The sequence below is a fragment of the Tympanuchus pallidicinctus genome, unplaced genomic scaffold (assembly GCF_026119805.1).
Source record: "Tympanuchus pallidicinctus isolate F22 unplaced genomic scaffold, pur_lepc_1.0 scaffold14, whole genome shotgun sequence".
NCBI classification, from domain to species: Eukaryota; Metazoa; Chordata; class Aves; order Galliformes; family Phasianidae; genus Tympanuchus; species Tympanuchus pallidicinctus.
In genome coordinates, this window is record NW_026294659.1 from 16,610,790 (window position 1) to 16,897,293 (window position 286,504).

Genomic DNA, 286,504 nt, shown 5'->3' on the forward strand with positions numbered 1-286,504 from the left:
ACTTTAGGAAAATTCAGAAAGAAAAGATAAACAAAGCCTCAAAACCTGGAAGTTTGTACAGGTGGCCACACGGTCAAAATTGCACTGGAATGCCTCCCTCTTGCCCCAGCCAACTTCTTAACTGCCACTGGAACCACTGAGCCTTAAGCACCTGCTGCTTTGTTCTCCTCAACAAGGCATAAGGCCCTTCCATCGCCCCTCTAGCAGAAATCCCGCCTTTACATTCAGGTCGGCGCAGAATCCTCCTCGAACCAGGATCTCCGGAGGGCAATTCCGGGCTCTGAGGCACAGCCCGGTCACAGTGTCCTCCCCCCGCAACGCAACTCTGCCCGCGGCTCGGAACGGGCCCGCAGCGCCGGGCCGAGAGCGCCCTCTGCTGCCACAACCCGAACCTCCCCTGGGCAACTGGGGGGCGTCACCTCTCCTATGGCTGGTACCCGTGAGAAGAAGCCGATCCCCACCTCGCCACAACCTCCAGTCAGGTGGCTGTAGAGAGCGATGAGGTCTCTCCTGAGCCTCCTCTTCTCCAGCCTGAACAACTCCAGTTCTCTCAGCCGCTCCCCATCAGACTTGTGCTCCAGATCCTTCTCGCCTTCATTGCCTTTCTCTGGAGACATTCCATTCCACTGCAATGTTGAAAGTGCAGGTGATCTCATACCAGTGCATCTTTAGTCACTCTGACTTGTTATCCATCTAAGTCAGGCCAGCTATAAGCTGAAATCCAGAAGGAAACCTGCTGTTTGTCCCTTCCCTTTCCACTGCACTACAGTGCTGCTTGGCCATGTGCAGAGAGGGCAGGACAAGACAGGAGAGGACCGTATATCAGACACAGTCACCAAGTACCTGAATGGTGCCATCAGCCAGAGGTTTTCATTTCAGCAGTCAGTGGACAACCATCTCCATGATAAAAACAACCGCCCTACTCAACAGCACACCCCTCTGCAGACTGTTGAAAGTCACCACTACTTATGGGCACACGGTTCTTGTCTGGTGGGTTCAGATGAACACTGATTGCTGCCAAGCATGGAAGTCTGGGTGCTTCTTTGTTTAGAAATGTTTATCTGCTGGCAACAGGACAAAATACCCCATTCACTTTGAAGGTGATGCTGCACCAACCTCAGGGGTTAACTTAGAAGCAAGCATTGATTTATCATGGTGAATCATGTTCGGTTTGCGTTTTCTTATGGTTTTAATACTGCTGTAATGTATACATGTAATGCACCTGTTTGTTGTTACTCTATGTCATCATATGGAATGCTATGCTATCCCATAGTGAAGGATGCATGCTCTCGTCTATAACCCAGTGTGTTACTGAGCCTTTTACAGAATTGCTATTTATTTTTATCAACCTGAGGCTGTAGACTTTCTTGATACATTATAGGAATTCCCTTCACATTCATTGGAAAATGATGCCCAGGGTTATGGGGAAGAACACCCCAGTGTCAGGCATCCACGTTCTCCCTAGAGGAATGGTGAAACTCAGAGGAGTCCTTTGGCTCAGGAAGGTGTGTGTATGTACAAGCATATGCAGAAGAGCTAACAGGTGTATTTACCTTCCTTCAAAGACAAATGGCAAAAGTTATCAGTTATCTTATGTAAGTGCTCCTGTACCAGTCCACTTTGTACACAGCTGGGAACACATTACCATCACCCGTGATAACGTATTGAGAGATTCTGGAAATGGGTAGGAACATTTCTGGACAAAAGGCATTTGGCTCACTTTTGAGTGTGTAAAAGAGAGCTGAACCCAGGCAAGGCTGATACCTATCTCTCAGCCTGGCTCTGAAACAAATACAGGTTTAGAGTCCAGCCCTGCAGTGCTGTGAGAGCCAAAATGGCATGAATGGGAGTGCCAAGCATGTTGCAGAATCTGTTTTTTGGGGACATGACTTAGCAATAAGAGAAGAAGAATCATAGAACAACAGAATCACAGAATGGTTTGGGTTGGAAGGGTCCTCAAAACCCACATCGCCCCAGTCTCTGCCGTGGGCAGGGCTGCCCCCCACCAGCTCAAGCTGCCCAGGGCCCCATCCAACCTGGCCTTGAGCACCTCCAGGGATGGGGCACCACAGCTTCTCTGGGCAGCTGTGCCAGCACCTCACCACCCTCTGAGAAAAGTATTTCTTCCTCATATCTTACATAAATCTCCCCTCTTCTAGTTTGAAGCCCCTTGTTCTGTTACTATCAGACCACGAAAAAAGTCAGTCCCCTCCTTCTTCTTCAAGTATTTTAAGGTTGTGATGAGATCTCCCTGGAGTCTTGTCAGAGTATGTTGTCTCATACCCTTTTAGGATCCTCTTGATGCGTTTCTTTGTGATCAGTAACACCCATTTACTCCTGCACACTGGGCAAACAGCCTCTGAAGCAGGACCTGGGGCTCTGGAGGACAGTCATTTTTCTGTTCTAAACCTATAAAAGCAGCCTCAGGAAAGCAGGCAGGGGAGGGCACATCCCTCGTGGCCAATCCCCTTGGTGTGGGAGCAGCATAGGAGCGGAGGTGGCAAAGTCAGGTAGGGACCTGCTGTGGTAATAATGAAATGGGCAGACCTTGGAGCTCTCTCCTGCTTGTCAGGGGAATGCTATGGGCTGCCAGCCCCATGCAACATGAGAGCAGTGAGTGGGAGAGCCGCATCCCGCCTGCCCTGCAGATTAACCTCAGTGCCACACATCGCCACCTCCAGAAGGGCTGCGGTGCAGGAACGGATGCTCCACCGGCACCAGGAGAAAGAGTGAGTTGCTGCTTTTGTGCTGTCCTAAGCAGGGGGTGGTAAATAGCTGGAGAATGCTTAATAGCTTGTGTATTCATGTCTAAGGCAGTTTCTCCCACAGCACAATTATTTCCTTGTCACCGATGTTCTCTTCCTGGAAGGTACGTTTCAGATTTGTTGCTTCGTAATCACAGGGAAATAACAGGTTATGCAAAGTTTGTCTTGGATGTGTTGCAATTGTTTATACTCATATGTCTGAGTTAATAATTAATAGCTGTATGAATAATAAACTGAAAGAACTGTGGAAAGGTTTTGCTCCCTCTTGCAAACGCTTCTTTAGGAAAACCGTTCACCAAAGGCAGCAGAGCTTTGCTGTCAATTATTCCCATTGTGTTCTGTTAAAAAACTGTCTTGAGAAAGGCACTGGCAGAGGACGGTCGGGGAAGAGCAGCTGGAACCTGTGCTTTATTCTGTTGTTTAATTTACAAGTCAGGCTGGTGATGCAGGGAGTACAAAGCACAGCAAACACGCCACCACTCTGTGGCTCTGCAGTCTGCTGGCAGTGACACCATGCTCTGTCCCAACCCGTGAGTGGGAGCTGAGACACCCAGCACCAGGTAACCCTGCTTCTGGACTCCAGCCTCCATCCTCTTCATGGCCATCTTCTTTGCGTCTTTCTAACATGTGACTTTGCTTGCTTGCATCTTTTTTTTTTTTTAGTCTGAGATTTGAACAGAAGAAACCCAATTGTTAGAATACACTTTGTATACCATTTGCACTAATGAATTAAGCATAACTCTTTGGGTTTGGTAAATCTCTAACTTAGTGTAATGCTTAACTTGAACTTTCGTGCCAGACAGGTTAGAAGTGGAGCTTAGAAATGATACAACCAAAAATTTGCCATCAAATGTTCTTTCCTCAAGCTCACGCAGTGTGAATGCCTCTGCTCTAAAAAGGCATCAATTTGACACAAAAACCAGAGAATTTTAAAAAATGGTTTTAAAATGACTGTCAGCACTTTGATGTTGAATTATGCATCTTGGTTCAGTGGTGTTCAGACAGAGTGGCCCCTGACTCCCCAATGGTGTTCCCTTCAGCAGAAAGAGGAATAAACAAAGCATTACTAGTTTTATGAAAATTCTATTGGGAAGACTACACAAGTCTGTTCTTTATGTATGTGGGTATATGCTTTTTGAAGGCCATGAGAAGATCATGCTAAGCTCAAAAGCCCTAACATTGCAGTTTGCATGTATTTAACACATTCTCAATCAGCTGCAGTACTTAAAGAAACTGTATTTGTTGAGGTTTCTCTTAAACAAAAACAAATAAAATCAGCCTGATGAATGGAAAAAGGATGGGTCATTCAGTAACAGAACCAGGAAGATATAGGAAAGTAATGATATTGATTAAAATAGAAGTAACATGTTTTCACACTTTAACACATATCCATGCACGCCGTGTTTCTCCTTAGCACGAAGTCAGGAGTTGGTTTGGATGCCCCATCCCTGGAGGCACTCAAGATCAGGCTGGATGGGGCTCTGAGCACCTGATGGAACTGTGGGTGTCCCTGATCATTGCAGGGGACTTGGACCAGATGGCCTTTAAGGTTTCCCATCTGAAACAATTCTGTGACTTGTTGAATTAAACTATTCCAGACTAATACTGAAGCAGGGACACATACAGCTGCTCAAGATGTCTGAGGGTTCATGCATTGTTCAGGTTCAATGCAGTAGAACTGCCTGATTTATCTTGCATTTCTATCACAGCTAGGAAGGAATTTGTTCCCCTACGTGTGACAGCACCTCCATGACATCAATGGCTGTTCAGCCCAGTGACAGCAGCTCAGGCTTTTGCTGTACAGGTAAAAGAAGAAACCATGTTCAAGTAAGGAGCAACAAGCATGGTTCATGCTGCAGTCCAGAAGTGTGCAGGATGTCAGCTCTTACTGCTGCTGCTCTACCCACCTCCTCAGTGACACCTGAGCTGTGAAATGCAGTGTATTCTACATGGCCCTCTCATACCTGCATGCACACAGGAAAACAGAGAGGCAGTCCTCACTGCTCTCCTTCTAAATGCTTTGGGCTTTATCCAGTCTTTCATGTTATTTTGGTCTAAATTGGGTGGTTTTGGTATTCATTCTGTGTACGTTGCCCAAGCTGCACAAGATTATATGGATTTAAGCTCCTCTTTGCTTAATACAGCACTTTCACACAGGCACATGCTAACACAAGTGATCAATGAAGGGTTTTAATTAGTTTTTTTTCTGAATAGAGAATGGAAGAAAGCACCCCATGAAGAAATTAATTGTATAGGCTGGGGACTCCCATTGAATAGGATTAACTTTCCTTGAGACAGTAGCATTCTCACACAACAGTCACAGGCTTTTTATTGCTTTTTTGCAGTTTTTCTTCATACACAGGATCTGCAATTAGCAATAAAATAAGATAAAATAAACTTATAAATTACTGGAATGATCAAAGCAAATTGAGAAACCTGAAATGACATTATTACTAAGCAGGTGTTGGAAATGTCCTGTAGCTATCCGAACCTGTAAAGAAAAAGGTGGGGGTGGAAACTTGTGCCAGGAAATTTTTGGGGATAACGTGCTATGAAATGGGTTTTTGGTGCTGGAAAGATGATATACAAGTAACAGTATTCACAGTTCAAGCAGTCACACCAGAACTGCTTTCTTCCAGTATCTGTGTCTAATCCAATTTTCACTTAAAAGGCCCCCTGCTCAGGGCAAAAATGAACAGATGACCAGCTGAGTTCAGATCATTTGACGACATTTTTCTTCAGAATCAGGTTGCTGCTATCTCCAGCATGTGACACTTTCCTAAAACCATCACGGCTTGTGTTTGCCACTAAGCAAAGACCCCAGCTTGGGAGAAGAACTTCCTTCCCAGGCTGGGGGACATATTGCATGTGCCGAGCCTCATTTTCTTCCAGTCTTTGCATTACTGAACATACAGACTGCTGTGCCTTCCACGAGCATCGGCTGAGGCTGTGCTCAGACGTAGGGGCATTGTATACTTTTCTAGATGAGTTTAAGAGGAAAACAGGATGGTAGCTGGCTGTGGAATTCAGAAAACCACTTACGGGTGGTGAGGTGCTGGCACAGCTGCCCAGAGAAGCTGTGGTGCCCCATCCCTGGAGGCACTTGAGGCCAGGTTGAATGGGGCCATGGGCAGCTGAGCTGGTGGGGGGCAGCCCTGTCCACTGCAGGGGTTGGGGCGGCGTGGGCTTTGAGCTCTCTTCCAGCCAAAATCTACACTTCAAAACATTGTTGAGGTGTTTTAATGCAGGAATAGGCAGGTTACATTGGCAGAATTGGAGGAATAGGCAGAAACATTGTCAGCTGTTTGGAAGAGAACAGGACCAAGCACCAGGAATTCTAATGGGGTGATGACACTCTGCCACTGCTTAATGAAGCTGGGTGAATGTTTAGGAGAAAAAACAGGCATAAAGAAGGACCTCTGGGGCCTTGCGGTCTAAGTGATACTTGAGGCAGTTTTTTATTAACTTCAGTTTTTCTCACATGCTGATTTAATTTTTCACTTCATTCTCAAACACTAAGTGCTTATCTATCTGCCACTCCAGATGGCAAGTTTGGGTAATATGACTTGGTAGCTGTTCACCTGCTGTATCATTTGCCTATTTTTCTTCCACTTCTAATTGTATTTCCCAAATGAGACCATGTAAGGATGGGAAAAGAAGGAAAGCAGGAATTATGTTATCCATTTCACCAAGATAGGTGTGGATTTGTTGGAGGTGGCAGCTGTAACAGATGACCAGCCACTGATAAAAGACATTACAAAAACACTACAATTTACAGCACATAATTTTAGAACGCTGTCTAATTGTCAGCTGACTGTATAGAGCTAGCTTCAAAAAAGCAACAGTGCAGTTGGGTGAAGGGCTTGTTTTGGTGCCCCACCTACCCTTCATGGAAACATGGTTGTTTGAGATGCTGTTAAATCAGTATTGCCAATGCATAAGCTACTTTGTTTGAATAAACCACCGTCAGTTTGGACACTGCCTCTTTGCTGCGTTGGACTAAAAAAAGAAGCCACAGTGGTACCTCTGCTGCTGGAGGTTATCTTGCAGCCTTGCACAGCTCTGCACTTCACTACTATAAAGTTTAAAACAAACTTCCAGCAGCAGCACAGAAGTCCTATAGCACATACTACTCTTAGGCTACAGAGCCACTGTGAGTTTTAATCAAAGTGTGTTTATCACATACCTCTCTGCAATTGCTTAATGAACAAGTTCAGTCATTTCTAGTGTGAAAATGTATTGTCATTTTAATTTCTGAGTCTTCAGTTAAAATTATGTTTGCTTAATTTGCACTCATACTGTTAACTTTGTCTAGGTTTTCTCCTGGCAAATGCTTTCTATGAAATAGATAAATCCTAATAATATTGACATGTGAAAGTGTCTGCGATTTATTTTATCCTAACTGTGAGCCATAGCTGAAGAGTTGAGCAAACACAGTGTGAAGGTTTAGTAAATAGGATTTTCAACACATTCTATGCTTAGAGGCTTAGATGCTGGGTATCAAATTCATCTGGCAATAAGGATATCAGAACAGTCACAGCTTGGATGTGTCTGACCTTTGAAGTTAAACGTTAGCTAACAGTTGGATTGGTATTTCTGGTATGTTCCGCAATAAGTCTGAGGAATGTGCGTTAAATATTTTATTTCAACATTAAAATGTCTGTATCCTTCTTTTAAGAAAACAATGTGCTACATTCAAGGAGCACATATGGAATGAAATCATGTTTGAGTCAGTTTGCTTACGTTTACACTGCACAAGAATATATAAGAATGCACAAGAGGGCCATAATCTGTCAGACCAAAAATCTGCCTAGCCATGTAGCCACCTCCTAGTGTGTCTGGGAGATGTCTCACTCTTAGTGTCTCGAAAAGTCAAAGAACAATTGATCTCTACACACTATCCCCACGTTATTTGTGCTGTTGCAGTTTACCAGCCACCTCTTCTCCTGGCTAGAGTCCTATCTTACCTAGTTCCGCCCTACTTAAAGGGAAACCCTTCTATACCTCATTGTCCTTATTGCTCTTCTCCAACTCCAGGCATGTGGCATCCTTTCTGAAGTAGTGGGATCCAAACTGCATACAACAGGCAAGTGTGAGCAAAAAACTTATGCAGAAGATCAACTATATTGTCTTTTTTCCCTATACTTACCTACTACTACTTAAAAATTTAATCATTTTTAGTTGCTGCTTCTTTTCATGCAGCTGTCTATCACAAACTAAAGATCTCAGTTCCGGAGAGGATCAGCTGGTAATGTCCAGCCCAAAGTCTGTTATTCCTTATTGCCATTTTTTTTCCTACATGTGCACGTTCCTTTTTCTTCTTTTTCCTATAGATGCCAAAGTTCTGGCCATTTCCAAATCATGATTTCCTGTTGATACATCCTCTATAAACGAAAAATGTGGAAAGTTGGACACAAATTATATGGTCAAAATGCACTTATGTATGTATTTTGTGTAACACCAGTAAAAGAATAACCTCAGTTGAATTTTCGTCAGCTTAAAGCGTTGAAATCTAAGTTGCAATTTTTCCCTTTATTTTCTGTTAAATTACCATTAAGTTTTAGCAGAAGACTTCATTGCCTAATGATGGGAGACTGGATATTAGAAACAAAACAATTCATATTTTTATTGCAAATACTATTATTTTCCTATTTATCTGGTATGTTTTCCACAATTATAGTTGCATTGCCATGTTGTCTGAAGTGCTGAACACATTCTGGACATGGAGCAATCTTCACGCATTCTAAGGACCAAAATTCATTCCCTACTGTTCCCATTCCCATTCATGCCCTACTGTTGCCCTCATTAGAACCTGCTGCATTTAGTCAAAATTTAGGTCTACCATTTCTTGGTAGTTCAAAACAGTTACAGATAAATCAAACTTTGTAACATTTTGTAATTTTTTATTGAGAAATACCGTTTTTCACCTCTGCTTGTACCATCATTCAATAATATGCCAAATGTGTTTGCTAAGATCCAACGCTGCTCTGAAAACCCAAGAGCTTGTTGCTGAGAAGTCTCACCAGTCCTGCCCCCAACCATTTGAGGTGGACCTTGGTTGGGATGAAAAATTGCTCAATGCTCCATGGCATTCCTGCAGGTGCTAGTTTGTTTTACCAGGGTAAATGAAGGGAGCCAGAGCAATCAGATTCTGTCCTATACTAGTTGCCATGCAGAGACGGTAAGAGATGGTCCTTGCATCTCAAAACTTACAGGTTAATGTTGAAAATGATGTAGCTTTATATGGACAAAAAGCAAGTTTTATGGAAACAAGCTGGCTCCGTATGGGTCTGAAGGATACATGCTGCATCCAGCAGTACTTCTGATAATAAATGAGAAGAGCAAAGCAGTGTTAACAGTTAAGCATCTTCAGTATACTAAAGAAATTGTTTTCTTTCAGTAGGTAAAGACAAGCGATAAAATCCACTGTGTAAAAGGAGAAGACACGTGGCATTTTGGCACCAGTACCAATGAAGCTAACAGCCTTCTCTACTTTCTGTTTTTGGCTGGCTCTCTTTTTGGCTGGCTTCCTTAGCATATGCATTACTGACAGTTTTATGGGAAGTCAGAAGAACCATACACTAATTTTCACCAAGGAAAGCAATATTCGCAACTGCAGTTGCTTGGCGGATATCCGTGACTGTGACTACAGCCTGGCAAACCTGTTGTGCAATTGCAGAACTGTGCTGCCTTCTACCATGGAAAAAACTGACTACAGTAGCGACCTGACAATTTGGTTCACAGACACCTCTGTGCTGGAGATGCTCCTCAACTTCACAATGGTGTGGGATTTGAAGCTCTCCTTCTGTGGCACTACTCCTCTACCAACAGAATACTTGACCATCTGGGGACTGAGAAAGCTCCGGGTAAAAAATAAGGTCAAGGGACAATTTCCAGAGCAGAGCGTAACCATCCACAGTAGCAGCAAGAATGAAAAAGAAGATCTACTCACAATGCACAACAAAGACAGGCAAATGTTAGTATACATTTCTTTCCTGGATACCTCTCTTTTCAATGGATATTCTTTGCTGAAGTCATACAGTGTGGAAAATGTCTCTAGTATCACAGAGCACTTTCACAACCTGCTGTACTCCAATGTTTTCTCAAACTCAGATAACAAAAGTTATGTTGTAACATTCATTTACTGAGTTTTCTAGCACAGTCAGCCAAAGGCTTGGCAAACTGCTGAAAGAGAGATGGGACTCTGTTTGGTTTGGCCACAAGGAACCATTACGGGATGAAAAGTTTTGACTGTGTACTCTACAAGGAGGCGTTTGAAGTAATACAGATTCATCTGACTAACTCAGTAAACGCTTCCTTAAAGAACAAAGAACACATGAAACAAGGTAAAAGCATCACTACAAATCTTTTATATTGTAAGCTAAGAATTGAACACATTCTCTGTTCCCTGACAATCTTGGTCACTCTCCACTGGGCACACTCTGGTTGATCAATACTTTTCTTCCAATGAGGGAGGCCAAAACTGCCAGTAGTACTCTGCACACAGGGGGAATAATCCCTTGCCAATATTTACTGGCCTCACCCCTGTGCTGTGAGGTCTGAGGCATTTGAAACAGACTGTCCAGATATGTGTTCAATACCCATCCCTGGAGGTGTTCAAGGCCAGACTGGATGGGGCCCTGGGCAGCCTGCTCTAGAATTAAATGCGGATGTGGGTGGCCCTGCCTATGGTAGGGGAGTTGGAGCTTGATGATCCTTGAGATCCCTTCCAACCCAAGCCATTCTGTGATTCTAAGATTCTATGATTCTATGATTTGAGGTGGTTACAAGCTACCAGAGAAAAACTGAGAGTGCTGGTTTTCTTTGTCCTCCACTGAGTTGTCAGAGCTGGGATCCCCATGCTCAGCCTGGGTGACAGAGCCTCTTAGGACAGCAAAGGCAGCTTTGCAGTCTGCTTCCCACCTCAGCATAACCAATGGCGCGTTTGTGAGATGGCCAGCAATCTGTGGATTTTCAGTATGTGATGGAGGGTGCCCAGTTATGTAGCAGGGTACTCTCATTTTCCATTCATCATGGGAAAAGGTGGGCAAGAGATCACCCTGCAAAATGCCGTGATTATAAAGATGTTTTTTTTCCCATTGATGGCTCCTTTCCCCAAATACAGCAAAGTTGATTTCATCTTTTGTGCTGATGGTAAACTCTCCTCTCTAAGAAAAGGAGAAAATAAACCATCCTGTGACTCATCTGATAAGTAAGGCAAAGCTTCAGGCAACAGGTATTAGCTGCACTGTGGGAGAGATTGCCATTCCCTGAAAAACGTCAGGACAATGTCAATAGCCAAAAGTCTACTCCTTGCCCATGTCTGCAGGATTCACATTCTGTGAGATGCAATTAAGGCTGGAATCAATGTGTATAGTATAATAAAGTCCAAACAGAATTGCAATGCCAGCAAAGGATTACATTTTTGGTTTTTTTTTTCTCTTAATCTGGGATAAAATATATGTACTGAGGGGAACAATTATTAAGATTCTGAGGAACCAATGAATTTGTTTCAGTAACTTTAAGCCTTGCCCATAATTATAATCAATGGTGGAGCAGTTTTGCTAGGTAACACAACTTAATTTTTTTTTTTTTTACATACACTTCATTACTACAGGCTTTACCACTGAAATCAACAGTGTAATAGCTATTAGGAAAATCAGGTCGATTTGCAATTGTAAATTAACAGATTTAAAGACACTGGTGTTTATGGGCTGAGCAGTGAACTCCATTTAACTCAGAGAGCTATTCAATCAGCTGTTGTACAGACTTTTGTCATTTATCAGCATCTTGAAAACAAATTGAAAGTTTTTTTCCACAGGTGAAAAATATTACTTGTGAACACTCTATGGTTTTGTCACAAGTTACAACATGGTCAGGAGCTGAAGCTGAGGTGACAGAGGTTAGGAGCAGGGGTGTTGTTCTGAGCATGTACTTGCCTGGTATGGATTATAGAAGAATATAAATCATCCTGGCTGTGCAAAACTACTAACATTGCCCTCACAAACTGACTGATCATTAACTCTGCACAGGATACTCTTGTTAAAAAATACACATAATATATTGATTTCTAAATGTTATTAATCCTCTCTTAAAAATCAAGCCTAAATTTTTTTCAGTTAATTCACTGATGCTCTGCTGCCCTCTAGTAAAAAATGTGCTGAATAACACAGTAACACAATACTATATTGCCAGGGCAGCAATGATTGCTGAGGTTACTGTTTGAAATCCACAGACAGAGCAGAAACTGAGGACGTGTATTCTGGCTTTCTTGGGAAGAAATCACATTAATAGATCTGTGTGCTTTTTAATGCTGTAAATTAAAGTTTTGATTACTCTTGCCACAGCTGTGTTCTGAATAATGGTCAAATAAAAGACATCATATTCCTTTGTACAAGTAAACACTGCGGAAATCTTCAAGGAGTCAGGGAAAACCCTACTTTCAGTTACATGATTGGCAGAAATCCACAGCACCAATATTGCATTCATCTTTGCAGTTCATACATTTTTCTTCAACAGATAGCAAGAATCTGATTCTCCCAATTTACATTTGATTTGGTTTTGCCATACAAAAGCACTATTTTAGAAGCTTGCAGAATTTCTTTATAGCAATTCAAAGAGCTAAATACAAAGCAAAGTACATAACGCATACAATGTGAGCTTTATTAATTCTGTTGGCAGAGGTTTCTTTTCTCTGCATCTGGACAAACTGCAGTGGTACATTAAGTATCACAATGCAGAAATAATTACATAATTTCATAGAATTATAGACTGGCTTAGGTTAGAAGGAACCATAAAGATCATCTGGTTCCAAACACTGATGTCAACAGCGCTGCCCGCCACCAGCTCAGGTAGCCCAGGGCCCCATTCAACCTGGCCTTGAGTGTTTCCAGGGATGGGGCACCCACAGCCTTTCTGGTCAGCCTGTGATGTTTCTCACCACTACCTAACATGTAACTTAAATCTCCCCTCTTTCAGTTTAAAGCCGTTCCCACTTGTCCTATCATCAGACAGTGCAAAATGTTGGCCTTGCTTCTGCTCATAAGCTCCCTTTGGGCACTGTAAGGCTACAGCAAGGTTGCACTGGAGACTTTTCCTCTTCAGGTTGAACAAGCCCAGCTCCCTCAGCCTTCCTTCATAAGAGATGAGCTCCAGCCCTCTGATCAGGACCTGCTCCAAAAGCTCCGCATTTTTCCTGTGTGAGGGCCCTAGATTTAGTGAATTCATTACAATTAGTGTAAGACTGTTCAATCACACCCCAAACTTCGCATGATCATTTTATGGTGTTTCATCACATGTTTATGGTAACTAATATTTACACACAGTGCTCCCATTCTCTATATATGAAGTCCAACCTGGTTTGGCGGTTTTCAGTCTTGGTGTATGATTATAGGCTATGCCAATGAATAGAAACTGAGCCTTTTTTAGAGGCTGTGGGACGCTGGCCAAGCCTTCTGCGTCTCCTCCCATGTAGAAGAGGGGCTGCAAGATGGAGGCTACTTGGTTATAGATCATTTGAGTTCGAAGGGATTTTTCAAGGCCACCTGGTCCAACTCCCCTGCAGTGAACAGGGACACCTACAGCTACATCAAGTTGCTCAGAGCCTGGAAGGATGAAGAGGCCTCCCCACGTTCCAGCACTTACACCTGGAAGGAGTTTTTAAGAAGGCCAGTGACACACGGGCCGCAAGTTCAAAGGGCCCGCGCGCCCTGCCCGCCCCTCCCCCGTCTACCGCGCGCCGCTTTCCCGACACAAGATGGCGGCAGAGGCGGTCCCATTGGGAAGAAGGGGAGGAGGGAGAGGCACGCGGCGTGTCGAGTCGCTCTAGTCCCTGCTCTCTACGCTCCCTGCTGGGTACTCTCTACCCTCGTTTCGCCGCCTCTCTATGGTCGGGAGGTTTCTGTCTGCTGCCAGGGGGGAGGCGGCGGGCGGCAGCCGACAGGGGGCGCTGTGGGCCGCGGAGCGGCGGCCGTCATGCTCGGCGAGCCGGGCCTGGGCCGCGGCGCGGGGCGGCAGAAGTGGGTGGTGCCGGTGCCGGCGCTGCGCGGCGCGGGGGGTCGGCGCCCGGCGGGATGTTCCGCAAGGCGCGGAGAGTGAACGTGCGGAAGCGGAACGACTCGGAAGAGGAGGACGAAGAGCGCGATGAGGAGCCGCCTCAGGAGCCGGCGCCGGCCTCTGGGGCCGGAGGAGAAGGGCCTGCCGAGGCCTCCGCCGTGGCCCTGGCGGCTGCGGGCACCGGGCTGCTGCCTCTGCCGCCCGGCTGCGTGCCCCTCGCCCTGCCCGGCAGCCCCGCCGCCTTCGCATGCGCCGCGGGCTACGGTGCAGCCCTCGGCCTGGGGCTGGGCCTGATGGGAGGCGACCGGGCTGGGCTAGGGGCGCTGCCGGCGCCCTCCCTGCTGCCCCCCCCGCCGCCTCCGCCGCCGCAGGGCAACGGGCTGCCGGCCACAGGGCGGCCTAAAGAGAAGAAGCGGGCTCGGGAGAACAAAGAGGTGCCCCGCGCCAGCCTGCTCAGCTTCCAGGACGAGGAGGAGGGTGAGGCGGCGGTGGCGGGGCTGAATTTGCGCCGTGGTTCTGTTATCTTAAGGCAGTGGAGTGGCCGAGGAACGTGGGCTGTGAGGGGCTGCGGCCAGCCTTCCTGGCGACAGGGATGTGCTGGCAGGGAGCTCCCCGTCGGCGGCACCGGGATGTGCTCCTTGATTTCGCTATGGTTTAGCGGGGTGAGCTACTATCACAGCACCCCGACTTGGAAGGGATACACGGGCGTCACTGACTCCAGCTCCTGGCTGCACTCGTGTCCGGAGTAGCCGGACCTGGATTTGCATGGTTCCAGGCGCTGGACCCAACCTGTTTGGTCCCGCCGGGCCTGTGGTGCTGATGGAGGGTGGTGTTTGCTGTCCTTCTGCATCAAGTTTGCTTTCATCCCGCGTGGATGTCAGGGGGAAGTTCTTTACTATGAGAGTGATGAGGAGCTGGCACAGGCTGTCCAGAGAGGCTGTGGATGCCCCATCCCTGGAGGTGCTCAAGGGCAGATTGGATGGAGCCCTGGGCAGCCTGGTCTAGTATCAAATAGGGAGGTTGGTGGCCCTGCCTGTGGCAGGGGGGTTGGAGATTCATGATCCTTGGGGTCCCTTTCCAACCCTGGCCATTCTGTGATTCTGTGGATGTGTCAGATCACCCGTTCTATGAGTAGACTCTGGGTGAAATGAGTATTTTGTTGTAGTTATTTCCTCACAGATTACTGGATTGTCCTTCATAAGTAGTTGGAAAAGTGACTGAACATTTTCTGTACTTTGATTTATAGCATAGCTGTACTTGTTCAGTGCTCTGGTAGTAATCCTGCCACAGGTACTGTGCCTGTGCACGTCCTAATCTACTGATGGGCAATAGTTGTTACACATTAAAAACAGTGATGAAAAAAGCACTCTTCAAGCCACTGAGTCCATTGCATCCCAGAAGTTCAGGTTTGATCAGACTTGTTTTGTGTTAAGAGGTCTTGTGATCTTCTGCTAGAGGAGAGTTAATGTGCCTTTTGATATTTTGTTTCAAAGAACTCTCTCTGGTCTCTGAACTGCGGGTTTGAAAACCTGTCAAATACTGAAAACGCAGTGTTAATAGTATTTACTTAAGAAAAAGCTGTTGGATTTCCTGCATCCAACTTTGAATTTCTGCATGTTGTTTTTGTTTGTTGTTTTGTTTTTTTTCCAAACGTACTGCATACCTTTCAATAGGTTGTAGCTCTGCAGGCATTCAAGCTGTGGGTGCAGCAAAAACCAGTCATTCCCTTACTCATTAGTCATACTGGCCTAAGTGTGGCTATGACGAGAGCGTTAATGCAAAATGCTGAGGCTTCTCATTTTCTTCTAATCTGTGATCACAATGAAGAATCTGCTGTTTAAAAAATAAAAATAAAAATTGAAACAGCAGTGAATACAGATAAAAAGCAGGTCACGTTTGTATACTTCAGCTTCTGCCTTGCTTTCCTGTGACTGTGCTGTGAATGACCCCTGAGGAAACAAGGAAGACAAGAGTGTTTGTGAAAGGGTATGCGGCTCTTGTTGTTACAGTAGTGCAAATGTGCAATCACGTGAAATTATGTTCCTAGTGTGCTTCTTGAGATCTACGTGCAAAGGAGGTATAATAGCTAACTGTACTTCTTGGCAAATCTGACGTGATGTTTTTCAACTTTCTTTTAAAGAAACCGAAGAAGTTTTCAAAGTGAAGAAATCAAGTTACAGCAAAAAGATTGTAAAACAGCTGAAGAAAGAATACAAGGAAGATCTTGAAAAATCAAAAGTTAGAACAGAGGTCAATTCTCCAACAGATGGTAAATGCAAAATTAACAGTAACTTCTCTAATGGCAAAGATTAAGAATTGTAAATACAGATCACGTGTTTTCAGGATGAGTTGTCTGTCCTTCTATAGGATTTAGTATTATTACTAGAGTATATGTTGAATGCATTCAGTTGAACCTCACAAATGCTATTCTGATGCTGATAGAGATCTTTGAATCTCTGTCAGTAGAAATGAATGCTGAAGGATGAAATTTCTCAGATAGCTGCCTTTACAACTCTCAGTAGACTTCAGTAGTTTATGTTTCAGCACTATTTATGTCAGATCCATTTCTTTTCTTCCTATTATTAGTTCAGCACTACTTCTAGTGCTTATTTGACAGGATGTCCTTGCAAAGCAGCTTGTCAGAAAGGAAAAAAGAGGGAGTGAGATGTGATGGTTTTTGTTATTAAGTAAATTACTCAACAGTTGTGCGTTTCACAGTTTGACCTTAGAGCAGAGTTGGTGATCAAGATGACAAGATGAAAGTATTGGAGCAGATGGACCTTTTAACAGTACATGGTCTTCTAGAACTTGTAGGTAGAGCCTGAGATTTCGGTTTTGTTGTAATTCTGCTGTTGGTTATTGGGAAAATCATTGGTAAAGTATCTTGATATGTTTTCCTCTACCACTTACTTGGATAGAGTGAAACCTACAACCCGTGAGTACAAGTGTTATCTAAAAATCACAGTGATACAGCTGAAGCTTATGGAAGTTGAATGTAATCCCATGGAGAAATTTGCTTTCACTTGATTTTAAGAATCCTAGAATGTTAGTCCTTTAAAAAAAAAATCCCTCCAAGTGACCTTTACCAAAGAGTAAAATGTAGGCTTTATTGTCTTAACAGTTGAGCCACCACTAGAAAAGACAGGACAGATTAAGGACATAGGTCAAGAAGATGGGACTGCAAACAGCGAACATGGTGAAGAAGAAATGGAAGTTGAAAGTGAAAAGGAAGAAGAAAAAGCAAAACCTGGTGGGGCTTTTTCAAGTGCTCTATCATCGCTGAATGTTCTTCGCCCAGGTTGGTTATCATAGTATGTCTGATATGTTAAACGAATGCTGTAGCCAGCGTTTGTCTTTAATTTGAATGTCTCAGTTACGGGTCTGTGAGGTATCTAAAATGTTATCCTCTATTTTTTTGCCTAGTAACTTTTCTGTCGAGCCCCGAGGCCAAAGAAATCCAATTGAGGAAGTAGTTTCTTATTGGTGGCTGTCTTGGTGATGGCCTGCTCCCCAAATAGAGCCTCCGTCTGCATGCTCTGAGTCTGCATTTCAGGGGAAAAAATAATTTCCTGGTTGATTCCCAAGTGAATTTTCCTTTTAGGGAAAATTGCAGAAGGGTACAGTATGTATGTTATTACATCTGTAGAGATAGTGCAAGCTGGAGAAGAATATCTTATTTCAAGTATAAAGAGAATATGAACTTTGACCTTTTGTCCATGACTAGTCAAAGTAGTGGTAAAGATTTATTAACGTTTCAAAAAATAGATTTGCAGGGGCTATTCTTCATGTTATGTAAGTAAGCTGCATTAATCTTGTATTAGTGATTTTACTTTTTTTTCCTTCATAAATCTGGTTTTGTGGGTTGTTTTTTTATGAGTGTTGCCCTTCTTATTTGGTGTCCTTTGTCCCCTGAGCTACCATCGTCTGTTGAAATGGCTGAGGATTTTTGTTTCCCTTAAAGTAACAAGAGTTAGGAGCAATATCAGAACAGGGAGTGACTTCAGAGGAATCTCGGTTTTTTCTTCCTGGTGCAACAGTCAAGTCCTGTAAAAGGCATCCTCTTCTCTAGGAGTATTTCCCAAGGGGACTTCAAGCTTCTGCCATTATAGTGTGTGAGCTAATGAGAGCAGAGCCAGATCTTTTGGGAAAGATTCCATATCTGAGAGCTATTGCTCTGAAAGTTTACATGTGTAGCTTTTAGGTTACTTGCAAATGTTTCTGTGAGCACAGATTTTTTTTTTCCTCTGACTTTTATTGCCACTTACTAATGTGCTTTGGTAGGATGGCAGAGATGAGTAATAAGGAGCTGTAATACCTGTTTTCCTGCAGTGGGTGGTTAACGCTGTGAACATCTGTCTCTAGGAGAAATTCCAGATGCTGCTTTTATTCATGCTGCTAGGAAAAAGCGTCAAATGGCTCGTGAACTTGGAGACTTTACTCCTGTTGACAGTGAACCAGGTAAAAGCCGCCTTGTTCGAGAAGATGAAAATGATGCCAGTGATGATGAAGATGATGACGAGAAGAGGAGAATAGTTTTTACAGTGAAGGAAAAATCCCAAAGGCAAAAGATTGCTGAGGAAATAGGTAAAATCTTCTCAGAGAGACAACTGGTCAATATTTGCACTGGTTTTATTGCAAGTGCACCCTTTCAACGTTTTTAAACAACACATTTTTCAGACTGAAGTCTGTACTTAATTTGTTTTTTAAGAAAAAGTACTGCATAATGGAATCTACTTGTAAACTTTTGTGCACAGATTCTGTTCCTTTGGTTAGAAGCATGCGACTATTTAATCTGGTAGAAACTTACACTGAGGAGCAATTAGTATTATTCCTAAACTGTTTTAGCAACTAGTTGTCAAAAGAAAACATCAGTTTTTGAATATAAGATTCTGCTTCTTGGCAAAGAAGTGAAATGGCCTTCTGGAGAAGGAGAAAATAGCAAGAAAGCAGAGAGAGAGGTAAAGCTCTCTCAATATTAGAGAGCTTTACCAACAGTTAGCTGCAAACTTATCCATTAGGTTTTTGCAGTGGAACCTCTGTGATAATGATTTGTGGGCTAGCATCTTGTGAAGGGAAAGAGAGAATGCACTGAGAAGTTCCCGCCAAAGCTTGGTCTTTTAGGTTTTGGAACTCATGGCCCTTACTATGAATATGTTAATTTGTTTTTGTTACCTGTTTTATCTGTTTTATTCCTCTTCAGGTATTGAGGGGAGTGATGATGAGGCACTGGTGGCAGGGGAACAAGATGAGGAACTCAGTAGATGGGAGCAAGAACAGATACGGAAAGGAATCAACATACCTCAGGCACGTATTCTGTTGTGAGCTGCTCTTGTTTTGTTTCTGCTATATTGGCTAAATCCATTATAAACTAGGGTAGTTTACAGAAGGCTGTTTTGTCTGAGAAGGTCAGTTTGTAACTTCTGATATTCTTCAAAAAGAAATGAGAGATCAGATTTTAAATATTGAGTGTTACCCATTCCTGTAGTCCTCTGTTTGGGATAGATACTGATAGTGTAAGCAGCATATCTTTGCAGCATGAAATAGGGCTAGAACAACACCACTTGGAAGAGACCTCTGTTGCTATTTGTCAGTGGCTTTAGAGTTTGTAAACAGAGCTTGTTTTCTGGTTCTGCATCTTCTCATGTGGTATAAACATGCGATTGGAATTGGTAGCAGGCTGTGCCATGTGTTGTAACAGTGAAGTTGCTATTCAGTTGAAGATAATGGCGTTTTTAAAAAACATTTCAGAAAAATCCTAACAAAACACTGATTCTAATAGATAGTCTTAGTGAAATTTAGTCTAGTTCAAAATAGCTTGTTATTTTAGGAGTTGTAGGCTGGCTAAAATTATTGTTTATGTTTACAGCAAGTTTTTAAACATTTAGAATAATAACAATGTTAAGACTTTGTCCTTTTAAGAGGGCACTTTTGAGACCTTAGATATTGGAAGATGAAGGGTCAAACCCACATGAATTTGCCACACGGATGGTTTCTGGCTACCATTTTCATTTTATAACATTTGAGATGTGAAACAACGTGTGTCCTTTTCTGAAGTCTAACACAGTACAATTGCATGTCCTCCTACTTCAGGTTCAGCCAAGTCAGCCTGCTGAAGTGAATAATCTGTACTACCAGAACACTTACCAGACATTGTCTTATGGTTCGTCATATGGCATTCCATACACTTATGCTGCGTATGGATCATCGGAAGCCAAGTCTCAAAAAACAGATAATACAGTTCCTTTCAAAACACCCAGTAATGAGATGACTCCTATTACTATTGATTTGGTAAAGAAACAGCTTAAAGACAGGTAGGACAGACCATCTTTTTAGACTTAAAGACATGTCCCCTAGCTTTCTGTTCCTCAGGCATCTTTTAGTCTCGAGAAAACACAGTTTCATCGCTGGAAAAGTACTGACTGGCACATCCATTAAAAAAAAAATATTAAAAGGCAAACAAAAAAAGCTCAAAGTGAAGATGACATTGACACTTTGTTCGAAAGTCTCCCTGGATTGCTTCTCTGGAAGTGAAGCTTTAAATGTGTGACCATTGATCTTGTTGAAGACAGGTCTGAGTTGCATCTTCTGGACGCTACACAATCTTATAGTCAAGAATTGAAAGGCCAGTGAGGTGTTTAGCTTTGTCAGCAGGTTTCATTCTTTTAAATTGTAAATGAAAATCTTATGCTTCAGTAGACAATGAATTTACATTTTAGTGTAAGCTTTTTCTTTTGTTTAGAAGTTGTAATCTGTCAGCTACACAAAAGGTCCTACTAAATGAACATCCCAATTGCGGAGAGGAATTATTAGTAATGAACAACTTGCACTTTGTCTGCAATATTGGTTTGTATGCCCATTGTAGTGTTAGAAACTCCACTAGTAATGCAAGTTAGTAGAGTAAGGTAACTGCTTTGTAGGAACCATAATTCATCTGCATTTGTTTTTGTTTTTTTTCCCCCTCTCTCCATAAAATACTTTTTCCTCTCTGTTTTTCTGTAGGGCTAGCCTAGTAGTATTGTAAGTGCTACCAACTCCTGTAAAAATTTGAAGGAGTTAACAGTTTAATGCACTCAGCATAGTCTAGAAAATTAATTTAAATTATTAGCTTCACTGTTTATGTAGGGAGGAGAGAAAGTGACAAGAGAAAGAGAATGTCTCTTTACAGTATTTCCATTTATATACTTAGTACTTGCACTGTCTAATATCTCAACAGTCTGAAGGATAGAGACTTCTGGATGTAAATTTGTTATTTATCCATTGCCTCTCAGGTTGGACTCTATGAAAGAATTGCACAAAGCTAATCGGCAGCAGTTTGAGAAACATCAGCAAAGTCAAGAGGACTCTACCAAGGCAATTGAAAGATTAGAAGGGTCTTCTGGGGGTATTGGTGAACAGTATAAGTTTTTGCAAGAAATGCGAGGGTATGTCCAAGACTTGCTTGAGTGTTTCAGTGAAAAGGTAAGGATGTAAAAACATTCATCTTTTTTTTTTTTTTAAAAAAAAACAAAAGTCTCTTAGTACATGCCAAACACCACATCATGATTTTTTCAAAAGGTCCCCTGAAAACATGTTCTCGCAAAGGTTTGGTTATTCAAGTGTTGAAGAGGTAGCATCATGGAAAGTAATGTTGGTTGTCAAAAACCTTTCTTTCACAGTGTATCACATTAGTGACTTCAGATCACCTAAAAACGTTTTTAGATTCTCTGTCTTGAGGGCATTTCAGCTTTACATAGATGCTGCTTTTGGCCTGTGTTGGATAGCAGGTGAAGAAAAATAATGACTGAATTACACTGCCAGTTCTTTGAATGTTTTATGAATGCAATAAGAAACACTTGTATTTTGTATTGTAAGCTTCCTACCGCCAGGTAGTTTTATGGCTTTCTTAGTGCTCTAATGTCTGTAGAAGAAAAACTGTAAGCTTCTGAAGACAATTAAAAGAGGTACATCTTGTAGCGTGCATCATGTAGTATGGTACTCTTGCATGTTTCTAACTTGAAAACTTAGTCTTTTTTCTTTTATTCATTATGCTAAATGTAGTTAGTTTTCTTTTAAATGTATGTGTGTGTGTGTATGTGTATGCAGGCACATACAGGAGCTGTCAAATTCAGTTAGCAGTGTACAGGCTTCATTGTCTTGACTTGAATACAATAATATGGCATCTTTTTCTTGTATTAGCTGCCAGAATCACTTCAGTGGCTAAAGATGCTGCTTACTTATCTTGTTAGGTGTGAGAGAAGCATTCTGACTGCTGGTCAGTTAGTAACTGTCCATCATTAATGGTTTTGGGAGATTCCCATCTTCAGTCTTGTAAGCTAGAGAAGAACTATGAATTGTGGACAAACCCAGGATGTTTGGACCAGTTAATCTGCCCAGCTAATGAATTAGTTATAAAAAGTACTGTTCACAAAAGAAGCAGTATTCCTGAGTCTCTAGTAAGGAGTAATGAAGGTACCCTTCTTTTCTTTACTGTTCTATCTTTGCTGGTTGCACAGATGCCTAAATTCTTAATTAAAGAGAAATTATATTCCTTGTCTGAGATAATTGACTTCTGAAACACAAACTTATCTGTATCTGTATTCAGCATTTGCTTTTTAAAAGACCTCTTACCAGTCCAAGAGAACGTCCACACAACTGAAACACCATGAATATGTTGTTGTGTGGTTGTTCTCTTTGATTGTCCACACAATCTTGTTCTAATATTTTCTTTAAACAAATTGTTTTGGAATGCCTTGTTTTGAGTGAAAACCACGCCTCTTAGTCTTCCAGACTTCATGTAAAACCAGGAAAGTTTACTGTTAACAAGTAGTGTAACAGTTTGTGTCGGTTCTTCTTCAGAAAGTTTTATGTATCTAGCTGTACTAGGAAGTAAGTCAATTCCACTTGTGACGATTAGCTGTTGATAATTTAACAATTAGGCTTGTCAAAGCTGCTTTCTTGTAATATCCATTTGCTTTCCCAGTGGCCAGTTTTACAAGGATTGTATATTTGAACCCTCTTCCCCCCAACTTTCCCAAAAGTATCCACATGCAGTTCCTCAAACTCTTAAGCTGTGACTTTTATCATCTCATACTTCTTAAGGCTGTTTTAAGAAATGTTTTGGTGTTTTTTTCAGTTGGAGGCTGCTATAGTGCCTGAATCTACAGTTGAGTTGCAAAATTAGGATGTCAAACAGTTTAACAGACACATTACATCAATTACAATGTCTTGTGTGTTCCTCAGTTCTTTGGCCAAATAAACTATTTCAGAATTCAGTATTTTTAGCGTGACAAATCAAATCAAAAGTAGCTAACAGGACATCATAAGTTCTTTTCAAAAAGGGGCTGAGAAGGAAGGAATAAAAGGTAACAAATGATTATCAGGTTTTAACTAAGTATAATAATGAAATGCAGCAGGAAAGTATTTTTATTTTTTTAGTGTAGACGTAAATTACTTTCAGCTTTCTGTAGAGCCTGTGGCCCTTAATGCTGTATATTTGAAACAACTGCATTTATCTGTGTTTACAACATAGAATGTGTATATAATAATAATAGCTATATATTATGATTATATTATGTAACAACAACAAGAAATGTATCCTTATGTGCATATATGTAGTAATACTGTGGGGATATGTGTGTGTATATACATATCCTAAATCTGTAAAACCAGGGCCTCCCCTGTCCTTTCAAATATGATGCATTGATGCTCTCTCTTTATTGTATGAAGTCTGGTCATTGTTATTAGTCAAATTCACATTGATACTGGTCTGAATAAGGAATTTGTTTGCTGAACAAGCACAAATGGACACACAGTGTACTTGTTCTCTTCAAAAAGAGTCCATTGCCCCAGAGTTTCCTTATATGTTCATAGATTTAGTTTTTTAGAACAAAAGATAACATCATAAAGTAGAACTTCTTTCTCTGATTAACCTTATTTCTGCACCTGTGTGCCATGTTCAGTCTTTTGGGACCCCAGCCAAGCAAGACTATTTTGTCTCTATTCTGATTTTGAAGGAATGCTGAGTGTTACAAATGCTTTGTTCATTGATAAGGTGTGATGGAGATTATAACAGGCCAGGTCTTACAAGATCGCTAGAAACAAGCAATAGAAATGCCAAATCTTGTGATGTTTTTCTCCACAAATGGTAAAACCAAGGAAATGGAACATTTTTGCATCATTAGTAGCTTCTTCACAAGTAATTGTTGTCAAAATTATGCTTTCAGAGAAGGCTGGGAAGTTGTCATGTGTCCCTTGCACTTTCTCATTTTCGAAAAGTAAGGGATATAAAAAGATCAGATCATTGCAAGCCTATCTTTGTTAGCATGATTAGATGAACTCTTACTTTACCTGCAAAAGCAATTTGTCTGCATCAGGAAGGGGGATTGAAATTAGGTTAAAATGATTCTCGTCTGCTAAATGTTCAGAGAACTTTTCATTTTTCCTCTCACACTGTTCACAGTGAGTGTGTGTGTGGGAGGGGGGGGGGAATGTAAAATAAATTGCTGAATATAAGTTAATAACTTAAAAAACAAACAAAAGAACAGTGAATGAAAGAGCTCTATAGTAGTCGGTGAAACTGTCAGTCACTCATAAACCACAGTACTGATAAAAGAATGATGGCTTCTAAGTCTCTTATGTTGTAAATGAGAAATATTTTGGGTTTAGATATTTAAATGCATAGTTTTTTCTTGTTTTTTTTTTTTTTAATTATTCTATTTATTTGTTTATCTTGAGGCAAGTATAGAAGAACTTCTAGAGATGCTGTCAAAATTTGTAATTTAACTTCTCAATTTTAGAATTCCCTTGACACACTTAAGGGAAGAAACTATTTTCTGTGGCAAGCTGTGTTATTTCTTTTTAATTATTATTTATTTTTTTCAAAATTGTCTTGAATTCAGAATGTGCCCTTTCAACAGTGGGATTTTTCCTACTCTCTCCATTCTCTCTGCTTTGTTTTCTCCAGAAGAAAATTGCATGTATTTTGAGCTACTTCACAGCCTTTAATCTCTGCAGACCAGTTTATACCACGAAGAGCTAGTATTTCTTTCATTTAATTTGTCCTCTGAAGTGTGTGTCATTCTCAGCTGAAATGGCCTTGCAGCTGTAATGTCATAGTCTTAAATTTTACTGGAGGAGTTTTTTAAATAGCTGCTGAGTCACATTCTAAATTACGTCAGGAAACAGTTTCTGATTTTATCTCTGTTTGGGGAAAAAAAAAAAAAAGTAATCCTGGCTGGTAGGCAGCAATGAAGTATCTGAGCTAAGGTGGAAGACTGGACTAAACATAGTTTTGGAGGTAAGGAGGATATGGCATAAAAATATTCATACCAGCAGTAACTGACTCATGGGACTTGCTTTTCCAAATTAAGAGATCATGAAAAATTCTCTTTTGCATTTGAGTATTTATGGTGGACTAATTTTAACTTGTGCCAGGAAATGAAATTCTGCAGAAGTAGGCAGTGAATCTGCTATTTAATGTCAGGATATTCCTGCTATCACCTATTTTTGTTGCTCCTGAAATTCAGTCTAATTTGTTTTAAGTAGCAGGTCCGGCTGAAGCGTGTATCCTTCAAAGATTATACTTAATGCAGAACTCCCACTATTTGTACAATTTTGATTTTAATGATAGGCTAGAATAACATTTTATTGATTTACCTGTTCCCATAAAGTGTTTATGCACTGTTTTACTGCATTTCAGCAGTGTTTTGTTTTACTATACTTAATATTTCTATGCATACTAATAAAAGTTATGGCAAAACAATACCTGCTGGTATTTGGTAGGTTAGATTGATTATTTGATTTTTTTCTTTTCCTCGTTGGGTAGAGTCAGTTTCACATAAACTGTAGGATATTGCTACATTCTTGTTTAAAGACAGAGTGGATACAATGACTACACAATAAGCTTTGTAACAACATTTAAATGCACTTAGCAGGGAAAACGAGGACTTTAAGTAACATTTCACTTTGAAATTATTGTCTCAGTGTTTTGCCTCCTTCAGTCAATACCGATTTCTTTCAGAACACTAATCGTTATGATTGAAAGCTGCCAACATTGTTAAATGCATGTGTTTTCTTCAAGTCGAAATATTTCCTGGTCCAAATGACACAAATGGTTAAAAGCAAAAGAGCTTGTGCTGCTAGAAGTGCAGTGACAGTGCTATGCTTCGGAGTAGTGTGGTACCCCAGAAAGCTAAGCACCTGGAGGATTTGATATTACGTAGTGTGTTGTATTTTTACAGGTGCCTCTGATTAATGAACTTGAATCTGCAATGCACCAGCTGTACAAACAGCGAGCTTCCCGCCTTGTCCAAAGACGACAAGATGATATTAAAGATGAATCTTCGGAGTTTTCAAGCCATTCAAGTCAGTCCATCTTGAAGGTTTTTATTATTCATTAAACAACCTTGTTTACTTATTATGGCTAATTGTAAATGTAAATGTTTAGAATATTGACTGCCTTGAAGTTTATCCTAACTCTTGAGGTAGAAACAAGTTTAGATTAAAAGTTCTCTAATCTGTTTTGGTTTAAATTCAAAGTCGCTCTAACTCTGACCTCATCTCTCCTTTCTATTGCTCTTAACTGTGTTTCCTCTTTTCTAGCACTGTGAAATGTATGCATGGTGGCAGTGGCCATACTGGTGCCTCGTGACTCATGCTTTTATGTCAGATTATTTTTTTTTTTATTTCCTTGAATCTGGAAATCTCCTGTACCTTCTACATTTAACTTATACAAAGCTGTGAAATTGGGTTAGAGATTACTTTTACCTGATGCTCTACTTTGTAGGTAGCAGAAGCATTTCATTTCAGACACTGAACTGGTAAAGGAAGTGGAAGAGTCTTGATGAAAATCAGACTAATACAACTTAAATTTATATGCATTACAGTTCAAAATTAGTTAAAATACTTGCTTACCGTTAGTGTGGAGATGGGAGAGTCTCAATGAGTTTTCTTGTGGTATCACTTAAGTATGTAGAACACTACAAAGGTGTGTTACCTTAGAAGAAAACATAAAATCCTTGGAGGAAGTTTTGTTCTGCGTGCCATAAGATGGGAAACGTACATTAATAGTAGTTTTCTTTCTGTTTTGGAGAGTGCCTCATTTTTAGAATGGCTTTCTTTTCTGTCCTGTTGCTGACCTAATATCCTATAATAAAAGCCATTTCCTATTCTGTCACAGTGTTGCCAGAATTGAAATGTAGGTACCATTAGATATCATTTACTGTGTGTGACAAAGCACTGAGCCTTCAGAGTTGGTCATCTCTTTACAGAACGGTCAGCAGACGTATTCCTTTATTTGGAGCCCCTAAGCATCACATGTTGGCTTTGCAATTTTACCATAAAAAAGTGCTTGTGAGAACTAGATATCTAGCACGCTTTTAAACAGATCTCCTAAATGAAGCCTAAAATTGACTATTTTGGACTAGGGTTTGGTGGTGGGATAGTGACAGATGTCATTGCTGAGAGAGAGCTTATTTAGCATCTGGAAATATTGCGAATAAACTGCACTGCATCTTGAATAGTTCAGTTCTTTCCTTCAAATTATCACAGAAACTAGTGAACTAGTGTCAACCTTTGATGTGTTGCGTGGTGCAGACATAGGCAATCTGCCTTCCTTCATATAGTGTCAGAACACTAAGGAGATAGAAGTTAATTTAGATTGGTCTGCCAAGTTTTGCTTTATTTTTGTGTAAAGACCAGTAGCTTTGAATAACAGCATTTGATTTAAAAAAAAAAAAAAAAAAAAAAAAAGGCATGAACTTACTCCTGAAATTTGGATAGGCTTGTGTTTAAATTTTGATGTTTGTATCTTAGAGGGTGGACTTGAGCACTGACTGAGACTCAATTCACTTCTAAAAATTTACCTGAAAAGAGTAACCAGGTTTCCCTGTTAGCTGTGCTATTGTCAGGAACATCTTTAATGAATTGCTGCTTAAAAAGAGGAGGGGAGAGGATCCATTTTCCTGTAGATTTTGAAGCAGTTGAAATTGTAGACAATACAAAGGATACAGGTAAAGAGATTATGAATAGAACTCTGGAATATCATGTGTTCTGACTCTGGTCACTCTTCTCCATCTTTCTTTTTGTTCATTTTATTTTCAGAAGATGCATGGTGAACATGTTTATGTTAGGAACTCTTTGTGCCTGGGAATATTCAATTTCAGCAATTTCTGTTTAAAATGCTAAGTTCTATATAGTTGTGCACTGTTGTGAGAGGGACAAGAGTGAAGTATGGTGAAAAGATTCTTCTATTTGACATTCGAGTGCAGATTTTTCTGAACCCCATTACTTCCTCTTTTAACCTCTATATTTGCGGATTCTAGGCTTCTGGATGCATCTTACACTTTCTACTTCAAATTACACTTAGTTTAAAGTAGGCACAGGGCTCTTGTGAAACAGCCTACAGTATATTCATATAATCATAGAAAAGCATTTTAATTTTCACCGATGTAATTTTACAGATAAAGCGCTCATGGCACCAAATCTTGATTCTTTTGGACGAGACAGAGTGCTCTATCAAGAACAAGTTAAGCGTCGGACTGCAGAAAGAGAGGCTAGAAGGTAGAGTGCTGGGATTTCTTGTCCATCAGGAGTATTTGCCTGTTCTCAAAATGCAGTTTTCCACTGCAGCATGCTAGCATAAATAGCACTGTTTGTTCCTCTCCTGTGAAGGGAAGAAAACACTTCAACTGGTATTCTGGGGAGGACTGTTCCTACATATCCCAACTTAGCATCTGGAAGTACAAAACAAATGACAATTAGATGATGCTAATTCAGAATTTCTAAGAAACTATAATAAGCCCATTTGGTATCTATGTGGGTTCTGCCTGGTTCCTCTTCCTTCCATTGCTTGAGGCAGCAACACAGGGGGATGTTTGAGGCAGTGACAAACTGGTAGTTATTTTCGTTATTATTTATTTTCAACCTGAATTTCCTTGCACTTAAAGTTATAACTGTGTTCATGATATAGGGGGGAATAAATGTAATAAGTGCATTATACTGCTGATCCTTTGTAGAGCTCGTCGTAGACAAGCAAGAGAGCAAACTGGGAAGATGGCAGATCACCTTGAAGGCCTTTCCAGTGATGATGAGGAAACTTCAACGGATATTACAAACTTCAATATGGAACGAGGTTAGAAAAGATAAAGAAGCCTTACACTATCAAATGTAGAAAAGACAGAAAAAATACAAGTTGACCCTGTACATGTATTTCACCATGTTTCAGAGAAAGTTTAAGAACCATTTCTTATTAGCTTCTCAATGGCTGTAGTTCACTACAGCTGTTAGCTGGGGGTCCACCTCTTTTCTGGGTACCTAGAAATAGTATGAGAGGGAGTGGCCCCAAGATGCGCCAGGGGAGGTTCAAGTTGGATGTTAGGAAGAATCTCTTCTCAGGAAGAGCAGTGAGGCAGTGGCACAGGATGCAAAGGGAGGTGGTGCAGTCATCTTCTCTAGAGGCATTCAAGAACTGTGGATGTAGCACTGAGGAATGTGGTCAGTGAGTATGGTGGCGATAGGCTGATGACTGGACTAGGTGATAGTAGAAGTCTTTTTCAACACTAATGGTTCTGTGACATGTTTTATGGAGTCCTGTATCAGTATACAGAAATGCTGGGACAAAAATTTTATAAGCTTGTATTACAGCAAACTTTGCAGATGACAGAAAGTGATGTTGACTGCAAACATTGCAGAAAGGTTCTGTGCTGACTTTTTGCATTTCCCCCATGGTGTTATGATTGGTTTACTCAAAGTAGCCTTAACTGTGCATAAACAGAATACTAGAGGTAACTGTGAAGGCAGTAGCAAAGCAATAATCCTATTACTTTCTCACCTTGAAACCGAGTACAGTTATCACTAATGAAAGAAAATTTCATCAAATTAGAAGAAATGTGGAGAAGTAGATTGGTATAGGCCATGTATATAGAATTGGACGTGTATATGTGAGGAGGGATGATGCAGCCACGAGAACATTTATTTTGTAAACTGTGAGAACTGAGGGCATGAAGAAAATTACTTTCTTTTTGCTGAGTGTGTAGAAAGAGCACTGAAGTCATAGCTGTAGGCGGTTGTGGAGAGCCAAAGTATAACTAGATTAAAAGGCAATTAAATGAACTGTCCAGAAGTGCATCAGAAGTGCAAACAATCACACCTTTAGTTGCTGGCCTGTCACCAAAATTGCAGATGCAGGCAGAGAGCTCTGATTGAACATAGGAACTACTTAAGAGTTGTTAGGTGCTGTAATTCACTTTGCATGTTAAATGATCTAGATTAAAAATTCTGTGCGGCTGTGTTGCTTTTTGTCACATTTACAAAATTCTTTACAAGTATTGTCAGTTTCTGAGTAGGCATAGGATTTCTGAAGCATTTCTTATTCATTCATACTTCACCCTCATGACAGTCCAGAATGATCATTGAACGACATGGAACAGAGAGATGCACTTCAGCCCCACTGCCTTTATTCATAGCATTTTTATCTGGATCACAGCATTAACAGTGCGTTTATATAATGTTATCTAACTTTGTACTGACTCCTCTCTACCTGTTATGTGTACTAGTTATTGTGTGCAATTAACTATTGTAACTGGACATTTAAAACTGACTGCAGCAAAGAATGTCCAATTAAAATAGAGTTAACCCTGGGAGATGTCGGGAAGTGTTGTGTTGTGGTGTCTGCCAGCACCCGCTGTCTGAAGCACTGATTCAGTTGTCACATCTCAAGGATGCCATGCACTTGCACTTGAATGAAATAGTGAAACTGTGTGAGTTGGAAGGTACTGAGAGATCACCTGCTCCAAACACTGGTGCAAAACAAGGTAGCTCTGAAGGTCCACACTGTTCTCCTGCATATGGCTATTTAAGGCAAAATTATTAGAGGACTTAAAGCTACTAGTTGTTATTGTGGTGTTTTGTTTTTTTTTTGTAATGTTGGTAGGAGTTGGCTTATGCCAGTCATCATTAAAGTCTGAGAGAGGTTGTATATGCAATAGGTGATTAATCTGTTGCTATTTTTTTCCCTCATGACCAGACCGTATATTGAAAGAATCCAGCAAAGTTTTTGAAGATGTTTTGGAAAGCTTTTACTCAATTGATTGTATTAAGTCCCAGTTTGAAGCTTGGCGTTCAAAGTACTTTGCTTCCTACAAAGATGCTTATATTGGCCTCTGTTTACCAAAGTTGTTCAACCCTTTAATCAGACTTCAGCTGCTTGTCTGGACTCCTTTGGAGGTAAGGTCCTGGGCACGCAGTGTTCACAGAAGCTTCTGTATAGTGTGATTCTTTCATACATCTGCAGAGCAAGGTGAATTGTACCTATGCTTCTCATAAATGCGTATTGTAGGCTTGAAGCTTAAAGTGGTGACCTGTCTTGGGTTGAAGTGCTTTTCTGGGGAGTTCCTGCACTATTGCCTTCTATTCAGCTCTCGCCTGCTAGGAATTCAGCACATGCTGGCACCTTCTCAGGGAGCAATATAGGCCGAAAACCAAGTCATATATTAAATAATACATTTGAGTTTTAAAATATTTCAGGGAAATATGTGATTCTAAAGATGATATTTCTTCAAGAGAAGTGGAATGAAGAAGCCTGTTTTTCATTGGGCTTGTGATCTGTGTCCCTATATTATATACCTTTCTTTCTTCCACTCACCCTTCATACCCCATAGAACTCTGGCTGGCAGTTTTCAACTCTTCCTCATAGTACTCATCACACAGTAATTAGGTAAGGAACATGGGAGGAGCAGGGCAGCACAATTGCAACACAATGTTCCTGGCAAGTATTCGATGTCCAGCTTGTGTGTGTGCTGTCAGGAGTAGCCATGAGAGGACAAACAGTTCACCTAATTTTGGCCTCCCATTGTTCTTCCTAGCTGTGAAAGCTCCTTACGTATTTCTGAAGTCAAGAGCTTATTTGCAAAGTACTGGTAGGAACTTGCTTTTTCCTGCCATGTTGGCTTTTAGTGGGAAGTATATCAAGAGACACAATGAGTGCAATTGTGTAAGTTTGTTTTGCTAAGAAATGAAGTTCAGAAAGCAGACTAAGAAGGCAGAAAGTCGTCTTCCTTTTCAAAACTTAACACATCTGTAGCACCTTCTGCAAATGTGTCACAAATGACTGAATCTGTCCTCTCTTCAGAAGTGCTTTTTCTTAACTACCAAGAGAATATTTGCAGAAGGTGATCTTCTGCCTTCTCTGCTCTGCAGAGGGGAAGCTAGATTCCTCTTCAGAGAACATTCAGAGTGTTTACTTGGAATAAATTAGTGTGAAAGGCATCCTCATAAAAATTAAAACTTTATGTGAATTTTCCCTTCCCCATGCTGATTTTATTTGAATTCTTAAGTTGGCAAAATAAAGCTTAAGCTATTTGGTGGCAAGATAACATAGAAAATGAAGATTTGAGAATTCTCTTGTGCTTCACTGTTCCCATTTATACATCTTGCTAAGTTTGAAAAAGTACAAGGCAGGAGATTTTTAATTCAGAAAACATCATTTTATAAAGCAGTGCCAATGAACTGTTTCTCATATTTCCTTCTTATTTTGCTCAGGGGCAGTTAGTTGTTAAAATATGTTAGGCAGCAGCTGCCCAAAAAAGTAGTCTTGCTTTAACCATTTTCACTTTCTTATGATTTGGTCATTGTGTGGTTCTACAGTGAATTGGCTGTCATTCATTTGGCTGTTGTTTTTTATTGCTATTATCTTAATGTCTTGACTTCAAATGTCTGTTTAGGAAGCTAATATCTTTTCAATTCATTTTATTAGGGCAAATGTCGAGATTTTGAGACTATGTTGTGGTTTGAATCGTTGCTCTTTTATGGCTGTGAAGAACAGGAGCAAGAAAAAGATGATGCTGATATTTCACTATTACCTACTATTGTAGAGAGAGTTGTTCTTCCTAAATTAACAGGTATAATCTTAAAAAAAAAAAAAAAAAAAAAAAACAAAAAAAAAAAAAAAAAACAACAACAACAAAGGGGGAGGAAGTTGGTGTTTATTTATGCCAGTAGATTTTACTGCTTTGTAAATTACTGTCCTAAGTGACTGTCCTTCTACTTTATTTGAGCATTTGCAAAATGGAGTAATTCTTTTCTCTCTTTAATAGTGATTTCTGAAAATATATGGGATCCTTTTTCTACAACGCAGACATCAAGAATGGTAGCAATTGTACAAAAGCTAGTAAATGGATATCCTTCAGTGGTTAATGCTGAAAACAAAAATACACAAGTAAGTTTGTTTTGTTTTTTACGTAAGTATCTTGGGTAAGTTAAGGAATTTGGGTGTATTTGTAATACACCATACTGGAAAAAACATAGCATGTTTAAGGAGAGTCAGAAAGGAGTTGTTTGGAGTTTCTTTTTCTGTTGACTAATTAGAGGTGGCAAATGAAGTAAGACTTGGTTTGCAATTTTTGCTTTAAGGATCAGGTTAAACATAGTTAGACTTTTCTTCTTCTCCCACATGTATTGCGGGGGGGGGGAATCATAATTTGGTGGTTCTTCTTCTGTGAACATAAGAACTAATGTCATGAGTTCAGGTTCTGTGTGTAATGCATTGCCTTTACAGTAATGGGAGATTGGCCAAAGTTTGCATGCACAGGGAAGGTAGCAGAAGATAAAAAAAATGACAAAACAGCTGATGTCATTATAGCTAATCGTGTGGCCAGACTTAATGATAAAGTAATTTCATTGCTTTCACTATTTATTGAAGTTGTCAAGTTTCAGCTCTAAAGTTTAATCGTTACAGATGTCTCGAAGACTCCACGTGTGTGCTCAAGTCTGTGTGCCTTTTACTTTTAGGATCACAAATGTTCTTTATTGTTTTTAAATCAATTTCTGAGTGCTTAACTACTAAGCATTACTTTGGCTGTTATTTAAAAAATAAATAAAAATCTGTTTCAGATGCTTTTAAAGGCACTGTTGCTAAGAATGAGGAGAACATTAGATGATGACGTATTCATGCCCTTATATCCCAAAAAGTAAGTTTGCTTTCAACTGTGGTATTTGACCTCTCTATTAGCATGTCAAGTGTTTTCTGACCATAGCTGGTAAGGTTTGTTCCATACCTCTGTGCGGTTCACTGGTTGGATGTGGGAGCAAATTAATTATCATGAGGAATTATCAAGAACGGGCACAGTGGAAGAAGGGGATATTTACAGAAATGAACTTTATGTGGGAAGGAGGAAGTCAACAAACTCCAGACAGAAGTGATGATGTTTGCTCATTAAAGAAATCTCTTACTTTGCAGTGTCTTAGAGAACAAGAACTCTGGTCCATATTTGTTTTTCCAGCGTCAGTTTTGGTCGTCTGTTAAGGTAAGTCACTAAATGCATCTGGTAAATTTCTGGTGCAGTCAGCACAGTAATAAAATCCCCTTCATAATTGTGGAAAATGGTAGATGGAAAGTTGCCTTTTCTCTAGTTGAAAGAATTCTGAAGTGGGATTCTTAGCCTTCAGTAACATGCTGTGCCTTCTTCAAAAGATCGCCAAGTGAAAGGGCATTGTTTTTATTTCTACACTGTGGGTTTATTTGGCACATTCAACAACCAAGGTTTTTTAATGTCATTGTATTTGTCAGAAAAAAAAAAAGTTTTTAATTTACTTTTGTAGTAATTAGAGGATTTTTTTCTGTATTTCTTTAAGTAGCATGAGAATTTTCATGAAAATAACTTAGAGAAATGGACAGTTTTCTGTATCCCCCTGGAAAGCATGTTGCTATTTGTAAAATATGCAGCAGTTCTGATCTTAGTTTACTTGAAATGATGAAGAGTGAAAAAAATGTCTGTGTGTGGCAGGTGCTTTATAGAATTGTCAGAGGTCTATAAGAAGCTGTAATTGTTGTAATTTTTATCCTTCTCTTGGAAATGTTATATTTCCTTTTTAGCTACTTTGAGACGTTGATTGAACTGCTGAATTCCATAGTCATGCAAACAGAACTTTTATCTGTTTTTTTTCTATTTAGAAGTGAGGGAAACCTTATACTTGAATGCATTTGCAATGAAATAATTTACTTTAAACATTCAGCACTGACTTCTTTCACTTTGAAGTAAGAGTCAACTTCTTAAATGCTGTCTAGAGCAAAAAGGGGCATAAAGCTTATTTATGAGAATGTTGTTGTGAAGAGTGGTGCTGGTAACTCTCTTATGGCTTGTGTCTCTTAAGAATGAAGCTGCCCACTTCTGAAAATACTTCTTGGAGCGTGGGCCATGTAGAACTGCGCATGCAGTTCTCACTGCGAGGCAGGTATAGATAGCATTGCTGCAGATGAGAAATAGAAACTGGGAAGCAAGTCCATTATTACTATTTTCTGATGATCTGCTTCGACAGTAAGCTGCTGGCTGTGTTCCCTTCTACAAGGCTGGCAGCAGTTTTCCACAGGCTGTATACCACTGGAGAATAACAGCTGTACTGTTGGCTTAGCCAGCACTTCCCTTCAGGCAATTTCTGTGCCTTTTGTTTCAGTGTGCCTTGAAAATAGGAGCGTACTGACAGCATGCCTGGGAATCTCACTGATGAGAGGCTGTGAGTTTGCCCCTGAGTGGCATATGCTAGGTCTCACTTGACTTGATATTCACATCAAATTTTGACATCAGAATGGCTTGAAACTTTAGTGGTTTTTTCAACGATTCCTTGGGCAAAATGTAAGGAACATTGAGATAATGGTTGTTGTACAAGAGTTTATAGCACTCTAAGCTGTTACTTTATGAATTCTAAATACTTTTAGAACTATCAAAAGGCATATTTTCCTTGCTTTACTTAAGCTATGCTGCTGCACTTGAAGACTCTCTAGATACTTGATTAACTTTAAGGAGTCGTGACAATTTTAAATAATTATTTTCCCTGTGTTGTATTTTCAGTTGTTAGGAAACTTTCTCCAGTGGTATGGAATCCTTTCAAACAAAACTCTCCAGGAGCTGTCAATAGATGGGCTTCTAAACAGATACATTCTTATGGCTTTTCAAAACTCAGAGTATGGAGATGACAGCATTAAGAAGGCACAAAGTGTGAGTAATAGCAAACAAAATATTCAAAATGTATTTAAAACTTGAGATTACCTCTGAAATCTTGGTTTTGATATCTTAATATTGTAACGTTGATGAACCAAAGAGAGAACCTTCGCTATCTTACACTTGCAGAGATTCAGTGTTTTACTACTTGAATTTTGGAGTTGATTTGGGTGGGGGGGGAGGGTTGCTGTTTTATTCACTTGAGCCTTGTAAACACAGTCTTACCTGCTGACTGAACAGATCGTGTCATTAAACTTCTAACATTTTGATACTTGGTTTTTTAATTTTTTTTCCTGTTTTTTTCTAGGTAATTGCTTGCTTTCCTAAACAGTGGTTTGCTAATCTAAAAGGAGACAAGACTATTTCGCAGCTAGAAAATTTCTGTAGATACCTTGTTCATCTGGCTGATACAATTTACAGAAACAGCATTGGTTGCTCTGATGTAGAGAAAAGAAATGCAAGGTAACTTAGTTTGAATTATTCAGTGGCAATACTTGTGCTTTGTTAATTGTATGCAACCACGGGTAAGTATCTCCGTTCTGCTACAAGTCTTTTGGAAGGCTGTTGAATACAAACTTAAAATTTTTTTGTGGTATGGTAGGTGGGGTGAATTTTTAAAGGTATTTGAAAACAGCAGCTGTTGAAATTCATTAAGCATTCGTAGCATTTTGCAGTACTCCTTAATGTCCTTGATTGTGGCACATTTTGTAGTTACTCGTTCTGGGCTGCTTCACCTTGTAAACCTGTTGCAAACTCCTACGCAATGGCTCCTGAATTACAGATTGTGCTTTTGTATGTGGTGCAAAAATTTTGTTTGCTTATGCAATCAACTCGATGAACCTGTTTTCTCCTTGATCAGTGCAATTTTACTTGTATCTGATAACCAGCATAATTGAAAGCTTGGGTTAGATGTGTGCATGAATGTGACTGCTAGCCAAGTGACCTGAAATGCTTTGTGATGGGTTGTCTAATCAGTGGTGAACTTCATATCCACACTGTTACACTGATACACATGAACATAACCATATTGGAAGAATGTTTATTATTGTGCTGTTGCACAGGGAGAGGTTGCAAGGTCAGTAGTTTTGTTGTTTCAGAAAACCTACTTAAACTGAAACTTGGATCCCATACTACCTGCATTAGTCACTCTTGATACCTGTACTGGCCTGAGCCATTGTTGAGTTACTCTTCAATTATTGAGGCTCTCAGTGGAATTAGATCCTTGTGCACGGCACTGAAATACAAGGACAGGAATTTCCCTTGTCGTATAGCAGGCAAATCTTGTTTAGGAGTCTTTTTGTCTGTATCAGTTGTTATTTTGTTCCCATTAAGCACATAAAATAAGTCTGCAGCAGAAATATTATTTTGCATAATGAAAGAACAGCATTTCTGTTCATATAAATCCTAGTGTAGTTGTTTGAAAGAAAAATGCATTAATTTCTCAAGAGAAGGAAGCCTGTTTTTTATCCCTACCTATTGATATTAGTTTTCCAAGTTGAGTGCCTTTTCACAAACCAGATGGTTTCACTTTTAAGATGAATTTTGGACCTCAAGTATTTTTTATGGAACTTGGTGAAAATTCATGTCTACTTTCCTTGCAAGACACTAAAATTGTTCTTGACCACTGAGGTAGGACGTTCTTTCCCAGGACTGAGCTGGATCTGAAATGCAGTTTGTTGGTGGCCAGCTTCATACCTTTGTAAGGCATGTGTGAAAACATATTTGTTCTTTGTTGTTTGTTAGGGTTTTTTTTTTGGCTCAAACATCATTTATCAAGAGAGCTGTGACTCACTGCACACAGTACCATAAATAATCCAGGACTTCTTTCAGTTTATACCTCATCTAGTATTGAATGACTAATTCCTATTTCCTCTTTTCAATTTCATTGCTGAGCCGATGACCAATTTAATTTACAGACTTAGCAAACAGGAGATGATGCAAAGTTACCTGAAACTGATTTGCTGTACTGTCATATTGTGCTTTTCTGTCGTTCCTTTTACATGATTGTTCTTTTTAAATATTTTTTTTTTTTAGGGAGCAGATAAAGCAGATCATAAAGCTTCTAGCAAGTATACGAGCACTGGATCATGCTGTGACAGTTGCAAATGATCACAATGTAAAAGAGTTGAAAATTTTAATAGAAGGAAAATAGACTTTTCTGACATCTCGTTATGAGCTTTAAAACCATTCCTGATGTGTGTAATTTATGTACATATGTAAAGTTTCTTAAACTGTAAAGTATTGATCTTTGTTTTAATACAAAGTGCATTCTTATATACAGCATCCTTTAAAATAAATGAAAACGTTGACTTTCTTTGGAGGCAAAAATGAAATTCCAAAGTAGTCACCCTCCCAGAAATCAGGCTTTCCTCGAAGTTTCTCAAAATCTTGTTTACAAAAACACTTTGTACCCACAATTAGTTGTCATCTACTCCTTTGTTTAGTTGTTCCATGGCTAACTGGAATGTGTGTAATATATTAAGTGTAATGCAATGCGTGCATATATTTATACCACCGTGTTACTTTCACACTGGATATGGAGATCTTTTCCTTTTTCTAAAAATTACTTGTTTTGAAAATAAAATGATCATATTATTGGTTAACAGGTTAAATCTGTGAAAATCATTTGGCCTAAATAGTAGAGATGCTTCCAAATGCAACCAAACCTTTAAAAAGCAGCTGTGCTGCACTCAGACTGAAACTCTTAAGACTGTTCTTAGAAACAAGAGATGAGAAAACACAAATCAGTGTTCAATTATTTTCTTAATTTGGGCAGACAATGCAAATTTGTGATTATTGTGCAAATTTACAGTATTTCCCAATCCCCCAGCACCTTTCACAGGTGAACTATTTTCTCCTTGAAAATGAATTCTGGGCCCTTGGTGCCTAAGTTCACTGTTTGTATCCCGTTTTATAACTTCACATTGGGAATCTGTTTCTTCTGATTGGTATGGCTGAAGATGCAAAGCAAAGCAAAGGTGGAGAAAACTTTATATCCTAGAATTGGAAGTGTTTATACTGTAGTAAACATTCAAATGTTACATTTCCTGCTAAATAGCAACTAAGAATACAGTCTTGGAAAACAAAGCATTTCATTTTTTTGGAAATCGGAAGGAAAATCCTTTAAAACAGGGTGATCCACGTTGGAACACTAATGATTTGATCCTGGGGTCTGAGGCATGTTAACAGCTGTAATGGCCTTGGATTAAGAGCTGTTTTACTGGTGAACCCTACATTTTGGGGGGAATTATAGCAATAAATTGACATCCTGAATAACATGAAGTAAAACTGTATTTTAAGCTCATGTCGTGGTATAAATGAGTATATTAGAAATGTACAATTTGTAACATGCACACTTCATTTGGACACTGAACAATTGTTTTTCTGAACTGCTGAGATTGATGGAGTACATTCAGAATATCTGCTTTTAAAATTTGTTTCAATAAACTCGTCTGTCAAGGAGCTGTTGCAGTGCAACTCGATAAGTTTTATTCCTTTCAGTCGTAAAGGAAAAAATACGCATGCTAACTATTTTGGTCATCTCAGACTTTAGCTTTTTTTTCTAATATAGCATATACAAAGCTGCATTTAAGTTTTTGAAGGTGTGTAAGTGCAGCTTCAGTAGGTGTGCATCACTACCGGGGCTCCAAACCTTGAGTTGTCTCCGTGAGACAACTTTAAATGCTGTTGTTAAAAATGGAGGCATTTTGCTCTAGTTTGGATAATGATAGAATAAGAAAGAGGTGAAGAAAATATCTTCCTTCTAATTTTGTTATAAATTACAGCTATGGAAAATCTTTTTTTTTTTTTTTTTTTTTTTTTTTCGGGGTAGGTTGTAGTCATTTTCTTAATTGATTCCTTAGAAGAGCAGGTAGTCATACTGCACTTAGCCCATCTTCCTTCTCATACATTGCTGCTGTGTGTCTGTGATGTTTAAGCTGATGCACACTGCAGGAATTTCTCCTTTTCATATTTATATGTCATACTTGGAGAGCAGTGCACAGAAATTTGCAAAGTATTGTTATGAGTGATGAGTAATGTATTTGAATGGCTAGGATTGCCTTGGTACTTAAAGACTTCATGTAAATACTGATATGCAGTTTCATTTATAAACAAAATACCTTCCATTTCTGCCCTTCTTCAGCCATTTCTCTTATGCGTTGACCCAAATTAAATGCTTGTAACAAAGCAGTTGCATGTCATGAAATGGTCTTCAAAAATGGTTATACGTTGCTGCTTGGTTGAGTGGACTGCTCTAAAATTGAGCAGTTCAGCATGCTTGCTTTAAAATTACTTCTTCCATGGTTGACTGTGTTATCTTAGCATTCACCATCAAAATCAATACACATAATTATATTCAGAGACTGTCCTGGAAGATAATAAAATCACTTATGACATGACAATCTTAGTTCTACTCAAAACTCTGCAAGGTCTCTTGAGATCTAGTAACCTCTTCAGTAGTTAGCATTGTCTAGAAACAGGAAAGATGTATAACACTGCATGTAAAATTTGGGGGCATTCTGAATTGTGATGCACAGGATAATGTTACAGGATGGTTACAGTTATTTTATTGCATTACTACTTTATGATGCAATTATTTTTATAGAATTGTAGGTATTACATAATTACCTTTTCCCTAAAAGTCATCACTAGCAAAGATAAAAACCTTGTCCTTTGCTATTATGGCCAACAAATTGAAAAGTCAATATTTAAAATGGAAAAGTGAGAAGAAAATTTGTACTTGTACATGGAGCCGTGTGGTTCCTCTTTTTCTTCCTTTCATCTGCCTCTCACTTTCTGCAAAAGTTTGCTATCTGTTGTTCTGTTTTTAGTTCTGAGTTATTCTACGAAAAACACGTATTACAAGGAACACTAAATATATATATATATATATATATAAGAAATAGGGAAGAGAGGATGTGCACCTGCAGTTTTTATATGGTATAGTGCTTTGGTTTAGTGGCTTCATGAGCTGCATTTCAGCTGGCTGCACTCTCCTTTTATGAGTGATAGAGCTAAAAAGCAATCCCCCAAGTTTGTTAGTTGCCTCAGTGAAAATTAAACATTCCTGCAAAAGTCTGGTGTGTTCAGAAAAGGGAACTGTGAGGTGGCTTCGGAAATGATTGCTGCAAGAAGGACGGGTGAGGTTTTCTGGGAAACTCAACAGAATGGATCAGAGATGAGTGTTCTTCCCTTGCATATCATACTCCAAACTAAATTTTTGATACCTTGCCATGCAATATTGGTTGGATTTATCTGCAGAATTAAGTATTGTTTCTTGTTCAAGAGTACTTAATTTTTGTATGAAATTAAAAATCTTGCCATAAATATTCAGAAATGGATGAACAGAAATAAAACAGAGATAAACATATTTAGTAATCCAAGAGTCTACCATTTAAATCCTGCTCCAAGTGATGACTTACAGTTTTTTTTCATACATGTGGACTGTCCCATTGGCTCCACTATTGTGATTTATGTGCATATTTAAATGTTTTCATACATAGATGTATCTCCAAGACTCACTGTGATATTCCTCACACATATGTAAACCCATATTTTCATAGCCTAAATTTCAACAAAGCTCTTGAGTATCGTCTTATTTTCTGCCTTAAGATTTAAGTGATACCTTGCCAACTACCTCTGGCACTTGCTCCTGTTTAACTCCACGCAGCCACTGACTGCCCAGCCCTCCCATTTGTCAAGCATTCTCTATAAGGCCTCTCTACCCTCAAGAGTCAACAGCTCCTCCCAGCTCAGTGTTGTCCAAAAACGTAACCAGTATACCTTCAATTTCTACACACATCCAAGTTGTTTATTAAAATATTGAAGCGGCCATCAAATGGAACCCTGTGAAATCCTGCCAGTGACTGGCCACTATTCTGACAGAAGCCCATTCATTATAACCCTTTGAGCCTGGCCCATCAGCTAGGTGTTCACCCATCACATGGTATTTTTGCCTAGCCATACGCTGGACATTTTGTCCAGGAGCATACTGGGCTTTGCAGGAAGCTAAAATATTACATCTACTGGCTTCCCATAGTCAACTAGTTGGGTAACCTTGTCCTATAAGGAAATTAAGTGAGTTAAACGGGACTTTGTGAATTCCACTTCTCTTAATTTTATGACAAAGCTCCTGAATCTGTTCTGTAGTCTCCTTTGCAGCTTGCAACAGAACTCGGCACAGCTCAGCAGAGCTCCTGTGAGGCAGCACTCCTCCTCCACTTACACACTGGATGGAAATTTCCAAAGCGATGTTTAAGGTCTGGAGGCGAAACTTTTGAAGCCTGTCATGCAGCAGCAGGCTTGGCTCGAGCCGCGTCTCAGTGCACAGCGACGAGTGCCATGCCCACACTGCACTTTTCGCGCACATCATCCCGTGCGCACCGCCATTCAGGAGCCTGTCCCTGCGGCATTTCTGCCTGCTGTAGTAAATAAGGAGCCGGCAGTGGAGCCGATCGGCTATCAAAGAAGAGAATGCTAAGGGAGAGCGAAGAGAGAACTTCATGGCGTGAGGGGGGGGGGAAGTGTTATTTGTCCATTAGGGCTCGGGTCCCGCCCGATGGCCCCGTACGCGCCCTGACAGGACCCCCCCCACCGCCCCCAGGGCAGCGGGCGCGTAACTGCCGCCCCCGCGCCCCCGCCTCGTGCCTTTCCCCGACTTCCGGTGGCGGGAGGCGCAATGCGGAAGGGACGGCGGGGCCGGAGCGGAAGTGAGGTTGCCGCCGGCTCCCGCGGCAGGGAGCGGAGCGGGCGGCAGCTGGCGCGGCCGGTGAGGAGGCGCGGTGTCGGCGGCGGGGCGGGTCGGCGGCACCGAGGGCGGCTGTCGGTACGCGGAGGAGTCTGCTCGGCTGTCGCTGTCGCGGGTGTCGAGCTGCGGAGGCGCCGCGGGCGCCAGACAAGATGGAGGCTCTGTTAGCGCCGCGGGCGCCGGGCAGGTGGAGGGGCGGGGGCTGCTCGCCCTGTGCCGCTGCTTGGGAAGGGAGCGGGGCGGCCGGGACCGGGCTGTGTCGTAGTAGAAGAACAGAAGGTCGGTGCCGCTGTCAGCTCTGAGGTTACCGGCATGGGGCTGGGGAAAGGGTTGGGAGCCTGCTCGCGGCTTTCCGGCAGCTCCTCTCCGCACTGTGCATTTGTTCGGCTTCAGCCCCTAACGTTTGGGTGAGTTGCTGGTGGACTGCGGTTTGTTATTGCTTTTTCGTCGCTTCGGAAGAAGGTGTTACCTTTACGGCTTGTCAGAGGTCTGTCTCGTGCGGTGCTGCGATTTTCTAATCGTCAGCCGCTGCGAGGAAGAGCTTAAGTCCAGCAGAGCCCCGCTTTCATTTATAAAGCCAAATCAAGCGTAGGTTATCGTTTCTGTATGGTCTTCCAAAGCCTCTTAGCAGCTTTACTGTTTGAAATATACTGTCCTTTTGTACAAGGTCAGAATGAACATAAGGCGTTGTAAAACTGAAGCTCCTGGCCTTCTGTGTTCAGCAGAAGGTCGCTGCTGCTCTCATGCGTTAGTGGTGACTAAAGGAGAATGTCGTCTTCAGCTTCACTGAGAAGAAATCTGGTTTAGGTATTGCAAAAGAAACTCTGGTTGTTCTGGAGGAGATCTTAAATAAATCCTTCATGCTGCTCTGGGCAATTATTTTTTTGCTACATTGGCATGTTGTCTTTAACCTGTCTGTAGATATATTTGCTTTGAAACATAAGGTAAAACAAGTCTCATGAAGTAGAAAGAGTGAGCGTCTCTTTTTTTTTTTCTTTCTTGTTAGATCTGTAAAATTCTTAGGGAAGAATGGAAGTCAGACCTGTTCAGCAGAAGGTACCTGGAAGCACAGGAAGCTCTCACTAACATCATCTTGTGTTGGACAGGACTGCCGCCGATAAAGACAAAATGGCTTTCAGTAAAGGATATCGTGTCTATCACAAGCTGGATCCACTCCCGTTCAGTGTGATAGTGGAAGCCAGAAACAGAGAGGAATGTCTCATGTTTGAATCTGGAGCTGTGGCTGTCCTCTGTAAGTTGTTATGTTTTGATAAGTATAGTAAAAATGCTGGCAACGTTGCGTAAGCTGTTTGTTTTTATTTATGACAGCTAAAGAAGAAACAGCAGTTCTGGTTTTTATTTGCTAATGGAGATTCTTGTGATTTAAATGGAAGAAATTTTTCATATCTTTATCTGTTGGAAAAAGAATTTTACGCATTTAATTAGATTTCATCATGAATATGTATTTTCATGTATACAAAATATTCTTCCAATAACTGTCAGTGTCTGCTTGTCTTTGGTTCTGAACAATTGTCTGCCTTTGAATACACAATGACTCATTAAAAAGCAAAATCTGTGGTGCAGTTTTATTACAAAGTGCTGTATTCTTAAATGGTACATCATCTTAGTTTGTTATCTCACTTTGTATTATGACTTTCATGGCTTTTTTTATTTTAAAATTGATGTTGCACCTTTTTTAGCCGATCACCATACTTTGCATGTTAGCTTGTCTCGTAATAACATCAGTCAATGTTTGGAGCAAGTTGTCGTGCATTGCAAGGTCATGTTTACATGCTTTCAGTGATAAATGCATGTTTTTTCAAGTCATAGTTGAAAGGGGGCTCTGAAACAAGAAGTGCAGAAAAGATCCTCAAAGCCTGTTGATAGGGTCTAAAAATGTACTTTGGTTTGTATTCTTCAGTAAAAAGGCCTAAGCACCAGATTGCAAAGAGTTCCTAGGCTTGTTTTTTATTTCTATGGAAAGCTTGGGTACTGCGGATGTCCTTCTTTTGAAAGGATCAGTTTTTGATGAGTTAACCCTGGTGCCTGGAGGTTGTGATGCATTGCCTGCAGCCTTACAGGGCTCACAGATGGGCGGTTATCTCCCCATAGGCTGCTCTGGCCCAGAGAGGGTAGAGTGGGCTGAGCTGGCAGCGTGTCCCCTCCTACAGCAAGGCTGAAGTTTAGAAGTGGGAGTTCCAAAGCGGGATTGGAGATACGTTCCCTTATCTTTGGTATTTGCAATTGTTTGTGTGCCTAATGTGTTTGTGGGCTGTGGTGTTGTCTGTTAATGAGGCACCTGGCTGTCCCTGTGTCCTGCAAGTTAAGTGCTTCGAAGTCAGGGCATACGTTGTGCTGAACCGGCTGCGTGAGCTAGCGCTCTCCAGCTTGTGTCTGCCATGATCAGTCTAGCAGTGGGACATGCTAGCACTGTTGGCATTACAAATGAAATTAACTCATATGATTATTCAGGTCAAAAACAATGAGTGCTTTCTTCCCATATTTTGAGAATTGTTTTTAACTGATACAGTTTCTTCTTAATGTATATGCAAGTTATCTTGCCAGCAGTATTTGAAAGGTATTGTGTAGTTTGTAGTGGTTTGGGCTGGAAGTAAGTGTCTTAGCATGAAACTAGAGAACATGCTTAGTGAGATCAGTACAGTATGGGAAGAACGTTGTGAAGATTTATGGAAAGATTTTATTTTAGTACATGTTTAGTAATTAGTGCATTTGTTTAAGGTACTTAAGGAGGAATCTATTCAAAGTAATATATTCATGGAAGTTATGCTCAAAAAATCAAATGAGTTAAAGACCTCTTGTGCTGTGATATAATGCAGGTAGATAAGTAGACTGTCTTCTCTAGAAATTCACTATTTATATCTGTGTTGAAATTCTGCCCTCTCTCATGCTTTGGGTTGTAATCAATCAGGAATTAAAACCCGAAAGAATTTCAGAAGCCTAGCTCTTCTTGAGTCCTGTACTTAGTGATAGCTTGTTACTACTTTGTAAGAGTAGTCCTTGGTATTTTGATTGGTAGTTTGCAATACAGTAAATATTTATGCCTAGTTGTAAGTAGTTACTCTAAATACTGTTTACAGTAACTTAAGATCATGAACTGCTTAGTCTGATAGGTGGGCTTATTTTCCCAGTGTGTTAAGCTGTGGCAGTTTGCTTTAATTCATTTAATCCATGCACCTAAATTCTTTACTGAATGGTTCTTTTAATGATTGAAATAACCTTGATTTGATAGCAGACTTAGACTATTTTCCTTTTATTCTGCTAGCGTTTCACTTTTTTTTACATGTGTTTCAAGGAGTACAATGATCAGCACTTGGTTAAGGTTTGTTAAGTACTACTCCATCTCTTTATTGATCTCAGAACTTCTGACCGGTTTTGGACAGAAACCACTTGGAAGTTTCTACTCTGTAGCCTCACAAATTTCTGCATGTTGGTACAAACCTACCTTCTCAGCCGATGTTAATGAGAAATTCTGAGAAGATTTTCAAGATGTTTTTTAAAAATCCATGTAAACAGGTAGAATAATGGTCATTTATGCATAAATACAGAACAACATGAATGCAAATTGTTAAAAACTTTTGGTTTTGCTGATGGAAGTAACATCTTTGTGGACTACAAAGAATGACAGTACAGATCTTAGGCGTTTTTTCAAAAGGTTTTATTAAATACTGGAGATTAGTTGTTTAGCCTTATGCCTGATAATAGCTGCTGCCTGGCTGTAAAATGCATAACATATGTACAACCCAGTGAAATGCACTCAGAATGGAAAGTGGTTCATGTGACTCAGTTCTGAGAACCTCAGTGAACCTCATCTTTTGGAATACGCATGCACAGTATTGTAGTAATTACAACTTGAACTGGGCTGAGAGAAAGGAATGCAAGCTTACCAGTGCCTTAAATGTCATCTTAGTGGAAGTCCACCTGTCATTTTGCTCAGGGAAGGATAAGGATATTAACTTTCACCCCCTCAACGTTCAACAAAGCATTGCAAGATAATTCAGGGAGTTTTGTTTGGCCTATGTATGCAATGCTCTACAATTCATATGCTGCATGACTTTTCAGTGTGTGTTGTATTTGTGCTGAATGTGTTATTCAAGAAGAAAGGAGGAGGGCAGAAGGGGTTGTTCACAGGGGTTATTGTTGCATAATCATTCAGTCTTAAAATGGAAGCAGTCCAAGCCATGCCTGTGCTGGAAGTGCTCTGTGCACTGCTTGTAATGTGCATTACTCAGTGTTAGTGCGACCAAAAGCTCTGAGAAATGCTTTGCTTGCCTTACATAAAAATACTGAGTACCTCTTTGATCAGATCACTCCTAGTAGCAGGTTAACCCAGGATATTGAAGTCTGAAAGGATCCTGCCAGCTTGCTTCTCAAGGCCTTGTAAGAGCATTCGGTTTTAAATGTCAGCAGCTTGACTGTTTCTTTGTTTAGCATTTACCTGGAGGATCTATTTTTTTGATTATTTGGCACGTAAAATAGGTGGTCTATTTATTCTCTGAAACAGGAGTCTTCAATGAGGTACCTTACCCGCAGAAATTTCATTGATTAAACAGGAAAGTGTTCTCTTTCCCTGTGCCTCCTCTCTGGTGAGTCACAGCAAAAGGAGTGGGAAGCTGCTTTTACTCCTGTTGCTTGTGATGGGTAAAGGAGAATGTTCTGTCATTTGGGAAAATACTGAACCCTGAGCACAGAGAACTGCAGCTTTGCGCGCATTTTTGGAGTTTGGTCCCATGCAAAGCTGAGAAGAGAGCAGGTGTGAACAGGAAGAGGCACCATGCCCACCCTGAGCTTTCCATAGAGCCAGATAATGGAAGAACTGTCACAGCCTACGCCTGCTGCGGGTGTCCCAGCGCTATCACCCATTCACATTCCACTTCAAACACTCTGATGCACTGCACTGGGAGGAGAAGTACCAGATAGGTTGTATCTATCCACAGCAGCAGACAGGGGTGTGAGCATTTTGCAAGAGGCTCTGGGTTGGTGATGGTTTAGGAAACTGAGCTACCCAAAAAAGAAACATAGCGACAGATATATTTGAGCACCGCCCATGTGTGTGCATAATCATAAGGGGGGTAACACAACATGCAACTGTGTGATATATTTTTTTTTTCCCTCTTTTTCTTTCTCACAAATAATGCTAGTGCAGCATTTTGAATGGAATCACATCCCCTTAAAATTAGGGAAGGAGGCTATTTCATTAGAAATCTCTACGTGCTATTTTTCATAATGGAATACTTCAAAATAAGGTTTTATATTTGCATATATATATCAGTGCATCTGTGTGTCTTTGTATATGTGTGTATATGTGCGTATACATAACCACCCTCCCTCTCATTACTGTTTTGACTAAATGTAATCTTCTGGGCTACACCTACCTGCTGAACAATGTCTTAAGATGTTTTGGAAGCTGCAGGGAAGTAGCAGTGATGGTAGACATTGAGTGCAGCCATGCTGCTGGAGGAAGATGTCATCTGTCCTCTTGTCGTCAGAACTTTCTCTCCTTTCAAATCTGCAGAGAAGATGCTCAGCTTATTACTTTCCAGGCATTTCCAACAAAACTACATGATTCAACTAAGACCAAACATGTTAGCCTAGCATGCTTGGAAAAGTTTTTACTTAAAGTAAGAATTCTCCTAGGAGATCGGTGGAGGCAGTAATTTTTGTCTGGCATAATGAATTTGAATGGCATAATGGAGCTATAAAAATTTGGTCCCCAATTCTCGGACATTCCCTTTTCAGTGCAGTATGTTTTCATTTCAAAGTTAGCGCTGGAGCAATAGTAAAAGGCTTGGCTTATGCCCTACTAGACTTGCAGTGAATGATGGTTCTTACTAATTAAATGGCTGTTAAAGTTAGTTTACATACTTCTGAAATTACTCTGACATAATTTAGAAAAACTAATTAACGTCTCTACATTTCAGATAGGTTGGAAGACTTACTGCATGCTAGCATGTATTTAAATGGAAAATCTTGTAATTGTACATGGTATTACAAATTAACCTGTGTAGAACTGACTTATACAGGCAAAAAGCTCACCTTTGTGTAAGATACTTCGTATATTTTAATTGAAGCAGTTGGTAGGGGGGAAAAATGATACACTATTGTTGATTATTAAAGCTATAGCTTTTGTTTTCAATGAAAAACATGTACTTGAGTCAGAAAGCTCAAGCGTGATTAAAAACTGTAGGCTGTTAAGTAGGCCAGCTTTATTTTATTTTTTTTTCCCCAATTTTCAGTGACTAAAAGGTAAATTTTCTGAAGTTATTAGTAGGGTAAATTTGCACAATATTGAAATATAGTTTTAAAACAACCATTCATTTTATCTGCTAATCTTTTACAAACTTTTTTGCCTTATTTCAATCAGTGTATTTGTTGTGTATTATTTAAATGTAATTGCTAACATCTGGAAATGTCTGTGGATTGTTTTCTTTTGCTTTTTTTTTTCCTTTTTGGGTAGAGGTGATTTGTTATTTGGTAGTTTCTCCCCTCAGTCTGAAGACATCTCTAGATGACAGCATTGTCTGTATTTTTATTTGAAATGAAATAATATACCTAATAATTTGAATTAGTCAGTAAAAGGGGGAAAAAAGTAATTGTGCTAATTCAAAACAGTTGTATTAGTTATGACAGATTTAAATATCAGCTGTCTTCCAATTTGCTGTGAATCTATTCACATCAGTGAAGTATCAAAAGGGTCAAAATGGGTCCTCAGTTGGTTGAGTTATAAGTGAAGGTGGTGACTTTAATGTCTCCCATATATGGTAATATTGAACTATTAGTTTTCATTTAAATACTGAAATCTTAGTTGTCCTAATTTGTCGAAAAGCTTGAAAATCTCAATCCTAAATGCTCAGCTAAAGAATAATAATAATAATAATAAAAAAATTAAAAATCATACATTTTTAAATTTTGAACACTTTAAAGTGGCAGCTGCATGATTTCTTTTCCCTCTTCTAACTTAAATAAGAATGATCCTGTTTCTGAAGGAGCTGCATGTAATTCCAGGAGGTATCCCATGTTCTAGTTGGAAGTTGTTGCCCTGGTTCACGTGTCAGTGATACCTTGTGAACCATTGAGAAAAGAACTGTAGAGAGCCTAAAGGAGAACTCTTAATGTGACCATAGCTTTACAGTTCTTGTAAAAATTGTGAAACTTTTTTTTTTTTAGGGGAATTAAGCAGAATGGATTGTGCCTCTGAAGTTGTCCCAGAGGCAGGGTTTTTAATGGAGTTTCCTTTGTGTAGCAGTAAGACAGCTGATATAATCCCTGTAAAACAGTTTAGTTAGTCACCTTTCTTAAATGCAAGTCATTGGCTGATAAGATGCGATATTGCAGATGCACACAAGTGAGACATGGCCATTTAAAAAATACTATGGCCTATTAATTTTTAATAAGTATGACTTATTTTATTCCTTTTCTCTTGACACTGCAAAGAGTCTTGATGGCTTTCAGTAAGACTGCATTAAAACTTGACCTGAAAACCGCATTAAAGATGTTGTGGTTTTGTTGTCTCTTTATTCTATTAAATAACAAGTAATAGAAGAATACTGCCTCATAGTATTTTCTTTCCATCTTTATATGCAGACACTTAAGTTATGTCTACTGTTAAGTGCCACATACTTTGTAATTTAGAAATCTGTGAACTTCTGCATTGCAGATGAAGGTTGTCATTCTAACTGCAGATTTCTGTCTTCAGAAGTTGTATGCCTTGACTCATTCTTCGTAGTGTTTGTTTAGCTTGTTTTATTTTGCTCAGATAGCTTCAATATTTGCTTACATCCAACTAAATATAAATAAATAGAAAGATCTGTTTCTGAGAGAGAAGTAAACTTGTTAATTTGCAGGAGTTTCTGCTTTCTTTGAGCAGATGTTTATATCAGCTGCGTGTTTTTCAAGATATGGAGCTCATAAATCAAAGTCAAAGGGGTACTCATGGCTGCAGGCCAGCCCATCATTTGGGAAGAGATGTTCTCATTTGTTAAAAATGTTGCAGAAGAAATGAGGAAACACTCTTGGAAACGTTGTCTTCTTCTGTCAAGATTGCCTTAGCTTTGCCTTGTTTTGACTTCTGTGTAGTTCACACAGCTGGTGATTCCAGCTTTTGGTAGAGAGAAGTGTTTGGCTTTGCATACTCTAGATACAACGTACTATAAAGATGAAGTTTTGTCCACGTAACTTTGGTATTTCATATGCTCTTCTGCATCCAGCATTATCTGAAGGTTTTGTGCATTCTGAATGAAGTGAGAGGGAGCAGATCTTCAAAAGTTGTAGGGAGAAATCAAGTAGTTCCAGAGTGTTTCTGTTGTTGTTCAGCCTGTTATTACTGAGGGAGATAAAGACCCACAAATTTAACTTAAGCATCATCAGAAATGGGAAATGCAATGTGCAGCAGCTGTCAATAGTAAATTCCAGTCTGGATCTACTCTGGTCTGACTGGTTGCTTGTGTTTGTTTGATGTTTTGTGGTTTTTTTGAGTTTTTTTTTTTTTGGGGGGGGGGGGGCGGTTTACCTTTAGCATCTATGAAATGAAACTCATGCTTTTGCTTATTAATGGTGGAGGCACTGGTTTAGGAAATAGTTTCTTGTAAATGCGTGATGGCTGAGTGGACTTTTGGTCTAAACCACATGAACAGCTACTGTTTTAATAATAACAAAGATGGATTTTGTCAGGAGACCAGCAGGCTGGTCTCAGGACACCACAGCAGACTTCAGGACCATCAGGCCCTACCCCAGCAAGGCTGCAGCAGGGCTGGGCTACCAAGGCATGTTGATGTCCCACCCGTGTCTGATCCCTGTGGCCCTGGCCATCCCCCTCATCAGGCCTGATCCCAAATCTTCCACAGGCTGATGTCGTGGCCTGGCCTCAGCTAGTCTTCATGGAACCTGGAGCTCTTCTCAGTTGCCTTACTCCTTGCCTGGGGCAGTGGGATGGGTCCTGGCCAGTGAGATCCCTGCCTGTAACTCTTGACTGCCAGGGAGCTGCAGGTCCTCACAGTGCCCCCATAGCTCAAGTGAGGAAAAGAAACCAAAAGGGAAAAGAAACAGTTTAGCTGTGGAGGCTTATGTGGTAACCATTTGTTGTCCCTTCAGTGGTTGTGTGTACTGGCTAGTATCAGTCGTCCCTACATCAAAATTCTTTTAAGATTAATGAATGCTGACAGTGAGAGGTGTCACAGAATATCTTAAGGTAGAAGGGGCCCACAGGGATCAAATCCAACTCTTTGCCCCACACAGGACTGCCCAAAACTTAAGCACTACGTTTGAGTATCATCCAAATGCTTCTTGATCTCCATCAGGCTTGATGCTGTAACCACTTCACTGGTGAGCCTGTTACAAGGCCTGACTGCCCTCTCAGCATAGAACATTTAGCTGGTACCTGGCTGGTTCACTCAGTGAGGGAGGACCTTGCCTTAGGATTTCAGTTGTGTTATAAAGCTGTGTGCCTTAGGGGAGGGTGGTGCAAATGCATTGAAGTTAAGCTGCAGAGCTCACACAAGAAAGGTCTTCAGAATCCAGGTTGCTTCTTGTAGGGCATCATGGATGTTGATTTCTTGTGTTTGAAATTCCCCTTGTGCTTGAAGTCCAGTTCTGGGAGGCAGAAATGTGGGGACAGGTGAGGAGGGCCGGAACAGGGTGATCTGAACCTTCTGAGGCATTTGCCACTTTCTTACGTGAATTTTGGCTTTAAAAAAAGACAGCATCAGCCAGTGTGTGAGAGAGAAGTACTTAAGCTCTGACTGTGGAAGAGTTCACACTCAGACATACTGTAATTGAAAACCATAGCATAAAACCTCGGTGCTTTGGGATAGTGCCTGGGAACTTGGCTGAGATAATAACAGTTGACTGGCTACAGTAGGTTTTTCTGGTTTCATTTTCTCTTTGTTTTTGCCACCTTTTACTACTTTATTAGTCTCTCTTGGCTTTTTTTATAGATCTGAATTTGCAAAGCCCACGCTACTTAATTCACTTCAGGCATTTATTTATTGAGGCTCAGCAAGGAGAACAGGCGCTCTGTGCAATGAGAAAAACAGAGTTAATCCACAGAAGACAAAAAAGCCATTGTTTTATGATGTTGTTAAATGCTGCCAAGCTCCCCTAAGGAAAAACCTTGCAAAAAGATATTAGTTGGAAAGAAAACCTCATCTATCCTTAATAATTTGAAATGCGGAGGAATACAGCCGTTTTCTGCCTACCAAAAGATGAGTTTAGAAGAGTGCATTAATCTCACTGAATGCATTATGGAAAAATGGATTGGAAGTTTGAGAGTTGTTCTTCCCAGCCTGATAGTGTTCTAGTTAAGCAAAATATGGTGATGCTGATAAAATCACTTTGTAAGCAGTGTGTTTGTATTAGTTGTGATTTGTAACACTGTGGATGAGGATTTTGGGAACAATCCTGCTTCTACAATTCCCTTTTTCTTTGTTTCTACATTCCAGAATACAGTGTAAATAGTTGAAGAAGGATTTTAAGTGCATTTTATATATTGAGCTAGCTTGGATTTCAAACTGAGGTTGAATAATTGTTTCATCTATAGAGTGGACTAGAATCTCCGTTAAAAAAACTGGCAGACATTTAAACAAAAGGCATATAAACTGGTGCACGGGCAGTGCTGTGCTAAGCTTAGGAACACTCAATAGGAAGATCCACAACAGCTGTTTTAAAGAAAAGATAGCTAACATGAAATAGGACACAACATTGTGCCAGAGCAGGTGTTTCAATTTACACTTTTCCTTGTGTTGATAGTGAATCGAAGTGAAAATTTACTATTTTTGAGGAAGGAGAAGGTGCTGATCCTTGATGACCTGCAAATCTCAATTGATCCAGTGGCACAGCTGGAATTGTCAGCCTTTGTGCTTCAGGAGCAGACTCAGTCACGAGCAGCAGCTCAGGACAGGTGGGATCCTGTTTCTGCTGTGCTCTGCAGGCTGTTGCCTGGCTCCACTGCCAACCTTGTTTGCCTGGTTTTCCGAGAGCTGATTAGAGTTCTAAAGTATGTATACTAAAATTAACTCCTAGGTAAGTAATAGCAGATATACTTCAATTTCTTCTAAAATCCTACAAATCCAATATTTTTTTCTGTGGAAAAAGACTTGGATTTTAGATACTATCACCTTTTGGCCTCAGAAGACTTACAGTTTCCTTGGAATATAGTGAAATCTGATTGAAATATGTTTGGGATAATCTAGTTGTCTGGAAATAATATTATTTCATAATTTTATTCTTGGAGAGTATGGATTTATTTATTCAGAAATAAAAAGCATTTAGCACTACCTTAATTTCAAAAGAACATTCTCATGGAAATAATTTGCTTGTGGTTTTGATCCTTTTTATGTTAGGAGGTGATAATCTTAATACCTATCACTTGAGGATTATGCACGTTTCTTTTTGGGGGGCCTAAAAATATAGAGTATCATACATTGTCGTAAAATCAAATACTCATTTTTCACTATAAAATGCCATGTGCTCATAAATTCTGATTTCTTTCCTGCAGTTGTATGTTAGCACTATAGCTGTACTTGGATTTTCAGTTTAGAGCAGATTCATTGTCCACACCATAGCGTGCAGTCTTTAACGTCATAAAACCTTTTGTTTTGTCTTCATAGCATCTGCAGAAAAAGATACAATCAAGAATACCTACTCCAAAGTAATGGATGCATATGGGCTTCTGGGAGTATTAAGATTAAACCTAGGTGAGTAAGCTTATCTAAAACTTTAATTTCTCATTTGGGAAAGAAAACTGTGTTGCTTCTGCAAAACTGAACAGCTTAGCATCTCCAGAACAGGAGCTGTGCTTGCTTTTTTCTTTTGTCTCTGTAGGGTAACTTGCAAGTTTGGAGTGCTCCCAGAAATGAGGGAGTGGACAAAAATAACTTCCTTTTTCGCAATCCCTGTTACTTTCAGCGTAGTTTCTCCTATTTGTGTTTCCTTCTATTCTGTTGAAGTTGAGAATGGCTTCTTCGTGTTAATAACTTTCTCAGCCAAGTCAGGGTCAGACTGTGTGCACTGAAGAATACGAATATGTCAGCATCACAGTCTAAGATCAATTCTCTTACGTGTGCCTTTTTTGCTTTTCCAGGAGACACGTTGCTGCATTATTTGGTTCTAGTAACAGGATGCATGTCTGTGGGAAAGATTCAAGACTCCGAAGTCTTTCGAGTTACCTCCACTGAGTTCGTATCGTTACGAATCGAATCAACAGATGAAGATCGTATTTCAGAAGTGCGCAAAGTTTTGAATTCAGGCAACTTTTATTTTGCATGGTCTGCCACTGGTGTCAGCTTAGATCTTAGTCTCAATGCTCACCGCAGCATGCAAGAGCACACCACTGACAACAGGTTTTTCTGGTGAGTTCACAGTGTGCTTTATCAGAGGTTCTTTAGATTTAGATCAGGCGTTCTGTAGATTAATGTATGTCTGTGCAAACTAAGCTGTGCTAAGTCTTCAACTCTGTTTTCATCAGCTCTTAAATGTAGGCCTCGCAAATATTAATTAGCTACAGAGCATCATTTTAACTCTGAGGACATAAGTATGATGATCTTAGTGATACCATGTTCTGTGGCCACTTAGTATTTCCTAATTGGATGAGACAGATTTTTACTGCTTCTGATACGATACTTTGATCTGAACAGTCTTTGTGATGTGATGTTTCAGCTTTGGTGTCTTTTAGTTCTTCATAAGTATGTTGATTTTTTTTTAAAATGAGTGAGTAATGGAACTTCGACAAAAATTGAATCGTAAGAGCATTCTGGATGCTAAAATGGTGGGGGTTTTTAACATGTACTTTCCAAATGAGTTTTCATGTGTTAAAGCGCTGTAAAAGTTTTATCACGTGGATAATTGTGTTGTTGCTAATTTTGCTGAAACAGAGCAGGTATGTTACACTACAATACACATTGCTTGGCCACTGAACTTACTATCATTTTGCAGAATATCTTTCAATAAGATACAAGGTTTTCACACAAAATTCTTGATTAAGGGAATACTGATGCTTCTACCAATAAACAGAAGGTGATCATCCCCTCGTATTCAGCACTTGTGAGGCCGTGTGTACTGGGTCCAGTTTTGGTTTCTTCACTACAATAAATATATTGAGACCTGGAGTGTGTCCAGAGAAGGACAGTGAAGCTGTGAGGGGTCTGGAGCACAAGTTTGATTGGGAGTGTTTGAGGGAGCTGGAATTGTTCAGCCTGAAGAAGAGGAGGCTCAGGGGAGACCTCGTAGTGCTCTACAATTGACAGAAAGGAGGTTGTGGCAAGATGGGTGTCAGGCTTTTCTTGCAGGTAATAGCAATGGGACGAGGTAATGGCCTCAAGTTGTGCCAGAGAAGGTTCAGGTTGGACAGTAGGAAACATTTCTTTTCAGAAGGGCTGGTTGTGCATTGGAACAGGCTTTCCAGGGAGAGCATGGAGGCATTCAGTAAACGTGTAGATATGGCAGTTAGGGGCATGTTTTAGTGGGGATGGGTCAATGATTGGACTATTATCTTACTATTTTTTTCCATTCTTAATGATTTTGTGATTCTATGAAATAATGCTGGTGATGCATTCTGAACTTTAGAAACGGTGAACAAATTCTGCTCACCTATTTTTCAGTCTTGTTTAAAAAGCATGCTACCAAGTCTTCAGGACCCTTCCAATGGTCATGGACACATGTATAATTTTCAACAAGTGAAAAACTCTCTTTGCTCTCTTTTCTATTCAATATGCAAGGCCTGGAATACTGTTGCCACTGTTTTGTTCAGATAGAGGAGCATGATCAGATTGTTATGTTAAAGCAAATATGTGTATCAGTACTGAAAATGAGTTGTAGTCTTCAGCGACTTACATGTTAAAGTAGATTTAAAGGAATTAAGGGATCCTAGCTGTGTATCTTTGTGTCTGGAAAAGGGCTGTTTGTAGGTCAGTATTTCAAGGAGTGGTGGTGTGTGCTGATCCTGTCCAAATCAGATTGGCCTTGCATTTTGTCCCTTGATGTAAAACTTATCAGCTTTTGTTGTTGGTTTTTTTTTCCCCAGTAAGAATCATTCTTAATAGAAGGAAGATGAATTATCACAGATTCCAAGACCAAATATTCTGATTATGCATTTCAGTGAGCTCTTGTGGGCTTTTTCTATTCAAAAATCCCAGTCTCAAGTTACCCAGGGAGGAATGTTGTTCATTTTCTTACCCTTCTATTGTAACGCATCCACGTACTTATTTGTAAAATGAAAGTATTCACGTGATTTGAATGTTTATTAATGAATATTTTTTAAAGCAGCTCATGTGTTTGATAAGTTGCAGGTTTATTTTATTTTTTCTTACTTAGAAGTTTAGAATGAAAAGGCTGAAATTAAAATAAATACTTTCAGCCATTACACCAAACTTTATTTGCAATTGTGGTAGAATTTTCTGGGCACTGTCAGCAGTTCTCTTACTAGAGTTTGCTTTTTTTTTTTTTTTTTTTTCTTTTTTTGCTGTACAGAAAACTTTACTTCCCTTTTATACAACAAATGTTTCCAAAGAAAAACAAAACCTCAGTAGAGTGAAACACCAATTCTCCCAAATCCCAACAAATCCCAGCTCTATTTACTCACTACAGCATTAATGGGTACTACTTAATGTATAGGTATATCCAGATTGTGGATCTTCCTTTTGTTTCATCAGTCACTGGTATTAGAAATAGGTATATGCAATATAAAATGCAGCCACATGTGGCCCTGAAACTGATATTTACAGAGTTTTGAAAATCAATTGGTTATGAATGTGTTCCTGCTTTGGAGTGTTTTTTCTCTTTTCTTTTTTTCTCTCCAGTTGAAGAGCAGATGCTATTGGTTGTTTTTTTTAGTTGTTTGGGTTTTTTTAGGATCATTAAAATTCATGACTTACTGTGCCATCATCAAAGCTATTCCCTTGTAAACTCTGCTATTTTAAGTATGTTTAAGTAAGAATTACATCATGTAACTATGACATATTTTTTTCCTTTTCTCATTTGTATTAGTGGGCATAGGGTATAAAAAGGTAGCATCTGGTGTTAACAAATTGAGCTGTGCTTTATTTTCTTCCCATATACATATATATATATATATATATATATTTATTTATTTATTAATTTATTTTTTCCTGATAGGAATCAGTCACTGCATTTACATTTGAAGCACTATGGAGTGAACTGTGATGACTGGTTGTTACGTCTCATGTGTGGAGGAGTGGAGATCAGGACGATTTATGCAGCTCACAAGCAGGCAAAGGCTTGTCTCATTTCACGACTAAGCTGTGAGCGAGCAGGGACCAGGTTTAACGTCCGGGGAACCAACGATGATGGTCACGTTGCTAACTTTGTTGAAACAGAGCAGGTATGTCAGACACAGTGCACATTCACTTGGTGAGCTCAGTGTAAGTTTTTGTGGTAATGTTTTTTTTTCTTCCCCAAATCCAACAGGTTATGAATTGAGTCTGTAACCAGCAGATATGAAAATAGTTCCTTTGCTGCTAAATGAGGGATCTAAGTAGGTTACATAATTCGCTCATCTTGGTTTTTAGTGTAGCTTAAGGTCAGGGCATGCGTGGGTCTGAGTTTCACTAGCTTAAGTAGGTGTTACCCATCAGCTGAACTGCTGCTGTAGGTGGCCATACTTGCTTTTAGCTTCAGCTGTAGGTGTGCTTCTTTTAGCCTGAGCTTAATTGTAAACATCAGCAAAAGAGACTTTGGCAGATACATGTCGTCTGGTGCCTGGGGAAAGATAAAAGCATTCCTGTGGTTACTTAATATGGCTCAGAAAGGTAGTCTTTAAAGCCACTGTAATTCTGCTGCATTTGGTTGCATTTCCTTGCCCTTATTATTATACTGAAATGCAGGAAGCCATTAAATCATTCTTTCAGCTTTTTTTTGCCCACTTCTTATGATAACCTGGTTACCAAGATGTTGTTCCTGCAAAAGTATTCATGTGAGTAGGTATTTTTGATTGACTCACTGCAAATCCTAGGTGACTTCAGTAGGATTTTATCTAGCTGGAGCTCTGCCCATGCACATCTAGTTTTGGGAGTGTAGTTAGAATGCTGTTCCTGTGGTTTCTCAGCGCAAGCCTCCTTCAGATAATGTCACTAGATGTCTGTGGCATATCATCATCACACTGAGTTTCCTTTCCCTTATACTCAACAGACAATTGCATTTCATATTCTGGTGCACAAAATCTGTGCAGGTGTTCTGAGTAGGCTGCATTGTTATTTTCTGTGCACTGGTTTACATTTCAACTATTATGGGTCTTGTGATGTAGGAAACAAAAACTTTACAGGAAGCTATCAAGATTTCAAAATAATTAGTTACTCTTAGTACAAAAGTCATTCAGGCCCAAGTAATAAAATCTTGCAATATTTTCTCAACCTTTCTGAACCATTTTTCCACAGGAAGCATAGAAGTGCCAGAACTACTTATGAATTGTTCAAATCTGAAAGAGGAATAAATGTGAGGAAAACAAATGGTGTTTTGCATGGTGGAATAGGCAGTGTGTAAATATATTTTGTTTGCTGCATGTCTAGCTAAGGCTAACAAATTTAAAACCTCCATACATTCCCTAATGCCTAGTAATATTGTGTGTTGGATTTTTTTCCTCAACAGGTAATATATTTAGATGATTCTGTGTCATCTTTCATCCAGATTCGAGGGTCTGTTCCATTGTTTTGGGAGCAGCCAGGCCTGCAGGTAAGCGGGAGATGGATCTAATTATAATTCCTCCCCATGTGTTCTTAAGCATCATGGAGTAACTTCTAGGCTCTTCTGCAGTTAGCTACCCACATGAGGTTGCCATTGGAAGCAAGTTGATGCTGTTATTCAACATAACAAATCTGCTACTTTTGAGTCTCTGAATGCTGTCTTGCATAAGTTTGAATGTCCATTAATTTGAGATGTTTTGTTTTTGAAGTTCTGAGATTTTCTGTTTTAATTTAAATAGCTTTTTCAAAATACATTATCTAAGAGTATGCTCAGAGACTGGTTCAGAGACTCTGAATTATTCTTATGTAAGGTTTTTCAGGAATTCACGAGTGCCAGCAATATAGTTTAATCCCAGTTTTCTTGGAATAGGGATATCAGCAACTACTATTGGGTTATAACTTTTATAGAGAGTTTTTTTTTAAAGTTCATGCTTCACAATTTAGGTTCTTTAAGCTGGGCATATAAGCATTTTGCAATAGACCCTCTAAAACGTTTGTTGTTTTTTTTTTTTCTTTTCTTTTTACAAAAGTGAAATGAAACTTCAGGAAAGCCAATAAAAGAATGCTCATCATAGCCAACAATAAATTTGGGGGAGTTGGTTTAGATAGCGTAACGAATTTTTAGGCCATCTTTAGACATTCAGGATTAAGTGGTCTTGGAAGAACAAGTCAAATGTGTTATGACAAATGGTTTACTGTTCATGTTACAGGTGGGATCCCATCGTGTCAGAATGTCAAGGGGTTTCGAGGCGAACGCACCAGCTTTTGACAGGTGATGTCTTGAGATTTTGTGAAGGTGTTACGAGCCTCTGATAAGTGATATATCAATGTGCTGGGATGTATTATTTCAAGCAGGAGGCTTTGCCCATGCAAAAGTGTGATTCGCCAAAGCAGCAGAGTGTCTGGGAAATCTTTTCAAAAACTTTTGCAGGTTTTCTTGTGCCTTTGAGTGCTTTGTTGAGAAGTTTGAAAAAAAAAAATGTAAGACTGTGAAATGCTTCATTAAATTTAGAACAAAAATTATAGGCGCACAGTGAACAATCCGTATTTGTCAGCTGCTGTTGTAGAAGTAAAATCTATACTTTGATTTTATTCTTAACACGACCATTTCACAACATTGTGATTTTAAGTACATGCATTTTGTCAAACAGCGTTTTTGATGCTATTATCTGAGTTAAAGAGCCATCAATTGTTATATGCTGTTATTGGATTACACTGGCTTATATGGCCATAACATAATGTAAGACTTGCTGGAGATGTTAGAATCTCCACTATGTTTGTGTCAGTGTTCCACACAGTCATGTTAATTTTCAGCATGAGCATTTTCAGAAAATGAGTGTGGAATTGTTCTTCTGTTAACAGGCATTTCCGAACTCTTAAAAATTTGTATGGCAAACAAATTATTGTGAATTTACTTGGGGCAAAAGAAGGGGAGCACATGCTCAGCAAAGCTTTTCAGGTAAGAATTATCTTTCTCTCATGGTGCTTTTCCTTGGAATTGGAATGTGTGCTGTGAAGCTTTTACGTAGCCTTTGAAAAATGAAATAAATACTGGTATACCCAGCAACAGCTACTGCATGGAGTTAAAGAAGTATCTATCCTAAAAGTACTGCTTAAGATAAATAGTGTGAATTTTTGAAAGCTATTTACAATTATGGCTTGATTGTGTGCAGACTGATGACTTCGCTGAAAAATTATCACATAGACAATATTGAGAGATCTGCAGTTATTCTTATGTTTTGTGCTTGTTAGGCTTAATTGTAAAGGAAATCTTTTTTGCCCTGTAATGCTGGTAAATGATCCTTCGTGACTTTTCATAATATTGTATTCCTTTTTAAAATCTTCCCTTTTGAATTCTGGGGTACATTACTTAATATTTTTTAAAAATTACAAATTTTGCATATAGATTTAAAATCTACTTTGTGATTAAATTGGAGCTTTTGTTCAGAAGGCATTCACTGTAGCTGGCCTGTGTTACAAATTCATGCTAGGTAGTTAAAAACAACTGTCACGTAGCTGTCCTCAGATTCTGCCAACATGAGCAGCCTTCTTTGAAGCCAGAGAACATTGCAGCAGCCATGTGTTGCTTTTCCTTTCCTTCTTCCCTTTCCCTTTGTATTACAGTAGTTGAATGTTTTAGGCCATTTGCTAGCATCTTTTCTGAATCCAGGCATCCTGGCAGGAGATGTTATTGTTTGCAGATGTGTATTGCTGTGTATTAATACAGCTCATGACTCTACCATTCCTCTATCACCAAAGGTTTTGTGAACAGTTTTATGATTTTTCAGGGAAATGAAGGGGAAATTTTACTCGAACTGTCCTCCACAGCAATCTAAATTATTTGTCTGTTTTGTCTGTTATTTCTAAAATGGTGGGTATAGCGGAAGGGCTTAGTAAAGGGAAATGTTTTAACAGGAGAAGCTGTCGTGTGTGTGATTGGTGATCCTTAGTATAGTAAGCAAAACAAAAACAAAACAAAACAACAAAATGCTATCTTGTTTGTGACAAGAGAAAAATAGAAACAAAGGTGAAATATTTGTCAGTTTGGAGTGGTTTGTTGCACAGTAGCGATAAAACAACGTAGAGGGCACAGAATATCTAATAAAACTGCTTTTAAAATGTTTAAATTCTTGTTTAGCCTCTTGTTCAATCTCGTTTTACTTATGTTACTCCGTGATCATGTATTAGCATATTTATGTTCTTTTCTTCTCTATTTACAAAACCAGAGCCACTTAAAAGCATCTGAACATTCAGCTGATATAAAGATGGTGAACTTTGACTATCATCAAATGGTTAAAGGTGGAAAGGCAGAAAAACTGCACAGTGTGCTTAAGCCTCAAGTCCAGAAATTCTTAGAATGTGGATTTTTTTATTTTGATGGAAAGGAAGTAAAAAGGTTTGCATTATCTTTCTTTCTTTCTTTTTTATTTTCCTGTGTATTTACTCAAATTAAATTATGGTTCTGAGGTGCTTTCAACCTCGTAGCCAGAAGAGAAAAATATTTCTGGTTATGTTATTGTATTTCTATTGTATACAAGATGATAATGTTCAGCAACTAAGTATGAATCACTTATTTTATTAAAACTTTGTCTTGCTGTGAATATGCTCTGAAAGTCTTGATGGAAACAGCCTCTGAAGCATTGGTGGGATATGACTTAATTTCAGGTTCTTTGTTCTCTTGAACTCATCATTTTGTGAATGTGGTCAGTTGTCCTTTTTCTTGAGTGTGCTCCTATAGGATTGAAGGATGAATGCCTTTTCCCATTCCTTGTATAACTTATTCATATTTTCCTCAGCAATGGAGCATGCTGTTCTCAGTTTGTTGTGAACGTCAATTTTTCAGTGCTATCTTCCTTGAAATTTCTTTGTTTGGATTCCCGCCAGTTGACATATTTGGTTCTCCACAAAATGAGTCACTCACAATAGCCATATGAGTTTTAAATATAATACATTATAATACCTTCTTATTGTATGATCTTTACCCAAGATAAATGAGTTTCAGAGGATTTCAAATAAGGCTTTGCAGCTGGGGAGAATTATTATTTGGGAAGCATCATATTGAGATGTGAGAAATGCATCTTACTGAGGTGCAAAAAACATATGTTGAAATGTCCTTATGGGGAAAAAAAAAAAGTGAACAGTCAGCTATTCATTATCCTTGTAGGCAAGATTCATTACTGAGTTTTGATCAGCAATCTGTGCTTTTTGCAGATCATGTAAGAACGTATTGCTGATGTAGCAAATACAGCTAGTGGTGGAAGAGGAGGCAAAGGTAGTCTAGAGAAACATTTTCAGCAGCTGATATTTGCTTTAAGTCACGCGTTTCTAATTTTATCATATTTTTAGCTCTAACTTCTGTTAAAGAAATAAATTCTTTCTAGCACTTGTGGAAGTATTGAGATACTTCCATGATACCCCGTGATAGCAGGGGTGCATGTTGTATTTCATATATTCTTGTCCTTATTTCCCCTTTCTTCTTCCTAGAGCAAAGATCTCAGCAGGAAAAGGCAGGGCTAGGAATGGGCAATGTTCCTGCTCTTCTCCCCTTCACACCCTTCCTCCATTTAATTAACACCAGGGTGGAGCATTTCTGTGGGATTTTCCATGACAAGCATTGAGTGAAGGGATGTTGCCATGGCCTGGGTTCTGTCTGCTGATACAGTGGGGGAGGAGAGAGTTCCAGTGCTGCTCTGCATCCTGACTTCACTGCGGGACTGTGTCCTGCAGGGGCAGGTTTCAGTAGACCTGAAGAAGTTTAGATTTAGTAGAATGGTAGTTTAGAGCACATCCCCACCTCAAAACACTATTTGTATTCTCACAAAAGTTTTTAAAGCTTTTTTTTACTTTTGTTTTACATCCTAAAAATAGTGTAGCCCTATCACTTTGTGGGGCTATTCGATCTTGTCAGAGATCCAGATAGTATCATCACCTCTCAAAATGACTGACAGCAAAATAGGTTGTGACTTGTGATAGCTTTAAAATTACTTGAAGATTATGGACCATCTCCATTGTAGAATGTGAGTTTTCCCTCTAATACTGATAGCAAGTTTCTATTTCAATAAAATATAGACATAGTAACAGAATAATCTCGACAAAGATTTTTCAGTATTTTCAACAATTTTCTGATTAGTTGTTCAAGCTGAGTAAATGTTATCAACCTTTACTGACTTAATTGGACAAAGGGGGTAGTGGGAATGACAAAAGATAGGAAAAGCATAGATCACTGGGAGAACATCAGATGTTTATCCTCGTAGCCAGCCAAGAAGAATGTGAACATTGCCTAATATGACCCTTCTGAGAACTTTTTAGCAAAGATGAACAGGCTTCTTTCAAAGAAGGGGACTGCTTTAGGGATCCTGAGGGCATCAGTCATCTGTCTATCTAAAGGGAAGAGTTTTAATTTTCATTCGTGTTTGGGGAGGAAAAGTAAAGAGAGATTGAAATTGAATTTAAATTTATCACAATTTGTTACTTTTATTAGGACAGTTCTTTTTATTTTTTCTTTGTTTATCATTTTTGTAATTATTTCTCTCTGAAGTTCTTACAAAATGTGTTAGCTAGATTCTTTAAAAATGAAACTTACTGTTGCATAACAGCTTAACCAAGAAAGCAAGGAGAACTGCAGAAAAACTTAAAGGCTCGTCTTATTAGCAGAAAACGAATTACTTTTGTGTAGTCAGTGCTGTTGCAAAATTACTGCTGTTATCATAGCTAACCCTCTATTGCTGATGCATTTATAAATGCACTCAAGATGAGAGTAACAACGCAGTGACAATGCTGTGATGTACTATTCTGGTTCAGATCTTAATGTCCCTGTCTCTGCTGATGATGTGCATTAAATGAGTTATTTCAGTTGTTTTCTGTTTCTGTCTCTCGTTGTCCTTGGCACAGATCTCAAAGTGGTACTGTCAGAACAAACTGCTTGGACTGTCTGGATAGAACAAACAGCGTGCAGGCTTTCTTTGGCTTAGAGGTAGGAAAAACAATGTGCATTTCCAGATACAGAACTGTTCCTGATACTTCTGTAGGAAGTAGACTGTAAAAGTAGCTGTACCTTCCACACGATAGCTGAATAAAAATAAATGGTAGGTGGCCTTTTGATTTATAGCATCATACTCTCTTGTTTTGTGGGCAGCCAGCTCTTAGTTTGATGAAGCAATAGTTGTGCAGTAATTGCAATTACACAACTGTCACTTAGCGTTATGAAAAACGCTTCGCTCTTTGTTAAGTGTCAGTTTGTCTTTTAAGATTGAGGATTGCAACTACAGAATAGGTAGTGGTGGTGCAGTCCTTCACAAAACACTCACCGTTACTCTGTTAGAGTCACAGAATCCTTAGAGTTGGAAGGAACCTTTGAAGACCATCTAATCTAATGCAGTGAACAGGGACATGCACAGCAGAATCAGGTGCCCAGAGCCTGATCCAGCCTCACCTTGAAAGTCTCCAGTGATGGAACATCAACCACATCTCTGGGCAACCTGTTCCAGTGCCTCGCCACTGTCACTGTGAAAGACTATCCAATCTAAATGTACACTCTTAGAGTTTGAAACCATTTTCTCTTCTAAGAGATGAAGCTCTTCATAAGAGATTACAGTTCCCAGCATCTGCTAGTCCTCTCATCTTGTTTCCACATCTCTGCACTGTGAATTCTTTGTAGAAGAATGTTGTGGTTGTAGCTTTGGCTACGGTCACATTGTGTAGTTCACCTGTACTGTGGGATTCAATTCTGTTACCAGGCTCTGCTTCAGTAAGTTGGCTTGCTATTGAAACACTGTGAAACATTGGATTTTAATGATATTACAGTAGGATTTGTAGTGTAATAGAAAGTATAGTGTAGTACTCACACAGAAGACATAGATTTACAGCTCTACATTTGCCTTTGTAATACCTTTTAAGGAGCTGAATTAATAGTATTTTTTTTTCAGGCTAAGTATGTCAAACTTTTCCTTGGTGAGAGCTAAACTGTGATTTCTGCTAAAATTCTAAAATTCATTCATAAGCAGGAAAAATCTAAGTCCTACCAACTGCTTTCTTAATTTTAAAAGACTACCACCCTAAATCTTTTTTCTTTTTTTTGTTAATGATATATATTCTCTTGATTTGTGAACCGTGGACAAACAGCTGACATAACAAAATGAAATACACAATTCCTGGAATTTTTTTCCTCATTTATTTCTACTTTAATTCTCTCTACAAGTTCCTTTTCTGTCTGTTATTTGTTCCCGTCTAACCTTCAGAATATGTCTGTGCATAATTCTGTCTTCATCATTTTAGGCCCCTTCTCCTTGCCAGCGGGCACTTCAAGGTGTTAAAAATGTTCTAAAACACTTGAAAGCAGCTTCTTCATTAGCTTTAATCATTAGTATTTAGTTTCACTATTTTGATAGCAACAAACTTAGTTGATTTTTTTTTTTTTCTAAGTAAACTTGATTCTGGGATTTTGGGAAAGGTACAGTAGTTCAACAGTAGTTCATTTCTACTTCCCTGGGCATAATGCTGTGTTTGAAATGTCATATTATTTTACATTTAAATGCATATATATTTCATATATACCTATAATATAATTGCATTCAATGTAGAAGGCACAGTAAAAAAAATAATAAATAATTGAAGTATACTGACTGTAAGTGTGAAGATTGCGGTTTGTCAGATAAAAATTGCACATGAAAACAGAATGAATGATAGCAGTCATTGCAGTTTCACTCATTGCAGAGCTCTGTTCATGTTGCATTCTGGTAATAGAGGTTGATGTGTTTGCTTGTACACTTTATGTTGGGAAGCATAAGTAGTCCTATTTCTAAAAGATTTAAATAGAAAGACTTAAGAATCAAAGCCAGCCTACCTTGTGACATGGCAATTTTTAGGTAAAAATGTTTAAGATTGTTGACATTTTCCTGTATTTCTACCTGCTTTTAAAACAAAGTGAAATGCTGAAGCTAAAGCTCCAGATAGAATACAATCAAACATGGCATGGTATTTGTTCAGTATTATGTATCTGGGTATAAAGCAAAGATTTTTTGGGGGGCGGTTGTATATATGCTCAAAAAATGTGATGTACTTTTTAATAAATATATTAGAAAAACATTAAAGATCTTTCTCTTGCAAATGTTGCCTTCAACTGTTGCAGATGCTAACAAAACAACTGGAGGTGTTAGGATTAGCTGAGAAGCCTCAGCTGGTTACTCGCTTTCAGGAAGTTTTCCGATCCATGTGGTCTGTGAATGGAGATTCTGTCAGTAAAATTTATGCTGGGACTGGAGCCCTTGAAGGAAAAGCCAAGGTAAAGTGCATTGTATTTGAATCTTCATCAATTTCCAATGTTTGTTTATTTTTTTTTTTAGATTCTTTCATGGATTTAAGAAATATTTTTTTAAAAAGTGTGCTTTGGTTGTAATCTTAATAAGCCAGTGAATGGGGAAAAAGAAAAGCGTTTAATGAGAAAAGTTTGGTTACCTTGACAGCCAGATCTTGTGTCAGTACATCCTTTCTTAGCCATGCCCCTGCTTCCCAGATGATGCTACCCTCTAGGAAAGGATGAGGCTCAAAACTTTGATTTCTTTTGATCATAGCTCTAAAAAACGTATATTCAAATCAGCTCTAATCTCTTTGTTTCAATTTTCTGTCCGTACCTCTGCCTTCTACTGTTTCAGTTTCATTCAGTGCATCCCCTTGTTTTAAAATGTATTTCACTGCTCATTGTTGTCCATGCTTGTAGCATTTATTAACAGTGCTAAAATTCAGCAGGTTATGTTAAGGTGTTTTTCCTTTGCATGCTCATCTAGCTATTGCTTTTTAGTTCTGCAATTACTGGAAAAACAATAACAATCTCCAAAACCATCAATTTCTGTTTCTGCTTTCCTTTTTATGGAATATTGTCCTACTTGGCACTGTCATGCTCTGTTTCTCATCAGTTTGTTTTGTTTTGGTTGATGCGTGAGTGGTTCAAATTTCCTAATGCTTTCTCTTATTTCTCTTCTTAACAATGTTGCTTTTTTGTTTCTGTAATTCTCCACACGTAATACTTGTCAAGACAAAGAAAAAATGAACCGTGATTATTATTACCCTTAGTTCCTTCAAGAATCTCTTCTCATACAATTCCTTTTATTCAAGAATACACTGCTTCTCATTACGTGATCTCTGTTCAACTCATTTCCATATGTACTACGTATTCATAGTTGACTATTTTGTTTTTCACTGTTTCTTCATTTAAACCATATCAGGGTCTTTCTCTGCACAAATAGAAGGCATCACAAGTAAGCTACATTAAAAGAAAACAACTAAATGGGCTTGTTGCTGAATCTGCCCTTAATTGGTGCATCAAGGCCTTCTCATTTGGTAGTTGCTCATGTTTTAGTATAGAATGGAATTTTGTTACAAAACATTTAGTTTTACTTTATGTCAACTAGACCCTCGGGAAAGCTACAGTAAGTACTTTATGGAGTGTTTCCCCTTCTCCTGACTTTTTCATTCAACCTTATTTGTTTCTTCTCCTAAATTAATACTTTCCCTGGTGATCATTAGACTACTTAAAATTTTTACTTTGTGACAAGCATTTATTGTATTTGCACTTCAATTTTTAACATGTAAAACTCAGAGTATGTTCACTCTGTTGTTTTTATAATAATACAGAATAGTCCATCATTGTCACTGGGGTCCCAGTCCTGGTACAGCTGTCAGTGAGTACCAACTATACAGCTGTTAGGATAGTACTAACTACAGTATATTCAAAGGCAGCATCCCAGATAGAAATCCCTCAATTTGAAGAGGACCTCTAATACTTGCAAAGCCATCTGTTAGTTGCCATTCTTTCAGTGAAACTTGACCAGGTCACTGCTCAGTATTTCCATAGGCACTCTGCTAATATATTTTAAATTTTTGTTTTCAGCTTATTTTTCTCATTTCTCAAACGAAAGGTTTGTCAGTTAGATTCTTCAAAATCCAAGAGTACTTAGTAAAAACATGGAAATTTGGGATAGGAGAGAATGTATTTTGACCTTAAGCATGTTAATGTACTGAAAAACAGTCCTTTTTTAAAGAATGATAATACTTATTACATCTAACTCCTTACCTACTCTTTCTTTTGCTCTCTCTGGGTTCCTTTCAATTAATTGCCTGATATGTGAATGGTGAGTGTGTTTTTTGGATCATGTCTTAAGTCGTTCATTTTCTGACAGAAAACAAGCAGCATCCTATTAAAATCCTGTTGCAGTGGTATGCTCCCCACTTCATCCACATCGTCTTACAGAATCATGCTGCTAATCTGCTACTACTTATCCTTGATAAAGGAGTAATTCCTTTTCTTGTTACGTAGCACAGTTCAATGAACTAACCAGTGGATTGATTTTGTAGTTTTCTTAAGTTTTTGTCTTTTTTTATACGTGCATTTAAGAGACCTCCATGAACAATGCAAATTGTAAACTTGAAGCATTTTTAATAATACTATAATACCATGCAGCATCCCTGATGGATTCTGATCTATATTTCACATACATGCAATAGCACGTGTTTACACATGCTTTGCAGGTAAAATACATTTGTGTACACAAGATATGATAAGCCATGTAATCCAGAGAACATTTTTGTGCCTGTGAAGTCATTGTCAGTGATGTGCACGCAGTTTAACGCTGCTGGCTTTTGAGTCGAGTAGGATTCTGCATGACATGCTGTTTGCATTAGCCTCTGTAAGTCTGACCACGGCTACCTTTTGTAGTACCAGCACATCTTTTGGAGACTCTTCTTTCAGGTTGCTAGACAGTGTTGTACTGGAGCACTATTCCATTGCACTGCTGGTGTGCAGTGTGTGCAATGACAGTGTCTTGGTACGTATGTAGCTATAGATTAGTGTGTATGTTCCTTCTGGGATACTGCATGAGACTTGCATGTTACTTTAAAACATTGAGAAGTCTTAATAAATTGAACCTATCCCTTCTGTAACGTGGATATTTCAGAATATGGATTCTGAATTAATATGCTCATATATACATACATACATATTCATGTATCGTGACACCTGGACTGAAGTGCTCATTCATTTTTCACAATTTGGGGAAAAGCCCAAAATCCTGTATCGTGATCTAAACATGGCATTATATTGATTTAATTTTTGAAGACTAAGGGTTTAGGGGGAAAAATATATATATATATATATTTTAAATATATATTTTAAAATAATATTTTAAATATATATATATATAAATACATATATATTTATATATTCCCCTTCCAGTAGAATTTTACTTAATTAACTGTAATCATCTGGTTCTTAGATGTACCTTGAAGATGTTAGTATGTGGTTTAGCATTTTGGGGAAAAAAAAATGGTTGTAGTACAGTAGTCTCAGAAGGCTCTTATTTAACAGCAAGGGATGGAAACTGTCTTAGATTTTAAAATTATTAATGAGGTTAACAAAAATGTTACTGAATATTGCCAATGTTTCTATGAGCAATGTCCAACATAAAATATTTTATACGTATTCCTCCCTAACAGGCTGGAAAGCTGAAGGATGGTGCTCGTTCTGTGACCAGAACGATTCAAAATAACTTTTTTGATAGCTCCAAGCAGGAGGCCATTGATGTTTTGTTATTGGGAAATACCCTAAATAGTGATTTAGCAGATAAAGCACGGGCTCTCTTAACCACCAGCAGTTTACGCGGTATGTGTCTTTCAGGATTTTAATCTGTCTGATAACTAACTAGTTGGTGTAAGAAAGCTGTATGGAGTCTGTTGTTTCAAAGCAGTATTGCAAAGTGTAATAGCTTTTTTTATGTTCTGTTGGCTTATTAAAAGGTAAAAGTTACTTCTCCTTGACTAATATTACCAAACTAACATGCTGCAGTAATTTGTTTACTGTTCATATTTTGTTCATATCTGGTGGTTTAATAGGAAAATATCTGGGGAGTGTATTTCTCAAAACTCTACTGTAGTGCATGTGAGATAGTTGATTGTGAGATATGTTCACACCTTCAGATCCGTTTATAGTAAGCATTAGCTATGATAATTACATGCTGAATTTTGGGGAAAAGTAAATCAATAAATCCTGGTTTGTTTTAAAAATGTTTAAAATATAATGGTTTTTAAAAATGTTTTAAAATGGTTGTTTGCTGAATGTCTTTCTTTAGTTGATCTGTTATATCAGTGAAGAACTTCTCACTGTGGTGCTATACTAGATGCAAAACTTTTTTTTTTTTTTTTTTTTTTTTGCTAACTTAAGAGTGCTTAGTGATTGTATGTATCATTTTGGTTTCCTCTACTGAGGAGCAAACAGGATTTTCCTAAGAGAAGAAAATTTAAAATAATAGGAGCTATTAGAAAATTCTTGATGAATGAGAATGAGTTTCCATCACAAAAAAAAAAAATCTTTTCGAGTGTAAAGAGACCTTTCCCATGAGCATGTGCACCACCAAAATATTTCAGGCAATGGGTGACATTCTGCACTAGAATCAGAGAGAGATTTCAATGAGAAGTTCTGCTTAGGCACAGTCATGTGGGGTTTGGAGGGTATGGTTACCTGAATCTAGCTCACCTGATGAGAACGGGGCAATAGATCACAGAACCCTGCATTTCCAAACAGAGCCATAGGCTGTGCAATCCCCAGGAGTGCAGTCGTGTCCCATCCTTTTGAAACATGCAGGGAAGTAGCAAGTGATACAAGAAAACCCTCGCCCTGTTGCACTATACATCTTGTGTTCATCTAAGTTACTATGTATAACCCGAAAGTCTTTTCCTCTCATTTTTTTTTTTTACGGTGAGATTGCATTTTGTAACTTTTCCTGCATCAGAAACTTGCCTCAAAGCGAATGGAAAGTCCTTCTTGTTCCTTCTCACTTTCTCTGTGAATGCAAGCTGGCCTTTTGGTATTTGCAGCTCCTGCCAGTGGTAGAAGATGAGTCAGTCTTCACAGAGCATAAGTTCATTGCATTTTCTAGTAGGTGAGGTATAAGTAGGGCAAGAATGGAGACTTTGTCAATACTGTTGTGTAACTTTTTAGATTTTGCCGCATAAAAGATGTGCTTTAATTGATGTGAACAGTTATGTATAATAAATTGTATATTATAGCATGTTCTCTCTCAACTTTTTTTTTAAGCAATTGCCCGTTTGACTAATTCTTTTCTTGTTTCCTTCTTACTGCATCCGTAGTTTCAGAGCAATCATTACAATCAGGTATAGTATAGAAACTAAGCTGTAAATATCCAAGTAGCTGTTCTTCTCTGGCTTTTTTCTATGCCTATTTGCATAATAGTTGGTCTTGGGCTCACATTTTCTCTGTATTATTTGGACCTGACATTCCTATGCCACAAAATTCTGTAATATAAGGAAGTCTCTTTAATACAAGAGAAGTGAAAATACAAGAAGTGGAAAAGGTTACAGTTGTGCTCGGGTTTGGATTATAAAAGCATACAGCCAGTTCTTGGTTGTTTTATTTTGTTTTATTTTTGCAAATGCTTTATTCTAGCTGTAGAGGAACTTGCATTTTTATCTGATTTGAGAGCTTCAGTATTCTTGTTTTGTCAAACTGTTTGGTTTTGCTGGTCATATGAAGTAAAATTCTTTAATACAATTCGTAATTTTGTTGCTTTGCCTTTAGAAGGCTCTACCTGCTTGAGTCCTTGCAGGAGACTGACTGTGTTAATCTCCCAGTGATGGCTTATGTTGTACAAGAATGATCTGAAATAATGTGCTGACACGTGCTTTTGTGGAGCAAAAGTATAAGCAAAACTACTGAGATACAGTTACCTATGCATGCAACAGGAAAGTATTAGAGCATGTGTTTAGGTAGAACTCTCTGTGAAGAGAAAACTCAAAGAGGAACCATCATAGTTAGCATCATGTCTCAATATTAGGAGTTAATATCTTGACCACTGTTTTTTGGGCTTAAAATGAGATATCAGCTAGTGGAAATTATCCTTTCTGTTGTAATTCTGTCTGGTTACTCTATTTGGAGCTGCTCCATCTGAAGAGATGATTTGTATGCGCTATGTATTTTTAAAGGAGGACTGTCAGTACTTCTCAGCTTCATCACCTCCTTGCTCCTAGAAACTATTAGTTAAAAAGCAAAATTCCTATTGTATATTCAGATTTTACTATATGCTGAGAAAACTTAACACAATGACCCAGAAACTGCTGTTTTAATTGAGTTCATTGTGTTACTTTTTGGAAGTAATTTTGGTGAAGCCAGATTTAGGTGCTTAGTTTCTAGGTGAGGGGAAAAAGTAGATACTCGATACCTGGGAAGATAAAGGGAAAAGAAGAGGGAGTGAAAACAGAAGGCTACTAAACTGGGAAAATTATTTGAACAATTATTTAGGAATTATGGGTTTCTGCACAGTCTCCGTGGAACTCAGATACTCAGGTAGTAGCCATGTGCCCCATGTACTGCAGAACGAATGGGGAGCATCCTTGCAAGAAGCACTTAAGAAGTTGTTGTTGACTTGTTTTTTTGTTGAGATACATCAGAAGCTCCTTATAAATGACAATGACTCAGTAGGACTTGTAAATGTTTTTTTTTGTTTGTTTGTTTGTTTTTTTTTTAACTTACTGATATAATATTTTACTTCGGACTTCATCTGGATGCAGATTGCATATGGTGAAAAATGCCTGCAGTAATTTGGACATCGCAGCAAAAGAGTTCAGTTGCATTTTGAATTGATGTTTCTTTTGTGAAATTGATTTCCAAATGCGTACCTGCTTAGTATGAACAGCAGTTACAATGTTCTTGTTACAATGTAACATACAATGTAATTTATTGGGTTATTGGTGTTGTAGAGTGGGACAACTGTTTTGTTCAAAGGGTAATCAGCTAGAAATGTGAAGGAAAATAAATGTATGCAGGAGGCTCAGGAGCTCTGAAAAACCATTGGCTTACTCACTGTTTTGGAAAAAGGGGTGAAAATATCTTGGTTTTCCTTCATTATTCTCATTTTGAATGAAGAGTCATTCTCCAGTTTAGAAGTTCTTCTAGTGTAACAGTATCGATTTCATATCTGCAGTAAGCATGTTATCAGGTGCCTGATGAAATTGCATGCTGTTCCACTCTGCTTTTTCACATAAGGGACTCGTTACAGCACCAGGAGTTAAGTAGGCAGTAATCTGATCTTGTACGATAGGAAATGTGAATTATGTGGAGCAACTGTTTAAACTCAAAGTTAGTGCCAAAGGAAAAGGGGCTGAAGTGAAGAAGTCCAAGCTCAGTTTTTAGACTTGCTGGGAACACTACAAAGACTACTTTGTGCCTGTCTTCAGAGCCTCTCTGTGGTACCATTTTGTGTTCCTTGGGTTCAGCTCACCCATAGGGTGATTTGGGTACTTGCCTGAATTCTGGCTGCATCATTTCTTGGATTGGTTTCATTTCAGTGATCAAGTGCTGGGATAATTTCTCTTAATTTCTCTCTTTGACTCTCATTGGTGTTTGCAGCATTTGGTGGACTTCTTAACTTGACTGTTGCTTAGCATGTAGGTACTTCTGGTGGTAACCTTATGAAGGTGTGAGGTATTCTGCTGACTCCTTACAGTTTTGTTGACTTCATTTGCCTGGACTATGATAAGGAAATTAAATCACAAGCACAATCTGCTTGCGATACTCTCAGCGATACCAGTCAGTTTGCTGGCTCTTGTGTGTGGTTACCCCACATACAGACATATGATTCATTTAACAGTGTATTTATTCACAAATGTAACCACAAAAAATTTGACCCTGCTCACTAGAAATCCTGTTTGGGGATCTGAGTGACAATAGCGTGCCTGGTAATTGATCATTTTGCCAGACACCACACAATAGAGGAAAGAATTCTATCCAATGAAGTTTGCATGATTCTCATAAACTGATGACCATGATGGTCTTACAAGCAGATAAATTAATTTTGCTTGAGTGCAGTGCAAGCAATAGTGTTCACATCTAAAGCAATTTCTTTCCTACTTTGACTAGAGAAAAAACAATAGCATAATTAAGAGAGCGGTCTGTATATTTCAGGAAATATGTTTATAAAATACATATAGTTGTTATGCAGATCTGTGAAGGGAATTTTGGAATCCCTGTAACTTCAGTGTCTAAGCATTAAATATATACATTTCTCACAATGCCCTTTACAAGTAGGTCACTACTCTTTTTCCCATGTGTCACATAGTAAAAAGGCACAGAAAGGCTGAAATAGCAGAGAAGTTAGTTTTAAATCCTAGCTTACTTCCCTCATTAAAACAGAATTTCAGGAATTCAACTTACCTAAACAGCAATTTGGATTTGTGGTTTAAAAAGAACGTATTTTGATAAGATAATTTACCTTATCTGTTTTAGTGAATGGATCTACTTCAGTCATTTTTTCACTTCAAGAAATTGTTTGTAAATTGTTGTGTTGTTTAATGAGATTCTAATTTCATAAATGCAATCTGTATAAATGAGATAGATACCTGTGCTGGCATGTATTGGAAATAAATTTCCGTAGGGATTATAGATAGGCTAGAGAATGATGGATGTGATATATGATGATATATTAATATATAGAGAAATGTAGATATATAGTTATGTATAGTAATACATATATACACTATATATGTTATACCTATATAACATATGGCTGAATTTTATGCTAATATACATACTATATAAAATGCATAAAGTAATGTGTATTACTATATATGTAGCATGTATGAGTAGATATATGTTACATAATATATAATTTTGAACAAATTATTACCATCTTTTATTCAGTCGGTATCCTACCTAGGCAAATAAAATGTCTACAAATGTACTTCACCTGGTGAAATGCTGCATCTATTTTGCTTTCTCACTTTTTAACTTTCTGTATGTCTATGCATGGTTTTATTGCTTTTTTTTTTTTTTTTTTTAAGGAAAAGATCTCATTGCCAAGTATTTTGGGGGGAAAAAAAAAAGGGGAAAAAAAAAAAAAGAAATCCTATATAAGAATAACGTATGTTTACGTGTTTTTGCAGCATCTGTAAAAGTGCTGAAGAGTATGTGTGAAAACTTTTATAAGTATGCAAAACCGAAGAAAGTTCGAGTCTGCGTTGGGACGTGGAATGTCAATGGGGGGAAGCAGTTCCGAAGTATTGCCTTTAAAAATCAGACCCTCACTGACTGGCTTCTGGATGCACCAAGCATAGCTGGTATTCATGAATTCCAAGGTAAGATTTGTAGTCCGGCCTCTTTTTTTCTCTTTTTTTTAATTGAAAGCTCTCTTTCTTAATTAGACCGTGAACATGAGAATAAAAATATGAGGTCTTGGTTCCAGAGTTAATCGTAACCAACAAATGGCTTTTTCAATGTTTAAATGCAGATCGAAGAAGCAAACCTGTAGACATATTTGCCATTGGATTTGAAGAAATGGTGGAGTTAAATGCAGGAAACATTGTGAATGCAAGGTAGGTGATAAAATCTATGCAAAATTAATTCCACTGGCAGCTAGACTTAAGTATAATGCAATTTTTTCTCCGTAATTGTAAAGGTTGAGATTATTTTATGTTAATTGTGTATTCCTGTTCTCTCTGGCTGTGTCTGTGCTGAGACTGCAGAATCATCTCAGCTTTTGTTAGTGAAGCTGTGAACACTTGAGATTACTCAAAATAATCTCAAGGATCCCAACAGTCAGTACTTGGTAGAAATTTGCATTGCGCTGAAAAAGTTCAGTACTCTCTGAGTTTTGGGGTTTTTTTTGTTAAACACATTGAAAGAATTTCTCTCTGATGCTGGTGGATGCCATCCTAAGTGCTGGGAGCAGTGGGTTCTGTGAAATCCCTTTCAAAAGCATGAGTTGTTGGTATGCCTTTATATACTGTCTGGCATCAAATTTTGGTCTATATAAAACAAGTGCATTCTCTTATACTGTCTTTGCTGTTATCAAAAGCAGAAGTAACTTCTGAGCATAACTTGATCTATTTGTAGTTTGTTTTTAGCTCTGTCGTTCCATATGTTGCGTGTATATGTTACTGTGGGATTTGGGTTGTGTTGTTTTTTGCTCCTGGTGAAGTGGGATATGAAAATATACCTTTGTCAGTTCTGGATGATATGAGTGATGAAATCTTCATGTGTAATCTTAGGATTATATTCTAGGTCTATTTCTTTGTCCGTTGTTTTGTTTGTCTGTTTTGCGTGTTTTTCTGTTTTTTGTGAAGCTTAAATTCATCAAGGGAAAAAAAAAATCTGAAGCCTATTGCACTGTGTGCCTTTGCAAAAGCTTTTGTCCTGAGGACAAAGTGGCAGTTTGTTTCATCCACTAATTTGCACTATGCTAGCTCTGAGAACCATAGTCATGATGTCTTCAAGGAAGTTTCTTCTTGATCTAAGACCACAGACGGGTGTTTTCCAAATTTAACTTAGCTCTAGGCTAGGAGGTAATTCCCAAGAAAAAATTTCACTCCTGTACTCTAGCCTCAGAGATATGGGAAAGAGTCCTGGTTTCTAAATAGTCCATGTTATTCTGAAAAGTGAGGCAACATTTTATGAGTTTCACTACAGTCTTCTAGGCTGTGACTCTGCTAGAAGGCAAATTCACTGCTTTGCTTTGACCTGATTTCCCAGGGTCTGGTTAAAATTACTGTATGAAGGTGATTGAATGAGATCAACGCTCTCAATACCTGCTTAATTTCTTTTCTTTTAAAACTGGCACTTTTAATCTCACTGCTAGCACAACCAATCAGAAGCTCTGGGCTGCAGAACTGCAGAAGACCATATCAAGAGATTACAAGTATGTGCTGCTGGCTTCCGAGCAGTTAGTGGGCGTCTGCCTCTTTGTGTTCATCAGGCCCCAGCATGCTCCCTTTATCAGGTCAGTGAATGCACAGCTGTGCCCAGGGCTGGGTCACCTGCAGGTTGTTGGGTATTGCACACTGATATACAAGTATACTGAGAAATGTGTTGGGCTCCATGAGAGAGAACTAGCTGCTTAACTTCTTTTATTGTAGCTTTAAATGTCTTATCAGTTGACTAGAAGGCTTGAAAAGTGGAGGTATTATGGTCCTGTTTGTTGACTTTTACTTAAAACAGTTCTGTGGCTTACTGCTGAAATAACAACATGAAAATGTCATTTTTTCCCAAGATAAGGTCCTATTGTTATCCTTTAGTTCCTTTACAAAGTATCTTTCAGGGATACAGTCCTCCTTAAACAGATGTAGAGCTGTTCATCCGGAGGGCAGTGGGCATGGAACAGGCTGCCCAGGGCTGTGGGCACAGCTCCCAGTGCAGGAATTCCAGGAGATCTGGATGGTGCTCTCAGACATAGGATTTCAAATGGTGCTGCGTGGAGTTCAGAGTTGGACTCAGCCATCCTTGTAGGACTCCTCCAGCTTTGGATATTCTATGATTTTATGATCTGAAGGTTTAATGTTTGTTTAACTCTTTCAGAGATGTTGCTGTGGATACTGTAAAGACTGGCATGGGAGGAGCCACTGGTAATAAAGGTGCAGTAGCAATTCGGATGCTGTTTCATACATCCAGTCTTTGCTTTGTCTGCAGCCACTTTGCTGCAGGGCAATCACAAGTTAAAGAAAGAAATGAAGACTTCATAGAAATAGCTCGCAAGCTCAGTTTTCCAATGGTAAGCAATAGTGTTCAAATTCCTTAACAACTGAGAAATTAAACTCCTTGGAGATGCACCAGCAGTATCATCCAAAAGTTTGTTTTTCTCACCTTCCCAAATGCCTTTGAGAAATATCCAACTTTCCTTGGATTATAGAGGTCTCAGAGATAAAAATAAATTCCCACAATTTTTGTTGAAATAGAAGATTAGAGAAAAATAGAGCTTCCCACAGTAATGACAAATGGAAAAGATAGAGGTCTGAAGGTTTAGCATTGGGAAGAGAGCCTAGAGATTCCTGAGATGTAGAATTTTTGTAGGTGCTAAAGTTAATCAATTATGAAGGGGGGGAAAAAAAACAACTATGGGAACAGCTGTTTTCAGTACACAAGAATGATTTATTTTTTTTTGCTAGCTCATCTTAGCTTCTTTTTAACTTCTGTCAAATCAGATCATGCAGTTCTGTAGTTTATTCTCATAAAAAGTTATCAAATACCAAATAAACAGTAATTTCAGAACTTGCTTGAGAAAAAACTGTCTTAAGTTGCAATTGTTAGCTTCTGTGGCACTGTGCAGACAACTGACATCTGATTTTATTGGGCTTCTTTTTTTTTCTAAATTTTTCACCCTTGTTCTATTTTAGTTTTTCTTGAATGTATTGTATTTTTAGAGTTTCCAGAAACAGTTCTGTAAATACTGTTGTTTTAATTTACTGCATTTGCTTTGATTTACTTAAGGGCAATGAAAAAATCAAAACAGAGTAATAATTTTCACTCAAGGCCTAGGCCTTCTTAGTACTGAAGGAGCTCTTCTGTCTGTTCCTAGCCTCAAAAAATTGTATGTAACTGAAAAATTTGCAATTAAATCCGAATAATAAACCCTTCAGCTTGCAGTTTGTGCCAGGATATTCTGCCAGAAGATCTCAGGATAGTATTTGTGACACAGACAGCAGATGAAGAATTCATGGGATCCAGTTCAGATGATTCATGTTTCTTTAGAAATGCCAGCTGCATAGAAAGTGTTTATCTCCTTTCATATCATGCATGTGTGAATAACATACCTGTGGCTGTTGGTTCTAACTGTATGGATGCTAAACACTAACACTTGTCCTAATCGGATAGAAACAATGAATAGTTTGATTAAAAAAAGACTAATGCTTCCTAAACAGCTGTACCTGAAACTAGTAAATTTCTGTCACTTGATTATTTTTTAACTTCAACGTGTGCTTCTCTCTTATAGGGAAGGATGCTTTTTTCCCATGACTACATCTTTTGGTGTGGTGACTTTAATTATCGAATAGATATTCCTAATGAGGAGGTTAAGGAACTAATCCGACAACAAAACTGGGATTCCCTTATAGCAGGAGACCAGCTTATCAATCAGAAAAATTCTGGACAGGTATCTTAAATACATCGTCACATTCAAGAATAGTGGAGAAGCACTCTGTTGTTTGATACAGACTTGGCTATAGGATCCATATTAGGTTTACAGTCAAGTCAAATGGTGGTGCAAGAATAGACTGTAGGTTGGACCTGATTCCATTAACTAAAGGGTCTTAGCTTATGTTTAATCTGAACGCTGCAGGAGCGCACAAATCTTCTGGCCTTCTAGTGTCTTATGTTGGCCAGCTTTATCTGTTAATGCTGGGCAGGTGATTGAAGGAAATGAATGGTGATAGCATTTCTTTAATCTTTCATATCATGTCAGATGTATTGATTTTAAAGTCTGTTGGGGTTTTTTTGTTTGTTTTTTTCTTTAACTCATTAATTTACACATGAGGCACTTGCCTTTCTGAATGTGCTATGTACGTTCAGAAAGGTAAATAAAATACAATCACAGTTCCCAACTTTGCTGACAAATTAGCAACTACTTAACGAATTAAAGTGCTGTGGACAGCATCCTGATGGCCTGAAGTTCTGCAAGATATTGCTGGAACAGTATCTTGCTGAGGAGTCTGGGTTTCAAGACATAATTATTGACATACTTCTATTTAATGATGATCTGTCTGGGTTTTTGTTTAGTCATAGTGGCAGATGTAGAATGTTCTCAGTAAATAAAATTTGGAAAAAGATTTGTATTATCAAGTGCCTCTTTTTTTTTTTTTTTTTTTGGGAGGGGGAGATGTCTATAAAGGTTTTCACTGTTAAAAAAGAGAGCTCTGATTAGTTTCAAGCTGTTTCCCATCTGTTTCTGTCTTCTGGCATGACATAATTGTTTTTTTTTTCTATAGATTTTTAGGGGATTTTTGGAGGGGAAAATAAACTTTGCTCCTACGTACAAGTATGATCTGTTTTCTGATGACTATGACACCAGTGAAAAGTGTCGCACGCCAGCGTGGACAGATCGTATACTTTGGAGAAGAAGAAAATGGCCCTTTGACCGATCAGGTTTGAGTGCTTCCTTAAATTTTTTTAAATATTCTTTTAACCGGTGTACAAAATCTATTTAGTGACATTCATAGTGCCAGCAGTTCTGAGCTTGTCTCCCTGGCTTTGTACCAGGCAGAAAGCTTCTAACAGAGTTTTTTATACACAAGAGTGACACTGAACAGGTGGATCATGAGACAGACAATAGTTACTGACATTTCACTTGTTCAAAAGGAACTTTTTCTTTCTGTAAAATGCTTGGTTTTGGTCTAATTTCTTTTTTTTTTCTTTTTTCTTTTTCTTTTTTACTACTTGGATTTTTTTTATCATGTTCCTGCAATCACTGTATCTTTCCCCTTTTGTTTTCATTAATATTGAATGTAGCTGAAGACCTGGATCTTCTGAATGCCAGCTTTCATGATAACAGTAAAGTCCCTTATACATGGAATCCTGGCACTTTGTTGCACTATGGAAGAGCAGAGTTGAAGACATCTGATCATAGGTTTCAGTTTTTTTTATACATTACTTCCTAATCATTGACAATTTAATTTTAAGGCATCTTAATTCTGTTTACAACCTTTTTTTTCTGGTGTTTTTTTTTCCCCAAGGCCTGTGGTGGCATTGATTGACATTGACATATTTGAAATTGAAGCAGAAGAGAGACAGAAAGTTTATAAAGAGGTGATTGCAACACAGGGCCCACCTGACGGTACAGTAATGGTCTCCATCAAGAGTTCTTCAGCAGAAGAAAGCTACTTTGATGATAACCTGATTGATGACCTTCTTCAAAAATTTGCAAGCTATGGAGAAGTTATACTTATAAGGTTAAAAAGGCCTTTTATTCTTAATCTCTATTCCTTTGCATTTTTCCTTTTTATTTCCCGAGTTAAGTGTCTTAGTAGGCCTTTCAGTTCTGATTTGCTTCATTTTTAATGTTCAGTTTTCAACTCTGATTTTAATAGGAGCTAAAGATTAGTTCAGTTTTCAGACTTTCTCATTTTTATTTTTGAGCTATAGCATCATATTTTGGAAATTAGACTTAAAATTTAATATATATATGATTTTGAACAAATTAGGTCAGTAGTTTTGAAGGAACTGAACAAAAGAGGATCCCTGTGATTGCTGTTTTCACTTAGTTGTTAATGGAACCCGTTGACTTTCTCTAGAACCCTAAGAAGTCCCTAGTGAACAGTTTGATCTAATGTAGAATGCTTGATACAAATTCTTAACTTCTAGCTGCACAGTTAATTTTGAATGTAAATTGTATAGCTGTAGTCGCATAATCTTAAAATGACAGTGGTTTCTGTGTAATGCTTACCAATTTTTTCAGCCTTTTTTCCCCCAAAGTGTCTGTTTGCTAGAGCTTATTAGCCTGTATGCATATATATAAATATATATATATATACACATACATACACACACACACATATATATACATGAACACTGACAAACCTTTAAGCTAAGAGGCTTTGAGTGATCGTAGGTAGGATGAAAGATTGTTGCCTATCGTTTCCCAAATATTTATCAATGGACTTTGCAGATTCGTGGCAGACAAGATGTGGGTAACATTTTTGGAAGGAAGCTCTGCTTTGAATGTTATGAATTTGAATGGTACTGAGGTAATGTAAAAATTTAATAAACTTTCTTATACCAAGAGAAGTATTTTTAAGCACTGCTTTGTTTGTGGTTTGATTTTTACAAGATTTTCATGTTCTGCACTAGGCTGTTGCATCTAGTCTTTTTTCTGCTTTTGATAGCCTCATAGCATTTATACAGTCTTCCAAAAACCAACATAAGAAAGTAATAAGATTTATTTAGTTTTGGGATAAGGGCTATTAGGAAAATAAGATCCTATGTTTAGGGATATCTTCATCAAAAAAGGATTTAGAAAAAAAAAATTCTTTTATGATTTATATAGCACAGCTTTTACCTCAAATTTGTGGCAGGAACTAGTGCATGACTTTTATAGACTACTATCTGTAAGAAGCGAGCGTTCCTGTATTGAAGCATTGACATATCTAAGTGATTGCAGTTCTTTCTTTGACTTCTCTAGGGCCAGTATTTCTTTTTTGTAAAAAATAAATAAGGTTTCACACTCAAATTTTTACTCAACTACACTTCTGTTAAAGCTTAGATTCTGTGTGGTGATGTTTGCAGGTGGGTCTTCATATCTGCTGAGATTTTCACCAACAATCCATGTACTGTAGAGTCTCGTTGTCATGTATCATTTTGAGGAACAATGGCTGTTTATCAGTCTAATAAAGACTTTGTTAATATAGTTTAATAGGAAATCTATTTTCCTTTACAAAAAGTAATCTTTCTGTCAGAACAAAGAAACCAGAAGCTTTCCTGTTAACTGAAAAGAAAAAAATCTTGATAGACAAGTTCTCTGGTTTACTTTAGAAAAACATTAAGTGTAGTTGCAATTAGTGATAGAATCATAGAATAATTAGAGTTGGAAGGGGCTGATGAAGGTCATCTAGCCCAGCTCCCATATAATGAGCAGGGACATGCACAGTTACATCAGGTTGCTGAGGACCTTATGGTTTAAACTATGTAGATGCACTTAATTAGAAAAAAGGTGAAAATTCTAATTATTTTTCTGTGAAATGTCACTGTTGTTGTTTGGTCCCATAAATTCTGATAAATTGTGATTTTTTTTTTTTCATAATTTTTTTTTTTTAATGCAGAATGCTGAATTTTAATATCCCTATTTTTAACAGTTTTTGTTTTATGTGTACCTTTATGACAATTCAGATACTAGGAAAGATTATAAACATAAGTTTAAAAAATCCAGACTGGATCAGAAGTTTGGAGGATGAAATGAATCTAGAGAAGATTAATGTTGGGCTGCCTTCATCAACAAGCTCCACCTTGCTTTGTGAAGACGCTGAGGTTACTGCAGACTATGATATGGAAGGTCTGTTGGAATAAAATACTATTTTTGAAATGCTTATAGTTCTAACTAATCTAGTTAATTTAATATCACTGTAATTTAACAAGCATATGCCTAGCAGAAACAAGTAATTAAAAAGCTTTTATTTCCAATAGTATCGTGCCAGTTTATTGAGCCATTTCTGATGGCGTTTTGCACTGTATGCACTGTACACATAAGTTTTACTGATTTACTCACTTTTTTTTTATTCTTTTCACTTGGTCCTGTGGTGTCACAAGGATCACTTCATTCAGGCAGCTTTTATGTTTTTATGGAGACAATCTATAAGTAGGATATCAAAATTCAGGTTACAGAGCAATTATTTTGGGGCCATATAACAGGACTAATGAGGTCCCATGCTAAGTATTGATACACTTACCCCACTCCTCACAAACCCCTGATGAACCTTTTAAAGGCAGGCAAGTATCACCTGGATGAAGAAGCCTTCATCCTCTGTTGCTCCTTGGAACTGGCTCATCTTCAGCATTCATCTGCTGCTTTCCAGTTCCTTGTTTCTGTCTTTTTTTTTTTCCTGCCATTGTTTTTGAAATGAAATCCTTGAGCTGCTAAATATCACTCTTGCATTCTTCACACCTCTGCAGTTTGCTTTTCTTCACTTGCATGTTTTTAATCTATGTACTTTCTCACAGTTTTTCCACTAAGCAGATGCCAAAGGCACCTTGCCCAGTGACACTTCTTGTGGTGGTGTTTTCCTTGAGCAAATTCCTTGAGAAACTCGAGGGCTTTTTGCAGAAAATCCCACATCCAAAGTCAGTTGATAATTTTCCCTCTTATGAAAATAAGTAACTATAGCTCCCTTATTTTGACGTGCTTTTTTCTTTTCTGGGTCATGGTTATCTAGGTGACATTGATGACTATAGTGCTGAAGTAGAAGAAATCCTTCCTCAGCACCTACAGCCAACCTTAAGCTCTGGCCTTGGAACCTCCCCAAGCTCCTCACCACGTTCCAGTCCCTGTCAGTCTCCTACACTGTCAGATGGACCCACACTTCCAGTGAGACCGAGCCGAGCCCCAGCAAAAACTCCTGGACCACCAGTTTCCCTGCACAGTGTGTATTATGTTGCTCGACTTCCTCAGCTACTGTATGGTGTGGCAGTGGCATGGCCTAGTGGCAGAATACTTGCATGTAGATAATTTTTAATAGCCCTTCTAGAGTAATAAAAAAGGCTATTCTTGTCATTGCGTTTTACATATAGGTAGCTTTGGGTAAACCACCTCATTCTTGAAGAGCATGTACTTATGAAAGCGCATGAGACGTAAATCAGCTTATTTTCACTGTTGGTTTAATTTATTTCCCCTCTCTACAAACCTCAGTGCTACTTTTGTATCGCTGCATTGGCAGTTCTGGGAACTGACCATTCTTTCTGAGGAAATAATTTATTATTACAGAAGCTTAACTGTGAATAGAATACAGGTGATTAATTTTTGCACTGTTTTCTGTCACGTTCTCCAGATGAAACTCAACTTGGTACCCAGCAGAAAGACACTTCTCAGACCTTGGAGCCTAAGCGCCCTCCACCACCTCGCCCCGTCGCTCCTCCTGCACGTCCTACTCCACCACAGAGGCCACCTCCACCATCAGGTAACGTGGTGACGCACACTGGGAGATTGGAAATATTTTGTTTTGGCTCTGTAAGATGAGCTTTGAAGTTCCAGACTCAAAGCACATGTGGTTTAGGGCTCAACACAACCTCACCAGAGGTTTTTAAATAAGATATTTATTAGCCAAATTATGTTGAGGTAAAACAACATTCAGCACCATTTAATTACTATTTTATTTAATGAATGAGTTTTATAATGCTTACAAACTAATTTTTACAGCTCTAAAACATGGGCTTCCCATAGCATTGTTTAATCATTGTTTAATTCATTTTTGTATAGCATCTTAAATTTTTATACAAAAGATAAAGAAACATGTAATCATTGATTTGTATTCCTTTGGTGTTGACACCAGTACTTTATCATGTCTAAGTTCTTATTATAGTATTCATCTGGATCATCTGAAAATGTAAACAATTTTGTTAAGAGAAACTGGATGTCCAGAAGCATACGGGCAGCATAGTTACTAACACACTGACCCTTGCCATTTTTAACTTTCTCATTCTTTTTCTTCCCTCTTATTATACTGATATTTTTCATTATTGCTGCATTCATTTCTTAAATACTGTAAGGCGGTAGGAGTCCTGCACCTGCTAGAAAGGAGTTTGGAGGTAATGATTTTAATTGTTTTCAAGTATGACTATATAGCAAAATTTCAATGATCTCTTTTGACAATACTTAATATTGATGTCCGAAGGCAGAAATTATATTTGTATTTAAAAATTATTAATTTCTATTTCTCAGTATTTGTATCCCTGCTGAATTACAGTTGATTTTTTTAGCAAAACAATATTTCTCCAGAAGTTGGTACACTGTAGTCAGATTAGCACTGTTCTGTGTTTCTGTCTTGTTCTTTGTCCTTGTCACAGCATACCCAACTAACTTTTCAATGAAAGCTGTCTTGTTGGTAGCTGTGAAAAACATAGATTTTTTTTTTTTTACCCTTGCTGTTCATGATAAGGCACATTGTGAATTGAGTTGTGATTGTAGTTGCTTAGAGTGATTATCCATTAATTGCTCAAATTGAAACTGCTGCTGAACTCTGGCCAAGTTTCCCCTGGATGATCACCAGCTAGCAGAGAACTACAAATCACTGAGCTATATATGTTTCTAGGCTGAACACTCACATCTGCATCATTTATTTGCTATTTCCAAGTATCCAAATGTGCTCTTAAGCCTTTCCTAGACACATGACACATCATCCATAGTTCTTGGAACTAGCGTGTAATTCAGCAGTACAAATTTAGCAAAGGAATTTATGCAATTACTTTAAAGGCATTCGAGATACAAGTTTACAAAGAAACAAAATCCTGAAATAATTCTCTCCTAATTCCTTTTCTTTTAATAGTGCTGAGGGCCTTATAAGCTCTTCAGTTTCGTTTTATTTTTTCCAACTTGATCTGCTTTTGCATGTTTTAACAACTCACCTGTTCTCAGAGTGCTTCTTGAAACTAATCTTTGTATATTTTTGACACTTACCCTGCTGTCTTGCAGGGAATTAAATCAGTTTGTTAATACGTGGGATACAGTGAGTCTCTGGAATACTGGAATACTTTCTTAATGACTATTCAGGTGTTGCCACTCGGTAGGAAACAAGGTTTTTTGGTGAAAACAATTCTAAAAGAAGTAATCATTTCACATAATCTAAAAATATGACATTCTATTGTGCCACAGATGTGTACAGCTCTTAGATTAAATTGAGAATAGGGGGTTATTATGCCAAAGTCATAATATTTCAAATTAATTGAAATGCTTAAGCTTTAGAAAATAGTATATACATAATGCACAACATATGTGAGATTCAATTTGTACTACTTCGGTCCTATATAGCCTTGTGTGCACTGATTCAATCATGTTTGTCTAGTTTCAATATCAGTTGTGCAAAGACCAGCCTTCATTTCTTGTTCTTCTCCAATGTCATTTTGCATAAAGAGTTATAGCTTACATACAACTTGCTTTTTAGCAGTCTTTTAAAAGAGTGTAGTATATTCTTTTTTCATATATTATTCTGATTTAAAACTCATCCTACTTTTTCTGTTCTCCACGTTTTCCACTCATGGACTACATTTATAAGGCACTGACGCTTTGCTTTTCAGCAGTACCTGAGCTTAGTTCAGAGGAAGTTAGCACAGGACTGGAAACAGAGTGTAAATGTCACAGTGCTTGTGTAAATGGCATATGTTTCTCTTATCTGGAATGTGTGCTCCTAAAACACTGTCGAAATACCCCTGTGTACTGTAGAAATGTATGACTTCTATAGAATGCAAAACAACATTGTTCAGGTATCTGAAATGCCATTCATTTTAAATGTTAGCTTTTTCTCCCCTTATGTTCTAACCTTTTATTCTGAGGGCTTCAGTCCCTTCAGCGCCCATCATGTTTCTTTTCGTGGCTCAGTATGCATTCAAAAATTTTTTTAGAACTTGGTTATACTTTTTATCAGAATTAATTCAGATTTTAAGTAATAATGCACCCAAAACTACATGTTAATTGTAGAGGTTTGCAAAGCGTAGATTTTTTTGCCTGCTAATGTCATTTTGAGGATTCTGTAAGTTCTCACTTGTTTATAGTTCAAAATTAAGATGCTATACTGCATTATAAATTTTTAGGGAATATTTAAAATGAGATGCTATTGTCAGTTACTTGAAGTTAATAATATCTGTTTTGCTTTTTTTTCCCCTTTATTAGTGACATTCAAACATTTCCTGATTAATGCAAGAAAGGCTGATAGTTGTCTTTTATGATTGGTTTAAACTATTAAAACAGGGTTAAGACTGAGAGAATGCACAATATCGTCAGTATTTACAGTCATTTGGGTAACACGTGTTACCTCTTCACTGTGATCCTAATCCTCTAAATAAAGATTATAAGCCTAGAAAATACAGTAGCAAGATTGATGCGCAAAGAAATGCAAATATGCTAAAATGCAAAAGCAAACATGCTTAAGCAGCAAATACTGATGAGTGTACATTGATATTTGCAGTCACACGTTAAAAACCTTTCAAGTTCAATGTCTCTATTTTTCCTGTCACTTTTGAAAAAAAAAAAAAAAAAACCAAAAAACAGAGCTAATGTTGAGTACATTAGAATATGGGACATAACAGTCATTTTGAAGAAGATATTTTTTTACAGTCTAAAAAAAAATTGAAGTTTTCTTCCTCTTTTGCTGAAGAAGTAATGTTCAGCAACAGCATGATCTACCCTAAATCTCCTCTCCTTTAGTTTAAAGCCATCACCCCTTGTCCTATCACTATGCACCCTGATAAAGAGTCTCTCTAGCTTTTCTGTAGGCCTTTTCTGGGTACTGGAAAGCTGCAGTGAGGTGTCCCTGGTGCCATCTCAAGGCTGAACAAGCCCAGCTCCCTCAGCCTGTTGTCACAAGAGAGATGATCAGAGGACTGGAGCATCTTTGTGCCCTCCTCTAGACTCACTCCAACAACTCCATGTCTGTCTTGTGCTGGGGGGCCTGGGCCTGGATGCAGTGCTCCAGATGGAGTCTCACAAGAGTGGAGTAGAAGTCAATGGTCACTTCCTTTGCCCTGCTGACCTGCTCTTCTTGATGCTGCCTAGGATGCAGCAGGCATTCTGAGCTCCATGCTCATGCATGCAGACTTTTTCAGCCTCCAAGACTTCTCTTCCGGGCTTCTCTCTATGCATTCTCTGCCCATCAGCCTGTATTTGTGCTTGGGATTGCTCTACCCAGGTGCAGGACCTCCATCTATCTATCTATAGCTATTTATATATATGTGCCTGTATATGTATACAGGCCCCATATCTGTGTGTGTATGTATATATGCACATACATACATACCCATGCATTTAATTTAGTGAAAGATTGGAGTTGCTTTATTTTCCATTAGGCTAATCTGTAAATGTAATCCTTGCAAAACATGCAGTTCTGTATAAAAGATGTCAGGGCAAAAGTTACAGATTTATTTTTGATAAGGAAAGCAGTTTAGTATGATTTAAAACTGTTGTTAAATAACTGTGTAGCATACTTACCTGCGAAATACTGTATCAGGCTGCAATTAGAATTCTCAACTGTGTGGTACATCGGCATAGGAACACATGTCTATGTGCTTATGGCCAAAGGTTCCTCCCATTTCTTCATTTGAAAGGAGTTTACTTGATTAATCATCTTGCATAAAACAAGATTTACTTCACAAGACAATCCTGAAGATATCTGATCAAAGTATGGGCTGAGGTGAGCTTCATATAGACCTAACCTTGCTCCTAGAGAGGCTTTATTGTGTCTATTTCCATTAGTACTTTTGAAGGAACAGATAGGGTCAGAGGAGCATCCTGTACTCCTTGGGAATGCTCTCCACTGCCCTGTTTTTTCTCCAGTCAGCAGGTCTAATAGCCTCTAGGTTACTACAGTCTTTTCTTCCCTAATGCACCCTTGGGTAGCGTGTGTGTGTGCGTGTATATAAATGAAAGCAGTGACATTTCCTGCTGTGTCCCCCTGTGTTCTTTGTTCATCCCTCTGCAGTGCTGTTTCTCTCTGAAAAGTTTACTATCAGAAACTTTTGCAATGGATATCTAAGGTTAATTGGCAGAACCTGGAACTCACCCAGAATATATCATGTGCCAGTATTGAACATCTTGGAACCAGATGTTCATGAAAACCAGATATTTGGTTTCTCTGAAGATAGTCACATACCAGCCTCATCTGCAGCCTTTAATCTTCCTACTCGGAGCGACACTTCAACCCATATCTGACAAAACTCATGGCACTCTTTCTAGATCATAAAGAGCTCCTGAGCAGATACCACACATTGGCACACGATTAGAAAAACACATGAGTCTGTATCATTGCTAAGGCAAAAGTTGCTTTTAAGGTAGTCTTGAATACCAGCTCCCTTCTCCTCATCTATGCTAAAGCCATTTGAGAGTTGCCAGATATTACTTTTACTTATTCTTATATGCACGCCTTAAGGATTCCTCCTTTCATACCATTTGATTTTATTATGCCCTGCTCTGTTTATATCATGTAAGCTTATGGACTCCATGTGTGCCTGATCATATTACAGAATCAAAATAATTCAGTGTGATTATTCATGATTAAAAATCTTTCTCTCAGTGTAAACTTCAACATCTAACTGCAGATATTCTGGCTTTCTGATGTACAGAGTGCTGCTTGGAAACGATATAATTTTGTATGATAGAATACACTATAAAAAATGCAAACCTGATTTATTCCATTAATTTGCTCATTCAGATGTAGTCTTGTTGGATATATATAGTATTCTCCCAAATTTTTGGAAGCAATGTTGCTGAGTATAAGTGATGTATATTTGCTTTCGACTGTTGGAGTATAGATATGTGTTTTAATCAAAAGAATTTCAAGAATTACATTTAATATCATTTTGAATTTATAAAAGATCATGGAGAGCATATATTGGAGAAATTAAAATCTTTTTCAACTGTAGCTTAAAGAGTTTCTAAACATGATCTTATTTGATCTCTAATTCCTATCAGTCTGGTTTCCCCATCTGCTCCAAACAGTTCTATACCTACAATCTGGTAGGCCGTTTTTAAATTATATAGAGCTATCTTGGGGAATATCCTTTCTGGTTTTACTTTCTCAATCTACTGCTTTTCTTATGCAATGTACAGCTTCTCTTCTTTCTCTGAAAAGGTCTTGGAGCTCCTCCCAGTCCTGGGGTAGCTAAGAGAGAAGTAGAAGGTAACATAACAATTTTTGTATTCTAGAAATGAATTTCAGTTTTAATACCTGAGCGATATTGTTCTTGTGATACTAAAGACAGTTTAAGGCACATATTATATAGGGTATTTTTTCTTTTATTTAACACACTTTTCAGAAAGGTGAGTTGCTTTATTAGTGATGGTGTGAATTGTTATAGAAGCGGTCTTCCATTACAGACAAATGAAATGAAAACTTAGACCGCATTAATCAAGACTACCTTCAAGTCAGACTCTTGAAGGAGGATGTAACTGACTGATTGCTGGAATAAATACTATATCCGTAACTAAACTAGGAATCTAAATTTTTTCATAAAGAATTACATACTCATGTTTTGATAGAAATTTCCGTTCAAATAATTTAGCCTATAATTTAATATTTTGTTTCTTTTTTAAGAGCATAATGTATGTATTTAATTCTAGGAACTGAGTGTATGTGACGTACATTCATGATAAGCATTTTTCTTGCATGATTCTAGTTGGAGTATGTGCATATGGTTCTGAATAGGTCCTGTTTTAGCTTTGACAGCAGAGGTTTTTACTCTTTGTAGTAAACATAGGTATGGCAGCGCAAGTCCTAATATAGTCTCAATCAGAATGTACTCCTATATGCCATAGTGAATTTTGGCTGGTTCATTCAGCAGTATTGCAAAAATCACAAGATACATATAGGGTAGGTCAGGTTGGAAGGGACCTTTAGTGGTCATCTTAGTCCAACTCCCTTCTCAAAGTAAGGTGAACTAAGCCAGGTTATTCTGGGTACAAGTTGTATCTACTGAGAACTGGATCCAGAAACTCATTCTAACTGGATCTAAGAAAGCAGGATTGTCTGTCATCTGGAAGCTGATTTGATAAAGTGTCTTATGTATCACAGAGTATTCCTTCCAGTTACTGTAAATGATGTGGTGATATACCTTCCTGGGAAATAGACAACTGAAACACAAGCCTGAATCCTAAACCTCTTTACCTGTTAGAAATTGTGCACTTATCTGAAGTAAAGGTAACTTTTTCGTATCTTGCACTTCACAATCTGAATGTTGAATGCAAGGTTGTCATGAGCACCAGCGTGTAAATGTTGAGGTTGGTGCTACAGTATATTTATCCTATAAGTGAAGAGAGTAGGTTCAGAAAATTTGGTGTAGACCCTTTAGATTGCTGAATCACTTAATTACAGATGTAAGCTTCTGATCGTGTGATTTTTTGAATTAGTATGTTATAAGAGTTCTCTTTGTTTTAAAGACTGCTGTTAGAATATCTACAGGATATACTGCAAAGAAAACAACTGCTTCTAGCAAAGTTCAGAACAAAGGGTACCTGTACAAGTCAACATCTTTAGCTTGCAACAAACGGGAAGTGATTTGACTTAACTTGCAATTAGAAGGGTCAAATTACTTAACAGGTACAGTGTGGGGTAAGAGTGCACTAGTATAACAGTTTAGCTGATTGATAGACTCTAATCTATAATAACTCAAATCACTAATGTCTCTTTGCTCCTGTTTCCATTAGTGATAATGCACCATTGCTGCGTAATGCCTGTTTGTATCTTATCTAACAAAGATAATCTGATTTTTTTTCCCATGCTTCAAAGCACAAAAAAGTCCTGGAACACAAAGAAAAGATAACTTAGGTAATACAGACACATGCTTTGTACTAATTATAATACAGAAATAAGTTGATTTTGAAATATGTTCTAAGTCAGTGGTTTCTAATATCTGTTCCAGTACGTAGTCAGCCTCCACTTTCAACTGGATTTCCAAGTGCAGGAACTGTTGGATATGCTACTGCTCGACCGGTATGCATTCTTTTGCGAAATCATTTTCCTTTTGTATTTCTATAGTTTATTACATTGGTGGTGTGTTGGTTTGTTTTCTTTTTTTTTTTTTTTTTTTTTTTTTTTTTTTTTTTTTTTTTTTTTTTTTGTGACAGATGCAAGATTAAAAGATGAAAAAAACATCTAAGAGATGCTTTGTTTTTCAAGCTTAAGCTCGACCCTCTTTCACATTTGAGTTGGTGTGACGTCCTTTCCTCAGGTTGTTTTTTTGGGCAGCATTTCCTGTCACAGCGTTCAGCACCAGGGACAGTAACCGCTGCCTGCTCAGTTTCCCTTCAGGTGGTCCTGAGGATTATTTTACACTTAGTTTCTCTTCAGTTTAGTGCGTAACTTTCAATTTGAGTTTTGGAAATTAATCATTCTGCCTACTTTCTAAATATTAAAATAAAAAAATTAAGCCTGGTGACACGTATCTTGGCAATGACAGTGAAGTCAGGTATTTCAGAGGTTATGTGCCATGAAGCATGAGATCATTGTTAAATGGACTCAGCTAAGCTTGGTGATTCAGAAGTAAGAAAAAGTACATCTGGCATGTACATGTATTAAAAGTAGCCTAAAGTATAATACTTTTTTCAAGCGGTGACGTTTATTTGCGTATTTTTAGATCATGTTTGTGTAAAGAATTGTGGATTAGCTCTGAAAACCATTTCTAGGGCATGTGTTGTTACTTCTTGTGGGACAATATATAACACACAAGATTCTAGAGGAAACAAATTTTAAATTATTTTTTCTCGCGATAATTGTTTTTTTCTGAAATCTATTGTTTTTATTCTAGTGCTTTACATTTGGCTTTCAAGTGTTAGTAACTCATTCAGCTCCTGTTGTAACCTACAGTAGTTTCCTGTTTCTATTTAAATACACATGCAGGTTCTTTTAGTTTGTTTTGAGAGAACAATTTTATTCCTGGCATATAAGCTTCTTCGGTAAGACTCTAGTCTTCAGCTGATGCAGAATGTATGTTTCACTAATCCTTCTTGCTGGGGAACAAGAGTAATTTTTTTCCAATTAGCAAACCTACATTTGTTAAAAGAAATAACCATAGTCTCTTATCCATACCATGGACCTTCTGTAAATAGACCTGACTGTAACTGCTGTTCACGAATTGCAGGCTATAGTTACAACCCAAATGGTAGAGAGTGTCTACAACCTGTGTTCGCAATGTGTTATCAGTGTGTGCTTACTAAATAAGATACTTACAAAATAAGGTTCTTGTTTTGTTTTTTTAAATATTTCACAGACTTAGGTCAAATTCAGTTAATAATTGTGACAAAGCAGTAGGTGATTTAAATGTTGTTATGCTGGTAAATATTATATAAAGCAGAAGACTTGTAAAAATCCATAGCTTTGACTTGAACACTCTATTTTGAGAAAATACTCTCTAGTTGTATATATGCATGAAAAAATAGCTCAGCTACTATTATCAAAGAACACATTTTTCACAACCCTAAATTATCCTGAGTCAATTACTGGTAGATGACTACAGATCTGAAGTTGAATTTACAGTCCTTTCTCTTTACCCATTCTTAGACTATTCCACCTCGAGCTGGAGTTATTAGTGCACCACAAAGCCATGTCCGCCCCTCTGGTGGAAGACCAACACCTGAACCTCAAACCAAACCAGCTGAACCACCAAGGAGTAAGTTTTATTTCTTCCAAAGCATATATATGTATATACGTATACGTGTGTGTATATAAATATATATATATGTATATATATGTATACACATTTAGAAGTTAAATCTAAATGTCACTGTTTGATCAAGAGGTGCTGCTGTTTCTGGTTTTAACGTTTTGCTGTCTTCGTTTTTCACACGTCTTCATTTTTTACTACAAATGAAGGATTTCAAATGCAGTAATATCTGAGTCTGTGTTAGTGCTGATCATCAACCAGTATTGTAAACTTTTACCAGATAGTAGGCAGCACTGGGAAGTCTGGGCTCACAAGGTTGATTCCAACAAGAGAAATTCTCATATCAGATTGCTGCGTTCTGGTCTAGGCTTATCAGCCTCTCTGATCAGAGGTGTTTATCACAGATTGTTCTCTGCAGTGGTTGGTCCATAATCATATTATTTGGCATAGGAATTATGTTTCACTCCCTAAGTTAAAAGATAAAGCTTTTTGGGGTTTTTTGTGTGTGTGCTAGTGTCAAAAATGCACTTTATAATTGTGACATCAAAAATATGCTTAAATGTAACTGAAGTACATTTAAGAATAGCACATTTTTTGGCTCTGTTTTCTGGAGTAATATTTTTAAGGGAGATATGCTGGGCTTTTGACTTCTGATCTAGAATACCTGCTTTTTCTTGCAGCCATTCTTGCTGCAGTTCTGTTTGGTGCTTCCACATCCACACGTTCTCATTCATGCCATTTTTAAAGTTTCCATAACAATTCTTTTCATTGAACAATACTGAAAATATACTTGCAGGCTCCCCATTGCTTCCTGAACCACTAAAGCCTCAGGCTGCTCCTGCCCAACCCGTGACTCAGCCACCATCTGCACTAAAGATGCAAGAGCCTTTGATACCTGTGGCATCACATCCACCTCAGACAAGTGCCCCACCAAGTCTGGAACCCCCCCCACAACCACCTCCCCGTAGCCGATCATCCCACACTTTGCCTTCTGAATCTGCTCCTTCACATCAGCAAGTAAGTTTAAAAAAAAAAGTCTATTTTTTTTTTAATTAAGTAAATTAACATTTTGTACTGCATGCTGTAGATTTATGAGAAACTCAAACAAATAAACAAAGAGAAAGGTCATAAGATTGGATCCATAATTCGGCTTCTGGTTGAGTAGTACTTAGCGGCTTTTGTGTTGTCTTGTAAATAACTGAGATCTTGAATACTAAACTTTTAACTTAAGATTTCTTAAGACAACTTATGAACAACTTGTTCTTACAATTATGTTGTCATGTCTAAACTTATTCGCTAAAGGCCAGTGGTATTAATTTCTGCAGCATCAAGTGTTAGGCCAGATGATCCCCACTTGTATAAATGTGTGCATTCATTGAAGCTGATAGATTTGTGCCATCTACTATCAAGAGTAAATTACTTTTTTTTTTTTTTCCTGGCAATGTGTTGGGTTTTTTTTTAGCCTACACTCAGCTGTGGATGTTTATGACTACATAAGTTTTACATCAGCATTTTAGATCTTACCTCATCTCTACACCTGAAGCCCACTTTCAGAAAAGCTGTTTGGCAATACTTATTTTGTACAACAGCACAGCAGCCTCCCTGAGATGATGATTTTGAATTCTATTAGAACATTTTTAAATGCTCTTCCTTTATTTCTGCTGTACCTCTCTCTTTACCTGTTAACTTTTTTTTTTTTTTTTTTAACTTTGGCTGAAGAAGGAGGATGTTTGTGAATATACACGTAGCATATCAGGACTTGTGAAGTTTGCTAGAAAGCATGAAGTTTTTGACTGCAGAGAATATACATATAGGCATAAGGTACTTGAGAACGTACCACTGTCATGAATAGAAGCACACAGCATTGTGTTGCTAAAGCTGCACACCTTCTATATGTAGCTTTACCTCTGAAAGTTTTGTGAAAGCAAGCTGCTCTTTCAAAATTACTGTGAAATTACATTTATCTGTGCACATTTACAGCATTCACTATTATGCTTAAAAGCACTGTCAACAGGTTTTTGAGCTGCCTAACGCTGCAGCTGTGTTGTTAATAATATCCCAAACATTTTAAAACTAATTCAGGTAGCTATAATTTTCTCTGCAGTCACTCTTCTGTGACTACCACAGGCTATGCAATCACAAGGAAAGCCCACTTTGAGTTTTGTTTATTGTCTCCAGCTTAGAGTTCTTAATTTCTTTTTTCATTTTTTTAAAAAGAGTAAGATAAGTGATGTTTCTTTCATTTTTGATTGCCATTTACAAATATGGATTTTTCTCAGAAAAGGTGTTTAAATAAAAGTAGTCTCTGTTCAGGGGCAATGGATTCCGAGCCTGTGCTTTGATTCAGAGCTTGACTGTGATATTTAAGAAACTAAACTTTTCCTTTATAAAAATAATTGCTTCTATACAGAGTGCATATTTGGGACTTCATAGGTCACCAAGAAATATATTAAAAGAGCAAAGTAGTTACTGTAAATAGAGAGGATTTATTTATTCTAAATTAAGACGGTTTTGGTTTTTGATTGAGAAGTTGTGTAGTTTTTCAGATTCAAATGCTATTACTGTAGCTGGAAGGTTATATCAGCACAGTTCCCAGAAGGAAGCTGTGGTGTTTTTTATATTAATGGGTGATTAGAACTAGACCATCCATATGCAAATTTCTCCATAGACTATTTTCACAAAGCACAAGTCAGCTGCACAATGAATGTTCATATGGAAATAAAATTAGAATTGGCTCGAGCTGTTTTTTTGAACTCTTAATGATGAAGTTTATAAATATTACAGTAAAATAAATTGAAGTATTTATTTCATTTTCATATTACGAAAATATGTTGTTGTTAAAACAAAGTATTTTTAATATGAGATTGCTTTGTTACTTGGATTTTCTCCCTAATGTTCTTTCCTTTGATGTCTGTTTCTCTTTCACAAGCAGGAGCAACCGTCAGGGTAACAGGTATCTGCCTATTTACCAATATTGTATGTGGTCTCCATCTGTTCAAGCAGAAAAGATGTATGAATCTGCTTTTCATACATCTGCAGTCTCATCCACATTAAAATCACCTGTCCACATTAATGGATTGACTGTCAAACCATAGTTTGCTTTTTCTTTTCATAATGCAGTAAAAATTGATAGTGTTAACTGTATTTACTAGTGACATAGCAAAAATTTTGCTTCATCATCTTTAATGAAATAGATCTTACATATGCTGTTTAGTCTGAATCTGCTGCTCATAGTCTATTTGGGAAAAAAAAAACAACCCAAGTAGGTGTTTGGAAGGGTGATTGCAGAGAGAATGGGGTTGGTCTCTTCTCACTCATGGTGGGATGAGGGGAAGTGGCCTCAAGTCGCAAAAGGGGAGGTTTAGTTTGGATATCAGGAAAAACTTCTTTACAGAAAAGGTTTTAAGCACTGGAACAGGCTCCCCAGGGAGGTGATTGAGTCACCATCCCTGGAAGTGTTTAAAAACCATTTGGATGTGGTGCTGAGGGACATGATTTAGTGGAGGGTTGTTAGAGTTAGGGTAGGATGGTTAGGTTGCAGTTGGACTGATGATCTGTAAGCTCTTTTCCAACCTGAGCAATTCTACGATTTGCATTTCTTAAAGAACAGAGATCTTACTGTTACCCATAGTAAAGTGAGCTGAATGTTACAATTAAAATGCTGTTATGTGGAAAATTTAAAAGCAAGTGTTTGCAGAATTATTCAGACCAAATTTTGCCTACAGTAAAGAGCAATCGGGATTCATAGTTTCTTTGGGATTTTGTATTTTTGATTACTTGGTGAATGAACATAGGATTTAACCAACTTGTGCTAAGCTGCATTTAATTTGGATTCATCCTATGGTTCAGTGTTTTACATATTTCCCCTTTGTTACTTGATGTCTTTGTTTTAGTACTGTTTTCTGAAACACTCTATCCTTATAAGATGAATAATTCTGTTTATGGTTTGGTAACCTTAAGCTTCATCTATTTTAGAACATCTCTGGTACTGCTAAGCCAGAGAGTTATGTAACTAATGTTGTTCTGATAAAAACACAAAACTTTAATATTTTTGTAAGTGCTGAGAGTCTTTAAACTCAATCACCCTTTTTTTTAATATTAGAAAGTAGATATATGGAGTCGTGCTTTAAACTGCTGACAAAAGAAATGCAGTAAAAACACTTTTGTAAAGGCTGAGGTTAGGCTACTTAATACTGCATTTCAGTTGATTTAGCTAGCATCCTAGTTCAGTGAAACTGTAGTTAACAATCTTCATGCTAAAGATCTAAACTGTTTTGGTATGTTAAAGTAATGTGTTAAAGTGACAGAGCTGTTCATGATATTGGAACTCTCAGAAGTTATTTTAACAGCCTTAATTGCTTTGCTTTAGCTTAATAAGGTGGAATTCCAAACTTTGTTCCGTCAGTGTTGTGACTCGCACAATCTGTAGGTAATAAATATTCTGCCTTTTTGGACAGTTGGAACAAGGTATAATAATCACGTTGTTGTTTAAAAGTTTGGTTTTAAAAGATAAGGAGAAAACTGTCTTCTCTATCTGGTTTTATTCTAAACAATGATAACTTGCCATTTTAAATCATAATGTGTTTTAAAAGAAAGTCCCTCCCCCTCCTGACAAGGATGATGATTGTAGCTTCACATGTCAAGAAGTATTGGAGATGCCTACAAAATAGACATCTACATAGAGATGCCTAAAGTACATACACTAATAACACTAATTTTCTCTTTCATTGTGATGCTTAAATATTGCTTTTAACATCCATGTTAGAAACTCTCCAATAATGAAAACAAGAGATTTTCTTTTACATCTGTGCTTGGTTATCACTTGTTTAGGATATAGCACAAGTTTCTTGAAGAGTTTCCAATACCATATCCAACAGAGCTTCTGGCCAGGGTTCTGAGCTGCGTGAAGCTGTGGGATGGGGAGTTAACTTGAGCTACTAGGAAGCTTTTCTTTGGAAAAGGAGCTAAGGGGTTTTTTTTGTTCCTGAAAAGAAGCAATCATTCTACAGTAAGCACATTGTACAAGTTGCAGCCAAGTTGTATTGAAGGTTCAGTTTAAGCCCAAGAGCTTCTTTTTTTCCCGTGAGAAATGGGGAGTTGATAATAATCTTAAAAACAGACAGTCATGTGATTACTAAGCACCTTGTTTTCTTTCCAGATTAAAACAAATGGAACCTATGGCACTAAACTTGAAACACAGTTAAATAGCGACCCTTTTGAAGATTTGTCATTTCAGCTGCTTGTGTCAAAGATGCAGACATCTACTCAAACATCAGCTGTTCCAACCTTAAACCAAAAGGAATCGATGCAGTTGCCTTCCGCAACACAAAGAAATTATATTTTGAATACTGTAAGTTGCATGCCAGCAATGCCTCCTGCTCCAACCCTGACCATATCCCAGGAACGCACGCGCAGCTCCCCAAATCCATTTGTCACTGGACTGAACCGCACAAATCCATTCACTGAAAGAACGCTTACTGCTGGAAACCCATTTAGAACAGAAACTCAAGCATCTGAAATAACTTCACATTCACAGGAAGGACACGCCGCTTTCAATCCTTTCCCTTTTCTAAATCCCCCCAGTTCTAATACGAGCAAGCCTGTATTTTCTGTTAATGCACCTGAGAACAGTTTTTGCTTGCGAAGTAGATCTCTCATGGTAAAAAATGTACAGCCAAAAGGATGGGTAACGTTTGACGAGGAGGATGACAATTTCCACGTAAAGCTAAAGCCATCTAAAAGTGTTCCAGATTTTAAGCAAATCGGTTCCAGGAAGTCAGCTGGATCTCCAGATTTGCTGGGCACTGAAAAAGATACTTTTCTTGGTTCAGACTTTACCTTTGGTAATGACTGGAATAAAAGTTCTACTGATTGTTTCTATACAATGCCAGCAAGAAGACCGCCTGCACCTCCTGTCCCATCGAGAGCAACCAGCAACAGATCCCCTGCAGATCCTTTCACTTCTTTGGCACCTAAGGTGTCACCAACACAAGATTTTACAGAAAGATAGATCTTCAAAAAATATAAGAGGTTATATTTGTTGCTACGTTTATCCAGTAGAATAATTGGGCATTTGAGATTATTCTGTGTGCAATAATTACTTGTCAAATGCACTGAAACTTTACTCGTAAACAGCCACTATTATTTGTGTATAGATTTTGAATATGTATATATGGTAGAGCACAAAAAATGATCTGAAGTTTATTAAAATCCCAGTGTAATAGTATTTGAATAGATGGAAAAGAAAGAAGGATGAGCTACTAATCTCAGTAAAATATACCAATCTTGGAAATAGTTTTTGCCTAGGGAGCTCTCTCTGTTCAGTTCCCCTTTGTGGAATTTCAAAAAAGGGAGCTCCCTGCTGGTAGCCTTCCCACTCCCTTTTTACTGTTTTGTTAATTGCTATTTATAAGTATTTACCAAAGAGCTGCCAAAGTTTATTGAGATTTGAATGTTGACAAGTATTGTTTAGAAGTTGTTTAATTTATAACAGAAGCTACAGAGATTTGTAAGGCTTATATTTGAATTTGAGGCACAACAAGAATAGTTTAATTTCAAAATACAAACAATACTTTGTATATTAATATATTCAATATTTGACTTTAATTTTCTGTGTCAGTACATTTCAGCTGTTAAATATTATTGTGACATTTATTCACCATTATTAATGCAGAATTACTGTTCCATATCATCCATTTATTCACTGCTATTTTAATTTTTTTTTTTTCCCACAAATTGGAAACAACTGATACAAGTTTTCCCTCAACCTCTGGAAAAAATCCCCTTGAATTTTGATAAATCAAGCAGTCTTTTACCAGTTGCAGACAACATACTGCCATTAGCTCGTCCCACTCTTCTTTCATGTGTTGGAAGGGCTTTCTTGTCCTACAGAAGGACCTGGGTGAAGGAACTGGCAGTCGTGTTCAGCAGCAGAGGAGAAAGTCACCTTACATATTCGGGCTGTCCTCCCAGCATCCTTCCTGTCTACTGTTATACTTACTGCTGTATTTTCAAAACCTTGCCTTCAAAGAAGAGAACATTCTCTGAGCTGAATGATATCATTCTGTCACTTTTGCAGTTAAGCTGAACAAGTGACCCTTCATCCCCCAGAGGCGGTGACTGTCCCGCGTTTGGTGCTGCTTTGAGGCTAGCAAAGCCTAAGTCATGGTTCTGCATATTATGCTAGAAAAAGGCAACTCTGTGCTCTTATGTTTTCTAAAGCTCGCATAACGTTACATAAAATCTAATATTTTGTTATCTTGAGGCAATTTAAAATAACTGATATCCTTAGCTCTACTTACACATGCTAAGAGCCCCCTGCCTTCTCCCTAGAAGTCACACTATCTGGGCACGTAACTTCTACATGCAGTTGTGTACTTCTGTCAAAAGCTGAACGTGGCACAATGTTGTCATCTCTTGGGGGACTGCAAACGCCTGCCTACTACGCTCATTGGCTTTACTTGCAAACACGCCAACTGGTTCTGCAAAACCAGTGACCGAAACTCAACGTGTCAGCATTGTATTTATAGCAGCAAAATACACAGTGACAGTACTTTTTAAAAATTCTCAAATGCTATTAAAAGATTATTTATTAAAATAGTCCACTTTTTCTTTGACACCGTCTGGTTAGCCATGAGCTGCAGTTGGATAGAGGAGTGACTATAGTGAATTTTATATTGTGCTTTTTTTTCTGTTCAGCTCATTAAACAGTACTTGTACATTTTAAACAGCAGTGCTACTTTAATCTTTGTGCTTCGGTATGTGGATTACCTTGTTTTACACTGTTGCTATAAACATCTGTGTGATCAGTGTTTTGGTATATTCTTACATTAGCAAAACATTTTGGGGGGGGAAACTTTTTCCTAGTGGGAGTTACGTGATAAATATGTTCTTTGTTGAATATTTAATTACAGTGATTGAAAACTACTGTCTAAAATGCACCTGGTATACAGCACCTCTGCACTATACAGGATTACGGAGATGGACAGCAAAGTACTGCAAAGATCACGAGAGCTGCTCCAAAAACTGTAGTGTGTGTGTATATATATATTGCTAACCACTGTAACGTGTATTAACGAAAAGAATTACTAGCAGAAGTTCTGAACATACTATGAATTAAAAATAGAAACGCTCAACACATTCACACGAGTTCCATGTTCCCTGTGGTAAACTGCTCTGTTAAATGTAACAGTTTTATTGCTTGTGGCACACAATATCTATGGCTGTATACTTTACAGAACTGCAGTATTGAAACTCGGTGGCGTACAACATTCCGTATATACCCTGTGGAAGGCGGTGTTGTATTAACCAAATAAACATACTGCCCTTAAGAACTCACCTTTTTATTTTCTCGTGCTGGATACTTTCCTCGGGCGCTGTTTATCAGAGCAGCTCTCAGATGTTGCTCTGGGGTAGAGATCGCACTGGCAGAGACCTGGCCAGCTGTAGTCACTTGGCAGAGCCTTGGAAATGCTCTGACCGCTTTGTGAAATGGACGTGATGTAAACCACAGTCCTTGGTAAAATGGCCAGGATACAAGGCAATGTGGGATGAGTTTGCTGCTTAACACCTGGTGTTTGCTGAGGTCAGGGTTGGTCCTGTCTGCACTGGCACTTTTGTACCTCCTCTTGTTCAAGCTGAACTGGATGGCAAAATGACTTTTTCATCTCAACCCTATGAATGGTTAACAGCCTTTTAACACATGCAGTGCTTATTTTTCGTGATCTCATGGGTGTAAGAAATTTGACAGTAAAGACTAGGCCTTCCCTTTTGCTGCTGAAGGACAGCTGCAGCCCACTCCATGCCCAAGAGGCCAGGCTCCAAATTGCACAGACAGGGAGGCCCCAGGGTCTCCACCACTGCCTTGCTTCTCTGTGCACCGTGCTGCCTTGGCTGTTGGCATGGTGGCTCCTGCTTCATAGGATCACAGAATATCCCAAGTTAAAAGCAACCTGCAAAAACAGAGTCCAACTCTGGGCTCCACACAGCACCACCTAAAATTCAAACCCTGTGTCTGAGTGTTGTCCAAACGCTCCTTGAGCTCCATCACTGGTGGCCGTGCCCACAGCCCCGTGCAGCCCGTTCCCCGCCCACCGCCCTGTGGTGCAGCCCCTTTCCCTGACCCCCAGCTGCCCTCCCCTGACGCAGCTCCATGCCGTTCCCTCGGGCCCTGTCGCTGTCACACAGAGCAGAGCTCAGCGCTGCCCCTCCGCTGCAGCCGCCGTCAGGCCTCCCCTCAGCTCCTCTGCTCTGCGCTGAGCACAGCGAGGGGCATCAGTCACTCCTCTTATTCTTACCCTCCAGACCCTTCACCATCTTCATACCATGTAGGTATGGTTGGCTCTTTGGCTATCAGGGCACACTGCTGTCTCAGATTCAATTTACCATCAATCAGAACCCCCCGATCCTTCTCCATGATGCTCTGCAGCCCATCACCCCCAGTCTGTACACACACCCAGGGATGTCCTGTCATGGGGCAGACTCCAGCACTTGCTCGTGTTCAATTCTATGTAGTCAGTGACTGCCCAGCCCACCCATCTGTCAAGCTCTCTCTGTAAGGTCTACCTACCCTCAAGGTTAGTTTTTTCAATCTAAAAGTTAGCATACATTTGCATTCTGCATCCAGACACCTTCTCTAGATCTAACCTCTCCCTTACAGATAGAGCACTTGATCCTGTAGAGAGAGATGTGATTTAAATGGCTTAGAGAACATCACTGACTTTCTTGGATTGCTTTCTAGATTTCTAAAATGCCAAATAGCAGCATAGGAATGAAATAAAAGAGGGACTGCACATCTCCCATTTCTGCCACCAGGAAAACACACTCAGTGATTTTCCAGTTGGACCCACAGAGCAGCGTCTGGGAGATGGCTGACATGGCAGCACATCGCCTGCACACACAGCTACTCCCTTGCAGAAGCTGTGCTGTTTAAGTCATGTAAAAGAGCATGTAAAAGAAATGGTGACAAACTGGGAAGAGATCACTATTTTTTTCTGTGTTAGCACTGCTTGGGAAACTGATGTCCACTCCCATCTGGAGAACCAGAGGAACATCAAGGAGGCCAGAAGGGAGCAACCTGGGGACCACACAGGGAGGGGGAAACGAGATCTGGGTGAGGAGTCATCTCCTGCAGACAGTTTTGTTTGCTCCTTGAATCAAATGACATCACCTGTGGCTCTGTGCAGGACCAGCAACAAGTTGATTGGAAGTGATTGGTTTGAGTGAGGCCACAGTGGAAACTGCAGTGTAATTGATGAAGAACTGTTTCAGGTGGAAGCACTGGGAAGGAAAGGACCTTTCAGAGTTTGTGGGGGCAGACAGCATGAATGGCTTCATTCCTCAGCGTCATGGGAATGAATTCACCCTGCTGCAACATGACTGCATAAGATCTCCCTCACTTCCTGCATTTCGGGCAGATGAAGGGGCACTGCTGCTCATAGGAAGGTACATCATTTGCTCCACCAAATCTCACAGCATTCTGGTGGGAGCAACGGAGGGTCTAATAAAGTAAGCCTTGGTAATAGAGAGTATGGGGATGGCAGTAAATGTTCTGACCCTAATTTCTTTCTCTGCTTTTGCTGGTGTTTTAGAGGTTGCACTGCTGAGTGCTAGAAGTGTGGATAAAACATATGTGGGTGATATCTAGTGAGTTTGAATTTGCAGAATGGAAAGATAAATAAATGAGGATGTGAGGAATCTATTTCTTTCAATGCATTCGCAACGTATCTTGTTTAAATCAGCCTAAGCTGTAGGTTTGAAGTGACCAACAGACGTTTAATACCTCCCCTAGCACAGCTTGAGGCCATTCTCTTTTTCCTGTCACTGTTACCCGGGAGAAGAGGCCACCCTCACCCCACCACAGCCTCCCTTCAGGTGGTTGTAGAGAGAAATGAGGCCTCCCCTAATCCTCCTGCTCTCCAGACTGAACAGCCCCAACTGCGCCGCCCTGATTGGCCCGATGAGGGCCCCCTCCCCTCCTAGGGCGGAAGCGGAAGTGCCGTCTCCCTGCCCGTATCCAGAGAGGCGCGTGCGTTGTTGCGGACGCGGGGAGACGGGCAGAGGCTCCAACGGCCCCCCGCGCATGCGCGTCGCGACTGCGGAGCCACCGCGGGGTCCCGCTGTCGTCTCCCCGCTCGGCCCGGCCCGGCCCCGCCATGGTGCGGCTGCACGTGAAGCGCGGCGATGAGAGCCAGTTCCTGCTGGAGGCCGCCTGCGACGCCCGCCTCGCCGAGCTGGCGCCTCTCGTCGCCCGCATTTACAACGGCAGGCTGAAGGTGCAGCGGCTGTGCGCAGGTACCGGCCCGCCGCGCCGCTGCTGCGTGCGGGTTCTGGGCCTGCGGGTGTCGGGAAGGGCTTCGCGTCCCCGAATTCAAGGGAGCGGGGATCCCCGCCTCAAATCCTAGGCTCTGTGCGGGCTTTGGCTGCGTACGCGTTTTTCTGAGAGGGTTTTGTAAGCGGTGTGTTCTTAGTAAGGCAGATTTCTAACCTTGTGATCTAAACGCTTGACCAAGAGATGCAGGAGCTGGCGGAGCACGGTGCGTACTTACCTCTCAATATGCAAGGGCTGACGGATGAGCAGATTGAAGAACTGAAGTTGAAGGACGAGTGGGCAGAAAAATGCGTTCCCAGTGGTGGGAGTGTCTTCAAGAAGGATGAGATTGGACGAAGGAACGGGCATGGTAAATATGGTACAGATGGGTGTCACTTGCTGATGCCATCACAAATGTGGAAATTGTGATTCTGAACCTATCTTTTTGCTTTGCTATCCTGAAAAGAATATAAAACCAATCAGCAATTGCATACTTAATATCTATCAGGCCAGCAGATTAGCCAGATAATGTTTGTTTGCCAATTACTGCTGTCATCCTATCAACAAAGGATGCTAAAGGCATAGATTTGTTAAGTGGTATCTATTTAATAGCCTGTTTTCACAATGAATCAGCAAAGCTATCATTTACGTGGGCTTGTTTAGCTTGGAAAAGAGAAGGCTCCAGGAAGACCTCATTGAGGCCTTCCAGTACTTGAAGGGAGCATATAAACAGGAGGGGGAACGGCTGTTTACAAGGGTGGATAGTGATAGGACAAGGGGGAATGGTTTTAAACTGAGACAGGGGAGGTTTAGGTTAGATGTTAGGAGGAAGTTTTTCACACAGAGGGTGGTGGTGCACTGGAACAGGTTGCCCAAGGAGGCTGTGGATGCCCCATCCCTGGAGGCATTCAAGGCCAGGCTGGATGTGGCTCTGGGCAGCCTGGTCTGCTGGTTGGTGACCCTACACACAGCAGGGGGGTTGAAACTGGATGATCACTGTGGTCCTTTTCAACCCACGCCATTCTGTGATTCTGTACATACCTAAATCCTAGATTAGGACCTAACATAATGTTGATTTAAAAGCCTAAGTGGTGTTACATCTCTTCAGCACATATGGTATTTAACTTCATAACTGTGACACTTGGAAGTAAATTCCAAAAATAAGCAGACAAGTGCTAGAATTCTTCCAGGTACTCTGGCCTTAACTCATGGTGCATGTATCAAGCACCACTCCCCCTCCACTTTGGAGACAAGAGGATGAAGGCTGTCTGTGCAGCAGAGGCTCTGTCTTCTTGCGCTCTGTTCAACAACCCTGTAGGCATGGGTTGCAGGGCAGTTCAGTTAAGGAGGAATCTTTGAATAATGCAGCTTTGACTTGACATCCACGAGTAGCTTGTTCTTAATATCTTTTGGGGGTTTGGGGGTAAATAGTTCTTCTAATGCAATACATTCCCCAAGCAAATTGAACCTCTCCTGAATTGTAATATACAGGGATGCTTTCCCTCCTACCTCAGCCAAGTGGTTGAGCCTCTCTCGCGTGCTTTGGAGTGCTCATTTGTGTTCAGAATTACCACAGTTATGAGCATTGTCAGGCCTTATAGTAAAAATTAGCAGTCAGCCTTAACATGAAGATACGACCACTCTGACTTGTAGTCTGGGTAAGGCATTTATTTGTTAGCAGATGGACTTCTTAATATTAGCTTCTTAAATGGCTTCTTAATATTAGCAGTTATAATACTGAATATGCAAATGCAGGCCAAATTAAATGATGCATTTAAATGTGTAGCTGCAAATGAGTATGATTTAATTGCATTTTTGTTTGCAAGGAGACAATTTTTAAAGCAGTCAAAATAGCTATGATGTAAAATGTGCATTGTATTTGCAAATTACTTTGAGATTTTAATTAGGATAAAAAAAAGCCAGCAAGCTCCAAGTTGTTGTTTCTGATTAAAGCTATTTGTGCAAGAGGCAGAGATGATCCCTTTTGCTATGCAGAGTTAACTTTAGTCTGCGCGTGGTAGAATAATGCTAACTGGTGGGAAAGCCTTCAAAGCCAGGGCAGAATCCAGAGCCTAGAGACAGGAACAACTACAAAACATAAAAACCTTATCATCTGTTGTATCTTCATCAGTTAAGGTAAGCATGGTTAGGTTGAGATTGGACTTGATGATCTCGAAGGTCTTTTCCAACCTGAGCAATTCCATAAAGCACATCTGCCAGTACAGTCCACAGTAGTCAGATGAGAGAGAGTCTTGCTTTGGGTTGTGGTGAGTGTGAGGTGATGGCTGTTGCTTTTCACTCAGTATTTTTGTTTTCGGTGAAGTTCCCAGTATCAGTCTGATGTCTCCAGGGAACACGGCGTTTTTCTGTGCCCATGAGAAATGCTATTTTGTTTCTTAAGTTAGTAAGAAACTTGATACTAAAGCATCCGTGTGGTAAATGGACTACAGTTTAGCAGTGGGTATGTTTCTTGCTTTGTGGCTGAACAACGCAGTAGAGAATAACCTGGGCAGGCAGCTTGCTTGATTCATTGGGATTTGTATGTGTGTTTTGGTTGGTGTTCCCTCTTTCAGTTTTGCTTTGTTTAGCTTGTTTTTATAGCAAATATAGACTACTGAGTACATCTCTCTTATTTTCTAGCTCCAAATGAAAAAATGCAGCAGGTTATAAGAAAGACCATAGAGGAAGCCAAGGCATTAATCTCTAGGGTAAGTTTTCCAAAGCAGCATGTGATACATGGGACTTTCCTAATAGGGGCCGCGTAGTTACACAGCTTAATTAAAAGTGGACTTTTTTCAGTGCAAAGGCAAACAGTTTTTGATTAATATCCTGCAGCGATGGGAATAATCTAGCAGAAACTCACGCTTCTGTTAATGATTTTCTTAATGGCTTCTGGCAAGCTGGTTCAACGAGTGAAGGAATCAGGTATTAAACACCAAGCAAATGCTGGCAGCCGAGACCTCGCTGAATGATTAAATTGCATTTAATTTCATCCACACACTCCTAATTTGCTACTGATGCATTCTTTAGGTGAATGCTTGTCATGTTTTCTGGTGAAAATTTAACTGTGTACTGTGATGTTCCTGGAATAAAATACCTCTTGCTCACTAACACAGTCTTTTGACTGTTACCTGTGGCTAACTGAAACACTCTCATCTCCGAGATTAAGCCTTGGTTTTACAAGCAATCAGATGTGCACTCGGTCTCTGTGACTTTGTGTGCTTAAAGGTAAGCATGAGAGTATGCTTTCATGGGACTACAGTCTCAGCTTACCTTACCAAATGTGTGGATGTTCTGCATAGTGTCTCAGCTTTCATACAACTTTGAAATGCTAATTCAGGAACGTTTGTTATCAGATTAATGTTTTGGTAAATACTTTCAAGCTATTTTCTTCTCTTCTTCTCAATCCTCTGCTTCTGGGAATTAATAGGTATGGAAGTCTAAAACAGCTTTAAGCCATGTACAGATAGTTAATCAATTTTTAGTGTTGCCTGTGAGCTTGAATTGGCCTTCTTGACAATTCCGTTGCTGATAAGTGTGTTAATCTTCTGAGGCTGAGATACCAATTTGACTCAGTTAATGAGCTTATTAATGGCCACCAGGAGGCAGCATTCTCTTACTCTTTTGTTGTCTCGCACAAATTGGAACTGTTCAATCACTGAGGAAAAAGCTTCTGCTGTTCTTTTCTAGATGCACCTTGTATGGTTAGTTGGTTGTTTTCCCCTTTTGTCTGTTGCAGTCTGATTTGGAATGATCTCAGGGTCTTTCAGGTCATGAATATGCCAAACTTTACTCTTTCACTCACGTTCACCCCACATCTTACTGAAGACACAAGTTCTAGATCCTTTCTCTCGTCCTCACTTTAATTCGGCTTGAGCCTTGTTGGTGAATTGCAAGTACTTGGAACAAAAGGCTTCCCATCCAGTTTCTGCAGTCATATGTGTACATACCTGAGTGCCTGTATTCCACAGACATTTGTTACTATGTGCACCCTGCACAACTTAGGAAGTGTTTTACATATATATGTATGTTTGTATGCCTAATATCTCTGTGTAGACAGCTGTGTTCGAATATCCCAGTGATAAACTTTTAAAATCACTGTGAAGCTAGGTCTTTCTTCATATATCTCTGTGTGTGTCTACGTGTGTGTATATAAAAAATTATCCATGACCCCTGCCTGTTTTTCAGAAACAAGTTCAGGCCAATGTGTGTGTTAATCTGGAGATGGTGAAAGATGCACTGGACCAGCTCCGCGGGGCTGTGATGATTGTGTATCCAATGGGATTGCCTCCACACGATCCAGTTAGGATGGAGCTGGAAGATAAGGAAGACTTGGCAGGAACTCACGTATGCAGTCGTGTTTTTGTGTTGTATGTTGTGTCTGGGTTCCATCTGTGCTATGCTGTTGTTCCCCACTTTATCAGTTAAGGTGAATTTGTTTCCATGTGCGTGAGAAATTCTGTCAAGTATTATTGTCTGATACTTCATGTGAAAGCACATCAGCAGCTTCGCTGCAGTCGTAAGATGAATGAAGTGTATTTTCAACGTTACATAAAAGCTGACTTCAAGTAAGCCTGGGACCCAATTTAAATAGCTTGTCTGTTCCTCCTCCACCCCAGTAAGTTCTCCCATGCACACTCTTCACCTTGTTTATTTTGCCACAGGCTGGGCTTGAAGTCATAGAAGAATCCGAAGTGCAGTTATGGTGGGCAGGAAAAGAGCTGAAAGAAACAAAGCTGCTTTCCGACTATGTAGGCAGAAATGAGAAAACCACCATCATTGTCAAGATACAGAAAGTGAGTATCACCAGTTGATTTCTTTGTTATTCCTTCTTGGCAGTCCAATTCTCTATGGTAGAGAACTGTTATTAGGTGTATGAAATGATTTAGAATTAGATCCAGCCTAAGTGTCTTAAAATAACATCTTTTTTTTTTTAAGCTTCTAGTTTATTATATCTCAATTATTTTTTTTTAGTAATTCCTTTGCCTATCAGTTAAATATTCTAATTCCTATTACCTGCTCCATAACACTTTATGAAAGTGCACCAAAGAGATACTTAGAACTTGTTTGAACACAACCTGAAAAGCTTTAAAACACACACAAAAACTCAACTGGCTCTCAGTTCCATCTCAGTGCAGAGCATTAGGCAGAATACCTTTGTTAACTCTTATGTCTGTGCATTGAGAGAAAATCTCTGCAACTCCGTGCCTTCCTAAATGTGGTGCCCTGAGTTTCTTGATGGCAGGTCCTCAAGTTGTCTTGGTTGCGTTGTGAACTTGTCTTCTTTGAATACATAGGTTGTATATTTGGGGCCCAAACATCATAATAATCCCAGAGTCATCAGTGAGAATTCACTGAGTGCTAGAAGGAAAAAACCAGCTGCTGCACGTGCACTGCTCAGCTGTGCTGTCAGCTGTGCTTCTTAAAGCTCTGAAGCAGCTGAACTTCGTAAAGGAGATCAGACTTTCCAGACAGATGTGGTGAGACACATGTAGCTTGTGAACATAGCTCTGAGCTGAGTTCTGACATAGTGATCAAAAATTGAAGCAAAGATTTCCCACTTCCCCTCAGTTTATAGACGGGATGCTTTAGCAAAAAGCTGTCATTAAGTGTGTGCTGGCAGCTGACACCATGGTCATGTTCTCACATTATCAGAACTAAGAAGTAAGTAGATGGGGCCGTTTGCAATTTTCTAGACAAAGTAGTGCAGAACCGTGCAGTTCTGCTCATGTCAGGTGAGAAAGCCTTACTCAAGGGAAGAACTTTTGGATTTTCAGTTCACTTTCAGTGTATCCCATCCAAAGGATGCATTTATGAATATCAGATGACTGACGTTTCCTATGGGCGGTACTTGCCCATAGCTCAGAATTATTCTTGAGATTCATCTCACTTTTATGGCAGTAAAAGTTTCTCTGCCTCGGAAAGCAGGAATGGCTACAATCTGCAAGGGTGTGTAATTGGATTCCTTAAAGATTCATCAAGTGACACATGTTTTTGTCATTTGGAAAACCGGAATTGCTTTCTCTTTTCTATCAGACTGGCTGAAAAATGCTGTGGCTATTGAAGAGCCATCGAAATGCAGGCTCCCAGGAAAGTTGTCTTACTGTTTAATCAGTTGAGGGATCTCTTCAGAGAATGCAAAGTAGTATGGTGTTTTTCTTATCTCGCAGTGGATGCCTGCATTCTTGAGTTGCAGAGCTAATTTAAAGCAAGCCAGACCATTTTTGTTCCATAGGGGATTTGGCATCTTTATTTAAACTGTTCTGTTTGCTATTGTTGACAATAGCTATCATCAGCTATTTTCTGCTGCGTGCATCACTTCTTCCATGAAGATAATTGACTGGAAAGCTTTTTCTTTTATTTGTAGGAACAAATAATTTTTATTTGTAGTGTTTTGTAGCTGTTTTTCTTTACCAAGTTGTAAGCCATCTTGAGTCTATGTTAAAAGAGGAGCTAAAGATGAATTGGCCCATTCTGAGACACTGGGAATGGCCTTAAAGCTGAGAGATTTCTAATGTCTCTCAGAGCAGAAGTTTAAGTAAAACAGACTCAGTAATCCTGTTTTCATTTATTTTCCTGTCCTGAAAATCTTGTTAAATTTGAGAGATTTTATTGTCTGAAGAAAGATTTTGCTATCTCTGCTTAGCAGCTTCTCCTGCTCTTTTTATGAGGGCGGATAGTGATAGGACCAGAGGAATGGTTTTAAACTGAGACAGGGGAGGTTTAGGTTAGATATTAGGAGGAAGTTTTTCACACAGAGGCTGGTGAGGCACTGGAACAGGTTGCCCAAGGAGGCTGTGGATGCCCCATCCCTGCAGGCATTCAAGGCCAGACTGGATGTGGCTCTGGGCAGCCTGGTCTGCTGGTTGGTGACCCTGCACACAGCAGGGGGTTGAAACTGGATGATCATTGTGGTCCTTTTCAACCCAGGCCATTCTGTGATTCTATGATTTTATGATTTTTATCATAAATACCATCTGAAAGAAATGTATGCTTTCCTTTTCAGAAAGGACAGGGAGCTCCAGGACGTGAGCCTCTGATTAGCCATGAAGAGCAAAAACAGATGATGCTGTATTACTACAAAAAGCAAGAAGAACTTAAGGTAGCAATGTCTTTTTAACTGTCTTTGAGCTGTGGTAGCACAGAGACTAAGCACAAGTTCCTTTCATTACCACTGCCTTAACCTGTTGGTTCTGTTCATAGAAACTTGAAGAGGATGATGACGATTCATTTCTAAATGCTGAGTGGGCAGACAGCCATGCTTTGAAAAGACAATTTCATGGCGTGAAAGACATCAAATGGGGACCAAGATGAAGCTCCACAAGCACTTTTTGCCTCTTTACACTGTTTGGTTTGCAAAGAGGGTTGTTACTGTGTGTTAGATTCTTCTGACAGAAGCTGAAGTTGTTACTTCCTTAGCAGATGCCTGTTTCAGCCTTAGATTTTTGATACCTGTTTACATTTCTATGCAACTTTAGCAGCACTTCTCTGCAAAGAACGGAATAAATCCTGTTTGAGTTGATTATTTTATTAGAAACTTGTATTTTGAATATGTGATGTTAACGTATTTCATAGGTAATATAGGTAATAAATGTGTACTAAAAGTGAAGTCTATATAATCATTTCTTCAGAGCTGATTTTAAACTCATTTTAAATGACTTGACTACTTAGCAATTATTTAAGGAGAAGTTTTATGTATAACGTTAAGTTTTACACGTTAGATTTCTGTCTGCTCAATAGGGATTCTTTTCTACTGAGGCAGGTGTGCGTTCATGCCAGAAGCTGTGCAGCACAAAGCCTGACTGCCCTGAAAATCTTACATGAGGATCAACTGGGTGTTTTAAAGAGAGGTGAGCTATACCTGGCTGTGGACACTCACAGCCAACAGTGGTATCTTCATTCACACCTAGAGCAGTTGTCATTTTCAGTTCTGCAGTGAAGAAAGGCAAGCCAGCTAAAGCAGCTGGTTTGGTGTTGTAGTTTTTTATCGTACTCCATGTGCCAAGTTGCTCCTACATATGTATATTTGCCTTCTGCTTGAGCAGGCTAGATTATGTTCACAAGTGACCTCAATCTTAATAACAGGCGATTGCTCATAGCACATAGTTTATGTCAGGTTTTAATCTGAAATATTTTTTTGCAGGTGCCTCATCTTGGCACTGTGGTGCTAGGGCTGCCCAGTTCTAACAGAGTGCTTGTGTTTGCTGTCCGAATTTGCACCCACATTTGATATTTTCCATTGCTAGTTTTTTTGGTCTTATTCACACCCTAATCCTCTTGTCACAAGGGCTTAGTTGCAGAGACAAATGTCTGACACATTATCAACTGGAAGCTTCCTACAGTGCCAAACCTGCCAGTGCAACAAGGGGGGGGAGTAAATTCTGTGGTCACTGACTGTCCACTAAAAACACCTGCTTGTTCCTCTCTAGATTTGCAATTCTCAGTACCCCTGGCTTCAATCTCCCTGCTTGTTTGAGTCATTGTAGAATAACAAAGTACTTTGCTAAAAGTTTTTCTGTTACTACGAAGCAATCACAATTTTCTTTACTATTAGTATCGTTGAAGAGACTTTGATCAAGTTCAACTTCAATGTTTTCTTCAACTTGTAGCTGAGAACTACAATATAAAAAACCAGAAATAACGTAATTCAGTAAGGTATTAATGGTGGTTTTGCTACAGCGATTGAAGTTGTTTGGTAGTTTTTTCCAAGCATCAAATTTATAGTACGTTTTCAAGAAAAGAATCAGTATGTCAATATTTTATCCTCATATTTTAAACTACTTGGAATTATTTCTCTGTGGCAAGTAGCTAAAGCAGGTTTTAAAAGAACCCCTGTTTCTGCTGCTTGCTCAGATGAAAATAAGAGTCCTGTACAATTCTGCAGAGGTTTTAATTCATTCCCACAGCTCATGGCTTTTTTTCTTAACTTGTGCCTTTGCTGCCTTCAAAGCGTGGAGAGAAGAAAATCTGAAAACACTTCATTTTTTTAATATCATTGGCATTGTTACGATGCGTGCTCTCAGTCCATGACTAAAATTGGTAACACTCATTGAAATTGGTGTAAAATCATAAAAATGATTTCTTATAAAATTTACTAAGCCAGCTCCTGATAGCTCCTGCTTGTTGTAAGTGCTCCTTACAGACACAAACCCCCTCCCTCATCTCCCGTCTCTCACAGTGCTCTCCCTCGGTGAGTTTCATGTGGATGTTGATGAGTGTTTGAAGACATAAACTTAAAAACAGATTTTGCTCTGAAGGTTTTTTTGGGCAGCTATATATTTATATATGTGTTTTAAAGAGTTATCAAACGACTGTATTTTTGGTTAGCAATTCAGAGTTGTTGCAAAGCTGCTTCCTTCTTTTCCAGCAATGGTCCAGAGAATTTTTGTTCTGGTAGGCTGATATTAGGAGGAAGTTTTTCACACAGAGGTGGTGAGGCACTGGAACAGGTTGCCCAAGGAGGCTGTGGATGCCCCATCCCTGGAGGCATTCAAGGCCAGGCTGGATGTGGCTCTGGGCAGCCTGGTCTGGTGGCTGGCGACCCTGCACACAGCAGGGGGTTGAAACTGGATGATCTTTGAGGTCTTTGGTTAAAACTCAGGCCATTCTGTGATTCTATGATAGCATAGGGATTGCACTTGTGACATGACTGAACCAATGGTAGTAATTTATTGATGCACCCTAGTACGCTTAGGGGAGGCACTTACCTACTCCTCTTCATTTGCAAACAACTTTTTACAGTTACTTTGTCATAACTGCTCTCAGATTAGTGTCCTTGGCAGGAAGCTTCCCAGATGTTCTGGATCCATTGGAATGAATGCTCGGAAATACCCACCTGAATCCCTCCTGCAAGCAGAGCTTTCATCTCAGATCAGTGTTATTGCGAGAAGTTTGTTCGGTACACTCCCACTCTGTAAACAGCTGAAGTCACTGTTGGCTTGTGGCCATTTCATTTAACATCCTTGATACCAGAAGTATCCAATAGCAGTGACAACATGAAAAAAACAAACAGCTCAGTATCTATATTTCCTTGGATTGCCCTCATTAAACAGCACATCCACAACTGTGAGCAGGTAGTTTTCCATGAAGAAGCTACACTGTGTTGGTAGTGTCCTCCCAGCAGAGCCCTCTGGCGTTTGTATCAAAGGAGCCTAAGGACTTTTGTTACATTTCCAAGACTCGTTGAGAGTTATTGTTTCAGTGAAAAAGATCCTTTTCAGCTGTATTAGATGGAGGGCTCTGATCTCTGAGGGGGGCGTTTGATTATGTTGTAGTGTTGTCTTTTCCTTTCTTACAGTGAGGAAAAGCTGGTATAGGAAATAATTAACACAGAAGAAACTACATTGTGTTTCAAATACCTTTGATTGTTGTTCTCCTTTCTTAATGCTCACACAATGCTCTCATAGTACTCATGATAGCATCCGTAGAGCTGCTACGCTCGTTTGTTACAACTGAAATTGAATGAACTTACTGGAAAAAGATGAAAGAGCATTAGAACAAAGCACAGGACTGCAAGCATTTAAAGATCTGCTCCAAAGAATCAGAATTATGTGATATGAACGCTGCTCTTAGGTTTGTGAAAGCATTTTATCTTCCTTCTAAACTGCTAATTTCTGGGAGCTTGATAGCAGACATGCCCTTCTAGAGGGAAAAGCAGTTATCTGTCAAAGGCCACATACAGTGCAGCTTGGCTAAAATGTTTGTTTTGTGGCCATATCGCCGTTCTGATTAGTGGAAATTTATATTGCGTATCGTGGGAGTTGGTAATGTAACTGCAGTTCTTGGCACAGACTGAGGGTTCCCTGTGAAGGAGCATTTTAGAGTGCGACAGAGGAAGGCCTGCTCTGCCTTGAAAGATGAAGCAGGTCCTCACGGTCATTTCTCACCCCTGCATTGAATTGCTGTGACTTCTGCAAGTGTGCTCCTGTGCTTCGTTCTACTGCATGAGAGCCATGGACAAAAGCCACCAGGGAGCTGTGGGTTGGCTGTTGTACTGCAAAGTCATGGAATGGCCAGAACCCAACACAGCCAGTGGATTTTAAAATTGATTTTCTGGTTGTTTTCCCTCCCTGTTTTCTCCTTCTTGCAGCCTACATCATGCACTGCTGTGGGCTCCCCAGGCAGCAGAAAGCATGACAGGATGTGTGGTGGAGGGAGAGGCTGCAGAGGGAACGTAGACATCGATCCCCTGCTGGATGGAGAGGCCCAGGGGATGCAGGGAGCTGGAGCTGATGCTTTTGGCAGCGCTGATGTTGTGCTCTTGTGTAGCTTGTGTTCCTGCTTTGTACAACATTGACAGCTGAGATCTGGCAAAGGTCTGACTGATCAGGCCAGAGGAGGAGACTCTCTATGCTGTCAAGGCATCAGGCAGCACTCCTGTGCTGTGCAGCAGACAGAGCACTGGCAAAGGTTGCCCAGAGGCTGTGGAGTCTCCTCCTTGGAGATCTTCAAAACCTCAGTTGAATGTGGCCCTGGGCACCCTCCTTGAAGTGTTACTGCTGGAGCTGGGATTGGGCCAGATGGATTCAGAAGTTCCTGCTAACCTCAACCAATCTATAAGCCCAACGATTCCATAATGAATTGAATTATCTGACTGCAATTGGGAATGGCACAAGTGATTAGGAGCCATCATTCAGAGCAGGAGCTCTGAGCTATCCTCCACCCAATCCAGGGTACAGCAGGTAATGGGAACAGCCTAGTCCCATCTGCCCTGTGCTGGCCACAGCAGCATCTTACCCAAAAGCCACCTGCCTGCTGTGTCAAGGACAGTGCTTGTCCTCGCATTGTGTTAGTGTGTCTTGTGCAAGAGCCATGGTGGGATTGCCTTCCAACTGAGGAAGTTTATAGCAAAAATAGGAAATTTGGCACTTCCTTAAGGAAAAATTAAAAAAGGCAATTATTGTTGTATTTCAAGGATTAGGTCTGTGAGAGCAGCTCTCAATGAAGGCAGAGTAATCCAGCCAGCTATGATTAAATATCTATAATGGTGTAGTCAAACCCAGTTGTGAAGGATTTTTTTCCCCAGTAATCAGCATACAGCTGCACCATCCCCATGCAGGGGCTGTGGGCACAGCTATGTTGTTCCATACCAGCTCTGCTTCTTATCATAGCAACAGTTTGTGTAGTTTAGGATCTAGCCCAGAATTTTCCACAGTGCCCTGACCAGTCACCATTTTGGAGCTCTGCTTCTTCCTGCCTTTCCCTCATTCAGAAATGTACATTTCACCAAAGGGATATTCTTAACAATTCCATCTTGAACTTTTGCTTAGGGTAGATCAGAGCAGTAGGGACACGCGCAGCATCACAAGGCCCAAACCTGCAATCGTTGCAACTCCACGTGCTGTGATCAGAGCTGTGGTAAGAGCTGTTGGGAGGCTCACAAAATTGCTGAGGTCGGGAGGACCCCTGGAGGTCTGCTGGTCCTACCGCACACTGAGCAGGGCCCTGCTTCAAACACGATCCAGCTCCAAAGCCACCACGCATTGCTGTGTCCAGAGCATTCAGATGTTAAAAAATGAAACCAGAAGAGGCAGCTCTGTTGTCTCTGAACATAACCAAGTTTCTCAGGCTGATTGGCTTGGTTGTCTAACAAAGGTGCAAGCTCTGACTGGAGCTTTCCAGGTGGGATTTTGCTCTCTCTCCATGAGAAGCCATAGCTTCTGCAGTTTTCCATGATGCTGGAAAGCTGCCCTTGGAAGCAGAGCAGGGAGTGCCTCAGTGCCGCAGAACCACAGTGTGATGAGCACCAGTTGGATGGGGCATCACAGGCACTGACTTGCGCAGTACATCAGGACCGCACCTCAACAAAGTCTGTGTGTTACTCTTCTGCTCCCAGGCCGGCATTTGGCTTTCTGAGGAAAACCCTGGTAGTGCTTTGCAGGGCTCCAAACTTCTCTGGCTGGACTTCTGCTTACTTTAGCAAGGGCTGAAGGTCAGCTTTCCTTTGCGAGCCCAAGGAAACGCACCGCAGATGACTTCACAACTGATACAAAATCCCCTGCCTCGGTTTGTGTTTGACTTTTCTGCATGACCGCACACCTTGCACGTAACAGGATGCTTGCAGTTAGGTAGGTATCCCTTAGGCTTCCCACATGCAGGCTGTGCCAATGTAAAGCTTTCCATGCCTGCTTTTGGTGCTTTACTCCCTGCTCGCCCACACAGGGCTTTGCTTTCCCAGGCTCTTCACGCTCTCCCTCCCGCCAAACCCTGCCCACACCACCTCTGCTGCCCTCGGCCTGGCCGCACCCCGGACGCTGCTGGGCTCTGCTGATCACAGGCACTGCTGCTGCACTGCCAGAGCCCAGCTGGGGAGCTTGGGCTGCAGCCACGTAAGTGTTGTATATGTGGCCCATGGTGACTGCTGAGAGAAAGGGAGAGTTTCAGGAAGAGCGAGTTTCAGGAGGGTTGATTTACCGCTTGTCTCAGTGCAGGGGTTGCTGTTGGGAAGTTCTGGGTTGTTTTTAAAACGGTAGCAAAGAACTAAAACAGCCTCACTGCTCTTGCAGTCTCAGGGCTGATGCTGGCTCGTATCGCTTTCAGATGCACATCATTCCCACAGCCATGTGAGTAGCCTGAGCCTAATAGCTGCTTTCATGCAGAGCCAGCCACATGGCCTGCAAAGTCTCCCTTGTAGTAGTCCTGGGCACTGCAAGAATTTTACTGCTGGAACATTATCTTTTGATGCTCTGAAATGCCCCCCTTACTGTGTTGCTGCTGACTTGCAGAACCCTCTTAAATTGTATTCTTGCCCTCAGCCTGGAAGGAAGGCAGATACTGGCTGTGGTATTTCTGCTGCTTGTTTTTCTCAGGTTATATACCCCACTAATAGCTAGCAAAACCCCACTGCTTCTTACCGCAGACCTGATACCGAAACCAGTGTGGGTCGCTGCATCACTGCTTGTCTTTAATGGGCATACACTGTAAAATGTATGGGAAATTGGGTGGCCAGACATGTTGCCCATTATGTTTTGTTCTCCACGCTGGAAGCTGGAAGGTGTTATGTTGGAGAGACCAAAATAATTTAGTCTGAGTTTTCTTGCTTGCTTTCACTTTGACTTCCACACCACTGTGAGCAGTGAACATTTGGGCACAAGACAAAGCACTAATTGATAACTTTCCCCAGTTCGACCTGGAAAGTTCTCGTCCCCGCTTCAACTTAGAAAGTTCATGGACAGGAGGAAATAGCAGCCCATACTCAGTGTTCGCGCCGCTCCTCAGTCCCTCTTCCTTCCTCTCAGTCTCCTCTCCCTTCCTCCAATCGGCACGGAGATTTTTCCAGTTGAGCACACGATTGCACCTTAGTCATGGAGTGTGTCCCTTCCTTTTGATGAAGCTTTCCCATGCTTAGGTTTGTCTCAGCACAGGCAGGAAATGACGAGCTGTGTCACTTCTTTCTTTCCGTGCGTTCCATACGATATGCTGCCCTAAAGCACAGTGTCTAAGTGGGAAAGCACAATGAGCTCATGAATTCTTACCAATAGGAAGTGACATTTTTCCTCCTTTTGTTTGCTGAATTCCCAGTGGGCTGCAGCTAAAATATTGGAGACATTTTATTTAAAGGCAGAAAAGTTGCGTTTTCAGCTCAGATACATTCCTGATTTCATTTTCTGTCTGACAGCACCACACCAAACCCAACTGGTGTGAACAAATGAACTTCCATAGAAGTCCTCAGACTATAATCATAAGTCAAATGTTGGCTCTAAAATATGCTTTAAAATCACCAAAAATTAATACCAAATTTCCCTTAAAAAGGAATATCCTTAATATGCTGTAACAAGTTTGAGTTCATCAAAATCATCAGTTGAAGGAAATGTGATTGTTTAGCTTGGAGAAGACTCTGGGGAGACCTCAGTGTGGCCTTCCAATACTTGAAGGGAACATATAAACAGGAGGGGGAACGGCTGTTTACAAGGGTGGATAGTGATAGGACAAGGGGAATGGTTTTAAACTGAGACAGGGGAGGTTTAGGTTAGATGTTAGGAGGAAGTTTTTCACACAGAGGTGGTGAGGCACTGGAACAGGTTGCCCAAGGAGGCTGTGGATGCCCCATCCCTGCAGGCATTCAAGGCCAGACTGGATGTGGCTCTGGGCAGCCTGGTCTGCTGGTTGGCGACCCTGCACACAGCAGGGGGGTTAAACTAGATGATCATTGTGGTCCTTTTCAACCCAGGCCATTCTGTGATTCTATGATCAAACATTTCCCTCAGAGGAAAATGTGTTGGCTGTTGGGATGCCAGGGCAGCCAAACAGATGTTGAGAGGACACTATTTTTTCACACTCCCTGTATGTTCTAATGAGGCTTCAGCTTCAAGCACCTGTATTTAATTCTGTTCTGCTCTTTCTGTTAGTAACACATTTCTCATCAACAGCACATACTTATGTGATTTATGAGCTGCAACACACCGACTGGTTACAAGTGCCCTAATGCAGAAGGCTGTTCTCTACATTGCACTTCTCAGCTATTTTCCTCCTTTTCCTAATATTTCATAAACCTTATGTGGCAACTGATTCCAAATGACACTGAAAAGCAAGCTATGAAAGCTTATGCATGTGTTTTTCCACAGAATGATTTATGGACAGGGAAGGGCTTGAAACTCTCTTTTTATTGTATGTATTTCTTCTTACTTTACAAATAATTATCTGTACTGTTACAAATGTTCCTTCACAGAAGGTACATTTCTTTTTAAAAAAAAAAAAAAAAAAGGGGGGGGCGAGAGCATCATCCGAAATAAGCCATTATTCCTCATGGATATAAAATGTGTTCATATTTCTGGGCGGTGTCATATCCAAACCACTGTTCATCCAAATTTCTTGCATGATCTGCTCCCTCCGCTCTATCCGCTCAGCCAGGTCCGCTGCTTCCGCTGAGTTATAACCTGAGTAAGAAGGTCTGTAAAGTTCTGCTAGCTCGTCCGGCAGCTCTGACCCAGAGGAGTCTTCATCTTCCTCCTCCTCGCTCTCACTGCTCTCATCCACTCCATCACTTTCTGGCACCAAGTGTTCCTTCTTTCCCTGCAGTTTCTGGAAGTCTTTAAAGCAGGACACGCGGATCACCAAAGCGCACAGCGTGAGGATTAATCCCACACAAACACTGGACACAAACAGCAGAGCAGCTCTTTCCGGGTGATCTGAAATTAGAAATCCAATGCATAAACTTTTCCCCAGCTCTGACAAAGTGTAGCTACAAAGCAGCCAGCTGCCATTCCCAATGCCCTGCACTCTATGGCTATAGTGGCAGTGAGGCTGGGAGAGACTTGCTGCGTCGTGCTCCAGAAACATCTTGCACTTGGAAATTGACCTTTCTACCACCTCTGCTTTTTCAGCTTGCTGTGCAAAACCCACAATCTCTTAAAAACATACTCGAATAACATCTCACCATTCTGTTAGCATTCTTAATCACCTATAAGAAATACACTTTTTTTCCAGCCATCCAGCCTAAATAGGTCTTACCTTCGCAAAGAGGGGACATGAGGGTTGTTCAATCTGGAGAAGAGGAGGCTCAGGGGAGATGTCATCAGTCTCTACAACCACCTGAGAGGAGGTTGCAATGAGGTGGGGGTTGGTCTCTTCTCCCAGGCAACAGCGATAGGATGAGGGGGAGTTGTGCCAGAAGAGATTCAAGTTGGATATTCTTCTCAGAAAGAGTGGTGAACAGGCTGCCCAAGGAGGTGGTGGGGTCACCGTCCCTGGAGGTGTTCAAGAACTGTGTGGACGTGGCACTGAGGGATGTGGGCAGTGGGTGTGGTGGGGATGGGTTGGACCGGGTGATCTTAGAGATCTTTTCCAATCTTAATGGTTCTTTGATTCTATGGGATGAGCAGCTCCATGCTCTGAGGAGCTATGGTAGCATTCCCAGCCCAGGCTAGGTAGGGAACATTCTGATTTCCAACATGTTCTGAGATAGCATCTCAGTAAAGCAACAAAAGAGGCAGGGACTCCACAGCTGCACGGTTCTGCCATTTCCTAGAGGCGCAGAAATCTTAATTCTGGAGTTGCTTCTTAATGCTTACTTCTGAAATCCATTAGACTTCTCTCATGGTGTCAGAGATCTCCTGATCGTGAATTTACTGGCCTCAATGAAATTTGCCTTAGCATTGCCAAGTCACAAGACCTGTCATGGCTCATACTGGAGATGGCTGCTTTCTTTGTTTGGTTGGTTCTTTACTGCTTTTCACTGATCCTTATACTTATGTAAACCAACATTTCCAAAAATGGATGTCTCCAACACTGCTCCCAGATCAGGACCAGATTTTTAAAAATACCAAATAACCAACAGCCCCCACTGAAAATATTAATTGAAAAAATCTTGGCTGCTGTCCCTAAAAGAGTTTGGATCCTTCAGGATGGAAAATATTCTATAAATGTCAGTTAGACTGTGATAGTCCCATCCACAGGACTGTAATTATATTGTAATAATACTATTACTATAAATGTGGGATTACCAGCTGTGAGCTTCTGAAGTCATCTTCCCTTTTCCCCTTCTTTCCAAAATGCCAACACCTAATGAACCAAGCTGCCTCATTTTCCTACCTCTAATGTATGCAAATGTAGCCAAGGAGTTGCTAAAAATGGTGCCATCTTTCTTTGGAGATCTTGATTCCTTTGGATCGATATCAATACCTGCAGTGAGAGGAGATAGAACAATCAGTCACACTGTAGATGATAAAGCCATCACACTGATATTCCCCTTATCCCTTCTGAACTAATGAGTCTGTCCAAAACACAGGCAGACCAGCACTCTGCTATAGGAACCTTGCAGATTGTTAAACCAAATAATGGTTGGTCAATACAATAAATATTAAGATAAATCTTGAAGTAAAATATAATTAATAAGGTATTGAAAATATCAAATACATGTAAAATGGAAATCTTATTTAAAAAAAAGAAATTATTACCACGTGAATCACCTTACCTCTTCCCATTAAGCTGTCAGAAATAATTTACTGCATTAACTTCACAGCTGCAGAACAGACTTCCCAGACCAATCACTGCAGTGCTCTCATCAGCAATGACAGCAAATATGCACCGGCCACATCATTCATTTTATTTGCTTTTAGGAGGAGCAAGCTCCTCAGAAGCAGTATAAGGCACATACAGCTGACTGCAAGGCCTCTTGTGAGCTCTTCCCTTCTGATTGCTGACAACTGTCCGCAAGGCAGAGAGAAGCTGTCCCAGAAGCACTCCCACTGTCCCCTCCCTTACACCTGCCTCTACTGGACCACAATGTCCTACTGCAATCGAAGGTAAACCTTTTATTTTTATTTTATTGTTTTTTTTCATTACCATGTTCACCATCATTCTGCTTCACGGAAGAATTGTTGTGAGTGACCAGGTGGTTGACAGCTGTGAGGATGAATTTAGGAACTGGAAAGAAGAAAGGCAAATGATGCACTGTCAGTTTTGCAAACCAGATCCCCTGTCAATTACCATTCCCCATTACAGGATCACAGAGTGGCTGAGGCTGCCAGGGCCGCTGAGTCCACCTGACCCAACCTCTGTTCCAGCAGGGACACCCAGACCAGGATGCGCAGGGCCACGTCCAAGTGGCTTTTGGACATCTCCAAGGAGGAGACTCCACAGCCTGTGAGCAGCCTGTGCCAGTGCTCTGGCACCCTCACAGCCAAGGAGTGTTTGTATTCTAAATGAATGGGGCTTCTGATGGTGGTGCCTAAAACTATGCCCTGCAAGGATGGCAGCAGCTGGAGAAATCGTGCCTGCTGGAATCCCTGGCCACAGCTGTGTTTCTTATGTGCCATGCCATCAGCTGTTGGCTAACGTTCACATGATTGCATTTTAACCTCATGGCAGGTAAACACCCTGAAACCTGGATCTGTGGGGTCACTCACCTGCCAAGAGTTGCTTGGCTTCTCAGGGTTTACAGGGGGAGGCAGCCCCAGGTGAGGATTGATCTCCCCACACACCCATGGGAGTGGAGCAGCCCTTCTACTACAGAAGGGCTGTAGAGGAAAAAGAGAAAAGTGGAAAAAGCCAGAATCACAGAACATCCTGAGCAGGAGGAACCAACTTCAGGCTCCACACAGCACCATCCAAACCCTATGTCTAAAAAAGTGGTCCAAATGCTCCTTGAACTCCAGCACTTGGGGCCATGCCCACTGCCCTGGGCAGCCTGTTCCCACTCTCTCACCTGTTGGCAGTGCTGGGCCTGGTGCACCTCTGGGTATGGTTGGTCCTTTCGGCTGCCCTGGCACACTGCTGACTTAGATTCAATTCACTGTCAGAATGGCCCAGGAACATTTAAAGACTTGTCTGACATTCTCTGCAGGGCCTCTGAAGTGAGCAGTCTCAGAGAGGGAAGATGCTGAGGATGAGGTGGCAGGGTGCTACTGGGTATTCTCATTTATTTTTTTTCTCTTGGGATGTTTTCCCACTCTTGCTAAAACAAATAAAAGAGCTAAAAGAAAGCATGCTGTGTAGATATGGAGAGCTCTCAGATTGTGCACAAGATGAATGGGCCCTTCATGGATTCAGGTCTTGGCACTTGTTCTCTGTATTGTATGAAGGCAGATTGATTGATTTTCAGACTGATGTGAAGGGGAAAAAAAGACAGAAATTCCAAGTCTGAAGCCCACCTATATCCTGCACACAAACATTTGCCAATAGGCAGTGTTAAAGAAAGTCAAATGGAACAGAGACAGAAGTTTGGGGCTTAGCATAGTTTTTACATTCAAAACAACTAAAAATAGCTCTTCTTTCTGAGCAGAACTCTTCTGTGTGTGTGGGCTCAAAGTCATAACTGTTGCCTTTCCTGATGAAGGATTTTTTTAGAATTCTTTGCTCCTGTTTGCAATAGACAGCCAACAGAGATAGGGACAAACTAACTAATTTCTATTTTGGCTCGTATGCCACTGTAATTCTTAACTGTTCTGCAGAGGCAGAATATTTTTCTTGACGGACAAGGCTGGTTTCCTTTCAGACCACATGCTGAATTCACAAACCTGGCTGTTAGGAGCAGTGTGCTTGAGAGGTGCAAGAGTTTGCTAGGGAAGTAGCAGGAAGGCAGTACACAAGGAATCTGCAGTGCTGCTTTGGGATTGCCACATTCTGATGGGCAGGAAAGTCCTGATGCTGGACACATACCTAGACCAGCTTTGTCAGACTGTGTAGCCTTGTCTCGTCCTGTTGTCCTACCTCCTGCCAAGTCAGCATCCTTTGCTCATGCAAGTATCTATTGCAGGGGAATGCTTGATTTAGAATTTTACAGGCAACAAAAGCTCTCAGCTGCTTGTACTGTTCTTGGCTACTTGCACTATTAATTTTTGTTGGGGTTTAATTTCAGACACACTATAGTCATAAGGACTTTAACCAAGATGAGGTGTGCCGAGGTCACTGGACAGACTAGCTGATACCAGCAGAAGGATTTTTTTATCTACATTAGATCCTGTGCAGCTCTGCTTTGCCAGGCAGGGCAGGAGCCAGCAAGCAACTGTGAACTGCCAGAGACATGCAGGATGTGCAGGTAGAAGCTGTGTTTCCTGGGGCTTGCTCCTTGCCTCAGCAGGAGCTGATAGATTATAGTCTCTGCAGACTTCAGGTGATGCTGAGGAGTTTGTGAGACTGGGACTGTGAAAAAACAGCATCTCCCAGCTCCCAGTAAGTTGTTATTAACCACAAAACACAAATGCAGGCAGACGCTAACTAGTTGCTGACCTCTGAGGTAGGGAGTGTGGTTTTTCACATTCCTGTTCATGCTTACAAGTGTGTCACAGCCCTAAGAAAACAGGGTCTGCTCAGCTTTGCCCCTGTCACTTCAGAAAAATGCCCATGTACCTCAGCTTGGGAAGCGTCAGGCTAGCAGGGATCTTCTAGTGAGGGAAAAGAATGTAAAATGCCATTGTGGACCACGCCCAGCCTCTTCCCATGTTCCCTAGATGATCTGTAAAATAATTAGACCTGCAAACCATTGGCTAATGTTTCAGACCGCACAGCTCAGTAGGATCTGGCAGAAGAAAAAGTCTTCGACGTGTGCCAGCAAAGCACACAGGCACTATTTATTATCCATGCGTTAGTGCAAAAACAATTCACTACAAATCAGAATGCAGAACCTCACTGCAAACAAACATACGCTTGTTTTCCAGTATACGGGTGTGTAAGAAAGAACAATCTGTTGTAATTATCCTTACTCTAATTAAAGAGAATTCCATTAACACATTCATAAAGTTACTACAGCATGAAGGCAAACACACAATAATGTTGTGTGTTTGTTAGTGCAAAGACAGGCTCCAGCTCTCTTCAACAATGTGGAGAGTTGCTGCAGTGCCTCTTGCCTGACAACGTACACATGGAGAGACTGGAAGAGAAAATCTCTCATGCCAGCAAGGGAACAGCTGGGGCTCCCTTTCCTCTGATCCTCAGGTAGGCAGTGATCTGGCAGTCAGTCCTGCATGGCTACTGCCAAAAGTACATAGATAGCCAGTGCTCCTTGAAGCCAGCAGCTTCCCAGCCTATGCACAGCAAGCAGAGCAGTAACTTGGTAAAACTGATTGGACACATCCACCGGCATGTCAGACAGCCACCTCTGAGGGTCACAGTTCATCCCCAGAAGCAGAGGCTGAGGAAATCTGTTCCAGTCCTCAGCCAGAGAAAGACATTCCTAAGAGGATTCAACACCTATATAAGGCGCTGCATTGAAGTCCTGCAATCATTTTTCTCTCATCTGTATTTGTGCTATACTTTGCTGTCTCGTGGCTCTGGCTTTTGAGAAAAAGAACTGCAGGGAACTCTGCCTTCCCACGATGCAAATATATTAATCTATGGTAAAGAAAATGAGAACCTCTTCCTTCTTGTCTGTGTTGCCTCAGTTCTGTGAGTGATGCATAACCTCAAGCCCTTATTTCACTAAGACATTTTTACAGGGAATGAGGGCTTCAAAATTACCATGCATTTGCTCTTACCACATGCATAGCTGACGTTTAGGTGTTTTGCCACTCCAGGTAGGCACGGACTTCCAAAATCTTGGCTACTGACAATAATTTTGCATCTCTGTTTCCCATAACACCTCTTTGATAAAACTTCTAGCGCTGTGTGAGACAAGCAGTCTGAAAGAAAAACACATCCAATAAATATACAACTCTGCTGTTATCAGGCATAATAACTGCTACGTGCACAGCTAAAGATACAAACCTACTATCAATTTCACACACCTGCGCTTGCCCAAGCAGGATTTCAGAATTAGGTATTAACATTTGTGAATACAAGGAAGGCAGCACGTGATGAAATGGAGGATTTGCAGCAAATTGGCTCCCTCATGATGACTTCCAGTCGCATACTAAGGCTGCAGTAAGATTCAAGTCAAATTTCAAATGAGGTGCCTTGCAAACGTCCTCTCTGTTCTTTTCAGGATAACCTGGAAGAACTAAGCATCTTCACGCAGCTCTCCACCTGCTTCACCTGCTCCACCTTAAGATGAGTGTGCCAGTAAAGGGCGATGCAGTGCTGTTTGCAGGCCTCCCCCTCCTCTCCCAGGATTATCGCCAAGGTTTGACTGGATGCCCAGTTTCAGTTCAAGTTAGGTGAGATCAATTTCTGTGCACCGCAACAGCTCGGTCTACGGTGAAATCAAGAGTAGCTTATGATTTACTCTGCCTGGTGCTGCTAGGAGCCATTCTGCTATGGCCAAGAGGTCAAAATAGGCTCAATGTTTAACCAGAAAATCATTTGACTTCTCTCTGCCATACAAAATGCTGCACTGCTCCCATCATGCTGCCAAATTTGAATGCCTAAGGCAATGTCAAAGGCACCTACAGTGCACTGTACTAATGCTCACAGCTGCACCTGCCTGCATTTGCTGGGATGGGGATTTTTTCACTCAAGTTTTCTATGTTCCACCATGATTTATAAATGAATGAGACACGGTCAGCAGATTTTACACCAAAGCTAAATTTGAATGGGAAAATTTGTGTATCAGATAAAATTTGTGTATCAGAAAAAAAATTTAAAATTCTGCTTTAAAAAAGAAACATCTCTAAATGTGATTGAATTCTCAGTATCCGTATCAGCTAAACCCCAATCTAAAGAGCAAAAATACCTTCTGGTTCTTGTTTTGAAGCAGAAAATATGCAGAACTTGAAAATCTTACTCTAAGCAAGGAATGTTTTCCTTACAAGATGTCAGTGTTTCCTCACACTTCTGGTACATTTCTATGGATGACAAACATTTCTCATGCTACTTCTCCCTGGGCAGCAACATTCTATAGATTTGACAACATGTTCTCTGTTCATTAGAACTATCTTTCCTTCTGTAAAAACCCTGAGACAAACATGGCATCTTCACCTTCCAGCAGCTTAAGCTCATTTGTGCCTCTGCAGAGAAAGGAGAAATCATGTTCACAAAGACACCCCATCTCTTTCTCAAATCAGTTTTGTTTGAAAAGAATGAAGAGAACTGAGACTGAGGTTCTCGGCAAAGAAGATTGACCTCCAACATATGTAGCTGGGGTAGATCTGTGATCTTTAGTGATCTTTAGAGTTAATCCCTTGACACCAGCACTGTCATGTATGTAAACAGAACATCAGAAGATACTGGACCGATCTGTCTGGCAAAAGGCCCAGGGATCAGTGCTGAAGATAGATTTTAGAGAAGAGCAACTTTCTCGGGACCTGAGAACCTAATACTTGGAAGGCTGTTCATCGGGCAAGGAAATCTGTCTTGAGACACTGAATAGCTCTGCTTAAATAACTCAATTATTTTAGTCTTTCTGGCCATCAGCTAAGAATGCGTTCAGGTGGACATTTTAGGCAGCTAAGCAGCATCTTTTGGCAAGCATGAAAACAACTGGAGAATATCAGGAGGAACTATCAGATGATTCATAAATCATAGAATCATCCAGGTTGGAAGTGAGCTTCAGGATCATCACATCCAACTGATGAACAGATTGGGAGAACAACAGCAATCTGGCGAAGTTAATTATATGTTCTCCAAACTCTCCTGCCCTTTGAGCTGCATGCAGTATCTTAAGGAAGAGCCAGCTGTTGCGCTGATGGTTTTCTACAAATTCAGTGATACAGTGAGTGCATGTTTCATTTTGCCTCTGGTAGCTGTTTGCTCTTGTTCTCTGAGAGTTAATAACTCGTTATCGCCTACATTCATGTTGGCTTTGGCTCCTCTACCTTCATGTGCCTGTAGGCTCCTGGCAGGCCTGTTTTTGGAGAGCTCTGCAAGGCTTGGCTGGTGTCACAGGTGTGTGAACACAAACTAAGGCTGGCTTGCTTCTGCGGGGCAGCACAAACGTTAACTGAAGAGATCCATAACAAAAATGAAACAAAGCAAAACAAAACAAGCACTACTTAACAGCTCTCTGTGGTATAGCAAGGTTTTGGCATTTAGTACAATCAAAACCTGTTCAGTTTCCTTCTCTCAGTTCTGTGTGTGTCCTTGCTACCTCCCCAAGCTGTCCTGGCAGCTCCAGTGAAGGCTGAACCATGAGTTCAGCTCAGAGGAATTCTGTGTACTCAGTAGCAAAGGCCACTTTTTTATCAGCTTCAGCTTCATCTGCACTATCTCCTACAAGCAGACGTTACAGAAGTGTATCTGCAGTGAAGTCAGAGGAGTCGGTGTGTACTGAAGAGACACCCAAGCTATTTTCAATGAAACCTGCTTGGGGGTTTTATGGGAAACCAGCTGCAGCAACACAGAGCTGATGCTGGGGATAACGTCTCCTTCACAGAATCACAGAATCACAGAATCACAGAATGGCCTGGGTTGAAAAGGACCACAATGATCATCTAGTTTAACCCCCCCTGCTGTGTGCAGGGTCGCCAACCAGCAGACCAGGCTGCCCAGAGCCACATCCAGCCTGGCCTTGAATGCCTCCAGGGATGGGGCATCCACAGCCTCCTTGGGCAACCTGTTCCTTCAGGTCATACATCTCACTGAAGCATCTGAAAGAGGGCGAGGTTCAGTCCATGCTTAAATTTGAGTAAATGAGTGAGTAGTCCCACTCAGCAGTCCTGAAGAAATCACAAATTAGGAGAATATAAACATTTCTTGTGTCTTCTTCCTGAACATCTAAGTACTGTTTGAACTAAGCTTACATTTTATGGGGCTTGCTAAATTGGTACCAGATGTTTAAAATAAACTGCCTCTTGAAAAGCACTTTCTCAGAACGCCAGGAGGTTGGTGACACCCCCAGCAGTGGCAGAAAGGGCAGCTCTGGATGGCTGGGAAAACACTCATTTTTCATTCCCTCCTGTCAGAGCTGCCTGTTACACATCGTGAGTGCTGGTGAGTCCCTTGAAATGCATGCTTCTATGTGTGGCATGGAAATATGGGCATGAAGCAGAGGCTCTTAACACAGTGGTAAATTATCAAACCTGACTGCAGCTATTTAACAGTTAGAGCAGAAAGCCTTGTTTCTGGAGGCAAGGCTCTTTCAGCTCCTTAATTAGCTTTGTTTAGGAAAGTTTTGGCATGCAAATGACATGCCATAAATCACGCAGGCTTTAATGAGTAGCAATTTGTTTTCCGATTCTTCAAAGCTTCTCTCGATTCAGACCGTAGGAGCTTTCCCTTCCTTTCTTTGCCTCTTGCCACACAAGAGCTGCAGGTGATGGAACAGCCAGAGCTGGCCCAAGAGTTTTGTGCCAAGCACTGCCAACAGCCTCTGCTCACACCCTCTGCTGTTTTCTGACTGGCTGCTGTTCTCTCCCACATTGCTATGCATAGGGCACAAGATGTGGTGAGTGAGAAATGTGTCTCAAACGCAGATCCATACTACATGAAAAGTAACACGCCGATGAAGGACCAGGGCTCCCATAAGAGGAACCCCATCTCAACTTTTCATTTTGGCGCTAGAGTCCAGTTGCTCACTGCTTTCATCCCAAACTGCTGGCTGGCTTATAGTGCTTTATGTTTTCTGGGCCGTGTCTACCCACAAAAGAATAAGGAGCACACTTTTAAAATCAATTGAAAGCAAAGATTTCACACTATCAAATCAGCGTGGCTTGTGCTTTGTAGAGCCCAGATATCAGCTGTGAGAACAAGAAGTGACAAGGGGAAACTGTGGAGTTCCGGACCAAGCTAGGGCTTAGGCTTTAGGGCTCCTAAAGAAAGTTTCCATAATAATATGGTAATTTATGCAAAAGTATGGCACACAGGGTCCTGCCTGTGCATCAGAAAAGGGCCGTTTGTGCTGCTGATTCCAGCAAAAACATTTATGAGAAATGGTGCTGGTATCTTTATATTCCAGGTCCAAGTTCTGCCAGTACGCTATGCTAAAAATACTTATTGTCAGAACAGGCCATTCCTTACGAGTGAATACTATACCATGGCATTCTGCAAAGCTGCCCCATCTCTCTCCCATGCCACACAGCAGCAGCTCATGTGCCTGCTGGAGGCTCCTTTAGCCTACAGGAGATTAGCCCATTATTTGGTGTTATTTACAAGTGGCTTGGAGTTCAAAATTCAGCCTCTAAGCACTTGGTGCAGTTTTCCTCTGCTTGCACACACACAGATATGGAGCGAGGGCCAGCACAGATGCCCAGTAGAGGATACAAGTGGAGGCCTATACTACTTGGATGGAAGCAGGAACTGAGCTCCTTCTGCTCAAAAGCCTACAGCTTTGTTTTGCACAATTTGGTTTGTAACTCTATTTTAAACTTGAGTGTCAAGTATACTTCTCCAACTGTTCAAAAATGTAAGCTAGAAGAACCCAGGTACAAGGAAAACCCTGTAACTGCCAGTGAAGAAAACACTAATGGATGAAGTGCTGTCTCCCACACGTGACAAGACAGCAGTGGCAGAAGCTGCAGAGGGAGATGTTAACCTTCCTCATGTCCCTGAGCCCTGACACTGCTACAGAACCATACCTCTGCATCTACTCTGCTCACAGCATCCTGCTGCCTTGTCCCCTGGAGCACAGCTGGGATATATTTGCTCTTTCACCATGAACCTGTATGCTGTGTTACCAAAATAACTGTTCTGCAGTCTCAGATTTCTTCTGTTCTGGAGCCTGCCACTTGTATGACCGTCCACAGGGTTTGTGTCTGAAATCAACTTTAATTAGCTAGTAATATAAGCTAAGCATGTGAAGCATAGCAATAGCAGAGTATGCCCAGGCCTACAGCTGATGGTACTTGCAGTCTAGAAAGGACTCAGTCATGTTGTTTTCAGCAGCTTTCAGCTAGAAATCCTCACTCCTTCCTCCAGCAAAGCACTGGACTCAGAGCTCTTGCTGATCTACTCAGTGCTCCTTCAAGTGTCAGTATTTCAGTGGCCAATGTTTCCCAAATTCCACCCAATTTACATGGTTTGTGATTTACAGCACCTAGAAATATACAGCTAGCATGAACCTAGCTACTTTGGTGCTTAAGTATTTCCAGATCTGCCTGTATCTATCTGTACTTTGACTTCATTTACAGATGCTCTGGAGAGACTTACACAAGGAACTGGCTCATAGCAGGAAGAATATACATCTCCTGATATGAGAAGGAGCCAAAAGCTTTTCAGCCTCTGTTGCTGAATAAGAGATAAATTGTCCACAATATAAATATATATATATACACATACATATATATATACATACATATATAACAAATAAAAGGAATCATGACATCACAGAATACCCTTATATAACTTAATACCTTGCTAGCTAGAAGGCATCTGCAGGATTCTGGAAGACTCTGTTTCCTGTTAATACCCCTTTTTCTTGCCTGAACATTATTTCAATGGGAAGAGGGGATTAGACAAAATCTAGCCCCGGGGTATGCTATGCCATGGTGTAAAGTATGGCATGTGAGTGCCTGAATTTGTCACAGAATGCACTTCTTTAACCTCCACAAAATGGGAAGAGGCTAAAATGAGGTCTGTGCTGGGAAGGACCCTACCTTTCGTTAATACAGATGGGCAGGTCTGGGTTCTGTTTGTCATTAGTGCTTGAGGCAGCACACTTCTGACCAGTCAGTGCACATCCAGGTAACATTTCTGGTAAGTACATTTTACTGTTCTGGCTTGCAAGCTGCAGCAAGAGGCTACCTACTACCAAGCCTTCTTTCAAGTATTAACAAGAGTAACCTATGATTTGAGAGGTGTTTGCTGATCTGAATCTTCCTCATACTCTCTATTGTAACCTGTTTTGGCACAACTCTCACTTCATTTGGCCAATAAATTTTGTCTTTCCTCTTGTACATGTTTGTACAAATGTAAAAGACAGAGTATGTCAGAAAAAAACCAACAGAGGAAACAAATGCTACAGGCTCCTATTTGTTGGAGATCTGTTGAGCACAATAGATTCTGCTACGTAGAACTGCATCCAAGTAAATCTTAGCTTTCTTGTAAAGTTTTTGATTGTGGCAGCCATGCTGGATGCTGACCTGGGGCCCAGGGTCCCACAGATGCTCTGAGGCCATGCAGATGTTGTTGATAAAGAGACAGATTTATATACTGTTTACTATATGGAGAAGAACCCTTATGCTAAAGAACAGCTGTGTAAGTCTGACAGCTGATTTGATACACTGTTCACAGAAAAGTAAACTGATAATTCAGAATACATCTGTCTCAGCTCAGTGCTGCTGCATGCCAGTAATGGCTTATCAGCCACAATGCATATAATGTGAGGTGGCCAAAACCTAGAGAAGTATCTAATTAATTCAACATCCAGTACTTCTAGTAGGAACAAACCCAGTAGGAATAAAAGCAAAACTCTGAGCTCAACAGAGACTTCCTATAGCTGTCATCAGAAACTACAGACAACTTCTTATTTGCATAGTACTAAAAAAAATGTAACGCAGCTTTCCTGTTATGCAGTGAAAGAAATGGTAGGGCTTGACCACTGTCTTTAGGCCAAGATGCACAAACGTGAGTTTGAGCTGGAGCAGATTTAGCTTTTGATGCAAACATACAGGGGCTCTGATTCTGGAATAAAGAACAGCTGCACTACACTTTCTAAATTGCCTCAAATCGTTGAAATGATGTTGACATTCAAACTATCACTGCCTTCTCAAAGAAAAAGTATACTGGCACTTAAATAGCCTAATTATGCATGCACTGTCATCTGTATGGGCTTGAATAGCCACATAAGTAAGATTTAAGCTCCAGATGGATAGAATGGGAGTCAATTGGATTTTGTTCCTAAGTGCTAAGTCCCTTGGGATAACTGAATGTATACTCCTAAGCACATAAGTGCTCTGGAAGACTGTACTCACTGTGGGGTGTTACTGGCACTATGCAGGAAGAGGCCAACTACTTCATTAAATAATGGGAAACCTGTACCAGGGTCTACCTTCTGCAGCTCTACCTTGTGTTTGTCTCAAGTTTTATGTTCTCTCCTATTGCCAGCTTTAGGTTGTTTTCCAGAACACAAAAAGAGCAACAGCCAAAAAGTGCTTTTATGCAGGCAGTCAAAGCACAGATTTTGCTTTCTTGCAAATTCCTCATCTGTTTACACTGAGAGACTTTATCCAGCAAGAAGACTTTGCAGTATTATGATCTATAGAATATAAGTTCTATAGGACACTATAGGAAAGTAAGCAATTTTCAGAGGTAAAAGAAATACAAGAAGTAAGCAAGTGTGATGGTCTTCCTCAATCAACTGAGCTCTTTCTGCTCTGCCTGGAGTCATACACTAAGGCCATCATCACAGAGAATATATGGGTCTTTCAGAAACCTGCTAAAATATTTCCTTTGTAGAACAAATAAACATAGCTACAGTTTGTGTTAGAATAGCCAGTGTGAAATACGGACCTGGCAGTTTTAAGTAGATTCTTGCAAAAGAACAGAATACATTTTTCAGCCAATACATTTTTAATACTTATAAAACTAAATAGAAACACTGGCTTGCAGACAAATTGCTTTTAAGACTAGTTATTGATCTCTCTTGTTCAGAGACGCAATTCAGATTACAGATTTCACTTGTAGCAATTTCTCAGAAGTGAGTAAAGTTCAGGCTTTGCACAGGACTGGTGTCAACCATCTAAGTCCTTAACTGTGTGGTGTGAAGGGAGGTAAGCAGCACGCAGATCCTGCACTGGCTTTCTCCACAGCATGAAAACATACCTCCATGCTTTTGGTGTCTGGCATTGAATGCATTATTCATACAAGCATCCTCACAAACACATAAAATATATAATTAGGTACCTAATGATAAAAACTGAGCTATTAGTCTTGCACCAGTTGAGACTTTGAAGTCAGTGATTGGTAATTGATGTTGACCGTAAAATACTGATGATGTTTTGGGTTCTTCTACCTGTTTGAAGGGGAACAGCGTGAGTTTGATAATGCTCATAGTCTGTCACCAAGGTGCTAACACTATAGCAACATTACTATATTGACTAGATATATTAATACAGCAACACTAATATTCACATCCCTTGAGATGCACCTGTAGTAAACCAGCAGTGACAGGGAAACATTTCTAACACTAACACAGTTCTCTGTGCTGATATCTGTGGTCCCTGCACTTTTCTGGCCAGTACCAGCAGCTCCCATCACAATTAAGGCTGGTGAGCAGTCCCAGGAGTCAGACTGCATGCAGCCATCCTGCCATGGGGGTGAGGGCTAGGTGCTACACACACACATCATTTCCTGCTTTCTGGGCTCCTGCCAGAGAGAAGCCCCAGATGGATCTGATTTATTAGCACACTACCACAGTCTTGGAGTTGGGTCATACCACTGTATCCAAAGGAGTGGGTCCTGACCTGTGGACCTCATCCTGACTGTCTGCACTTAAGGCAAGGAGAGATCAGTGTGAAAGGCATTAGAAAGACAAGGTGGCATGATGCTCATATTGCCTGGTCTTTGTCAGACATTGGAGGAAGATGAGAGCCAGCAGCTGATATTGAAAATAGTCACTTAAGTTCAAGAGAGCCAATAGAAAGAGTATTTGAGAGTAATCATAGTAAAAATTATTAACTACATCAAGGGCTATTACATTGCTTACATTTCTTACTCATTTCTCCCTTGTGCTAGGCACTTTGTTTGAGTTTCAGAAATAATCTCTCATGCTTCAACCACGAACTTCCAAAATGCCACTGCTCTCATGCCTGACCCTTTCTCCCCACCCATGCCCCCCCTTTTCTGTGCAGCCACACGGAGAAGGTCTATTGAGAGCATTCTAACTTACCAAACTGAGGGATGCGTTCTGCCTTGGCCGAGCAGATGTTGTCCTTGTGTGCCCAACTGCCGTAGGTGGCAGAGTAGATAATAAGGAACTTGGACTCTTGACAGTGGAGTTTCAGTTCCTGGTTTTCACAGGCTGATTTGGTTTTGTATTCAGCTGAAATAGAAGCAAAAAGCAATACAGTAGCATGAGGCAAGTTTCTCAGCTAGACTGTTAATAGCAAATAGCAGCATGACAGAAAACAGCTTTTCTGCAAGTTGTTTTTTGAGTGATATGTGGAACAATTACAACCACAGACAAAGCCAATAGCGAAGTGGAGCATTTCCTCCAACTAAATTGTTCCCTCATGACTGCCTGAAGCCTCCAGCTCTTTTTAAAAATGAATTGAAATACTAACTTTTGCCAATCTCCTCTCCCACTGGAACCTCCGCCCCCATTCCTGCGTGCTTTTCTGGCCTGCTTTTCACTACTGTTCGGGAGGACAAGCCTTATCCTTTCCTTTTGTACCTCCCCAGGACAATGTCGCATTCTGTGCCCATTCCAAATGCTGTGGCCTCATCAATCACGGAGGCGGCTGGCATCGCTGGCGGCACAGCACGCGGCACCAAGTGAGTGCCGAAGAATGGAGGACAAGTTGTGAGCCCCGAGCCAGGCAGTGCTCTCAGCTCTGTTTGCATCGCTCCAGCAGTCAGTGGGTTTCCCTGGGTGTGACCACCCGGCAAGGCTCCTTTGAAAGTTTTGCTGACAAAGCAATGTGGATCAGGAGCCTGAGAAAAACACCGCCCTCTCTCTCTCAGGGGGCATGGGCAGGCTGGCAGAGCTCCCCACATTGAGAGGGATGACCTTTGGGACAGTGTGGATGATCCCACCCAGGCACAACCCTAGGCTGGGTTCTGCCATCCCTGGCCTCCCTGGCCTGGCTACAGTGCCACACCATCCCTTCGTGCAGTTGAGGCCAGGGAGAAGAGTTCGTTCTGCTCAATGCTTTTGTCTTTCAATCATGTGAAAACAGGAAAGAAGGTTCCTGAGCCAAGCAGGAGCAAAGGGAAATCTTACTGTTACTGAGGGAGCAGAGTGTGGGTGTAAGTGCTAGTGGGTCCAGAAAGAAAAACTCCTATTTATCCAATAAAGGAAACACTGTTCCATTTAGAATAGATCATTATTTTTTTTAAAGGTTAATTTTCCTCTTTAAAGTCCCTCCCAGTCCCTGCACTGCCACGGGGGTCGTACCCACAAAACGGCGGCTCTGATCCCAGGGCTGGCAGCCTGAAGTTGGGCTCTGCCTCTGTGAGTCTGTGAGGAGGGAATGCAGGACAGACCCATGGGCATCATGAGGGTTGGCATACAACAGACATGTCTGCAGAGATGCAGAGGGAAGGGCAACGTTTCCGAGGAGATGAAAAACTAAGGAATTCAGGTAATCACTTCAGCGCTCGCTTGAAGGAGGCAAGGAGTTTGCAACACATGCTTAAAATGATACCCAAGCAATTTCCTGAATAGGGATGCTCTTCCAGCCAAGTCTAACAATATTGGTATCTCATCTACAAATATAAATTTCCTGCTGAATGAAATAATGTACTTTGCACTGGAACTGGACTCTCTTCTATTCTGAAAGCTAAATACACTTTTGACCAGCTTTTGTAATATTTGTACCACAGACAGTATTTTGTGCTCAAAGTAACTTATCTAAATATAAATCTAAATATAAATACAAAAAAATATCTAAAATATTAAAATAATAATTAAAAACTAAAAAGAGGATCCACTTTTCATTAGTAGAAGGAGATTTCTAATGAAAACAGTCACAATTGCTATATTCGATTTTACTTATTGTATTTATCAGTAATGTAGTAATCGTAGTATATGGAAAAAAAAAAAAATATTAGTAATAGGTAATAAAACAGATCACAAAAATGATAAATTCTAAACAGTGTTAGATAATTGGCCCAATAAATCTCTCTGCCAGTTCTTTTGTCAGTGCTTTGCCAAAGGTGAGATCTATTCCTTTCCATCTTTGCTCTTTAGTTCTCTGTTGCATACTGTGTACGGAGCTTGCTGTGCCACATTTATTCTTATTCCACCAATGAAGCCTATCCTGATGCTATGATGAAAGAAAATCTCTTTCATGTTTTCTCCTTTAGCTGTGGGATGGTATCCTGTGTTGGCTGGTGAACCTCCCCATAAATAACTCCACAAGAATTTTCTTTGGGATCCACTTCAGCCACACTGGAAATTAGCTGACAGAAACAGCTGAGCCCCTGGGCAACCAGGGCTTGTTCTCACACATAATAGCAACAAGAAAAACAATTGAAAGAAAACAAAACAATAAATTAAACCTCATCATGATTAACTTTTTTGACGCTTTTCTCATGTTTGCAAAGATGGTTCTCTTTAGGGCAGGATTTGCCCCTTTTCCATGCCAATGTCAATTACCTGTTTAGGATACAGGTAATTCTATAATAAATTCAGCCATGCAGCCGTGTATCTTCCAGTCGCTAGCCTACAAATGGTAGATAATAACAGAGGATCTTTGAAAACTTTGGTCCTACTTCTTAAGCATTTTTGCATACTTCTTCTTATGAGATCTTCATCATTTGGATCCAGACATCTGCTTTTGCTGTTCAGCTCTGTATTTCTAATAAGACATTATCATTGCCATCGCTTTAAAAATAATTTCCAAAACATTTTTCCTTTAGAGTCTGACATCTGACATCTGGTTCTGACAAACTACACTGGTCACTAAATTGGCAGCAAGCACAGTGAAGTTGTAAGCACAGCAGAGAGCCAAGGCAGGATAGAAAAAAAGCAACTTGTTATTAATCTAAGAGTCTCAAAACTCAACATGGATTTATATAAAGCTTTGTGCAGTGCAGTGGCATTCTAACCAAAACAAAAAAATAAAACAGACAAAAGCACATTTTTCTCTTGTTTTTTACTTACTAGGTTTGCATTTAAAGGAGACAAGGAGGAATTTAGTGGTCCCTGGACATAGATCAGGTCCAAAAACCCGACTATTGACAAGAAGTTGGCAGGATCTCAGGTTTTGGCATTCATCCAGTACTTTCTAGAACAACAGGCAAAAGGGATAGTCTTGAAAACAAAGTATGAAGCTATACAGCAATGACAACATTTAGTTGTACTTTGTTCTATACAGGAGACAAACTTCCTTCACAGCTTTCTGGCCACAGACATGTAATACATCTGTATCCCTGGATTTAGGCCACATCTCCTATGGCCTCTGAGCCTCAGCCAAGTTTATGGTAACACATTCATAGCTGCATTATCAGTGGCAGTTGAGGATGCTATCAATTCACTGTTGCTAGTTACTCTTCTCTCTGACCCCAGACAGTCAGCAAGACACTGCTGCACGCCACCACAGCCTACTGATACTTGGGACCACGCACAGAGCCAAGAACATGTGTGAGTAAGTCTACCCTTAACTTGTTTCTTTCTTTTTTTTTCTTCTTCTTCTTTTTTTTTTTTTTTAAATGTCATTTTAAGGTCAAATCTATGTTAGATCTTTTGGCATAGCAATAAACATTACTGTGGTAATGGTCCTTACTGTGCTGTTTCACTGAGTGGCAAGTGAAGGAGGACAACAGGAAGGTCACCACTGTTACACACAGAGAGTCTTGTGGACCTTCTCTAGGCTCAGTTAAAGGATCATGCACTCCTAATACTTTCAGTAATATTCTCACTTAGTGCTTTCAGACCTGTAGCTATGATGGTGAAAGAAAACATGAAGATGCTGTAGAAGATGACTCTGAGACCAGCTGTAACCCAGTCACACCCCAAAGCATCTAAAAAAATAATTAAAATGCAGCAGCATACTTATGAAATTCCTATTCACCTCCAGAGCCCAGTTCAGAGGCTTTCTATATACTATTTCCCATAGCAGGGGGGTTGGAACTAGATAATATTTAAGGTTCCTTCCAACTCAAGCCATTCTATGATTCTCTGATTGCTGTCCCCCTGATTCTTGATATATAAAAGCACAACACACTAAGGAGTGCATTATCTTTATGTCACTCAGCTCTAAATAGGAGTAACTGTAATATATAATTCTCAGACAGTTTTAGGTACTTTCATAAAATCTAGGGTTTTTTTGGTCCTGTTTCTCATTAAAGGGCTCTGAGTCATACCAAGATGCCAAATCACAAATTCACCACTGAGATTAGCACAAGCTGCACTCTTGTTTCCAGGCTTGTTTCCAGACAATTGGCAGTGGCTGAGCCTCTCCTGCCATCACTGGAAGCCATCCTTCCCAAACAGAAATGATACACATTGGCAGCATATTGCAGTGATCCTGTAACATTCTTGTCTTTTTGTTTCCCTGCGTAGAAGAAGACAATGCGCATCCAATACTTTTCCAGCATTACGTGCATACTGTAGATTTTAAAAGGGAAAGAAAAGCCCAGCAGATTTAATTTTATCACTCAACTATTCTTTTAAAGAGTTGCAAGTTACACAAACAGCTCCTCCTTAATCAGGATCGTTCTGGAGCAGGACAGTGAAATAGAGTTACGACTTCAGCAAATGAAGAATGGCCGTCCCCTACTGAGTCATCTTCTTGCACCCGAGCTGAATCATCTCCTGTGCATCTGTTTGTATTTTCTCTTGCTTAAGGCAAAGAGTAGTCACATTCTCTATCAAGCTGCCGCACAAAAACATGCAACTGTGAAAGCAAACAATGATAATCATAACAAGACAGCTCAGGGTTATTAACATCCCAGGACATATCAAATTTTGCAGTAATCCTTTTAATAGGAGGTCCCCATATGAAATGCCTGTTACACATCCTCAGGGCTGCAGGCTGCATCACGCCTATTTAAGCAGACTGCAGATGTAGTTCCAAAGGGAAGGGGAGGAGGGATGAGATCACTGGTGCTCTTTCTCTAAGAAATCAGTTTACAGGATATTGCTCTTCTCCTTGACAGAACCGGAACTCCCCAAGATGCAGAGCATTTGTATGTCTCACATTTGTGGCCCTGTCAGAGTGATTTCATGTCTTTGATCAGTGACAATGCCCAAACAATGATGACAGTTTATACAACAGTTGTCCCACGCTGTGTTTATTATATGTAAGGGGGGAAAAAAAAACAACTGCAAAAGGAGACCTCACAAAGATGCTCAACATCACAAACCCAAAATAATCATTGGTGTTGCCTCAAGTAATCAGTAAAATGACATCAAGGATGCATCTGGCTTACTGTTTTTAGTGGAGAGCTGTACTTTCACATGGCCCACAGGTCAAGGCTGGAATGTCTTTAGCAGTTGCAGTACAGCATGGGCAAGCCACACATATAAACTATGGGCCTAATAATGTTTCTGGAGAGAAGATGTTACTGCCAAACAACTCCGTAAAACTCTTCAGCTCACTAGTAGTAGAAACAGATGTTCCCTGTTGTCAAAGAGTGACGTGTCAGCTACAAGCACAAACATTGCAAGCTTCATCAAAGCTTCTGTAAAGCACTTACAACAGCTTCACTGACAGAACATGTTTAGATTCCAGTGACTACACATTTTTCCAATGATTTACTGAATTAGGTTTAACACTGCTATTTCCACTATGATGAAACAAACATTTAACAGCAGTGCAAGCCAGCCCTTCTAAGACCTGTTAGAAGTCTCCATGGCAGAAAGCAATAATATATGGAATGAAAGTCATTTTAAATTATATTTAAGTGGACTTGGGAAACAAAATATAGGATATTTTTGATACAAACCATGTATTTTTTGAAACATAGGTAGCCATAGAAGTGCTTAGAATCTGCTCTTTAGCTGCCACAGGCCCTTTCAGTGACGACAGCATGGAGCAAGCCAAATCCTACCAAGATGTCAGCTAACTCAGTGGATTTGTAACCCAGCTGTGTTAAAAATTTGTGTCCTCTGCTGGGGATAAGGAAAGCCCATGTGATAGATAAAGGCTGGTCTACTGAGCCATGACAGATTTTTGATTAGAAGGGAACTGATTACTATAGGGAACATTGAGAATGTGGTTTTAAAAGTAAGGCTTATCAAAATGGAAGGAAATCTACACAGCTTTCACAGTCTACGGTAATATCTTGCTGGCCAGATGAATCCTTTCAGGTGAAATACTTTTTGTGACAAACTGACAAAAACACAGTGACATTTCATTTAACATGGTGAACACTTGCAGTTTTCCTGCAGCATAGCTCACTGCATGGAAGTCTACAGGCATGTTGTGCAAGATGAACCTTTACAAGATGTGATACCTGCAAGGAGGTGGGTGCCACACAGTTTGTGGGTTCTGTCATTCTGGCTTCAGGCTGTTGTGTGCCACACATTTGGTAGTCTTGCCCGTAAAGTGCTGACTGAATACTTATTGTTGAATGCCGAGGACAGTGCAGACTCAAACGTTCCCCATCGCAGGCATAAGCAGTATGATTTTGAAGAAGTTTGGTTAGGTAACCTAGAAAATATTCAGCTGTGTTACAACTAGTACAGGAAATGACAAGCTTGTTAGATAATATGAAAATCACAATCAGTCTCTGGAAAAGGGCACTGCAGTCAAGGTTAAACGTATGGCCCGCTGCCACAACACCCTGCTTGGGTCAGTCTTTATATGCCAGTAACAGCCAGGTCTGGAGAACAGCAGGTTGCTGTGGCACTGTCTCAGGGCTGCATCAGTACCCCAGCAGTGGCACAGCAGTTGGAGATGCCATTTCACAGACAACAAGGAGGACTCAGGCCCTCCTTGGTCATGTCTGCTATACCTTGGCTTAAGCCAGCCCTCTGCATTTTGAGGCTTCCTAGCAATTGTGTTACGCACAAATGACAAGGGAGGTGACTCCCTGTGGGCCACCAAGCCAGGTGCTAGGACAGCAGAGAGGAAAGGTTGTTCATAAGTGCTGGACATGGAAGCTGCTGGACAGAAACCCAAAAGCACTATATGCAGAATTTTGTATTTACCAGAGAATATCAGTGTTACAAGGAGAGGAAGAGGTAGGGTCTGCATGCAGCTGTACCATCTGTTTGCATCTTCTAATAAGTAATCCCATGAGCAACTAATGAAACAGCTAATGAAAGCTGTTCTTCTGATTTGTATTTCATCGAGTGGGCACTGTAAGCCAAGATGTCTCTTATCACCACAAGTATTTATAAAATTCATGTCCTGGTGCCCTTCTCTCTGTTCTTGGGCAGAAAAATTCCATGGAAACATGCAGACTGCTACCTTTGACCATTACAAATTAGCCATTGTGATGTGAAACTACCGGGGTTACTCAATTCAAAGAATTTCCTCACCTACACTTATGAAGTTTTGATAAGTATGTATATATAAATACACATAATGAACTGCTGCACTCGTCTGAAGTCTGTCTTTATGCAGAGAATATTTGTGGGAAGGAAGAGGTGAGGGACAAGAGAGAGAAAGGACACAAAATATCAGTCTCCATGTGAAGCATGATCTTTACCATTCCTCATCAATAAACACATGGAAATTAGACCCAATACCTAGCTCCTCAATATATGGAACATATAACACCAAGTTCATCCCCATTTAGAGCAAAACAACAACAACAAAAACCCAATAGAACAAAACAACAAACAAAATTCCCAAACCCAATCTATTAAGTAATGAGAAAGTAGTAAGAGCTTCTCGCTTATTTGTTATGAAAAGGGTTTGCGGGAATTTTAATACTGTGACCATCATTACATAAACATCTTTTTAATTTTCAAAATTGAATTTTTCCCATCCTTGTCTGTTTTCCAATCATGTGGTTGGTCTAATTAAAGGCAAAACAAGTATTATCTCCTCAGAAATTCTGCTTATCCCACTGTGATGAGAACAATATTATTACTATTAAGTACAATGGAGAAAAACTGTGTATATTTTCTTTTCTTTTTTTTTTTTTTTGTTTTGTTGCTGAATCAGAAAGAGAACCACAATCATTTTGAATGCTAAAAAATACAAAATCAGTTTCCTGGAAGGAAAGGAATAAGAGTTTGCTCATGCTATTTAATTTTCATATTTGCTGCCTTTTTAAGCCCTCAAAAGAGAAAACGAGGAAGAGAGAGAGAGAAAGAGAGAGAGAGAAAGAGAGAAAGATGCTTTGAAACAGAAATCCAAGTATTCCAAGTAAACGACGAAATGATGAGAAAAAGATATTCCAATCCTCTGGTGTTTTTACCACCTGCTGAAGCTGGATGAAATTTCAGCTCTCCTATCAGTTGTTAAGTTCAAAGAACGAAGCCTGCTCCACTAGTGCCTTTGCCATGCCCCCTCCATAGCTCTGGAGAAGATAGGAGTCATTGGATGCGTCTGCCACTGCAGCAGAGACGTAGGTGAGCTCTGCACCTCACTGGCCTCAGAGTGCTGGCATTGCCATCAGGATGGAGAACATTTCATGACCTGTATTTGCAGCCTAGATCTCATGGAGACCAGCCGTGTGGCTTCACACAGGTTAAAAAAAAAAAAAAAAAAAAAAAAAAGCAGAACCCATCCCCTACATTTTCCAGTGTAATTGAGATCACAAATAGTTGAGCTTTCCTGCCAGAACCACTCCTGTGTCAGCCTGCTCCTGAGAGGTGCTGAGTACCGCCAAGAAAATGGGCCCAATGCCCGGCTGCACCCAAGCTACTTTGCTACGGTCTGATACCGCAAAGGGGCCTCCTGTGGCATTTGCTGCCGCCGAGGGCCTTTTGCATTGCCTTTGTAGCATAAAGGGCCACAGTGTAAAAGAGTATTCAGCCCAATGTGAGTAGTGGGCACTCAACACCTTGAAAGATTTCGCCTGATATTTGTAATCATTTCGATTCTTCAGGTTTTAAGTTACGGGGAACCAAGAGTACCGTATACAAAACAGCCCAGTATTCCCTAAAGAATATCAGCTATGTTGTGATTTGGATGAGTTCCCTGGCATCTTAACTGCTACTTTGATCTTTCAAATTCCTAATCCAGTATCTAAGCACCTTTATCCAACGACTGCAACTATTCAATTCTCTAAAAAAATGTCTTTTTAAAAAACGTGCTCTTGTTCTGAATAAGCAACATGGCTCACTTGTAAAATTAGTGTTAGTTGGACTGGTGAAAATAAGACATCATGCTCTCTGGCCTTCCAAGTGGCATTTAAAGTGACACTCACACAATGAAGGATACTATTTGCACACAATAAAGGATAAATATAGCAATGGAAATTGGCTGCTAACCTCTGATAAGAGAAGTGGTGACGTAGTACTATCCGAACCACTTGTCTCACATGGCTGACCATGTAAATCTCTTTCTTTTTTTTTTATAATTACTATACACACAAACTACGTAGGCACAGGTCAAGAGGTTAGCCCTTTTACAAGAGTGGTGTAGACTGGGCAGCCCACGCTAGGCAGGGCTTTGACTCTGGTCACAGTTTCCTCCTGCTTCTTACCTGCAAGTCTCAAGCTGCTTTCCACTCCTGATGCTGGCACTCCTCCCTGTCCCAGGGCTCTGCCTATCCTGTGCCCACCTAGAAGACTGGACTGGACAAGGCACAGTGCCTTATTGGAGGCTGCTGCCTATACAGAATTCTTTTCAGCAAGAGCGGTGCTGCAGTGGCACAGGCTGCCCAGGGAGGTGGTGCAGTCACCGTCCCTGAGGTGTTCAGGAGCCGTGTGGATGTGGCACTGAGGGACGTGGGCAGTGGGCGTGGGGGGGTGGGCTGGTGGTTGGATTGGGGGATCTTAGAGGTCTTTTCCAGCCTTAATGATTCTGTGACTCATCTTCTCCAGACCATGAGTATCCCTATATTGTTTACCAGAAATTGGACAGAAGTGCACTGCCCTCAAGGCAACACATTTAGTTGAATGACAATGTAAGGTTAGGCAAAAAATATGTTCTTATCTCTACAATTAATAGCAGCTCTGATTATCAGGAGAGAGGGCATTGTAACAGTTGAATGGGTCTGTCACTCTTTCTGAAGCACGCTTCCTTTTCTGCATTTCCCTCTGCTGGCGCAATTAAATCAGGTCATCCAAAATAGGCAGCAGGGTTGTGTCACCATACAAACCAGACTACAGGACTGTGTCACTTTCAGGCACTGGCCCAGCACATTGTCTAGGCTGCAGACACTTGGGGGCACAATTTGTTGCTCAGAATCCCCCATTTTGTTTTAATTAATCAAAGTCTGTTACTTGTAGATTCTGAGAAAACCTTTTTGTTTGGTTGGCTGGTTGGTTTTGTTCTCATTTCATTATTTTTTTCCCCCCCCAAAAATAATAAACATGACTTCTTTAAAACAATATGAGACTTCCGAGAAAATGTCAATTGTAGTGAGGTCTGGCTAAATCAGAGAAACTTGGCAATACTACAGTGTCCTAATAGCATCTGTATGCCCCTGTGTGAAAGCCCCACTAGTCGCTTTCCCATTTATCCAAGGCACATTCATGAGCATTGTATGGAGTGCTCTGCATGCAAAATCATCTCGAAGACATTACAGACTGGCTCAGAAGTTAGGCCTGAATCATACATCCCATTGATTTGAAGGCCAGAAGGTACCATCCCACTCAACTGTCTGCATAACCCAGACTGCTCATTCATTGTAACTTCTTACAAAATACCAATGCAAAACCCAAGCGTAATCCTTTCTTCTAGAATTAGCCAAATTAGTCACAGCATCAACTGTGTTGACAAAGAACTCCAACTAAAAAAATGTAGCACCAGAAAAACACACAAAACACTGAGACCAAGCAGCTAAACAAAGATTTAAGCCTTATAGATCACTTCTTGTTGCAAAGGAGGACAGTAACGACAGAGGCAGACTAAAATAACTGGTTTGAGAGAGTTCACATTGTAAATAGACACCTCTTTGTGTAAAACACCTCTTACAATATTGTAGTTTTATACTCAACACTTGCTCCTGGTAATATTGCTTTGGATAACAATAATAATGAACATGAAAGTAAGAAAATCTATAAACAAACTTTTATTTTTTTCCCTGCACTTCAGGCAATTGAAAAATTGGGAACTTACGTCTCATTAAAAAAAAAATAAAAAATAGAACTATCAAAAGTGGGCAGCTAAGAGAGGTTTTCCACCTCCAGTGTGTGGCAAAAGACAATGCAGGATACTCAGATACACTGTATTCATTCCTCATGGTGGGGGTCACTGGCACAATGCCTTAAGGCCCTTTTTCAGCTGTCAGCATTAGGCTATAGAAATGTGAATATTCTGTCTGGCGTGCATCTCACCACATGAAACATCAAGGAGAACAGCAATCTGAGCTGCGAGTCTACTGCCTAGCACACATTAAATGCAATCTCAGCGTTGACTGACGCAATGTCTTTTTGGCAAGACAGCAGCTCTGTAATATTTTTACAGCCTGAAGCTGAGTAGTACACAGCCTACAACGATTGTCAGAGTCAGAATATACAGATTAAGGAATATTGGTTACTGTGCATAGTCCTATCTAGCCTAATTAGCACAGCAATTTGCAAGCATGTTGTAAAGATACACAAATCCATTTTAGATCAAAATAGATCAAAATAGCACTCGCATTGTTGTGGGAGACACAAAAAAAGCTAATCATTTCAGTACATCTAAATAGTCTCCCGCAGCTTTCAGAAGAATTATGCCAACAGGTATTAAAAATACACAAGCAAGACTGACAAGTTTCAAGGAAGAGATTTCATGCAGTGATAACAGAATCATTGATAAACTCTACTACAAACACCATCAGAGGCATCAATCTGACATTTATTGGTATTTATGAACTAGCTGCAGTACTTGTCCAGCACTATATTCTCCATCACTTGTGAAAGAAGTATTGAAGAAAAACAAACCCCCAGGTTTCCTCTCCCTTCTTCTGCCACATTCTCTGTTGGTCTATGGAGTCGTTGTTGCTCAGAGCTACTTGCCCTACACTGTATTCTTTTTCATCCACCAAATGCCTTGTAAGCATACTGCCTGTCTTTCTAGAAAGATGTGGTCTTACAATCTTTCATCTGTAAGAAATATCCTTGGGCAGAAGCACTGATTTTTCTACTTACCATTCCAAAATGAGCACAACAGTTTAGTTCACACATAAAAATCCATATTTGATTAATGTGCCTTGTATAGACACTAATTTGACTCAATTTCTCTCACTTGCTCATTCTTTCAGTGAAGATTTTCCCACTATTTCTCTCAACATCCATACAGTCTGCCAGGGACTACTGTCCTAACAACTTCATCCTTTTGCTTGCACTGAGGGTGATGGCTTGAAGAAGCCATCTTCTAGCCATCACACTAGGAAAACATTTTACCCATAATTTTATATTTGATCTTATTGAAACCTTTTTGATGGAGGGGTAGACGCTCACTTAGAAAAACTGGGGTTAAATCTCATGCCTGTGATGAGCTGGTAACGATTAAAAAAAAAAAATAATCCCATTTCAAAACGTCAAGTCTGTTTTCAGAGATTCCAGAGTTGTTACATTTCTTAGAATCAGATCCTGAGAGTTTTCAGTTTAACCACTGTCAAAAGAGATAAAATGTATGCGACTGTGCTCTGTCTCTCTGCCATTCTGTTCCTCAGCATCTGCTGAGCTCAGTGGCCAGTTTCAAGCATGGGATGGGACACAGGGATCAAAGAAATAAAGCTGTTACAAGTTTCATGAAAACTGAAATTGCCCCGAGTTGACAGGGCAAAATAAGAGCTCTCACTTTCAATTCAATCCCTTACTCATGCTAAAAGTAAACTGGCTGCTGAAGACATAGCACACACATACTGGAGAGCTAATCAGCCTGCTGCTAATGGGGCAACCTGTTTTCATTGGACTTCATGACAGATTGAGGATTAAGCCTTCAGTAAGAAAATACTTCAGTTAAAAATGAGAACGCTTTTGGAAAAGTATGGCAATCAAAGCAGGCATTAGTGATGAAGACTTCAGGTTTTCTGTGAACTGCTTTAGCAGCTCGTGTACTTTTGAAGGAAATTGTTTTGTGTGATTTTTCCCTCATTATCAGAACCTATGGACATAATCATCTTATTGATCATAACTCCCTCCTGTCTGCTAAATCTGAGGACCAAGTTAAGCAATGGCCTAATTCCACCTGAGCTAGAGAAGGGACTCAGGTAATGAGGAGATAATTCATCCTAAGAACTCATTCAAACCCAAATACGTGAGCAAGGTTCGTTCAGTGAATAAAAGCACACACACACAGTACAAATCATGAGCTTTTTTTTTTTTTTTTTTTTGAAAACAAACAAACAAACAACAACAAAGTATCACAAAGGAAGACTCGACCACCTGTAACTTTTTGGTTATGCCAAATGTGCTTGTTTCTACAGATACCACATACATAAACTCATTGTACCCAGGCCGACCAACATAGGCTTGCAGCTATGCATGAAATGTTTGCAGAGTGGGGAAACCCATGAATCTTGCACTAACAGGCCAGAAGACTACTCTCTCTGTCATGCCCTCCCACAGCTATTCTGTTTCATTCAGACTGATGGTTTCATGTTCCCTTGCACTGTCATCTTGGAGTGATGCTTATTTTCATTCTATGCCAATGGCTCTCTAAGGAAATTAGAAATCTCTACACTCTTCTTTTCTCACATTATCTTTCCTTCTTTCTCTCCTTCCCTCTCTCTCTCCCAGTGTACATACATACCCCAATGGCTCTACTGCAAATCGTTAGGAAGAATAGCATACAACACTTGGTAGACTTGGGTAAAAGCATCCAGCAGTTCCTTAGTAAACAGTGTGCTACAAAAGCCTGGTGATTTGGGGCTGTTAAACTCTGTGCTATAGTCAGTCATACCTCTCTCAGCTATTCCATAAAGCCAAAGAGACAAATATTTGTCCTGTGACTTACGATGTTGAGAGGAGATAAAATATTTGTAAGAGAGGCTACAAAGTTCCTTTCTGCCCTTACCAAAACAAACTTCTTCTGACAGGAGACAGAGTAGCTTCCTCTAGTGCTATTAACAAGAAGTAACAAGAGAAAGGCTCAGCAGGTGGCAATTTCATCTTGGAGACGGAATGAATGAATCACTATGCCCCAGAGACAGCAAAGGTACGATCTTCCCAAAGACTGCAAGTAGGAGGACCTCAAAGTCTAGAGGAAATATTTACTTGAAAACTTGGATTTATGAGCTTGAATTTCCATGTAATCTTGAGAAGGGGTGAGTGGGTGGGAGCTCTATTCATTACCAACCCCTCAGAAAGCAAAATACAGGTTTCATTCTGCAAAGAGAACCTTGAGTTAAACATTGAATCTCATGCACACTCCTCTATTTTTGACACTCAAAAAATCAGATCACAAGGAATAAGATAAATTAAAGATAAGGGAATTTCCTTATTGAATCACTAAATCCATCCCCTGACAACTCTTATCTAAGTGTTAGGAAAGCTTATAGTTGAGCAGTTCAAACCAGAAAAGCAAAACCCCACAACCCACTATTCTCATAGCTCGATGACTTTCTTTACATTTCTTCTTCCCCAGCTCAGTTTTATCTGAAGAAATGAAAAGTCCAAAACTGTAAAATGACTCTGAAATAATGAATGCTTGTCTTCCCATTAAAGAATAAATACAATGAGGAAAAATAAACAGATATTTGAGCGTTGAGACCCCAAAGCCTAGTGAAATTGTTGGCAATCCTTCCAGTGACCACACAGACTTAGTCAAGTCTTACATTATGAGTGATGTTTTTAAATTAATTCTAAATTAAGACCCAAACAGTGCTGGTATTTAATTTGTTGCCAGTAACCACACAATAGACCTTTGAAACAAACTCTTAAAATGCATAGAAATTCAGATGAAATGACTCACCAATGCTGAACAAATAGGGCACAACCACACCTTCTTGTGCTCTTCAGCCTCTTTAGGACGCTATTTTCCTCTGTGTTTGGTTACGTACCAAAATATTTTAATTTTAATTGTAGATTACAGTTGGAAGTTGACAGGCTTCTGATAACTGGTGACTGGTCAGACAGTGCCTTCTCTGTCTGGAAACACTTCCCATCAGAATAAGAGTATTTATTTGGAATAGGTTTGTAATCGTTTTCTCTAATAAAACTCAGACTGTCCGGAAGTTCTGTCTAATTGAAAAGGATATCTGTAATACACAGAATGGGAAGACAGGAGGAGCTAAGCTCTGCTATTTATTTTAAATAAAAATAACATGATAGGTACCAACCTAACTGCATGGATATGAATAAAGAATGTTCCTGCCCCAATGCTGTGTAATCTGAAAGACAGACTCAAAGACATCTATCTCCACACAGAGGTGCTTAGGAAGTCATGTTTCTTAGAGGTTTGTATCTCATATCTGAATTTCCCAGTGTTGGTTGGGAGTGATGGTGGGGATGCGGAGACCAACAAACTAAGCTTTAACTCACTCACAGAGAACTGTTGGAGCAACATCCTCCCTTGGGAAAGCTAGTGGAGCCTGGCTGCTTAAGCTACCAAATAAGTAGGAATTTAATTGAGCCAAAGCCTCAACAAAGTTTATTAAAATCAGTGGATTTAACAACAAAAAAAGCACTAGGCAAAATCCACGTATAAAATTGGATTTCTCAAGTTCCATTCCCTCAGGAAAGCAACTGGAACTGCAGAGATCAGCCTGAAGCAAAATCTTGGTTCTCACTTCTAACACACACCCCTGTTTCACAGAATAATTTCCAAATCCAAACCCACCCTACTTTAAGAAACTTTAAACCAGATTTTGAGGTTTAACTCCCATATTACTGAAATGAAACGTTTCTAAAATGAAATGTTCCTCTTTAAACAAAGCAACCAAAACTTGCATTTGACATTTACAAGCCAGTATCAAGAAGATGCATCACTGACATCACTCCTTTTAGCACCTCATTATGTATGTTGGTGGAAGTACAAGCTCCACTTGCCACAATGAATCAACAGAACTGACTCCAGAAAATTTATACAGGATTTTATCTGACGAATGTAAAGCCAAGAAAAAAAACCCCTCTCTGCATCATTGTGGTTGGTCTTGATTGATCCTGCCACATTATTACAAACAAAGCATTTGCTCAAAGTATTTGTTTGCTTTCCTTTTGCCTGGGGGAATCTGGGAATCAGTAAATGCCACAGAACTTAATGGAAACTTTTAATGCAGAAAAGCCACAAGATGAGATTATATTTCTTGGGTGAACTGGTTTGCTTTTTCATTAGATCCATTTGTTCTCTATTATTAGGCTAGAAGATTGAGTCTATGGAGTTAAAGTAATGCCTAGTTCTGTCTGAACTTTCTGGAAGACAAAAGAAAAGTTGACACCAGTGCACAAAGGTTAAAAGGTTCTACCTACAAAGCAGGCCACTTTCTCTGTTCACATCCACAGAGTCTTTCTTCAGCCCAGTTATGCAATCACACAGTTACTTCATTTCTGATCTTCGGTTACAGACACATTTCTTGAAAGCTGCCCAGAAAACCTGGCTGGGACTAAGGTAAAGAGAGGACAACTGAGTGATGAATTGAGCAACGGAAGCCAGTTCAAGCAGAAGGCCTAAGCTCAATGTAGCTCGTGGAGGAGGAAGAGGAGAAAAAAAAGAAGTAAAATACTCATTCTCCTTTTTCGTATCTTCTTGTAGGCTTTCCTAAGTGCTGCTGGTGAGGAGTTTGTCCTTAGAAGAGTTCATTTTTGCCACAGAGCAGGAAAAGGTGGGAGAAGAATCAGAGCTAGGGCAAAGAGCCAAGGGAAGAGCCCAGTGCTTTTTCCATAGCTAACCTAGAGAGCAGGGGGGTTGAGACAAGGAAGCAGTGACTCCTGCTGTTCAGAAGGTATGCTCTTCTCAACAACTGCCACCATCCCCACTGCACCAGCCTAGGGATGTCTACTACCACAGTATCACTGGTAGCAGGCAGTCGGGCTTTCAATAGAACCAGGATGAGATGTATATTAAATGCAGCATGCAAGCTAGCTGGTCTTGCGAGCTCTTTATTTAGCCTGCTTTGAGAACCAGTCCAGGAGCATAGAGGAGTGGTGAGGAAATAGCTGTCATGTAGCCATCATCTCTTGAAAAGATGTCCCTTTTCACTGCTGACGGTCTCCTGGGAGCCCAGACCAGTAGGGCTTTTAGCTTCCTGAGATTTAGCAAAATTCACAGCAGTCTTCAGTCTCCTGGACTGAAGTCCAGCCTGAAATGTGAAAGTTGCAAGTGGGCACTGAGAAAACAACATGAGGACAGAGCTTTGCCAAGTAGGAACAAAACTATGGACACGATTAAAAATTTTGGTGAAAAAATAGTTTGGATGTCTTTGGAAAAGCAGATAATAGGAAGAAAATTCTCTACCTCAAACCAATATGCACAAAGATCTAAGGAAAAAAACTGTGGATTCTCTCACTCTTTCCCCTCCCTCCCCTAACCTTCACTTTCATATTCAAACTTTGGCTTACATGTTCAGATTTCAGTTTAAGAAAGAAATCATTCCAGAAGACTGCAGACTTGAGGGCTAACCTCTAATTTCAATAACCAATACAAACAATAAATATGTTCTTTGTTGCTGCCAAACTGCTAGAGAAGAATAGACTACATGGATCTTTAACTATCCTGCTTATCAACATGACTTTACCTCAGATATCTCCTGTTACTAAGGAGCAGCTAATTTTGCTTACTGAGTCCTTCATACACAGTTGATTTAGAACTCTGCTGCCAGATTCTTGTTTCAGAATATTCTTCTGTCCAGAAAATACCAATTCACATACCGATTCATAAACCATTAGTGCACAGTGAAAAAATGTCTCCAAGCAAACAAAACAAAACACTTCCATAGTTAAAAGCTAGGCTAAGAAACACAAGAACAAGAATCTGCAGCTACATATCCTAGGAGAGCAAGTGCAATAACAAGATCACGATGACAACCGAGTTGCAATAGCCAAATGAAGGGATTCTACTCACAGCCAGCACTGTGACTCTGTGTCTTATGAAAAGGGAGGGACAAACACCGTGAAAGTTTCACTGCTTCTGTTCTGTGAAGTGATCCATAAAAAATGGCCACTGTTTACTAAATGGGGAAATAAATACAAGTCAAACATTACAAAAAAAAAAACAAAACAAAACAAACGAACAACCACAAACTTTCACTATCTCCATATATTCCTGTCTGCTTTTACCCTCCTGCTTTCCAAACCATCAGACAAATCCAAAGAGGGGTCATCTTTACGTTGTTACAAACAGCAGGTAGGTCTTGTGACTAACAACTGGACTGGGGCAAGTTAGAATTGCTAGCACAAAGTTATGCATACAGAAGGAGAGCAAAAAAGGTTACATGTAAAGTTGGTGCAATCTGACAGCAGGCTGGGGATTAGAGAAAGCTGTCAGAGAGAGAGAATGAGGAGAAAAAGAGAGGGAAAGAGAAAACGAAGAAAGAAACAGAGTTTGGGCTGCTGAGGTAGAGATCTGATGCTGGAAACACACGGAGCGGAAAAAGGCAATGACCCAAGAAAGTATGCACCTGATGATCTGAGTAGAAAAGCCTGAAATCTGTGAAGAAGAGGAAAAGTTTAAGCAACTTTCCCTCCCATTCTCAGTGCACTCCTAAATTTCCAATTTGAGATCAAAACATGCAGAATGCATTCATGGTCCTGAACTCAGTTCCTTCTGCTATGACACGATCTTTATGTGGAAGAGTGCAACCTGTCACCTGGAAGCTTTTCCTTCAGAGGGGTAAAGGAGAGAGCTGGGCTTCCAGATTGGTGAAAATGCAGGATGCCTGCAAAGCAAGGATACCCAGCTCCCTTCCTGTCACCTCCGAGATAATCCCCAAGGAGCAGCCAGCATCTTGGCAGCTGCAGGGCGCTGTTCCTTTAAACAGAACAGATTTGTTTCCATGTGTATCTAGCAGAGCTTGTGAAAATCAAGCTGATCCTACTGAGGGAAAGAGCAAATAAGGAAATCTAGCAGTTCTGGAAGCTCAGTTTAAAGCTGGTGTTACAGAGCTTGTTCTAACCGTGTAACAGGTCTGAAGCAGGCTCAGGATGGCATTACAAGGTGTTGTCTTACATCTGACAGCTCCTGGCCTGCAGCACCTGTCATGCATTTCCCTACCTTTGAAGTAGCTAAAATCTTCCCAGTGTGTTCCAGATGCCCTTATTTTAAGTAGATCCAGTAACTTTTTTGTATTTTCTGGATTGTGTCTCTATTAAAAGTAAAAAGAAAATGCGTCTGGAATTTTTTCAGGCCTGGAAACACCCCCAGTCTGGATTGGCAAGAACTTCAGAATCTAATCTTTTCTACATTTTATTTATTTACTGAATTGTCCACATGACATTTTTAATGCTGATTTCTGGGTCGAGTTGGAGAATTATCTTTGGTCTTTCTACTTATTTAGAAAGTGCACAATGAAATACTGAATACAGCTGTACTTCTGAAATGGATCTTGGATAACCTTATCTGAATAACTTCATTTTAAATGTGAATGGACTTTTGTAAGGGGAACTTTCCTAGATAAACTTGAGGGATATTTTATAACTCAGTGGCTATTTGGAAGAGAAAATCTGAACTTCTGTTCCCTTGTGAAGAACTACATGCAACTCCAAAGCCTACATCTAAAGCCCAGCAGCCAAGCAAGCAAACCAAACAACCAGCAAGAACCTACAATATGGAAAAACCTTTTATTTGTGAAGGAATCTAATAGGAGAAATGTAGTTAATCCTAGCATGGAGTTCTGTTTTGTTTCTCTCTCTCTCTTTTTTTTTTTTTTTTAAACATTTGGTGGTTGCTTCCTTAGAAACGTTCAGGTTTAAGGAGTTTGACACAACAACAAAATCACTGTTCCTGCTGCTGAGAGAAAGCATCTGGTTTCTGCAGAACCACCACTGGCCTTTTGAACCGCATTAATATGAGCTATATTAATCTGTGTAATGCCACATTTGTGTTATTAATCATATACTAACTTAGTTCCAGTGCAGTTGACTGGCTTTGGGAAGGGTATTCATTAAGGGTAAGCTTTGCCTTTTGCCTTAGGGGCAGTTCCTTAAGCTCGCAGCTGCCAGGAATAGGCTGTGCTTACTGCGAAACACAGAGAGGAAAGGGACTGTTCCTGTAAAAATAACTTCACAACAGCAGTGAGATGTCCTGGAATACAAGGAGAGCACAAGGGTGCTGCATTCCCAAACAGAACAGAGATTGTTTTCTCTCTCTGCTGGACCGAGGACACCCTCCCAGTTGGCACTGGCACCTCATTTGACACGGTGATCGAGGACCCTACTCCCTTCAGGGCCACTCCAGCCGGCACCCCCAAGGGCTCTCTCCAAAGGGAGCTGCTGTGCCCGTAGGGCGCGACTCCAAGCCTACGGGAGAAAGTGGGAACCTTTCCAGGGACTTCCACGCACTCGGAATCGGGTCCCGGACGATCCGCACGCGGCTTTCCCAGAGCGCGGTGCTGGAAACCGACGGCGGCCAACAGGCGAAGCCCCCCCGCCCGACCCCTCGGGCTCCTCTTAACCCTCTCGTCCTTCATCCGCACCTCCGCGGCACATCTGAATCACGCTCTGCGCTCCCCCGGACGCGCTTCCCTCCCTCCGCACGCTCCGTACCGCCTCTTACCTGAGAAGTCCCGGAGCGCCGCCACCTCGACGCAGCACGCGAGGATGGCGCAGGAGAGGAGGGGCAGCAGCCGCCCGCGCTCTACCTGCCGCCGGCGTGGGTGCTGTCCCGCGTCCCCTCCCCTCATGGTGCGGGAGAGGGCAGCGGGGGGGCGGAGCAGCCCTGCCCGGTGCCGAGGCCGCCGCGCGGCCGCCCCCCCGCCGCGAGAGGGGGTCCCGGCCGCGGGTCGCCGCCGCGGGGGAGGGAAGAAGCTCCTCGGCGGCGCCGCGCCTGGCACTGCCCTCGGCGCGCATCGTGCGGGCCGGGCTGACTCAGTCCCGGTGCACCTCGCCCGCCCTCCCCCGGCTCTCTCCACCCCTCTCCGGGCAGTTCTCGGGCCCGGCGCCTCCCTCTTGGCTAAATGGCAGCGTTCCGCCTTCGCACCCCGCGCTTACCGCTTTGCTTTCAACTTATTTCCCTCCCGTCATTTCTGCTTGGCAGTGGTCGGAGGGCCGCTTCAGGCTTGCGCACACACCCTGACTCATGTGACAGCATTACCCCGCTGCGTTCTCTATGTTCCCTATACTTCCCCCCCCATCCCTTCATTTTTCCCCCACAGGACAGACGCAAGGTGCTCCCCATCGCTCCCTCTTCCCACGGCACAAACTTCCTAAATTCCCTTCCTTCCTACTTCCCCTCCTCACACTGTCTTGGCCTGCATTGACCAGCTTCAGCCCCCCAGGGCTGCTGGCAGGTGTGGGGGAAATCCAGCTAGCAGGACAAAGCTCCCAGGATGAGGGATTTCAGTGAGCAAAGGGCTGCGTTAATAAGCAAAAGAATCATAGAATCATAGAATCGCTCTGGTTGGAAAAGACCTTAAAGATCATTAAGTCTAACCACAACCTAACCATACTACCCTAACTCTAACAACCCTCTGCTAAATCACTATCTCTCAAGACCACCACATCTCCTTCTCCAGTTCTTCCCCTCTGTCTGACAGTCCCTTACCCCAGCCCTTAGCTTAAAGAGCCATGTAGTCCAGCACAGCTGAGTTTGAAGTGTGTAACATTGCTTAAGGCTTTCACTGCAAGGTGAGAAAACATTTTGAAGTTCTTTAGAGAGGGTTCAAGTTGTTCCTTGAGATCTATTTTGTAAGACTGGAAAGTAAACCAATGGGAAGTTAAAACAAATTCCCTTTACAAATTACCAGCTAAGCCAGCTTCGGATGTGATTTGCAGCTCCTTTTAACACATGAGGAGCAAAAGGGGCAAGAGAACCTAGAGGCAGTGCTGGAAATGGGCATGGAAGCATCCCCTACCCCGGGGCTGTGCTTGGGTGTAAAGCAGGTAGGCAAGGATATCTACATACTGAGAGCCTATGTTATGTTAGGTATGTGTGTTTATGCTCTTCATAGAATCACCATGTAATCTTCTGAGTTATAAAGGATCTTTAAAAGCCATCTAGTCCAACTGCCCCACAATGATCAGAGACACCTACAGCTAGATCAGAGCATTGCCCAGCCTGACCTTGATTATCTCCAGGGACAGAGCATCCATCACCTCTCTGGGCAACCTGTTTACTCATCTGCTTCCTCCAGAAATGACACAAGTAAGTGAGTAAGAAATGATTACACCAAACAGATTCTGTTAAAACCATTCCTCTCCTCCTGGTCCAACTGAAGCTGGATCACGTCCAGCTTTCAATTTCCTAACTTTGGCATCTCTTTCTGGAAGTCATGCTGAACTTTGACCATGTTTACATCTGAATTCACTTTCTTTCCTCAGCCTCTCCCTCTTCACACGCAGAATAACAACTGGATAGCTTGAGTAGGATGCTCATTCTTCCTTTGGATGGCCAGATAATAGCAAATTATAAACCTGGCTGAGATCAGGAACATCCCATCAAGTTTTACTAAACTCAGAAAAAAATGGGATAAAAGATGCTGAAAAACAGGAGAAAATGGGATAATTTTAGAGAAGCTGCAACTGCAAACAGATGGGAAGACAGGACTAGCTCTGTAGGAAGTATGAAGTTCTTCCTTTCAGCTGCTTCAGGTGAGGACTGTATTTCCCTCTGACTTGAAACACCTTCCCCATCTCTTGTAACCATTATATTAGGTACAAAGCTATGGGGCACTCCTGTATACTTCCCTCTTTTTTTTTTTTCCTCTTGATCTTGTTACGCCAAGTCATTTAATCAGATGCTTCGTGCACCTGCTGTCAGAAGTCAGTTCCACTGAAGGTAGAATTGAATACCAAGGAAACATTAAAAGTAGTGTGTATTTATATCCCTTAGTAAGAGGAAGTACTTGGGAACTGTGCTTAGATTTTCTACAAAAATGTCTAGGTGACTGAGGTGGACTGGTCTACCCTAACTTTGGCTCTGCCACATCAAACATAACCATATACCTACTGTATCTTCAAGTGTGTGAAGTCAGATGACCTTTGGCTTTAGACCCTCACAGTCAATAGAGAAATACAGACACTTCATATTCTGGCTATAGCCCTACCTGCTATAGCTCTAACAAAAGTTACCTCCTCCTCTCTGAACTGCTCACTAATCTATGAGACATAACTGTCCGTGATAGTAATTCCATTTGCTGTGATGAGTTGGAGAGGGTTTGTGACAAGCAGAACCAGTGCACAAGAATATATAAAACATCAAAAATCATTGAGAAATACCATCCTGTACTCATACTTGCAAGGCTTTGAGTCAGAAGATCCTGTGGAATTGTTTGCTTAATGAGAACTATAGACTTTCTCCTCCTAATGAGACAACACTGCCTTTTCTAGCCCTGTAGTGCTGTAAGTAAGAGACCATCCATGATGCAGGAATGAGCCTGGTATGTTTTTGGCACTGCTCAGATATGACCCAAAGGCAAAGTCAGTTTTCAAGTGGAATGTCTGAACTGGGAGAGTTCAAAACGTTGTAGGTAACCTCCCAGGAGGTGAGGCATTGAGGGCTGAACAACAACAAAAGAGGCAGTCAGGTGCTCCTGTATGTAGCTGCCTCTTTTGGGGAAGTCTTCTTATGGAGGAGAGTGATGGATATTGCAGCCAACCAGAATTGAAGATGTGTCTTTAGTAAAATGGCATTGGCAATTCTTTTCTTCTCTTTCTCTTTCCCTCTCTCTCTGGGAATACTTTGTTATTCAGTGGTCACCTCTAATCTGTAATTTTTATTTTTGTTGTTGCAATCCCTGCCATTCCTTTCTAGGGGTAAGGCTTATATAGTAAATTTAGAGACAACACCGAGAAACACTGAGATACAGAGGCAGAAATTATTATTTATCTTGATGTGCAAAATTGTTTCTATGCCATAGCCATTAAAACAGTTTCTACAAGCTGGCAAAGCTCAGCAGTTGGAATACAATATAAAGACAATATAACTTATCCAGACATGTTCAGCATGCAGAATTACAGAATTTATCAGCCTTGGCCTTTCCTTATGAGCAACTGGAGTGAGATCCATTTTTCACCAAAGACAAAATGAAAGCTTGTAAGTGAGAATCTAGACCAGACAGCATGTCTTCTTCAAAAAGTTTCTCTCTTTTGAACTCGAGGACGAAAGAAATCATTTTATAGTGTCAAAAATGCAGGAAATGTGTTGTTGCATTGAAGTTTTGTATGGGCAAAGCAAAAATTTGAGTTCTTTTTTTCTCTATATTAATCATTTCTATCTGAACTTCAGCCAAACTGCCAATTTGAAAATCATGTTATGGCCTAGTGTACAGAAATTCAAATCACATTCATGCTGTCAAGAAATAAACTTGCAATGTGGAATCATAGACTGAAGCTGAGTTAGATGGCCTAAAATTTCCCATCAGGAAAAAAATATTACAACTAAATATACAGCACAGTAGCAAAACTGTAGCTCTTGCTGGATTGGAACTACTTTCAACTTCTATGAAACACTTTCTCATATACATAACTATTTTCTTACCATAACTCCTTACCTCTTTTTCTTCCTCTCCACTCTTCAGTCGATTTAGGAGCTAAAATATTTCATTTTTATTTTCTTCTCCCAGAATAAAGTGTCCAAGAAATTCACTAATGGTCTTTTCAGCATTTTGGGGGAAAAGATTAAAAAATAAAAAAGCTAAGAACAAAACCCCAGGATTTTCACACATTTTAAAATGCTTTATATGCTTGCATTTTGACACAGATGAAATCTACAAGACAGTTCAAACAAGTGGGCTGTTACCCTCCCTTTGTTTCTATGGAAATGAGTGTCCAACCAGTTAAAACAAAGCACATGCTTTACAATAATCACTATATGGTGATTATTCAGAATAACATATCACATTTTTCCTTATTCAACCTCTATTTCTATGGATACAAGAATGAAAATAGTGATAGGGAAGCTTCTCTTGCATATTTCAACTGCAAGTGTGTTTTGGATGTTGTGAGTTCTCAAAGGGTGCCACAATTTTTAAGTTCAAGTGTGTAGCAATTTGATCTTGAGATCAATACTGTGTGCTATAGTTAGGAAACATTCCCACAGATATCAGTAGAAATTTGAAGGAACACAGAGTACAGTACTTCACCCAGCAGGCTTACAAGTAGAGGAATTATTTGATATGTTTTGCCTTTTTTTTTGAGTTATCTCAGATAGAGATAACAAGTTATGAGTTTTGTGTCATAAGACTTCCTGCAAAGTCAGCACTAGACCTAACTAATCACAGCACCACAGAGATCCTGACCACTTCACAAAAAAAGCAATAAGATGAAGCACATGAAGCTTATAAAACCAATAAACTCGTGTCTCATTTCATCTGAAGTCCATCTCAACCTTCTCACCACATGCAGCAGCAGAAAGATCACGGCCCCTCATCATCCTCCATGCTGCCAGTCTTACCGGCATCTCTCCTGTACACCAATTAATTTTTCTAGCAGTTCACCCAGTGTACTTGTACAGACATGAATCCAGAGGCATGCCCCTTCCCACTGAGTTTACTGCTGAAAACAACAAAAAAAGATCTAAGCAAGAGGAGGAATATATGCACCAAGGAAAAGGTCTGGGCTTTATTGATCCTGCCCCCTAAAAGCACGAGTCATTCTTGGTAGGTTTCCAAAAAGGATCTTAAAGGATGGGCTAAAGGATGTCATATGCTTTCCCTCTCAGTTTGGGAAGGACATCAGGACAGAGTAACTGGGTGGACCCCATTCTTGGAAAACAGCCTGTTTACTTGTGAAAGTGACTTACTGTGGGTTTATGAGACTGCCTTTTGGCTGGTGTTGTCACTGTTTCTTCTTTAGTAAGTATTTAGGCTAAGATTTTCCAAAATGACTAATGATTCTGTGTCCTTGAAATTCAAGACAGCGGCTTTTTACAGCCACAGAATCAATGTCAAAGCAATGAAAAATTGGTGGCTTTTCCAAAAGCTTTTGAAAATCTGTCCTCAAGGTCACTGAAGTTAGGCATGCAAAGGCATGCTAAACTGGGAACATCTCAGAAAATATGAGCCCTTATCAGTGTCTAATCAGTGAGAATTAACAGTTTTGAGATCAAGACCTCACAGTAATTCAACTTGAGCGCAACCTGAGCACCCCAGAATTAGAAACAAATACAAAAACTTGAAAATAACATTGCAGAGTTTAGAATTGTTTGCTTTTCCTCTCAGTACTATAAGGTTCCAATGGTAAATTCTAAAGAGATTCTCCATGCTTATGGTTACAGTGACTCAGGGTAATGATAGCTGAATATTGTTCCAGGAGTGGAAGGTGGTAAAGATGTCAGTATTCATGGAAGCTATCCATTTTGTGCCTCTGGTTGTAGCTAGCCTGCAGTGCCAAAGGACCTGTTCTATATCTTGAACTAAATAAAGGATTTCTTCAGTATGTATGAGTAGACACCCATAGCTGCTTTCAGTTATGGTAGCTCACATCAGCCTGCTCACAGTCCTTCACCCTCTTCTATCCTCCTTCTTGTTCAATCTTTCCATCCATCTTCAGCATCTGGGAAAACAGCTTGATTCCTGACTCATCCTGTGCCCTGGCTCAAAAGCCTGGTGCTAATGCATGTTCATGCTGCTGACGCTGCAGGCAAGTTGGGTCCTTTGATATCGATAGGGCTCCAGTGTAATGGTAGGGAAGATAAGCTGTCATTAGTCAGGTTTTAAAAAGCACTTCTTTAACTACTCAGAAAAGTGCTGCTGTGGTTGAAATAACTAAGAGACTGGAGGAGGAGAGAACATTTTGTTTTTCAGATTCAGGATCAAAAGGCGTTTTACTAAATTGCTGTAACTGCTTATGCCAAAGAGGCATTGGCCCTGTGAGGCAGTTTCATGAGGGTTCTTACCTCAGATCAGCCTATCCATGCAGCTCCTGAATCCAACCTGATTCTGGTGAGCCATCCAGAACACTTGTTTCTAAACTTTTGTAATTCAAGCTCTGTAATCTCTCTGACTCCATATACGTGAATTGGTCCTGAGCTGATCAGTGGAAGGGTGGTAGAGAAGAAGTGGTGGCATTGGGCTGTGTTGGGAATATTCCCTTCATGCAGAACTGTTGAAGAAGGGGGCATGGTGCTTAACCAACCTCTTAGCAGCATTAATTGTCTCTCCCTCTGTGATCTTAAGCCACAGATTTAACAGGCTGGAAAGCAGAAAGATCTGTTAAACAGTTGTGTCTTTCACTTCAGGTTTGCAAGAACTTGAAATTTTAGAGGAAAAAAAAGACTATTTTTAATGAAATAGTTCTCTAAACCATGACAGAGCATTCAGAGCAGCAATTTTATATACATAACATCTGCTGAAACTCAGTTCCTCAGAATGGTTTCTGAAATTATGCATCAAATGAATTCCATTTATTGATATACATATATTTTTTTAATAAGAAACTATTGCATTTCCTGCATGCTCTAGGCCAGTGTTAGTGTGAAGTAGGGCATGACAGCTTGTGTATGGTCGTTAAGTCCTCCACTGAGAGCAGTAGAGGTACTGTACCTGACAGGGGCTGTTCTTGGCTCTGCCAAACCAAACACTGGTGTTCTTAAAGGTAAAGTTTGTAAATATGGCTCTGTTTAGACCTGGGTTCTATCAGCAGTCCTGCTCTATCCATAAGGACAGTCACTCATTTGCAGTGTTGTTGCAGGCCAAGAGATCAGGATAAGCTTAGCAAAGGTTCACCAGGACATGGTTAAGAAATATGTTAAAAATAACAAACTTAACCTCGAGGTCTGGCATAGCACATATTGCTGAGCTATGGCTAAAGGCTAAAGGTGGTTGGGTGGTTGAGCAGGACAGGAGAATTTATGGCTGAAACCTGAAGATAGACCTTCTCGAAGCCAGTAGTGAGAATCTAACAAAATAAATTTTCTCTTCAAGATTGCATGAAAAAGGATCTTAAGCTAGGAATAATGCTCGAATTTGAGAAGAAGAGGCAAGCTGAGCAGGACTGTAGAGCAGGTTCTTGTTACAAAAGGCACTGTTCAAGCCAGCAAACGCTTCTTAAGTTGAATTATGGCTGAGGCAAGAGAGGGTCACTTGGCTTGATTAATTCTGTATCTGGAGTTCATTGATCTTGAGCAAGAGCTAAGGTTCTCATGAGGGATTGGGAATTATTTTTCAGATTAGCAAATGCCAAAGGGGCAATGTGTATCTTGGATATGATTACATGTTCACTTGGCAAGAATCAAAGGAATATATTTCAATTTACTGAAAACTGAGCAGCTCAGAAATTAATACTTGAGTCATTTGCTGCTTCCATCTTCTAAAAATGCAGTCATAACAGGGCAGATGAACGTTGTCTGAGCCTGATGTCTCATTCACTGATCAGGCCTCCACGATTGATGCTTGCCAAAAAGCAGGCTCTGGGGTAGAAAATTGTAATAATTGTGGCAGAGAAAGGAAGGGGTAAGTGATCAAAGTACACTAGGGCAGCATATTGGAGGTAGTCTGGTTTGAAGTGAAATTAACAGTCTTCCTTACCATCTTCATTAAATCCTGCAACAGCTACTCAGGCTGTGAGGGGAGAGAATGATGTAATTTACATTGAGGCCTTCCAGTACTTGAAGGGAGCATATAAACAGCAGGGGGAACGGCTGTTTACAAGGGTGGATAGGACAAGGGGAATGGTTTTAAACTGAGATAGGGGAGGTTTAGGTTAGATGTTAGGAGGAAGTTTTTCACACAGAGGTGGTGAGGCACTGGAACAGGTTGCCCAAGGAGGCTGTGGATGCCCCATCCCTGGAGGCATTCAAGGCCAGGCTGGATGTGGCTCTGGGCAGCCTGGTCTGCTGGTTGGCGACCCTGCACACTGCAGGGGGTTGAAACTGGATGATCATTGTGGTCCCTTTCCAACCCAGGCCATTCTGTGATTCTATGATTCCATGAAAATTGAAAATATTTTTTGCATGTATTTTGCGGTAGTATTTCTTTCCTGGATGTTCCTAGAAATATGGTATTATTATAGAAATCAGGCTTGCCTTCTAAGTCCACCTTCTCTCAGTTATTTATTTCCAGTACCCCTCAGTGCCGCCGTACCTCACGCACTAACACGCACCCTGCTCTCTTCAGTGCAGCGGACGATCTCACCGCTTCCTGCCGGGATGCGGCGCTGCGCGGCCGCCATCGCAGCTTCCGGGGCGGTGACAGCAGCATGGCGGCCAAGCGGCGCGGTGTGCCTACGACCGGCCCGCCGGCGGCCAAGCGAGCCCGCTGCAAGGAGGAGGAGTTCAACGGCGCCCGATTCAAGGCGCTGTTGCGGGACCCTGCCACTGCCAGAAAGGGTGAGGAGGGGCCGGGCGGTGGGCTCCGTGGGATAAGGGCGTGCGCTGCCGGCCCGGCTGCTGTGCAGAGGGGCTGAGGGTGATCGCCGCTCGGGGCACGTGTTGCTGCCCACGCTTTGGACCGCGCGTCCCCCGCCCCGCGTAGCTCCATCCAGGTGGAAATCTCTTCTTGCAGGTCTGGAGACCTTCGTCTCCACGGCGAAAACGCTGCCGTCTGCCGAAATATATGATGTCGTGGAGGGGTACATAAAGATTTCGGTGGAGTGTGCTGAAATTTTCAAGCTGCTGGATGGGGAGAAGAAGCCTGAAAGTGAAGTAAGTCTTCCGTGGGTTTTATATTTTGGTGTGGTTACAGTCTGGGCTGGCTGGGAGCAGAGCTGCCAAAAGAAATGCTTATCAGCATAAATAAGTGATAATAACTATGTTATTGGAAAGTACAGTGGCAGAAGCATTCATCGAGTAGGAGAAGCCCTTTCCAGTGCAAAGATGTTCCTGTATTTAATGATCATGGAATGAATTGCAGAATGGTTTGTGTTGAAAGGAAGTTCAAAGCCCACCTGGTCCCAACCCCTGCCATAGGCAGGGCTGCCCTGCACCAGCTCAGGCTGCTCAGGGCCCCATCCAACCTGCCCTTGAATGCCTTCAGGGATGAGGCACCACAGCTTCTCTGGGCAGCTGTGCCAGTGCCTCACTGCCCTCTGAGGTGGTAAAATGCACAACCAGTAGTCCAGCCAAAATCAGGCTGTTACAGCTCTTTAAATGTTACCATTTAATTAGGGGACCAACAGCAATTACATAAACAAAAAATTCGTCTGATGGAAATAGTGGTTTTTATATAATTAGACATCTCCCTGATACATGAATATTTCCAAGAAGCTGCTGCTAAAGTTGACATCATTTTTCTTATCTGAAACAATTTTTCTTCCACAAAAATGTTGAAGAAACTAACAAATTGGAAAGTTCTTTTCACAGCAGGTGCTGTTTTTGGCTTAAGTCTGCTCTCAACATAAAATCTGATAGTGTTCATTTTAATAGCCATGCACCTGCCTTTGCATTAGGTTGTCTTTACAAAAAATGACAGAAATGACAACCTCTGTTATGGCAGTCATGGTCAGTTAAATTCTATTTTCAAGACTCTTTTACTTACAGAGGCTAATATTGAATAAAAATAATAATGAATGGAGTCCCCGTGCAACAAGTGTTCTGGCTTCATCCAGAAGGAGTTCATTGAAAGACTGGAGCAGCTCAATTGATTTTCTTAAGCAGGTTTCACAGTGCATTTAGTAACAGTTCTCTTTTACAGTATTGGTTCATAAGGACCTCAGCCTTGTCCTCCAGCTTAAAAAGGACTTTTGAGATTCATCAGCCTGTGCTAAGATTTACACAGCAGTCAGTTTCTGAGTTCCCAGAAGTGGCTGTTGTGCATACACTGACAAATCATGTGTGCACATGTAGGTCTCTATTCACATCTGAGGAGGGGCCCTTTGTTTCAGTCAGCACACTGACACAGCTTTCCAGCTGAATTTCATCAGTCTAACAACTGTAAAAAAAAAATAAAAAAAAAATAAAAAAAAATCAACAGTGTGCTGCCTTTCTATGGCATGTTAGTCTTTCATGTAGTACCTCTATAGGGACTTCCTTGAAGATTAATGCCCTCAGAACTAGTCTTTTAAAAAGGAAGCATTGATTTGGGAGAGAATTCAGAAGTTAATTTTGCTTTCATATTTGCAAGATTTTCTCTTGTGATAGGTTTTTGTTTTTTTTTTTCTTTAATTGCATTTTTTACTGTTTGCCCAGTTAATAGTTTCAAGCCCTACCTGACATTGGCAAATACTAACACATTTCTCATTTTTACAGACGATATTAATCTTTCAAGCCCTGGAAACTATTTTACTGAGGACAGCCAGTGACCTCTCCCATTTTTCTGTTGTGGGAACGAACATAGTCAAAAGGTTGATTCACAGCTACATGAGATTGGTCTATGCTGCACTGTATTCTGAAAATCACAGGTAAGTCTTCTCTAATCTGTTGCAGAGAATCTCTGTCAGTTGCTCTGAATTGATCCGAAGGGGCTGTCCAAAATTCAACTGAACTTATTGCTAGCAATCTACCTTTATTGAATGATACTGTTCTACAGTTTGTAAAACAGCTGCATGTAGAAGCCTTTGTGAAGTGGAAGCTCCAGTATGATACACAATCTAATGCCATATGGTACTTGTATGAAGCTGTGGTTTTCTTTGTTTGTGCCTGTCTTGATGAGATGTTAGATGGATGGTATCTTCAGCCTTACCATTTTAATGCTGCCAGGTTTGTGAATCTTTATAACAGATGTATTTTTGGCCTTTCACACTGTTTTTTTTTCCCCTGTAATCTTTTTTGTCCTTTATATCGAAGGCTGATTTGAGCGCTCCTGTTATCTGGTCCAATCTAAACAACCATTCCATCTGTTCTTTGCATGTGGGGCAGATGGGATGTAAGTAGTAGATTTTGCTCCATACCCCTGAACAGTAGGCAGTGAGAGGTTGCCTTGTCCAAGGCCACCCTTTTGGTCTTTGTCTAGGCCAGCATTAGAAAAGTGTTTTCTGTCTTCCAGTTCATGGTCATGACCACGGCTCCCAGACCATTGAGATGATCTTGCTGCAACAAGCATTTTAACTGTCCATAAAATCCCAAATATGCGAGGGTATATATAGTAAAATAATTTTTGAAACTGTGCGAGATCTGTATTTCTTCTTAATAATTTAAAGACTACAGCTTTTGGAGAAATCCTTCTAGAACCTGCATGGGGCAGACTGCAAATTTGTGGTGATATTTTATTCAGTAACAAAACTGTCCATGCTGAAAAGTTTATCTGAGGATATAAATAGACATTCCCTTTTCCCTTGTCTCCTGCTCTACCCTGTTGTCATTATCACTGCCTGAGCAATGCTTTTAGTTGTTTTTTAATTCTCTTCTAGTTTTCTAGGCAATTTTTCCCACTGCTCAGGAAGCAAGAATCACAGCATTCGTTGCAGTCGTTGACTGCAGCAAGAGCTTTGCATGAGTGGGAATACTTTGCTAATGGCTATCTTGACTGCTCGTGTTGAGGCTTACTCTGATGACTACTTCATGCCTGAAAATTCGGAAGGCTTTGATGGCTCTTGGTGGTGGAATGGGACAATTTATTTTATTTAAAAATCATCTTTCATTGTATTTAATCTCTTCATTTGTTATCCTGGAAATAACCTGCATGTTTTCCTCTTTCCTTTTAGGATGAGCCGAGTGTGCCTTACCCTGTTGTCAGCAATGGTGGCTCAGGGGCCAGATACTGCAAGGGACGTGTTTAGTCATTTTGACTTCAATAATAAATTTCTGTCTGGATTAGTGAAAAAAAGAGACAAGAAGGTAAAATGAACAGCTTTCTATGTGTGCACCATGAAATGCTATATATTGACTTTATCAGTTTTCTTCTGCCAAGTATTTAAACAAAGTCTCTTACCGTATTTTCATCTGCAAAAACTTACCCCTTCCTTCTTGTGCTGCGTCAGGACGAAGTGCTGCTTGGTTGTTTCAATTTGCAGCAGAGCAGGTCCATAGGGCATGAGTTTCCAATCTGCTTAGGTGGGAAACCCCCAGGAATTGTGTTGAGTGTCTGCAATTGAGGAGGCAATGGCTTGCACCCTGAGGTATTCTATGACAGATTTAGGTGAAGAGCATTTTTTCAGTGTGTGTGGATTGCTGTTTGATCCCAGTAAAATAAATGGAAGTTTTGCAGTGGTTTTAATGGAGAGGGGATTTTGCCCAGTAACCAGCGTAATAAAGCTTGAAATACAGCCAGGAACTTAAGACAGTCTCTTGCAAATCCCAGTGGAGGACTTGTGAATAAGTAGTTATCAGTCCTCTTTTCCAAAAGGAGCTCTTTTTCTCATTTCTTCTATTTGCTAAAAATAATCAACCAGTGTTTTAGAACAAGAATATTTATATTTCATCCTAAATATAAGTCTATTTCAGTATCATTTTCAACGCCAGTGCAGAATAAATATATTTTTGTTTAGTTTTTGTAATTTGGTGATAAATGAGTCTGCAGAAGGTAGTTTCTGGGAGAAAAGTGGGTTGTTTTTTTCTTTTTTATTCTTTCAGGATTTGTTTGATTGGTTGATTGTCTATTACTTGATTTCTTTTTATATAAACATATTTGAGAATGGCAGATTTCATGGTTTTTGTAGAAGTTGCCTTTGAGTGTGCCATCACCCCTTAAATTGAAATGCCTGTCTCAGCTGTGTGACCCCGCTAGCAGCTGTTAGCAGCTGTTATAGCTGAGGAGTGTGTATAATGCATCCAGAGGTGTCAGTGAATGGCAGAAGCCCCCAGGATTAGCCCAGCTCTGGAAGCAGCAGCTCTGCTGTCATTGGTGTTCATGACTATTTGCCTGTGTACCAAGCAGCGCAGAAGTGGATGTTCAGTGATGTGAATACAAGGTTTGGCTTGGAAATACTGTTTCTTCTTTTTAATTTATAGCTTGTCTCATCTATTCAGAAGTGAAACAGATGCTTTCATATTTGATTTGAACTTGAATAAACCTGCTTAATCCACAAAGTTTTTAAAATTTACATGTACTGTGGATGTATTGCATATAAATGCATGTGTGTGGCTGTATGTAATCTGCCTGTGGAAGCTGCTTAATTTATCCATTTATAGTACTTACAATGATAATCATTTGTTTGCAGTTGTATACAATCTCTGTCAATGTTGCATTTTATCTTTCTCACAGGGGAGACCTGATGTCCGTATGGCCTATATTCAGTTTGCTCTCTCCTTTTTAATAGCTGGTGACACTACAGTTTTGATGCAAGTGCTGGAATTAAAAGGTACTTCATAATTGCTTGTGTGTGTATATATCATAGAATGGCCTGGGTTGACAAGGGCAACAATGATCATCCAGTTTAAACCCCCTGCTGTCTGCAGGGTCACCAACCAGCAGACCAGGCTGCCCAGAGCCACATCCAGCCTGGCCTTGAATGCCTCCAGGGATGGGGCATCCACAGCCTCCTTGGGCAACCTGTTCCAGTGCCTCACCACCTCTGTGTGAAAAACTTCCTCCTAATATCTAACCTAAACCTCCCCTATCTCAGTTTAAAACCATTTCCCCTTGCCCTATCACTATCCACCCTTGTGAATATTTTTTAAGACAGAGTCTTTCAAAGATGGTAATAAGTAAGAGCTAATTCAAAGTATGAACAAGATAAACACTATTAAGATACAAAACATATATTTTTTTTTTTTTCCTGAAAAACTGTGAACTTCTTCAGTGTTGTAGAGAATGCCTCTTCTATTTGAGAGTAGTGTTTTTTATCTGCAAAAGCTTTAGAAAAATAGAAAGTATTTGATGGAACAGATGTAAAAAAAGAATAGAATTGGTAAGCAAAAAAAAAAGCTGTGTGTCCTCTGGGCTTGCTCCTAACACAGTAGTAGGTTTTCTGAAAAAACACTAATGGAAAGGACTGCATGTACTTCAAGTTTCTTTCTGTTGTGCGGGACAACTCATTTGTGCTCCCTTAGACTGCTTCTTGTCAGTGATTCAGGAGAGCACTGTAATGCCCTTTGCATCCTTTATAAAGGCATTATGTGGAAGTTCAGCCCATGTCTCTCAGAGAAGACGGTCAAGCTCACCTGATAAAGAGTAGGATCCTAAAAGACAAATCCTACTGGCACTCAATGAAAACTTGGTCCCTTAAGTGCTGAAGTTGAATGTAAAACTTGTGTTGAATTCAGTGGCTTGTGATAATTCCAGTTATGACCTTTGGTGCAATTATGAAAGAATTCAGAAAGGATCGAGAAATATTCATTAGTTGGCAGCAGTTCCCACAGTGAGGGCATGAAACTAGGCTGTAATTATTGACTTCTATTGTTTACACTACCCTGTGTGCCCCATTTTTCACTCAAATTTAAGCAATGCATATCAAATTGGGATCTGAAATATATTTGAAGTTGACAGACGCTGTTGGACAATTGGAATCGTTAATAACTGAGTTGGCAGTTTAGCTAGTTAGGCTGAGATGGGTTTGGCAGCATTACTTACTTATCACTGGTTACAGACATATCATCCTTTTGAGCTCTTTGCAGTTTTTTGGGTCATTCTTAACAGAAAAATCAATAGTATGACATGGAAGAGAAATGGATACTAATTCCTTGAAGCGTTTTAGTATAAAAATAGCTTTCGTATCTTCACTAAACATTTGCAATATCTTCTTAGATTTCATCCCAGATATTTTTCGTTCTGGAATAAAGGAAGACAAAGTTTCTACTGTCAATCTTCTTCTCTCTACACTGAAAACTAAGGTATGGTGTACCCTTGGAACTGTTTTGTCTCGTTTTCTGTCTTTTTGCATAACTACTACTTAGATGCTAATTTCAGCTCATCTGTAGTGTGTGTTATCCACCAGATTCCTACCGTTTTGGGTTGCAATTGCAGCAGTGCCAAGCCTGACGGTTGAAAACCTTGTAGTCTTAATTTTTCCAGTGACAATGGTTTCGTCTTTCTCTGGGTGCATCTCGTGCTGAAACGAGGAAGTGCTAGATTTGTTGGCTATGAGCTAGGTTACAACGTCCAATCTTATTTGCAGGAGAGGTTTTTTGAAGTGTGTTGCTAAGTTGCCATTGTTTTTGTTAAAATAAATAGATGGTATTTTGTTTTTTCATTTTTTTTCCCTCGCTGTTTTCAGGTGGTTCAAAATAAAAATATTACCAAAACCCAGAAGGTGCGCTTTTTCACTGCAGAAGTGTTGAATCACGTGGCTTCGCTTTACCGATGGAATGGCATTACTGATGTCAGCTCTAAGGATTTCAAGGTCTGGTAACTTGAATGGGTTACCTTTTTATTTTTCTTAATGTTGTAGTTTTTGGTTTTTTTCTTACCTTTTTGTTGTGGGACTGTCTAAGGCATAGCTATGAGCCTGATGGAGAGCAGTAGGAAGACTTTCTATGCTTCCACCGAGTTTTGGTTGCAGTCTTTTCATCTGTATTCATTATCACTTGATCTTTAGAAACCTTTCTTCATCAAATCTTACAACACTGAACGACTGCATTCTTGTTCGTCCTCTACTGGATGTTTATACTTATGCCATTCCAATGTTGATATGTTGTTAACAACTTTTTGGAATAATTATAATATTTTGGAGTAATTATAATTATCAGTTACAATTATCAACAACAATTCTGGTATGGGAACTGCTGAGTCACAGCCTGAACCTCTGATTGACCACCTGAAGTGAGCAGTGAGTCAGCCACGGGAGCACAGGTGAAGGCAATTCAGCTGTGCTGCTGGAAGGGGTGGAGCCTGGCTGCACCTCTCCTAGACCCATTTAAAAGCTGGCTACCAGTGGGGAAGGATCTCTTCTGGAGATCCCTCCTCTGGAGTTTTATGGTAAGCTCAAGGCCAGGGTACGCGCTCTTATTTATTCCCTTTTTGATATAATAACCTGCTTAGCCAGAATTTATTGTTTATTTCATAATTATGACATCTATATATTCATTGATTATACAAATTCCCAACTGCAATTGTCAAAGACTCATTTATGGGAATATTGCATTGTCTTCAATGTAAAAGATGAATGGAATAGGGGTTCACTTTTTTTTTTTTTTTTTTCCCCATCTCTTTGATTGATACAGATATTCAATTAATTCTTCCATTTTTTTGGTATGATGATTGTACATTCATACCCCACTTCCTTTCCCTGTAATATTGACAAGTTCAGTGTAGTGTTAGCTACCCATCTTTCTTGTCCTATGTTAAAGTTGTTCCATCTTGTGCCAAATTTGCCCAAAGAACATATATATGCTTGCTTTTTTCATATGCTTTATGCTGAAGTCTTAGATGTCTTTTGTTTTAGCCTTTTGGAACTTCTTCAGACAGAAGCTGCACCATCAGACTGAAAGTTTTTTCTTTCAGATTAAATTTGAGTTCTTATTCTCCAGAGTCCCAGGATAGCCTCACCCCAGTTCACATAAATCATGTATTGCTACTTTTCTTTAGCTTCGCTTTTTTGTCTATTTTGTCTGGCTTCTGAACAAAAAGTCTTAGGTCAGCAATGCCCTGCACATAGTACATGTACATGTAAGTTTAGGGTGTTTTCTTTCCTTGAAAATAATATAGCTTAATATTTAACATGTTTAATACAGAAACTGAAACTTCTTAACGTAAGCCCAAACCAAACTTTCTTTTGATATTTCTATATGAAAGGAGCTCTGTGAAACTTAGAAAAGAGAGAAATTGTTGTAAGATTTTCTTCTTTACTAAAAATCATGTCATTTTTAACTCCCTTTTGATTCTTATAGGTAACTCAAGGTTCTGAAGAGGTGGGAAAGGCAATGGTACGAGAACTTGTTCATAATTTCTTAATGGACCTCTGCTGCTCTCTGAAACATGGCATTACTTTCTATGATCCAAGTCTTGGAACTTCTGGCAGGTAGGTCGCCAGTGAGTTGAATGCCCTGTGTGTACTTCATGCTATAGCAAGACAGATCTCACTAGTTATCTTGTCTGCCTTTCCAGGCCTTTGCAAGTTAACATTGCTGAATTCTGCTTCTGTCTCAGTAACTTGTGGCAGAAGAGAGAAATTCATTGCTGCTTTTTTTGTTTTGTTCTAAACTTCCCAAAATCAAGCTGTTGGATTCCCTTATACCTCTGCCTACTGGAGAGTGCTCTGCTGTATTCCTAGGGAGTGGAGGTAGTGCTGCTGTTATTCTGAGCCATTTCCATTAATAACTACATACCTAGTCTGTTACTGTAAGATGTCATTTTGGATGTGAGACTGAAACACCAAAGCTGTGGTGTATACCAGACAATGGTAAAAATAATTTACTACTGGTAGAATCAGCTGTTGTTTATCTCAAATTTTGGCAAAATGTCACTGTTGATTTCAGTAATGCCAGAATTTGGTCTGCAACACCAACACATCTGGAACCATTTCTTTACCTGGAAAGAAGGAAAAAAAAAAAAAAAAAAAAAGAAGGGTTGCTGGGGCATGGGCAGACAGGACTGAAAGACTGTGTGATGCTTCCAGGTTTAATATTAAGCTGTAATTCTGTATCCTCAGCTTGGTGAAGTTTGGTTAGAGTATCCTGAAACATTGTGGTTTTAATTAGAAGTAGTAACTATTGATGAGACAAAAAAAAGTAAATTGGAGGTAAATTCAGTTCTTAATTTTCTCAGTAGAAACTCAGAAATTACATTAACAGTTTCAGGTGTCTTGCCTTGGATTTTCCCCAGTGTTGGAGGAAGTGTAACTTTTTGCACTGCAGTATTCATGAGGAGCAGAGTTAAAATTACATGTGAAGTATTGAAATAGAGATTTCTTTTTTCTTGAAGCTTTTTTTTTTTTTTCTTCAATAGGGGAGGAAATATAGTCCTTCTGCGCTTTCTGCTTGGTTTAAAAACTGCAACAGAGGATGAAATGGTTGCTGATCTCGTGGTGAATATTCTTAAAGTATGTCCAGATCTATTGAATAGATACTTCAAGGAAACCCAGTATTCCTTTGTTCCCAGAGTGAAGTCAGCTTGGGCGGACAATATGAAGTTACTCAAAAAGGTAAAAGTATGAATCATGCACACTGCTTCTACATAGAAATGCAAGTCAAATATTCTTTTTTTTTCTTTTCCCTCACCAAAAATTGAAGTAGTTCTGGTATATTCCTAAACTAGAGAAAAGCAAAGGATCTTTGATTGGGAAACTTGCCTTTGTTGCTGTTACAGAAGGAGATTATAAGACCTTACATGTTCTGCCATTGTTGTGTAAACTTTATTACAGTTTGGGTGCTGCTGCAGTACAGGATCCAGTCAGCTTGTAGTGTGGTCATGTTAGATGTAAACTGAATTTTTGAACTTGGACAAAATCTTCCTAGTGAGGAGTAATAAGATTTCATTGAAATGAGTGAGGAAATAAATTGTAGATCAGGGAGTGGAGTTCTTTGTTACACAGGCAGATGTTCTGTATTGGAAGGAACTCGCATATCTGAAGACGAATTTTGTTCGCAGCTGTAAATGACAGCATTTTATTATATTGTTATAGGGTTTATTATTTATATTATTATAGGGTTTATTAAAATCTCTAAAAAGGCAGACAAACACAGAATTTCATAAGTAATGGTTTTAAACCAGCAGTGAGGAAGTTAGATGATGAAGGTTTAAGTGACTGAAGCAGGAAGGACTTAATTGCTCTGAAATAACTATCAATTCCTGTAGGTATGTTAGGGAAGAAGCAACAGGGTGCTGTTAAATTTTGAAGTTAGTGAAAGGAGAGGGGGAGATGGCATTCTATTTTCTGTGAGTGCTGAGGAGAATGAAATGACTCAGTGCCTCAGTTGTTTTAACAAGTGTGGACAGAGTTGGAAGGTCACTTGCTAAAAAGCCATTCTCAGAGCAGGAAGCTGTGTAAACATTTAGCTAAACCAGGAAAGAAGGAATTGATTTAAGATGTTGTAGGAAACATCATGTTGATAATACAGTTTTTAAGATATAGAGTGGCTTTTAGCAGGGCTGCAATTATATACAGATGTTTCATTTAGTTGAATACGAGTCTGGGGGATGTTCCGTAGCATTCCTGTGTAAAATTGGACATTTAGTGCTGTCATTGCTTTTGAAAAGTTAAAACTCCTCTGTAAATTGTTCCTCAGAAGACTCTGCTAACTCCCTGACTGTCAATTTTGATTGAATTGTTATTTTTATTTCAGATCTATGAGGCTCAGCCAGAGATTTCCAATTCTTTTAAGACTTCAGAGTTTATTCCTCTCCCAAGGTTGCTTTCTATGGTGATGGTAACAACAGTCCCTGCAGTGTGCAATAAAATGATGTTCACCCAAGGGCTAAATGTAAGAGCAGTTTATTTTTAGTGCGTTTTTCTGTCCTAGTTAGTGCTGTTTTGTTAAAGTTTGTGATCACCCAAGAAGGTTCTTAAGTCACTTATGTGTTTTATATTGTCCATTCCAGTATAAAGCTGGTGTGGGGAAGCATGGGAGCATCGGTTAAAACCTGTTGGTAGTGCTTCTGGTAGGTATTTGCAAGCACCAGTTTTTCCAGTGCTTATTAACAGTTTGAGCTGGGAATCTGAAAACCTGTGGGTTCTCTTCTGCAATGTAAAATTTAAAAAGTAATTAATTTGTTAGCAACTGTTTACATATATTCAGAGTTCAGAGCATATTCAAAGCAATAAGAGAAAGCACTGAAATGTCCTTAATGCGTTTTTGCGCTTACAGTTACCCAGCAAAGTAGTGAAGCACAGCATACTATCACTTGTGTCAAGCGTCCTGAAAAGAGCCTTGAAGAATATTGAGTACTGCTTGAATGAAGAGACTTGGCAAAAGTCAGAAATCTACTCACTGTCAGTGATGCAGGAATTTGTGCAGCTGTACAGAGAAGCCGTCAGCAAGGTACAAAGTGGGAAGACAATTGAAGTCTAATAAGAGTCATTACGTGGCATGTAACTACTCCTGTGTGCTTTCTTCCTTAGTGGTTATGGCTTGGGAATGAGGAGATAATGTCTTTCAGCAGGGAAGGAAGCTGTGCTTTGAAAGGTCTTAATAACTTAATGCCATAGTGGACTACATTTTCTAATAAAGCTGGCTGATGGAAATGTGAATAACCTTTTATTGTCAGACATATACAACATTGGCAGTTATTGTGCAGCAAACATGTTCCAAGAGCAATTGGACTCAGGAATCAAATTCCCCTGGTTTGAGTAAACTGAAGTCAGTGTAACTAATTCAGAATTAGAAGTTATTAGACAAGGTAGCATTTGGGTTGATAATAGACCATCAGGAAGAAAGAACGAACCTAATTTTTTTTTTTAACAGGAATCTTCTTCAATAAGATTTTCAAATCTACAGAACATAAATATATGAAAGTGGACTATTTGGTTTCAGATCTTTTTTTTTTCTTTTTTTTGGATTGCATGGTACATCAGTCAGTTCGTGACTTATGAAGAGCAGCAAATTGTCACGTTGGTTGGTTTTGAATATTTGCATTGGAGTGGCTTTGACTCATACAGGCGAGCTAATGCAATTTAGTCCTTTTGCTTCTAGCTTTTACCAGACATGAACAACATAGTAGCTGTTTGGCAGTCTCTTCTGAAGCAAGGGAAGGAAAACCAAGATGGACAAGAGGAAAAGAATGAAACTGCTGTGTCCGCTGTAGAGGAAACGACTGAGATGGCAGAAGCTGAACAACATGGTAGGCAAAGCAGGTGAAGTCATCACACCTTACGCATGTGTGGATATTGTGAAATCCTCCTCTAATTTAAGGAAGTTAACTTCATCAGAGTCCCATGCATTCACTACGCAGCTTTACTTTGGCCGGTTCTTCAGGCAGTTTAATTCTGACTGTTATCAGAGATGCCCAGAACACAGTCTGATGTTAAGGCTGGCATTGTTACTATGAAGTTAAGCAGTGTGTCTCCCTGCTGCTGCAGCATCACAGAATGGCTGAGATTTAGAGGGACCTCTGGAGATTGTCTAGTCTAACCCCCTGCTCGAGCAGGAGCACCCAGAGCAGGGTGCCCAGGCCCATGTGCAGGCAGCTTTTGAAGATCTGCAAAGAGACTTGACAACCACTAGGCATCCCGTGCTGGTGCTCTATCACCCTCATGGAAAGATTGTTTCCTGAGGTTCAGACAGCGTGCTCTGTTTCAGTTTGCATCCTTTGTGTCTTGCCCTGCCACTTAGCACCACAGAAAAGAGCCTGGCTTCATCTGTTTTGCATTCTCTCTTCAGGTATTTATGTATGCTGATCGGAGTACCCTGAAAGAATACTTCACTAGCCAAAACAGTCCCAGCTCTTTCAGCCTTTCCTTATGAGAGAGGTGTTGATTTTGTGGCTCTTTCTTGTCCTGTTTTGAGTAGCTCCATGTCTGTTTTGCCTTGGGGAGCTCAGAAGTAGACAAAGCACTTCAGGTGTGGCCTCACCAGTTTTGAACAGACAAGGAGTTCCTCAACCTGCTGGCATCACTTTGTCTAACGTATACCTTCTTTGTGGCAAAGACATAATACTGACCCATTTTGAGCCAGTTCCTACCAGCTGTACCCACAGGTCCTTTTTTGGAAAGCTTCTTTCCAGCTGGGTGACTATCAGTGTTGTCCTGGGACTTGGGGTTGTTCTTCTCCAGATGCAGAACTTTGTAGCTTGCCATACTGAACAGAATCTTCCTTTCCTTAAACCTCCTGTACTTTTCTGTGACACAGTAAAACAGGCAGGGAAACTGTTCTGCTTGGAAAAATAACTTTGAGTGATTTCAGTTTAGCCATGTTATCTAGCCATGAGGATGTCTTTGTGAAGCAGTTGGTTACTATGGCTATACAAGTGCTTGTGTTGGTGTAGCAGAGGAGTGGAAATACCTAAGTGCCAGAAGAGGGACAGAGTGCTGGAGTTGGAGTCTTTGGTTTTATTCTCACAAAGCATTGTCCTGACTAAAGGACTTACTAAATGACTTCATAATCCCGTTCCAGGAAACTGAAATTTCTAGTGCTCTTCTGTAGCTTGGCTAGCAGCCTACAGTGGTTTACTAAGACTGAAAATAAATCTGCAGACTGCTTTGTGCTCATAACAGGGCATATTCCAGACTGAGACTTTCTGTAGCAGAGAATTCTTCAAAGTCTGTCCTTCTGTTTGTGATTTTGGCAGTAAATTATTCCTCAGTGCTGACACTGCAAGGCTTTTTACTGGTAGAGTGCCTGCTAAAACTGTGGAGCAACCATTTTTTTAAAGAAATGTAGGCTTAGTTTCTGTTCCTGCTAGAATGATAGTATCCTCAGCTTACAATTTGCAGCTTTATTTGCACTGTGGCAACTTTTTCTGAATGTTGAGACTTGGGCAAACAGTGACAACATTTATGCGTGGCATCCATCCAGTTCTTCATGACTCCCTGAGGGAGAGCCAGTTAGCAAGAAAAAATAATTGTTTTTCAAAGTGTGGCTGCCCTTCATTTATTTTGCTTCCTTTCATTAGTGACTGGGTAGAAATAGCTTTTATGCATCCTCACATTATGAACTAAAAGAATACTTAGCTACTGAAATAACTTCTCTCAAGATGTAAATGGCTGCCTTAGTAGGGGTTGGACAATTTGAGAAAGCATTGTTTTGGAAGACGGAAAGAAAAGGAAGAAACCTCTAATTGGACTAATAAATTAGTGTATGGCTTGTACCCTACCTCACTTAAACCTACTTGACATTATGTTAAATGTGTCCCCTGAAATCAGCAGGCTGACCATCCCTTCCCTCACTTTTTTTCCCCTGTTTTTTCACTTTCAAATTGAACAGCAATGGCAATGACTGGGTTCTTGTAGAGGTTGTTGAAATGGTGAGGCTGTCAAAGGTGTGAGCACTTCAGAACCTACTTAAAAATAGGCACTGAATAAGCTGAGGTAATTTAAAAAATATTCAAACAGGAATACTGGGAAACAGGATTCCATAATGTGTTGAATTTTGGGTTTTTTTTTTTCTGTTTCTTGTTAGTAAGAAGGTAACTGATCAGTTTGTAGACACATCTATTGGAAATAGTAATTAGTGTAATCAGTAATGGCATTTACAATTAGTAAACCATTATTAATTACCATCATAATGGATAATGTAGGTGCTATGCTGTACTTTCTTGATGTGAAGGAAGGAGAAAATAATTATTGTCCCAACGCTTGGTTTAGGCTCGGATGATGCTGAGACGCTGTTTCTGAAAGCTGCATTGCTTCAGGTCATTTGTCTTTACCAGAAGGTTGTGCCCCACTTGGTAGCACGGAGCAACTTTGATTTTAGCAAGCTGCTGAAAGGTAGGTGATGTGTGTTTCTTTTACCTTGTTGCTTTCTCTGGCTACTTGTGAAGTCTACAGCAGAAGGGAATATTTACTTTGTGGGCAGAAGGAGAAAGTTTTTCATGAGAAACTCATTTCAATTTCTTCATTGCATTGACACTCGTTGTTTCTGCTACTCTCAGTTGTTTTAAGTAGTAGATTGCACTACAGTCATCTTTGTGTGTTTGTGTACTTAAGGGATTTGCACACAAGGGCTGTGTCCTGCTTTATGGTACAATAAATATAGCCATTTAAAACTGAGACTGGAGAAAAGAGCAAATTGTTGTTTGGGCATTGTTGCTGTCTGTGGGCCAGCAAAGCTAATAGGCCACCAAGCTAAAACAATTGTTCAAGTTCTGGAATGTATAAGAATGGGAGTTACCTAAAAGCTGTAACTAAAATCTGTTAGAAGAAAAAGAATTTAAGTGAACAACAAAATAACATCCCCTCAAATCAACTGTCATACCACATTACAAATCCTTTTTGTTCCATTATTTCTTGATCTAGTCTGCTGTTTTTTGAAGTGGGCAGAATGCAGGACACGTTTTTATGAGGCAGATATCTTTGATGGTATGTTTTGTTACATAATAAAATAACGAAGCTGTAAAATAAACCGTCTTTCTCAGAAGGGAGCTTGGATATTCATTTTGATGAAAGAGGATAAGGTAGTCAGTGGTGTAAATTAATCATTAAACTTCCCTCCCTTGAGTTCCAGCCTAAGAGTTCTGTTGTTTCTTCCCCTCACCCTGGTTGAAACATACATTCCAAAGGCAGCCTGGTTTTCTACTTTGTAGTATGGGATTTAAAGAGCTCATACCATTCTATTTGTCTTGCTGTTGGTTAGACTCTGACGTGGTGCTGGCTTTTAAAATCTGTTGTCTCTTTCTAATGTGGGCCATGAACATGCAATACAGATGATGAAATGCACACTGACACCAAAGCTTTTCACAACTGATATCAGAGTGCAGCTTAGGTATGAGCAGGTTAACTTTTGGAGCATGCTGTAAGGGTCTCTGCATGACTTTCTGACCTTTAAGGTGAATAGTTCTGAGGCTGTGCTATTGCAGTCTTTGTGAGCAGTGACTAAAGAAGTGTAGGAAGAGACATGAGTGCAGGGTTCTGTGACTTGTAATAAGCAACGTAATTAAGATTTGTTATTGACTTAAAATCTACATTTTGATCTCTGATTCATCTGTAGTCTTGATGTCCTATAGGTCACACATTTTCAGGGTAGCTGAGACTGGTAGAAGAGATTATGTATTCTCATGCAACAGCAATAGATTGTGCTGGGGATAGCAGAGATTGCACACCTCCTCCTGGGTTTCAGCTTTAGATAGGCTGGACATCTTGTGCTTGCATGTAGGTCTCATCGTCTGGAAACTTATGAATTGCCTCTTTATTGCAGTGATGTTTTGAAGCCCTAGATGATGGCTGTTCTGGTGATCTCAGTGAGATACTCAGAAGTAAAGTTAATTGTGTTGCCTTTAATTCTCAGGTATTGTCACCGAGCAGGGCCTCCGAGAGGAGGTCCCCCATGTTCTGCAGTATCATGTACTGAAAGTTGCTTTGGAGCTTCCTGCAAATAAATTTGCCTGGTTCAGAGTACAGGTAAGAAACTTCAAAGCGGTTTTATGCACCTTTAGCCCGCTGTCATCAATTCTATCACTGCTTGCTTCTAAATTAGTCCCAGTCCAGTTCTTAGATGATGATGCTCTTATAAAACAGATAGGGATTATAATCAGAGCATTAGTAAAGATTTTTTTCTGAGCTGAAAAAGTTTTATGCGGTTACATTAACTTTTGTCTCCATAAAGAGGGCTGGACACGGTTTCTTCAGCTCTTGCTGAGGGCAAGAGAGAATTTTCTTGTTTCTACTTGTTCAGAAAGCCTGAGAATTCAGATCAAGGAAATGAACCACTGTGGGGAGACATTCCTCTTATTCCCAGTGATGATTCTGATGTTGAACAAGGCTATCCCCCTTCTCTGTAATTAATAGAAATTTCAGAGCCCCTGTTCTTTACTTTATACCTGTAAAATTGAAGAGCTTCAGAGAGCCTGCTTTAGATGTCTGGAGAAAGGAGTTGAGCCTAGCTTTGAGAGGAAGCAGAGGAACCTTTGAATATTGTGACTGCAATCCTGCCTTGTTAGAGATTTTCTGTCCTTATCCAATTGGTCATAAAGGAGGAGCAAGGAGAGTAAAGAAGAAGCAGTGAAAAACTCTGGAAACAGTCAAAAAGCTGAAGTATTTTTTTCTGGCTTTGGCATTCTACTATACTTATTTTTCCACAGAACAGATAAAAGCCAAATCTGATAGTGTTACAAAGGGTAACAGTTCTTACGTATCGAATATAAGTCAGTTAGAAAAGTGGGGGAAATAACTGGAAGATTGTGGTTTGATGTTCAGTATCCCTTTGAATCATATAGTTTTCCTTTCTTTGAGAATCAAATTCAGTCTCTTAAATGATTACTTACTCAGACAGTACTTGTAGGAAAGCTGAGCTCCTGGGGACAACAAAGTCAAATAGAATGAATGATTACAGAGGAATGGAAGTATTTTCATCTGGGATCCTTGTATTAGCTGGTGTTTCTGCTACTTCTCTCTTTTTTGGTTTACCAAAAAAGCCCATCACATGTATCTTCTTTGTTCATTGAATGCAGTCATCCCATTAATTTCTGGCCTTGGTATTTTTTGGGTATGTCTGTAAAATAATACACTTCATTTACATATCTGCCTCAGTGCAATGTAATTTGGTACAGTGTTGCTGAGGAGTTTTAATTTTTTTCTCTTTTAGGATGTCTCTGACACAGAGAAGACAGCTGGTGAAAAATCAGTATTTTATTTACTGATGAAAATGTTTGTTACAAGTAACCATTCTTATCTGAAAATTTCAACGAAAAAACTGATCATCAAGGTAAGTGTTTGATCTGAAATATCAAGGTGTTTACTGTATTCCATTGGTCTGAAACTTCAGGATTCCAAAAACTCTTCCTTAAACCTTCACTGCATACTTGTCTGGCTAACAGACTTCTTTCTGCTTTCTTTGACTTTTCTTGGAAATTGCTTTAAGCTAACTACCTGTTAGCTAAATACTTGGTGGGAATAAATTCCCAACAACTGCTAAAATAGTAGGAAAAATGTCTTCAATGTTTGCTCACCACCTAGGCTCTATTAAACATTCTGCTTCGATGAAATGATATAATTTGTGTCTGCAATGGTCATTTGATCAAACAAAGAGCAGTTTTGTTCTTTTTTCCTGATTTATTTAATCTGTACTTTGTCCTTCTTCCTAAATCCTTACATGTAGCTACTTCACCCTGCCTTTGGAAAATCACCTGTGTTGCATTTAGGCAGAAGCTCTGATTCAAGGAATTCTTTTGTCTCAATTTGAATTAAAATCTGCTTTGGTGCATTTAAGAACTTCTTAGAAATGCTCCTCAACTACAAATTTCAACAAGGCAGCAGCAGCTTCTTTTTTTTTTTTTTAATGTATTTTTTTAAACTGAACATGTTTTAATTATCTAAATAGGGATGTAAGCCTACATTAAAAATAAATTTCACGTGACAACCCTCCTTTACCTCCAAGGACAGACATAGAAAAGTGTTCTAGGCTCTCACTAGGGCTCCTTGTGCAGTATCCCATAGCTCTAGTGGCATACAAGTTTGTGTAGACAACTTTGTGTACTTAAATTTGACATTTAGTGTCCATCTGAAGGTGCAGTTGTTATGTTCAGTCCACTAACCTAAAGTTATGCTGGTTGAATTAGGTTTATAGTTGCCCTTGAATGCTGCATGGGATTAAAGGCAGGTTAACTTTGTCTCGCGGTAATGAATATCTCAATCAAAGTCTACCCAGTGCAGTTTTTCTAGTGTATTTGGGTTCTTCTGCCAAGTGGAGACGTGGGTTGCCTGACTCATTCTTGTTTCCTCTTTTATTTTCAGTCCATTTCGTTTTCTCTGAAGAGAAGACAAGCAGTGAAGTTAGGGCAGTTATATCAGCAGAAAGGCTGCTAAAAATAGATGCTAATGAGTGTGTTTTGCTTATTTTTCAACACTGTGCCCTACAATTAGAAGGTGTATTTTTGGATTTCACGTTCTGTTCCTGCCTGTTTTCATGAAAGCTGCAAGTGCATTTCTATTTTGAGACACTGCCAAAAATAGTGAATTACTTAAAAATGGACCTCTTTTTCTTCATTAAATGAATTATCCTGACAGTTTCAAGTAAGCAGTAGTGTTATTTCTATAGCTGCCGGTGGCATACACAGCATAAATATTGAGCAAATGAGCTCTGATAGCTTTCTTTGTGTTTTGAGTAAGGGGAGGAACAAAGGCATGAATTCATCCCACGTAACTTCAGGGATTCAAGTGTAGGTGCCAGAGTTAGGAAACTGGCCAGGGTTTCATCTGTTGCTGAGGGTGGGGGACAGGCAGTGTCACCATTGCACCGTTCACATGGTCTGCTGTCTGGGTTGTTATTTGGACAGCCATTCCTCCTCTTTCCTTTCTCTCACAGATGGAGCATAGGGTCACAGAGTTCCTAATTTTAAGTGTCTCAGATAAGGGCCTCAATTAGATACGATAGAAGTGAGTAAAATCTTTTGAAGTCTGCTGATATTGTGGTAAAATTATGCTTACTTCCCCATCCATCCCTCCTATAGCTATGTTTATTTTTATGTGTAAACACTGGGCCTGGCCTGCAGTTCATTTTCCTTCTATTTTCCCATGTGTGCAACTCTTTGAAGCATAGATAGGCTGATTTTTGGTTTAATTTAGCAATGATTTTCATTTAATTACATCAGTAGTTTTCAAGTCCCCCTCAACAGGCTGTTTTTATGAGTCAGTCCATTTTTTTTTTTTTTTAATTTTTATTTTTAACTTCTTGTAATGCCACTGTATGGCCTTGGGGAAGTACAACCCCCTTAAAGCTGACTCTCCTGAAATAGCAAGAACAAGATTTACTAAAGTGGAGGCAACTAATCCTCTGTGTCCAGAAAACCTTGACCTTGGTTTTGTGTGTGAAGAAAACATGAAGTTGCTCTACAAAAGGATCTGTATTTATTCATTATTTTTTTTACCCCCCTCTGTTTTTTCTGGACAGGTTTTACATGACAGTGGAGTGTTTGAGTACACGTGGAAGGAACTTTCAGTTTGGCTGGAACACTTAGATAATACAGAAGAAGACAAAAAGGAAGCAGTGATTCAATTTTTGGAAAGGGTAACAACTGTTCAAATTAGCTGGATAAACAATGCTGAGAATTGCATTAATGGAAACTCATTATTCTGTTGCTGAGAAATCTCAGAGATTGGTGAATGAATTCTGAGAAAGGCAGTGGTTATGGTTCTTTATACAGAGCTGGTATCTTTGTTGTCTTAGGTAGGAGGAGGCTGAATAGGTTTGGAGGAAAGTTAAATTAAGAAAAATAAGTTGATATTACAGCATTATTGATAGGAGAGTATCAACAATGAATGCGGGGGGGAATAACTCTTATCTGTTCTCTTCTGTGTAATGCTATCTGCAGAAATTATCAGACCTAAGTAAATTGTAATCTTTTACAAGAAAAGTTGATGTTTCCTGTTTACTTTTCAGGATGTTAAATGCCCAGAGCTTCCTTTTCATTGCAGTTTCCCCAGGGGCTCAGACTGTGGTACTTTGATTGCAAAATTGCAGAGGATATTTCTTGTTTCCATCAGGTGCAGTACAGTCCCACGCACAGTGGTAATCACAGGCAGATTCCTGCAGAAGCACGTGGGAGTTGACCTTTCAAGCACTTTTAACCCATAGTTATTCTTAACAAGACTTTTTGTGGACTTAGCCTGTGTGCTTATGTTTTTCTCTCTCTCTTTGTTAACAGATCCTGTTGAAACTGGTGACAAATCCCTATCCATATACAGATAAAGCGGCAGACCTTGTTCAGGAGGCGAGTATGCTCCAAGTTAACATGTTTAAACAGGACTCTGATAATGTCAGCATCCCCATCTCTCACATTGATGGTATGTGGCAATTGTTTCAATTACAGAGTACTCCAAGGCTTTGGTCTAGATCTTCTAGCCTTAATCAGCCTTACTAAAGACTGATAACTGTAGAAGGCCTGCATAAGTAATGATCTTCAGGATTCAGCCCTTGTAGGTGTGGCTAGTATCAAAAGCAGAACTTTGAATTACAAAGTTACCTCTTTGCCCAAAGAAATAATTTCTGATGCAGTTAAGCTGTTTTAGCAGTGTTTAAGATCTCGTATCTTGTACCAGCATTTTCTGAGTGTATTAACATTTCTTCCCATGGGGCTGCTCGTCTCCATTCATCAATGAGTTTAGAGGTTGGGCTGTGCAGGGAGCCTTACTAACAAGGTCACAGCTGGAATTTTACTGCTGCTGCTTTCTGGGACCTGTCACAGTCCCATTGCTGGCACAGTGAAAATTCCGCAGATGGACACTAGAAGACTTGTCGTGTGCTGGCTATTCTGCTGTAACAGTCTGTGTGTAGGAATTTGTAGTACATAAATATAATTGAGGTCATTCAGCCATCAGCATCAGTTGATATGATGCCTTGAGTTGGCTGCGTTACAGAGACTTAATACCAGTCTCAGGGTGCACTGTAATACTATTCTTCAAATTTTAAAGCTGTCTTTTGTGACCAAGATACTGTATCTGTACAAAACTGAGAAGCTCTTCAAGAGCTATCCATGCTGTTCTTCTGATGAGACAGTAGCTGCTTCCTTTCTGCTTTCATGTATGTTTCCTGTCACTGATGGTCATGCCATCATGGTAGCAACAGGTGGTGATCTCTTCTCTCCTTTTTCCTTATTTCTATCAGCTGTGTTGAAAGACAAACTGAAATTGAGTACACTGTGAAAGTGGTTTTTGCTGGACAAATGTGCTTTCATCCTTTTTTCTGCTTAGGGAATTCAGGAACTGCCTGGTATTCTTTGAGTGTTGAATTCTACCTCCTTTGGTTTCTAGTTAGTCTGAATCTTATTTATACTTTTTCTGCTCTCAACAGATGTCCTTGATATGGTAGATGTCCTAGTTGAGGGCAGTGATGGCTTAGATGAAGAAATTGGGTTCACTTTAAATGAAGACACTGTTATTCAAACATTTCCATTCAGTGCTGTTGTCCCTGCTGCATTAGAAGCCAGGAATAAACTGCTGCTTCAGACTGAAAATGAAACAGGTACAAAATTTTTTTGTTTGTTTTTATGTAAAGAAAGTAAGTCTTACTTAATGAGCTCCACAGGACGTTTTGTTATTACTGTTATGAGCAGGAAGAAGGTACATCCATGATGTTCCTCACTCAAGAGAGGGATTAAAGCTTATGTGAGATACTTCTGTCCTTCCAGGGTTAGGAGAGAAGGACAGAAGTATCTCACGTAAGCTTTAATCCGTCATGGTGTGTGCTTATGCAAATGTTATCAACCAAAGTGTATTTTTAATTTTGGTTTTCTAGGAGCACACATCGTGGAGTATCTTGTTGGTGTTTTCACTGATCTTCTACACTCTCAGAGAGATGCCCTTGCCCTCTGCTTGATGTTCCAGCTCTATGATAAAGATCTGCAGTCACTGAAAGTTTCTAAGTATCCTCAACTCTACCAATTTAACCAGTATTATAATCTCTGGATACCTCAGCAAGCTCAGGAACCTGTGGTATGCTATATCTGAATTCACTTGTATGCTTGAATCGTTGTTGCTAAAAAGCTGACAGTGTATGAAAGTTAGGTTTACCTTCAGAAAGTAGATTTATGTTCAGCTTATGTCTTCCTTCTTGATCTCATCAAGGGACACAAATGTTTTTAAGGACATTTCTCTAACAGCAAGATAGGTTTCTGCTGTGGTTGTGTAATGAAGCCAGAGCACATGGGTTCTACCCAGTCACCAAAGACTCAATTCCTCACCAGGCACAATGTAGCATTATGTTAGTGATGCAAGGCCAGTAGAGCCATTATAACAGTGTCTGGAATTCACCCAGGTATGGGTTTGGAATGCATGGACCAGCCATGCTGGGGGATGCTGTGTTTTTGTTATCCCAACAGCGACCATGTGCAGGTACCCCATGAGAAATCCTTTAACAAGGTGTGTGACAGCAGGACTGTAGAGGTTTGTCCCTGGAATATCAGTCCAGGATACCACATGTAAATAGCTAAAGAAACTTTAGGTGGTACTAATTTTTAATTTTCTCTTATGTGGTTTTTGTGTTTTTTTTTGTTTCTTAAACAGTTCAAAAAACGCAAAGAGAAATGCAGAGAACCTGCTGTGGCTCTGGACACTCTGTTTACAACTTTGCTAAAGAATGCCTATACAAGAGGAAGCAGTATCTTACTGGAAGATGATATCCAGACAAAACTGAGAGACCTGGCTTGCCAGCTCCCATCTGAACAACTTTTGTTAGGAGTGAAGCATGTATTGCTGTACCTGAAATCCACAGTAGAGAACTTTGGCAGTGTAAGAGAGCAATGTTGTGTTGGCACTGTGACTTTATTTGTAGCATGAAAATAAAACACGATAGACTTGGCTGTTAAACCTTTAGGATTCAGTTCTGTGCCTTTTTTCAGCTCTTGGTGAGGCTGAGAGGCCAGACAAACTTGCAGATAATTTGTAAACAAATCCTAACTTTCTACTTGTTGAGGAGGCTTTCATATTTTTTTTGCATGGATTGCCTTACTGATCTATGTGCGAGCAGATAAACTCCTGATTTTAAGCTGGCTCATGGGTTTTTGTAAGAAGCCTTTCTAGAGAGTGAAAGTCACTGGCATGTGTTATATTGGAAGTCACACCAGAGATGAAAATCTAAAAATATTTGTTTGGCACCCTGAGACTTTTCTTTGAACCAGATTTCGACAGCGAGGAGTGATTCCCTTCCCCTAGAAAGGTTGTAATCCAGGAAGTTCCTAACTTACTCTGTTACTGTTGGCTAATTATCTTTCTGCCCCCATCCTCCTCTTTTCTCAGCTTTCAAAGTTGTCTGTGTTTTCACAGCTTAGTAAAACTGCAGGTCCTTGCCTTGTTGACCTCTTTGTGGACCTGCTGAACAGCTTGTTGTGCCGGGGAGATCAGATAGAATTGGATAATCGGCAGAAACAAGAAAAGCATCAGACTGAATCGGATCTCTTTATGGATGAAGAGTCTCTGATTACAGAGGAATCTTTAAATGACAAGGTACAGAGTCCCCTGATACACAGGCTAGAAGTTTACCTGATATTGAAAACTTTGTTTTGAGCTATACTAAAGAACAGGGGAATATCTAAGCTTTTTTTGTTGAAGCCCTTAGTAAAGGAATTTGTCTGAGAAGTGAATGATTGTTGAGCACAGATTTTGTTGACGTATTATCAGCAATTCACCAAAGCATGGAATTAGTTAATTATGACAGAGCATAGGGGAAAATAGCCAGCATCAGGCTTTGTGAGCACTGTTATTTTGGAAGTCGTGAGGATTTCTGGGATTGCACTCAACATTAAAGTGTGCTACACAGCAGCAGGTTGATGCAGAAAGATGCTGTTTGCATCTGGGAGAAGGCACTTTGAGTATGTGGTTCAGTAATTCTGAAACTGCTAGCTGGATATGCAAACAAGCTGCAGCATCCACAGTCTTGCCCCTGAGCTGGAATATGGTGAGGAGAGGTCATGACAGGGACCACACAGCTTTTCAGAGGCAATTCTGTTTTCCAAAGCCATGTGTTAGGGCTAGTTATCAAAAGTAGATAGTCAGAGGAGTTTTTCCCTCCTTTGATTTGTTGTGTGGATTATTAGAGATTACAATCAAGTTACATTGAAGAATTCAAGAATATACAGTTTCCCCTTGAAAAGGTGCTTCATTGTGGAAAATGCTTGGTGTCTTCCACATCATAGCTGTTGAAAGAATGGTAATAATATGCTTGTAACCTGTTAAATTTTTTTTATCCTCTGATGGGTTAATAGCCAATTTCATGTTCACTAATTGTAATAAACATGTTCTGGGAGATAGATAAATTATTTTTTTTCCAATCCATAATTATCCATTCAATGATGTTGTTATAACTATTTGTTACAGACCCTGGAAGATATGTTAATGCTGATTTTCAAACATCCGACACTGGAGAGTTGGTTCCTGGCTTTAGAACAACGTTCTCTTCCGCAGCACAGTTTAAATCCTGTCACTGTGAAGCTTCTGTCAGCTCATGTCAATTCCGGTGTGCTCCAGCTGCTGAAAACAAGTGCCCCGATGTTGCAGAGCATAAATCATATACATGTGCTATTGAAATATTTTGATGCTATCATAAAAAGTGTATTGAAAGAGCTACAGGCTGTTGGAAAAGGAGGAAGCCAGGTCCCTCCTAAGAGGTCTCACCAGCTAGAGGCTCTTCAAGAACTGCATGCATATATGTCTGCAGCTCAGCTGAAAGAGATCACTTTAACCATGATGCGACTTCCGGAGAAGAGCTTGACTACTCAAAAATCTGAAAAATCCCCTAAAAAAGGGCAACAGTTGAGCTTGTATGGACAAATTTTGGTGCAGCTCCTCAAAGACGGCTACCAAAGACAGCCCCAACAAGGAGAACTACTGCTGTCCACAGAGCACATTAAAGCTTTGGGGATATTGATGTCAGCATCAGCCAGTGAAGATTTGGAGAAAGTTTTCCTTCAGGCTCTCCAAAGTGAGCCAGTACTTGCACACGCGGTCAGTGTGGAGGTGCAAGTTTACTGCCTTAACCAGGGGTCAGAAACCTCCCTTGCCATTGTAAGCATGCTGATAAAACACTGTAGGACTCACCTGCTGCAGTTTGAGCTGTGGTGCCTAAGCTGTTCCGTTGAGAAGTGCCTCAGAAAAAACATGGAGAGATTTCTTCCACTCATCAATGTGTATTTGCAATGCAGAGACCGGTATGACTTCACCCGACCTTCCACAGGTAGAGCCGTAACTGATCCCTGTTATGATTCAGAAGGCCAAATTCTCTGTCTAAAAATATCGGATTCTCCGCTCAATAAGTAGAGCTCATAGTCTTTTTTTTTTTTAAAGTATCTTTGCAATATAAAAGATGAAGGACTGTAGTGAAGCTTGGATGTTAGACTGAAGCCTTTATGAAGTACTTTTGGGGCGGCTGATGCCTGGTCTTCTCTTCTGAAACCCTTGCTACTTAGTATAGATTTTCAAGTATGCTCGTGCTTATCTACTTGGCTTAGTATAGAAGGTTAAACTTTTTCTTGGATGTCTTTAGAACACTGAATGGAATGCCATTGCCACATGGTTTTCTGGAATGTAATCTTCTGCTTTGACAGATGTAAGAGTTGTAAACGTGCTGAAATAAATTTCTAATTTGCTGCCTTCCTAAATTGGCATACAATCCAGAACTTTCCAAACCAACAGCAATGTTAAATTGGCGAGGTTTTTTTCAACCAGCAAAACTGACTTAGGATTCAGATCAGTAGGATCGTGTTAGATTAATTTCTCTTATTGTATAGAAATGTCAATAACAACAGAATCTGGCTCACTGTAACAGTTGGTGGGGAAAGGTAGTTCAGTGTAGGGGAAGTTCAGGTAGTGAAGGACCTCATTGGTACAGGATGATAAAAGAACTAAGCCTTCTTCTGGCACCTAATTCAACTGATGATATTGTGCTTGAATGCTAGAAGAGGAAACTGCTGGCAAGCTGACCTGATTTATAAGGTACATGCTAGCTGTCTGCTGACGTGGGGGTACAATTCCCTTGAGTTCATGGTCAGAGAACTGGTAAGGATTTCCTTGTCCTTGATTATGAGGAACAAGGTTTTTTTTTAATCACGTAGTTGTCCCTCTTTTGAATATCTGCATTATTTTTCCATGTTTAATTATTTGCATAGCAAATGGTTTTCTGGTATATTTGCTAAATACTTGTAATGATGATAAAGGAGCAGAGCGCACTCTGTAGCAGTTTAGCAGCGACTGTAGCATAATGGTTAGAAACTAAGTGAGCTGGGGCTTAATTAGAGAAGTGGTTTGGAATTCTTCTAATTATGTCAGTTGTTGCTTAACACTTCTGGTGAAACTGATGCCCCCTGCTTTCTCTCTGCAGTTGTCTCAGCTGTTCTACCGGTCCTGAGAAAGGCTCTGTGGAAAGAGATCTCTGTACTTCAAGACACAGAAGCATCGCATGATGAGGTCGCTGTAAAGCTGCAAGTTCTTTCAAAGTTATTGCCGTCTTCACAAAGCAAAGGGCTGCGAAAGCTTATGGACCAGCTCCCTGCTGCTCTTGAGCAAGCAGGAAATAATGAGAGGTAGGCAGTCCTGTATCCCTGTTCTGTGGCAAAGTTTGATTCATAAAGCATTGTGATAGGTACACAGGAATGGAAATATTATGAACAGTAATGCCGTCTTCAGAGAATCTGTTGCTTTAAGCTTGGCAGCCGTACAGCTTTAGGCTACACACAAAGCTTGATGTAACATTTTAAATATATATTTCTGCAGTTGGACAGTAGCAGATGCCATCTCTAGAGTGCTTGAAAACTCTGAAGAGCTGCATTCCTGGAGGAGAAGCCTCTTATCAGCCTGCATGAAAGGATTAGTTGTCATGTACAACAGCTGTAAAGATGAAAGCAAGCAAGATGTGGAGAGGCCACTGCTATTGAGGCTAGAAGAATTACTGGTGAGACTTCTTTTTAATGTCCATTGCTGGCATCCAGGATTGTGACTGTATAGATATGTGTTATTGTGCTTTTGTGTTTGTGTCTTGAGTAAATGCAGGTTGGACTTATAAAACAAAAAAAATAACTTAAGGCTTCTGAAGGCTTTTAACAGCTTTTTACAAAGTTAATTTTGTCCTTCCACTCCCTGATAAAGACCAGTTTTGAGTTGTTGATGATAGCTTTCTACCAACAGTGCTTTTTGAAAACCAGTGTTCAAAGTGTTTAAGATATAAAAATCAAAAGTTTGGATGTTTTTGTTGATGGATGTTTTTACTTAAAAAAAACAAAAGTGACAACATAGAGACACTTCTGGCAAGACCTACCTGCCACATCCTCAGAAGTAGGTGGCAGAAATCTAGTTGAATTTGGTCACAAAACACACCTGCTGGCTCATTCTCTCTCTGTTTTGCTTTTTTTTTTTTTTTCTTCCACTTGTGTAGGGTAAGCAAATCCATGAAGGACAGAAAAAAATTGGAATTTTCTTCAGGCAGTGGTTGCATCTTGCTGGCTTTTCATGAGATTCTCTCTTAGGACCTGATTGTGCAGACTGGAGTCTTGCAGGACCTGAGGGCCGTCTCATAACGTTACTCTTGATTGTACAGGCCTGATGAGGTTAACACTTAGCATTGCCAGGACTGCTGGCATATGCAGTTCTGAGCCTTCTGAAAACTGATTGTTCATGTTGTGCTCTGTAGTACTCCAGGGAGGATGAATTTTATTAAAGAACATACTGTACACCCAGCTCACCCAGCTGTCATACCCGTTTGTCATGTGCAGTTGTTAGTTAAGTACTCTGTAAGTATGTGAAGGTACTCTTCTAGTACCTGAGTAACAGCCTCTTTGACTTGCCAGCATTGTAATCCTTTCGAGTTCTGGGAGCCTTATGAGTTTAAAGATAGTTGTTGGTTGATTTGTTTTTGGTTGTTTTTTTTGGATACCTAGAGACCAGCTGGCTTTTTAATTGCATACAGCTCATGTGCTTCCTCATTCCCAGACCCAATGAAACAATACTTGCAGTTTCATTTGAATCAGGAGGTGGGATTATTGTGTCTAAGAACTTTCTTTCCTGTTGTCCTTTAATTGTCTCATATGTTTGGCTTGCGTGTTTCTAATGAGTCTATGGAACAGAAATTGCTGGTCGTGATCTGTAGAAACGTTATATACTAAACATAAGCATCTCTTTCTGTTTACTGCGTGTACAGAGCTTAGTTGAAGAAGTGGACCCAGATGACTGGTACAGTCTTGTGAAGACGGGACTAAAGTAAGTAACTCTGAGATGCACCAAAGATGCTGTTCAGTTCATGTGGCCTTGTTCCTGCACCCTGGATACATCCTGTCTCTCTTGAACTCACTTAGATTTGATGGTGCTTTGCTTCTCAGGATGAGCTGTTTTCATTGAAGTCTGAGCACTGGGATTTTGTGCTCCAGAGTGAGTAACTAACACTGGATAGTTGGACCACCTTCTTGATTGGCATGAAGAAGTCTCGTGCTTATTTATGCTCCTTTTCATTTGAGATATTTCTTACGTACTATTAGGATGAAAATAAATCAGATCTTTCATCATTAACGTGAACCACTTACAGAAAAGAAATCAAAGGAAGTTGATATTCAGGATAATCATAGTTTCTGTTGAGGTAAAATCATTAATATTAAGGGCGCTGTCTGATGGATTAGTAGGAGAAATTCTCATCCTTTGTCAAGTTCATTGCAGCTACAAGTGTGACTGTGTCCCATCCTCTTACCTTTTGTTGATCAAGATACCAGTTATTGCCTAAAAGGAATTAAAGCAGAATGGCTGAGGGAGAGACGTTCCGTAACTGTTTTGTGATCTTTACTTCCGAAGGTACCGCTACAGAGATGAAGCATTTCTGAAGTTCCTGAACACTGCTGTTCAGTTATTATACAAGGAAGAATCCTCACTTAGTCAGAGATTAGTCAAGCTCTCCAAACTTCACATGATGGTCACGCACCATTCTCTATTTTTGTCAGCCATGCTGAGGTCGAGAGAAGAAGATGGCACAAACATCCCGACAAGAGGTATATTTTCTTCTCCTTCCTTCCATTTAACTATATTTAGTAATCTTATCTTTCTCCCATTATATTCTATCCATCCAGGAACCTATCCACCCACATACACTTGCAGAGCTATTAGATAATTCCAGAATATTAACATTTAGTTTTAAATTCTACCTGTGTTTGGATTCAGGTGTTCACATTCGTTTTGTGGTTGCCAGTTTTAAACTCTCACATTTTCAGAAACTCTGTTAAGGCAGGTTTGTGCCTCTTTTTTTCCTTTTTAAATCTTGTTGAAGTCTTGAATTGATTCTTTTGGTTTCTGTGAAGTTGTAAGTAAGATCATTGAAGTGCATGCAGGCTCTTTGAGAGTTATGTGACAGAGGCCCTTATTTTAGAAATGGTTAGTACAGAAGATTTTAAGTTGTTTGCAAACTCTTCTCGAATGTTAATTTACTCCATGTATATTTGATATTCCTCTTGAAAGCTTGCACTGCCCTTCCATGAATAATACAAATTGGGTACTAACAAGTAATAGATTTTTGTATGTATATTGCCATCTGAATGTATTTCTGCAAAGCAGCAGAATGGATTGTTTGGAGCTAACTTTAGTAACTAAAAAGCTTGGTGTCAAAAGTGCATTCATTTAGACCAGTGTCTTTATGATGTGTATTATTTTGGTACATTCCTGTAGATACTGGGCGAAATAGCCTGTGTGTTTTCAGATACTGGGAGCAGAGAGATCTGCATTCAGATCTTGAATCTGCTACAGATAACCTATTTGACTTTGAGTAACCTAATCACTTACTCATCTGTTCCTCAGCTAGTCATAAAACAAAGGCGAATAACTTCTGTACAACTCAGGACAGAGTTACTGTAGCTTGCTAAATGAGTCTGCAGTGAAGACAGCTCTTTACGTGTATGCTGTAGAAACATTTTGATAAGTTACTGCAGCTAGAGCCTGATCTTCTATGTTCTGGAGTGCCTTGGGAAAGTTGCTGAGATGTGTGTCTTTACTCCTTGCAACTCCTGTTACCTTAATCTTTCCCAAGAGAGGATGGAACAGTGGCAGGGCAGAGTAGAGTGTGGAACTTCATTTTTTTCCCAAGGTAACAAATGTATGTCCATAGAAAAGTTTGGCAGGGAGGTATGCCACATTGTGAAGCTTGCTTCACAGTAACATCTGCTTGTTCACCTTGGAAATGCTTTTTAAACTTACTCAAAACATGTTCCTTTTTTGCCTTCAACTGTCTCCTAATCGTCCTTTGGTGTAGTTATGAAACTATTTAAACCTGCATGCATTTATTTCAGAGGCACTGGTGGATATCCTGCTGACAATTGTGAAACTTGACCCTTCGGTATGTGAGAGCAGTCACCTTGCTGTGCTGCTGGGAGCCTATGGGGCTACGCTGAGTACTGTAGGTATGTCAGCCTGGGAAAGGTACTCCTACAAGATCTGTTTCTCATCTTCATAGATGACTGACTTTAGCTTTCATTTTTTGTTGGTTTTTTCTTTTTTAGATCAGAAGATACTGCTGCTGCTTCAGTTATATGAGAAGAATAATCAAAGTCTTATAAATTCCAGGTAAGTTGACCTCCTTCCTTTATTTGACCTATTATACGTAAGTAAGTGGTCTCACAGCTGGAATTTTTCCAGGGTCTTATTTTTAACCAAGAAAATAAGTGAGCAAGGTCAAACTTGGAGGTGAATGTTGCTTTTCGAAACATTCTTCATATGAAAATGGAAAAATGGATAAAAGGTAAAATTCATACTGCCCAGGCTTTTGGACAAAGAGGTCATATATGGGTATTTGCAGCATCAATGTTTAATGAGTGCCCCAGTCAGTAGAAGGCCAATATGCTAGTTGCTAGTGTAGGATTCCTTCCTGTTCTCTTGGTATACATCATTTGCTACTCAGCATAACCCTTGCTCCTGTGAGCATGATATTCTGTTAGAGCCCTTTGCTGTAGAGAGGAGGAAGACGCCAGTGAAGAAGTGATGTGTAACCTTTTGTATTAAGATGCATGTAGCTAGAGGTCAGATTGGACAGGTCTCTGAGCACATGATCTAGCTGTGGGTGTCTTTGTTCATGGCAGGGGGGGTTGAACCAGATGGCCTCTAAAGATCTCTTCCATATCAAATGATACTTAAAGTACCAGCTCAGGCAGTTGAAGAGGGACTGGACTCTTAATTAGAAGCCTAATTTCCTTCCTGAACTTTGCCTGAGACTGTAGATAATCTTTGCAGACTATAAAGTGGAACAGTAAATGAAAGTCCTTGTTAAAAGGCAATTGAAGTAGCTTCCAGAAGCAAGGGCTTTGGCAGTAGTTGCATGCTGCATAAATCTGCACCAAAAGTGTTTGCCACTGGGAGAGTGTTAAATGGAGGAGACTGTTCTCAGAGGCAATTAGGACCCAAACATTTATAGTCTTTTTAAAGGAGAAACAATTTCATACTGTACCCTGAAGTGAATTGGTGACCAGACACTGGCTACTCACCACTGAAGAGTTTGAGTGAATATAGAGCACATTCAGGAAAAGTGACTACCCAGCAGATCCCAGCTTGTGTTACAGGGCATTCAGGTTCTGGGTGATAAGGAGCCCAACGCCATCCCACCACTTGCTTCACTGACAGAGGGGCATGCTGGTGGCAGTACCCACATAGTAAATGACAGTATCAGTGTCAGTACAGTAAGCGGGGTTTGAGGGGCAAGTTGGGATGAGTGTAAGAATGTTGTGTCACTGAAACACTGTGATGCTGGTTTGAAATATCAGTTGCAGCTGAGACAACGTTCTTTGACTAGATACTGATCGCTCTCTCCATGCAGTTGCCATCATTCTTACCTGTATTTACAGCTTATAAGAAGAAGCCTCTTGTGAGAATGTAAGCTCTGACTTGAATTACCAGGTTAGGAAATAGTTAATGAGACACCCTCAGACTAAATTTGAGAAGCTTTTGGATGGATGAAAAAGGTGTTGCCAGGGAAACGAGTTCTAGTTTCAAGTTGCCACAGAATAATGAGAAGAAGTGAAGGGAAAATTTAAATACTAATTTATAGCCTCCGTAATTACTTTTTGCTTGGTGCTATCAGCCTGTTGACTAATGCCTTTACTTTTAACAATGTTTAAGAATCCTGCTGTGGGGTCCAGCTGCTGTGGAGCATCACAAGACTTGCAAGAGTCTAGGGAAGTCACTATGGCAGCAGCCAAGCATGGAGGAGATTCTGTGTCTGCTCGATCGAGATAAGATGATGAAGACAGTTCTGTCTTTCCCTCAGCATCGCCGTCTTTTGCCATCAGAGGTGCTGTGATTTAGAGTGCTGAATAATCCTTCCTGTGATGCAAAAAAAAAAAAAGCCTTTCACTTCAGTCCTTCTTTTTGTTTTGCATTCATTTAATATATTGCAATTCGTTTACATCAGGATAGGCATCTACATTCGTAAAGGGGAATTAATTAGCTAGGAGCACTTTGCTGAATGCTTATTTTTTTTCTTTTTTTTTTTTGCCTGAAATGAAAGAATTATTTTTCAAATGATTTGCAGTAAGACCACATCTTGTCTGTAGGTGTGATTATATATTGCCATGTGTAACTGTCATCAGAATTTGACTTTTAAAGATGTTAAATTTGGCTGTCCAAGTATTCACTGACAGTGGGCTTCTTTTTGTCTTTGATAGTTTGCTAAAATGCTTATGTTTTTCTGATAATTTTGAAACCATGTTAGTGAAAGCTAAGTATAAACTGAAGCATGCCTTGGCCTAAGTTGTGTTAGATTTAGATTTAGGCAAGATTTAGAATTGCTGCTGTATAGTGGAATGAGATGGTTGGGACACTTAGAAACCAAACTGGAAATCAGTGTTGTTCCTTACATCATCTTGGTTTGGATTTGGTTTCAGGAGGTACAAGAGTCACTGTATAGAGATGAAAGTGTCAAGGATCTTGATGATTTCTATGATCCATGTTTTCTGCTTCAGCTCTTCAGTGAATTGACCAGACCAGGTAAATTGAGTGTTTCCTCTTTGACATTTTGTCTGATTTTACTCTACTGTGGGAGCTGCATGGCTCCATCTGTAGTGCTGTTATTTAAAGTCTGAGGGTTAATACTTCAAAGAAATCACGTGGCTTGCTTTGGAAAGGAGAAATATATACATGGTTTAACCACCTACTGAACTGCAGTGTAATTTCAAAGTGGCTTAAAAGGTAACCAGGCATAATTGCTCTTTAAGTCTTTTTAAAGCACTTTTCCAAATAGTGCAGTATTTCTAGTGGGATTTAGGTACTTAGAACTATGTAGCAGCATAGGCACCAAGCTGTTATTTTCCAGAACACTAAGTATTCCCTCATAACGTTTTCAAATGTAGCTATTGAACCTTGTGTAGAGGGGCTGATCTGCTTAAAATGATGAGAGGTTTTTAAACTGGAACTAAAAACAGCTTAGAGTTAAAAATTAGATACAGATTTATATTATCTTACCTTTTGAACTTGATTCTGTATAGTCCAGAGAACGGGGCAGTGCAGTTATAAAACGAGCACAAAAGAGATCAGTAGAGAATATTCCCAACTGGAAAGCTGTGTATTTTCTGGTGAATATAGAGAGCTGTATCCTGCAGAACAGGCAGGACAGTGCCCCAGCTGCAGTCCATCACACAGATGTGTGGGGCCATCATGGATGTGACCATGCCTGTGTTCAGTATTTTTGGAAAGTTTAGTGAGGTCTATGTGGTGCTTAAAAACTACTTGCTTAGCCTCACTTGGATTTTTTTTGATGTGACTGCTTTGTGTATGGGCATCCCTGCTGTTACTCACCTGCACACTGCCTATGTCAAGGGCTATTAAAAATGAAAGTGGGAAATAGATCGTAAGGCATTTCTAACCAGCTCCCTCCTGATGCTGATTGTGGTTAACCACTGTGTACCTAATGGGTTTTGTTTTCCACAACAACATCACAAGCAATTAGCTGGTTGATAACTGTCTATCATTGAAATCACTCTTGGTCTTTCCTTGTTCACTTAAACTCTTACAGTGCAGTTTCTGTTTTGTATGTCCTCATCCTGTATTTAGTTGCAAACTGCTCTATGTGACTTTGTGAGTGTTCCCAAAGAAGCCTTTTAAAAGGCACAAGTGATTTGTGCGTTTGAGTCCCATGGTGCTCCTAAACCATGTCAGCTGCTTTTGGAATTCCTCATTTTTATTTATTTGCTCTTTGTACTGGCTGCACAGTGCCCTGTGCACAGATGTTATACAACTGCTGGATTTATAAACATAGACTTACTGCACAGTGTTTCATGCTAACTGGGTAAAAAGTGAGTCTGGAGTTGGGCAGATAGCAAGTTCTGTCTGAGTTTAGCTCTGATAAGCATCTTGTGGAAAGCTTCTCCATCATGATTCTCAAGGTACTTTAAACAAACTATGTCAGACAGAGACAGAACTTTTTTTCTTTTCATAATAGCTTGTTATTTGATGTTGTTCAGTGTGCTCTCCAAGGTCAGCTGGATGGAAAATATTATTGCATGTTTTCAGTGAGAGATGGTTTTCCTAATCAATCTCTTTGTGACTGTTAAATACAGATAGCACAGGAGGTAGTCTGAAAGTTTTACATCAAGTCATTGCCAGACACCAGTGAGTAGCAATGGCACAAGCCAAGAACACACAGCCCCTAAAAAAGAAACTCAGCATCTTGATAACAAAATGCTATGGAAGATAAATACTAAGTTCAAGAGTGTTTTCTATTTGGCTGGTTACTGATCATTGCTGGGTTACAGCCTAGCACTTTGTAGGAACATGCCTTACCAGCAAAATCACCCATGCTTGCATGATTGCAGTAGTTTTTCTAAAGTGGCTAATGACTTGTTTAGATATTACTCTCTTATCCATTGTATAATGAAAACTCTTTAGTTGCAGGTAGGTTTTCTGTTGTCTGTGCTGATCTTGCTTTCATGCACGGACTTACCAAGCACCCAGACAGTAATGAGGCAGAGAATTTTCCCTGCTCTTCTTTCTTGCACTTAGCTTTCCTGAGACAGTAGGATATGAGATATCTTAAGAGAATTTACTGCTAACTTTGCGTGGTCTGCCAGACAGACTCATATCTGTCTGAAAGAAATGAGTAACCACCTTAACTTCAGTGCTATTAAAGAGTTCTTGCTGAGTGATTTGCAGGATGCTTTTGTTAGCTGAAGGAGTGTATAGCTCTTGATGAAACAGGAGCTCGGGGAAGTAGATCTAGAAATTGGTGTTTATGAGTGGAAGTTCTAGGAAGGATTGTAGTGCTGTTATATACTTTACAACATGTGAGTATGATGCACTGGATGTTTTTCTCTCTTTTTCTCCTCTGCTCATACAGAATGTTTAGTGGCATGTCACAAGTTTGTTGAAGTCAATGCCTTGGGCCTAACGGTGGCTGCCCTTAGTAGCTATGATTCCAACATGAGAGCAGCAGCATATTTTGTCCTGGCTTCTTTTCGTTCTCATCTGGAAGGAGCTCGCTTCCGAGAGCAGAAACAGGTAAGGCTGAGTTCCACTGAGAGTTTGCCAGGTTAGACATCTTAGGTCATAGACACTTAGGGGAGAGTTGCTGCCTTACTAACCTGCCTGCTTGCACGTGGTAAGAGCCCAAAGCAGCTTCTTCTGTTCCATTACTTGTCTTCTATCACTTTTGTGTTTGTGATTCTGAATTCATTGGGAAGAAAAAGAGGGGAAAACACATTTAGAAATTCATAACGCCTTCATTTGTAGGAGCCGAAATCCCAGTGGGGTTGGTATTTGATTATGGCCTTGGTAATATTGTAAAACCCTACTTCTGTATGTGTGCTCTGCTGTTGTACTTGTTTGGGTGGTAGTTCAAGCTTTATCTCCCCTGGGTTCTCATGCTGCAGTTGCTGTATCTCATGGATGCTGTGCAAAATGGAATCAGGCAGCAGAACCTCAGATTTACCTTCTCCCTAACCCTCTACATTGCTCGTGTGGCACAGCAGATGCTGAAGCCAGGTACTGTAACCTATTGCACATGTTGAATTTCTGGCATGTTAAAGAGGAGGGTGGGTGTGCATGGAGTGATGTCCTTGGTTGACGTTGGAGGCTGAGTTACTGTGAGAGTGGCAGGAGCCACAAAGCATGCTTTCCTGTATTTCTGAGAAAAGCTTTCAGTGTTTGCCTGGACTGCCTTATTGCTGGAAGACTGGGAAGTGACTTTTTGCTGTGTCCATTAAAGAAGGTAACTCTACCTCCTTGGAATTTTGGGGTGGAGATCATTAAAGGACTATACAAGTGAAAGTCTGTGTGTCCTGTTCAGCAGATCAGAGTCAGTTGACCTGAGTAACCCTTTGTCCTTAGGCACTGAATCACTTAAGTCATCTTTGCAAAGGAGAAACAGCATGAAGGTTACAGGGGACCTCACAAAATCTTTAGCTAGATGCTCTGTCCAGGGCAGGGCTGACCTTGAAGACAGTTAATTTTGCTCAGGGCTTTACCTTAGGAAACAACCAGTCTTCCAGACTGAATCATAGACTGCTCCCAAGGATGGGAGGTTGCACAACCCCTGTGGGCAATCTATTCCACTGTCTTGCTGTTCTTAAATGGGAGAAAGTTATTCCTAACATTTAGTCTGAAAGTGTCATGTTTTAACTTACGTCCATTGTTTCATATCCTCTCACCTTGTTTGATATGCCACATACAAGCTCTCTGGGAGGTTTGCATGGGTAACTGCACCTGAAATTGAGGCCTTTAAATACCATTTGTCTATGAAACGTTGATGCGACACGACTCCTACTTTTCATTTGCTCAGTAGCATTTCTCTTACATTATTTCCATGTTTCATGAGCACAGCTGATGCCAGAGTTGTGAGGTGACTGTGAATGTGTATAGGACTATACTGAACATGTCTGGAAGGCAGCCTCTGTTGGGATACCTGCTTTGCCCTGTGGGATGATGCCCGACCAAAAGTCAGCAGCCCTGGAAAAAATAGTTGAGTTTGAATTTCCCCTCCAAGTAGTCTGATCCAGCTCAAACAATACAGTCAGCCTTAGAGCACAAGCTCTCCTTGCTGTAGCTAATGCACTGTTTTGACAGCTAGCTGAAAAACTGGAAAATATTGGTTCTGTTTATTTTTCTGTGTGGTTGTATATTGGGTTCATCGTCCTCCTCCTCAATAACCAGCCATTGTTTCTCTTCACAGAGGAGCACATGTATACAAAGATCAACAGGTTCCTTCTGTCACACCAGTATTTGGACCTGAGGAAAGTACCAGGGTTTTTCCAGCTTTTCTACAGTTTTGACTTTGAGGTAACTTAAGAATCCCTTCATAGATATCCACTTATTCTTCCAAAAAGAATACAAAAACGACATAAAAATGCAATCAAATCTTATTCTTTCAGAGATAGAGAGATCATTGCTCTGTATTATATTTGAATGGGAAGTATTATTTCTTTTTTCCTTTTTTTAAATAAGAGCAGATAATGAAATCATGAGTTATGCTGCGTACTGTACAGCACAACAAGCAGAATGTTCTGCCCCAGCTAATTCAACTCACGTTTCAGTTTAATAATTTAAACTGGAGATTGATTGAGATATTTTAGAAATAGCAACTTTACAAGTCCCATTGTCAGTGCATATTTGGGCCGTAGAGCAGCTGTTCTTGATGGATGTAGTTATTGATTAAATGTAATGGGGATGAAAGTGGAAAAGTCCAGAAGAAGCTGCTGAGCACTGTGCTGGCATTCCCAGGCTACTGGTTTGTTGTGCTTAATGAGCAGTTATCATTCTGAAATGTCTGATGGTGCTGTTTTTTATGACTTGTAGCACAAAACAGAACGTGACTGGATTCTCAGACTTCTTGTGGAAGGGCTGCGTGATAAACACTGCTACCAGCTCTATGACTACCAGAGGATCTTCCATGTCATTCTTTCCTTTTTCAACAGTCCTTTGTGTGATGAAGGCTCACAGGTAAGAATTTAAAGATAAATAAAGATATTTAAACCACACCACTTCATTTATTTATCTTAAGTATGAAGCAGAATGGATCAGTTGACTCTTCCCTTTCCCTCTTGAAAATTTTTTTATTGTTGATTTTGTACATGTTGAAGAGGGAAATTGTTATGTCTAAACCAGTCACATATATGAGCCCTGAAATTAGGAGAGGACCCTGCCCAAGGAAGCTGGGGGTGCCCATTCCTGCAGGTGTTCAAGGCCAGGTTGGATGGGGCCCTTCACTCACTCTCATCAGCTGATGGTCTGGCTGCACAGTCTTATTTCTTCTGCTTTGTGGAAAACATTGCAGACTTCAGTTTTGTTGATACCCTAATTAGCATGATATCTGTGCAGTGCATTAAGAAGAAGAAAGTTCAGAGGCCATCAGCTCTTAAGATTATAATCGTCCATCCTGAGAAATCCACTGTATAAAGTATCTCACTTAACTATGACAATTTTGGACAGAGAGAAAGCTGTCTTGCTTCCTTGAAGATGAGTGTCTGTGTGTATGAAACATGGGAAAGAGAATGTCTTTTGTTCTCTGAATGTGTGGTGTTTGGGGATATATTTTAAGTTGATTGGATTCCGGATACCAGTCAGGTTGCTAATTACATCCTTCCGAAAGATGAATAGTAACTAGATGTTGACTATATTCTAATTTTGTAAAGAACAAATTATGTTTCTGTTTCAGAACCACATTCTAGAAGTGCTACAGAATGCTGCCTGTGTCACTAGAGCTGCTTATGAGCTGATACAAGACCACAGCCTCCTAACCTGGATACTGCATATCTTAGAGAAAAGGTAACTAGGGAAATATTGGTGAAATGAGAACAATTCTACTGTCCCACGTGCAGGAAATAATTATGTAACTGAATATGAAAACAAAGGGTGGTAGATACAGAAATGACTCTGTTAGTGGTCTTGATATTTGGCACTTAAGGCCATACTGGCAGAACTTGCTGAACTATGAAGTGTTCCCTTGTGTATCTAAAAACAAAATCAAGGCACTTTCAAATTGCAGTAGGAGGAGAGTTTCATGTTTCTGAAAACCTTAGAAAAGAAAAAAGTTATTTTTGTATACCCAAATCTCTCTAATACCCACACCTCACAACCTGGTGTAGGACCTCTGAGTACTTGTGTGACACTGATTTTGAGCTCACTGTAACACTCCAGTTGCTTCTCTGAGATGTGTGCACACATGTGCACGTATATGTGCACAATCTCTCTTGCATAGATTCTCCTGGCAGGTTCAAGCAAGTTGTCAGGATCGTCTGTGCTGTGATCAGCCTGAACAGGTCCCAGTGAATACCCCATGATGGTAACAGCAGAGTGCATACAGTTCTCAGGGGCTGGTACTAGGGACAGCCACCTCTCTTTGATATCATATAGTATATTTGGAAGACTGTGTATTTGGCTTCTGGCACTCAGTGGTTACTTGGTGTTTGTCCTTTTGATGAGTATTCTTCTCGCATCCTCTGTGCAAAAATGATTGCTTTTTTTCTTTCTTTTTACTTTTCCTCAATAAATGTGACTTCTGATACTGTGCTGTAAGCACTGCTGTTGTTGCTTAAAGCCTTAGGAATATAAGGACCCAAGATGTCTTGAACAGCAATTGCTTTAAGGAAATGGTGGCAGTGGCTGCAACTGAATGGATTGCCTTGCCTTTGTAATGAAAGGTGCAAGTCAGCAATCGCCAGCCTTGTGCGAGGGCTGTAATGCACTGCTGTTCCCCAACTGCAGTGTGGCAGGAGGAGGTGCTGGGTTTTTCCCTTGTCTGAGGGCAGGCAGCAGCCTGGGTCTCCACTGCTGGGGCTTTGTGGGCCTCGAGTCCTGACAGGTCCTGGCTGTGAAGTAGCTGCTCTGAGCGTGCACCAGAATGCAGCCCTCTCTGAAATACTGACTGGTTTCTGCTTAAAGTCTGTCTTCCCTATGGGTATTTATTCCTTTCTTTGTTGGTTTTTCAGGTTTCTGGAAAACAAGCTGCTAAATAAAATCATTTCCTTAGTCCATACTCTGTGGCTGACAAATATAGGAAGCAAGAGAGAAAGCAAGAAAAAGCCACAGGAGAACAGGAAGCTTCTTCCTATTCAGCTTGTAAACGAATTTCTGTATGTTTTGATCACTTTAGTTAAACTCATTCGGTAAGTTGTTTTTGTTGTTGTCGTTTTTCTTTTTAAAGAAGTTTGCATACTGTGCTCTGTCCAGTTTGAAATTTACGAAGGCTGAGAGAATGTCTCAGTCTCTGATGAGTGTAATGCTCTTCTCCCCTTCAGTCTGAATGTCAGCTCATGAACCTCAGTGAGATTTTCAGGAAGATGTAGCTGCTGGAATATACTGGGAACAAAATGACAACTGTTGCATGGTTACCATCAAGTTCTACATCCTTAGTAATTAGCTATTTTTAAGCTGCTGTGTTTTAAGCTGTTTTTTACTTCTGGATTAGTGCCTGCAGTTGGTGGTGCTGTTTGTTGCAGGGATCTTTCATGCTCTCCAATGTGTTGGGCTCTTTTTGTGTCTGAACCATGCCTGCAAATTATACAAAGTCATGCAGGGTTCTACACAGCAGTATTAATTAGGTTTTAGTCCCTTCTCTGCGCACTCAGTGAGCCCACGTGCAGCAGCTGCAGCAGGGAAAGCAGTAAGCAAACAGGTAGATAAACAGTTCTGTTTGCATTCCTAATAGCACCTGCAGCTCTGCATGCAGAGAAGTATTGCCACAATTTCGAGAAGCTCTACTTATTTTCTCAAAATTCTGATGATGCAAGCAAAATGAAATGAAGTGCCAGACCTCTGGCCTCTTCCTTGTGTGCCATATGCCTTTGGCTGTTGCAGCTGGGAGGGCAAAGGCTGTGTTCCATGAGCTGTATGCCAGACCCCAGTAGCATGAAGTGGGAATGAAATTAATACTGGTACCTCGAGAAATAGAAGTGGAGAATTGTAAGAGGAGAGTAGAAAGAGGAAAACCTGTGTTTATTATTGCGTTTTACTCATTAGCATCCAGAAAAATACATGGTGCTTCTGTTTCTATTTTTATAGGACTAATTTAGATCAAGCCAAGCTGGCACAGTTTTTCACTACGTTCAGTTCTGTGCTGGGATATCGTGCTCTTGTTGTGGAGGCCTTTAAAGAATTGAGTCGATTCACTGTGAATGGCAGTGTTCTCTCAAACAAAGACATCCTGCTGTTGTTGCATAAGTGGAGCATCATTGAAAAAGACCTGCAGCTCCAAGAGGATGTGCAGAATCTTGCTCAGAAATACCAGATCAAAGAACTGCTTAGTAAGTACTAATAACATTTAAGGAGATTAATACTGTTAAGGTTGCTGTATGTTAACCATGCAAGTTAGGCAAGCTTCATAGAAAGAAGTATTAATAACTATAGCCAATCAGATGCAGCTTGGGGGAGGAGGAATGGAAATGGGGGAAGCCAATTTTCAGACCTATATTGTAGTGATTTCTAATTTTAACACAATTCTGGAAGCTTTAGAGCAGTCAATTCTCAAAAAGCGAAAGAGCTTTAAAATAAAACTTGATTGGAAATTTAGTGCACTTGGTATGTGAAAAATTCACATCCCACACTTATCAGCCACACTTAGTCAGGATGCAGCTATGTTGGAGCAGGGCATGCTTTGCTCTTTTAGCCTGCATTGTTAAAAAGTTTATCTATGCTGGTGTCTCCTTTCTTGAGCTGGTGTGTGCTGTGACTCCACTAGCCTGAAGAGTTGTGGTGTGTGAATTTCTCATGATCTGATGTAAATAGTCATAAAATCACAGAATGGTTTGGGCTAGGAGATCAAAGCCACCCACCGCAACACCTGCTGTGGGCAGGGCTGCCCCCCACCAGCTCAGGCTGCCCAGAGTCCCATCCAGGGCCCCTGGCCTCAAGCACCTCCGTGGCTGGGGCACCATAACTTCCCTGGGCAAATAATGTTGCCTTACTGGCAAAACTGCATCTCAGAGACCTCTGAAATGCTGCTGTGATTTCATGTAGCATTGGGCCAGGGTGTCACTGGCCTTATTGTTCACTTCAAATTTAGGTGATCCAGTTCAGAAGAGTTTTTCAGTGTGGGAGTCACTGCAGCCTATTTGCTCTGAATTGTGTAAGCTGTTAAATGAGGCTACTGCTTACCCTTTTAGCAACTGAAAGTCTGATCCAGACTGATCCAATCTTTCTTGAATAATTTGGTACAAGTAAGTCCTTTGGAGGACCTGGTGTTTACTGTGATGTTGTTTTTCTTCTTACAGAAAATATTAAAGAAAAGAGCAAATCCCAAGCCTCATCGCGTCGCAGTCAAAAAAGGAGAAAGACAGGAGAAGACTACATGGCTGCAGATCTGAACATCTCTGAGCTGGAGAAATGCAGAGAGGATCTGAGCACCATATTTGTCCACTGGGAGCCCGTTTTCCCAGCACTGCCTACCAAACATTCAGAAGAACCCCTCAAATCTGCTGACCTTACAGATGAAACAGTCAGTCTGACCTGTGCATCCGCATACATAGTAACAAAATGGCTGGTGAAGTCTATGGTTGAGCACAGCCTCAATATGCAGAACGTTTTGTTGACTCTGCAGTGGCTGCAGAATTGCATCTTGCCGCACCCAGTGGCAGTGCAGGAGGTGCTCAGGGACGAGACCCTGAGGAACAACATCTACAGGTTTTACAGTCGGATCTGTGAGGCCAGCAGCGGGGCAGTGGGACACTTAAAAGAGCTCTGTTTGTTCAGTTCAATCATGCTTCACCTGATGGATGCTCAGGGCCTGACTAACAACAGCTGTCATGAACTTGTAAAAACATTGTGCCAGTCAGCAATGACGGAAGAGGATGTGAACAAGAAGGGTAACTTGGCTCTTCTTTCTCAATCATGTTATAAGGCAGAGTTGTGATAGACAATAGGTTGTTCCATAGGTATTTTTATTCCTCATAACTGGAGTTCTGTGCCTATTGGTGCTCATCACTTGAACAATGTGAGAGCTGTGTCTCAGGTGGTATGGGTGTGTGGGTTGGCAGAACGGAATATGGCTGTGTTGTAGGGGTTTCTGGTTGTACAACAGTCATACTCCCTGAAAGAAACTTTCCCTTTTGGGATGTTAATGGAGCTGAGTGAGGTATGTAGAATGTAACTCCAAGGGTAAAATGGTCTGCAACAAATAAATCCACATGGGTTCTGATCCAAATACTGTTCAGTGTGCCCATTGGATTGCAGAAGGCACAGGTCAGATTCCAGATGTTTTAATTTAAAGATGTTGGCAGGGTGTGCTAACAGGAAACTGTTACCTTTCCTTACTATGGAGAAGGTAGTTGGCATTGTATGAGTGAATAACTCGCACGTATTCCACCTAGAAAATAGTTAGGAAGCTTTTAAAATATAGTTGTCTAGATAAAGTGGGTTATTTTGTTACTGCTATGTGGTACTAAAAAGCGTATCTGTTCTGATTGTTTTCTGTTTATTCTTCCACAGCTGTTTCTGTGTTCCTGACTTCTGTTTACATCGGAGACGTATGGCTTGGAGCACAGGAGCCAGATATGTTAATAACCCATGTCAAATTGATCTGCAGTAGTACAGATGATAAATTAAATGATGATGACATGGAAACTGATAAACAGGGAGAAGAAGCTATTATACCTCTTTGCAGAACCCTGTTCTCAGCTGCACTGGGACACTGATCCAGCAAACTGACACTTATATCTTTAATGTCATATGCTCTGCCATCACTGCTGTTAGCCATGAAACCCTCCTGAACTGTTCTTCATACGAAACTAACTTTTGTCATAAGGATTGATATTTTCTTACTTTGTGAGAATGGGAGGAGGAGGGATTCATCGATGCCTTTTTTTTTTTTTCTTTCTCCAGTTATGGGACATAATGCTATTTATATCATTTTTTTAATTACAACTATTTCTAATGTTATGAAGAACCAAAGACAACTGATCAGTCCATCATCTCTGGTCTGCATTTCAGTCCCCGTGCAATTAAAACCCATCCTCTCTCTGATGTAGGATGTTGAAAAATGACTGAGGTACTCCACCACAGTTTGGTATAAATGCAGAGAACGAGCGCTCAGAGCTTCAGCCACTATGATTTACTATTTCTTGAAAAACCATTTCTTTCAGGATACTTGATACTAAAACAGATGGCACTGAGCCCCTGGGATCATGGTCTAGGATTCTTGTCATTTTTAGATTGCTTTTGAAAGCATTTCTATTTGAGGTGGTCTGGTTTTTTATTCTCTTTTCTGTTGGTGTTTTATGGTTGTTTGTTTGTTTTTTTAATATTTTTTTTAATTAAAAAATGCACTGCCCATCACCACTGCCGGAAAACATTCAGCAAATACTCTCCATTCTGAGAAGATGAGAGAGAGCTAAGACCCAAATGACCTTCTGGTGATTGATAAAACATGTGTTTTATTGGAAATTCTCTGTGAAGTGTGATAAATGTTTCTTGAACATGGCCCCAAGGGCAGTTTAACATATCATTCCAGACATGCAAACAGGCAGAGCCTGAACTTGAACCTTTGAAATGTAAAACAGGATTTATTAAATTCACTCATGAATATGTGCTGTGCCCAGGTACTCCGTACAGGGTCTGTACTGGGGAAAAATTCAAAGTGCACACTCCTTGTGATCTTTATATAATGTGCCTTTTTTAAGAATAAAGGACTATGAGATGCAAATGAGAATTGCTTCTATATGCTGTTATCCTTGTCCTAAAGAAGCTGTACTATCTCTATCAAGACCTGGTTTAAAAATAAAAAATATTCTCTTGAAAAAGCTGTACAAGCCCAATAGAGGCTGAAGCGTGGCATGGATATTAATATAGAATCACTGGTGTGCAACATAAAAAAAAAAATGTTCTTTGCAAAGAAAAAAGTATTTCACTTAATTTAGAAACACAAAACAGACAAAATGAAACCAGAGGAAGTGCACAAGGCAGGATCTGAAAATGAGGGTTGGAGATGGAAAGAAGCCATCTTATCTGACTGGAAAAGAAGATACTTGTGGCACATAGAAGGTTTTCAGCTGTCCTCAGGGGCTGATCACATCAAGAAGTGGTTTATAATGTGATTTGTTTGAGAGAATTAAAGAAATGAGATTAAAACCATTCAACCTGTAAAAGGCTGTAATGTAAAAATTTTTCTCATGGAAGTAGAGCAATTCAACCACTGCCCACATCTATCTTAATTGGCAGTAAATTAATTTTCCCTAAGCCAAGTCTGTTTTGTCCAGATGGCGACTGCTAAGCAATCCCCCTGTCTTAATTTTGACCCGTGGGGCAGTGAGAAAGCAGCTGGGTGGGCAGTTGCCTGTAGCCTAAGGCCAATCCTCTGCAATAGCTGACATACTGCAGGACAGTGGTGCTGTACCATAGACCCTTCCAGGCACTTTCTAAGGGAACAAAACCCAAAGCCTAAATGCCACAACCCCTTTGTTACACTGTCTCCCAACAAGTTTTTGGCTGTGTGCTTCAGCACTTCCTAATACCTTCCATGCTGTGTTTGCTTAAGAGAATGGTGCAACTGTGATGCTTGCAGGAGAACTCATTTATTGGAGCTCATCCATGCGGAATGAGTAATTGATTAATTAAGACCTGTTTCTGGAAGTAAGTGCATCAGATGCAAGCAGGTGTGCTCAATTATTTCTGCTTAAACAGTTACTGGCACACCTAGATATTTCCCTCTGTGAATGGAAGTAGTGATTTCTCTATGCAGTTTTGTCACTGCTAAAATAAGAAAAATGGCTGTCATGGTTATAGCTGGCTTTTGCTGATGAGCTGCAAGGTACTACAGAAAAGGAAAGTAACACAAGGAGACTGCAGCTGCAACTATGCTGATATGCTTTCTTTGCAGTAACACGTATAATGCAGGCTGACTACCTGATGTGAATGCACCTAAGGGTGCATCCTGAAGTAACAGTTTTCTGATAGCCTTAAGCATTCAGAATGGCTCAGTTGTGATTAATGTCTTCCTGGTTTTATTGTTTTGTTGTTTTCTCCAACACTGTTAATACCAAAATATTCAAGGATTGGAGGAGAGGATTGCTCATACACGTTTTCATGTATAAATGTTGTTTTGGAAACAAAAGTAATGCGAACAACCTAACAAGTTAAAGCTACTGACCTGTCATGTAAAAAATAGAGAGGTCATGACTTCTCTGGGGATATTCAAGACCTGCCAGGACACTTTCCTATGCAATCTACTGTAGGGAACTTGCTTTAGCGAGGCATTGGACTCGATGGTCTCCAGAGGCCCCTTCCAACCCCTACCATTCTGTGATTCTCAGTAAACAGATGCAGCTCTGCATGTGGGAACTTCTAAAAATGGCTCTGTCTCTCACTGCTTTCTGTGAGCTTCAATATAGTCTAATAATGGAGCAATTAAGAGATTATTATGAAGTTTTTCTGGAAATAACGGTCAAATATCTTTTTAAAAAAGCCCCACGCAGTTGGCTAGCTGTTGAGTGATTTGTGTGTGTGAATTGCTGCCAACGTATTCAGAATGAATGTCAATAAATTAGATGGTGAGTCATTATCTTCAGAAGTTAATCTTGAATGGAATAAATTATGGAAAGGATTCAGAAGTGGAAAACTTGTCCCCTAGATGAGCCTATATTTTAAAACAAGGAGTTTCTACAAATGACATGAGTCATTTGTTTTGCTGTTGTCCTTGTGATGAGAACCACGAGTGCATGAAACTTCAGGGTGTGTTGCAAGGACACATCTTTTGGGCCCTTCTCCCAAAATGCACAGGAAGTCATCAAGGTCAACAGCCCCCAAAGAATATATTGCTTCCTGAAGTACGGGGTGTACGGTAGGCACCAGCAGGTTTGAGTGCAGGTAGGCTTCTTGAGTTGTGAAGTGGACCTCAGCCCCACGATGGGCTGCTGGTATACAACACATCTGCCATGTTGGAAGGAAAAGACTTCAAGCAGTGTGAGTGAGGTGGAGTGATGTCACGTTTGAGGAATAATGTTTTTAGGGGAGTCGATTATGTCTTTGAACCAACTGCATGAGCTACTTTGGGTTGCGCTTTGTTGGCTGATGGGTACAACGTTTCAACAGGGCATGGATGCTGTGGATGGAGGCTACATAGGTGAAATTCTCACCCCTTTTAAGGCAGCAGGAGCTTTGTTGTCAATGAAAGCCAGTCTGGCCTTTGCCACAAACGTTCATTTATGTCTTCTGAGGGAACTACTTCAGCTCTAGCAAATGGTGAATTTATCTGAGAGGTGGGGAAGGCTGCTGTGATCATCTGGGTTGGCTGAAGGAAGACTTCAGCTCTCTGATACATCTCTGTCCATGTTCTTTCTTTGGTTCCTGCGGCGTTTCTTCATTTTCTCTGTGTATCCATGACTCAGCAGACTTGAAGCTCCGTAGGACTCCAAGCCCAATACCAGCGGTAGTCAATTTGCTCAAAAAGCAAACTTCAGAAGAGTTTATCTCAGAGATTTATGAAAAAGGAGTTTTAAAAAAACAATACAACTACAAATACATACTTTGTGGTTTGGTCTGTCTCTTGGCTTTAAGTCTTTGTTAACATAACCCAACACATCCACATCCCCCGTATGCAGCATAGAGCTGCTCTGCTACTGGTTCACTGTAGGAGTCTCTGTTGCCTGCTTGGTGAGGTGGAACTGCTATTTTTTTCCTCAAGTTTCACATGAATTCTGTGTTGTCCTCAGACAAGCAATTAGTTACACAGTCCTTTTTCTACTCCAACTGTCACTGCCTTACTGACTCTTCAATCCTGGTCACACAATTTACTGTAGTTCTAAGGGTTTTTCACCCTCTCTTGGACCTCTGTCTGGTTCTGCCTGGCTTTCATGGCACTCCAGGGCCAAGGAAAGGTGGAGAGAGCTGAAGGGTTGGGAATGCGAGCGGCCCTTCCTGCTCTGCTCAAGCAGAACTAAACTTGTCCTCTGCACCTCATGGAAAAGCTTTTGTGGCCCTCAGAGAGGACTCTAGATTCTGATGGAATATTTTTCAGCCCCAGCTAAAAACAATTTGTGCAGAAATAATTGTTGCTTTTGTAGTTTTGCCAGCATTTTTCTTTGGTATAAAACACGATAAGCACACTTCTTCTAAAGCCTGAGTAACTCACAGATACCTTTTCAAATCTGTCCAGTCTTCGTGTTTCTTCTCCACTTACCATTTCAAAATGGAAGCTAAAGCTGATTGGCCATTTGTGGCAAAACTATTTCTGGGCAGTGGGTAAAGTTAATGAGTTTATTCAGTAAGGCACACTCAATTGAAATATTTAGTGCTGTCGGTAGATTTCTAAAAGCTGTTCTAGCTAAGCAGTGGTTTTTAAGTAAACCAAATACTTACTTTTCTTTTGCAAAAAAATAGTATTCTATCCCTGAGGGAATTGCTGAGCTTTAAATCAGTGAAGCAAGTTGTAACCCTCCCAAAAGCAAAGTTTTATTGCTGATGTTATGCTTGCCATTGTTGCTTACTTTTGAGAAGACAACCAAACGGAGATGTCACTAAGATGCTGCTGATGAGATTGTGATCTGAGGACAAAGCTAGAAATAGATATTTCACTGAGGCTCTCACAATATTTTCTAAACAATATGTCTAAACAGTATTGTTTATGCTGCCCAATATATGTGATACTGCTTTCTTTCACAGCAAGAAAACTCAGGGAAAATTGCTTCTGCAGAAATATCCTTAAGAATAAGAGGACTCTGTGTGCTTCAGAGAACACAAAGAGTAACTGGTATATTCTTTCTGCTGGAGGAATAGATCTGCTCTCAGCCAAGTGCCTGTTAATGAGAATTATTCAACAGGCAGCAAACATTTTGGATGACATAACTGAGGGAAGAGTTTGAATCTTTACTGAGAGAGAGAGATTTCGCAGGCAGTTCTTCATTTTAGGCATCCAGAATTTGTCAGGTTTGGTCTTGGTTGTTCTTTTCCTGAACTAATTCAGCTGCAGTCTAGCGTACTAATTGTTTCCATAGCCAGGTGGACTGTCCTGCTGATTCTGTTTCACTGGTTTTAACTCAGGCTGACATACTTCCATGAATGCTACTGTCATCTGGAAGGCAGCTGGGTGTTCCGGGAGCAACCAAATCTGGGAATGGACTGCTGAGATTGTCACAGTGAGGCTGCTCGCTGTTGGAACTGCTTTCTTCTACCCGGTTCCTTACGACCACCTGTCTGTAACGTGTGGAAAGGAAAAATGCACTGTTATCAGGGACTACTGTTTGGAAGACAGACAGCAGCAGTTTCATAAACAAGCACATTTAGAAAGTTTTAAAAAATGTAGAAGGTGGTTCTTCCAACACAAATACATTGAGTCCAGCATGACAGATGCTTCTGGATTTCAGTTTTCATCCACTGTGAGAATTATGTCCTTAGCTGGTGACTACCAACAGCAAAACGGTGAGCTGTGGGCCACACCTGGTGAACACTCTTACTCAAAATAAGACCTTCTGTCCAACCCAATCATGGTTGTCCTTCAGTCTAATCCAAGGCATGATTCTCCACCTGCATTTTTATAAAGAAAACTAGAAACACTGCTATGACTCGTTCTGCAGCAAGGGCAAAGGGATCTGCCATCAGCACTCCTGGGAAAGAAAGGGGACAGGGCTGATGTGTGAATGTGAGCAAGTGTACAAGAGAGACAGTCACTGACGATGGGGACAAGAGCAAGAGGGATGCATGGTATCTGGGAGAGATCCCCTGGCACTGGCATTGGGAATGACAGTCTGAGGAAAGGGTGGGGATCTGAGCATGAAACAGCATGTTGGACAAGGGCAGCAGGAAATGTTCAGTGTACATAACAAAGACCTATGATTCTGCTGGGAAAAAAATAGTTGAGAGGTGGATGGGGTGATGATAGGAGGACAGCTGAGTTCACCCTGCCTCTTCTTCTCTATTCCCTCCTCCCAGCAGCTTCCCAAAATTCACCCTTAAAAAAGAAATGACAGATAAGCCCAGGCCTAAAAGCAGCAAATTCCACTGAGTATGGCATAACACAAGATGATAGTCCCAACTATTACTCTATCCTTAGGGCTTTAAAGGTGGGAAAGGAAAATTATATTGGCAAGAAAAATGTGCCCCAAAAGTGTGAAAGAAACTTTTTGAAAAGTCTTATTAATGCACTGGTGTCACAGATTCACATGCAAAAAAAAAGGAGGGGTCTTTGACTAAAAGCCACATTTGTATCAGCGGTCAGACGAATGTAACAAAACTTACAATGCAAGATAAAATTAATGGGATGAAAAGGGAAACAATTATTTGGAATAATTTGGAGGAAGGGAAATACCAACTTGTTAACATCAAATTTATAATTAATTAATGAAAAACATCTGTGCCTGACAAAACTAACACAGCAGTAATTCTGCTTAATGGTAATGGAAAAATAAATAAAATCCCCAAGTCTCAGCAACAGGCCCACCACAGGATGGAGGCAAGCAGACTTGGGGTTTTCCTTGCTATTATGCAGGCATATTCAAGAGATCTTTCTTCTCCATTTGACAGAAACAAGACAAAAATATTCTTACCAAAACAGGATGCTTCCTTTCCAGTCCATTAAGTAGCTCAGTATCATTAGCTAGCTATCCAAATTTTTACACCAGTTGGAGAACTTGCATCCCAGAGACCTGCAGTCTGTCTGAGGAGAACTCTGGATGGCTCTTGTTAATCTTTAACCATCCTTGGAACAGTGGGGAAACATGATGAGACTGGAAAGGCTCTAATGTCCCAGTACTCCAAGTGAGTGAACTGGTAAAGCCAGGTCACTAGAAGCCAGTGTAACTGACCTCAGCTCCAGGCAAAGTCATGGAATTAAAACAAAGATAAGATAAAACTGAACAAGTATTTCAAGGGACACCAACAAAAAATATTCCAGACAGTATGGTTTTGTAGAAAGATGGGCACAGTGAAACATCTGATTTCATTTCTTCAGGAGAATACAATTTAGAGGAGCCTGCCTCCCTGCTTTCAGTTGGCAGCGCTCCCAGATCTCCTCCCACCCATCAGTTGTGGTTTATGTCCCTTGGGAGCAAAGGACTGGACTGGACATTTGGCACTCTCGGAAGAGACAGTGTGGGCTTGGATGATACAGTAGGTCTACTCGAATGCATTGGTCGAAAGTTATTTCACTCTTCTGACTTGACACTTTTAAATGTCTGCCAAATCAGATAGCAAGAGTTTTTGTCATTAAAAACAGTTTAATATTTTGAAAATAAAAATCCCCATGATTTTAGTTTCTAAGAGAAAGGGCAAGTACTAGAAGGGCCTTCAGAAAGCACTGGCGAGCATCTTAATGCCAGTGCAGCCTACTTCCCAGCAACTCAGAAGTGCGCTCTACTGCACAGCCCACCCAAGAAAGTCTGAGCAGCAGCCACTAGAGGGGGACACATTCTAACCTCACATTCAACAAACGGTATTTCAGTTTCCCCTACAGTTTTTCAGTGCATGAGATTTCTGGAAGGGCACTGATTACTGGTAGGCGATTTCTCTTCTTGTCTGTGGGGTCACATGTGCATGCAGGGAGTGGATGGTGCTAAACAAAAAAACCTGACTTAGTTTTCACTCAGAGATAAGTTTTCTCTGAGCATTATGAGTACCACTGTACCAAGTGTCACCACAGACCCAGTCATGGGACTCCAATGACGTGAAGCCTGCCAAAAGGTATGGATTAGGTTCCCAGCCATCAACCTTTAGATGACAGGAGTGAGAACAGCTTTCTGTGAAGACCATGTGATTTGAGCTCTGATGATGGAAGACTTGTTACAAGTTCTGACAGTTCATAGCTAACCATTTTAACAACCAATGAGGAGCTGCCAACATAGGTTCTGTCAATGTAGGAGGTTCTCTTAATGATGAAAGCCTGAAAGACTTGAAACCAGAGGCCTGAGAAAAACAGGGAACAGGAACAGCTACCTGAAAGCATTGCCTGCTTAGTCAGGAAAGTACCTCTCACAATGATCTTCTTACTACAGTAAGTAGTATAGTGCAGTAAGCTCCTCTTCCCAAAGACAAGGCATGGCAAAGTAGACTACGACACTTCTTACGGTCATCGGGAAGAATATGAACTAGTGCTTAGACTATCAAATCTGCTACCCTTGTGTACAGGAATAGGCACTTTTTCTTATTGTAGGATATATATATGGTTGATTTGTTGTTCACTAATGAATATTACAATCTTGAAGATTTAAAAAAAAAGACCTCAGTTGTCTACCCTCATGTGAGATCTAGGATATTGCTATCGATCCTGGACTTGTCAAATATCCAAATTAGTTCCCAAGTTCCAGGAATGAAGCAGCTGTTGCAATTATCTGGATGGAGCAGAAAACTGAAAGAGCACATGGACGTTGTACAGACTGTCCACCAAATCAGCAGTTATCTGCCTGTCCGTACAGGAAACCCTCACCTGCAAACTGAGGTGAAAGCTGGCTGCAGAACAAGGGTTTCTAAGCCAAGTCACACATGGCTGTCTGGCAAGAGGGATTCTGAAACTTTGTTACCATGTGTCCCAAAAATATTGGGCAAAAGTTGGGTGTAGTTGGGAAAAATGTCTGAACACTGAATAGTGTTTCTTATTGCAAAAAAAATTGTCAGACATCAAAAAAGGCTCATGCTGCCAAGGAGTCCAGAGTCACTTGTTTGAGACTGTGTGGACCTCCCTTTTTCTTTTTTTTTCTTTGCTATTTTTCCCCCTCCCTACATTATACTGTCAGATAAGCAAAGTCTGAAGATTTTAGATGTTCACAGCAGTCTGTCAAGCTGTCAGGAATGCACGACCTCCAGTGAAATGCATGGGAAAACGGGATCTCTCCCTGGGAGGCTTGGGAAGGCTGATTCCCTGCCTCCATTCCACTGCATGAAGTGCCAGCCTCCAATGGGAACTGTCTCCAGCCACCAAACCTTGCTTTCTCTATCATTTTGGATGGTAAGAAAGATTGTTGATGCAGATGTTAATACTGGCTCTTGATTACAACACTGTGGTAAATGCCTTGGCATGCTAATGGGTTTGAATTAATTGGTGCCATGCCTCAAACCATTTTTTCTTTCCTTCTGTAGGGCCAGCATAATGGTTACAAAAGAGACTGGGACATGGATTCCTTGCTGAAGCTCTCTTGCATGCATTAACCCTCCCCCCGTCCTGAATTCTCTCATCTGATTTGGCACCAAATACTTAGTATTGCAGAGTGAGTGTGATGCAATTAGACCACAGCTTTGAGTCCAGGGCCTCTGAGCATCTGAAGATTATGCAGTGGAATAAGTAGATCTAGTTATTTCGTGTCTTTCGGAAGACACTTTGACTTCTCTTCTGTATGGATATGCAGCTGAAAATCAGCAGACTATACTATGGCAGATGTCATAGCCTTGCCAACATAACAGACATCAGTGTACACAGTGGTGAAATAGATGCAATCACTGTTGTACAAGAGATATCATCCGTATTATACAAGGCCAAAATGTAATCTTCAGGGACCCCACAGAGATCCAGCTGACCATAAAGGCAGCTGAATTACAGCAGCAGAGGTATGCCTGACAGTCAGGTGAAGGCGGGTGAAAGCAAGGAGATATGCTCTTATGAACAGTCAGCCCTGAAAGCACAGTGTTTCACCAAGCAATTGAGCAAGCGGAAACAGAACATACTGTCCTATATGCCCCTGGGTTTGACAGGGAGAGAGATGAGCACAGAAACAGTGAAGGTAAAAGTTCTCCAGCCTTGACCAGTGACGCACATGTACATTTGTTAGGTGAATGCATCACAATGATCATGGAAAAAGAGAAAGGAGAATTCATATAGATACGAGCTGATCTTCATGCAAAGGAAAATGGAGAGATTATATGAAAAGGAGAAGAAAGGAGAAGATGGTGTAAGCTAATAAGAAGAACAGCAATTCACTGTGTTTTATTGCTGGAGTTAAATGTAATTGGAGCAGGCAGTTAGAAAACAAGTGGAACTCAATCCAAAAGAGCAAGTTTGTGAGGGTGGGGGGGAAGGAGAAGGGGGCTGACTACTCTGTTCAGTCCTAAAAATATTTTCTCAGTATGTTTCAAGCCTAGAAAAATGATGAGACACAGGATGATTTAAAACTTACGAACATCTCATCCAATACTGCTTTCCATTAATGACTCTCGGGTTTCCCACAAAACACTGCCAAATTGCCTTGCTCACAGCAGGTCTTTTAACAGCAAAATTGAACATATTGAGGATGAATATGGATATTTTTAAGGCAAGTGTTTCATTAAATAACATAATATAAAGTGATTAAAAAACAAACAACTAACACTTGTTTTAATTTTCCAAATACACTGAGCTATTCATGCATAAAGACTTCTGCCAGTTTTTTTTTCCAGGAACAGTAAATTAATGTTACCCTATAATGTTCTGTTCATTTCCATATATTTCTTGTATTATTAGCTTGCCTCTTGCTTTGTGGTTTCTTTGGGCAAGTTGCCTTTTTTATTGTCATTGTTACTTTTTGTGGGAATGCCAGGGGCCTCAGGGTGCAAATAAATGAGGCTATTAGAGCTCCTTTTTTATGCCACGATATTCCCTCTGCTTGTTTGTGACCTAATCTTGAACCTCTCCCTAATGTGCTGAGCTGAATTTTCTCTGTCCTGATCAGATTAGGTGGAACAGTGGGCAAACGCATCCTTGTTTACATAAAACATGTTTGCCAGGAAAAAAAAGAAAACAAACAACAAGAACCTAGTAGCAAACAAAGCAAGCCAAGTGTAGAAAGCTGCAAACAGAAACCTGTCCTTAGACAAAGTTCAAAATGACAAGTAGTGTTAGAACTGTGCTCCCATTCAACCAACATGTAAGTGCTGCACATCAGCAGGCACTGCATCTTCTTCAGGCACATCCACTACAGGTACCTGTGCAGCACCTGCTCTGCTCTTCACTGGACAGGGTCAATAATTGCTTAGAGGACTGCAAATGTATCTGTTACAATTAGGTATTTATTCAGCCTCTCTTTTCAGGAACAAGAGTTTCAGGTAGAAATATTCTAAAACAGATTAGTTAACCCACCTGTCTGCCACTGAAAGATACTGTCCTGTTTTGTCAAGCCCAGCTGTAAAAACAACCTGGTTAGTGTCATGCTGCTCTAGAATCTCTTTCTGTAGATCTAGATGTCTTTCTGTAGTGCCATATGTGCAGAACACTTTTTGAACCTGAAAATGCTGTTATGCTTTAGTGACCTACTCTCTAGCTGAGACCCAACTGTCTTCCTAATGGTGAATAGTTCTCTACTGAAATTTATATTTAGAAAGACGTGAGTAACAGAATCACATCTGAAAGCATTAATTACTAGGAAAATGACATGAGGTTAATTCCAGGAGACTCTGGCCCAGCAGAAAACCTAACTTTACTATGTTGTATCGTTCCTAAGCTGAGTGGTGTGGTGAATGCTACAGGGTTGTGGTTGGCAGGTGTTTCAAGTCACTTAGTGGGCATGGTGGTCATGGGTTGATGGCTGGACTAAATGATCTTAATGGTCTTTATCAACCTTAACAATTCTTTGATTTTACAACTACACCTCCAACTGATTAATACTGCCTCTGACTAAGCATATTATAGTTTTACCAAGAGCTTATTATGCTAAAGGACAGCAGTTCAGATATGGGCCACCTTTGAGAAAAAAAGGCACTGTCAGACTATCGGGATTCACCAAACAAGAAAAGAACAGAAAACAGGAGCAGATCTTCAGGCAGTTATACACATCAGTAGCCTCACAGAGTAAGTTTAAATGGTAAGAGCTTAAAAATATTTAGAGAATAAGCCACTCACATATTATAGGTGAGAAAGAAGCTTCTGCATAACAGACCATAGAATGCTAGATCATAGTAGTACAGTAATTTTGGGATGAATACAACTGCATGTTACTAAGATGTTAAGTCACTGAGTAAAAAAAGAATTAATCATGACCCATTTAACAGAAATTAATTCAGTAAATTATGTAGTACATCTTAGTTTGAGTAACATAAGCTTCCAGTCATTACATTTTAGTAAAATACTTTGGCATCTGATTGTTATGATGTGGCTCTCCAACTGGACACTAGAGTTCTACGGATGCAGATAGTTCCAAATAAGCACCTTTGAGCCTCTGTTCCTTGAGAAACGAACTGATTTCAGTTTATTGCTCTTGCTGTATGATGCACTGTACAATTTCTTTCTCTATTTCTTTAAACCTCCTTTTAAAGAGTCCATTCTAACACAAGTACAACATTTTTTGAATGGTCTAAGCAATGCCACACATACTATTACCTTTGTGATCTCACTAGTAAGTTTCTTTTAACTTGATCGAGCCTTGCAGAACTGCTTTGGGGGGCTCATGTTCACCTACTTTATCACCATGATTTCTGATTCCTCCTTAGCTGTGGTTTAATGAGGTACTCACTCACTCTGCATGTACAGACACTCTTACTTTAATAAGATACAGCCTTGATAGCTGACATAAGAAAAATATATGTTTTTTTTTGCAAACACAATGTGCAGAACAGACTGCTCTGCCTACCCTTGTGCTTCATTATTCCCCAATGTTTTTGGCATTGGCAAATCACAATAGTTATTAATTAATATTTTGGCCCAGGTGATTAATAGAAACAGTGAACAGCAGTTGGTTGAGGGACACTCAAACCACGTAAGTAAGCAGCATCATCTCAGTGTGCAATTGCAAATGCTGAATGTAACTTCTGGATCATCTGAAGCAGTGAATAAATGTTTCATGCAGATTATTTTATCACACTTAGCTCTTTTACCTCTCATTCTACTTACTTAACTGGATTTGATCCAGAGCGGGACATGTAGAGCAAAATAAGGAAAAGAAACATCACAAAGGCAGCAAGTCCAACCCAAAAGGCTATGACAATAGAATCTGTGAACACAACACAATAATTCTGTCACTGGCGACATGGCAAATACAAACAAAACAACAACACAGTTTATGATTGGTAAGAAAGGTATGCCATTGAATTAATTGAATTTAACTAAACCCTTGAAAGAGGGGAATCTGCATGCAAATTTGTTAAAAATCTTAATTAATGAAAGGGGGAAAAAAAAAAAAAAAAAGAAAGATGATCTCATTCCTGATCTGAGTGACCACAGAGCTTCAAGAGCGGAAACCGAGCTCAGGAATTGTTTGGAGGAAAAAGGGAGCTTGTTTTCTATGATGTAAGGTTACAGTGCTGCTGAAATGAGTGCCTCATTTCTGAGCTTGCTGTTAGATGGGATGAATCCACTTCTGCCCCAGCAGCACATTTGGTCACTGTGTCCTAAATATTCCTTCCTGGGATCAGTGCAGTAGTGAACTTCCAGCTAAAGCCTTGAAAATGTTGGGTGTTGGGCAGGGCACAAGTCGAGAAATGCTCTGAACTCATCACTGGTTTCTCACTTAGACTAAGGTGAAAAAGAAGGGTCATTGACTCCAGAGACAAATATTGACCAGGATAAAATAAATCTTCTATCTCAAAGGACAAAAAACATTCATGTTCTTTGAAACAGGCCCAATATATTTGATGAGGTGCTTCTTTGTGAAAAAGTTCAGAACGTGTTGTCATCAGAGTCACAAAGAGATTACGGGGAATTACTCCAGGTCCTTTATGCTTTCAGCTAGAGCTGACCCAGCAGGAGTCTTACCAGAGAGCTGAGCTTTGGCTGGGCTACTGAGAAATGAGAATGTACAAAATGACTACTGGGGCATCAGTTTATTTTATTCTTCCTCTGGTTAAATAAATAAATAAATAAATAAATAAATAAATAAACCCCAAACAAACCTTTTACTGAGCTTTAACTCAAGGGATGGTAAATGAAAATGGATGGGCCAGTATTCCGGCCTACCCTCACAGAAGTTATTATACAAGACAATGACTGGGTGCTACTGCCAGTCTCAACTTCTCAGGGGAGAACTGGAGATATGATGAAAAACTTGATGTTTAAGTGCTTAAAGCCACATGGAGAGAAATGAAGAGCACAGATTTACAAAACTCCCTATCAAAGCTATTTTAGTTTCATCTTTAAGAGCCGCTGATACAATTCATGGAATTCACTGAAGCTTATCAAATTTGTTCCAGATCTCACAGGAACTCACGAGGGATAAACAGAAACTTCCTGACTGTTTTTACGGTCTTGCAATTAGGATTCTTCCTGAACTGGGACAACATATTTTAACAACCCATAGAAATCTCTTTTATTGCTAACTTTTATAGTCACCTTCTATACGTATGTGTGTATGTTTTTGAACAGCGTGTTCGTTTGCGGGCCAATTAAGCCCTGTATTATTTTCATACAAAATGGGTAGACGTGCATGATGCTGTTAATAGAAAGCAAGAACATGACGTCATAGCTGGATTTAGATCCATTTTCATGAGACAAGCAAGTTCTCACCATGCTTCGGGAACAGGCCACATGACAGAGGAGAAAGTGCAGAGATTCAAGTCTGTTTTATATTAAATAAAAAAATAAGGCAAGACTGAATTAGGGAGCTATAATCCCATCCCAGGGGTTATGACGAATGTATAGTTCATTAGGGCTGATTCAGCAAGGCACCTGAACAAATGCTCAAGTCCCATTGCAGTCAATCAGCAGAAGTCCCCTGGAACCTCTGAATATAGCCCTTATTTTAATTCTGGAGATATCATGTATTTTGCCAATTTTGGAATATTTACAGCTCTACAAGCCCCTGTCTAAGGGGAAATTATCACATTTCATCTTCTGCACAAAGGGCAAGAACTTGCTGAATCTGATTTGTTTACATAGTTCCAAGCACATGAAGACAATAATCCCAGCAGTTGCTTTTGAAGGTAAAAGAATGTAAATATTGTGTAAAGACAGGAAAACCTATAAAGTATATTCATTGCCTTACCAGTCCTTTTATTCAAAGCAAGGAAAAAACTAAGCAGCTGTGGAATTATTTCCCTTGCTATTTTCTTTATAGCTTGTTTTCCCACTGGCATTTGGAGAAGGAAGAATAAAAGTTCTAGTATGACGCAGCGTCCATTCCTTCTAGGCTGCTGACATGGAAAAACATCTATTTTTATAGGAAACCCAAAAAACCCCCAATGACTGGACAATTTAACTTTCCTGCCCATCAGGAAACCAAACCCAACATTTGTAATTTGGAAATTGATACAGCCAATATGGGCTTTTTAAAGACACAAATCATGGAGCAGAATCCTATTTTGGCACACTGCCTAGAGATCTGTTACATAAACAGCTGCCCCAGGGAACACACACTGCCTTAACACTGCCCTGCAGATAGGGAAAATAGTAAATCTCACACCGTACTCTTGCATCTTTCTTTTTCCTCTTTGCCTGGAAGATGGGCAGCTGACATACAGAAGACTGGTTTCCTGCAGATTTGTTTCCCAAAGCTGAGGCTAAGGGGGTTTTCTTGGTGCCTAACAAGGCAGGATCTCTTCCTAAAGCTTTTTTGTCAGTAAATTTCTTCACTCATCATATTATTCCTCCATTATTTAACAGGAATTTGCTACAGGAATTTGCGGGTATTTTATATCGTTGAAGCCTCCACTCCTTTATTATTTGATCAGTGAGTTGAAGTTACCAAAGGCACAGAAGATCTGATGCACATACAAAAAGTATGATCACTTAAGTCACCTCCTTAGAATATAGAGAGACCTGAAAGGTGTTAGACTTCTCTGCTTCTTTAGGGTAAGAGAAGAAATAGGGAGAAAAAAAAAAATCACTAAGAGATTGGTTGACTCTGTTGTGTGTAGTTTTGTTTGTTTTAAACTGAAATAAGGCTTGAGATCACTTATGAGCACTCAAACAAGGTATGTGGCAATGCTCCCCATGAAACTGTTAGTGAATTTCAGAGTGGAATTTCAACATCTTCTCACAGAAGCATGTAAGGGGTTTTCCCTGGTAGAATTTGCTGGAGATTATTTGCTTTAACTTTCAAATTAAGAGATTTAATAAGTGGTGTAAAGCTGTTCACAACCTGCCTGTTCCCAGCAGCACAAAATATTGCTCTGCAGTATTTTGGAGTGAGATTTTATATACGGAAGGATATATATGATATTTACAACATCTTCTTTTAGGTGTGTTGCTCTTGGTTACCCAAAGTTGGAGGCAGTAAACCTACGCTCATTAGAGTTGGCAGAAAAGCTCTTCTAGAGGCTGTGCAGAAAAAAAACTCTGCTCTCTTGTCTTATTCTTGCTCTTACAAGAACACGAAGCTCCTTGCACAGTGACCTGAATTAGGTGTCTGAGGAGGGTGGTCTGAATGTTCCTTGCTCTCAAAATATTTTGAGAGTATATCATATTTTTCCTACAGACCAGATCACTGTAATTATGTTGGAGAAAGCTATTTTAGTTCCTGAAAACATACCTGCATAGCTGCAGTTGTCTTCAGTAAACCAGAGACTAATAAAGCCATGGCTGCCCATAGCTGAGGCAGTTCAAACATGCCTGTCTCTTCTCCCTTGATCTTCATCCATCCTTCCAGCTGTATCAGGCTAAGTTAATCCCTCATAACATAACTGTGATTTTACTGTAGTAAAACCAAACTAGTGCAGTTGCATTAGGAAAAAAAAAAGTCTTAACTACTTAAGTAACCATAGAAGTACATCTCTGTGTCATTGTGCAAAACCAAGTGTGAAAGGGAATTAACTACCCATGGCTGAATTTGGATAATGCTGTTTCACATTACAGACTTTGCAAATAATTTCTAAACTCAGCAGACTCGGCTTCCATGGCAATAAAGTATTGTGCTGATAATGTATATTACTACTTCATCTTACAATTCAGTAGCAATAAACCACAAGAGGAAAAATCACAGAATGTATTTTCAGCTTATTGTACTTGGCTAGCAGAATCAAACCTCTTCCTTTACCATGGTTTTACATATTTATCAGTTGTAACATAAGCTATGTCCCAAACTGAAAACATGATAGTCTTACAACAGAACTTCACTCATTCACACAACTTTTCTGAGAGCAGCAGGCAAATAGCTAACCCTCCTACAAGACAACAAGCCTACAGATCTGCATGTTATTAGGTTTACACTCAGCAATGGCAAAAAGCCTGTCGCTCTAAGAAAAAGTTAGTATCAGCAGTTCTACAGCTTCAAATATTTTAAGATAAATCAAAGAGTTTCATTATTAGCAATAACTGCTATTAGAACATAGTCAAGGAAAGACAGTTTGGCACACAGACACCCATCCATACAAACCCTGCACGCTTAACCCATTATGGTCTCCGTCACGAAGAAAGAAAGATAAGTCAGTAACACAAGCTACGCAACATTTTGCCCGCTCATTTTTCCTGTATTAGATAAACACCTACTACACTACTATACTTACATTTATTAACTTTCAACTTCCTTCCATCTACTGGAATTGGATCTATGTAATCCCAGTAATATTCATAAGACCAGAAGTACTCAGATGAGTTTGTTCTGTTGGCCATGTCAGTAGTGCATTTTAAATCAGCTTCAACCAAATACTTTTTTTCATTGTACTTGAGCGCCCTCAGAAAGAGACTGTGTAACTGATGCCTGTGTAAATCACTCTGGAGTCCTGTAGCTCAAGGACTGCCTTGGTACTAAAATGGGTTGAGCAAAAATGAATATTAATGTCTGACAGATAAGTAGTAGCAGCCTTTAAACGTAACCCTTGCTTCCTGGTGGGCAGTTACATTATTCCACAGCATATCAGAACTGAGATGGATGCCAAGTAAGCTAAGAAAGGGATGGACAGATGCCAGATGTGTCACAAACCCTTCTCTCTGAGAGTCCAGCTGCAATGAAGTGTTCTCTGGAGCTATTGGAAAAAGCCAGGCTGAAGGAAATCTCTTCCTACTGGCATAAAGAAGGGGGCAAGTACCTGACAAAATGCATCATAGACAGAGGATGCAACAAAGCTGATGAAAAGTCTGGAGAATAAATCATAACAGGGAGTGGCTGAGGGAGCTGAGGTTGTTCAGCCTGAAGGTCAGGGGAGATCTCATTGCTCTCTACAACTGCCTGAAAAGAGGCTGTAGCGAGGTGGGAGACAGCCTCTTCTCCCAGGTAACAGTGATGAGAGGAAATGGCCTCAAATTGTGCCATGGGAGATTTCAGGTTGAGTATTAGAAGGAATTTCTTCTGTGAAAGAGTGGTGAGCAGGCTGCCCAGGGAGGTGGTGCAGTCACCGTCCCTGAGGTGTTCAGGAGCCGTGTGGATGTGGCACTGAGGGACGTGGGCAGTGGGCGTGGGGGGGGTGGGCTGGTGGTTGGACTGAGGGATCTTAGAGGTCTTTTCCAGTCTTCATGATTTCATGGTCTGCATTTTGCTTTGCTGCTTCCTCGTTCCCTGCACCCCAAAGGCAATGGATGGAAGAGCTGCCTCCCAGCCATGATATAGGCAGAGCCAGCTGAAGGTCTGAGGTGTTGGGCCCTAGCAGCATAGCAAGTAGATACCTGTGTGCGTGCTTAAGCAAGGACAGCAGGCCCTCAGCTGGCTTTTGGCTGCATCCCTAAAACCTTCAGAGTGCGTGGTGGTTGGGGAAGCCAGAGCTGCATCACAGCGCAAAGACAGGGCTCAGCAAGGCACCGTCCCAACCACGAGTAAAGGTGCTTGGGCACAGCACAAAAAGCACCAGTTTGGTTAAAAACAGCTTTGAAACCATCCGTCGCCAGCTCCTCTTTGCCCCCTAAGCGCTACGGCAATTCAAACCCCTCCTAACGCGCTCCTGTAGGCGTTACGGAGGGAGGGCATTGAGTCAAACCAGCGCAGAAACAAAACCCGCCACCGCCTACGTCTACCCTAGGAGCGTAACTACGCTGGGTGCGGAGCCACAAACCCAACCCCACCCCCTGCTACGCTAGCAGCGTATCTACGGCGGGGGCGTGGCCACGCACGGAACCCCGCCCCACGGACGTAACGTATGGAAGCGCTTCCGCTTCCGCCGCGGGCAGTTTGAAGGAAATGGCGGGTTTGTTTTATCCGTTGTCAGGTGGTGCGGTCGGGGTGGATTCGTCTTTGTCGTTGCTAGAGGGGACCATCCCGAGAGATGCGTTGCCGGTGGAGCGGCCGCGGGCGAGCGGGAAGGATGAGGAAGAGGAAAACGACGAGAACCTGCCCATGGTTTTCCTATGCGGCGGTTGCAAGCGGCCCGTGGGCGACACGCTGAGCTGGGTGGCCAACGACGAGGAGACGGAGTGCATTCTCCTGCGCAGTGAGTGCCGCTCCCATGGCCTGTCCCGCACGGCGGCTGTTGGGGGCCCTTGGTCAACTTTGCCTCTGCACAGGTGCCTCCAGCAACGTCTCGGTAGACAAGGAGCAGAAGCTGTCCAAGAGGCCTGGAGAGTGTGGATGGTGAGCACTCTTAAGGCCACATGAAATATAGATGAAATATATGTATATATATATATATTTAATAAGGGTGGGGAGGAGTGGTTTTTCTCTCTTTGTTCCTTGTATTGTTGTTTTTTGTTTTTTCTAAAGCATGATTGAAACGTTTTTCTGCTCTGGCTGCTCAACGACACTTGGCAGTATCTATAGATGCACCCCAAAACATCTCGACTACAAGAGGGATTTGTTTTGTTTCAACGTTGATGCGATTGAAAGGTAACGACAGAATCTATGTTGCTGTCAGGTTAATCTCACCCTCCAGCACTGTATCAAGGGATGTTGCTGCTAACAGTCTGAGCAAGTTCCCTATAACAGGTAGCTTTGAGTATCTCTGGAGGAGACTCCACAGCCCCTGTGGGTAGTTCATTCTAGTAGTCGGTCACCCTCACAGTAAGAAGCTTTTTCTCATGTTTGTATGGAACATCCTGTTTTCCGGTTTGTGCCTCTTGCCCTCCTGATAGGGCCAGGCTCTTTTCAATGGTGCCCAACTGCTTGGCTCCACTCTTTAGATATTTTTAAGCGTTGATGAGATGGATCCTCTCTCAGAGTTCTCTTCTCCAGGCTGAATAGTCCTGGGTTTCTTGGCATTTTCTCACAAGAGAGATGCTCCAGGCCCTTCATCATCTTTGTGGCCCATACCTGAAACAACAAAAGTGTTCTTTCTCATTTTCTCAGAAGAGTATACACGTTTCTGCTTTAGACAACAGAAAATGAGCCTATGGTGATGGGTCATACCTGCAGCCTGCTGTCTGTCTACAGTCATAGATAATACCAGAGGTATCTGACTTCAGTCTAGTAGAAGTGCACTTAATAAGCAGAGAACAAAGGAGTTTGCACAGAATTTAGAGGTCTGTATGGGCTGGTATTCCTCTTCCTTATGAAGCAAGTAAAAATAAATCTTAAAACAGTTAAGTAAGAGTACGCATTCAGTTTTATGGACAAAAGCTTTCTAGAAAATGGAGGTCTGCCTTATATTGTTTTTTTTCTGGTTTATTGCACTTGAAACTGGTCTTAAACAGTTCTTCAGTGTTTCAGGCTGTTGTTAAGTCTCCACGTCGGAGTTCTTTCTCATTTTAAGAAATAAAAAGTTTACTTTAAAAAATTGCTTAAGAGTAATCTTAGAGATTCTGTGGATGATTTTAAGTATCCAGATTTAAGTATGTTAGCTACTTTTACTTCCATGTGGGCTAGTTTTAGTGTTTCTGCTGTTTTATGTATCATAGAATTGCTCATGTTGGAAAAGACCTTAAAGATTATCAAGTCCTACCATAACCTAACCACCTAACAACCCTCCACTAAATCATGTCCCTGAGCACCACATCCGAACAGTTTTTAGCCTGTTCTGCTGTACCTACATGGGTGTTTTTCTTTCCTACTCTGAACAGTTTTTTTCCTCTTTACACAGCTAAGTACTTTGTTTTTTGATGGCAGTAAAAGTCTCTGGAAGGCTATAACAGGGCTGCAAAGTGGCATGGTCTTGGAGTAGTGATGATATCTAGTTCTCCCAGCTAGTGCTACACTAATGTCAATGTCTGAATATATTTTCGTTGTATCCCGTAGTACCAGAACATGACTGACTTTTGGAGCTTTAACTATATAAAGCAATGACATCTTGGTTGTTTAGAGCTCAAAGTTGTTTAAGTTCCACCATGCAGCTCATTTGCAAGATTACTAAAAATAGGGTTGTGTTATTGCTGAAATAGTGCTTTGACTGTGCTAATTAATACACATTAATTGCAATCTTGTCGAGAGTGGTGGATGAATCATACAGGTGTTCTTTTGCCTTCAGAGTGAAAAGTACATCATCTAAACTGTAGCATATCAGTTACATTCTAGGATCCTCAGAAAAGCAGGCTGTTACTGATGAGGAACCTTTAACTCTTGAAAGTCGAGCTGCCTTGGAAGAAGCACTAAAAAGGGTAATGCTTAATCTTGCATTGTTTCCATGACATCTATACTTGTTCTTTATATTGTACATCTGTTTCTAATCAAGTATCTTTCCCCATTCCCCACTTACTTCACAGGCGAACACCATACTAAATGCTCTGGAGGCAAGACTGGCTACTGTTGAATCAAGAATTGATTCTCTTCACAGTAAAGCTTGAAAGAAAATTCTTTGTGTAAAATAACTGCTGGAGGTTGATGTGTGTGGAACTCTGGAAAGCTTAAAAGCTGTTTGAAGATCTGGAAGATGTGGGCAGTTTGTGCTGCAGTAGGACAATGCCAGCTACTGAGTCTTTGTCACAGATGAGGAGTTCCCTTTCTGTCTTAAAAAATTAGCCTGGGAACAAAAAGACTTCTAAAAAATAATGTTTCTGTAGATTTCTTGTTTATATGTAAATATTTAATATCTTTTTTACCTTGGAAAGCAAAGTTGTCCTGTGGTTTAATATATGCTGAACTGAGTTTGTATCTCTTTCCTAAACCAATTAGGGGGAAAACACAAAAACAACAACAACAAAAAAAACCAACACCCCACCCCATGACTTCTGCTGTGGGAGTCAGGTGACATATGTCACTTTCTTGTCCCCATGGCTGTTATTTTAGGTATTTGGACAGAAATGTCACAGTAACTTTTTTTTTTTTTTTTTTTTTTTTTTTCAAGCTCAAGGCTAAAATGAAATGACTGTAAAGAAGGCTTCAAAAGCATCAGCTACAATGGCTTTCTGTGCAATATTGAGAGTGGTGTGTGAGAACCTCAAAGAGGAGAATAAAAAAGGCTAGTAGCAGAACACCTTTTAATCAAAGTTAGGTGCATGTGTGAACAAAGAATTCTGTGCTGTTTAGGAAACTTCTGTCAATATGTTGTTAATATGTAGATCTTTCTGTTATGGTTTACTATATGTTTTTTTTTCCAACATTGTGGGTTTTTTTTTTTCCCAATAAATCAAAGCAAGCAATAATTGTGTAAGGGAAAAATCTTTTGATTTCTGTTGGAAATGGAATGGAATCTGTATTCCATGGCCCAATGCTATTTAATTGTATTACTACTAATTTTTTAGCAGTCTCCAGAAACTTGGAATGAATTTTCCCACTATTCTTCCTATTGTAACTACCATTTCCTCCTGGGAGCTTTCTTATTTTCTGCTGCACCCTTCCCACCTCCTCTTCTCCTTTTCTTTATCTACAGTTTTGTTTTAAAGTAGCATGCAGTTTGGCCTGTTGTGGTTGTCTTGGAGTGTTTCATGTTCAAGCAACTAAAACACTGTTATATGCATGGCTGCTGAGGTATTATGTACTTATTCTGGCTGAATTACAAGTGTGTTGGGGGTGACAGACTGAGTAATCTAACAGTAGTCAACCTTCACATGGTGTCCAAGTAGGCCCTTGTGTTTAATTACATTAAACATACATGTAACAATTTTAATTCTACCCTAGATTCAGAGAGACAAGTTTATTGGCCTCAAGTAGCATCTGTGGACATGTTCCTCCATTTAAATATTTGAGAGCAGCTAATTGTAGTTCAGAGCCATTCCCTAAACAGTTTCATCACCTGAGTGTCTTCAGTGATTTTAATTTGTAATACTCTACATAGCTACCATGTGTAGCAGGAGTAAAATGTGTCTGCAAGCAAGCATTAAAAGTAAGAGGTGATTGCTTATCTTATGGTAAGCACATACATTTCATAACCATCCATCTTATTTAGCTACTAAGAGAAAAAACACCTGCTGCTGGAGGAATCAGAAAAGTAGAATGCCAGCAGTAGGTCCCTCAAATTGCAGGCAGAAGTGACCACCTAGCCCAGATTAGTTTCTGCCATGAAACATAGGTAACACATTTTTAAAATGTGTTAAATAACAGTAAACTAAGATGAGATACAGTTTTCCATCTTTTATAAACTACCTGCCTTTGGCTACACTGTATATTTAGTGTCTTTCAGCACATTGTAGGTGGGAGCTCTAGCACTTCAGCACATAGACACTTAAAATAGGTCTATGCTCTCAACAGTTACAAGCTGCCACTTTGCTAAGGTGTGCAATGAACGGGCTAAATTTGGAATAAATTTCTTACAAAGAGCTGTGTACATCTGCATGGGGAAATGTGTGCGTTGGGGGTGTATATGAAATAATCTTTATTTTTGCAGTGGAGTTCAATTGGGAATTGTTATCTGGAGTGCTTAATTGGGTGAAGATTATTAGACAGATTGATTGCTTGTTTGTTGAAATATATAAATATCTACTGTGATATGTTTGAATAGTTTTAAATGTTAATAAAAGCTGTTGTTCCCTAAACAACTGAAGTTAGTAATAAAGTTCTAACGTGCCAATATGATAAACAGGCATGCAGTCATGTAAAAGGTGTTGTTTTTCGCTTAATAAGCAGTCTCCATTACTGGTGGTAGTTCCTTCTCTGCTCAGTTTCAACCTTTGAACGCAGGGTAGTTTAACTCTGGGGGTTCTGCATGCTCTGTGGTCCATTTACTTATCCCAGACACCTTGCACACTGTGCAGTGGGAGGGAATGTACTGCCTTGTTTAGTGATAACTTTTACCCTGTGTGCAGTTAATGTTTAGTGCATGTACAGCAGTACTTCATAGCTCTCTATATGCTCTTAAGTGAGGGAAAGTAATACAAAATGCATGTCTTCTGGAGGTTAAAAACTGAGGTTTTAATTAATACCCCTGATTCGAACTTTGAGACATGTTTTGTAATTTGGAAATAAAAAAAGTAACAAGTAAATCTTTGTTTATGGAGTTCACTAGGAGGGAAGGGATGAGAGTGGGGCAATAGTAAGTGCTTCATGGAATTGTTGATTGAAGAATGCGTATGCTAAAAGATCTTGGTATGTTTAGGAAAGGTGAAAGCTAGGAATTGGCTTAGGTGAGACTGAAGTTACTATAAGCTGTGTTTGATGGGACAAATGGGAAACAGAAAGCTGAACTGTATCGTAGGGAATAGGTCTGTCCAGTAAAGTGAGCAGGTCAGAAACAGTCAGAAACACTTTAATAACTGAAACTGTGGGTGTCCAACCTTTTGGCTTGCCTGGACCATATTGAGGGAGGAGGAATTGTCTTGGGACGCATGTAAGATGTATGATATAGTTGATGGATATAAATAACAAAGCTTCTTCTAAAAATATATCAATTTTATTAGAATAGAAAAAAAAAGGGGTTGGGGGGGAACATTAAATTAGTGGGATACTTGACCTTGTTTTTGTGAAAATGACGTACCAGTGTCCTCTTTGATGGCAGTGGTTGCAACTCTTAATGAGTGTTCTGGGTCTTTGTCAGAGATTTTTGATCTAATTTTATTCTTTCCTTGAAAACTGTTGTTCACAAATGGGCCAAAAAAAGTGATGACATGAATAAGGCACACTTGTGAAGTGAGGGATATTTTTCTTTGGTCTTACAAGAAATTTAGAAAAGAGAGGTGATCAGATTTTTGAGTTGAATGTTTGATTGTGAATCTATACGGTCTATTTGAAAACCTGCAGGTAATGTACTTATGTTAACTGATAGGGAGTTGCAATTATACAAAAAATATACATGTATGTATTAAATCTCAGAATTATTCTTTCATATTTCTTTATTAGAATGGAAAGCACAGCTGCATACTTTTCCCTGTTTACAGGACTGTGTTTAACCAACATATCAAAATGCATGCAGTTATTTGCCATCACTTTTACATGCCATAATTTTAAGTTTCATTTTGAATACTTTCGTGGTTTGAGACATAGCACAGGTAAGGAGATTTTCACCTTGACACATGTTTAACTCATTTAAACAAGCAGAAAAATCCACCAGTTTTTCTGACCTACAGTAACTGTAGTTCTTGATTTTAGGAGAAGTCTGAAAGGTGACAGTCCCAGAATTCTGGCAATTGAATAACTTTTGGTAACAAAAACAGTAGAAATGGTGAGTAGGGAATGAGCAGAAACTAGTGTTCTTGTCTAACATGATTTCTTCTCTAAACAGGGTTTGGGGGAAAGTGTGGGGAACACTTAGGTACATGCTGTATGGCAAGATGCAGTAGAGCAGATGTCCAGAGATTCTCTATCTGCGGGCCGAAAACAGTGATTGGTGCTGTTAAGCTTAAAGGTCCATGGATACAACTTGAGTTTTGTGGAAAAAAAGAGCAATAGAATGAGAAGACACATGGAAAGATAAGTGTGAGTGCAAAAAAGAAATTTACTCAAGGTTGGGAGGAATTTTTCTAGGGAGAGGAAAATTAGTGTGGCTGATTGCAGGCTGGGGAACTGAGATGAAGGTGGAGGAACTCCTATGGCTGTAGAGTGCTCATGAGAAAGGAAAAGTCTCTTGACTAAGGTTTCTAGATCAAGGGGCTAGGGTCCATGTGTTTGCCACAAGCAGGCTTCTTTCCTGACTAAAGGTGGTACCTACATTTAGAGACCTGATGTGAATATGTAATGTGAAATGAGCTATATGGCAGGAACCCCTAGCTCCCTAATGCCCTCTAGTTTATCCCCACTTTGTTTTTGAGAAGCTATTAGTTGGAAAGCCATCTGCATCTAATGACTCTTCTTCCATTGTTAAGATGGAGAAAAAGCCTGAACTGTAGGAAATATGACAAATCAGGAGGAACAGAAGGTAAAGAGAGAACTGGCGCATCATATCCTGACAGGAAAGCTGAATATTGTGGGAGTGAGCAGGATGAAAATAGATGTGTGGATTCTAAAGGGAGCAAAGCACCTGAATTGGTTTTGTTTCAGAAAAATTTGAACATCAGATTCCTTTAGGTTCTGCGTACACAGGCAAACTGACTGATATAGTTACTAGAGACTAAAGTGCCACAGTGGATTATTTACTGAATGAAATACATTTTATTCTTACAAAATGCATTCTTACACTCTTACAAAACAAGCACTGTAGATATGTGTCAAGTTTAAAAAATAAATAAATAAATAAATAAAAGTGGCAGACCTTTGAGAACCCTCCAGGGAAAGAAAGTATAATCCATGGTTGAAAAGAAGCAGCCAGAGAACTACTCAGTGAAAATTCTTAGTGAAAAAAAATAAACAAGCAAAATAAGCTAAGCGCTGGTAAATTTTTACTCAACATCCATATGATCTACAAGAGCTTAGAATGACACTCAGACTGAATAGACTTGATACTTAGAATGAACACTTGCTGTATTTTACATAGAGCCATGAATTGGAATGTATTGTTACTGTAATTAATGCTTTATCAAACTACACCAAATAGTAGCAAACAACTATCACTAGTCAGATTTCAGTAACATCAGCACTTGCTGTTCAAGTTTTGCAATACTGCATATTTCTATAATTAAACAATTGAACCTATGTATAATCAAATAATATTAGGATGTTATAATCACTAAATAAACAAGAGAGTTAGGCAAAGTAGACTATGATAACAAAAGAGAATAAATAGAAGGCCTACCCCTATCTTGGGCTCACCCACAAAACACCAGCAGAGACAACCTCCAGAAGAGATCCTTCCCCACTGCTAGCCAGCTCTTAAATAGGTCTAGGAGAGGTGGAACCAGGCTCCACCCCTTCCGGCAGCACAGCTGAATTGCCTTCACCTGTGCTCCTCTGGCTGACTCATTGCTTGCCTCAGGTGATCCATCAGAGGTTCAGGCCGTGACTCAGCAGTTCCCATACAAACCTGTCACATACTGACTTCATCATAGAGTCATAGAATCATGAAGGTTGGAAAAGACCTCTCAGATCCCCCAGCCCAACCACCAGCCCACCCCCCCCCGCCCACTGCCCACGTCCCTCAGTGCCACATCCACACGGCTCCTGAACACCTCAGGGACGGTGACTGCACCACCTCCCTGGGCAGCCTGTGCCACTGCAGCACTGCTCTTCATCAGAAGAAATTCTTCCTCATATCCAACCTGAACCTCTCCTGGCACAACTTGAGGACATTAACTCTCGTCCCTCTCCACCATCTTCTCCTTCTCCACTGAGACGTTCACCTGTGTGTCCACAGTCCATAGATAATTTTTCCTCAGCTGTGATGTTGCAGCTATTTGCCAGTGCTAGGTTCTTCATCAGGTGATGTGTACTGATGTGTTCATAGTCAGTTTCTTGGGACAACTTGAATCCTGCACACTTCCAAACAGCTGTTTTTTAGCGCATCTTCCTGGCTGGTCCGTGAATTTAATATTACAATGGCAGCAAGTAGTAAATTAGTGATCATATTAGTATAATACTTTGGTGTAATAGCTAGCTATGCAAAATGAATGCAAAGTTAAAGCAAATTAAACACTAATTGGCTGCTTACTACACAGTTTTGTCAGTGTAGCTAAAACAAATCAGACTCCAGCCAACACACCACTGGCAATGTGCTGTTACAGCTACAACCAAGCTAAATAAGCTCAAGGCTGGACAAACGCCAAAAATGTTTCTCAAACTCTTAGCCTTTTTATTGCTATGAGAATACAGGGACTGTGGTCTGCTAATGGAGACGCTGTATTTACTATGCTACAGGATTGCAACAGAAGTAAGCCTCATTTCTACAAAGCTAAATAGCATGACACCGCCCAGGCGATTTTTTTCCTTATGTCTCCCATGGCTTCATCCTGTGTGGCAAGAGGAACAGAGTATCGTCATCGACTTGAAAATGAGCACAGAAACTAAATAGTGTTTTCTTCTAGATTACCAACTCCAGGCTCGGCCAAACCACCCAGGAGACCAAACCTATGTAATTTTATAGTACAAGGCTTTATGTCTGCTGCTAGAGCGGAACTGCTGGGGCCATAAATCAGGCAAGATCCCCTTGTTTTCACTTTCTGAGGGTGTAAAAGCTAAATTTCCCCCATGAGCTCCAAGAGCTAGTTTTTGTACTAGGATGACAGAAGATCTGTTTTTAAAGCTTTTGTAAACAGAGAAAACTCTTCCCAAAACTTCCACCACAGTTACTAGAATGACCAGACAGCAAGGGATTAAAAACCAGAAATATATATATATATTTTCTGACTTGTTTTTATACACCAGACTGTCAAAATTACATTATGATACTGTACAACATCACATGAATCCACTCAGTACAACCACATCGCTTTTAACATTTCAGAACTGCTTTCCATTTAATTTTCTCCTCTGGTAAGGATTTCCTAGCGGAGGATTAGACATGTGTGTTTCTCATTTTAAGAGGGAAGAATTAAATAGTGTGAGATAACTGCAAGATTTGCTAACCATCATTTTTTTCTCAGTGGGGCCACATTTGAGATCCACTGGATTTAAAAGGAGCATCTTGGTGGCTGTGATTTATTTATGTTATATCCACACTTGGACAGAAATACAAAATAAAACAGTCAGGAAAGCAAATGTTCCAAACGATAACTTGTCCTGATCAACTGACAACTGAGATCTAACTGTGCATGAGAAATTCATGAGGTTGTTTTTCTTTTCTCAAGTAACAGTGATAGGACGAGAGAGAATGGCCTCAAGTTGCACCAGAGGAGGTTCAGGTTGGATATTAGGAAGAATTTCTGTTCAGCAAGAGCAGTGCTGCAGTGGCACAGGCTGCCCAGGGAGGTGGTGCAGTCACCGTCCCTGAGGTGTTCAGGAGCCGTGTGGATGTGGCACTGAGGGACGTGGGCAGTGGGCGTGGGGGGGTTGGGCAGGTGGTTGGACTGGGGGATTTTAGAGTCTTTTCCAGCCTTAATGATTTTATATGCAAACAAAAGTGTAAAAATAAACAAATACAAACATACATACACTCTCACAGGCCATACATATGGACCTACTACACAACACAAAGGCTACATAAAGATGTCAGATGCATCACAGTCCCTCACATACTTTACTTAAATAGTGACCATAGTCTAAAGACAGAAATACTGAGAAAGGACTCCTAGGTCACATCCTTCCATGATATCCATGTTTTGAGGGCTATGGTGATTCTGAAGAGGAGAATGTCAAAAGGTTAAGAAAACACAGAATCATAGAATGGCTTGGCCTGGAAGGGACCCCAAGGATTATTGAAATCCAATCTCCCTGCCGCAGGCAGAGCCACCAACCTTCAGCTCAGGCTGCCCAGGGCCCCATCCAACCTGGCCTTGAACACCTCCAGGGCAGCCTCTCTGGGCAACCTGTGCCAGCACCTCACCGCTCCCTCTGTAACATGCTTTATTTCATTAGATATTTTAACCATACAAACTGTTCAGCTTGTCCTGGAACTGGAAGTGTGTTGCCTGTTGGTTCCCCCCTGAGTAATGGAGATCTGCAAACATGAAGCATGCTTGTTCTAGCAGCATAAAGGAATGAACTAGCGACATGGACTGCAAGCTACACAACACCTGTATTTGAAATGAAGCGTGTACTTTTTAACAACCAATAACCCAACTCCTATTCATGAATGTACTCAAATAAGATATGCTCCATAACTGGAAATCTGTAAGATAGGCACTGCTGGCAGCTGTGCCTGTACGTTTCTGTGGGGTCCCTGAACTGCAATGCTGTGCCAAAGTCCCTGTGAGGCACAGGGCATGCAGTCAGGATCCATGCAGCCTGGCAGGGCTTGTTTGGGCAGCCTTCCCAAGCCTCATTTGGGTAAAACTTTCCTCTCAGGGCCCCAGTTCAGAACCACAAACAAACAAGAGCAGCAATAACAACAAAACAGGGACTGGAAGCTGGTTTCATATTACCATTTTCAGGCACCTAAACCCGACGTGTGACTTTCAAGACTCTGGCAACCATCCAAGTGAAATCTAAGGGGATTAAGTCTGCTTTAGGCTCAAGTGTTTCATCTCTTATGAAAAATCAGTGCTTAAACAGCCACCTGGGAAATGACCTTTGGGCAGCCGCCTCATTTATTTAAATCTTGACCCGAATACCCAGTTGCTACGAGATATCCAGGATGATACACATTTCATTTATTTGCTTGCTAACGTTTCAGGATGTCAATGCAGCTCCCCGAACCACACCGAAGTGCCCGTGCCCACACGCAACCACAGTCCCTCCATGCTTCCCCAGCGAGGCCAGGAGAGGGCACATCTCCATAAGAATTCCGCTGCTGCTGAGAGGTGACGATGGGGATTTTCCTCTCTCCAAATCTCCGGATTTTTCAATAGTTTTTAATGGCTGCTCTTTAAGATTTGCATAAGCAAAGATCTACATTATATTGGGCCAGTGGGGCTTTTCTGAAAGCAGGTGATGAGGAAAGAGTTTACAAAGCTTCATATGTGAGCAGGAATTAACAGTGCTTGGAAGCAGTTTGCAACTACATCAGCTCCTCCTGATTGCCACTATCAGAAAAAATCGTTTCTTAAATCACCTCCTCCCCAGCCTCAATAAATATGGAGTGCTGGGTTGGCTTAGCCATGAAAGTCTGCAGACTTCCATTCATTATGCTGCCGTTAAATTTTAGGCAGCTTATTTCACTTATCCCGGTGCCTCATTAGCCTCCTTGAACAATTCAGCCCTGTAGACATGGTGAAAGCTGGGTTCCAGAGCTGGAGAGCCAGGCTCAGGGATATAGCTTTGCAACCCTTTTTCTTCATTTGGATGCATCGTTTGACTGCAGTGTTAGTTAGACCCAAGGGCTTTCTATTCTACAGAAATGAGCCATTCCAAATAATCCTGTGGAAGATGATTGGGCCAGATTCCTTTCGGGACACTTTTCCTCAGCACAGCATTGTCCAGTCAGGTTTAAATTCTTAATTGTCTTTATTAGCTTTCTTGAATCTAAAAACTTCTAGGTTATTTAACAAGAGTCCTCACCACCATGTTGAAGCTTCTGACTTAATGTCAGTTAATTAGCCAGAAGGAGAGCATAGCAATGCATGGGCAGCATGTGATTATCATCAGTACTCACTGCAAGAGCACCTGCTGCTATTCCAACCCCATGCTCGTACCTCATGGACATGCAGTGCTGCCATGTCATTGCTGATTAGAGTTTCAGAGTCTGGGTCTGGTGCTTACTACCCCAAAGCAAGCAAACACCTCCTAGGAGTTTCCATCCTTCAGTGGCATCTTTACCACCAGACATGCAACATGTGAGCTTTATCTAGAGAAGACCCCAACTGAACAAGGTTAATGTGTTCACAAAAGCCCTCTGCAGCATAATTGCAAGCAGGACTTGTAGCTGCTAGAAAAGTCCATGGAAGCCCTTCTCTCTCTCTAAATGCCAGTGGTGACAAAGTCCTGCAGTGGTGAGTGTGTTTACCATGCCTGGTGCTCCCCAGGGTATGGTTGAATTGTTTGGCTGCCAGGCACACTGCTGTCTCAGATTCAATTTACCTCTGACCAGAACTCCCAGATCCCTCTCCATGAAGCTCTGCAGCCCCTCACCCCCAGTCTGTACACACACCCAGGGTTGTCCCATTCCGGGGCAGACTCCAGCACTTGCTCCTGTTCAACTCCATGTGGTCAGTGACTGCCCAGCCCTCCCATCTGTCAAGATCTCTCTGTAAGGCCTCTACTCTTGAGGGAGTCAACAGCTCCTCCCAATTTAGCGTTGTCCTCAAACTCAACAGACATTTGAGTCCTGTATCTAGACACCCTCTCCAGATCAAATCTTTCCCTTATAGATAGAGCACTTGATCCTGTAGAGAGAGGTGTGATTTAAATGAAAATTAGAAAATTAGGAGAGACTAATTAAATAACAGCATTTTAATTATTGAAGATTCAGAAAGACAATGTCACCTTCTTAGTAGGATGGCTGCTCACAAAGTATCTCTCTACATTCTCAGGCAGTAATAACCCAACTTAATTTCTGAGCTAATGCTTCCCAAGTTTGTAAGAAACCATGTGCCTTGGAGAGGTCGTTCCTTAAAAATCAGACAGTGGTGTTCAGAAGTTTTGAAAAGATAACTATTTAGCTTTTCTTGTTACAGAAAGGTTACAATGGATATCACTTTGAGAAGTGTTTTAAATAGCAAAACCTCATTTCTTTAACACCCTGAGCACTATGGGTTGTACCAAGAGGGCAGTTCAAGCAGTCACTGAAGACAGCATACGGCAGCACTGCCACAGAGAGACTGTTGTCCTGTTCCCTTTTTCCCTCCTTGTGCCAGGCCAGAATTTTGCGCTTCCATGTAGTGAGTGGGAAACCTGAAAGCTGCCCAGACTTTTGGGGCTTAGTTTTAGAGAAGGTCTGCTCTCATATCAGGTTCACCACTGTATCACTACTGCGTGGGTGACCCACTGCTTGGCACGAGAAGATCTGAGCAAAGGAGAAGGGTAATGCAGAGGTGAAACAGAGAGACATGGGACTGTCATGCTGTAAGGGCCACTGCCCTCACTTATACTAGACCCAGATCGTGGAGCTCACTGAACACCACTGAACTTCCTTTGTGAATCTGCAATATTATGAGCAGAAACAAATACATAAGTGCTTCAGTCTCTACATGGATTCTGGTGAAGTCCACTGTCCTCTTCTATGATTTCTGTCTTGCAAAAAAATCATACTTACTAGAGAAAAAAAGACAGTTTACATTACTAACTAGTAAGACCTGAGAAACCCTGTCCCTTATAGAAACCATTCTTCCTCCATATTTGAAACTATTGAACTGTGAGTGAAGGGCAAAATCACTAAAGCATTAAACGGGTCATTAAAGCTCTCAGGAGGTTCAGAAGCTCTTCAGAGGCTTGTGATCCCTCCAGTGGAGATGCCATCTGCCTTTATTCGTATTAACAATGTGGCTTTTAATAAGTGTGAATCTCACTCACTGTCTCTGTAGTGCATCTCTATCCTTGGCAGCTGCAGTTGTAGGGGAATCAGCCTGTCCATACAGGAACCATGCTTACTCACAGCATCCATCCAAGAGCCTGGTTCCATTACAGCCAATGAGAATCTTTGCTGCTTGCAGGAAGTTTCAAGAATTGAGTGCAAATCTGATTTTTTCTTGGACTGCTGTTAGGATTATTTTCTCTAGAGGGTTTGTTGGAGCCTCCAGATAAACATGGAAGAGGGAACCCAGTCTTGTTCTTCATCCCCATCACTGGTGCTCTCTTCTGGTGAGAACTGTCTGGCAGAAGATGGTGATGGAGATTAACTTCCTATCAGGAAGGAACAAGAAGGCCATTTCCTTCCAGCATGTTCTCTGTTTGCCAAGTCTCAGTGCCAAGTCTCTTTCTGGAAGTGTAACCAGCAAAGAGTGGTTGCGTTATGGGGAGCCAATTCACCAGGCATGGAAGCAGTACACAGAACAGCCTGTGGCACTGCCCCATCACACAGCTTTGAGCCTCTACAAGCTGCCATTTGAACATGTTTCACATGAAATGTGAAAGAACATGGGTGTGATTTTTTTCCTAATGGAGATTGGCTTGCCTGTCTGCCTGTTGTCTCTGATTGTAGCAACCTTTTTTGGTGGACATTTCAGCCAAGACTGGCAAAGCAGCAAGAGTGTCCAGCTGAGGGCTATAAGCTTTGTGAAATCCAGCACTGTGGTGGGGAAGCAGTATATATTGTCCTGCTGAGGGAAAGGGGGTGGAATTAAATCCCTGTACATTCTGGACTCAGAGCTTCAGAAGAACTACAGCACATGACAGTACTAATCTGGTATGTATGTTACAGGGGACATGGAGGAGCTGGAGCTACTGCAGTGTTGGCAAAGGAAGTGATTATCAGTCATCGCTTCAGAAGAAATTCTGTAGGTGCAGTGCTTGTTTGATTTTGTGATGGATGTCCTAACGTCTAACTGATCACCTCAAGTAGTTGTGCTCCTCTTTCTCTCGGGGATGAAACATAACAAGACAACATGTTCTTTGGCACTTTGGTTTAAATTCCGCCCAGCTCTTTTTTTCAGATGTTCAGGCACAGAGTATTTAGGCAGTTTTATGGCTCCAGAGCTGTTGTTCAGATTCAGCAGCCTGATAATAATGCTATCCTTTTGTCCCTTTGTCCTCCAGAGATTTTCATCAGTCTTGCAAAGATATTTGAAGCTTGGGAAATAAGATCTTGCTCGCACATGCCACAGAGATTCTGTAAGACCAGCATGTTCTAAACAGAGGGGAAAGGCAGATCAAGTGAGCGCTGCTTTCTCCTGATAACATCAAGGAAAACTTGTGCAGTTTACTTTGGTGCAGTCAGTGTACTGTTCTTGATCCACAGTGATATTGTGGGCAGGGTGGGTGCAGCTGTAAGGTGAATGGGCCAGGAAGAAACTGTGCAGTGCTTGTTGCCCCACCGTCTGCCAAAAAATTGCCAGCAAGGGAGTGAATGACATTTTATTATACTAAAAGCTGCACTGATGCAATTTTGTACTGATCATAACTGATCCAGGTGCACAGATGGTTAACAATTTCCTCATAGACAGAAACCATGTCACTTCCTACTAAAAAAAAAAAAAAAGTACACCACGGGCATGGCTAACAGCAGAAATCTGCTTTTAACCTAAAATAACAAGCAAGGAGGTGAGCTGAGACCTGTTTCCAGGTGTATCATCAGGCAGCTGTGTTGACTGGTCCAAATCACTCCTTGTTCCGTGCTTGGAAAGCACAGCTAAGAAATAGTTTTACACCATGAGGAAATGAGACCTTAGCTCTTGCATGCACATGGGATGATCTGGTGATGAACTCCCTAAGAAAATCAGTTTGCAGGTAACCTCAGATACTCACAGAGAACCGTGTTATCAACACAGGTGAAGCTACAGTGACTGAAAAGACATTTTCTATGCTTCTCCATCCAAGATTAAAGAGTTTTGTTTAGTACACCAGGTCACTGATCGACGTGGCAAGGTAGTTGAAAGGTTTTTGCAAATCAGGCTGGTTTAGCGACTGTATTTTCTGAGGTCACTTTGCCTTTCACACTAATGTAAGTTAGTCATTTTTTTGCTAAACAAGTGAAACAGACACACAAACTTCAGAAATTTCCTTTTAGCAAAAACACCTTCAGTTTTCTCACCAGGATTCCAGGTCTTGTGGCTGCTCAGCTTTTTGTAGCACAAACTGTCTCTCTTCACAAAGAGCAGTTATATACTCTCGAAAGTGGGGTAGGGGAAGGGTCACCACATTTCAAGTTTCATATCTGTCTTTCTGCAAAATGTTAGGTTCCTGTTAGCTGCAGCAGCTGGTTTAGTCAATGAACTAAGTAAACAATATTCATCTGCAAAGAGTTAGAAGCCCCATCAAGCAGGCGAGAGTGAAGAGTAGTGCATTTAGTGCTGCTGTGTGAGCTTGAAGTGCTCAGCTGAGAGTATGGGAAAACTTCCCTGACCCCGTTGGTTCCTTTCGATTGAATAGAAGCTCTTGTTGTTTGTTTCCATTCATGTGGATACCAGCTGCTTCAAACATACAGCCTGCAGTTAACCTCAACTGGAAACAGCCATGCAGTGAGTGGGATGGCTCTTTATGTACAAAGATGGCAGAGAGCATCAAATAATGCTAATAAGGAGTGATGGCCATATTCCTTCATCTGGGATGAAATTCGGGGAGGAACCTGCCCATGCAGAGTAACTTGCTATGAGGTCTTTCAGGTGTTAATAACACCAGGCACATTTTCTCTTAAAAAGCCTAATACTACATTACTGATCATGAATTTCACAGAGAAAATGTCTAATTAACACTTTGACCTTTGGTATGATTGGTTGTTCCAACAAGGCCCATACCATCATGCATCCCCCCTGCAATCTTCCCTGTTTTACCTGTCCTTGAGTTACTTATCTGTAAAGTAGGAGAAGAATTACACCTTTAGATATAAAAGTGCTTGGCTGCAAGTAGCACTGCAAAAAGCATTTGCATCCTATCCCTAACACAAAGACCACAGGTGAAGTAAGAATGCCGCGAAGTGGACGCTGTATGTTTGAACATGCTCCCATATCAGGATGGCTTCAGTGGAAAGATACCAACAGGGTGATCTTGTAGACAAAAGCTAACACTCACAAATGGTATCAACAAAGATGATGAACCCTGTCCTTCTGTTTTATCTTTAAACAGACCTTCTAACGTTAACAAGAGTGGTAGGAGGATAAGGCTAGTCTTGGCAAGACCATCTCAAAGTAAAGCAAACTCATATCAGATAGCTTTGAATGAGATTTTGCTTTTGGCTAGTCCATATGACTTGGCTATATTGAAGGAAGCAGCACATCTTTTAGCAATGAAGAAAACCTCTTATTAACTTCAACTGTCTCCATTCTACATTTCTTAAAACCATATTGTTGTTTTCCATGACTGCTAATCCTTGTGACTCACACAAGGCTAATAATTTTAGCACAATTTAAACAGAGCGCTTTTTCATCAAATTAATAAATTAAATCTAATAAACATCATTTATTTCCTGCAGAAGAAAACAAAACCCTTGCTGTTGGAGAAGTAGCACAACTATTTCTCAAATATTAAATTAAATGAAAAGAGATTATCTCATAGCCTTTGCTGAGTATTGTCATCACAGTATTCTACCCCCTGACCTTGACGTCTTGGATTGGGAACAGAATAAAGTCCCCATGATTCAAGTGGAAACATTTAGAGACCTACTACTTGCACTGCAATGAAGGTGCTTAGAGAGCTGGTGGAGATGATAGTCAAGCTGCTTTTCATCATCTATCACCATTCCTAATCAACCGGAGAGGAACCAGAGGACTGGAGATTTGCAATGTGACTCCTATCTACAAGAAACCTCATAAGAAGGATCCAGAGAACTACAGGCCTGTCAGCCTGACCTTGGTGGCAGGGAAGGTTACAGCAGATCGTCTTGAGGAAGATCATACAGTATGAGTGGGACAGCTGAGGGATCAAGTCTAGCCAACATGGCTTCATGAGAGGCAGGTACTATTTGAGCAACCTGATCTCCTTCTATGATCGAGCGAAATGCCTGGTGGATGAGTGCAAGGCTGTTGAAGCAACCTACTTAGACTTCAGCAAAGCCTTCAACACTGTCTCCCACGGTATTCTGGAAAAACAGGCAGCCTGTGGCTTGGACAGATACACTCTTTGCTGGTAGCAGAACAGGCTGAATGACTGAGTCCAAAGAGTGGTGGTGAATGGAGTTAAATCCAGCTGGCAGTTGATCATGAGTGGTGCCCCCAAGGACCACCAACCAAGGGGTTGTTATTGGGGCCTGTCCTGTTCCATATCTTTGTTGATGATCTGGATGAGGGCATTTGTGCACTCTCAGTAAGTTTGCAGCCACCAAGTTGGCAGGAAGTGTCAATCTGCCTGGGTATATGCAGGACCTTCAGAGGGTTCTAGACAGGCTGGATAGTTGGGCTGAGGCCAGTGGTATGAAGTTCAACAAGACTAAATGCTGGGTCCTGCATTTTGGCCACATTAACCCCAGGCAACACTACAGGCTTGGGGCAGAGTGGCTGAAGGCTGTGTACAGGAAACAGATCTGGGGATATTGGTCAACACTCAGCTGAACATGAGCCAGCAGTGTGCCCAGGTGGCCAAGAAAGCTAATGGCATCCTGGCTTATAACAGAAACAGTGCTGCCAGCAGGAGCAGGGAAATGATCATCCGTCTGTACTCAGCCCTGGTGAGGCCACACTTCGAGTACTGTGTTCAGTTTTGGGCCCCTCATTACAACGAAGATGTCGAGGACTTGGTGTGTGTCCAGAGAAGGGCAGTGCAGCTCATGAGGGGTCTGGAGCACAAGTCTTGTGAGAAGCTGCTGAGGCAGCTGGGATTGTTCAGTCTAGAGAAAAGCAGGCTCAAGGGAGACCTTATTGCTCTCTACAACCACCTGAAGAGTGAGGTGGGAGTTGGCCTATTCTCCCACATAACTAGCAATAGGACTAGAGGGAATGGCCTCAAGCTGTACCAAGGGAGATTCAGGTAGGAAGTAAGGAAATACTTCTTCTCCGAGACAGTGGTAAGGAGCTAGAATAGGCTGCCCAAGGAGGTGGTGGAGTTGCCAACACTGGAGGTATTCAAGAAACATTTAGATGTTGTAGTGAGGGACGTGGTTTAGTGGGAAATATTCGTGATAGGTGGACAGTTGGACTGGATGATCTTAGAGGTCTTTTCCTACCTTGGTGATTCTATGATTCTATGAATTATAGACACCAAAATTAGTGAAAAGTAAAAATAGCCATCCCAGAGAAGAAATGAGAAACAAAGTAAGAACAAAAGTCAAACAGTTTTTTGTAGTATTTTTGTAAGAAGCAAGATGATCTCAAGTGTGCAGCATTTCCGTGTATGAAACACTCTTGAGAAGTCAGTAGGACCAGCCTTGTAAGTAAACACTTGCCCATTTGGAGAAAATAACTGTCACTCTAGGTTGCCACAGAGTTACCCCAAAGGATAGCCCTTTCTTTTTTTTTTAATTAAATAAAAATGATTTTATTCCAGAATGATGACATTTCTCTGGAAATGCACTAATTCTTTTACAGGAACACGTGCTCTACCATTACCATTTTTGCTAGTTTCTCCAGGTAGTATTTTCCACTAGTCCCATGTTAGCTCAGGTATTTTATCAGTCAGTTCAGTCAAGGGCAAGTTTTCCACCATTTTTTGGATTGCCTTCATCATGATGGAGGCTTTTTTTCTTTTTTTTCTTTTTTTTTTGGGAGGGGGAAGCGTGCCTGTGAATGTTTAGTATCCTTTTCCTTGCCTTACCTTGTTTTGCCTTGCCTTGCATTTCTTTGACTCGCCTTGCCTCATCTTGCCGCCTTCTCTTATTTTTCTCTTCTTTCTATTATTTCCAAACATTGATTGAAGGTACTGTTTTGTTTCCATTGTAATTTTTAAATATGCAAGCAGATTTGACTCTCTGTTTGCATCTGATTCAGGCCTTGCAACAAGAGCTGAATGCATATGCTACTGCAGTGAGCTCCACCAGGCTAGGACAACTGGAACCTCATGGAGCATTTCCCACTTGCAAAAACTTCTTGCAAGAAAGACTTGGGCATACCAGGCTGCCTCGTACCTCTCTGGGATCCAGCAGATGAATCATGGCTTCGTTGCCACCAGATTCAGTTCTGGTTTGGAGTACCAATCAAACTGAAGCTTGAAACAATCAGTGTGTAAACCACTGTAAAGATCCTCAGCCAGAAATTTTGCAAAATAATATTTAATAATAAAATATAGGCATAATTCCAGTGACAATAAATGTGCCACATGCAAGTAGATGTAAATGTGAGTCAGAAAATTTGTCTAATTAAATATCATCTTTAGCTTCTGCTATTAGTACAGGGTTCTACGAGTGTTCAGGTGTAATGCAGAAGTCCTCATAAAGTAATGACTTGAACAAATCACTAAGATAACAAAAGTCATCCTGGGCACTTGAGTTCCATATCCGGGCATACCTTTTTGAATTTTGCTACGTGTTTATGCCAGCTGAGATCTTTTCTCATGTGTAGCAAATAAATCTATTGAAAAACAGAAAGTGTTTTGTGGACAAGTTCACCAGGAGGTGGTGGGTAAAGACCCTTTGCAACCTTAGCAAAAAATGAATCAAGAAAGTATTGTGAACAGAAGGGTCACTGAGAGTCTACACAACTTGACAAATCTTTCTACAGCATGATTTGTTTTGTTTCAGTTTATGCCTAAGGGCTGAAAATCAAACATGTCAAAGGTTCACCTGGTTCTTCAGCCTGGTGTTTTGTTTTTGTTTTTTTTTTTTTTTTTTTTTTTTTTCCACAGAATCACTGAACATTAAGGGTCGGAAGGGACCTCTGTTTTTCAAAAGCTAAAAAAAAAAAAAAAAAAAAAAAGAAAGGAATAGTTGTTGGAAAATGCAATGTGAGCATGAATAAGCCCTTCCAGTCAAATACTTTTTTTCAAACATCTGAAGCTTTTCTCTCTAGTAGGTTGCCACGAGCATATAATTAAGGTTCCAGGTCTGTGACATTTTCCTGTATGCTGAAAGGGGTGAGTTCTTGAGGTTTCTTGAGAGATTTTTTCCCCAAACTGAGGTCAAACAGTTGACTAGTCATTTCTTTCCTTGTACTATATATAGACCATACAAGAAGTAGGATATAGTAACATCATTTTGTGATTCACTATGAGGAAAATATTCCATTTCTCTTTGTAGACAGCAATCATTCATTTATGGTTTTTTGGGGGAAAATTTTATTTTCTCCCTATGTCTGATATTAAGAAATACAATGCTGCATGAACATGGTCCATTAATTCAAATTAAAGACTTACCCAACCATAGTCGGCTTTCTAAGGGCACCCACAATGACACATGCTTGAGAGCCATGCATCTGCTAGAGATCTAGCAGGGCTGTGTTAATGTCTTGGCCTTTCTGTAAGTGCCCCTATGCCCAGGGTATGTAAATAAAAGAGCTCAGGAAGCCTCCATAAGGGATCCTTGTTCACAGGGTGCAGAAGATGCTGCTGAGCAGTCCAGTTGGAAAAGGAATTATGGTAGCTCACCCAGCTGAGCCCTAATATTTCTTTGGCTACGAATGAAAGAGAGAGAGAAAAGAGACCATGAGAGTCCCCCTTCACATTTATATGGGATGAGGAAGAAATATTCCTCAAGTTTTGCTTCTGCTTTTAGGCTGTCAGCATCCCACCTTTTGAGATCTTTTTGCTGGAGTTGCTAGTCTCCAACTCTGCATGGCATTGCACGGGGGTTTTCTTCTGGGAAGAATTATGGGGAGGAAAAAGTAGAAAAAACACTGATTTTAAAGAGAGACAAATTCTCCCAGGAACAAGTGGGCCTCTTGAAATCACAGGTGGGGCAGTGGCACAGGCTGCCCAGGGAGGTGGTGGAGCCACCATCCCTGGAGGTGTTCAAGAGCCGTGTGGATGTGGCACTGAGGGCCAGTGGGCATGGTGGGGGTGGGCTGATGCTTGGATTAGGTGACTCTAGTGGTCATTTCCAGTTTTTAAGATTCAGTGGTTCTATGGTTCTATGTAAAAGTCTAAGAGCCTGCCATGATCACTGCTGACTGCTTTTCTTCTTCTGCTTAGGCATCCATGCCCATTCCAGAAATTCTGCTTCAGGTTTTCTGTCCCTGCAACTTAAGACACCTGGCTAATGACACCTATACTGCAGGCACATTTTATATAAGCTCAGAAACCCTCATTAGATCATCATGGTTCAGCATTTTCCTGTGGTAGCTGCCTGAAAATTGATATCCAGGCATCAGACTGGTAATTTCTAAAGTTAAAAAAATATTGGAGTAGAACTGCCTTTCAGATCCATCAATTTAAAATAATTATGGGTTCATGCAGTGGAGCACAGTGGATTGACTTGAGCAGTCATACTGGCTTGAACTTGCTGACTTGATCTTTTAATCAGACAACAAGGAACTTGTGTTGAAGTAGCTAGTCATTGTGCTTGTCAGGAAAAAATATTTCTCCCTTACAAATGGGTTTGTATTTGTCTGTGTAGAGCTTGATGGAGGATTTAAACAATTGCCTACTTGCAAGCTTGATCAGCATATTCATAAGACAATTGGTTTCCATAAAATACCCAAACTAGCACCAAACAGCTACTAGTTATTCCAGTTAAAATGTCTATGACAACCTCAATGTCAAAAATAACATTATCAGCAAAATTACCCTCTAAGGCTTAGAGAATTGTAGAGGTGTAAGAAGATTTAGAGCATACATATGAATATGCAAAATACCTGTTCTTAGCCAGTTCTAATTTTTGGCTTACACTGCTCTAAAGAATATCCTGAGATGTGACCCAGAGAAATCCACTGTAACATCTGTCAGTAAGGCCTGATTGAACCTGCAGGCAGCCTCATGATGAATCTTTTTCAGTCTTGCTGAAAAATGCATGCAAGAGTTAACTCTGGAACACAGAAACAAAAACTGTGACCTGACTATTTACCTATTCATCATTTTAGTGGAAGCATAAAATGTACAGAATCATTCTGGATGTATTCATATGCCTTCACAATCAGAAAATCTTTATCTCATTGCCAGGCTAGACATCTAGCTTTCCCCTGTGTGGCTATTTTCCATACAATATTCAGCAGTGCTCAGAATATGAAGCATGATGTGGGAGCACTCAATTAACGCAATTAAGTAAGACACAATCATGTTTCACGCTAATCATTTCCACAATCCAACAAAAGCCTGCCCCATTTTTAATTTATCTGGAGCTGCCACTGAGTTTCCAGTCTGCTGCACCAGAGCCATCACAGATTTAGGTCAGACTTGCCATGTCCTCTTCTGCCTGAAACAAGCTGTTTTCTTCCCTGGTGGGTAGATCTCACTCCCTCTCCCACTGCCAGGCCTTGGCCTGCATCCTGCAACTCTGCCTGCTGACTGGTGGCTTTAGGGCTGAAGAGAACTCCTGCTCCATCACCGTTGGTGCTGAGGTTGGTCTGCTATGTAAGGGACTTCAGCACTGGGGCCAAAGTGATGCTTTGGGTGAAGAAGTGAGGAAGTTACCTCATTTTGCTTTGGTGGCCTAGCTGGTCCCCAGCAACCACACTCTGCTTGGATAAAGCACTCTTCAAATCGCTAAGTTGTCCTATATCTGATCCATTAATTCCCATGTATAATACATCATACCCAGAAGCATCTGTTTCCCATGATAGAGTGCTATTAAGACAGATTTTCCTCACCTGTTGTGTAATATTAAATTAAAACATAGTGTCATGAAGTGCATGGATGGCCCAAAACTGGTGCTGGCTCCAATTTCCAAGCACCACATCTACATAAAAGCTACATCAATGAGATGGAGGCTTTTGAAAATCCGTTAATCCCAGATACAATATTGAGGAGCTCCAAAACCTAGCTGAGACATGTAGCTATACAGATCACTGGACATACCTCTCATATGGCTGGGGAACTTTACAAATCACCTTGAAATTCCTTAAGGCAACTTTTGTGGTGGGAATCCTTCCTCATCTGACCCTTTTCTTGTTTCTGACTTGTTTATGCTCCTGAGCAAGTATCATGACTATTTTTGGTTATAACAAGTGCTTAAACAGGCTATAAAGCAGGACATCTGAGCTGCAGTTTTTTTTCTTCTGTTGGTTTTGACCCCAAACTAAACAAAATTCATAAATATTCTCAATTTTCCACAAGCTGCAGAATTCCAAGAAAGTCTAATTTGAAAACAATCATTACAAAAAAGTCTGTCTAGAATATCACAGTCCTGTGAGATGGAATTTAATCCTAAGGCACCAGGTGTTTTTCAGAAAACACAGGAGAATCCCAGCTCAGATGGATCCCAGAGGTGTGAAGGCTTGCAGCTGTGTTCCAGGCAGCACTGAAGAAGTCATGATCTTCCTGGAAGTCACTGTGGACTTTGTGACCACAAGCCCACAAGGACAGCAGCTCCAGGGCAATGTGCCATGGATCTAACCTGCGTTCTTTCCTATGTTCTGTGCACTGAGCTGGATAATAAGGTCACTGATCTTGCTAGTTTCAGACAAACTGTTCCTTGTTCAGTGAGTCAGTAACATCAGACCATCTCCATTTCAAGTTTGCGTTGGTGAGCTGAACAGCTCTGTGCATCTGCACATGTTGGGAAAGGTGATCATAGAATCATTAAGGTTGGAGAAGACCTCTAAGATCACCTATCATCCCAAGCTCACCATGTCCACTGACCATGTCCCTCGGTGCCACATCCACACAGCTCTTGAACATCTCCAGGGACAGTGACTCCACCACCTCCCTGGGCAGAATTTTCTGGAGTCCAAAAGGAAAAAGAATGAAAACAAAGAGGGATAGGAGACCGGGGAAAGTCCAAAGTTCAATAATGAGCCAATCTGACAGAATCTGTGGAATGGTTGACTTGCTACACTTATCCTATTTATTCTGACATGACATGACATGAGAAGAAACACTGAGATTTTTCTTTGGCCAGTACTGCTACAGACAGTTCCTCACCTTCAGCTTTTGGGCAGCTGTACTGAGGCCTATAGGAACATGTATCTGGGGGAAAAAATCACATCAGCTGAATCATTCAGAGCAGATGAATAAATAAATGATAAGCTTTCGCAGTCTTCTTTGCAACATTTTGAATATTGCAGCATTGGCTGTAATGGATGGATGCACTGGATGCAGCATAAGTCCTAACTGACTAGTGGTTACAAACACATCCTTAGGAGATGCTTTAGTAGCATGCCTTGTAGCAGATATCCATTTATAGAGCACCAAACAGGATGAAAAGTGCTGTGGGTTATTACTGTCCCTGAATACCCTCTCATACAGGACATTTGAATCATTACTGCAGTGGCAAGAGCAAAGGCAAGTCTAGCACAAGCATTAGAAGAAGGCACACATTGTAAATGTGAAAGTTGACTGTTTCTTTGCCAAAAAAGCTTTTTCAGAATTTTTTTTTTTTTACTTCATAAAATTCTACACAGGCATACATATGTATACTAAAGTCTATGTAGGAATTTGTGCATGTATGTGCTCACAAGCCTCTATTACTGCAGTCCTATGCTTAAATCTCTATGGCCCTATAAAATCCCAATTACTAATGTGTCTAAAATAAAACATGAATGTATATTTATAACGATGTGTAATATTTTATATAACACTTGAGAACAGATGTCCAGGGAGCTGCAAAATTTTAATTAAGTTTTTTCATTGCTTTTCCTAAGAAGCCAAATCAAAGTCCCATTGAGAGACAGGAGTTAGACTGATTAAAAATAAAACAAACCCCCACCCCCTGCCACCCCAACACACAGCAACAAACATTTACATGTATTTTATACTTCACTCTGTAAAGGACATCTGTGGCTCATCTAGTGTAAAACAATCCAAGACTATCTGGTCTTTTCTGATGTACGTTTCTCTAACGATCATAGAATCATAGAATCACAGAATGACTTGGGTTGGAAGAGACTTCAAAGTTCATCTAATTCATCATGTTAATCATATTCACGGTAGTGTGAAAAAACCTTGAGCAACCTGAATTTCTTCTAGTCTTTATTACTGGGTTTATAAGTGCTTTATAAAGAGATGTTTTGACAGAGAAAGCTACCTCAGGTAGTTGTGTGCTGCTGAAGGTACCTGTGCTGGGCTGGAAATCCACTGTCTCAGGGTACTGCCAACTGGAAGATAAAGGCCACATTCCAGGCAGAGATACAAAATCAGCCTGTAAAGACTGAGCAAACATGCTCTGAAGTGTCATATGTGGGTGCTGGTAGAGTGTGGCTCTGATACCATAGAACTCGGCATGGCTTGGTTGCCCAGTGCTAAAGGCAGGATCTCAAGCCTCCTGAGATGCTGTTTCTGTACTCTTCTGGAAGCTGGTTTAAAGCAGGACTAGAAAACACAAACATAAGTGCAAAAATATGTTTGACCTCTGGGTTGAGACATTCGTGTCTCTCAGCTATTGTAATTCTGCTGGCTCAGGATATCATTAATTTATTAAAATCAAGCCATCTCTGCACACAAGAAAGTCTCATTTTCTGTTTGCAGAGAGGGAACCAAAGGAAAAAGTTCAGGTAGCTGTTCACCATCCATCTCAGAGAATGAGCCCAAGAGGGCTGGACATGGTCTAGTGCTTTTACCATAGTGCCAGCTTTTTGCTGCCTAAGATAGGACACAGGAGGCTCTTCTTGCATCTGAAGAAGGAGATCTTCCTGAGTTCAAAGGTCTAAGCCTGCTGCAGGCTGAGGTAGAAGTGAAGACAAGAGGCCAGACTGAGACAGGGAGTGACTTGAAGGGACACTTCTCTATTGCAGTATTCAGTTGTGGCAGTCCTTTACCTACTGGAATGTCTGGCTGCCCAGAGAAGCTGTGGTGCCCCATCCCTGGAGGCGCTCAAGGCCAGGTTGGATGGGGCCCTGGGCAGCCTGAGTTGGTGGGGGGCAGCCCTGCCCATGGCAGGAGTTGGAGAGGCATGGGCTTGGAGGTCCCTTCCACCCCAAGCTGTTCTGTGATTTTATGATTACCCTCATGGGACTGACACTGAAGAAAAGATGCAGCTTTCCATGTAAACATAGGTGTTGCCTCACTATCGTAAGTGGCTTAATTAGAGCCTGTTTCTAAATAGGTTTGGAATTACTGGTCATTCTAAGCTACTTCTAAAGCAGCAATGTGTTAAAATATTCTGCTTGATTCATTCAGTATCTCAAAGGCAACTTCACAGAAAAAAATGCTGTGAAATCAGTAGTAAGATGTTCACTCTTGATTCTAATTACTCTCAGTGGTTATATTTAAGCATTATTAGACATGATTAAATGCATGATCAGTAGACAGGCCTGTTTTTGTATAATGCGCTTAATATTCAGGAAAAGCCGCCGTGATGTGTACTTCAAAACATGAGTAATGTGATGGAAATCTATTAACAGGTGAAAAAACACTCTGCATGAAACACTCTCTGAAAAGGGCAGTCAGTTCTTCTTTAGGATCTTACTCATCAAACAACAAAAGAAAACCCACACAGATGAAGGCTGAACTATTCATTTGGAAGTTTTTAATTTCTTTCCCCAAAAGAAGCAGTAGAATGTTTTTTAAATACATACTAAGTTATCAGAGACATTTCTTTGGCCTAAAATATTTGTTTGGGGGTTGGAACCAGATGATCTTTAAGGTTCCTTCCAACCTGAGCCATTCTACAACTCTCATTCTATGTGTCTACAATTCTACAGTGTGTCCCCCTGCTCCCTGTGAGGAGCTGCAACCACCATGAAGCCTTCCCTGAGCTCCTCTGCTCTGCTCTGGACACACCGAAGGGCCTCAGCTGCTCGTCATACGTCTTGTCCTCCAGACTCTTCACTATTTCATAGCCCTCGTTTAGATACTCTCTAACGGTTTTATGTCCTTTTTTGCACTGTGGTGCCCCAAACTGCAGACAGTACTCAACATGAGGCTGCACCAGTGCAATATAGAGTGCGATAGTCACTTCCCTTAACAACTAAGCACGTGGAAGTTCTAAGTGCTAACTACATACGTCTGCACAAACATGTGAGCATGGATTTACTAAGATGTCTGAGGCACTGTAAGATTATGAAGATGTGCCATGGGAGATGCCCCTCAAGGCCCTGGCTGACTCTGTCCTGTCTCAAGGTCTCTGAAAGCCAGCAAAGAGACATCCTTGAGCAAACCACAATGCCTCAAGGAAATGGGCATCTTTCTCCTACAGTACAACCAGTGCTGCAGCTGCACCTCCCGAGTCTGCAGTGCCTTAACAGCTCCCATGTGTCCTGGGAGAGTGTCCATGGTGTGGTCCTTTTCAGAGGATAAAGATACAGAACAGTCCTGCACTACACAGGAGCCAGGAGTTTGAATGCAGAGGTGATGGTCTGCATAATCTCGTGCAAAGCAATCTTTTCCGTGGACTATGATTAGATCCAGTGACATATCAAAAATGAGTGACATCAGATATCATGAGGACTGTGACAGAAATAGCAACATCACATCCACATTGACCAGATGTGCCTGTGATGAATATACATGGCTTTGCCTAGTTATCACCGCAGGCTTTGGAGTAATCATTGCTGCTGGCATGTGTTTGATGTTTATGGAGAGAGAGGCTTGTAATTTCTCTGGCAGAAACAGGCCACATTCACTCAGAGGGAAAAAAGTAGCATTTTCCCATGCCTGGAAATGTGGAAAAGAAAAATGACTTCAACTGGACCTGCATACAAGCCAGCATCCATTGAGTGTTATCCTAAGGGGAATGCTGGGTGACCTATGGTGAAACCCCTGCTTGTCCATTTGATAATCTTTGCGCTCATATCTCTTGGTCTGCCCCTTGTGAGCAGAGGCACCAGGACACATGCTCCGTATTTGCATGGCTATGACATCTCAAGTGCACGACACTTAACAACAACAGCAAAAAATTGGTGGCAGATGGTCTAAAAGGACAAAGCTGAATTTGAGGATTAACCAGACCATAATAAAAGCTGTCATTACAAGTTGTCATCATTGGCGAGTTATACATTAGCTCTAAACAAACAGTGTTCCCTTCAGATACCAAATGTCAAATGTTTTAATATGTAGAAGTCAGGTCTTCCACTTCCAGCTGCTCTCATTTCATCCTGCCAGCTGTACTGTCTCATCTTCTAAGACCTGCCAAAGAGCCAAACATTAACATACCTTATTATGCATGCTATTTTGCCAAAAGGGGCCAGATGAGGCCAAATTGTTCTGATAATAAGCCCTGCTGTCATTAAATACTATTATGCATGCTACTGTTGATCCTGAAACCTTTGCAGAATATTAATGAGGCCATCCTTGGTATTTGCTGAAAGTGTTGTGGAGTAAATGAATTCAGTGCTCACTAGATTTGTCCACAGAGAACCTGTGCTATATGTAACTCAGAAAAAAATTAGGTGGCTGCGTGCAAAAGATTTCCATTTCTTGGAAGAATACTTTCTCCTTTAAAAACAAAACAGCTAAAATGCTAATGGTTCGTGGTTTGAAGTTGACTCATTAGCAGCAAAGAAAGGGAGGATAAAGGAAGGTAGTGCCACTGGATGATCTGAATGTTACATCTCCTTTTTGAAAACCTTTTTTTCTGGTCAATTTTAAATGAAAATGTCATTGTGAATTCAGAAGCTGAAAATGTCAATACGAAAATAGAAGCTGAAACATTTGAACTTCTCTGAATGTTTTTTTCCCCCCTTTTACTGAAGCGCTGTATGGGATTTTGACCTGGAGTTGTGAACATTTTTGGTTAACTCACAACTGGATTTTCCAGTGATTTTATTACTTGGAAAAAAAAAAAAAATCACCTGCTCTATGCAATCCAACTTCTATGGGGTGAATACTGTACATTTTCCTAGAAGTTCTGAAGTTCCTTTCACCCAAAGTTTCAGGTGCAATTGGAATCATTTTATTTGTTTTCTATAGAAATTCAATTGTTTTTTCTTTTTCTTATCCATCTTCTGCAAGTCTTTGGACAGTTTTTATATAGCAAGATTTCAGTACAACAGTAACACATAAAAACAGTGGGGAAAAGTGCCATAAAGTCTCCATTGCAACCTGACCATAAAATCAAGCTTTACATCTGCTATGGGTGGCCTCTTCTCAGCTATTTAAAGGTTAAAGCCTTGTGTGCTGTGATTAATTAGTCAGAATCTCAGCCAGCTGTACACCCTTTGACAGAGATCAGGGAAAGCCTGGACAGAAAGTTATTGTGGTCATTTTTTTTTGGCTATGCCTCAGAAAGGGAGTATAAAAGAACACCCAAAAGGGAAATATTTTCAGCCCTTAACATCTGTCTGGGAAGAGATTGCACGTTTGCCAAAAAGACTGTCTCTGCCTCTGGAGGTGCAAAATCTTGTTATTATAAGAATAAAAGGGGAAAGAAAGATAGAGAGTCTTAAAGAGAGCCTTCCCATCTGGGTGCTCTGCCTTGCAAGCATCATGAGGTTCTGCTGTGGCCCTGCAGGGATGCAGGAGCTGCAGGGAGGCAGGGGCTTTGCAGGGAAGCTGCTGGGCACAGTGTGCTGCTATACAATGTTCCCAATGGCTGCAGAACCCACAGCACAGCCTCATGCTGGTAGTGTCTCATTGCAGTTGGTCCATAGCTTCTTGCACAGGGCAGCCTTCTTTTCTATTTATTCCCATATTCCCACAATGAGAGTGGTCAGGCATTGGAATGGGCTGCCTGGAGAGGTGGTGGAGTCACTGACCCTGGAGGTGTTCAAGGAATGTTTGGATGTTGTGTTGAGGGACATGATTTAGTGAGAGCTATTGGTGACAGGTGGATGGTTGGACTGGGTGATCCTGTGGGTCTTTTCCAACCTTGGTGATTCTGTGTGTGATTTTTTCTCCCTTTCTTTTTATTTACTATTTGGACAGCAGTTGGTTTTGGTGCATGTGGTTACGATTTGTTGCCTTTCAGTACTTGAGCAGCCACCACTCTGGAGTCTTATTTAACGTGTTTTCCCCGACCCTTTTGTCAAGCTGTCACTGTAGGTAATTTATTTCACTTTGTGCAAGGGCCACCTGTCCTGGAAGTTGTGCAGCTTTCATCCTGCCACAATGTGATGTCTGCAGCTGTTCTGGATGGCGCTATTGACCTAATGTACAGAATTGAGTAAATCACATTATCTCTCTGCAATTCACAATTTCCTTTTAATACAAGGGTGCAGTGAGTGGGAGAAAACTCTCTGACATACGGAATGGAGCCAAGAAGGGGCTTCTGTGAGTCTCTGACACTGCATCACTCCCTCCTGCCATGGTGCTGGCATTCCACAAGGCCCTGCAAACATCTGCTTGCCATTGCTCTGCTTTGGCAGTGCTGAGGGTCTTAATCATACTTTGCTGCAAGTCCTTCCACGTGTGTGTTTGTATGTTCAGCGTAAGTGTGGTTAGTCATGGGTATCTACCCATGACATGTGGACTCAGCAGTTGAAGGCAGTGTGAGGGCAGAGGGGTGGAGAGGAAGGTTTATGAGCCAGACATGTGAGAAGAAGCTTTAAAGTACACATCTGTACTCTGTGCAGCGGTACATATATTTGATAGGGTCTCACCAACACGTTCTGCAGCCTATCCAAAAGGAGATTAAGGCATTTGTGAGAGCAACACTTTATTCCTCATCTGCTGGTGAACATGGAAGAGGCTGAACCAACAAAGAGAGAAGGAGGAGGGAGAAGGGAAGCAGGAAGCAGATAACAGGACTGCGGATCTATCCTGGGGGAAGCTGCTGTAGAACAGATCCTTTATTGGTGCAGCAGTGTCTGGGGCTGGGAAATAGACCCAAAAGTTCAGACAAGTTTTGAGTGTCCAGAGTAACTGCAGTAGCCCTGGATGCTGGAGAATTGGTCCTGGAGCATGTGCAGAGAAGGACAATGAATCTGATGAAGGGTTTGGAGCACAAGTCTGGTGGGGAGCAGCTGAGGGAACTGAGACTGTTCCCTGAGACTCAGGGGAGACCTCATCACTCTCTACAAACACCTGAAAGGAGGTTCAGCAAGGTGGGTATTAGCCTCTTCTCCCAGGTAACAGTGATGAGATGGAATGGCCTGAAATTTTGAATGGCCAGGGGAAGTTCAGGTTGGATATTAGGAAGAATTTCTTCTCAGCAAGAGTGGTGCTGCAGTGGCACAGGCTGCCCAGGGAGGTGGTGCAGTCACCGTCCCTGAGGTGTTCAGGAGCCGTGTGGATGTGGCACTGAGGGACGTGGGCAGTGGGCGTGGGGGGGGTGGGCTGGTGGTTGCACTGGGGGATCTTTTTTTTTGGAGGTCTTTTCCAAACTTAGCAATTCTGTGGTTCTGTGATCTGACTGATTTTATTTTCAACTCTTTCATAATGCCTTGGATTGTGGTGTAGGTATTGCAGCCATATCATGAGATGCTTACTTTTATATGCACAAGAAATGAGCTGTTGCTCATGTAATATGCAAAAATTGCTATTTTGGTCTAGATATTTAATTCCAATCAACATTTTCAGCTGAAAAGGTTGAAAATATAATCTTGTTTCCAATCAGCTATGAAGCTTTTAAAAAATTGAAACTGACATCACTTTGGTTGACATTTGAAGTTTTGGTTAAAGACAGCATTTTCATCACCATGTTTGGGAAAAAATACATTTTTCAATCAACCTTTTTTTTTTTTTTTTTGTATGCCAGTGAGACTGGCAGGACTTTTTTTTATTCCTCAATAGTTAATAAAATTGAAAAGAGTATTCAACAGCCTAAAAGCAGTTAGAATGAGATGCTTACTGCGTCTGTGTTTGTAACAATGACAAAACACCTATTTTATTGAAAGCTTTTAAAACTTCATCCTTTGGATTCTATGACCTTCAACATATTTTTATAATCCAGGCGCTAAGACAAGGCCATCCAGAGGAAGCTGGAGAAATTCTCTTGATTTATTTCAAATTTAGCCAGAAAGACCAGATCAGGCTTTCTTTCTGAGATGACAGTGTTGCACATACTCAGATGTCAGCATGTTTTGTGAGCAACTTCAGGAACATTTTGTAGAAAATTTAAGGGTAAGAATTTTGCTTCAGTTGTTTTGCTATTCTGCAATTTAAATCAATCCCGCCGCAACCAGGTACCTGTATGTATGCAACAGACAAATGGTTATAGATGAATACATACCTTACCAACGCAAAGGACATCCCCCAGCTGTTGCAGTATCTATGCCCTGGCTTTCAGAAAAAAAAGAGGTAACTTCTTAGGTAACATTTTCTTAGGAAACAAAATAAACACAGCGCATATGCCTAAATCAGAGGCAGAAAAGAGAGCCAAGGTATTTTTAGACTGTCTGGATTTGCAGCACAAGTAAGGGAATGACTTTAATTAGCTATAGCCAAGCTTCAGCCATTCTTTCTGCGGTTGACTTCAGCTGTATATCTCACATCTTTGAAAGCTCTTCTCAATTGCACACAGGCAGCTTTGTTTATAGCAAAGACAAGGATCAAATGGTTTCCATTCTAGGGGGAAGGGAGAGCTAAGGAAGGCATTTTCTTCTCAGTGATCCTTGCCTACAGAGGAAGTTTTATAACTTCACAAGGGAGAGTACAATATGCTCAGCATATGTCAGTCTTTCCTCCCAGTAAGAGATGAATCACCTGTTTTCTCTCGAAGGAAGATGTTTAAATCATCTCTGTTCGTTAGGAATAGGGAGCAACTTTCTTATTATAATGCATATTAGTAATAATCTAAGCAAGAATAGCAGCATGTGCAGTTGATGCTTCATATTGGCTACGGATGCTCACAGACGGTATCTTGAGGGAAGGCCTTTTCTTCATGAATAACACAGACTGTTGTATTTGAAACTCCAGAAGCTCAAGGTCCACGTAGGAAGCCTATTTCCTTCTACATGGGGCCATGCCTCTCCCAAAGGCCCTAACAATGTGGCAGACTCTGGAAGAGGACCTATGTCACCTCAAAGAATCTCTCTGGCTCGTAAGTGCATGAAATTCGGGACTGGAGAAGAGTAAGGCAGCACATCTTTCTATGGAAAAGGGCTTTGATAACCACCTACAGCAAAGCACATGTGTATGGACATCAGTTCACAAGTGTTCAAGAAGACTTTTCTTTACAGTATAATATAGCAACATTTTGTGGTTTTATGTCCTTGCTAAAAGCCAAGCTTCTGTCAGAAACTCCCCAGAATAAGTGCAGTTTGCAAATTGGGCTGTCAAGTTAAAGGAAGCAGAGCTGTGTAACCTCAGAAGGGCTCAAGAGACTCCACTGTAAATGTGATATTTGCAATCGTTATGGTGATGACAATATCCACCAGCTCAGGGGGGACTTAGTGGTGCTGGGAACTCCACAAATAGGGAGTAAGAAGATGGTCCTTGTTGTAGAATTTGCAAGCTGGGTAAGACAAGACAGCAAAGGACAGAAAGAGTCCAAGAAACTGTAATAACATGTCAACCAGAAGTGATTTGCCTGTTGGATAGTATGAACCATCAGGTAACTTGTAGATTCCAAAAAACTGAAAATATTTTGGAAGACTGCATACATAATTTTGTGATGGAGATAGGAATCCTTTAAGCTCATCTTGCGGTTGTCTTGAAGCAATCTCTTTTAAAATTTTCATACAAAGGGAAAAAGAAGTCTTCTGTTGCGTGGCAGGAGCAGAAAGAAGTGCTACTTTGAAAAGGCCAAATAGTTTATCTGTTTATACAATTCATCTTTCTCAGCATATGAATTAGTCAGTCACGTGGGAGTAGATGTCCCATTTGTGCAGACAGTCATGATTGAGCACAGGTTTGTCATTCATTTTTTAGCACAAGTTTGTCATTCATTTTTGTATGAACAAGAAATAAAAGTACCTTGTATACTCAGTCTCACTTTTGTTCTGATCATGGGGCAGGGCAAGAAGTGGGGAGCTCAGTGCAAAAGAGAAATTGCTGCTCTGAACTTGGATTGAACTGAAATGGTTCAACAAACGAAAATTAGTAGAGTATCCTGGGAGTTCAAATATGTAAAGGATTTATCTGAGTAGCAAGTGGTCAGAGCAAGCTTTAAAGAAGGACCTTTGACTTCTTTAAATTTGTGAGTTTAAGTGCCTCTTATTGTCTCTAATCCTCTGCTTTCTGGAAGCAGAGATGTTTTGCTGGGAAGAAGCACATTTTGCCCATCCTGTTTAATGTATATGTCCCTACAACACTGTGAAGAGCCACGCCTGGAAAAGTCATGCAGTAGAGAGCCTGTATGCGTGTACATGTGGCTGTCCTGCTGCACCGTTCCTTTTGCCAGGATTTTGAACAAGTGAGCCCTCAGCTCCTTCCTTCAGAAATGATTATCTGCCCATCCCAATGGCAGCTTGACCCTTGTTGGGGCTCATGTGGTGGCAAGGCAGAGGGAGGGTGAAGGAATTGTTTCTATTGCCTGTGCTCAAAGCATGGCTAACCTCCCAATGGATACTTCACCCCTTTCAGAAACATGAGTGTAGGCCAGTTCTGATCACAGTAGTTTAGTACAGTAAAAGCATACACATTTGCCTTGACAGCTTTTCTGTTGTTTATCTGATGACTGATTATTCAATGCCATCATTGCCCCCGAATGTCTTTGTAATGGATATCCTTAAAATATTTCACTATTCATAGGGAAAAAAAGAAAAAAAAAAGGGAGAGAAAGACACTGCTGGTCAATGAAATCCTTTGAATCAAGCTTCTACAGACATATTTATAATCATCTGTAGCACATACAGCTCATGTCAGCAACTTCTTATAATATCTACTAATCATTTTAATCCTTTGCAAAATATGCAAGGGAGTATCATGTACATAATGCATGCCCTAGATTGTTGAAGCTTTAGGAATAGTGTTTCAATAGCTTTAAGATGTTAGGAAATCGATTTCCTATGAAGAGAGGAAAATCAATATTTCCCCTGAACTCCATCACGTATCTCTGCTTGTCAATGAAATGCTCCCCATACTGCCTTGGCCTTAATATTGTAGGTGGTAAGGTTATTGCAGCACCTTGAATCCTGTTTGAAGTTCCACACTGGATATAGAAATGTTCCTCATTGATTTATGTAAAGTAAACATTCCAACTTGTGTCAGAATAATTTGGAGGATTATTCTCGTTTTAAAAATATTTCTTTTCCAAGTTGAAAAGTTTAATAGTAGCCCCAAGCACAACAGTTGTGGAAACGCTTGAGGCTAAAACTGTACTGCCTTTGGATCACGGATAACACATTTTATACACATGATATTTTCCTTTCACCAAGTTTGAGAGTTAAGGTTATGCAAGTCTATTTTGGAATTAAATACAACATTTTCCTTTTACAGTCTGACAGTTTATGGACATTTCGGTAAATGCATAAGCAGTCTGTCAGATTAATGCCTTTATTATCAGCCTGAATGCTTTGCGTTTGGAAAGTAACCTGCCTGAAAGAGACAAAAGAGTCTCATTCAGTGAGGTCTGTCTGGTTGCTGGTCTTTTTCAGTGAGAAGACAACCTCATCCATCTGACTTGCATTTGTTCCCTCAATAAGGCAGACCCCAGTGTTATGGTTCTGTGTGCTTCCAGGCACACAATGGCTGTCCTGTTTGCCTAGAGAGGTGCCACTCTGTACACTTCCTATTTCTGCTTTGTGAAGTGCTGCAGCACAGAGATTGGTAAATCCCAGTTCTTGTGAAATTTGGAGCAGCAATAAGTCTCGAGATGCATGCTGTTTTGTTTGGGATCACATCTAGTCTGATGGCACCTCATCTGCCCTTCCAAAGAAGGGCAATGAAGCTGTGAGGAATCTGAAGCACAAGGCTGATGAGATTAATGAGGGAACTGGGATTGTTCAGCCTGGAGAAGAGATTTAGGGGAGACCTCATTGCTTTCTACAAACACATGAAAGGAGATTGTGGTGAGATGGAGGTTGGCATTTTCTCCTGGGTAACAGTGATAGGACGAGAGGGAATGGCCTCAAGTTGCGTCAGGGGAGTTTCAGCCTGAGTATTTAGAACAATTTCTTTTCAGAAAGAATGATGAGGTAAAGGAACAGGCTGTAAAGGGAGGTGGTGGAGTCACTGTCCTGGAGGTGTTCAAAAGCCATGTGGATGTGGCATTGAGAGATGTGGTCAGTGGGCATTGTGGGGATGGGCTGATGGTTGGACTGGGTGATCGTAGAGGTCTTTTCCAACCTTCATGAATCTATGATTCAATGATTCTATGTAGTCAGTGTTTTCCCCTCTGGTGTGCCATTAGTGTCATGGGAGAGCCCTCCTTCCTGTGGTGGCCAGGATGGCAAGGCTGTGAGGAAGTTGGTGTGTGTTGGTGGCCTGCTTTCATCAGACGTGTAGCTCCATAGTGTCCCTGTTCTGTCCCCACACAGTAAGTACAGAATCATTTCTTCCTGACAAGGCACACAGTTCACACAGTCACCTCGAAGGTGTATCCCTGGTGAGCTGGTGGAGTCGTCAGATGCTGTGTAGTGTCCTCAGCCGACCTAACAGCAGCAATTGACAATCATATAGGTCTCCTGAAAGCCCAGCTGAATCCACAATCTAGCTGGCTCTTTGATGAAGTATTTCTGCCTGCCCTGCCAGGGCTCTGGGCCTCATTCAGCCAGCTCCAGCAGGAGCTCCTTCCACTTGCCCAGCCTCCCACTTGGTAGGAGAAGGCAGAAGATGACAATACCTGGAATGACAGCTGCTTCCCAGGAGCTGGATTTACAGGTAAAAGTACCTGACCCACTCCAAGGGCAGATCAAGCACCAGCTATCCTCTAACCTGCCAATCAGCCAGCTCTCCCATTTTACAGGAGATCCTGAGATTAAAATCAGTTTTCGTTACAGATTGATAGTCCACTTCTACTTTCATAACTGCTGGGGATATTGCTGCTTGAAGATCTCTTTCAAGACTAATTTTGAGTCCAACTATACAGCCTATTGATATGATTTCTCTCCCTTATTGCCAGTATGAATATCAGAAATATGCATTTCATCCTAGGCTATCTTAAAAGATCACAGTTTGCCTTTTTAGAGTTCTTAAATCATGTTTCCTCATTTTGAAAAATGCATGGCTTAATAGTTCAAAACTGCATTGTGTCCAGGTCTATGACTTTTTTCCTACAAACAAGAGTTCATCTGCTTCAGTGTATAGGCAGAATTTTTGTATATGGGAAATGGACTGAATTCCTCACAGAAAGTTTCCAGACCTATACTTAATGTCTGCAGAGATAACACCCAGGGAGCAGAGTATTCTGCAATGCATTACCAGGACTTGCTCTTTGGTCTTGACTCGATGAAGCTGCTACTGATTACAGGCTCGAGTGCTAGGCAAGCAAAGCTGGGTATTCTGCAATACCCAGAAGCCGTAGTCTCAAAAATGTGCAAACTGTTCCACAGGCATTATCAGGATTCACTACATGTATTTGTTCAAGCTGATAAAGGACCACATTTTCAAACCTGACTTTTAAGTGCCAAATCTTTGGTGTCTGTTAGTTCACTTTGTATGTACACAACAGCATTTTATAGCATTGTAGTTTCTTCTGTCTGCTATAAGTCTCTCTAGAAAGGATGAAGTTATACACACTGAGAATACATAAAGCACACTGAAATCTTGGCCCCACAAAAATAAATGTGAGTCTTGACTTTGTCTTCAATCTGTCCAAGATTTTGCCTACAAAGTTTAAGAACAAGAAGATTTTTCTAGGCTTAAAAGGATTTTTCTTCTCCTTACTGGTATTTAGATTTGTACTGCACCTTTCAGTATTTATTTCAAAGTGATATTTCATTGATTCAATAGAAAGAAAAGGCAGTGCTCTAAACTGAAAGAGAACTGAGCACCTAGTCTACTAATAACCATAATTACCTCTTTGATCAATAGAAATTGCACTTAGCCTTCAAACTAAAGGACTGCCAATTCTGAGGAAAATGCAAGCTCTGTGCAAATTTTATACATTAGCACATGTAGACGGATATTGATACATACATATAGGCACAAAAAATGGCTTTCTAGCAGCTATCTACTCACTCATCTGGCTATTAAAGTAGCAGAACAACTCTAAACCAAAAGTTATTTCAATTTAGCTTTCCTAAAATCCCTTCACTCTGCTTGCTGTGTGTATTTGTCCGTTTGTCCCTATTCTTTATGCAGATGGTCAGACTGAAAAACTTGTGTCAGTTGTCACCTTGGGTAGGCATAAGTCCTCAGACCCAGGATGAGACACCCTTGCTGTCAGTGTACATCTACAGAACATCCAGCCTGTCTTGCTGGACAATTGCTTAGCATACCCAGTTTCTATGTTACGTTCATCCCAAATTCCTGTTGTACATCTGAACAATTGTATTAACTCTAGGAATACATCTGCAACAGAAATTCAGTTGAATTCATGAGCAATTGCCCTGCCTGGGTACAGAAGTCTCTGACTCTGCTGCCTGTACAGGTATATGTAATGCAGTCACAGCCATATTCTTTTATTGCATTAGGCCAAAAGGGATATTTCTAAGACCCTAAGTGTCCTCAGGAGCCCTTTTTTTTTTTCTTGGAGACAGTGGCACTATCAGCTACTTTCAAAGAGAGCTGAATAGTCCTCTCTCTGAAATGTGAGGATGATTGAGACAGATTTTGGAGGTTTTTATCTGCTTCAGACCCTTTGTAAGAGTGTCAGCAGAAAGGCCTCACTGTGCCAGTGAAGATAACTCCTTTTTCCTCTCAGTAGGAAAACGCTTTCTGTAACAGATAAGACACACATCACATATCATCACAGTGATATGCTTCCTATTTGATTTCCTTTGTCCCTGATTTAACTCCTACAGAGAGGCAGCAAACTACTTTAAAGGCTAACCACTGTAGACAGTGACTTTTCAAGGCTACATGCTCTGAAATTACTTTTTTTTTTTTTAAGGAACTATTCATTTGCTTGTGAGCAGCCAAGACTAAATGAGAACTTGATTACTTATTGAGTTCTTAAAATAACCCACTTTATCTGCATTCCCATTGCCTGCAGAGATCATTTGGGCCCATACGAGGCATTGACTGGTTTAACCTCCTATTTTGTTTTTAAGAACAAAAGGTCCCATATGTCTAAAACTACCTCTTTCCTGTCCCTTCTTTCATTATACCAACTGGCAATTGACATATTTGTCAATATCATTTAAAACATCATGAAGTTCAGAGCAGCTTTACCCATCTGACAGATTCAGCCAGCCAGACTAAAGCCATGCCAAAAAAACTTACTTTAGGAAGGAGATAAGGATTTTGCTGAGACCTCTTCTGCATTAAAAGCAGCTTCACAGTGCTGCTGGCCCTGCCAGCTTGCTGAGCTGGGCTCTGCAAAGTCATAGCTGTACTGGGTTTGGAACGACTTGCACAGTGGCATTTCTGTGTGTGCATAGGGCTGGATACAGCTATTTTGTGGCTGAGGAGCAAGGAGAGATCAGGAGTTACATGGCCACATCACATAGCTGACAGCATAAGTGCAGCAGCGGTTGTAGATAATGGAATGGGACTGTATTACTCTTCTAGTTGGGAAATTTACTCTTACTTGACTTTACGTGCACTCTTGCTCTCTTCTGACTACATGCAGAACTGAGGACATGAGGCTGGATTTAATCCCTGCTCTGAACATTGCCTGACATGCAGCTGCAGTGTACTGTGAGATATTTACATTGCGTTCAGGTTTGCTCCAGAGACTGTTGGAGTCAGTGGGAGTCTTTCCAGCAGTGTCTGCAAGCTTTTAATTCATCACAGGGTCAAAATCACAGAATCACACAGAATCACAGAATCACCCGGGTTGGAAGGGACCTCAAGGATCATGTAGTTCCAACCCCCCTGCCTAGCAGGGCCATCAAACATACACATTCAGATCAGGTTGCCCAGGACCCCGTCCAACCTGGCCTTGAACACGTCCAAGGACGGGGCATCCACAACCTCCCTGGGCAGCCCGTTCCAGGGCCTAACCACTCTCCTTGTGAAGAACTTCCCTCTAACATCCAACCTAAATCTTCCCTCCTTCAACTTGGATCCGTTTCCCCTAGTCCTGCTGTTGTCAGCCCTTCTGAAGAGTTTGCTCCCCTCCTGGGTGTAGGTTCCCTTCAGGTATTGATAGGCTGCAATGAGGTCGCCCTGCAGCCTTCTCTTCTCCAGGCTGAACAAGCCCAACTCCCTCAGCCTGTCCTCATAGGGGAGGTGCTCCAGCCCCCTGATCATCTTAGTCGCCCTTTCCAAAATCTCAATGTCTTTCTTGTACTGAGAAAAGCTCAAAAGCAGAACTCGTGACCTGAGTGTGCTGGAGTGCCATTGTATCTGCTTGTGGTGGCTATGTCAGCACAGGAAAACATACCTTGTTGCCGTACTCCAGCAGGTAACTCACTGCAGAGCTGTGAGAGAGGTCAAAGCCTTGTAAAGGACATCTACACACTGCATTCTTTGTGCTGGCTGGCTCTTAAAGCACATCCGTGTCTGAAGCTTAACACTGGTTTCCAGCTAGCTAGGACAAATCCTTCCTCCAAATGACCTCCTCAGACTGGTATTTAAATCACAGTGGGGGAAAAAAAAAGAAAGAGGAAAATGAAAAGTGTAACATAATGTATGTGCTGACTGGACTAATTTGCCTATCTCAGGCATCAGCAGCTCAGTGCAGCACATAACCTAGTAGGGTCTGGAAAGCCTACCTGCTGCACATTCTATAGGGGCTAGCTTGACAAAAGCAGTAGCACATGGAAATAATTATTTTCTGAGTTGTCTCTTCACTGTAGTTCTAGAAGAACTTTAGCATATTATTGGTTCATGGTGCTCCCTGCCGCTGCCTGTTCCGGACCTGGATGTGTAGCATCTGTGCTTCTCCAGCAGAGAGCATGTGCTTTCCTCCTCTGACTCACTTTCCAAGCTTTACTGCCTGTGAGCAACAAACAAGGTGGAATCTCAAATATCTTGGCTGGCTTAGAATTATAGAATCATTAAGGTTGGAAAGACCACTAACATCATCTAGTCCAACCATCAGCCCACGCGTGAGACCACTCAGTGCCACATCTACCCTTTTCTTGAACACCTCTGGGGACAGTGATTTCACTACCTTCCTGAGTAGCCCCTGTCTTCTCTTTTTGAGTAGAAATTGTTCCTAATATCCAACTTGATATTATAAGAATGATGTCCTGCTAAGTGGCAGAATCCTAACAACGTTGGGATGAAGCACCAAGAAGCGCCGTACACCATGTGCTCTTAGCTGTGGCATGTGGGAACTGTTGGCATCGCCTTCCCCAGAATGGGGTTTAGTCACCCACAGTGGGTAGCAAGAAACAACCTTTGCTGCCAGATGAAAAGAAGACAGAGTCCCGTGGTGACTGGAAACAGCATAGTGCTGAAATCACTGATTTTATGCAGGCCAATCACCACAGGACTTAAAGGACCCAGCTGCTTCAAATTGCATCAGGCTGGAATCTGGCAAACAAATATGACAGAAGGAAACATGCACATTTGCAAAGAATTAAGCGGTATCTTCAGAGTAGGGCTTGGGTTTGCTATTAGTTGCCATCACGGCTTTATTTTGTAGTACTCTGAAGCATGGATGTGAGTTGCTTTTGAGCATCTAGCTTCCTGGGTGCTTGAAGTACTGAAAATCTTCCATGTACAAGCAGCGACCTTCTTCCTCCACTCTGTGATGCATCCCTTCTTCATTGCTGTGTGGCTTTTCAACTCACTTAGCAGAGGGTCATCTTCCACATGAAGACTACCCCAAAGCCTGCCGTTACATGCTTGTGGAGGTGACACCACAGCCTAGCTGCTGTCACAATGTGGGGTCAGTGGAAATGCACAGAGACAGCGCTGTGGGCAGGGGGACTGCTAAAGGGCAGAGGAAATTATTTTCAGGGGCACAGCAGGTTGAGATTTTTGAACTCTTGGAGATTCAGGCAAAAATGAAAGAGCACGGGAAGATTAAGAGACTAAGGCAAAAAAAATCTGGCTGCTATTATTTTTGCTCACAGAAGAGCTAATCTGCCTTGCTGCTACTGAAACATGCCCAGAGCAGAGCATAGGAAGGGACTTTGTAGCCCTCAAACAAGACACAATGTGGGAGGTGTAGCAGAGATTCCAATTGCAGGGCCCAGGGCAGGCGGCTGGAGCCAATACAGTCCTCTTTGCCCTGGGCTTCAGTGGGAGTTTCCAACTGCTGCACTGCAGCAACCAGTAAAGTCTGGTTCAGCCTCAATGGCATTTTGCGGTGATACCATTTCTTCTCCAGATCAGCTTCCAGGATTGCATTGCTGTTGCTGCCAAAAATGTTATTTTCTTCAAAACTAACAGTAGGGGTCAGAATGGCTTTCCCCGCATCTGGAGTAACTCAGAACAGCCATTCTTTATAAATCCAACTGACTATCAACAGATTTCAAACAACCCTGGTTATTACGGGTGTGAACCTGTTCTCTCATATGGTTGGAGACAACACTGAGATAATCCACTGCCTTTAATAGGTAGAAAACTAAGCCCAAGCAAGCCCAAAGCTGGTCTCTCTCCATCCAGGAGAACCTGATCAAGAAATCTCTTTCAAGATCTAAAGGGTGAATCCCCAGCAACTTTTTTTTCCTTTTTTTTCTTTTTTTTTTCCAATAGGAGAACAATTTAAATTCAGATTGGAAATACCTTACCTGTAAAAGAAAGAACTTTGCAGCTTCCATTTGAAACCCACAATCCCTGTTTGTAGCTAAGTTACAGCTGCTGAGAGCTAAAACCCAGGTAATTCAACAAGCAATTAAAAACAACTCAATTCCACATGCTAAATGACTTGCAAAACCAGGTTACTGTAGCTCCACTGAGCAGCACATGTAGATTTTTTATCCACAGGGGAACATCAGTCAGGTAATTGCCTTTCCATTTAGAATAAATATCTTTTATTCTTTGCTGCTTAACATAGTGCTTTTAAAAGAACCATCACTATTAACGTGAGCGAGGAGACGCTGCTCTTCAGGCAAAAAAGCCCAAAGGTACTTGTTAAACAGGAATAGCACATCTGTCACTGGCATGAACCTCTTTGCAGCTGTTTTTTTCCAGCTGAAGTGGAGTTCACCTGTGTAATTTCAAGAGACTGTGTGTGCTCCAGTACTTGCCAGTGCGAAACTAGATATATGCCTTCTCATTCACCCAGCCTTCTAAGGCTCCTCTTCACAAACTTTCCACCCAAATCATCATTCATGATTATGACTAATACTAAGTAATTTTGTTGCCTGCAAATGTTGCCATTTTGCAGTTTGTGGGGAGTCTTTAGTCATTCACAATATTCTCTTAATATGAATTAAATCTGTCTGAATGTGCATGCTTAAATAATCCCCTGGTTATTAGAAGAACAGATTGAAAGAAACGTCTCTGCACAATCAGGTATCCCTCTCAGAATGAAATCTTATGTACAAAGGGATGATAGGATGCAGGGAAATAAAAACAAGGGTGAAGAGTTAAGTGTTTTTAAAAGGGAAATAGATGGAAAGAAGTCCAAGAGAAGGCATTAAAAAAACACCAGATGCATCTTGACTCAGCACTTGCTCAAAACTCCTCTGGGAATGTTTTCAATCTGAGAGTTGGCTAAAAGGAATCTAAAACCTCTAAGCAAAGAAGTTGGTTTCTGCTGTAGAATTTCTACTCAGTTCGGTGCAACATGGTTTTGTCCATCTATTGTAAACAGATTTCTGTAACAAATTCCCAGTTCCACCATCAGTTTCTCCTCCTGGCAGAAACAGATAAAGGAGCCCTGGCTGCAGCAGATGGATCAGATCAGAAGGGCTAATGATATACTGAGCAAATTCTCATCTCACTCTGGGAACTTTCATGGGCTGACTGAGGAGATGGCTGGCGGAGATTTCATGAGGTCAGTCACACAGCCATATGCAGCACCAGTTGTACTTAACCCCTCCTGGCAGATGCTACTTTAGCTTGTTTTCAAAAACTGCCACTCCTGGAGCTTCCCCAGTTTTTTCAGGCAAGATGGCACAGAGCTGTGTCCACAGCTCACTAAAAATCTTTCCTCACAACCAACCTAAATCTTCTCATGAGGCAACTCATTTTATCTTTGTGCCATGAGCACATGAAGGACAGTTTACGTTTTCTTCCTTGCAGCTACTTTTATGAATTTGAAGACTGTTGGCATTTTTCCCTTTCTTCTTTTTAGTCTGAAACACTTTCATTTCTGCCAACGCTTCTTCACAAGTCTTTTCTCTTAGACTTGGTTCTCTTTGTCATTGCTCTTTTCACCCTTCCTAGAGAACTGTCTCAAAAACTAGGCAGAGCAGTCCAACCAACAGCTTCATGACTGGACCCAACAGAGTGAAGGCATTATTTTTGCTTGTCTTACGCAGGGCATTCCTGTTCATTCTTCTTGCCATTGTGTGCTTTCTTCTCAGCAGTTTGTTGTTTACAGATTCAAGTTAATCCTACTATCACTAAACCATCCAAACTATTTTTCTGCAAACTGATTGTTCCTTCTTGTGGTCGTGCAGGTGGTCCCTACTGTCACAGTGTGCTTCTCCCTGCTGGACTGCAACTAATGTTTCTCCAGATTAGATTCCCAGATGGAAAAGATTAATCTATTTCTGTGCCATAGTCCTTGAATTGGCTTACAGTCTTGCACAGCTTTGTACTATTTGCATATTTGTTAAGTATCCTATCTATCTCATCAGTCATTATTGAAAATACTGAGTGGCATGGGCTCCAGGAAAGATCCCTGGGGAACACAGCCAAATACAGTCTCCCAGCTTGATAGTGAATGACTGAGAAACATTATCTCACTGTCTTTCCTTCCTCTTTTTTTAGGGCTATGGGCAGATGTCAAGGCCACTGACTTGGCTGTGGCCTGGTTAAATTAACTGAACAGGATGTGGGGAAACTAGTGGAGAAGACACGAGAAAATGCTGAACGTGAGAGATAACAAAGTGGGAAGCTGACAGAAGTACAGATAGTGGCTAGAAGGGTGGCTGGATTTTGCATGTATTTAAGGAGGTGTTAGTGAGCAATGGCCAAAATTCACAGATAACTGAAGGGAATCTTTAGGGAGTAGGATCTTGCAAGGCCAAGAACAACATATAAGCATGTATTATCTAGATACCAGTATCAGCAATGTTAAAATTGGTACAGCTAAAGCAGAAGTGGGCCAAATGAAGAAAAAAAATTAATTAGGAGTTGATCATTTATTTGGAGGAAGCCTGGGATGGGGGAAGGGAGAAGCAAAGCACAGCAAAAAGGTGGACTAATTCATAGGAAAAAGAAAAACAGAGATATTTGAGTAATGTAATCACACTTACACATCAAGCTTGTTACAGCTTCTGCAGGGCAATGTATCAAAACTGTTGCCCTCATCATACCATGCAAGCGAAACCTTCCTCTGTGGTAAAGAGGGCTGCCCTCTACAACTAATCAGAGAACATGCAGACAGGGATCAAGCATCTTGGTGTCACCAGGTCCATGCCCATTCCAGGTCTGACAGCATCACCATCTTCCCAACACATTCCCGTATAGACTGTCTTTTTTAACTGCTTAGTTATTTGAGCATGTTTAGAGCATGGCTCCACAGTTATATCGATGAAGTATGGGGACATTGTTCTGGTGCTCAGGAGTGGAAAGGAGGCCAAAAAAGGCATTTATTTAAGCTACTTTCTCACTAAAGCCTCTATTCAAACTTTGGCCTGAGAATAAAAGAAAGTGATTTTACACTCTAACCTTTCTCTAGCCAAGATTCAGACTCTTCTGAGTGAAAAGTTATGTGATCCTGCCTCTCATTTCCTCCTTCTCCTTTTATTCAGACATTTATTTATCATCCCAAAACAGAAATCTGGGGATTGACTTACTCCTTATGCTCTGTTTTTTCTTCCAGATCTTCTATATGACTAGGAAAGAGTGCTTGTTAGCTATTAATTCATCCCCATTCTATTTACGTTTGCATTCTCTCTTTCTGTGATAGTAACTTCCCTTCACTCTCTGACATTTTATTAGTTCAAAATGGGAAACTCTGGCCCTGCTGACGTCAAGAGGAATTTAGCTATTGATTTCACTGAAATTGCAAATTCAAACAGTGACCTGACAGACTGCAAAAAGCTATGCCCAGGCTCTGCGTGCAGGGGGCTGTCACACTCATTACACATCACTTTCATTTTCCTCTCATCTGTCCCTGGGTCCAGCTCAGAATCAGTAACAGACTGGAAAGATGTGAGCCTTAATATTAACTATCTGCTTCTATAATTTTTCTGATGCTGGCTTCAGTTACCCATAACTGGGGGTCATGCTTTGCTGCCAAGTCACTGAACAACTTCCTCTGTTTAAACAGACTATGTAAGCCCTACTTTTTCCCAGAGTTCACGACTCTTTCGGAAAGTGTTTTATGATACAGTTGTTATAGAATCCACCATCACAGTAACAGCCACAGACAAGGCTTCACTGTGGGCCTGGCTTCAAGCCCATTTAACTGAATGAAAGTTTTTCCTTTGCTATCAGTGAATACATACATCAAGCTGCACCATACGTCCCACTGTAATAACAGTGCCACAGTGTTTTGCGGGCTGTGTCTAGTCACTGTTTTTCTTCAGAAAAGTCAGAGATCACGAAGCTAACATCGTGCAGAGGATCTAAAAAGGTTTTGCGTACCTTTGAGGCCCTAAAAATACATTTTGAATGCTATTTCAGAGGGTCTTTGCAGTGGTACTTGGCATAAGAGCCTTGTTTAGTCCTTGCGCATGAACTCACAAAAGGCTTAAGCTGCTTTTCTTTCCCTTCTATCCATCACTTGCAGAGAGACTGTTCATGTGAGATGTAATACTGACTGGTGGGAGTTGCAGGGGAAGCAGGTTGGGGCAGTATGTGCAGTGTGATGCATTCTGTTACTGTGGTGCTTGGCCAGCTTGGCCTACTCTATCATGGCCCTACTGCAGTGGGGTGAACCTGGGCCATGGCCTCCAAAGGTCCCACGGCTGCAGGCCTTACTGCACTTTATGCAGGCATGGCAACACATCCCCAGCATGTCTGCACCCTGAGTGCAGCCATATGCAGCCGTCGCTCTTGTTCAGAGATAGGAGTTTCACTATACTTCATGACAAAATACCCTATTCTTACAAGGCACTGATTTGTGTAAATGCACCGCTTCCTTTGAAACTTTTTTGGGTGACATTTAATTCAAAAAAAATGAAGCACCTACTGTGTAAAAGTGCATCTGGGAGATGATGCAATTGGAAGTAATTAAGGAAAAGGCTAAATAGGCAAACTGTATTGTGTTCACACTGGCAATATTAAAACCACATTACCTTTGTGAGGGATGATGGAATTCAGTGCTGCTTTTTGATGCCATACTTCTAAGTCCCAACAAATATATTTATTCCCAGAGGGAAACATAACCTAAGTCTCCCACACTTCTGATGAGTGAACTGCTGTGTGACTGAATGAACCAAAGCACATGTGGTGCTCTTGAGCATACAGTATAAGCTGAACACCTACAGGCCATCAAACGTAACTTTTATTGCACTATAGAGATTGTGTTTTATAGAAACAATGTTAATATCCTCATACAAGCAGAACTCTTTTTTTTCTTTTCTTTAGGTTCACGTTCATCATTTATAGCCTGACTGCAAGAAGGGACTCCTGCCAGATGCTGCAGAACAAGGACTGGACAATTTTAGAACATCCTGGACAAGAAGAAAGATTTCTCCCAGTATTAGGTTGAAACGCAAGTTTGGCCTAACTTCTGAAATACATGGGGGAAAAAGAAGGGAGAGGCTGCACTTCATAAATTCTCCTTAATGTGGATCTGAAACTGAGGTATTTCTTTCCCACATGAATGCACAGCTATTTTCTCTCCTTTTAAAAATGATCATTAAAAAAAATGTCGTGAAACAAAGGTTTTTGGTCACTAAAAGGACAGAAAAAACTCTGTTGTGAATGCTGGCAAAAACTGGGCTGCAGCTAATGTCAGCACGCAGTTATCCTGGTCACCTGCTTTCCTGCATCTCCTCAGAGTGCTCCTCATATGGGAATATCTGTTTTTTCAGTCATAACTGCTATTTGCCTGGCCCCGAGGGAGCTAAGTAAATTAAATGAATTGCTCAATTTTATTTACTTTGTTTCTCTTTTTCAAAGCAAAACAGCCAGTATTTCAAAATCCCTTTGTAATGGATAAAAACACGAAAGAGTCCCTCGAAGTCCATACAAACATGCTAAATCAATTACAGCATAATTAGCCAGAACTGTTATTTGTTGAAATCCTGTCAGCAAAAATAACTCGCCATTCCCCTTCAAATTGCTCCATCATCTTCATTTTCTTGACAAAGATTTCAAAAGCAAGACCACCGACCCTTCAGACTGAAGGGAGGGAATTAAATACAGATGTTCTAAGCATTACAAACCAAGGAATGTTGGAAAATGGTCGAAAAAGAAAGGACAAAGCTGGCCTGACTGAACTGTGGCTGCCCTTCCATGGCAGGATAGGATCCTTGGTCAGGCAGGCAGCACTCATGGGGCAGGCTGGACCCCATTTGCCCTGGTGTGATGCTGCAAGCTGCTGCCCTTTATTTAAGCCAGCACAGACAGAAGGAGGCCCACTTCTGGCAAGCTTTATCTGCAATTCATTTAGGCAGGAGGCAGGTCCTCTCTTCAGACCTAATTGGAAACAGGCAGCCTTCTCCTAATTGTGTGCTCCAACTGGTTCATGTGCATTAGCGGAGGAAATTGTAGAGGAACAGGGTTCTGAGTTGTCATTAATTTCCTGGACTGGAAGGTCCATACATTGGGAGCGTCAGCTGTTTATACACACATCTTTCACACTGTTCTGCTCCTTTATGTAGAAACTTGACCTCAGCTAAAATACAAGCAACATGACTTTTTTTTTTCTGCTCAAATTCTAATGTAGAAAAAAGTAGGTAGAAAGATAGTGCATTTTCAAAGGGCTCTTTGTAACCTGCTTCATTTTAATTAAAAAACCAAAATAACAAGAACATAATGTCAAAAGACAGCTGCAAAGTTCATTTTTACGGTCTTCCAAAATACCTTTTAGTGTTTGATTGTGTACACCTGCAGGGAATGTTGTAAGAAAGTGGTCTGTTTCAGTTAAAATGATGCATGAATATCCATTTGGGGCAGCTGAAGCAGGAGGTGACTGCTAGGGCTACCATTTTCCTTTGGGCAGGGTGGTGGTTGTGGTGGTTGTGGTGGTTGTGGTGGTTGTGGTGGTTGTGGTGGTTGTGGTGGTTGTGGTGGTTGTGGTGGTTGTGGTGGTTGTGGTGGTTGTGGTGGTTGGTTGTGGTGGTTGGTTGTGGTGGTTGGTTGTGGTGGTTGGTTGTGGTGGTTGGTTGTGGTGGTTGGTTGTGGTGGTTGGTTGTGGTGGTTGTGGGTAAAAATGCTGGCCCTGCTTTTGTGCCAAAGGCACCTGAACTACCCTGTAAAGCCTTCATTGGAAAGCTCTGCTGAGGTGGCTGCTCTATCCTAATTCAGCTCAAACTTGGAATATTTGAACCGATGTGAATACAGAAGTAAAATGTTCATGTTCTTAATGTGTGTCCTGTAGCTCCTTCAAAATCAACCCTCTCTTACTTTAAGCCTTCAAGGGGTTTAAGCCCATTGCTTTACTGGAACTTGAAGCTGGTTCCATGCATTCTGAAGCCCTTGGAGATTTCAGAACCTGGTGCATACAGTCTGGAAGGACACCAAACCAAAGGAGCTGATCCCAGCAACTCATGGTCCTGCATTGCAGATTGTGGTGTATGGAGGTCTGTGGGACACACTGCTGCATTTCCCACTTTTCTACAATGAAAGACACCGGAGTTCAGATTCACATATGGAGCTAAGCTGTGTTTGTTTATATACCTACTCAATAAAAGCTGTTACTGGGAACCCAGCTGTGTCTTTATGATTTCCTCACGCTACTAACGAGAAAGATTTCCTTAGCAGTACGCCATTAATTGTTATCCAGGCTGAATGAAAAATAAATTCACAGTTCATAGACAGGAATTGCACAAACCTGATTTAAAGAGATGACAACATGTGCTGTCTTTCAGACTTTATGCACAGCTGGATAAAGATATGAGACTTTACCAAATTCTTCTAGACTCTGTACTGAAAAGAAAAAAGGTTGAAGAAGGAGAGTTTGGACCGACAGGGAAAGTTTTCTGCTATGACACTGTCTTGAAATTGTGTATGTTTATTTTGTTAAGAATATTCAGTAGACCTTTTTTTTTTTAATCCAGTGAAACTTTAAATAACTTTGGTCCACATCTCTTCTGTCTACAATTTGAAGCCTTCAATAAATAGCCAACAGGATGAGGACAAGAAATCCATTCTTCACTTGGCAACTCTAAGGGGTTTACATCCTACAAAGTCACATGTGTTCTGAATACAGAGTTACTGTAAAATAATGCAAAAACAGCAATAAAACTTACAGACAGTATTTTACTTCTGTGTTCGTATTTTTAGTGTTTCTGTATCTATACAGTTCTGAAACTCTCACATGTGAGAATAACCTGAAGTTATTTGAAGGTCACCTTAGGATTTGGTAACTTGGTTGTACATTCATAGTTATATACTGATTGTGCTTAAGCAGACATTTAAATTACTGCTTAATTGCAATTAGGCAACTATACATTCCTACAGTTACTGCAATATGCTAAGGATTATGCTTATGTTCCCCAGCATGAGCTAATGCAGTGGAGAGATGCAAGATGCAAGAAAGAGGTAAAATACAAAAGATGAAATGCTGAACTCAACTGAAAGCAGAAGTTTGAACTTCAGCTTCTTCCCAGTCTCACCCAGTACTGCCATGGATCCCAGCTTTTTGCCACGTGCTCTGTGCCAGGGGCTGTAGCAACAGAGAATGCCCCCCAGCTCCTCTCACAGGTGTTGCCATCTTTTATAGGAGTTTGTTCACTGCACAGAGAGATTCTGCAGGGAGCAAAGAGTCAGAGCCTTTCAGAAAATTGCTGTTCATCGGGTGGTATTTCTGGAGCCCAGCAAAACCAGGGGCCTCCTCTGGACATTTGCAGGGACCTCCAAAATGGATAGTGCTTGAATTATTACCTGTTCTCTTTCCAGGTCCTCTTAACTCGAATGAAAAATGGAACCTGCGTTCAATGTTATGGTTAAGTGCTGAGTTATTGATGGGAACTTTAAAGCTATTTGTCAGGCAGAGGTTTGGGGAACCAAAAGGGGCGAAAGATTTTTTAAAGAGAGTCTGCTGGGTGCTGGCCATTGGTGTAGACCAGGGACTGAGAGTGGGTGGTCTTGGAAAAGATCCAGTCGAAATAGGGCCAGGAGATGGTGTCATCCTTGACTCAAGCACACTCATATTTTGGCTTTCTAGCAAGAGTTATTTCTTTTCTTTATTCTGCAGCTCAGCACAAACATCTCTCTCATTTTCTACAATCTGTGGGATGACGTATTCCACCCGCCAGGTGCAACACGGTTGACCAGAAAAAATGCAGTGAATTACTAAAAAGAAAAGACCGTGAACAGGCCTAGGAGAAAAGAGTAACACCTGCTAAGTCATTCAACTAGTACAAAGTTGACATTAGACTCTCCAAAAGGTAAGGGACTCTTGAAAATTACAAAATACAGCAGCAGTAGGACCTGCTCACATCGAACTTTGAGACATATCTTAAAATGTTCATGGGACTGGAGTAAAGTGTGAGCTTTTAGTATACTCTCTTAGCTGAGAGCAAAGAGGGAATAATTTTAAACTAAAGGAATGGAGATTTAGTTTAGATTAGATGTCAAGGGAAAGTTTTTCACAAAGAAAGGGGACAGGGGATGGCACAGGCTGCCCAGAGAGGTTGTGGATGGCCCATCCCTGAAGGTGTTTGAGGCCAGGTTGGATGGGGCCCTGGGCAGCCTGGTCTTGTACTTGATCTAGCAGTTGGCAGCTCTGCCTGCAACAGGTTAGAACTAAATGATCTCTCAGGTTCTTTCCAAACCAAGACATTCTATGAGTTTCTGATTCTACTCAAGTTTTTAAGCAGTGCACCTTGACATCTTCCTAGCAGTAGGAGTTCCCATTTTTTTTGTTTGCCTTTTTGTTTTTATTAATTTTTATTTAATCTTCTTGTTTTCAGTATTACTTGGTAAAAGCATATAGATTTTGTAGCACGTTTTGCAGCTACTGACAAGATCTGCTTTCAGCAGAGGTGAGATGTGCCCTGCAGGGCACCGCAGGGCCCTTCCCAGGCCATGGATTTCCAGGTGTGCCTCCCACCAATCAGCTTTGCCCTGGGTTACAAAAACATTTTAAAGAATTTAACCTATGAAGCCACACTAGGCAACACATTGGTCCTCATAAGCACGGTCACTTTCTAGGCCTTGCTTGACTTGGAAATCAGAGTTTCCTGTTACTGGGACCCTGATTAACTAAGCAAAGGTGCAAGTGGTTGGCTCTAACCTCACACTTTTTCCACAAATGGCATGAGCTTAACATATTTCACCTTGAAAGTCTCACTATTTCACTGGCGCTCGAGCATGATGGAAATTTTGATTTGTTTTCATAACCAATGCTACTCTGGTTTCTTGTTACTTTACAACTTTTCAGGAGATGAGAATTTAAGTGTGGACACATACGTTAATTATAGGGGTGATTTGGGTTCTGTATTATTTTCAACAGAAAAACAGGAAAACTATAATTGCAAGATAAAAATGGTCCTTTATCTTCTTAATTCTTCCGATTCATCATTAAATGATGAGACTAGACATAGAGCATTTCTGAAGAGCTTGCTGGATGCTGCTTAGGGCTAAGAAAATAAAAGTGATTTTTCAGAACATCAGCCAAACAAAGCAAATCAGCTGAAAATCCCTCTGGAGTGAAATAAGTTATGAAAGATTTCAAATTCCCTTCTTCTGGGAGGGAAAAAAAAAATCAAAACCAAAAGAAAGCATTCTTTTCTGCACAAAATAACCCATTCAACCTGAGCAAACTGCTGATTTCTGAGTTTGGGGAAGAAAAGCAAACAAAATGGAAAGCCAGGGTATTAAAACCTGTAAGAAGAAACATCCCCCTTTTCTCACCATTTCAGGGCTGAAAGAACACACTGGGCTGTGGGTACATTTAGTTCCCTTCCTTCCTTTGCTTGAGGAGAGTTGAATCCCATCTTCTGGTCTGCAGGCAGTTTTATGAATCTCTTCCCCAAATAAATGTATTTCCAGCCCAAACAGTTCTAAAGCCACTGATGGTTCCAGAAACACTGAGGTCACATTTTTCAATGAATTTACTATTTGCCAATATATATACATGGCTCTGCCTCAATCTTGCACAGAGTCTTATTAATATAATTCATCCATGTGTTAAATGTCTGCTTTTAAGTTGCTTTCCAGTGCTCCAGACAGAAGGCAACTAAATCCTACAGAATTGGGCTCTGTGAAGTTGGGTTTAAAATGTCTTTCTTCAGAGAGGGTTGGAATTGCTGTGTGTGTGTGAGGTCTCATGCACCTCAGAAAGGGATGAAAATGAGACCGAATACCCGGAGACCACAGTGTACAGGTTCCACTGCTGCAGAGCTCTGGGACAGGGAACCTTCCTGTTTTCTTTCTGTGCAGAGGTATCCATTTCACTTGCATAAGAAAGAGAGCCAAAGAGAAGAATCACCCTGATTTTAACTCCAGGACGTCCTTCTGTGGCACTGGTTTTCAGATATAAACATCTTGAATTCCCCCTCCCTGGAGGCACTCAAGGCCAGGCTGAATGGGGCTTTGAGAAACCTCGTCTAGAAGGAGGCATCCCTGCCTATAACAGGGGGTTGGAACTAGATAATCTTAATGGTGCCTTCCTACTCAAACCATTCCATGATTCTGTGAATCTGTGATCTTGAAGCTGTTGATGGGGTAGAATTGCTGTGTAGTGCTGAGGGTGAGCAGTACCACAGGCCCTAGGACAAAACGTGCAACCGCAGCAGGGGATAAGCTGCCCAGAGAGGATCACTCCTCTTGGCTGTGCTGCCTAGCAGTTGCTAGGGTGGTGAATCCTAAATGTTTTGTAATCCTTTTCTAATTTTTTTTTTTTTTCCCAGGATAATCATGGCTATTTTCCATGAGAGTTTTTAGACTTGTAGTAAAACTTTTACCTCAGCCATAATTGTGGCCTCATATTCTTCTGGCAAAAATGTGTACGAATGGGAAATTATTTTCATTTGTTAGCTTTACGTCTATGGGGTCCTTGTTCAACAACGTCTTGTTCTTCTTGTGACCAAGAGCAAGACCATCAGGTAGCGCATCTTCTCCAGTGTGCTGTGCCCTCATTTCTTGTACATGAGTGTCCATCAGATAGAAGCAAGGAGGGACTGAAGCCAAACTCTGCTCCTGATGAGGATAGTAGAGTTGAGCACACATGGAGAAACATGAACTGGACAGGGGATATCTTCAGTCTCCACCTTTGCCTGTCTTGGAGGCCCTTCATCTGCTACCTTGAAGGAACAAGCTAGAACCACTGTCAAGTCCTCAAAGTGAGTTGTTCAACATACAATGGCAACCAGCAAATGCCAGCTGAAGGAAGAACATTCATGGGCTCCTAGAGTCAAAACACAGAATCAGAATCAGAACATGCTTTAGTAGAGGAGAAAGCAAAGGCCAGTCTGTATGAAAAGACAGTTTTAGTTACTGACAGGCAAACTGGTCTTTAGATGTTGCTAAGGTATTTATAGAACTTCTGGAAAGGGATTTGAAAATATTCTATAATTAAGAATTTGAACTGGAATAATGTTATGATAAATGAACATATGGAGGTCCCAAATACCTTAAATAGTCACTCTGTGCTCCTAAAGCAGAATAGTATTGGCTCTGATCTTGATTTAATGTTCTCAAAAGGGGCTTTAAAAACAGACCTGGGACAGAGAAGTCAAGCATCAAGTTTTTATTTTAGAACTCAAAAGCCTAATGAGGTAAGGAAGCTACCAAGAGAACCATAAAAAGAAAGGCAAAAGGTTGAACAGTCAACTAACTTAAACAGGAGGAGGTTGCAGATATGCATGATATACGACATAGGGCAACTGCTTAACTTTTTATTTAAATGTTAATCAAATCCTTTCAAAATAGATGCAAGAAAAAAGGGATCATTCCTTTTTCTGTACTTTATCAGTTTGCACAGGGAGACCCCACAGGCTGCAAAGAGCCTGATGGCTGCTGGTTTGCTTGCCTTCTGCTCTGCTTATATAGTTTTGATGAGGACTACACCTTTTGCCAAATTAGTTTCATTACTACCATCCCTAACACAGATGTAGCTGTACTGGCACAAAGATATCCATTACCACCAGCACGTGGGTTCTCAATGATGATTATTTACTAGCCATAAGATATTTTTTCACCAGTGTAACTTCAGTCATTCGGAGAGTACCCTGGTACCCAAATGAAGTGTTCAGCCAGCTCAGGTTTTAGCTAAACAGTCAGGGCTTTGCAAAAAGATAAACATTACAAACCTTGTAAAGTGCAGCAAAAAAAAAATGGGCCTATGAAAACACAGGATGAACAGCGCGTCTTAAAACAGCCTCATCTTTGCAGAGATTCTCATGTGTACGGCAGGAGCTATTTCTTCTTTATATGATTGTACAAAACAGCAATGTTGGCAAAAATATGCCAATAAGAAGTATGCTAGAACTGTCATTTAAGCCTTGGCCTTTCAGGAAATCCTTCTACCATAGACATGTGTTAACTTTCAGAGTGACTGGGCTAAATTTGTAAGAGCAAAGAATCTAAAATGCAATTGGCAGTGACAAATCTTTAACATTTTGGCATGTCCTCACTTAGTGTGGCTGTTCATCAGCACTGAAGGAATTACAGCAATTCACATCTCCTAAGAGACATCATAGACATTCCTTTACTGTGAATGTATAAATTACTTAAAGTTTTGAGTAGTACTGTTTTTAGAAGTGGGATAATTGGTGGTCCCTTAGGAATAAGATGCAGTCATGACAGTACCAGAGTCAGTGAATCGATAGCCTTTTCTGCCATCTTGTTTGCTGGCTTTGCTAATAATTTCAGGACACTTTTCTGAAGTGTCTGTCCACCTCTCCTCATGATGAAAATGGAGCTGGGACAGGTTTTCTTAACTTCCAAAGACCCACTCAGAATGATCAAACAAATTGGGAAATCCAAACAATTCCCATAGCAAGGTATGAGAAATCCATCTTCCCTTAAATGCACATATCAAACAAATACCCTGACATCACCCTCACTCAACATACAGAATCTAAAGCAAGTGCAAACACCCTTTTCCTTCTGGCCAGCTCAGCTTTAACGACACAGAAACTGATCCTAACTCACCATAGGAGACAAGTTCTGAGAATTTTCTACTTTCCTTTTCCCATTCTTCTATAAATAAGAT

The 286,504-nt window shown here is 40.6% G+C and overlaps 8 protein-coding genes across 29 annotated transcripts; 6 read left to right on the forward strand and 2 right to left on the reverse strand.

Moving 5' to 3' along the window:
- The first annotated feature begins 2,478 nt into the window (after nucleotides 1-2,478).
- On the forward strand, nucleotides 2,479-12,111 carry CUNH21orf62 (chromosome unknown C21orf62 homolog). 4 transcript variants are annotated; one of them, XM_052674128.1, is made up of 2 exons: nucleotides 2,479-2,729; nucleotides 9,166-12,111. In XM_052674128.1, the coding sequence occupies exon 2, from the start codon at nucleotides 9,236-9,238 to the stop codon at nucleotides 9,911-9,913; it is 678 nt and encodes a 225-aa protein (XP_052530088.1). In that variant the 5' UTR covers nucleotides 2,479-2,729; nucleotides 9,166-9,235; the 3' UTR covers nucleotides 9,914-12,111. The 4 variants fall into 4 exon arrangements, with proteins under 4 accessions (XP_052530088.1, XP_052530090.1, XP_052530089.1 ...); XM_052674130.1 differs by having other exon boundaries at nucleotides 9,169-12,111; XM_052674129.1 differs by lacking the exon at nucleotides 2,479-2,729 and adding an exon at nucleotides 2,999-3,325 and having other exon boundaries at nucleotides 9,169-12,111.
- Nucleotides 12,112-13,771: 1,660 nt separating this feature from the next.
- On the forward strand, nucleotides 13,772-39,253 carry PAXBP1 (PAX3 and PAX7 binding protein 1). 2 transcript variants are annotated; one of them, XM_052673948.1, is made up of 18 exons: nucleotides 13,772-14,297; nucleotides 15,961-16,089; nucleotides 16,942-17,118; nucleotides 18,183-18,404; nucleotides 19,021-19,119; nucleotides 19,906-20,131; nucleotides 21,089-21,278; nucleotides 26,039-26,162; nucleotides 28,259-28,358; nucleotides 28,814-28,929; nucleotides 30,823-31,022; nucleotides 32,551-32,695; nucleotides 32,891-33,012; nucleotides 33,687-33,763; nucleotides 34,033-34,099; nucleotides 35,642-35,788; nucleotides 36,099-36,253; nucleotides 37,826-39,253. In XM_052673948.1, the coding sequence occupies exons 1-18, from the start codon at nucleotides 13,838-13,840 to the stop codon at nucleotides 37,941-37,943; spliced, it is 2,874 nt and encodes a 957-aa protein (XP_052529908.1). In that variant the 5' UTR covers nucleotides 13,772-13,837; the 3' UTR covers nucleotides 37,944-39,253. The 2 variants fall into 2 exon arrangements, with proteins under 2 accessions (XP_052529908.1, XP_052529909.1); XM_052673949.1 differs by having other exon boundaries at nucleotides 18,183-18,278.
- Nucleotides 39,254-42,427: 3,174 nt separating this feature from the next.
- SYNJ1 (synaptojanin 1) lies at nucleotides 42,428-102,692 on the forward strand. Of its 15 annotated transcripts, none has more exons than XM_052673918.1 (32): nucleotides 42,428-42,560; nucleotides 43,546-43,791; nucleotides 54,161-54,247; nucleotides 54,634-54,901; nucleotides 57,663-57,888; nucleotides 59,151-59,234; nucleotides 59,956-60,017; nucleotides 60,608-60,704; nucleotides 61,972-62,141; nucleotides 64,637-64,718; nucleotides 66,873-67,025; nucleotides 70,232-70,397; nucleotides 71,882-71,905; nucleotides 75,689-75,880; nucleotides 76,033-76,117; nucleotides 77,380-77,520; nucleotides 78,096-78,288; nucleotides 79,507-79,665; nucleotides 80,498-80,654; nucleotides 81,018-81,135; nucleotides 81,242-81,457; nucleotides 82,174-82,252; nucleotides 83,391-83,553; nucleotides 84,431-84,637; nucleotides 85,043-85,171; nucleotides 85,761-85,799; nucleotides 90,830-90,877; nucleotides 92,483-92,521; nucleotides 92,616-92,686; nucleotides 94,253-94,361; nucleotides 95,152-95,372; nucleotides 99,514-102,692. In XM_052673918.1, exons 2-32 carry the CDS (start codon nucleotides 43,668-43,670, stop codon nucleotides 100,363-100,365), a joined length of 4,761 nt encoding a protein of 1,586 aa, XP_052529878.1. In that variant the 5' UTR covers nucleotides 42,428-42,560; nucleotides 43,546-43,667; the 3' UTR covers nucleotides 100,366-102,692. The 15 variants fall into 15 exon arrangements, with proteins under 15 accessions (XP_052529878.1, XP_052529883.1, XP_052529879.1 ...); XM_052673923.1 differs by having other exon boundaries at nucleotides 42,446-42,560; nucleotides 43,646-43,791; XM_052673919.1 differs by having other exon boundaries at nucleotides 42,509-42,617.
- A 2,667-nt stretch (nucleotides 102,693-105,359) lies between these two features.
- On the forward strand, nucleotides 105,360-113,272 carry CFAP298 (cilia and flagella associated protein 298). Of its 2 annotated transcripts, none has more exons than XM_052673941.1 (7): nucleotides 105,360-105,647; nucleotides 105,866-106,042; nucleotides 108,304-108,371; nucleotides 109,852-110,010; nucleotides 110,328-110,459; nucleotides 112,670-112,765; nucleotides 112,867-113,272. In XM_052673941.1, exons 1-7 carry the CDS (start codon nucleotides 105,509-105,511, stop codon nucleotides 112,975-112,977), a joined length of 882 nt encoding a protein of 293 aa, XP_052529901.1. In that variant the 5' UTR covers nucleotides 105,360-105,508; the 3' UTR covers nucleotides 112,978-113,272. The 2 variants fall into 2 exon arrangements, with proteins under 2 accessions (XP_052529901.1, XP_052529903.1); XM_052673943.1 differs by having other exon boundaries at nucleotides 105,363-105,647; nucleotides 105,866-106,033.
- Nucleotides 113,273-121,247: 7,975 nt separating this feature from the next.
- Nucleotides 121,248-157,358, reverse strand: EVA1C (eva-1 homolog C). Of its 2 annotated transcripts, none has more exons than XM_052673939.1 (8): nucleotides 157,221-157,358; nucleotides 142,969-143,165; nucleotides 139,673-139,796; nucleotides 136,736-136,888; nucleotides 127,575-127,718; nucleotides 123,946-124,026; nucleotides 123,193-123,282; nucleotides 121,248-121,790 (listed from the first exon to the last, which is right to left on the reverse strand). In XM_052673939.1, the coding sequence occupies exons 1-8, from the start codon at nucleotides 157,345-157,347 to the stop codon at nucleotides 121,399-121,401; spliced, it is 1,308 nt and encodes a 435-aa protein (XP_052529899.1). In that variant the 5' UTR covers nucleotides 157,348-157,358; the 3' UTR covers nucleotides 121,248-121,398. The 2 variants fall into 2 exon arrangements, with proteins under 2 accessions (XP_052529899.1, XP_052529900.1); XM_052673940.1 differs by lacking the exon at nucleotides 157,221-157,358 and adding an exon at nucleotides 146,119-146,138.
- Nucleotides 157,359-165,716: 8,358 nt separating this feature from the next.
- On the forward strand, nucleotides 165,717-211,010 carry URB1 (URB1 ribosome biogenesis homolog). The gene is made up of 39 exons (XM_052674047.1): nucleotides 165,717-165,929; nucleotides 166,105-166,244; nucleotides 167,787-167,938; nucleotides 169,181-169,313; nucleotides 170,680-170,776; nucleotides 172,162-172,247; nucleotides 172,631-172,756; nucleotides 174,243-174,373; nucleotides 175,300-175,495; nucleotides 176,637-176,774; nucleotides 177,159-177,332; nucleotides 177,984-178,131; nucleotides 180,593-180,715; nucleotides 182,232-182,344; nucleotides 183,528-183,647; nucleotides 185,832-185,948; nucleotides 186,586-186,724; nucleotides 187,731-187,901; nucleotides 188,175-188,371; nucleotides 188,942-189,166; nucleotides 189,701-189,880; nucleotides 190,751-191,606; nucleotides 192,750-192,951; nucleotides 193,142-193,319; nucleotides 194,562-194,620; nucleotides 195,203-195,396; nucleotides 196,684-196,794; nucleotides 196,894-196,957; nucleotides 198,503-198,674; nucleotides 199,267-199,369; nucleotides 201,714-201,874; nucleotides 202,246-202,357; nucleotides 203,544-203,650; nucleotides 204,167-204,310; nucleotides 205,026-205,135; nucleotides 206,299-206,475; nucleotides 207,371-207,612; nucleotides 208,579-209,169; nucleotides 209,792-211,010. Exons 1-39 carry the CDS (start codon nucleotides 165,800-165,802, stop codon nucleotides 209,995-209,997), a joined length of 6,825 nt encoding a protein of 2,274 aa, XP_052530007.1. The 5' UTR covers nucleotides 165,717-165,799; the 3' UTR covers nucleotides 209,998-211,010.
- A 3,712-nt stretch (nucleotides 211,011-214,722) lies between these two features.
- MRAP (melanocortin 2 receptor accessory protein) lies at nucleotides 214,723-227,820 on the reverse strand. Of its 2 annotated transcripts, XM_052674100.1 has the most exons (3): nucleotides 227,621-227,820; nucleotides 223,077-223,176; nucleotides 214,723-215,488 (listed from the first exon to the last, which is right to left on the reverse strand). In XM_052674100.1, exons 1-3 carry the CDS (start codon nucleotides 227,724-227,726, stop codon nucleotides 215,332-215,334), a joined length of 363 nt encoding a protein of 120 aa, XP_052530060.1. In that variant the 5' UTR covers nucleotides 227,727-227,820; the 3' UTR covers nucleotides 214,723-215,331. The 2 variants fall into 2 exon arrangements, 1 of the variants encoding a protein (XP_052530060.1); XR_008204380.1 differs by lacking the exons at nucleotides 223,077-223,176; nucleotides 227,621-227,820 and adding an exon at nucleotides 216,838-223,070 and having other exon boundaries at nucleotides 215,375-215,488.
- Nucleotides 227,821-228,589: 769 nt separating this feature from the next.
- Nucleotides 228,590-233,666, forward strand: MIS18A (MIS18 kinetochore protein A). Its single transcript, XM_052674097.1, has 5 exons — nucleotides 228,590-229,474; nucleotides 229,548-229,614; nucleotides 229,744-229,866; nucleotides 231,476-231,569; nucleotides 231,675-233,666. The coding sequence occupies exons 1-5, from the start codon at nucleotides 229,225-229,227 to the stop codon at nucleotides 231,753-231,755; spliced, it is 615 nt and encodes a 204-aa protein (XP_052530057.1). The 5' UTR covers nucleotides 228,590-229,224; the 3' UTR covers nucleotides 231,756-233,666.
- Nucleotides 233,667-286,504: the final 52,838 nt, after the last annotated feature.

What these genes read in the sequence shown, in the direction of transcription:
- MIS18A (XM_052674097.1), top strand. Translation starts at nt 229,225, where the DNA reads ATGGCGGGTTTGTTTTATCCGTTGTCAGGTGGTGCGGTCGGGGTGGAT. An exon ending in GGAGTGCATTCTCCTGCGCA is followed by an intron (nt 229,475 to 229,547) that starts GTGAGTGCCGCT and finishes GCCTCTGCACAG; the next exon opens with GTGCCTCCAGCAACGTCTCG. An exon ending in AACGTTGATGCGATTGAAAG is followed by an intron (nt 229,867 to 231,475) that starts GTAACGACAGAA and finishes GTAGCATATCAG; the next exon opens with TTACATTCTAGGATCCTCAG.
- MRAP (XM_052674100.1), bottom strand. Translation starts at nt 227,726, where the DNA reads ATGGCCAACAGAACAAACTCATCTGAGTACTTCTGGTCTTATGAATAT. An exon ending in GAAGTTGAAAGTTAATAAAT is followed by an intron (nt 223,177 to 227,620) that starts GTAAGTATAGTA and finishes TTGTGTTCACAG; the next exon opens with ATTCTATTGTCATAGCCTTT. An exon ending in TCTGGATCAAATCCAGTTAA is followed by an intron (nt 215,489 to 223,076) that starts GTAAGTAGAATG and finishes CACACGTTACAG; the next exon opens with ACAGGTGGTCGTAAGGAACC.
- URB1 (XM_052674047.1), top strand. Translation starts at nt 165,800, where the DNA reads ATGGCGGCCAAGCGGCGCGGTGTGCCTACGACCGGCCCGCCGGCGGCC. An exon ending in CAGTGAATTGACCAGACCAG is followed by an intron (nt 199,370 to 201,713) that starts GTAAATTGAGTG and finishes CTGCTCATACAG; the next exon opens with AATGTTTAGTGGCATGTCAC. An exon ending in CTGCATATCTTAGAGAAAAG is followed by an intron (nt 205,136 to 206,298) that starts GTAACTAGGGAA and finishes TTGGTTTTTCAG; the next exon opens with GTTTCTGGAAAACAAGCTGC.
- SYNJ1 (XM_052673918.1), top strand. Translation starts at nt 43,668, where the DNA reads ATGGCTTTCAGTAAAGGATATCGTGTCTATCACAAGCTGGATCCACTC. An exon ending in CAGCATGCTCCCTTTATCAG is followed by an intron (nt 77,521 to 78,095) that starts GTCAGTGAATGC and finishes TAACTCTTTCAG; the next exon opens with AGATGTTGCTGTGGATACTG. An exon ending in ATGGCCCTTTGACCGATCAG is followed by an intron (nt 80,655 to 81,017) that starts GTTTGAGTGCTT and finishes TATTGAATGTAG; the next exon opens with CTGAAGACCTGGATCTTCTG.
- CFAP298 (XM_052673941.1), top strand. Translation starts at nt 105,509, where the DNA reads ATGGTGCGGCTGCACGTGAAGCGCGGCGATGAGAGCCAGTTCCTGCTG. An exon ending in AAGACTTGGCAGGAACTCAC is followed by an intron (nt 110,011 to 110,327) that starts GTATGCAGTCGT and finishes ATTTTGCCACAG; the next exon opens with GCTGGGCTTGAAGTCATAGA. An exon ending in TCATTGTCAAGATACAGAAA is followed by an intron (nt 110,460 to 112,669) that starts GTGAGTATCACC and finishes TTTCCTTTTCAG; the next exon opens with AAAGGACAGGGAGCTCCAGG.
- EVA1C (XM_052673939.1), bottom strand. Translation starts at nt 157,347, where the DNA reads ATGAGGGGAGGGGACGCGGGACAGCACCCACGCCGGCGGCAGGTAGAG. An exon ending in TGGCACCCACCTCCTTGCAG is followed by an intron (nt 139,797 to 142,968) that starts GTATCACATCTT and finishes CTGTTGTTCTAG; the next exon opens with AAAGTACTGGATGAATGCCA. An exon ending in CTCCTTTAAATGCAAACCTA is followed by an intron (nt 136,889 to 139,672) that starts GTAAGTAAAAAA and finishes CTTCTATTTCAG; the next exon opens with CTGAATACAAAACCAAATCA.
- PAXBP1 (XM_052673948.1), top strand. Translation starts at nt 13,838, where the DNA reads ATGTTCCGCAAGGCGCGGAGAGTGAACGTGCGGAAGCGGAACGACTCG. An exon ending in TTGAGTGTTTCAGTGAAAAG is followed by an intron (nt 21,279 to 26,038) that starts GTAAGGATGTAA and finishes GTATTTTTACAG; the next exon opens with GTGCCTCTGATTAATGAACT. An exon ending in GCATTAAGAAGGCACAAAGT is followed by an intron (nt 35,789 to 36,098) that starts GTGAGTAATAGC and finishes GTTTTTTTCTAG; the next exon opens with GTAATTGCTTGCTTTCCTAA.
- CUNH21orf62 (XM_052674128.1), top strand. Translation starts at nt 9,236, where the DNA reads ATGAAGCTAACAGCCTTCTCTACTTTCTGTTTTTGGCTGGCTCTCTTT.